At 43.3% G+C, this 288,358-nt stretch overlaps 6 protein-coding genes and 2 long non-coding RNA genes across 10 annotated transcripts; 2 read left to right on the top strand and 6 right to left on the bottom strand.

Annotated features, from left to right (window-relative positions):
- Window positions 1-16,545: 16,545 nt before the first annotated feature.
- Window positions 16,546-33,723, top strand: LOC311612847. Its single transcript, XR_014793364.1, has 3 exons — window positions 16,546-16,803; window positions 30,537-30,646; window positions 33,631-33,723. It is a non-coding gene; the product is annotated as an uncharacterized lncRNA (long non-coding RNA).
- Window positions 31,087-33,232, bottom strand: IER5 (immediate early response 5). The gene has a single exon (XM_084866134.1). It carries the CDS (start codon window positions 32,983-32,985, stop codon window positions 32,074-32,076), a length of 912 nt encoding a protein of 303 aa, XP_084722260.1. The 5' UTR covers window positions 32,986-33,232; the 3' UTR covers window positions 31,087-32,073.
- A 19,329-nt stretch (window positions 33,724-53,052) lies between the features above and the next one.
- Window positions 53,053-68,524, bottom strand: LOC311612841 (major histocompatibility complex class I-related gene protein). Of its 2 annotated transcripts, none has more exons than XM_084866132.1 (6): window positions 68,298-68,500; window positions 61,486-61,746; window positions 60,497-60,772; window positions 56,705-56,980; window positions 56,008-56,112; window positions 53,053-54,522 (listed from the first exon to the last, which is right to left on the bottom strand). In XM_084866132.1, the coding sequence occupies exons 1-6, from the start codon at window positions 68,350-68,352 to the stop codon at window positions 54,482-54,484; spliced, it is 1,014 nt and encodes a 337-aa protein (XP_084722258.1). In that variant the 5' UTR covers window positions 68,353-68,500; the 3' UTR covers window positions 53,053-54,481. The 2 variants fall into 2 exon arrangements, with proteins under 2 accessions (XP_084722258.1, XP_084722259.1); XM_084866133.1 differs by lacking the exon at window positions 53,053-54,522 and adding an exon at window positions 54,529-55,579 and having other exon boundaries at window positions 68,298-68,524.
- Window positions 68,525-69,598: 1,074 nt separating this feature from the next.
- LOC311612844 (tRNA (cytidine(32)/guanosine(34)-2'-O)-methyltransferase-like) lies at window positions 69,599-75,891 on the bottom strand. The gene is made up of 2 exons (XM_084866136.1): window positions 75,732-75,891; window positions 69,599-72,347 (listed from the first exon to the last, which is right to left on the bottom strand). Exon 2 carries the CDS (start codon window positions 72,127-72,129, stop codon window positions 71,326-71,328), a length of 804 nt encoding a protein of 267 aa, XP_084722262.1. The 5' UTR covers window positions 72,130-72,347; window positions 75,732-75,891; the 3' UTR covers window positions 69,599-71,325.
- Window positions 75,892-76,010: 119 nt separating this feature from the next.
- On the top strand, window positions 76,011-107,003 carry STX6 (syntaxin 6). Its single transcript, XM_084866137.1, has 8 exons — window positions 76,011-76,258; window positions 86,014-86,183; window positions 88,107-88,201; window positions 90,993-91,055; window positions 93,992-94,117; window positions 95,683-95,789; window positions 96,989-97,083; window positions 101,415-107,003. The coding sequence occupies exons 1-8, from the start codon at window positions 76,224-76,226 to the stop codon at window positions 101,489-101,491; spliced, it is 768 nt and encodes a 255-aa protein (XP_084722263.1). The 5' UTR covers window positions 76,011-76,223; the 3' UTR covers window positions 101,492-107,003.
- On the bottom strand, window positions 76,301-88,202 carry LOC311612846. Of its 2 annotated transcripts, XR_014793362.1 has the most exons (4): window positions 88,107-88,202; window positions 86,868-87,482; window positions 84,835-85,066; window positions 76,301-78,444 (listed from the first exon to the last, which is right to left on the bottom strand). It is a non-coding gene; the product is annotated as an uncharacterized lncRNA (long non-coding RNA). The 2 variants fall into 2 exon arrangements; XR_014793363.1 differs by lacking the exon at window positions 76,301-78,444 and having other exon boundaries at window positions 84,376-85,066.
- On the bottom strand, window positions 97,098-149,708 carry KIAA1614. Its single transcript, XM_084866128.1, has 13 exons — window positions 149,665-149,708; window positions 148,230-148,418; window positions 139,392-140,320; window positions 138,643-138,706; window positions 132,729-132,884; window positions 125,416-126,950; window positions 123,504-123,630; window positions 121,560-121,815; window positions 118,531-118,658; window positions 117,622-117,806; window positions 113,907-113,936; window positions 111,337-111,494; window positions 97,098-99,012 (listed from the first exon to the last, which is right to left on the bottom strand). Exons 2-13 carry the CDS (start codon window positions 148,289-148,291, stop codon window positions 98,935-98,937), a joined length of 3,708 nt encoding a protein of 1,235 aa, XP_084722254.1. The 5' UTR covers window positions 148,292-148,418; window positions 149,665-149,708; the 3' UTR covers window positions 97,098-98,934.
- Window positions 149,709-155,663: 5,955 nt separating this feature from the next.
- On the bottom strand, window positions 155,664-245,791 carry XPR1 (xenotropic and polytropic retrovirus receptor 1). The gene is made up of 15 exons (XM_084866131.1): window positions 245,506-245,791; window positions 233,589-233,640; window positions 207,984-208,085; window positions 200,845-201,068; window positions 198,016-198,165; window positions 197,345-197,428; window positions 196,019-196,100; window positions 190,259-190,449; window positions 189,941-190,120; window positions 186,201-186,372; window positions 184,020-184,214; window positions 173,602-173,768; window positions 170,039-170,181; window positions 164,057-164,278; window positions 155,664-161,535 (listed from the first exon to the last, which is right to left on the bottom strand). The coding sequence occupies exons 1-15, from the start codon at window positions 245,572-245,574 to the stop codon at window positions 161,475-161,477; spliced, it is 2,094 nt and encodes a 697-aa protein (XP_084722257.1). The 5' UTR covers window positions 245,575-245,791; the 3' UTR covers window positions 155,664-161,474.
- Between the last annotated feature and the right edge of the window lie 42,567 nt (window positions 245,792-288,358).

The raw sequence follows: 288,358 nt of genomic DNA, 5'->3' as shown, positions 1-288,358 counted from the left end.
CTTCAAAGCCACTGCCAACTCCCAAATATGAAATCTTTCAAGTCACTTTCCTAATGGCCTCAGGAATGCACACTTGTACTCCCCAAGTGAACCGCATCAAAGGGCATATTTGTCAACACACCTTCTCCCCACCCCTCGAGACCAACCATTAGTCTTTTCTAAAAGTCTGCGGTTGGGACCCAAACTTCACAGCTGCAGGGCAGGGCCGGGCTGCGCACCCCCTCCCCGCCCCCACCCTGGGCGGCTCTGGCCGGAAACCCAGCTGCTCTCTCAGCCACCCCCTCCCTGCACCTACAGCCCACATGATCTCACTTCCCCTTTCCCAGAACAGAAACACAGCAACCACTTCACACACCGGACTTGGAGACATCTCCTACTCCTGGACTCGTTCTTTTCTGCGTGCTGGTATTCCCTGCACACACGGTCTCCTCTCCACCGGCTTTCTCTTTCTTGCTCTTTCTCTTTTATCTTTTTTACCACTAGAGTGCCCATTCCTGCTGAGCTTCCTTCCTCCCCCATCCCCTTTCAGGGCTGGTCTCTCTGTCCCTTCTCCCCCAGGCCTGAGTCCAGGGTGCCCTCCTCCTCATTCGCAGGCCCTGGGCCACTCTAACTCAAGCTCCTCCTTCCCCTTAGCTGGAAAGAAAGCTGGCCAGAGAACTGTGTCTCCTCCCCGCTGCCTCCCCCTCTGCTCTCAGGCACACAAAGGGGGACAGAGGCACCAGATGGCCTGGTGCTAGCTGAGGGGCTCAGGGAGGCTGCCGCACACAGAGGCCCCTGCTGGGCCTTCGAGCTCGTCCAAGCTGCTGCCTGGCCCAGCCGCTCAGCTGGCAGAGGAGTAGGGCCTGGGGCCAGCCTCCTCAGCACCAGGCCAGCTCCCCCTGCCAGCTCCCCCTGCCCAGCCTGCCCAGGCCAGCTGAAAAGCAGAGTGTCATCGCATGTCTGAGCCTTAAGCACCAGGGGCGGGGCCGATGGCCTGTGGGGACACCGGGCTTTCCCAGAAAGGGGAAAGAATGGTGTGCCAAGAAGGGGCCTCAGCAATGGGTGACTGAGCCACAGAGGAGCGAACTGTCCCCCAAATCCCCCCAAAGAAAGTTTGGTGATATAACATACAATGGTAAAGCTACCATTTATTCAGGGTGAGTGGGTGGAGGCATTATGCTAAGTCATTGCTGTAATAACTCTTGCCCTTCAACAATCCTGCTGAGTATTTGGATTCCCATTTTACAGACAAGGAAACTGAGGCTCAGCAAAATTCAATGACTCCCCTTGACTTTCCTCTTGCCCCCAATGCCCCACTAAGGCCCTCAAGAAAGCTACACAGCCCTAACTGGTTTGGCTCAGTTGATAGAAAATCTGCCTGCGGACTCAAGGGTCCCAGGTTCAATTCCAGTCAAGGGCACATGCCAGGGCTGTGGGCTTGATCTCCAGTAGGAGGCATGCAGGATCGATGAGCCTCTCTCATCATTGATGTTTCTCTCTCTCTCTCTCTCTCTCTCTCTCTCTCTCTCTCTCTCTCTCCCCCCTTACAAATCAATAAAAATTAAATTTTATAAAAAGTCACACAGTGTAGGGCAGAAGCTGCCAATCCTGCTGGTTTTTCAGCCATCAAGACCTCCAGACCCTTCTCTGGAGGTTCTGGTGTGTCCCCCTCTCCGGGACATGCCGCAAAGGAGCTGGAGCTGAGTAGCAGGTAGACTTGGCTTCCCATTGCCAGTCACATGACTGGGAACAGATACTTGTACTCCTCAGAACCTCGGTTTCCTAGTATAAATAACATGGAGATATGTTTACTTCACCAACAAGTCATGATTAGTGCATGGTCTTGGCACGGTGCCAGGCGTATGGTCCGTGAACAGATGACGTCAATGCGCCTTCACTTCCCTTCAGAAACCTGTGGTTCCAGAGTCCAGACCTCAGAGAGCTACAGAGAAAGGGGCGTAGCTTTTGAAAGTTGCTCACGTTACACTGACCTTTGATTCATGCCTCACAAAGCCTCAGCTGGCACCCAGAGCTGCAGGGCAGACTTGACAACAAGCCAGCGTGGGACAGGTGGTTTCCAGGGCGGGGCCTCTGCTCAGAACTTCGTGGAAAGGGCTTGAAACTGACCTACTCCATCCACAGAAGGTCAAGACCAGCCTTGCTGAGTTTGTGGAAACTTGTGAGTCCATCCAGGGCTTCCTGGCCCGCCCTCCCTCACTCAGCCAAGTGCCTATGTCCACAGCCACCATCACCAGCTGCCCCTCTGGACAAGGACAGGCTCGTCCCCACGTCCACGCCCTCCTGCCTGTCCAGCCACCACCAGCCCCGCAGGCCACTCTCTCCCAGCAGCCCTGGCATCTATCAGGCCCTGCCCGACACCTCTACTTTGAAAGGTGATGATGCCCAAGCATACTCTACACTGAGTGACCTTCGAGTTCCTTGCTCCCAGCGGCCGGGGCGAGAATCTCCCTTTCACCCTTTAGCTGAGGAGAAGGGGAATCTAGGAAGTCTCTGGAACGGGAGCCTCCAGTCTAGTACACTCCACCCAACACTCAGCACCACAGGCAATGTGGGTGAGGCCCTTGCAGCCCAGGCACCTGCTGGGCACAGGCAGACTCCTCTCCCCACCCGAGAAATGAGGAGGCATGCCCTTCTCAGTTTTCTGGAAGGGTGGACAGAGAAAGGAAGACTGTCATACAGCCGCCACAGCTGGTGGGTTGGGTGGGGGGCTGAGGATTCAGTCCCAGGACTCTGAGCCCCAAATTAGAGGATGAAATCTGACACCTCACTATGGCATCTGAGGCCCTAGGTGATCATGCCTGCCTCACTGCCCCTCCGTGGGACCTCCCTTCCCCTCAGACACCACACTGGCCACCTGCCTCCTTTCCCCTCCTCCAGGTTGTGCCCAGCCTGGGGCTGTGCGCTGGGCAGTTCTTCTCCTCCTTCCTGTCACTCTCTAACTATCCTATTTTATTTTTTCCATCACACTGACAACTACGGGCCAGTATTTTATTTATTTATTTATTTATTTATTTATTTATTTATTGGGATTGTTTGCTTCTTTGGCTTGTTTGTTTATATCTGTCTCTGCTGCCCAATCCCTCCCCACAAAGTCAGCTTTGCAAGAAGTCGGGCATGTTCCCCTCTGCACCCCTGGCTCCTGGAACAGCTCCTGACCCGCAGAGGTACCCTGTGGTTATCTGTTGGGTGCCTGACTGACTGAATGAATGAATGAATGGTAAGAGACCTCAGAGGAGAGGGAAGCTGGGGCTTCCCCCTCTCTCCTTGCTCTCCCCACCCCCACTGTAGAAATGGCCCCACGGAGCCCCCCAACAGGCCAGGTGAGAAGGCACACAGGGCTGGAACAAAAACAAGACAAGTGCTTGGTCAAGGAGGGAGAACTATTGGGAAGTTGGGAGGTAAAGAAAGGACACTACAAATGCTGGGTTTGTGCTGGCTGCTGTGATTTTTAAAGGCCACTCAAGGGGGTTTCCGTGATGGCTCAACATGAGCCAACATGAAAACCTCTAGAGAACAGAGGAACTGGGGGGATGGGAAGGGCTCAGTGTTGTGAGCTGAAATGGAAGAGGCTCCCAGAGCTTGTCCCCGTGTGTGTGGGCTCATAAGAACTTCAGGGTGGCCTCCTCCAGAAGAAGAAAAGGAGGAGGAGGAGGGAGGGGAGGAGGAGGAAGAGCAATCATAAACAAGGCAACCCAGTGACCTCAAAGTGGGCGTAGCCAGTTTCCAGATAACCTTCTCAGCGAGGTCACGTGGGGAGGTCGCAGTGTGCTTGTACTGACTTCAGAGAGTTGCCAGGGCAGGTGGGGTGAGAGGTGGAGGGTGGAAATCCACGTAGCACCCCTGTGCGGTGCTCAGGTCCCTCCTTGTCCAGCCCCTCCAGCCGCTCGCTCCTCTGAGACCTGTGCTTGGTGCCTTGGGATAAACGGGCACATCTCTTCAGAGATGGCTGAGACATGCAGTCCAGAAAGAAAGACCCACTGAGCAAGCGTGCCTGTGGGGGAGCGTAGGATACACTAGGGCAGTGTTTTTCAACCTTTTTTGGGCAAAGGCACACTTGTTTCATGAAAAAAATCACGAGGCATACCACCATTAGAAAATGTTAAAAAATTTAACTCTGTGCCTATATTGACTATATATAAAGAAATTCTCTTGAATAGGAATCAAATAAACACAAAGAAAGTATTTTATAATTACTTTATTATGAAATATTAAGTAAACAAAATAGTGAAAAATTATAAAATTCTTGTCTTGTCTGCACCTACGGCACACCAGGCAACATCTCGCGACACACTAGTGTGCCACGGAACAGCGGTTGAAAAACGCTGCACTAGGGGAACATCAGAGAGGTCCTAGCCTGGGGCACAGGAGTGTGTGTGAAGATCTGAGAGACGTGACACTACAAATAGCCAAGGTCCAGTTCAACGGCCTTTTATTCAAACGAGAGGGTTTCTCATTTATCCCGAAGGTCGCAGAGAGGCACTGTCCAGTACCAGGTGTGTGGGAGGGGGCGGGGAAACTCCAGGCAGAGGCCACTGGAATGACCAGGCAGATAAATTACTGGATTAGAACAGTGGCCCAGAATGGAAAGAGGAAATGGATGCCTGAGCTGTTTGAGCAGTCAGAAAAACAAACATGAAAATGGGGATGAGAAAAAGGGAGGCTCCACACCTCAGAGCTAGCCGAGTGCCATGCACCTAGGCCCTTGGTCGGCAAACCACGGCTCTCAAAGCCACATGCAGCTCTTTGGCCCCTTGAGTGTGGCTTTTCCACATAATACCACGGCCTGCGTGAGTCTATTTTGAAGAAGTGGCGTTAGAAGAAGTTTAAGTTTTAAAAATGTGGCTCTCAAAAGAAATGTCAATCACTGTACTGTTGATATTTGGCTCTGTTGACCAATGAGTTTGCCGACCACTGACCTAGGGGACTGAGGAGGAGTCAATGACGGTGAACTTGGTTTTAGATGAAATGATTTGCAACACTAGAAGGACAGCTAAGTGGTACCCATAGAACTTGCAAGCCGCACAGAGTTCAGCCCTGAGCCTGCGAATAGTCGCTGTGTCCTCTCAGGCTTCAAGGCTCTGCTTTCTCATCTGTGAAACAAGGCCGATGCCTGCTTCATGGGATTATTGACAGAATGGAGACTAACTAAGACAGCGTGGGAAAGCACCACGCCCTGGGCCAGCACACGGTGGGAACGCCAGGGATCCGTGTGGACCCTGAAGGTGACCATGACCATCGATGTGTCTGTGTTTATATGCTGTGACCAGGGGTGTGTGGGCAGCTCCTTCGTTTCATCATGGTCCCCTCAGGGCGGCGCCGGCTAAGAGGAGAGCACTGTGGCCACTGGGAAGGGAGCCTGTGGAGTCCACCTCCTCAGCTCCCACGCTGGGGATGTGCCTGCCTCTTCCCGCTCCCCCGCAGCCCGCCTGCCCGACGGGATTCCAGAGCCTAGGAGGTGTCCCCCAGCCTGACTCAGGCGGGCTGAGAGACTGTTTCTGACATGCAGGCCCTGGGGCAAGTCTTGCTCTGGGAAGACAAGCAGGTTTTTTATTACCTCCATCTCTTTATTACCTCCATCTGGAGACAAAGCTCAACCTCTGGCTGTAGGAGTGCACGTGACACCTCCCGGGAGGCGAGGGCTCCTTGAGGGCAGGAACTGGGTCCCTCGGGTCCCCATCTCCTCCTGGCACCTAGCACCTTGCCAAGGACATGGCCAAGTACATGGGAAGGAGCGTGGAATTTTGACTCCTTTGTGTTTGATTTCTACTTCTGAGCCAGAGTGGACCAAGGAAAAGGGTCAGTGGTGCTGGGTGGCGGTTAACAGTGTCCAAGTCAAGAGTCCCTGCCGCTTCCTCCTCCTCCGGCTCTGCACCTGCCCCAGCCTCTGAGGCTGAGGCTCTCGGGCACAGATTTCCAAGTTGTTTCTGAGATAATACACTAGGTTCTTTAATGAAGTGGAGTTCACCGGCCCCCAAATGACATCACCTGTCACCTTTAGCAGGAAATCAGGCAGCTCCACAAGCTTCTCCTGCCCCAGGGCCTCCAACACTGGCCTATGGAGCCTTGGAGTGGGAGCCAAAGACATGGGGGCCTGCCCCCTGACACTCCACAGGGGCTTGCCACTAAAAACAAGCCAACGAACATGAACTGCCCTCCCCTCCACATCTTCTGTTCTGCTGGCTCACCTCTGTGACCTCTCTGGCCAGTTCAAGGCAGACACCCCTGGCTGCTTCTCACTCCAACCAGCTATGGCCATACACGTGCTAACTCAGCCCAATGCCCCAAACAGCTGTTTACGGCCTTTCAGCAAAAGGGTTGTTCCCAGACCAGCCCCGCTCCCTCTTGATCCCCTGGGCAGCCTTGGCCCCTGATTTGGTGACCAGCCCAGCCTATCTTGGCATTTTGGACAGCCCCTGATCCTCCCTAGCGAGCTGTCAGTCATCCAAAGACTCCACTTAGAGAACAATCCATTTAGGTTTCAGAGATTTGGGAGATGTGGGGAGATTTTCATAAATGAGATCCCCACTTTCTAGCACAAACTCCTAGTTGCCTAGCAACTGTAGGAAGGGGATCTGGAAAATCCAGAGCGTACTCTACAGCCCTGTAGACAGTGATGAGCTGGCTCGGTGCGGCTCACCTACGGGGGAATGCACTGTAGCTGATAATTATCAGGGGTGACAACCAGAATCCAGACCTGCTATTACTGTGTTTACGAAGGAGCAATTGCTACAGAAGCTCACACCACTGGCCTTTCCCAGGCCCTCACCCTTCCCACCCTGTGCTGACTAAGGGAGTAGAAATAGCCTCGGGCTGTTCCCAGGAGTAGAAGCTACAGCCTCAGAGTGCCCCAGGGTGCTGCGACACCGGTTCTGCCACTTAAGCTGCTCCCCAACGCTGTGAGTGGCCCCAGAGAGGCAGAAGGAAGGGTGTGAACAAGGCTCAGGGCACATGCCCTTGACCTGGGTAGAGGCAGGGTGCATCCAGGGCCAACAGAACCAAAAATTATGTTCGGGATGCGGGATGGGGGAGGGAGGGGAAGGAATGATCCTGTTAAAGGGATTTTTTCTTTCCTGAAGCCAGTGGCCTGCTCGCTGCCTTCTGAGTGGGCCGCTCAAGGGCAGGACAAGGACGAGGAGTTGAGAATATGAAGCCCCACTCTCCACCCACCCCCATTTCCAGCCCCTTCTGGTCTCCATGGCTCTCTAGCCGTGTGAATATGATATTTCATCCACTGTCATGAAGCCAACAAGGAGAGAGGGAAAGGGACATTGATAAAGCCAGCCCACTTGCATCTCTCTTGGGAGCTCCCTTCTTTATGAACTGCTGACCCAAGGTTCATGGGTGAAAAAAAACACCCAGACTCCCAGCGAATTCTCTGAGAATGACTTATCGCCCTTTCAGAAACCCTTCCAGCTCTGCCTTCTGTGTGCATCGCCCCCTCCCCCCCATGCTCTGGTCCCGAATCCTGGCTCTAACAACAACATCCTGATGTGCCTGCCCCGCCTCTTTTCTGTGGTTTCTCTCCCTCCATGAGGCAAAGGTCAGACCATAGTAGAGCCTACCTAGAATCAAGACCAGGAGGACAACGAGTCAAAGCCATGGACTCTTAGGCTGTTAAATTTTGGCATGACCTTACATACAACCTCATCTAGCGTCCCCATTGTAAGGACGAGGAAACTGAAGCCCAGAGAGGGAAAGTGGCTGGCCCTCACCACACTGCTGGTTAATGGCAAAATTGAAACTGATTTCCACTCCACTGTTCTCTCGGACATACCAGCCTGCCCTTTGGTTCTGCTTGCACTTCCGGTTCAGATCACAGGAAGAGTGGTTGGTGTGTTGTTTAAACCTAGCATTGTAGGGTGAGATCCAAACACTCTAAATTAATAAATAAATAAATAAATAAATAAATAAATAAATAAATAAATATATTTTACAAGGCTCTTATCCTATCCTCAAAGCTTTGACTTCAGGGACATAAAATGGATATTATTCTCGTATAGGCTGGGAAACTGAGACCAGAAAGAGTTTTCTTGAGTCACAAAAAAAGATGTGTCAAACAAGAAGGGGTCATGTTTCCTGACCCTTTATCCAGTACTCCTTCCACGGCACTGCATGCCACCAAATACAGGGAAGTACCCAAGTGCCACCTGTCACAGGTGGGGCCCCTTCCAGAGAAGACGACTGGACACATAGCTAGACATCAGGGCGCTTTAATTCTGAGCTAACCTGCTTCCTCATGCAAGTCACTGGTCTCCTGAACCTCATCCCTGAGGAAAAGCCATTCTCCCCTTTCTCTTCTCACTGCCCCCGCCCAGGGTCACCATGCCTTGGGGAAGGAGTGCCTCTGCTCCTTCGTCGAGTCCCGCTCCTGGTGGGGAAAGGGCCCCTGGTGGTGGGGCGTGGGTGTCAGCACCTTTGGCAAGCTGTAGGGTGTTCACCGGGAAGCCTGGCCTGTTAGGGCAGTTAGAGCTCCAGCCTCGCCTCCCTGTTCTGGACAAGGGTGTTTCTGCTCAGACTCCTGCTGAGCAGAGACACTGTGAGAACGCGGTGGCCCTTGAAGAGACCATCAGAATCACTGGGGAGACTTGATAACCACAGATTGCTGAGCCCCAGAGTTTCTGGTTCAGTAGGTCTGGGGTGGCCTGTGAATTTGCATTTTAAGCTTCCAGGTGACACCGATGCGGCTGGTCCTCCTGGACTTTGAGAACTGCATTTTGAGAACCACCATGATAAAGGCCACAACTCACACAATCCGTGATCACCTGCATGGGTCTGGAGTCTGGGGAGGATCGGAGATTGTGCAGAGGAGGGCTGGGGCTGAGAAGGAGTTTGACTGAGGAACAGCCACCAACACGGAAATTTGGCATGTGCTAGTGGTGCACACACATGTGACTACTGAATGCTCATCCCGGATGAGTGTTGCAATTTGGGAACTGGGAGCCTAGAGATGAAAGGCCCTGGCTGTTGACACTCTCCCTGGCCCCTTCACTCTCAGCTGCTTCCCTCCAGGGAAATTTCTCTGAGCTTTGGCTTGCTGGAGCGGCAAGGGCAGCAGGGTGGTGGGGTGGGGCGGCAGAGTGAGCCATGCTACGGGTCTCTAGGCGCACCTGCCTGCAAGGCACAGAGACTTCAGGAAGGGCACAGTAAGGAGCTCAGAGAGCGGAACTCGCTGGCCAGTGGACAAAGGGCCCACATAAATCGCTGAAGAGGGAGGTATTTGGCATGACAGGGAGGAGGCGGGGACAGGGCAGCCCCAGCCACTGTTGTCTTCTGTTGGCAACTGTCCCTCCCCTCCTGGGCTCCTTCAGAGGCCCAGGCAGCGCCAGATGTCTGCCAGATTTCCAAGAGGGCAGGAATCTAGTCCCTCGGGAGGTGGAGGAATGGCATCCAGCCATTCACCTCCCCTCCTCCACCCCCACCCCCCGCTTGCTGGTCCCTTGGGGAAGGAAGGCAGGAGGAGAAAGACAGCCCCTCTGCAAATCAGTGAGCATAGCTGCTTGGTCCGTCAGAGCGTAAGACTGCCCAGAAGGGTGAGAAGCCCAGGCTTTACAGCTGAAACACATGATGACTAAATGCCAAGAAAGCTGGCCCAGCCCTCCTGAGTCATTTCCCTAAGGGCTTCCCAGTGGCCAATGGGCTCGATGTGCCCAGAACCTGCCTTACCTGTAGGCTGAGGAGGCACACGGTGTGTAATTTAAGGCGAAGCCAAGCAGCTCTGCCCCTCAAAACCCCTCTTCGGTATCCTAAACCAGAGTAGGGCCAGAGATGAGTTTTCGTTGCTGTGGGACTTCAACCACTTGGGAAGAGAAGCCTGCTCATGCCAGAGGAGCATCCCAGGCATGCCACCCGGCCCCTGTGAGCAACAGGTTTGGCCTCCCTGCCTCCTCAGCCTCACCTCTTCCCGCCTCCCCCCTGTCAGGCATGTTGCAAGACTCCATTGACCAATGTTTATAGAATGCTCTGAAGAATGATCCAGTTGCCAAATGCTTGAGTCACCTGACCTAGTCACCCTTTCCTTCCCACCAGAGTGGAGATCAGGCTCAGCCACATTTCGTCACAAGGCCTCAGGGGCTTGGAGGCCAAGCACGCTTCCTAGACCTGCCTTTTTCCAAAACCAGGCAGGAGGGAAAGAAGGACACCTTTAGCAAGTGCCTGATATACTAGGGGTGGAAACAGCTGTTTTCACAAGGTTTACATTGTCAAATGTTACAACCTTGTATGGCTTTATGACACCCATTTTCAGCTGAGGCAACAGGAGCATAGAGGTCAAGTGGTCTGACCCAAAGACAGAGCTTGAAAATAGTAAATTCAAGAGTGAAACCCCGTTGTCTTCACCTGGGTTCCACCAAAACCAGAGCCTGAGACAAAGGCTGATGTGTGAGCAGTAAATTTGGGGATGTGATTCAAGGCAGCAGAAACAGGAAAGAGAAAGCCGATATGGTGATGCACTGACTGTCCATAAGGGCCGAGTGGTTGGCCAGTACCATGGGATATCTGAGGATACTTGGATGAATCTCAGGATCATCCATCAGGAAGAACAGGGTAAAGCGCTGATCCACTGGCTGTGGTCCTCTGTTGCCCCCAGATATTACTTCCTCTGTATTTCTCATTTGCATGTGCACAGGGCTGGGAATTCTGCACAGAACCGGCATGGTAACAGAGGCTAGAATAAGACTCCAGGCTGCAAAGACTTGAAGTTGCGCCTGGTCCCACCACATCATTCCTGTAACTTACACACAGTCAATTGGACACTCAGGGGGAGAATCAAAATGGGAATTACAGCCCATCCATTTACTAAACATGTAGTTATTGCCAGACATTAGGGTTTAGCACTGAACAAGGAAGGCAAGATCCTTGCTCTTATGAAAGTTAAGTTCTAGCAGGAAGGGTGGGGACAAGGACAATTAGCATCTAAACAAACAAGTGCTGACTGTACACCAGGCACTGTACTGAGCACCAGGGAACCCCAAAGAAGTTGTTTCCTTGTTGGAGAGATGCAAAAGCAAAGTACACCATCTCTTATGGAAACTGCTGGGTTATGGAATACACATCCTTCTCTGGCACACAGCAGGGGCATTGCGGGTATCAGGAAAAGCTCTCTGGAAAAGACAGGATACAATCTCCTATGAAGGTCAGGCATCTCTGGACTGGGGAAGAGAAGGATGTGCTCCAGGAGAGGGAACAGCATGAGCAAAGACAGAGAGGAATGTGAGTCCGCCATGCTCTGGAAAACTACGAAGAATCCAATGCGAGTAAAGGGTGCTCTTTGTCCAAGATGGCATCAAAAGAGGAGGCAGAAAAGGCAAGCAGGGGACAGACCACAAAGACTTGAGTACCTAATACTGAAGCATTTGGAAGTAATTTTGAAAGTGAAAGTGAAAGCTTGTTTTAGTCCTTTAAATTCAATGAGCTCTTAAATATCTCAGCTAAACAGATACAGACAGGTTCCAATGACCTTGAAGGATCTGAAAATGCCAACTCTGAGTTGCCTGGGTTACATGTCAACAACTCAGCTCTCACACTTGATGGGCCACAGGGGACAGAGGGCTCCCTCTTGGTCACTCTGCTCAGTGCACCAGCCTCCTGCCAGTTCCTTTGAGGCTAAAGAGTCCATCTTCTACCCCAGGTCTTTCACCTTCCAACTCAGTCTCTCCCCTCGTCAGCCTTCACCTTTGCAGGCAGAATTTCAAGGGTGGTGACCCAAGTCTGTGACATTGAGAACCCTGAGTTCAGGTGAGGTGCCTCCTTTCGTTTGCATAGAATATTAACCAGGAATTGGCAGCTGAACCCCACCACCAAGAACTAAGACCAGAAAAGCAACTGGCTTCTGGCTGCATCCCTCACAGAGGCCCAACACATCCATCATCTGGGCAGGAGAAGAGCTTCCTGCAGCCCACAACGCATCCATCCCACAATTCCCCTGTAGAACCCTTGTCAACGGAGCCCCTGGCTTCTGTGCATTCTTCAAAGCAGAGAGCCCTGCAATGATCTGAATGCAGATGAGAGCAAAACTCAGCAGCAGCCTTCCTGTTCTCCATCCAGTTCAGCAGAGAATGAAATCCCATTCCAGCACCCTCCTATCCCAGAGAGGTTCTGAGATGACCCAAGCCACAGTCATGGGCCCACAGGCCCTGTATTTCTGAGGTACTGGAGCACCTTGAGCCTGCAGCCAGAGCCTGGGGTCAGCTCAGAGACCTCCAGCTCACAGGGAAGACATGAAGATAGCTGGGCTCCTAACCCTAGCCCTGGGGTTTGGAATTTTTCTTCCTTGATCTGTCCCTATCTCCAGCAAAAGTTCCTGGTCCTACAACCCATTCCTCCAGTCTCCTGGTCTGTGCTGGGTGGCCCTTTTCTGTGCCTGCTGACCTCACAGCAGATGGTCATGTAAGTGCCCCCCACACACACACACATAAGGCCCTTCAATCCCACACCCCAGTCCTTCTGGAGCTATAGGACATGACCTCCTGAAGGACATTCTGGGCCTGAGATCCTGAGTGTCCACAGCTGCCCTGGGAGGCTATTCCAGGACACACACAAACATAAATCAACAAAGCAGCAGTTTCCATCCCGAGGAGGCCAAGGATTCTAATTAAACTGACTCCTGGGTTGCTCCCCTGAATAGATAAGCAACTCAGAATCCTTGTGTGGGGCCCTCTCATTTCCCAGACATTCACTATCCTGCAGTTCACCTCACCTCCACCCTCACCCTGAGGCTCTCCCTGGCTCACAGATCCTGAGACTCCTACAGATGCTGAGACTCTTCTTGAGGGGGCTGCTAAAGAGGGATGGGTGGTGCTGAGCACTAGCCAGTGAAGGAATTCTTGGGGCTTAGCAGGACTTGTCTTGCCAATGATGGGGGGAAAGATGGACCCAGAGCTGATTCTGGCTCCCAAGGGCTGGGATGTCAACTTTCACAGCAACCATGGCAAGCCCCCACCCGCTCCATCCCCAGGCTCCCGGCAGGAGCCAACAAAACAGATCTGTCTTCATAAATCCAGGCCCTCTCTCTGACACAGCTCATCTTTTAAAAAGTCCAAGAGAGACTAACCCTCCCGGTCTCTTCCTGAATCTCACTGACAGATTTTTCTGATTCACCTCATTACCTCCTCCTTTCTACAGGGGCCCATTCATTTCCACCTCATTTTCCTCGAGGTTCTTATTCCTGTCCCCATCCCACTCCACCAAATCCCCGCAGGGTGGGCTCCATCTTCAGTCAGCTTTCACCCTTGCAGACCCAACCCCACTGGCACTTCTCTCCAGATAAATCCAGTTTCTCTTTTCTGCCCCTCTCCTACAGATCAAAGCCCTGGAAGTCTTTTAACCCAGTATCTCAGGAAGAAACAGATCGCAGGGCAGTGGTGTGAGAGGGTACTGACCTCTGGGTTTTGATTGAGAGTGATGGGGGACAGGACCCCTCACTCTGGCCTGGAACCCTTCCTGCCTCCGTTTGCTCTGAGTCTCAGAGACCTCTGCAAAGATCTTAAACGCCAGCATCCACACCTCTGACTCTCCCACAACATCTAGCAGAGCAGCAGTAGAGAGTAAGCACTCAATAAATAATTGATGAATGGAATCCCTGTATCACTGGAGCCATTCATTGAATGCTGCCTGGGATCATCAGTATGTCTCAAAATCGCAGGCTTTTGGAATTAGAAGGGAGCGTGGAGGCCATCGGGTCCTCCCCCTCCCAGCACAGGAACATGCACTGTAGGATTTCTGACAGGTGGGCATGTAGCCTAGATTCCTCGACCATCTGCATGACTATGAATGTCTCAGGAAGCCCAGCCCTTCAGAGCTGAGATCTCTGATTATGAGAAAACCCTCATATTTTGTCAGAAATATCCTTTCCCCATGGCTGCAGCAATGGCTGCAGGACTTGTGTTTGCTGTGGAACAGTAAGCTCTCAGTGTCCCAGTAAGTGCCCGGCAGATGAGTTGTTTAGTGAAGGTGATGGCAAATTCCCTCTAGAGCACTGGGTAAGCAGAACAGAAGGAAAGGAAGCCCAACCCATGGCTCTGCCCATACTTGTCCCAGGTCCCCGCCCCTTCATACTTTCCTCTGCTAAAGAGACAGCAATGTAAAAAAAAAAAAATCTTAGAGTTGCTGGGCTCCCATCCTGACCCTCCTCCCCAGAGCATAAAAATGTTGTTGATAAAACTTTCCCATCAGAAGGACATGCTTACAGAGAGAGTGAGGACTTTCCAGACTGAGAAAAATAAAAACCTACTCCCTCTGCTCAGTGTTCACGACACTGTTGATAACCCGGAAGATGGGAAGACAGACAGCAGTTAACGTTGGACTAGGTTTCAGGCCAGCTCTTCCAAAACACAAATCAATTCTCTTCACTTTGAGGCTTTCAAAGAACAAGCGAGATGCTGCCTGGAGAGCCACAAGCCTGGCTGGCAGTTTTCTAGCCATTTGGATATGAAGTGAATGGAGACGCAAGGACACACCGTGCAAATAATAGTCACATAACGGAGCACCTTTGGTACTGGACCACAGGCCCAGAACAGACCAAGGCACGTCCTTGCCTGCGTTCCTGGGGCCTGGAATTGGGCCTAAGCTAGAAAACGAGAGGGGAAGGAATCGCAGAGAGCAATACTCATGAATATTTATTCTCTGAAATGCTGAGTTTTAAAGTTAGTGGAGGAAAGAACCAAGCAGGGGGTGATGATAATGGTTGAGATGAGGTAGTGTTAAGTGACAGACCTTTACAAACTCTAACACCCTTTGTAAATGTGAAGTTACAGACTCTAAGAGCAGATTCACACAGAGAATGTCCTCAGAAAATGTTTAGAATCCTTTTTCTTACCTGGGGCATAGTTCTACACTGGGGCTTTTTATGGGGGGAAAAGGCAAAATAAAAGCTGACTTTGTTGGACAGAAAAGAAGCAAAAGGAAACGGAAACATGAATGAAGCAAGTGCTTGAAGTCTGCAGCACACATTGAACTCTGCCCACCTCCCTTACACATGCCCACCAACACCTGCGTCCCCCCAGGCCCAGGCAGGCCGTCCCAGCATGGGTTCAGGGAGATGGCAGCAGAACCTTGGTTCTGGGATGGCCTTGGGCTGGACTTTGCGGAGCTGAAAAGGAAAGAAGTTCAAACAATGCAACGCCCTCCCACCGGATTCCACCTTCTTCTGTTGGCCACTTCCTTCCTTCCCTCCTTTTTCCTTCCCTTCCTGCAGGAGCTGCGCTGCCCCACCTTCCTTCCTGGGGAGGAGGACCTGCCCTTTCCTCTCCAGGGCTGGTGCCAAAGGGATGAACAATGTGATGCTGAGGGGGGCGGGGGCAGAGGTGAAGGGCCTCTAGAGGTGGGAAGAGACAGATGGTGGATGAGCCAAAGCAAAGGGTGGCCAAGCAGAGGTGGAATAAGAGAGACGTTTCACTCCTCAAGTTGCACCAAGGTTTTCTGGCCACTTCCCAGTGTCCTTCGGTTAAGTTCCCAAGCAAAGAGACTGCTAATGGCAGCGGCAGAACCCCCTCACTCCCACCTACAGCCCCCCTCCCCCCATGGTAGCCGAACAATGTGGTGTCAGGGTCACAGGAAAGGGGTAGTGTCCGCGAGACAGGAAGGGGGCTCAGTCTAGGTAGCCATTTGCCACTCTCTCCCGCTGTCCACAGCTCTCTGGGAGAAAAAAAAGTGGGAAGGGAACCAGGAAAGAGGCAGAATGTCAAGAGGGTTTCTGGAGGTCTGGAAGGCTGAGGGCAGAAAGTAGGTTTAGTAGACAGGGGAGCAGACAATGGAAAAAGCAACTCAGAGCTGCAAAGTGTAAGGAGAGGGAAGCAGTCTTATAATAAATGCATTAAGGAGAGGACAACATGGGGGAGGGCCAAGGTCCAATGGAGTCGTGTTTTAAGGCAAAGCTTTGGAGTGAGGGCCAAACCGGGGGTGGCAGCACAAAAGAGAAAGCACCCCAGGAGACAGTTGTGCGGGTGGACCGAGTGAAAGATGAAAGGGAGAGTGGGAAGAAATCAAAGGGTCGGCGGAGCGAAGGGGGGCGCCCGGGAGAGTCCCGCTTTGTCTGTCAGGGGCGGCGGGGGCAGCACGTGCAGCCGCAGCGCGCAGGACTACCAGGCTCCCCGCGGAGGACCCGAGAGAAAGCAGAAAGCGCGGCGAGCTGGGGGCATCCTCCGCCCCTCCGATTAGCCGGCCTCTCGCCGGAGGCCCGCGCTGCAGAAGGGGCGCATTGTTAGGGCCCGGGCCGCAGCAGATTGCCGCTGTCCTGCAATACCCTCGCGCCCTGGCACCGCGCCACTGGCACACCCGCGGCTTGGAAATAGCTGCGCCGTTCCCATGGCGACGAGGCAGCGACTCCCGCCCCCGCCCGCCCGCGGAGCTGGCCTGTCCACCGGGTTGCAGCGGCTTACCCCCCACCTGTGCTCCCCCCGCCTTGTTACCCCAGCAACCGTGGCCGCGGCTGCAAGAGGCAACTCCGAACCAGCCCCGCCTCTGCCCGACCGGCTCTCGGGCGGGGCGCCGGGGAGCAGCACAGGAAGCCGCCCTCCCTCCCCGGTCCCGGCGGAAAGGCGGGCGCAGGGAGAAAGCTCCCCAGCGGCGGAGGCTGCTGGAGCGCCGGTGCAAGGCTCCCAGGCTCCTCTCCCCTGGCACCGCCTGACCTCCCTGCCCCCCGGAAATCTTCAGGGGATCACCCGCCCTTCCTCCTGGGATGGGAGGAGACCTTGGTGGAGGCCAGATGAAAGAGGGCCCGGAAAATAGAGCCCCTCTCTTACCCCAGGGCCTGAGAACCCGGGACGTGTGGGCCCAGGGAGCACTGGGCTGGAGGAGGATCGCCCTGGGGTATCCCCCTTCCCCAAGTGCATGCACCCCATGAAAAAAGTCCCTATTGCTCCGTGCTAGGATTACTGCCCCCCCAAAGATTTTGATGGTGCATGACCCCCTCACCCCCACCCCATCCCGTGCGTGCGTTTTGTTTGTTGGTGTGCTGAAGAGGGAATATTGCAGACCCCCCCCCCCTCAAAGTGTCTCCAGCATCCAACTTGATCGGGTCAGAACTGAGACAATGGGAAAGGGTGGGGAGAAAAGGGGCAGACCAAAGAGGGTCCCATCTATGCTGTCCCTCTTAAGGGATAGTCTACCCCTAACTTACTTGGAATGTAAGTTCCTTCAGGACAAAGCCCATGGCACATAGAAGGTTCTGAACTAAATTCGTGGTTAGCAACATGACTAGAATTCATTTGTCCTGGGTGGGCTAGCATCCTAAGGAAATGCAGTCAGAAATAATTCAGGGTCACTTGCAATTTGATCCCAAATTAAAGGAACATAATAAAATAATATATTGCTTTGATAAAGCCCTTTCCTCTAAAAATGTCGCCTCATTTTCTATATTTTTATACTTGAGACTCCATAAACTATCAGAGTGGGGGAGGGGGGAGATTCCTATGTGGCAAATAAAACAAGGATACCCCGTTTCCCCGAAAATAAGACAGTGTCTTATATTAATTTTTTTCCCCAAAGTTGCGCTAGGTCTTATTTTCGGAGGATGTCTTATTTTCGGGGAAACACGGTAGCAGCTATGTTAGGTCATAGTGGAGGAACTAAAAAGTTGGACTTTGCTCATTTTTAGAGCCCTATGTTTTCCTGTTGGTGGTACAGTGGGATTACTTTGGTATGGAGGAAAGAATTAAGGTGTGTACAGTCAGAGGACCTACGCATGAGACTTCCTGGCCATTTACGCCTAAATCTCCTCATCTGTGAGATGGTGGTTGTGGAGATGAGTTAATGTATGAAAAATTCTCAATAAGCCATAGGAGATGCCACACAAATGCTTTCATGATTGGGACATCTATAAATAGATACACAAGTCATGATTCATATACTGTAGCTGCGAAATGCTTTCCTGAGACTGCTGGCTACTTCTCCAGATATCCTAGTGAGATACAGACCACCTCTGCCAGTCTTCTCTGAATCGGGGAAGAAATCCCAACAAAGAGAAACTGAACTGTTTTTCCAGGGCCACTCCTGTATCCTTGACTCAGGCTGGCATTAAAAAAACCAGGCAGTAACAGACTTCCTTTTTACTTCTCAGCCTAAAAGATTGCTCCAACTACTACATACCCCAAGTGAAGGCACCCAAACCCAAGCCCAGAAGAGCAATCCCAGTAACAGACAGGCAGGGGGTTGACACAGGACCAGAAAGATAATCTGTTGTCCAGAGAACAAGACAAGAGGGTGCTTGGACTCAGGATTTGCAAGTCGGGGGTCTTGGGGCAGGTCTAACGGGCTCTAAGTACTGTTGAATCTCATTTAATATTTACTGTGGACTGAATTGTGCCCTCCTCATTCACATGTTGAAGCCCTAACTCCCAATGGGATTGTATCTGGAGATAGGGTCTTTCAGAAATAAGTAAAGTTAAGTGAGGTCATAAGGACTGTGGCCTCCCCACCACCACCTGGTGAGGATCTGATGAGAAGGCAGCTGTCTGCAAGCCAGGAAGAGAGCTCTCACTAGAGAACTGGCACCCTGATCTCAGACTTGCTCCCTCCAAGACTGTGAGAAAATAAGTGTCTGTTGTTTGAGCCACCCAGGCCTTTGTTACTGCAGACCGGAGATACTGAGACAGGCGAGTTTTTCCTTGGAGCCGAGTGGCCCTCCTACCACCTCCACCACCTGGTGGTTTGCTCAGCACTTCCACCGTTGTTTCATTTTTAATTTGTAACTGTGAGTTCGAATCGGCAGAATTTAAAATGAAGAACTGAAAACTCAGAACAATTCGGTGACTTGCTGAGAGTCATACTGATTGGGAATGGCCAAACCAAGACTCAAGTCTCCCCCAGACAACAGCTTGCCAACTAATGCTAAGTACAAACCATGTGCTAGTTTCCGATCCAGATTGTGGGGATAGAAAGATGAATGTGATTTAGAGGAGGGAAGGCACAGGAAAAGAAACATGTAAACAAATAATGACAGCAAGAAATGTCTGCAAGGAGTAACTGGTCCAGCAGGCGGAGGGGGGGGGGGGAGGTGCGGCCCAGGTACGGGAATCCTGGGGAAAATGTGGCTTTGAGGGGAGTCACAGTGCTGCTGAGAGCGGGGGACAGTGGAGGAAAAGAAGAGGCAGAGAGGCCCCAGATGCCATTGGGGAGACTGTAACTTTTACTCCCAGCCAAGGACCAGCCAAGGACTCCAGTTGCCTCCTCAGGGCCCCGGCCAAATGGGAGAACTTGAACTTGAACAGAGACCAAGGCTAAGAGACCTCAAGGACCTAATCTCCCTAAGGAGAAGCAAGAGTAAACTCATCAATTACCTTCATATCGATAGTCTACAGTAAATTATCTTTGTTTGTTTGACCCGGGGTGGCCTATTGGTTAGTTATTGCAGCCCTAACTATTTATAAATAAGCGATAATGTGTTTTCATTAGGAGCTGATTGCATAGCGATAGCTTTACGGGCAAGGTGTCAATGTTTTCACAGAATCTCAGGTCCCTAACCGCAGGAAGTCTAAGTAAAGAAATACTTGACTGTTCCTCACCACAGAAATGCAGAACGCAGCTACGGGACTTAGTTAATGTCCATCCCATCCCTTAGCTTAGTCCAAGTTCTTGCCAGGTTAAAGTCACACACAAGAGGATCGACTTCTCTGCTACTGTTTTCTTTGAGTACAAATTGCATACTTGTGCTTATCACATCTTTAATCCACTCTGCTTTCCAGGATCATTACACACTGCACTCAAATGCCCTCCTCGGGGGAGGGGGACTGTGGGTTGGGGAAGAAATAAGCCCAGTAGCACTACTTAGCACTCCGAGCCCCTCTCCCAGAAATCCACTCCAGAGGCCCAAGTTGCCCACCCCCACCCCCCACCCGCCCCCAAAGGGTAGCCAATTTAAGAGCTGTTCTGGGATTTCAGCATCTCTCCGTCTGGGAGGAATGAAGACTCACTTCTACCTCACTGGAGACCTCATTAGAACTTGAACTCTGGTCTTTGTTTCTTCCCAGTGGGTTCAATACAGCGGAGAAGGTGAGGGGAGAAGGGGGGTTAGTAAGCCCACAACTCCCAGAACAGCGGGAGTCCAACAGCCTCTGAGAACTGGAAGTGAGTAAACAGGCAATTACCTACAAGACAGCAGGGTAACCAGAGAAGTGGCTTACATGATTAGATTCTACTCACTGCCTGAGAGGCGGCTGCCTTCCCTGCAGCCCCCCTCCCACTCAGCTTCTCGGGGCTACTGTTCCCCACTCTCTGCCTATTTTCCAGGCGCAATGCCACCCTCCTTAGCAGCAAGGTCCCAGGGCTGAGGCAGACGGCTGTGCTCAGCCGCATTCTTCTTGGCTTGGCCATTGTCAACATCGCTGCTCTTTGTCTACATCGTGAGAAGGGGAAAGAATCAGATGGCGCTGCTTCCCTTCCTACTCAATACCCCTACAACCGTCCAATCCTTTGGGGGAAGACAATTTAGGAAGAAAGAGGAGTGGGAGCTCCGCTGGGCTGCAGGAATTGTGGGGCTGGAGTGAAAGAAACCTTACATTCCTTTCCCTCTTTTGGCTGTGGGCTCCCTCCAAAGACTTGTAGGCTAGTCCCCATTTTTTTCACTTTTTATCTCTCAGCGGACATCAATGTCTATCCTGGCACAGGAAGGCCTTTACATAGATAAGATTAAGGCCCAGCACTTATCTTCAAAGAATTTGCAATTGGGTGGGGAAGAAAGAGGTAAGGAATTTTAGAAAATTAAAACACATGCACATAAACAATACAAGGCAATGTTCCATAGGTGCCTGACAAGTGTCACTGTTGCTATTGGTCCCAGTAATATCTCACCTGGATTTAAAAAACAAAACAAAACAAAACAAAACATGTTTTTGCCGAAGCCAGTTTGGCTCAGTGGTAGAGCGTCGGTCTGCGGACTGTAAGGTCCCAGGTTCAATTCCGGTCAGGGGCATGTATATTGGTTGCGGGCACATCCCCGGTAGGGGGTGTGCAAGAGGCAGCTGGTCGATGTTTCTCTCTCATCGATGTTTCTAGCTCTCTATCTCTCTCCCTTTCTCCTCTCTGAGAAATATCAATATATATATATATATATATATATATATATATATATATATATATATATGTGTGTGTGTGTGTTTTTATTGATTTTTAAGAGAGAGAGGAAGGAAAGGGAGATGGAAACATCAATGCCTCCCATATGCTCCATACATCTGGGCATGGGCCCTGACTGGGAACCGAACCAGTGACCTTTTGGTGCATTAGATGACACTCAGCCAACTGAGCCACACCAGCTGGGCTCACCTGGATGATTAAACAGCCTTCTAACTGGCCCCTGCCTCACTCTGCCTCCACTCCCAGTCCTGTCACAGATAGCCAGTGACGGGTGTAAATGCAAATCTGATTGGGTCCTCCCACCCCTGCTTAAAAGCCTTCGTATTTCAAAAGGAGCAAACCCCCTAGCATGGCATGCCTGGCCTTTGTAGTCTGACCTCTCCTAATCCTTGGGGGCATGTCCACTCCACACCCATGTTCCAACCATACTGAAGCATTTATGATGCCCAGACACTATCAGCTCTCTGGCCTCAGGGCCTTTGCACATGCAGCTCCAGCTGCCTGGAATGCTTTTCCTCTTCACTTTGCCTTTTGGGACTCAGCACAGAAATAGTCTCCTCTTCCAGGAACCCTTTCCTGACATTCTGTCCGGATTAAGCACCCCCTCATCAATATTCCTTGATACCATGGTACTAAGCCTGAACTGTAATGAGTTTTCCATCCCTCTTGCCCGCCCAGACACCCAGTTCCCCACTCATCTTTGTACTCAGTGCTTGGCACAGGGTAGATGGTAACTGATGATGGAATGGAAGGCTGAATGTCAGTCAGAGGAATTCATGGAGGCAATAGAGGCTTTGAGTCAGAGACCAATAACATCACCAAAACAATCGATGCATACTCTATTAGTGCTAAAGTAGGGCTAGGAGAAAGGGAGCATTGAAAGAAAGGGGAGAGCAGACTAAAGTAATTAGAGCCTGAATGAAGTATAGAATGAAGGAGGTGACGGTGGGAACTAGAAAGTGGGAGTGGAAATGAACTTCACGGTGAATGAAGGAAATGCTATAAGCTTTAGCAAGTGTCTGGATGTGCTGGTAAGGGGGAGGTGGAGGGAGGGGAGGAGAGATGGGTGAGGCCTATGTCTGCAGCTCCAGCACCTGAGAAGGATCTTGAGTGAAAGAAGCAGACAGGAGTCAGGAGAAGCCCTGGGTGCACACAGCAGTGGGGAAAGGGCTGCAAGGGGATCTGTGAGAGGAGACGGTCTGTTTTCAGAAATAGCTTCAGCTAATTAGGACAGGGAGCAAACAGACGGCAGGAATTCTGAGCTCTGGGCTGCATTTTGTCTCTGGGTGGTCTAGGCATGCAAAGACTCCTGTTACCCTTGCAGAAATTTGTGGTGAAGGTCTCTAATGATGTTGCTTTGTAAATCTCTTACAGCTTTAGCACCAAATGCTCCCACACCGAGGAGAGCTATTAATTCCTTCACACACACACCCTTCAACCCCCGTTTCCAGAGGACTTTGCTGGGGGATGAGGCTGTTTCTCCATCTGGTCGGGGCTACGTTTCACCAAATGCACTGCAGCTCTCGTCCCCTCACTCACTACCTTTTCCTTTTCTCACATTCTTCCTGTTTTCTGACTCTGCGTTTATTTTAGTCTAGTGTTTCTCTTGAAACCATCACAGACATCTGTCTCTCTTGTTTTCCCCACCCACCCATCCCTCTTCCCTCTCCCACTCCTGCTCTCATCTCCTCAACCCCTCAGCAGTAGCCTCGGGAGACCTAAAGCTGCTCTGTTCCCTCCTCTTCTCTCAGGAGCCTCTGTGGGGCATGTCTCCACCTGTCCTCAGCCTCAGACTAATCCTCTGGAGCGCTGAAAATGACAGGTGAGGTCAGACTTGCTTGGGAGGAGAGGAAGCGATCACTTCTTACCCAGGAAACCATGCTCATTCATAACTGGCTTTCTGAATGAGAGGAGGCTATGAGAGAGAGGGAGTGTGTGAGAATAAGTGAGTGAGTGAGTGAGTGAGTGTGAGTGTGTGTGTGTGTGTGTGTGTGCGCGCGCGCGCACGCGCGCACGCCTGTGTGTTTGTTCTGATGAGAAGAACTCCAAATCCTGTCTTCCTCACAGCACACACCTTCATTCCAATAGGTTTTAAACTCCTAATTCATGTGAAAAGGATGAAGCATCAGAAATATATATGTTTAGATTAGTAGCTGGCGGCCCTGGGTTTGGGGAGTGGTCCTTCATTCTCCAGGAACTGTTTCTAGTTTGTTACCTTGCCAACTGGTAAGGCAGAGTTAGGGCTGGGAGCGAGGAAGAGAATGCGGCTGTTGATGCTAACAAGATCCCTGGAGTGATTCCTTGGTGTCTCCAGCCTCCTTTCGTCTGACATGAGGAGAAGGAAAAGAATGTGTTGATTCCTTCTGATAAGAGACCCATACTTCCAAGTTTATGTATTCAGGCCCCGATATCACTGTTTCTGCAGCCATGTTTCTGTCTTAAAACATTCGCAGGCCCTTTGAATGGGCCCAATGTCCTCTCTAGCCATCATCCTGGTTCTCTTTTGCTTTTTATGTGAAATTTCCTGGGGAGGGGGATACAGCCAGAGCTTCCACATCCTGTCCTCCATCCCTTCATAATCGGGGTTTCTCTACCTTCTTCTGCCAGAACCGCTCCCTAGATTCATCAATGACAAGCTTTAGTTCAATGGCAGTTTCTTTGTTGTCATTTTCCTTTTCTGCTGCTCATCTCCTCTGGTTCTAGTCCCGCCTCTACACAAACTGTGTTCCTGCTGACAGCACCCTCTTTCCACTTCATTCCCTACCTCTGGCTTCCCCGCTCACCAGATCCTTAGTCTCTGCCCTCCTCTCTCACCTGGAGAGTTTGTGCTCTCGCTTTAAGAACCATCTCTAAATGTTTCCCCCTAAGGAGCAGCATTTGAAAGGCCCAGAGGCCTGCGGATGGTACCTTATGGCTGGAGGCAGCATGTGAGGGAAGGAATGGCCAGAGGGAGCTAAGCCTTGAATGACCTCAAGCTGAGAAGTTCACACTTGACCCTGAGGTCAGTGGAAATAGCTGCTTTTTACACGTTAGAGTGCATGCAAACCACCTGGGGAATGTTGTAAAAAAAAAAAAAAAAATGCTAAGTCAGCTACCAGGGGTGGGGCCTGTGATTCTGCACTTCTGGCTACCCTCTCCGTTGGTCCCTGCACCTTACTTTGAGAAGCAAAGGGCCAGATCACACTTACTTACCTACTGTCAGATTCGGGTTCTATGTTGTTTTTGCATCTCCTCTGGAATGTAATCTGACTCGAGGGCCAGATCCCGTGGTTTGCATCTTTGTATTCCCCCTTGATGAGTTCCTTCTGGGTGTTCCTGTAAATACTTAATAGATGGGACCCAGGGCCAAGTTGTTTATATCTTCTATCTTCGCTTTACAAACACTGATTTATCTCCAAGTCACCATTGTGAGGCAAGTGGATGCTTTCCCCCCTTTGGACTATAAATAGAAACCAAAAGAAGTGGAGTGACTCTCCAAGAAGTGAGTCATATTTTCAGATTCTGGTCCGCAGGTCCTTGCTCAGAGGGGTCCCAGGAACCAGTCCATGGTGGGTTCTATCACTGCCTCTGCTTGGGGGGAGGAGGGCTCACTTGACCATTCAAGTTCACCTCCTCACTCACTCTTCTGGGCTGCTTACTGTTTCCCCAGTGATACTAGTAGACCCTCCCTCTCTGTCTTCCCCTCCCCCTTCTGAGAGCGGGGAGTTCAGGGGCCTCAAGGAGCTGCTTGTTCCATGTCAGGAAGCCCCATGCCTGGTGCTGAGGTGACTGAAGGTCAGAAAGCTGACAGCTGGGCTAGCCCACAGGCCAGAATCGCCCCCACAGCATCTTTCCAACTGCTCTCCCCAGTGTGGCCCAGAAGAGACTCTTAAAATACTTTTTTTTGTTAAGGGAAAAGAGGATGAAGATTTATATTTCACAAGAGTGCTCTGTGAACTTCAAATGTCCAGAACAAACTCTGGGCATGTCAAGTCTGTGCCCAGGACCCTATGTCTTAGCTCCATTCCAGGCCACGGCAGAGCCAGCCAAGGGCAGGGGCAGCTCCTGGTCCACATTCCCTTGGGCAGAGCCAGCAGAAACTTAGACTCCTGCCATGGGTGTCATTGATGGTTGATGTCTGCTCAGTTCCTGACAGCTTTAAAATACATTTTGAACAAGGAGCAGGATTGGGGAGAAAAACGGAGAAATCTAAGTAATAGCCACCAGAGCGAAACGTCCCAGGTACCTGCAGTTCAGCCTCTGAGACAGAATCCTTGCTTTCAGGGATTTCTCCCAAGGCCATAAAAAGAAAAGCAACTCCAGTCTCTAAAGTAGGTCACTCAATAAAGAGAGAGAGAGAGAGAGAGAGAGAGAGAGAGAGAGAGAGAGAGAGAGAGAAGAGAACTGATAAATGCAGATGCCAAGGCGCTCTCTCACCCTTTTCCAAACCAAAAATAAAACTGGGAAGTTGTTAGAAGAAATGGGAGATCGCGGTGCAGCTTGGAACAAGCCAAGAGGAAAGAGAAGTGGTGAGTAGGAGGAAGAGGTGGGGCGCGGAGGGCCCACAGCAGACACTGAGAAGAACTTGACTCAGTGGCAATTCCTCCTGGTGACTGAGACTCTAGCTCACCTGCTGCTGGTCAGCTCTGTTGCATGCGTCCAGTGAATTAGAACCAGGCCCCCACTCCCACTTCTGGAACTCACAGTAAAAAGTTTCTATTAGTCAATCAAAGCCTCGAGGGGGTGGACAGGGCAAAGGGTGCTTCTGGATTTTCTGCACAGAGCAGCTCTGTGATTCCCTCTCTGTTCTAGAAAGCGGCGCCTGCAGCCCCAGGAAAGGGAAAGGGTGGGAAGCGCTGTGTAGCCCGGGTCTGGGCTGCCCTGCCTCTGCCTCTCCTTTCCTCCATCTGGCTGCCAGCCAAGCTGGTTTTCAGCACTGCTGCTGTTTCTAGCATGGCTACTCCCACCCCCACCCCCAGCCAGTGTGATGGAATTGGGGGTCTGGTGAGGCTCCAGGGTTAGAAGACCAGCTACCACAGCTGTATTAGTCTCAGGAAACTCCGCAAGTGTCAAGGTCATTAAGTCCAACTCTACTTAGCGAGTGGTGGCATTCCCAGTCACAGCTCTTCCCTGCGCACCCAGACTCTTCCTCAGTGAACAATGGATGCCAGTGTCTTCAGGAGGGGAGGGCGGGAGGAGAGACTTAGAAAGACCCAGACAGTCAGAGGACAAGCAATACAGCACCGCACCGAAGGGAGTATCTGTGCCACAGAGGGCAGGAGGGTGCTGTCACTGGCTAGAAAGAAAAAGCCAAGCAGATGTGGACCAAGTTGGAGATAAACTCTAGTGGGTGCAGGAAAGTGTGGGGAACAGACAGACATAGGAATCCTGCACCCCAGGGACAATTTCAATGCTTTGAGGTGTTCCTTTATATCTTCTATCTGGTTCTGGTATGTTTTCCTTTACCAACGAGACACAAGCTTCTGGTAGCTGCCCTTCTCCAAGACCTGAGAGGTGGAGCAGGTCAAAGAACGAACAGATGGGAACTCGTGGCTTTTGGCACCTCCCTGAGTTCTAGAAAAACTGAACGGAGCCATGCCGTGGCATCTACTGGAATGACTGGGCTGGGACAGCCGGTCAGAGGCCCAGTGTTAGGGGGAAAATAGAGAGCTGGGGCCAGGGCTGGCTTGGTGCTAAATGGGTAGAAAAGGGGAAGGTGGGTCTCACCTTCCTTCTGTAAGTGAAGGATGTGGCTTATCATAGACACAGGGCCTTCTTGTGACCAGGTCCCAGAAAGCTATTAATAAGTACACTTAGCCCGGCTGGTGTGGCTCAGTGGTTGACCATCAACCTATGAACCAGGAGTCATGGTTTGATTCTTGGTCAGGGTATATGCCCAGGTTGCGGGCTCAATCCCCAGTGGGGGATGTGCAGGAGGCGGCGGATCCATGATTCTCTCTCGTCATTGATGTCTCTCACTTCTCCCTCTCCTTTCCACTCTGAAATCAATAAAATATATTTTAAAAAATAAGATTTACCAACTAATATCACGGCCTACATTATACCAATCCCCTGAAAGAATCATGGTGAGGGGCCAGCCTTTCTCCCAGCAGCTTTCAGAAAGCTGACAGGCAATATTCTTCGTCACCTGCCCATTTGTGGGCAGCGTCTTTCCCCACAAGTGGGCAGGGTCCAGTGGTGGAGTGTGCAGCTGGTCAGAGGAGCAGGGGAGAGAGAGAGGCCCTTTCAGGAATGCAGTCCCCGGAGGCTTCTCCCGCCCTGCCTGTAAGATTCCAAAAGTCTGAGCTAAACCCCAGGATATAGTCCAGCAAAGATGCTTTGGGCTATGTTCCTCTGGGAGAGAGCAATTGCTAGAGAGGGATTTTATTTTTACAATCCTCTTTCCCGCTGGGGGTGGGGGTGGGGGTGGCTGGCAGGCAATGGGAAAAAACTGTGTTCGGATGAGGAAGGAAGCATTCCACTAGCTGTGTGTATCCTTTTACACTTTCTGCTCTCACGTATTCCCTTCTCTATTGTACCTTCCATAATTGTCTGAAAACTCCGAGGGCATGAGTTAAGATCACAATGAATCCTAACATAACTCTGCTTCTACTATATTTTTTTTGCTCCCAAAGCTTTCCACTGGGTAGAATTTTAAATTCGAACAATGGTTCAAAGGCTCAGAGACAAACTGCTCATTACTGGCAAGAGTGCCAGGAACCCTGGGAAGCAGCCCTCTCTCTCCACTGGAGTTCTGCACCTAATAGTAATGGCTTCTTTCATAGTCACGGGAGGGTTGGATCAGCGTTTCTTTTCATTCTCGTTTTCTTTCAGTAACTGCTGGGATGAAAGCAAGTCTAGGAGAATAAAAATTTCACAAACAGGACAAGAATAAAATATTTAGGGCAGGAGATCAGAAGTTCTTTGGTTATTCAGTGAACTGAACTAACTCTACTTTTTAAAAGTATAAGGAAATAAATGTCCATCAAACTCCGTGTCACAGTGGGTATTAGCCTTTCGACCCCATCTCACAGGCTCTAAGCTGCGTGGTCGTGCCTAGCGAGTTGCAGTAAGAAACTCAAGACTAATCCAGTGACAGAATGGAGCAGTTTTGTCATTATTAATTCTGATCCCAATATTTACTAATCTTTATTTGAGAAGCATTCTACCAGCGTTGTTAAATGGCCCATTCTCCTTTCACTTCCCACCCCCAAACCCAATCTTTGATGAATGGTAGGGATGGAAGGGTTATTATCACTGCATTGCATCCCTTAGAGCAAGCCCGATCGCTACAGAGGGGCAGATCAAGCTGTCCACCCATTAGTTCCCTTCCCCAAGTTCAATCTGAGTGGGAAACAGTTGGAAAGAGACATGCTTGAGAAGTACTGTACTAAAACTCAACACCTTTACTCATTATTAAAGTGATCTTCTTGGAGTACTTGTCACAAAGCACTCCTCCTCCCCCACTCCCACCCCCCCAAAAAAAAGGTGTTTTTTTTTTTTTAATTTATCTTTATTTTTGAAAGAATTACAATGATCCCCATTTCCCATTTCCCCTCTCTATTGATCCTCTCCACTCCGCTCCTTTTCCTCAGGCCTTCACCAAACTATAGACTGTCCATAGGTTATATATATGTGCATATACACTCTTTGTTAATTTCTTCCCACCCCCACCCCCAGACCAGAGCTGAGGTTAACTTGATCTAGAGAACAGTTCCCTCCCAGGGGGGTCAAGCAGCAGTTGGGTACTAACAGTATTGCTTCATGTTTAGCCACGCTGAATCTGATTTGGTGGTGTGATAACCCCATCCTGGCACTGGGACGCTCTTTTCCGGGACCCATCAATTAGCACAGCTTAAGAAACATTCTATGCCCAAGCAATTCGGGCTAAAAATAACTCTGTGGGCTATTTTTTCCCCCTTTGCTCATCCACAGAAAGCATGTCAACAGGATCTTTGCTCCTTGAGTGTTTTCACTCCTGCTTACTCCTCCCTGAAAACCAAGTTCTTTGATTACAATCAGGAAAGTTGCTAGGTTGGTGTGAGGCTTGCCAACCAGCAAAACTGTGCTGATGGAACTAAGCTCTGGGACCGTCAAGTGTTGAAAAAAAATAGAATAAAAGAACCTCACATTCACAGACAGGATAATTAAAAAATAGGTTCTCCTTTCCCCTTCTTTCTTATAAATTACACAATTCTTAGACACAGAATTCACTTCTACCTTAACAATACTAGCTTAATTGAATGCTTGTTATGTATAAGGTACTTTCCTAAGAACTTTAGGAGCGTTCACTCATGAATTTGCACAATCCTAGGAGGTAGATATGATTGTTTCAATTTCACATTTGAAAAAAACTGAGGTACAGAGAGATGAAGGGCCCTCAGCTAATAAATGTCAGAGCCATGATACAAGCCCAGGAAGTCTGGCTCCAGAGCTCATGTTCTAACCATTACACTTACTGCTTCTGCAATAATTCTGCAACAAAAAAGATAATGACCTTTTCTGAATTCCTACAAAGCTGTAACACCCTATCAAATATGTCCATTTACATTCTCTAAGTTAAGCAGCCACTTGGTCCTATGGTTCATCTTAATGTGAAAACAAGGACTAACAGGAACTTTCACCTCATCTAAAACAGATCAACTCTCTTATACACAACAAATGTTACCCCCTCTCAATATAAAAATGCACTGAGGTAGCTGTTCAAGCATCGTAATTACTTTCTAGCAACCGGAAATGTTTGCAGAATCAAGACCCTGGACACCTTCTTCAGTTTAAGCAGTCAGCACTCAATGGATCTCGTGTGGCTATAACAGAACTTAAGTAGCTATCTCTCAAAGACAAACAAGTCAATTTTAATAAGATAGAGAATGTTTGATTAGAGAGTGTATAATTCAAGGAATATATTATGGTGATAGAGCATAAAGTAGAAAGTTCCTTATGCTTACTGAACCACCAATAGGTTCACAAAGATATCAAAGCACTGGCCTACTCAGCTGCGACCGAAGTTCATATAATCAGGGGTTTAGGAAGGCCAGAGCACTATTCATACGCTCCTTTTTGCTTAAAGGTCCAAACTTTACTTAAAACTTTGTCTAATCTTTCCTCAATTCCTCCTCTCTCTCACTCTCTTTATTCATAAGCTTCATATGCCAATGCCATATTTCTAAGTACTAACAACCATATTTTAAGACACTGTTCTTTAATTGATTTGCTTCTGAAATAGATTATTGAAGAACTTTCAAATATTGAATATTTTGCCTTGGACAACAAGCTCTCTGAAATGCAGTAACTGTAGTGAAAGGAACTGATGACTTGGCTGTGATCACCTGCATGTTTACAACCACCCAAACACTGATGTCACCGTTTGGATGACAAAACAAATCAGGAAGTTTTGCTAAATAAGTTACGTTTGCTTAGTCCTCCTAGGCCTCCTCCCATTATCTGATTTGACACAAGCAATTTCCTTTCACTAATGCATTTACTTTTTACAGATTTAACCACCAACGGGAAAAGTCATTGAAAATGCTATCCTGCCAGTCACTGGAATGCAGAGGTGGGCCTGAGCAGCTGGGCAAATCTGTATCATCAGCTTCCTTCACATGTGAGTTATTTTCAATAACCAACCTGAAAGATGTTATATAGCTTAACAAATGACAAAAAAGTTTTAGTGAAAAACATTTTTGTGGATGGGAAAAAACCTTCAAAAATTGGTACTTATGTTCTTTAATATTAAGACACCATCAGACTGAGCTGTAAAAAAAAAGTATTAGTAAGATTGTCCTAAACTGACTTTTGAAAAAGGCAGTTTTAGTGGTAAGTTTAAAGAAACAGGCAGGCCACTGATATTAGTATCTAATAGCAGTCCTCTGATGTGGGAGAAACTTAAACGTTTGATACTTAGTGAGGTCAGCAAACAATATCCCCAGTCTGTGCTTGACTGATATTAAGAACCACACCTTTCATTTCACAGCCTGGACCACAGTTCCCCTCCTCCCTCTTCCTCCCAGCCCAGACAGGTGATGACAGACAAGGAGGCAGAGATGTTGCTTCAAAATATTTAATACGTGTTAGACACGTGAAGTTTACATTTTTTTATACAAAAAAAGTCAATACAACGAAGGAGAAAATACTGTACAAAAAACAACAACACAGCTCCCCCAACCTTTATACAACAAAGACTGGAGTCACCATAGCTACAAAACCATACGGTCTTTTCACTTAGGGGTTCTGTCTGTAAACTTTGTTTCATTCAACACTTTTTAAAAGCACTGTGTAGTAGTTTAGAGCTAGAGCTTTTAAAAAATATATCTTTTCTCTATAACTCCATTATTTCCAAGCTTGAACTCTTCTGTGAAGTTCATCAAGCTTTTTATTCCCTACCCACCCCACCCCCCTCCGTGGGGAAGACAAGGACCGCTGAGTCCCCTTTCCCAGAATCATCACAGGGTTTCTTAAACGTTTCTTCAGTGAGAGAAAGGAAGGGAGGGAGAAATAATACAAGTCTCTACTCCAGACCGAATCACTGTAGTCTTAGGAAATCCTGCGAGGAAGCGCCGCTCCGGGCCCCGCTAGGGCTCTGGCTTTCCTGCGAGGGGCGTGTGTAAAGTCCCTTCCTGCCTCCAGCACGAACGGGGAACTCCCGGGCCCTGCGAGCCGCTTCCTTCTCGGCGCTGCGGGTGGAGGAAAGTCCCCGCCTGCCCCCGCTCTCCTCGGCCCTGGGGCAGGGGCGAAGAAGCATTCCAGGAGGCCAAAATAGTCTTAATTCACAAACACAAACTTACAGGCACAGATACACAGACACATAAATGAACGGCCGTCCACTTCCGATAAGCCTCGCGCTCCCAAGTCTCAAGAGAGGTCCCCGGAGAGGCCAGCACGGCCGAGGCCGAGGGCGGTCCGTGCCACCCCGCAGCGCCCAGTCTCCCCGGCGCCCGTGTCTCCAGGGCGTCCTCGGGGGCAGCAGCAGCCCAGCCCGCACGTCGGGACGCCCGATACTCAACCTCCAGCCCGCCCAGCGGGGCCGGGAGCTCAGAAGGCCTCGATGGCTGTGCTCCAGGGGTTCATGTCTCTCAGCACCCCCTTATCGCAGAAGATCTGCCCGGGCTCGGCGGCTTCCGGGCCCCTCTCCTCGCCCTCGGCTTCCTCCCCGCCGCCCCGCGGGCTTTTCCGCAGGAGTCCCGAGAAGCTGGAGCCGAAGATGCTAATGAGGTTCGCCACGTTCCCGGTCTCCATCTCCTCCTCCTCCCCTTCCTCCGCCCGGCCCGGCGGCCCCTCCGGGTCCCAGCGGGGCTTCTTCACCGGGGTCAGGCCGGGCGCCGGGCGGCCCGCGGGGCCCCAGCCGCCGGCCCCCGCCGCGGGGCGCTTCCTGGGGCAGAGTGGGGCCGGCGCGGGGGGCCCGTCCTCCGCGCTGCGGTCCCCGGGGGGAGACGCGCCCGGCGTCCCCGGCTGGTCCTCCACCCCTGGGGGGCAGCCACGGTAGAGGCGAGCCTCTCGGGGCCCCTCCGGGAAGACGTCCGAGCCTCCGGCTGGATCCCCGGCTCCCCCCGCCGCTGCCTCTCCGCCCTGAAGAGTGTCCCTGGCGCAGGTCACGGTAGTCGCGGGCTCGGCGTCACCCGCCCGCAGAGCGTCTGGGGCCGCAGAGAGTTCCGGCCGCGGCTCGGTCTCCAGCCCGGCGGCGGGGGCGGGCGGCGGGGGCGGCTCTCCCCAGCCCGCCGGGGACCCGGCCGCCAGCTCCGAGGGCAGCTGCAGGGGGCTCCCGGAGGGACCGGCCAGGTAGAGGCCGGGACACGGGTCGCTCAGGTAGACCTGGCGGGCGCTGCGCAGCACCAGGGACACCAGCAGGTTCTTGTGCAGCTTGATGCCGCCCCGCTGGACCCGCGAGTTGTAGATCTTGCCCAGCGAGATGCTGACGATGCGGTGCGCCTCCAGCTTGAACTCCATTCTGCCTGCCGACCCTCCACCGGCGGGCAGGCGCGGAGGGGAGGGCTGAGCCCGGGCTCCCGGTCACCAGCCGGGAGAGGAGTCGGGGGCCTCAAAAAGTCGGTCCCAGGGGTGGACCCTCGACAACGGAAGACTAAGAGGAGAAAGCGATTTCGATGACGAGCTCACTGACCCCTTCGTCCCCTCCAGGGCAGACAAGCGTGCAGTCTCCTGTCCGGTCGCTAACTGAGGGCAGCCCCAACGCCCGGCGCTTTATATAAGCCTCCCACCCGCCAATCGCGAAGGGCCGCCAACCATTCTGGGGCGGGCCGACACGCCCTCATGAGCTGCGCGCGGCCAATCGGAGCCCGAGGAGGGGCGCCGGAGCCATTCGAACCTTAGTCCCGCGGAGCAGTCTCTTAAAGGGGACGCGGTGTGCAGGCGGTTAGCGACAGGCGGGTGGCGGGCCTGGGCTCAGAAAGTAGGTGATAGGGTAGGAGACTTAGCCCCCTGTATTGTTTGTAGGAAAAGGTTCTGGCTTGTGCGCTGGCTTGCCAGAACCAAAGCAAAACAAACCATTCGAACTTTTCACTGTGGAGGTGGACTTTGCTCTGCAATAAAGTCTGGATCCTTCCTGATCACCCCATGCCCCACTTCCATTTCCAGGGCGCCGCACACCTGAAACCTTGTGGTCACCTCTGGCAGAAATGGAGATGACAGCAAAACGTGGCAAGGGATATCCATGGATAACAAAATAGCATTACTACAAGATATTTAATAGATACTAATTTTATATGAGTTCCTTACCTCCTAGAATCTCAATCTCTCTCTCTCTCTCCTCTCTCTCTCTCTCTCTCTCTCTCTCTCTCTCTCTCTCTCTCTCTCTCTCTCTCTCTCTCTCTTTCTCTCTCTCAGCATCTGTTCATGGTAAACCCGAAAAACGAAAAAAAAGAGTTTCTAAAAGTTCCTACATTTTGGTTGCTTATCAAGGAATTGTGTCTAGGTTCAAAAGTCAGCACCTATCACTTTGTTCTCTAGATTTAAAAACAAACACAGTTGTCACATAGGTTCCGATGGAAGGTGGTACAGGTTCTCCACAATGATTTTTCTCCAGCAGGAGGGCTGACCAGCCACCCTTGGAAAAATCTAGCAAGTTCTAAAAATATAAATAGAGAAGTTCTGTGTTCTCATCATGATGTCATAATTTTATTTTGTGCCAAGGTAAAAACATTGGGGAAGAGTGTTCCAGAATTCTTTGGTCAGTCAACCATCTACTGACCCTTAGTACACGACTTTAAGGTAGAATCATCAGAGGGTTGTCCAGGGTCCTGGACAGTCAGTCCCAGTTAGTCCCACTTAAACTCCAGCACAGACCTGCCTGATAACTCTGGGTACATAACCTCCAAACACTTTAGTCTCTCCAACTCTAAAAGGGAGAAATCACATACACATCTGCTCCATTATGCAGAACATAAATGATAACTCAGCCACAGTCTGAATCGTGAAACCAAGCACATGGGAGTCTATATGGAACAGTTAGCCTGACTAGGATTTGGCCAAGTGGTGTATAGTGTTAAGTCCTCACGCAGTGTTATTGATAGGTTTTGTAACTTTAAGTGAAATGATGTATAATGAAACCAATTTTTACCATAGGCTAATAGACATAAGAGTAAAGTTCCTATGACATCTCATTGTTATAAGGAAAAGACATTGAACAAAATGACATTTGAGGACTTGCTGTATTTAGTTAGGAGAAATGCTAGTGAAAGGTGGGCTTGATTGTGGCCAATTCACAATCAGAGTCCTCCAAAGGATGTGAGGCCTCAGTAGCTTTACCGACGCCCACAAATGATTGATGGCAACTGAGACACCCGTCCATGAGGCCCAGAGTGCCTCTCCTCTAGGAATTTTCAGCTCACATAAAGAAGGACATAAAATAATAACAAGTAATTACAAAAGCAACCTGTATATTTGGAGTAATAACATGAGAAATGCTTTCTTCTATTCTCTCTTTCTTTAAGAGTTATTAGTCACTATAAAACACGGATTTAAGAGCACAGGCTCTGAAGACAAGCTTCCTGAGTTGGAATCCCAGCCCCACTTTTTACTTGGGGTCCAACCTTTGGAAAGTTGTTTCACCTTTCTGTGCCTGGGTCTTTTTCATCTTAAAAGAAGGTAACAGTGCCTACCCCTTAAGAGTTTTTGTGAGGCTAAAAGAAGGTAACATGCAAAGCTCTTAGAACAGCCTAGCACCTAATAAGCCACCAATGTATGATAGTTATCAGAACACATCACCCCCAACACCACGTTGGGGTGGGAGAAGAGACATGGGGGGGGGGGGTGAGGAGGGACTTAGATGGGAGAAAGAAGTTGTATTTGAGGAGGGTATTGAAAAGGATCCACAAGTTCCAAGTAGGATCCACAAGTTCTAAGCAGCAGGAGCAACAGAATCCCACACAGGGAGCATCCCACTTGGCAGGCATGCCAGGCACCACAGTAAGTGGGAAAGGCAAGAAGCAGAGGCTGGGCCTACATGACAGTAGGCCACTGGGAGCTACTAACGGTTGTTGAGTAAGAGAACCACAGAATGGACCCTAGAACAGTCAGTACACTTAATTATAGAGAGGACCACTATTGTAAAGCTCTTGTGGGAGTTTAGGCAAAGGGTCATGAGGCCTGAACTAGTGATATCTAGGAAGCCACTACCTACCCAAACAGGTCATGTATAGAGCCAGACTTCATGAAGCCTTCCTGACCCACCTGAGCAGGGCATTTCGCCATCCTGCATCGCATGAAACATTCTTCACCTTTGCCCTCATCATTTAGCCCTCTCATGCCCCTCCCTGGCTGCGCTCTCAATGAAGACAAAAGCCCATCTATACCAGGAGATAGTGAAAATATTTAACAACTGGGTGACCCAGGCACTAACCATCAGAACAGAGTCCCAGAGGCCCTTAGAGTGCCTGCAGGGGGGAGAGAGAGGGAGGGGGAAGGGTGGACGCCGGGCTTCTGCAGGAAGAACTGAATGGCCAGAAAGGGAGGTACCCAAGGGGCCTAGGGCAGAGGCTCTGCCAGCTGGCATGGAAGCATTTCCGTATTTCAACAACTTGCCCTAGCAGTGCAAGTACTGAGTGATGGATTATGCACTTGGATGAATGAGCCCTTAATGATGATATTGTCTGCCAGGCACTGTGCTAGTCACTTTGCAGGCCTTATTTATCACCCTTATAAAGTTCTAAAAGCACATGTCATTTTCTCCATTTACAGAAGAGGAAACTAGGACTCTGAAAGGTTAAGTAATTTCCCAAAGTCATACAACTGTAGGAGGAGAGGAGGGACTCCACTCCAAATCTATTTAACGCTAAGGTGTGAGGGTGGGGCTCTGAGGTTCAAACCTTGTTTCATCTCTTACTTGCCGGGTGACTTTTGAAAAGTTATTTAACATCTTGGTGAAATGAGAAAACCATGTCCTCGTTCAATTATTTAACCTTTCTGTGCCTCTGTCACCTACTGTGTAAAATGAAAAAATGAAAAATACCTACAGTGCTTAGTACAGTCTAGCAGCACACAAGCACTTTCTAAGTCTAGTTGCTGTTACTGTTATACCAGTGCCTAGCTCAGTACTGAGCACATGGTAGGTGCCCTGTTAGTGCTTGTTGGTTTTTGAATGCTTTTTTTCTACTGCACCACATAATAGGTGCTCAATAAATGTCTGCTGCCTTCAGATTGAGCATGGTCACTATTATCATCAGGATTTTCTCTAATCCTGAGATAGCAAAATGGTAACTTGAGAACTTATTTCTGGAGGGTCTGGGCTCTGATGATCATCAAGCTTCACCTCCATTTACCAGAAAAGGTGGGAAGATCTATAACAAATTCTTCTAAGTTTTAGGAAGCAAGTCATTAAATTTGCTGCCATCGATCTTTGATATTTCCTCATTTAAAAAAAAAAACAACAACAACAAAACACACCACATGACTCAGAGCACTATGAGAAGCATTAGGGCTATCAGAAAGACAGGAGGAGCCCTGCTCTGGAAGAAATGGCCAAGCATATCCAGGGGATCTGTGCTATCCGTCCACCCCCCATCTTCCCAGTTTGGCATGAGCAGGGCATTTCGCTCTGCATGCCTAGTATTAGCCACAGTTGTTCCCACTCAGAATCCATCCATGACCTCCTGGTTCATAGGCTGATGCTCAACAACTAAGTCATGTTGGCCGGGTCTGAATTCTTTAGGTAAAAAGCTCTATAAAAGTACAATATTAGCACTTTATATAAGCAATACTCCTCTTGCTCTTCTGGGAACAGACAAATACACTTTTTAATCCAACTTTTTCTCTCTCACAAGGCTGCATCTTTTACAGCCTTTTTTCCCTGGGCTGCTTGACTACTGTAGAATTTATCCCAAAGTAGCATTTGATTAGGGGTGAAACCAAAGCCTGTTTTCTTTCCTCGTCCCCATTTCCTTTTCTAAACTATTACAGCCCCATCCTTCTTCTTGTCCTGAATTTCCTATCTTGGTTCAGAGACCCTTTGGTTGTTTTTATAATCATCCTTGTCATACCCTACTTTCTGAAATACTCCTAAGGAAAGCAAATCAATAAGCAGAGCACTCAAACCTCATTAAAATGGCCTACTATCCTCTCAAGGCACGGAATGAGGAAACACCACCATATAAAACCCATACTGTTCAATACAGTAGCCACCAGGCCAATGTGGCCCATGCAACTGAGGAACTGAATTTTAAATTCCATTGAATTCAAACCTAAAAACTGAAACATGATCAATAAAACCCTTGTCCCAAAAACCAACTTTATCCTATATAATAAAGCCTAATATGCAAATTGACCCAAAACGGTGAATGACCAGTCACTATGAAACACACTGACCATCAGGGGGCAGACACTTAACACAGGATCTGCCCCCAGGCCAGCCAAAGCAGGTGCCAGCGAGCCCGTGCCCTCCCCCCCACCCCACTTCCTGATCACCCCACATAGCCCCATAGAGGGAGGTGACCTGCGGTCACGGGGAGCAGGGCTGGCCGACAAGTAGGCAGTGGCAGGGGGTGGGGCTGGTGAGTGGGCCACACAAGGCCAGCCAAGGCAGGTGCCAGTGAAGGCCCCGATTGCCTTGCTGGTCACCCCACAGATTGGCCCTAATCGCAAGCCAGGCTTAAGGACTCTACCCATGCACGAATTTCATGCACCGGGCCTCTAGTTGTGTCATATTTCTGCAGTTTGGAAATTTAGTTTCAGAGTGGAAGGTATATTGTAAAACACAGCAGATTTCAGTCTAAGTACAAAAAAGAGAATGCAAAATATCTCATTAATATTTTAAGAATAGCTACATGTTTAAATGTTAAAATTTTGGATTTACTGGGTTAAATAAAGGATATTAAACTTAATTTAACCTGTTTCTTTTTAGATATGTGGCTCAAATTATATTTCTATAGGAGAACATTGTCCTAGGGATAATAAAGGGATAGGGAGGTGTGGACATATAAATATGCATGAGCATATTGTGAGCAATGAACAAAGGTACTTGATTGGAGAAGAGGAAAAGGAGAGAAAAGATAAAGTAAAAAGGAAATGAAACAACAACAACAACAACAACAACAACAAAACAGTTGTGGAGTTGAGGAGAAAATCAAAGGAAAATGTAGAAAACAGAGCTAACTGGCCAGCAGAGAATTCTTTCTAGAACTGAGAAGTTGCCACAGAAGTAGAGAAACACAAGCCAACGTTTCTGAATATGATGATCCAGCCATTATCACAATATTACTTTTTAATCCAAAATACATACATGCAAACTTAAATCATAGAAAGAGTACTCACTCGGGTAGTAACGTTCTCGTGTGTTGTTAGGGTGCATTCATTCTTTTCATCTTGAAGTTACAGGGCCATTTGTTTTCAACATGCCACTTGCCTGCACACAAGCTTTCAGTGGTCTCCATGGCATTTATGGCAAAAATCCACTCCTTGGGCCTGGTCTCCAGCGTGGTACACAGCACACTGCCAAAAACAAACAGCCCGAAATGGTGAACAGGGCCCGCTGTGCGTGAGCAGAGTTGCAGATGATCCTTACCTGGTAAAAGTGGGGAGTTGGACTAAATTATTGTTCCTCAAATGGTGGCTGCACGTTAGAATCAACTGGGGAGCCTTTAACTATGGAGACGCCCAGGTCTCACCCCAGATGCTTTCATCAGAATCAGGCACTGGAATTTTTAAAAGCTGGGTAGGTGATCGAAATGTGCAGCCATGTTTGAGACCCAGTGGACTAGCTGATGATTTCAGGATCCTTTCAGGTCTAGAATTCCATGATTCTATAAATCTAGGCAAACTTTTCCAACCTCTCTACCATCCTGAGCAACATAAATGCCCCCACCTCTTCCCCAGCTACACAGGTCTAATCAAAAGCATGTCACCCTGGCCTGTGTGGCTCAGTTGGAGTGTCGTCCAATTTACCACTAAAAGGTTGCAGGTTTGATTCCTGGCCAGGCATATACCTCGCTGTGGGTTCAATAGCCTGGTCCGGGTGTGTACAGAAGGCAACTGGTCGATGTTCTCTCTCACATTGATGTTTCTCTCTCTTTCCATCCCGCTCTCTCTAAAATCAATGAGCATATCCTCTGGTGACAAAAAAAAAAAAAAAAAAAAAATGCCTCCTCTACTTCCTCAACAAAATGCCCTCTCCCTGGTGCCCAAGTTCTGTACTACCAATTCCTCCAGGAAGCCTTCCGTGCCCATTGGTGTTTACAGTGCTCACTTGGAAACACACAGTTCTTTGTTCCTTAAAACCACAATATCACTTATCTTGTGATGCCCTTACTTTAGTTTTGTATTTTGTTTACTCACATGTTATTTAAGTTGTATGTAGATATATTTCGCAGTTCCCAGGAACATTATAAAGTCCCAGGAGATACTGCATTACACTTTTTTTTGCATCCTGCCTCATCTACACCAGAATCATAAATAAATATTTGTATCAAAGGATCAATAACTATTTGATAAATTAATTAATGAGCAACCAAAAGTTGAAGCTAAAATATTCAGATAGCCAATTCGAGGGTTAAAAAAAAAAAAGGAATACTTAATATAAATTTTTCTAGTGGCACATTAGCCAAATTATTACAACAAATACATTTCAACTTACCCTAGCTCATAATTTAATTATTTATGACAGTAAGCTCAACTATTTCACTATAAAAGCTATTTTCACATAAAACAAGTTGATTTTTGATACAGTTTGCTTTTTCTGCCATGCTATTTACAAATGTGTGATTCTATTACTGAGAAAGTAACTGCTCACCTGTTCTGATTAAACATTTATTATAGGTTAGTGATGTACTGAAAACCCCACTGGGTATCAGCACCTCATTTAGAGGCAACTTATATATCTTTCAGCCAATACAAAAGTCTTCCTCTTCTTGCCATTCCTATCCTAATAAAACGAATTCTAATTCGTTCAAAAGTCAAGTTCATTTTAGATCAACACAGCTTATCTAAAGGACGCCATAAAGGCTCAGTCAGTTTGAAAACCAGAAATCACTACCTCTTTTCATACTCATTTTGACTAAGCAAATTCCAAGTAATCATACAGACACACCCTCCAGGGTAAAAGGAAATATAAGATCTGCTGTCTGACTAGGAGCTAGGGTGTGGATTAGCAGATTTATGTTTATAAGGCAGTCCGAACTCTTTTGAGGAAAAGGACAGTAACACGGGCAGCATTCTCACATCCTTCCTTGCATCATCATTGTATAAAGTTATCTGAGCCCAGCTCCTCTCCTAATAAGCAACAATTTCTTTAGAAATGCCCTGGAAAAAAAAAAAAAAAAAAAAAAAAAAAAAACACTTTGGGGAGAAAAGGTGTCCTTTAAAAGTTAAGGTGGACTAAACATCATTCCATAGGAGAATTAGTCAAGATAGAAAACCTACAGGTAGTTATAAAATATTCTTTTAAGAAGAATAAGATTTTGATTCCCTGTCTCTCCTCCCCGCTTCCCCCTCTCCCCCCCCCCCTCACCCCTCCCCCAAGACTGAGTAATGCTTGGGAAGTTTCAGAGGCACGTGGTTGGTGAGGTCAAAACCACAAGGAGCCCTTTTTTCAGTCTGGCTCTTTCAGTTTGATTTTGAATTTGCCCACGCGTGATGGCGTGAACGCATGCCACCGTGGCTGTTCCCATCAGTGTGTGTCTGGTAAATTGTTTTCGTGTGTGTCAGTGGGTGTTGGTGGGGAGAGGGATCTGCTTAGTCAGTCTGGCCTCCAGGGGCTGAATGAAAGCTCTAGTCTGAATCAATGGGAGGGCTTTTGATGTCTCTTTTCTGTTATGGAGGGGACTTACGGTTTATTTGTTTTGAGGCGTATAAATGATTTTGAAACTATTGCACTTCGTTTAGTTTGGGGGCCAATATTATGTTTTTCAATGTGTTCCCAATTGGTTAGAAGAATTGGGTTTATTTTCAAAAACAAAACAGTTAGGTGCCTGTGCTTGAGGAGGAAAAGGAACCCTTTACCACTCCCCCTCTCACGGAGGGGAGAGTAAAATAGAATGAAGAAAGGGGAATGGCACCTCTCTCTCTCTCTCTCTCTCTCTCTCTCTCTCTCTCTCTCTCTCTCTCTCTCTCTCTCTCTCTCTCTCTCTCTCTCTCTCTCTCTCTCTCTCCCATGAGATCTAACTAGACTGGAAGGGTTTGACAAACAATTAACAATCCTTCCCACTCAGCCGCTGTTTCCCAAAATAGCATCTCCTTGGCTGCCAGGGAAGATGGGAGCCTGCAGGGGAGGAAGACACAAAGGTGCCCTCTTTCTGAAGCCCGCGCTCTGCGATCTGGAAGGCAGAGGGGGAAGCCCAGGGGATTAAATTAGCAGGCAGCCCAGGCTCCACCTGGAAGGGAAATAGATGATAGGCTTTAAAGACAGGAAACTGCTTCGCACTCCAAAATAGTAATTTTCAAAAGCAACACATGATGGATGCTGGGGGCGGGGTTCTCTACCCTCTGTTCATCATTTGGAAGGAAATCACCCTTTAAGATGCAGCTCATTGAAGGAGCCAGGTCCTCTGGCATTCTGCAATTCTGCTCACCTCACCCCCTCCTTGGAAGGACAGTTCCAGCCCTTCCTCACACCTGACCCCCAGGCACAGACATTGCTCAACGCCAGGTCCAGAGAGGTCTGGTGAGGGCTGGGGTTGTCTTTTCTTCTCCTCGCTCTGCCTTGTCCTCTTTCTCGCTTGCTTCCCTTTCCCCTGCTCTGCATACAGCAGCCTGCCATGCTTACCTCTCCCTCTCTCTTTTCTCTGGAAAACTGCCTCTCACACTCCCACATGTCAATTTGCTCTGCCAGCCCAGGCTCTCTGAGATGTCTCCTGTCATGATGGGGATGGGGATGGAGATGGGGAGGGAAAGCACTCAATGCATTGAACAAAGGGAACAGACCGGCAGCATGTCGTCCAGAAGGCCAGGAATCTGAAGATAGAGGAGGAACGGAAGGACCGAGTGTGCCCCCTGAGGATTAACAGATTACACATGTCAAATGGGAGTCTAGATGTTGCTGTTTTTAAATTGCCCAGAAAATATACCCAGTGGGTATTAGAGCAGCTATCGAAAACAGAGATCTGTTCCACGATTTAATTCACAATCCAGCTTCTAGAAACTGTGGGCTTGGTTTCATTTGCATTGTGCATATGCTTCCCCTGTGACAGTGGCATTCTAGCTCATGGTCTGATCATACAGCCACATCCCTCTGAGACTGGGACTTCCCAAGGGCAGCTACAGGCCTCCTGTGTGTATCCTCAGTGGCTTGCATAGCACTTGGTCCAAGACACCTACTCAAATATTAGAAGGACTCAAGAGTATTGGGGCGGATGGATGGATAGACAGATAGATGGATGGATAGGAGAATAAATAGTAGAGGGAGACATTTGGAATATTCATACATTATCTCTTTTTTTCCTGATATCCTAGAAAAGGAAATATATAATTGGCAAACTTTCTTCTGACAAGTAGGCAAGACGGAGGAGTGATCTGATTGACTCTGATGTCCCAATAAGACTTGCTCCCCATTTGTCCTCTTTAGCACCTAGCACTGTACAGAGTTACACTCAACAGGCAGTTGTGAAATTAATAATTTAGAGGGGAGCTATTTTCCTTGAAGAAAGGGTTTTCAGGAAAGAGGATGGAGGAGTGACACAAATACAGTGCTACATTACCTTCCCACCCTTGACTCCGTCAAACAACTCAAGGATGAAAGAAGACCATGGACAGCCTTGGAACATAGAGAGAAGAATGGAAGTATATGCATGTGGTGTGATATTTCCAAAGGACCCTCCTTCTAAGGCGTTTGCAGCTGACTCAAACATTAGACTTTCAGATCCAGAGATACTTACATTCAAGGGCTCTGTATGATCGAGGGATATTAATTACGGAGCAAGGTTAGTGCCAGAACAGTAGGCAAAATAGAATGCTTGCGGCTCAGAGAGCACACTTCTGCTCTGCCCCAGCCGGAGTGGGAGAAAGGTTGTGTGAATCTATAAAGGGCTGGAATGATGCTAAGCAACTACATGATTATGCAGATATATAACCAAAATTGAGTATAAGGACAAGAAGATAGCTTAGTCTGGATTTGTCACTCAGTTAGCTTTAAGGCCATTCATGTATTCAATTCTTCCCCCACTGCCCAAGCACCACAAAAAAAAACACAAAAAAAAAAAAACCAAAAAAAACCCCAGAAACCCCAGAGAGCTGAGATTTACATAGTCCAGGAGCTTTACCAAATTCTGAACACAGAATGTGCCTGGGAGGTATTAGAAAGGGCAGTTAATTGGTTGGCTCCTGAATGTGTTAATCCTGAGCAAAGCAGTGTTACTGCCTCATTAGCACATTAATTCTACAGACTATTCTCTGCAGTCCTGTATCACTTAATATCCTGGGCATTTCTGCAGGTTGTTTTACAAAATCAAGTTGCATTGACAAGAATTGCAAACTAAGACTCTTGGCTCAAAAGCCCTTGTTCTAGAACATTTTAGATTAAGAAAAGATAAGGGTGTAAATACGTGCCTGAAATACTGAGCCTGGCTCTTCCTTCTCTGCTCAGAAAACTTGTATTGTAGTTGGTCCGGGCACGGTCAAGGTCCCTTGCCTCTACTGAAGTGCACAGTGAGAGGTGAGCGGTGTTGCAACCCCACCAGCTGTGCTGGAAACAGTCTCTGGGACCAGTGAAGGCCTCAATGTCCCCAGCTCTGCACTCCCAGAACCACTCTCCCACATGAGAAGAGGGGCTCAGTTACTCCAAAGCCAGTCCTTCAAGTTGGAGTTCATTGCCACATTAATTTTTCATGCACCTTATTTTTGCATACATTTTCTATGGTCTTCTGCATGCATGTCTTCCTGCTTACTAGATTATAAAATGGTTCATGGTAGGGACCTTTTTTCAACTTGTTTCTCTAGTAGAATCCAGCCTACTGTCTTATATCTAATTAATACCCCATAAATATTGGTTGCTTCAAATTTTCACGAGAGAGAGAGAGAGCAAGGGATAGTGGAAAGAACACTGGGTAAGGAATCAGATCTTCTCGTGGGTTCTGCCACTAGACAGCCAGTGACCCTGTGCAAGTCATGGCACTACAGTCCTCAGGATCCTAATCTGTGACGTGATAAGGTTCAAGTAAGGTCCCTCTAGTTCTCACACACTAGATATAGAAGAATGAGAAGGATTTTGAGTAGCCTAACTTTATTTGCTAAATTAGTGGCTGTGGAGGAATATTTAAAGGAAAAAGGAGATGAGATGTGTCCTAAAGGTTTCTGGGATTTATTAAAATCCCTGCAGTTTGGGTTCTAATTGAACAAAATGTAAGAGGACAGAAATAAGCATCATAATATTTGAGTTAATTCAACTTAGAAAATAAATTCTTCCATTTCATTCATCAGATGAAGATTCGCTGATTATCTACTATAGCCCAGGCACAGCCAGGGCCCTGGAAACACCAGGATGGGGATGGCCCCCTCCAGCGGTGCCTCCACACAGCTCACCTCCTTGTAGGGCAGACAGGCTGGTGGGAGTGTAGAAATTCATTGTGATCAGTCCTACAAGAGGGCTGTGTGCAAAAAGACAAGAGTGGGGTCAGAGGGCAAAGGCAACTCCTCTGTGAGGCAGGGCGGGGACAAAGGGAGAGCTGGGGAACAAGGCTCACTGTGCTGGATAAAGAGGTTTGACCTACTTATTCTTCTACTAGTTGTAGATGAGGATAATGAACAAAAAGATGGGGGTGGGTAGGAGAGCTCCAGCCACAGTCCAACCCTTAATCTTTCCTCACAGCACCTAGGACACCCCACTCTCCTGTGTTGTTCACTGAAGTATATCTAATATCTAGGACAGTGGCTGGCACTTAGTGTGTTCAAGCCATTGTTGTTGAGTGAAAAAAAAAAAAAAGAATACAATAAAACATCTCCTCTGTCACCTTATCCCTAACTACCTTTTGACCACTTCAGGATGGTACACGGTGGCATCACAGAAGCCAAGGAAGATTCCAACAAAGGAAGTCTATCCAGTGATGTTAATTCATGTCATATATTGCAGAAAGGACAAGGGAAATTAGACTGAGACGTAGATCAGACAGTTGGGAGCGTCTCGGTGACCTCCCCAGCAGCAGTGTAACTGGAGTGCTGGTGACATACAGCAAGTCCTTCTGCAGAGCTTTGGAGCAGAGGTGAGGAGTAGAGACAGCTAGCAGACAGCTTGCTCTTAACTCGGTGCCATGAAGAAAGTAGAGAGAGAAACCCAGGAACTTGGGAGAGTTTCTGAAAGTTGAGAACAATTTGCAGAAAGCCAAATAAACTTCATCCAGGGGAGGGCCATAGGGAATAAGAGGAAAGGGAACCAACCAATATTGAGTTCCCATATCGCTTAATCCTCTCAACACTCTTGGGAAGGTGCTTGGAGATGGTTTTTGAAACTTGCTCAAGACATGCTACAACATGGATAAACCTCCAGAGCATTATGCTAAGTGAAATAAGCTGGTCACAAAGACAAACATAATGAGGTACCTAAAGTAGTCAAATCCATAGGACAGAAAACAGAATGGTGGTCACCAGGGGCTGGAAGAGGGGGAATAGAGTGGTGTTTATTGAGTCTAGAGTTTCAGTTTGGGAAGATGGAAAGTGTTGGACAACAATATGAATGTACTTACCACTAATAGACTGTATACTATAAATGGCTTAAATGGTGAATTTATGTTACATGTACTTACCACAATTAAAAAAAAGTTCTTAGATTACACAGCTAGTGTAAATGGAGAAGGTGGGATTCAAATCCTTGTCCGGCTGGGAAATCTCTGCCCATATATATATATGAAGTTGAAGCTACAGCAGGGAGAGGAATAACTGGTGGGGAAAGGTCTTGGGGGATTAAAAGGGACCAGCCCAGAGCAAAAAGTAGAAGACCTCTGCTGAGACTGAGCCAAGGAGGTGAAGGGAGGTAAAGGGAGATGGGTTGCAGGTCCCTTGGTGGCCAGGAAGATAAGGAACTTCTGAGAACCTCTACTTTCTTTGTGAAGTTGGAGGCAAAGGGGGGGTGGGACCAAGCAGGAAGCTTGAGGGAATGAAGAGCATTTGGATAGCTGTTATGGACAAAACCGACCAGGGTTATATATATAAATAAATGCCAAGCAGAGTTGAGATTATGGCCATCATGCCTAATTAAATATATGGATAAATTCCATGAAGAACTCCCTCTGAGGAAATGGGCAGCTATCAGAAGTCCATTCGTTAGGTTGACAAGTACAGGCACAATGGGAAGCATTAGTCATACTCCTAAGTCACCAGGAGCCTTGGAAAATGGGTGATTTACTTACAGACTCAAGGTGCAGCTGTGAACAGCTAGAAACCTCCTGCTGCAAAGAAACCAGTTCAAGAACCAACAATCAAAATGGTTCAAGTGTAAGCAGTCTCAAGTGGTAGTCCCCCTGCCTGTGCAGAAAGAAGCTTCAACTTCAAATCGCCTTGAGCTGCCATCATCAAGCAATGAGAATTTTCAGTCGCACAGAGAGATGATGCTCACCCCAGGAAGCAGCATCTTCAAATTATGAAAGACAGCAGCAAGATCCAGGCACCAAATACCTTTTGCCTTTTGTTCTAAGGGGTTGGGAAACAGTGGAAATGTCCCCAATACTTACTAAACTAATTACTTTTAATGTTATAATATGAGATGACCAAATTCTAATAATGCAGCCTTTTCAGATTATCCTACTATTAATGGGTCCTCTAAGTATCTAATTTACAATCTACTGACTGCAAACTAAATGGATTTTTCCAAAGAAGAGTTTTTGGGGTAGCTGTAATGACAGGCACAGATTACTTTAACGAGCTCACTGTCACTCACTTTTATTATTTGGCCAATTTTTACGTGAAACTAGTTTCATGTAAGCCAGATAATTACAAGTTATCCCAAAAGAAATGAGTGGCTGCGTTGTCCTTCAAATTAAAAAAAAAAATGTATTTGGAAATAATTAGAGTCACAGGACAGCATTAAAGATTGTCCAGAGAGGTGCCACGTACCCTTTGCCAAGTTTCTTCTATGGTTACGTTTTATACTAATTATGGTACAATATCGAAATCAAGAAACTGATACTGATATGAGATGTGTGCATAGTTCTATGTCATTATCACATGTGTAGATTCGTATGACCACCACTGCAATTAAGACCCATCACTAGCCAAAACCGGTCTGCGGACTGAAGAGTCCCGGGTTCGATTCCGGTCAAGGGTAAGTACCTTGGTTGCGGGCACATCCCTGGTAGGGGATGTGCAAGAGGCAGCTGGTTGATGTTTCTCTCTCATTGACGTTTCTAGCTCTCTATCTCTCTCCCTTCCTCTCTGTAAAAAATCAATTAAATATATATTTTTTTAAAAAACAGACCCATCACTAAAAGGTCTCTCTCATGCTACCTTTATAGTCACACCCACCCCCTTTCCCCACCATTCCTTACCCTGGCAACCTCTTATCTGTTTCCCATCGCTATAATTTTGTCATTTGGAAAATGTTGCAGAAATGGAATTATACAGTATGTGACCTTTTGAGATTGGCTCCCCCCCCCCCACACTCAGATAATGCCCCTGAAATTTATTCAAGTTATTGCATATATAAATAGTTTATTCCTTTTTGTTGCTGAGTAGTATTCCATAGCATAGAGATAGCATTGTATAACCATTTTTCTATGGAGGTATATTTTTGTTGTTTCCCATTTCAGGCTATCCTCTCTAATAAAAGAGAAATATGCAAATTGACTGTACCTTCACTACACTCACAAGCCCTGCCCACCCAGCCAATCAGGGCGAGTACACAAATTAACCCAACCAAGATGGTGATTAATTTGCATATCCAGGCCAGAGCGAAGACTGAAGACAGCATAGAAAGAGGCCAAGAGCTGCAGAAGGGAGCGAAGCTGCGGAGAAGCAAGCAAGTGGGGCGGTGGAGAAGGAAGGGAAGCAGGTGGGGAGGGGAGAAGGGAGAGAAGCCGGCGGGGCAGTGGAAACCGCAGTAGGAAGCTCTATTGTAGGAATCTTCCTGCAAGGGGCCTCTAGTCTATACTTATAATAGGATAATATGCAAATTGATCAGAATGCTGTCACATAATGACCAATCAGCAGGAGGGCAGGGCAGCAGAGCTCGGTGCAGCGGAGAGCTGCAAGCAGTGGTGGGCGGGCCAGCCAGCTGAGGCAAGTGGCAGCAAACTACTTGCATACGAATTCATGCACAGGGCCACTAGTTACAAATAAAACTACAGAGAACTGAATACAGGTTTCAGCATATACACACTTTAACGTATATACACTTAAATGTGTACACACCTTCTCTGGGGTCAATTGTCAGAAGTGTAACTGCTAATAAGTACCTATCTAGTTTTTAAAGAAATGTCCAAACTATGTTCCAGAATGTTGGTACCACTCTCTTTTCCCACCCACAATGAATAAGCGGTCCAGTTTCTCCACATCCTTATCAGAGTTGTCACTACTTTTAATTTCAGCTGTTCATATAGGTGTGATGATGGCTCACTGTGGTCTTAATTGGCATTTCCCTAATGACTAGCAATGTTGTACATATTTCTGTAAAGATATTAAGTTTATAATTGGTTCCAGGTTTCCTTTTGGCAAATCATTTCACTCTCTCCAACCCTCAATTTTTTTTTTTCATCTGTAAAATGAGAAAATTTAACTATATCACCTCTAAACAACCCTCCAGCTATAACCACTAGATCCACCCTGGGTGAGTTTGTTTGCAAGGTGAGGAGCTTTTAATTTTCCCTCTGGGCACCAGCTATTCCCATCTGCCAAGAATTGACAAGTAATGAATCTTAGCTGTGGCCTTCATTGACATTTCCGTGAAACCCGTGACAACTCCCCATGGGCTTCATTTGGCCCTCAGGCCTTATTCAGCATTTAAGTCACATCATCAAAGGCTGAGCAAAAAGGCTCAGGCTTCCACGAATTTATTAAGGGACTTTATTGATTTTCTGATTCATTGTAAAAATTTTTATTCCTTTGTTCTCAAGGTTCACTCCAGAGCAGAGTTTTGAGTAGGTGATACCTTACAGTTTTCATCAAGCATGCACCAAGTGCCTACTGTGTGCAGATACGGTGGTGCACTGGGAAGAGCACAAGCCCGTATATGGAGAGGGACTGGATTTGAATCATGCCTCTGCCTCTTAGCAAGTGTGACCTTGTCAAGAAACATAACTTATCTGAACTTCAGCAACGTGAAGATAACACCTGCTGACCAAGTGTTATCAGGAATAGAGATAACATATGCACTCAATAAGCGGTAGCTATGGTTATGTGGGACATAGGGAGTAAATCCTGGAGAAAACCTAGAGGACAAAAGACATGACCCTGTGCAATGTGCCTATACACACACAGACACACACACACACAAACACACACACACACACACACACACACACACACACACACACACACACACACACCTCTATTTCTTCATTAACTAATGCTGGGAAACAGATAGTTGCAAACCTGGCTTTATAAAACTAAGGCTGAGAAGTCAAATAATTTAAGATCACCCTGATATTACATAAAGAAGATGGAATTCAAACTGTGTCCTTAAGGGGTTTATAGTCTAGCCAGAGAGATAAGCTGGGCAGAAATAGATAAATACCAACACAGAATGGCCAAATGCCAGTTGAATAGCAGAGCCAAAAAGCATTTACCAGTTTAGAGAGGGAGTTCATTCTGAGGATTGGCCAACTGGGAAAAGCGAAAGGAAAACAGAGGATTAGAACTTGCTCTGTCTCCCTGAATACCCCGGAGTTCCTAGATGTCACCATCACAACTGCTTGTTGGTCCTGGAAGCCCAGCCCAGCTGCTGCGGGGACAGAGGCAGCCCTCAGCTCTCCCAGTCCCCGCTCCTCTCCCTCCTCCCGTTCGTTAATGGAATATTTATACGTAGGCCTTCCCAATTCACTCGGATGTGTTATCCAATCTGTGTTTTCCAGCATTATCACAGAGTGGTAAAATCTTCTATTAACACAGAGCCCAGGTCTATTTTATAGATATGCTTTCCAGATTACCTTTCTTGAAATCTTTTTCTATGACGTGAGCTTGTCTTGCTTGTAAGCATATGTCTGGGCCATTTCTGCACTTAGTAATTTTCAAAACATCTCTTTGGGGCTCTATTGTCTACATAATCTGGCTTACAGTGTGCACTGCTGAAATTCATTTTGCCAACATACTGTGTATTGAGGGGCTCCTAGGTGCCAGGCACTGGAACACCGAGTGTATGTTCTATGAATGGCTGATTAACTAATGAAGGCCATCAGAATCTATTCTGAATATCAATATCCACGGCAGATTATTAGTAAATAAACTCTACAGCATTAATGAAAATACAGGGTCTATATTGACATACAGAGAACTCCCAATTCCTTGTGGCAGGGAACAATCCTTGACAATTTCATCATTGGGCCTATAAACATCATCATTGTAGATGGATTTTGAGTCAGCAAAGCTGGGCAAATTCACACATCTTTGAAATTTGATCTTAATTTCAATTGCAAAGGCCTAAATTGGGTTAGAGCAGCTTGCCTTCTGTCTTCACCCCTCCTGGATCCTCAGGGATCAATGACTAATTCATTCTTTAAAAGTAAGGTAGAGGGCAGCCCAAAGACTCAGCCTCAGGGGTTCCATCTGGTTTGCAACTTCCTGTGTGTAATGCACCAAGTATTGGTAGCTGTTTTGTGAGTAACAGAGCACAGGCTTTAAGATCTTTTAAAGCACGTCAAAGGGTTGTATTCAGCAGCTGATGAGACTCCAAATGTTTTCCTTTTTATTATTCCCGAGTTTCTCCAGAATTATTAGCTTTTAGAATTAGTGTCTTCTCACATTGACCCCAGAATTCTTTATTTATGCTACGGTCACGTTGCTCAGAAAAAGAAAAAAAAAAAACACACAACAAAAAACAGAGCTTTTACTCAGTTCGGGTAACACCTTAGATCCACACTGGTACACCTCAAAAAAGTAAAAAAAAGCATAGACTGCTTTAGCTAGAAGTTGAATATCTCATTTCTTTCTTGGTTTCACTTCCTTTTCCATTCTGGTGGCTTCCCATTTTTGGTCTGTGGCCTCCTGTTCCCTGAATTTATTTTCCGTTTAAGAAGCTGTTTTCTCTAAAGCTGTTTTTCTTCTTGATTGTTCCCACTCTTTGGCCCTGCTTTGCTTCTTCAGAGGTCTGGCTGCTGCCACGGCACTTGCCTCAGACCCAGCCTCTGCTTGCCAGGGCTCCAGGCCAACAGGGCCTTCCACTCAGCCCCTCAGCTCCACTGTCCAGCTCCAACCGGCTCGGCTCAGAACCTTCTGGTCCCTCACATTCTCTCACACAAAACCCTGCCAGGGACAAATGCAGAAGCTCCTGCCTAATGGGCTCAGCGAACACTGAATTCAGGGGGGGAGGAGGAGAAGAAAATGCATGCATGACCAGTCCTCCCTAGAAGGAGCAGTTTCACATGCTCCCTAGGTCATTGATAAGAACTGATGGGATTTGTATTTCAAGAACTCTAATGAATTAAAGACCCCATGACAATAGAAAAAAAAAATCTAGATTATATAACAGCTCTCAGACCTTACGAATGAAAAGATATTAGATATCGGATTTGGGGCCCCCAAGATGACTTAGAACTCATACTCAGCACCTCTTCTCATAGCCTTTAAGAAAAAACCTTTGAATTCTGTCCTTATCCCTAATATGTGTGTGTGTTGGGGGTTGGGGGGGAGAAGAGCAGAGGGGGGGCGGAATGTGGTTAGAATGTTTGGGATCCCTAATGTCATAGACAAGGCAATGACAAGATAAAGTATTAAATAATGTTAATGCTGTAGAAACCTTAGAAGAGTTCAGACTAGTCTTTGGAGCATTGACCCTGAGCTCTGGGATGTCTTATTTCCCCTCTATGGTATCAGTTGTAAGATGACACTGTTTTTTTTGCACCAGGACATGAGGACTAGCTAATTAAAATACTATACTGGTTCATTCAAGAAGTATTTACTGGGTTCCTACTACATACAAGGCATCGGGCAAAGAGACTGTGTAATATGACAAAAATTTAAAAATAGCCAGCCATAAATAAACTCCATGATAGGATTATGTAAAACCTTCCAGATAATTTTAGCTCTTTGGATATATAAACAGGGCTTCCGGTTCCACTGTTTTGAATAAACTGACCTGTTTTTTTTTTCCACTACCACCCCTCCCTTCCAAATCAATTCATTCATCTTAGTCTACGGCCAATTTCCATCTATTTTCTAATGGTATGACCAGAGCTGCCAATGTAATGCTGTGCCCTGAACACCAAGGGGGCAAACAGGGCAGAAACCCGTTCTATGTTTTGCTGACTAAACCATGTCACCCAGCCTGGATCAGTGTCCACCCAAAGAAACAATTCTCTAATTTGAACAAATGCCCTATATGTATTAGCTGTGGCCCTGCTCATGTCTTCAGTTGGCTCAGGGGCTAGAAATAGAATAAATGGGCAGAGCTGTGTGTTGTGATCAAACAAGATTTATAACAAAGACACATTGGTTTTTTTTAAATACATTTTTATTATTGATAGTATTACAGATATCTCCCATCCCCCCACCCCTTTCCCTCATTTCTCCAATCCCTTAGTCCCCTCTTCCCCCCAGGTATAAACACACATTTAGTGGCATATATGGCGCTTATCTTCACTTATTCCTTTAAGTGGCCATATTTGGTGTTCTTTTTCCTCAGCCAAGCCTACTGTGGGGAAGCAAAAAGAAAATTTTCTGGGGAAGGAGGCCATAGCGAAAGCCTTGGTGAGTTCCCCTGGAGCCACAATATGGGCTCCCATGGTTTGAGTGTTTCCAGAAATCTTATGTCCAAGAGAGTCCAAGGTCCTGGGATCTGAACTCATATTTAATTCACTGGGAAGCATCAGCATCTTTCCTCTGGTAGATTGTGACCTTCTTACTGAGAAGCAAAGATGACAGGCGAATAAGAGGTAAATGATAGTGAAGATTCTAAGGGTACAGTAAGGCGATCCAAGGGGTGTTAATTCTCACAGTGAAGCTGTTATTTACTCTCAATTGGTGAGGAACAAGCATAGTTATAAAGGTGAGTCAGGCCCATCTACAATTAGTCAGTAGAGGAAAGACAGAAATTGGATTGAACCCTATTCTGATAAACATACCATCATTTTTACATTAAAAGATTGCACTTGGGTCTAGATCTTTGTAGTTCCACTGAAGGTGATACTATGTCTGATAAATACTGCCCTTACTCTCCCATAGAAGACAGAAAGAATGAGATCACTTCCAGAATCGGACCATGCATAATTCCAAGATTCCAAGCTACCAGGCAGAGATGCCTTAAGAATGGGACACTTTGGCTTTCTCTCAGGCCAGGAAATATGTGGAGTGATCCGGCTATTCACAGGGCACTGTAGAAACTCGCTGGCTGCTCTCACAGGGTGGCTGGTCCAAGACTGCCTGTAGGGTCACAGTCATGGCACCCACGGTTCAAAGCTCTTGCATAATACAGTCTCAAAATGGAAGAAAAAGGCCACTTTATGATGTAGTGAGGTGCTCTTCAATGGTGGTATTCAAGTGGAGCCTGGATGCTCAAGTCAAAGGCACTGGAGAAGACATCTCTGGCCTTCATATGGAAGGATCTTTCCAGCTCTGAGATTCTCTAATTTACTTGTAAATCATCGCTGACAGATGGGATGTAGGGTAGTGTTGTATCATGAGACAAGCAAAAGTTAGAGCCAAATGTTATCAAGGAGTCCAACCAAAGAGCTTGAAAGCTGACAGTATTTTGGGAGCCAAAGAACAAAGAAAACTTTATGGCTCCTCTCTTTCTGCCATAATGCTCAGTCCTGTAATATCCATGTCTCTCATGGGTGTGGTCAAGAGCTTTGAGCACTGGGCTTGAGTCCATGGGTAGCAGAGGTGACCATGGTTCCCAGGGGAGAGACAGCTGGAAAAGAGCTGTCCCCAATTATTGATCTGGTGCAGGAAGGTAGACGACTTCATTGTTCTCTGAAAGAAAGACTTTTTAGTCACATAAGTGCATTTTTCCTTATAGCTCAAAAAGAAAAGAAAAAAAAAGATTATGAAATGTTCAGCAAAACCTGAAAAGCTGGCATTGACATTTTTAGCCTGCTTTGTCAAGATTCTCTTAGTACTTGACAAATTTTAACTCAATTCACAAACTCCACAAGATAAAAAGCAGGAACTCACAGTGTGTCATTCTTGAGACAGGTGTGTCATTGTAAATCTTTTTTTTTTAATTTATTTTTGTTGTTTTTTGTTGGTTTTTTTGGTTTTGTTTTGTTTTTTTCTTCAGTAGTTCTTATTTCTTGGATTGAGATTAGTGCTCTACTTTGTAAAGAAAACATTAGAATGACCCACTAACTCTGAATTGATTTTCGAATAAAGGGGTTGTTTTTTTTACTTTGATCTAATAATATGCTTTATACCATAGCACTTGAATTGGAGTTGAAATCTGTGGTTATGAAGTAACACCAAAGTTCTGGCCCACACTGAGTTCAAATCCAAAGTCCAGGTCTCATCAATATTATGCTGTGATCAGCCTGAGCATCTACAGAAACCGGGCTTAGGGGATGGGGTGGGGAGAGATGACTTTATAATACAGCAGGGATCATGTCTGTCTTTTACATTCCTGTATCCTGGCATCCAGTACAGTGCCTGGAACACAGTAGGTATTTAATAGATACATATGGAATGAATGGTTTCCCCAAGTTATCAAGAACCTATATCCCTCCCATTCTCCTTCCCCTTTGCCTTACCCCAGTTCCCATTTTCCAAAGGTATCTACTTTTCAACATTTTATGTGTTATAAGGTGATTTTAGAAGGAAAAGGACTTTCATATGATTGGGTCAGAAAATGTTTGTCAAAATGGGAAAACTTACTGATGTCTTAAAACAAAGGACAAAAGAAAAGGTTAATGGTAATTAATAAGGATATAGTTTAGAAGAAGACAAATCAACATCACTCTATCTTCTCTGACCCAACTTCTGGGAGGACAGTTCATCTGGACAGAAGTTGTCCTACTCTGTTGGTGTCAGGCATCACCTATGAAACAGAACACTCTCCTTGCAAGCGTTATCCACATGTGTGTTCCCTCTATGACGGGAGAGGTGTTCCTCCTGTGATCACCAAGTGTGGCCCAACTCATTCCTAAGAGGAGAGTCGAGTGGTAGGTGCAGAAAATAAAGCTTGTGAGGCTGTGGGAGTGATAATCTGCAGCCCCTTAGACCCCGCCACATTGCCGAAGCCGGTTTGGCTCAGTGGTGGAGCATCGGTCTGCGGACTGAAGGGTCCCAGGTTCAATTCCGGTCAAGGGCATGTACATTGGTTGCGGGCATATCGCCGGTAGAGGGTGTGCAAGAGGCAGCTGGTCGATGTTTCTCTCTCGTCAACATTTCTAGCTCTCTATCTCTCTCCCTTACTCCTCTCTGTAAAATATCAATAAAATATAGACCCCGTCAAGTGCCTCTCACCTTGGGGCCTCCTTCTCCAGGCCAGGAAGCCAGCTCCAGCCAGGACCATGGCGAGGACAATGAACCCAGAGACAGCTTTGATCACCAGAAGGATAGTTTCTGATCCTAAAAGCAAGCATATGGGGGGAAATCCACACGTCCTTCTCCCGTTCTATATTAACTTTGGGGCACTTTTGTCCCTGTGATCATCGGGAAGCCCAACACCATTATTCTTACTCCTGCTTCTCATTCACGGATCCATGCAGTGCGGCAGTCTAAAACAGGGGGACAGTAGCTCTCAAAGTGGGGTCTGAATGCCCTGGGATCTTCAAGCAAGACCCTTCAGAGAGTCCAGGAAGTCTGAGTCATGACTTTCCTTTCCTTATCTTTCACATGTGCACAGTGGGGCTTTCCAGAGCCTACGTCACATGTGAGGACACCAGCGCTCTGATAGCTCATGAAACGTGTGCTCATATTTTCTTGAGTTTAAATTTTAAAATTTTTAAAATTTCAATACAGTAAGTAGCAATAGAGAAAATCCACATCCTAGTAAATAAAAGCTCTTTGGGATCCTCAATTGTTAAGAACATAAGGAATCCCTAAGACCAAAAAATGAGAACCTCTCTTTTAAAAGATGCATTCTAAAGCATCCAGTGATCCCCCTTGCTGCTCACCCCCCTCCTTGTCTCACTTCCCACACAGCACAGCCTGTCCTTACCCTGAGGGACCTGAAGAACCATTTGGACATCTTCGTGCTCCACGTGACAGGAGTAAAGATCGCTGCTCTGAGGATCCAGCTCCACGGATACCCACGTCTGATAGGTCCCATCTCCACTGGGAAGAATATCGCCATAATCCATTTCATGGATAATTTCTTCCCCATTTTTCTTCCACATCATGGAAATTTCAGGGGGGTAAAAGCCATAAGCTCTGCAGACAAGAGTTGTAACCCCTGGAAAAGTTTCTTTGCGCGTTACTTTGACCAGTGGGGACTCTAGGAAAAAAGAAGATAAATTTAAATAGAAATATCTTATAGAGTATACAATATCAGAACTGGTGACTGGGTTTCCCAATTAATTTCCTGCATTGCAGGAAACATCTAAAACCAAGAATGACCCGGAACCCAGGTTCATCAACAACAAATTGATTGTACACTTCCGGCTAGGGCAGTGTGCTCAAGAATAATGAGTGTGTTGTTGAGCCATGTAACTGAGCTACAGAATTTGTATGTAACTGTGACAAGTGATTCAGCAAATGTTTGGAGATTAGAACTCAGCGCTCCTTTTTCTCCTGTGCTTATGCCAAGATATCACAGCCATCTCAGCTTTGGCTCTGAGTCGCCTTTGAACTCAAGTTGGCACTTTGGTGACTGCTGTGGTTTGAATGTTTGTGGGTCCCCCCCCCGCCAAATTCACATGTTGAAATCCCAAACCCCAAAGATGATGGTATAAGGAGGTGAAGCCCTTGGGAGGTGCTTAAGTCATGAGGGTAAAACCTTCAAAAATGAGATTAGTGCCTTATAAACGAGGTTCCAGGGAAATCCCTTGTCCCCAGCCACCATGTGAGGACACAGCAAGAAGTCAGCAGTCTGCAACCTGAAACAGGGTACTCATCGGACCATGCTGGCACCCCGATCCTGGACTTCCCGCCTCCAGAACTGTGGGAATGAATTTCTGTTGTCAGTTACCCGGTCTGTGGTATTTTTTATAACAGCCTGAATGGACTAAGACAGCGATTGTCATCAGATACAAACATATGTAACAGGTCAGGTCATGCTTATGCCTTCAGAGGGGCTATGGACATCCATATCCTGGAGGGGCTCCAGCAGTGACAGCAAAGAAATTGTCCGTTTGTGGTCTTGCTTCCTCTTAACCATTCTGCTCATTTTCCATAAGGTGCTGTCCTTAGTGTTTCCTGCTGACACCGGGTCACATCTAGACATGAGCCACACAGAGCCCAACGCCACCCGTGGAGGGGCTGCTTCCTGTTTGTCTCTACTCACTTCCTCACCCCACTGAGCTACCTGCCACCGAAATACAGGAGGAGCCCTCATTTCAACAACACCTTCCAGTTCTGTCCTGTGGCATCTCATTTAGAAGGAGAAAAAGGCTTTCCAACATTAACGAGAAAATGTAAACACCTCCGAGAGGGACTCTGCTTGTTGCTGTGAGAAATGATCACAGATCCTTTCCTAGGAGTGGGTTTTGACCGATGGGTTGAGACACCATTAGGACACTCGTGGTAGAGAGAGAACAGGCATGGAGGGGGAGCAGGTACACTGAAGTCAGACTTCCCACACTGCTCACACACACCCCAGGTGTGCAAGCTTCCCCCATTTTCCCAAAGAGTGCTCGCCCTCAAATCCCAATTACACTGTCTTCCCTCTCCCAGTGCTGGCTTCACTGAGAAGAGCAGGCAGCTGGTTTGGAAAGGCTATGCCACTAATCAAGCTGAGGAAGTGGCGGCTCACAGCCTCTCTACAGACCTGGCTGGCCTCGGCCTAAAACGCCTCATGATTAAAGGTCCCATGCAACCCCGAGTTGACCCTAGACTTCAACCAGATCCTGAGCTGTCAGACGTTTTTCAGTCTGGCAACAATAACATTTAATGAAGTCTACAAAGAGCTTTCATATATTATTTCACAGCAATTTCTGTGAGGTAGGCATATCACTTACTTCATTTACTCAAGGTTATTGCTTTGCTGGCCTACCCTCTATTAGCCCCATTTTTTTTTTTTTTTTTTTCATCACAAGAACCCCTTCTCCTGACAAGCACACTCCCCATATTGGAAAACTAGTCCACTCCACCCCAACATGTTGCTTCTTTTAAGAGGTACCATTCTGGCAGAAACTCAAACTGTGACCTCCTGGTTCATAGGTTGACGCTTAACCACTAGCCATGCCAGCTGGGCAAGAGGTACCATTCTTAACCCTGACACTGAAACATAACCCAAGCTGTATGCCCTGGCTACTCTCTCTTTGCTAGCTCCCAGATCTAGTCTCAGACCACCTGTGCCCTGCTCTGCGTCCCAGGAGGCTGTGCTCATCAGACTGCACTCCAGGGCTCTCTTGCCCCCAGCTACCTGCTGGGTCTGGCCTCTGGGAGCACGCTTAGCAAAAGACCAGAGAACTAGAGGAGAGAGTGGCTAGAAATTTGTCCACTGGTTGCACAGCCATTGCAATCTGCTATTGACCATGATCCTCCATGGCCTCAGCTCTTGCTAGAAAGTTCTTCCAGGGAACCAGCCATGTGGGACTCTGGTAACAATAGTCCCTTTCCTTTTGCCTTCAGATTCAGGAGGAGTAATGGCTTCCCTCTGCTGTAAGTCCTGAAGTATTTCACTATCCCTTACCGGTGTCCTTAACCCTGATTGTACCTATGTAAATAATCTGGTTACTGGCTTCCCAGTTAAGCCATCCTGAGTGCGCCATTTGGTTCTTGTCAGGATTCTGTAACCCAGGGCCAGTCTTAGAAACTTCTCCTAATGGGCACAGTGATTAGTGCAAGAGGTGGGGCATGATCCAACTGAGGCCAACCAGAGTCCTCCTGTAGTTTAAAAAAATTATTTTTTGTAGCTAGAGCTAGGAGAGAGAAGCCCATTCTTCCAGAATGCTGAAATTACAAGGACACGAGCTTTGTGTTGGCCAAGACCTCCCCTCAGAGAAAACCATTCAAATGTTTTCAATGCCCATCAGGAGAAGTTTCTAAGAAATCACTGCCCTGATTTCTGCCTGTCAAATAACCTCCCCCCTTTATGCTTAGGCCAGTTAGAGTAGGTTTCTGTTCACTGCAACCATTAAAATTGAGATTGTTACTTAGCTAGCGAGTAGGAGAGTTTAAGTTCAAACTCTAGTTATCTGCCTCCATAGGCAGGCTCTTAGAGAGACAGTCCACACTCATAACATGATGCCTCTCGAGGGCCGGCCACAGCTCTGGAAAGTCCACCATTAAAGACCACCCCTGTGGGGAAAGGCACAGTGTGTCTAGGAGTTTCCTACAGCATGACACAGGCACAATTCACTTTGAATAAGATTATAAGGGGAAAGTTCTGTATTAACTAAAAGTTATCCGATTAAATCCTTATCGTTAATGTGTAAGGAGCTTTTCACTGAAAGAAATCTTATCATAAATCCTTTAGTGAGGAAAGACCCTCTGTCTCTCTTTGTAAGTCCAGATTTCACTCACACTGGTGGTATGGGAGCCCTTAGTTACCACACAACTTGTGAGAACTCCACTGCCCAAAGCATTTCCCAGCTTCTCATTGTCAGGAGATGAAGGATTCGCCTCACTGGATCCCCACAAAAGGAGGTGTCCCCAGGGGTACTCTACTCTCTCAAGTGGGATGGCTGAATCTCGTCAAGATGCTGATAAAAGCAACTGGGGAGAGTTTGCACAGGGAGTCATAGACCATGATGGGTTTCAGAGTAAGGTGAATGTAACCTAGATTAGAGGAAGTTATAAAACCAGGGTTCTGGGGGCGCGGGGACAAGGTGTTCTCCCTTCTTTTTACCTGTTCTTTGTAGAGTGTCTTTCCCATACTCCAGGAACCTCTTTAACCAGGCGATACATTCTTCTTCCAGCCAATTCTTCTGATATTGTAACTCATGCCAGTTGGCCTCCCACGCCCTCTTGGTGACGTGGGCCACGTTGTCTACAGCTATCCAGGAGAGAGTGTCTTTGTCAAAGATAAGGAAATCCTCTCCGTCATATGCATATTGCAAAAATCCCGTGGTGCTTCCATCCTCCAGCAACTCACAGCCAATCATCCTCTGGTAAGTGTGAAACCCTGGAACACATATACAGGCCAGAGGAGGGTTCACACAGGATGTGGAGGTGAATGCCCTGGTGATGGGAGTCGGGGTGCGGCTGGGAACATCCTCCACCCCAGGACAGAGCACTCCTCCACCCCAGGACAGAGCACTCCACAGGCCCATCACGGCATCACTGTCTCCAGGAGATTCCTGTGACACCATCCCATTCATCAACAGATATTTATGGCATACTTACTGTGTGCCAAAGGAACGTGATAACTCCTGCCTTGGGGAACTATAGGATAACTCCTATAGCAGCAATGATTAATGGATAAACTTTATAGTGCAGTGGAGCGAGAGATAAGCAGGAGCCAGAAATATCCCTGGGAAAGTTAATGCCCATAGTCATGATGCACACGTGAGCAATTCATTAAGCCTGGGCCACCAGGAAATGAGGCATAGAATGGCCACGTTGAGATGGGAATGGAGAAGATACAGGTCACAAGCCTGAATGACACTGGGATAAGGGAATAGGGGGCAAAGAACAGAGGGCTCCAAGGAACAACAGACTCTTTGGAAGATGCGCAGGCCACATGGCAGGCACCGAACCCCATCAACCAAATTGTCCAAGCTTTGCCAAAAGCCACAGAAAGGGCAACTCAGCAAAAGCTTACACACACCGTCAGCCCAGAGACCGGGCTTGGCCGGGGTGGGCCTCGGGGCGGGAAGCAATCTGCTGCGTCCACACCTGAGTGATTGTAGTGTCTCTGCAGGCGCTCCAGTTCCACCTTGAACGTCTGCTGCCAGCCCCGCAGCAGCTGGGTGTACCTCGCCCAGTGATCCGGCTCCAGGTGCTCCGCCATCCATGGCGCCCGGGGCTCCTTCAGCCGAGAGACACTGTCATATGTGGTGATGGGGTGAGAGTCCACGTACCCCACTGAAATGAATTCAGGGATCCCGTGGCCAGGTTCCGAAACGCCCAGGCGGAAATATCTCAGAGAGTGAGTCCCTGGGAGGGAGGCAAAGAAGGAAGATATTTAGTCACAGACCATGCAGGCCCACAAGCGGCTGTCTCTTTAATCCCCACGTATTGCTCCATGTTCAGCTGCACCCACTCCACTCCTCCTTGGACCGGCTGCTGACTCCTCTTACAAAATCAGGGACTGGGGCTGCAAAGAGCTTGAGAGCTCTAGCCCCAGACCTGGAGCCTTTTTCATAAAGGGGAGCAGAGCTGAAACCTAATTTATTTGGAGTCTGCAGAAGTATGCTTGAATCTGTCACTGGCTTTGAAACGGTGCTGTTTCTCCACATCTGGAAAGGTTCTATGGCTCTGCAGATATGCAGCTGTCTGAAGATGGAGGCAAAAGGAAGAGCAGATTGTGAACATCAGTTCTCACAGCTCCCTGATATCCGTCCGTATATTCAGCAGACACGGGAGCGCCTCCTGTGTGCCAGGCTCTGCGCTAGGCCCCGAGCACACAACAGACAAGACAGATGCAAGAGTCTGCCCTTGTGGGGGGAAGGGAGGAGACAGACGATACAAAATAAATGCTTTTAAAAAAGTGCGATGGAGAAAAATAAAGCTGCAAAGAGGACTAAGCAATACAATTTAGACAGCAATGGTTAGGGAAGGCTCCCCAGGAAGGTGACTTCTGTAGGAATGAGGGGCCAGGCAGACATCTGGGGACAGCAGTCCAGGCGGGGGGACTGTGCAGAGGTCCTGCGGAAAGGACCTGCCGGCATGTTCCAAGAGCAGCAAGAAGGCCTATGGCTGGAGAAATGGGTAGGAATCGCTTCCACGGTTACTCATAGGAAAACATCTCACAGAAATCAAATTCTAGGCACAGAATGAGAGAGGAGAAGGAATAAGAATTTGGGGAAGAAAAGAAAAAAAAAAGATTTTACTGAGCTAAGTTGGATTGGTATAGAAATTCCCTTGGAATGTGGGGTTCCATTTATGACAGCTGGGTTCACATGCCTAGAACGTGCCACCGAGTTAAAAAATAAATAGAAGGTATTAACATCTTGGGGCATTATTCTCAACAGGAGAAACTTTTCTAAATGAGTACCACTGACATTACCACGCACAATATTTATAATTCTTGTACTTCCACTTTCTTATTACAAAATATCACTTCATAAAAATCTGCATTACCAGAGTTTATAAGAGGTAAGTAAAGAGAAAGAGGGTCTGTTGACAATGCTGTCCAAGTCCAGTGTCCTGCCCTTTTCTCCAACCTCCATCTCAGCCTGATTCCTGGTTTCAGAGCAGCGCTCTGCCAGCCAGTCCTCACTTCAAAGGCTGCTCCGCCCCTCGGGGCTGGCCTCCATCTGTCCGTCATCTGCCTGTCCACCCCTCCTGCAGCTGCGACCTGGCCCCACTCCAGGACATCTCAGCCCTCTGCCCTGCCTTTGCTGTGGGCCTAGTTATCCATCTGGTGTGTCCATAGGTACGAGCCCTGCTTGCTCCTTAGTTGGGCTTCCAAAATGCGAGCTCAGCTGTGATGGGAGATTGGTGGACAGATGTTTAATCTGTGACTCAACAGAAGAGAGAGGGGAAAGTCTGTCATCCCCTCTCTCATGGTACGTGGGACCCTGTGATCATTTATATCCTATGAATGGTCAGGTGAAGCAGAATTATGAAGGTTGAATCATTTGAAAAGACCTATATTTGATCATTTTGATCTCCTCAAATGGCAATTTCATATGACCCCATCTAAAATATCTTCCGATTCTTTCTTCTTGCTCCAATGATTATGTAATTAGATTTCTCTCTTCCTTTCCATGAATAGACCATCAGCATCAACTCACTTATGGAACTGAAATCTACAATTTTGAATTTGGTCTTCTGTCCGGGCCAAACTGCTTCTCAAAGGGCCTCCGCTGCTGGTCCCAAGAGCCTCTGATAAACATTGCTCAAAAGCCTGAGCAACACAACCACACAGCTTTACACCAGACACAGCGGTTACTTAGTGTCCTAAGTTATGTGCCTTTAACTTATAGATTAACTGACTTGGCCACTTTTATAAAAGGCTGTAAAAACCACTGGTTATAAAATAATTGATAGTGTTGTCAGATATTCATCCATGGGGGAAATTTTTATTTATTGGGTAGGTACCATGTACATGGGATTGTGAGCAATGTCAGGAAGAGAAAAACAAATCAGATACTAGTTCTTCCCTCCAGGAACGTACAGTACTGTAGGAGAACCTATAACATAAATAAATACAGTGCGATGACACGTAGCAGCAAGTAGTGAGTGACATGATCGTGTGCTCAGAGGAGGGAGAGCTGCTCTCACGTGAAGCAATTCAGAAATGCTCCAAGGAGGAGGTGAAGGTCCTTCCACCAAACAGGGCCTTCAAAGAGGTATGGAGGGCCGCAGCATCTGAGTCATAACCATGAGAACTGCACTTATTTACTGAGCACAGACCATGTGCTAGGTACCAGGCTAAGCCTTTGATAATGCATTTCGCTTACTCTTCATGGCAACCTTTTGAGATAGGTTCTAAAAATTCCCATTTCAGTGGGTTCAGAGAGTTGAAGAAATGGCCCAAGATGATCTTTAGAATCCATAGTGGAGGAGCCAGGATTCATTCTCTGACCTCTCAGACTGGAATCCCTCTGTCTTCACACCCAGCTGGTCCTAAGGCAGGGGCACTTCTCCAGCCAGACTATTCCTTTCCACCACCATTGCTCTCTCCCGCCCCCTTGTGTCAAGGATGATTCACTGTCACTGACTCCCCTAATCCTAGAGGCTCAGGCTTTAGACCTTCCTACAAGTGGCTGTGGCCCGATTGGATAACCAAGTCAACAAAGCCCCTATTATTTGCTGGCCCTCCCAAGTAGCCTGATGCCTTAATACAGTCAGAATGACTATGATTTCTTGGAACTACTGTTGGAATTTCAGGCAGCTTGGGAATGAGGGGGAGAAATGGATGGTGATATTTTTAGTAGAGAGGGCCATTGGACACTTCTCAAACCAAGCATTCAGTGAATGTGGACGGTCCTATGGGCAGCCAGAACTCACAATCTAACTACAGGAACTTGCTTAGGACATGAAAGTGCTGAGTGTGACAGTTTGATATTTTAGCTACTCTTTGGAGGCTACCCTTTTGGAGGTTACCAATGTCTTTTTCTGTATAAGTTTTCTTCTTTTCTGAATTTGCAGTAGGCATAGTCCTAGAGCTAGGGATGCAGCAACAAACTCGTCCAAGTCCTAGCCCTATAGGCTAATTTCTAGAAGGCAGGGATGAAAATTGTGGAGAAAAATAAAGCAGGTAAAAAGTGTGAATAAGGCTGATCTTTTAGACAGAAGGATCAGGAAAGTCCTCTCTGAGCAGGTGGCAGTTGAGCAGAGATGTGAATGAAGTGAGTCATGGCAGAAGAATCTTCCAGAAAGAACAGCAAGCCCGAGGAGGCTGTGATTAAGGAATAGTAAGGACACTACTGTAGAACCATGTAGAGCATTAGAGAATAAATGAATGAATGAGTTCTGGTGGGGGAGTTTTCTTCTCAGTACTCTCCATATACAATGATGACCATATGCCTCATATTTCCCAGGAGAATTCCAATTTTGTGAATTTTATTGAAGTCATAACAAAACCTGATTTGATACGTATATTTTTGAAAGGGTTTTGATAATAAACATAAATTTGGACATCAGGGAAAATGTCCTTTGTCATCTATCTCAATCTGGGTTTCATAAAGCAAGTGGGGTAAGAGGATGGCAAAGGTCAATGGATTTTAGTGAAAATAGATATCCCAACTAGTCAGAAAAAATATCTACAGATTACTTGAATTTCTCCAATTGAGACAGATTCCATGTCAACCAAGAAGAGAGCCTTAGGGGAGTAAAACGTTGTCTTGGAGAAATTTCTACTGCATGTACCTTGGTAACAGCTCCATGGAAACAGACTGAAGTCTAGTCAAGTCTATAGCAAAGGCCCATATTTCCCCACATTAACTCTTTGAACTCAAGGTCATTTCTAAACAGATAATCTGTAAGTCTGTGTTTTTACACTAGCTCAGGTGTCAATTTAGGGGGCTTAGACATGATTAGTCTTTATCTGTGAAGGACTCCATCATTTATGAGGCAAATTGATATTGCAGATTGAGATGCATCCATAAAATTATGAAAAATATCAAGAGACTGACCTTGGTTATTTCAAGAGTAAGCATACAAACCGCATATGCCTATGCAAGAGAGATCCTATGCATGGCCCTAGCTGACTGCACCCGGCAGGGACAGTTTCTCACAGGTTGAAATGAAGAACAGAATGAGTTGTAAAGCATGAAACATCATTTTTTTGTTTTGTTTTTTTTTCATACAAGTTCTGCAACTACAGTAAACCACAGTTGCAAATTTAGAGTCGTTATTACTGCTCAAGTTCTCTCTGGCTCCCAGTCAGATGACTTCAATTTCTTAGGGACATTACCTCTGAACATGAATTCACTCAGGAGGCGTTTATGAAGTGTCTATTGGTCACTAGGTAGTGCTGGGGAAAGAGAAAGAAAAGGAAAAGGAAGAGATGTCTCCCTGGCTTTAAGGAGAGCCTGGAAGGAAAGATTTTTGCAGATAGGAAATTAAAAAACTGTGAACACGAGCTATGGGAGCACACAGGAAGGAGCGGTCCACTGCAGGCTGTGGAGCCAATGAAAGCAACACATTGGCGTTATTGTGACACTTCCTAGAGCTGTGCTCCCAAGCACTCCCTGCATTTCCTCCTCTAGAAGCTCCTCCACGCAGGCCAGCATTGGGCTCATATAGCAATTAGACCAAGTCTTTTTTAATCACCCTGGCTCTCTTTCCTATCAGCATCCCTCAGTGCTCAAGAACTCTCAGGCAGGGTCGTGGCAGGAAATAGCCTTCAACCCAGATGAGTAACATGAAGAGACCCTGAGAAGCGACTCCTTGTATGGGAGGTATGAGCAAGGTTAAGAAGAAGAAGAAGAAAAAAAAGAGGGATAATGAGGTCCAGACGCTAGCAGTGATGGGAAGCCTTTACCACCCATAGAGTTGTAGAGATAAGAGTAGCAAATTGTGTCCCCCAAGCCCAGTGGGAGCTGGAACTGCCTGAAGCAAGGGCTAGTCGGGGGAAATTATATTGCAGAGGGACACAGCTGCCACCGGAGACGTTACAGAAGCAGGGGGAAAGGAAAGTGAAATACCCCAACCTCCTTCCCTCCTTGCTCTCTGACTTCTCTCCTCTCGGTGTCTCCCATTGGGTGGAAATCGGCCTGCTAGAGAGACTGGGTGACTCAGCCTTAGACACCATCCTCCAGGGCACAAGACACGACAGAGAGGGGTGATGTCTAGGAATGAAAAGGAGAATAACCAGAACGCAGTGAGCCTGCCTACCCTTCACAGAGGACCGGCTTTATTTCCCATTCCACCATCATCCAAGTGCCAGGTGTCCGCAGGCAGAGGCTGTGGCATTGCCGGGACCCCTGAACTGTGGGCTAGAAGGCCTGACTGTCCGTTATGTGGGCTGGGTCAGCCTCTCCGGGCTGGCTTCTTAGTCTGCCCCCGGGGTCAGTGAGTCCACAGCAGGAAAGATTATGTTTAGGCGGTATTGTGGTCACATTATTGGACAGCTCTTTAAGGATCAAATGTAGCAATATATATATGCCTTTTCCCTTCCGAAAATATCACCCTTTTCTCCCTTCTTCTGTCCATAATTTCTCTCTGTCCCTCACCCCCCCACCCCCCCAATCTTTCCCATTTCTGATTTAAATGGTGGGATTTTTCTGGGTTAAATTTCTGTAGACGTAGGACCGATGTCTGTCTCGTTCACGGTCGCAACTCCAAAAGTTGTGGGCCATCAACCAACATTTGTGTAATAAATAGACAGATGATTTGAAAGAGCTCCTTCCTGTCATCTCAGGAGTCCCCGGCCGTCCAGGGAGTGTGGCCCCAGCAGGAAGAGAAGCTGCTTGGGGCACAGAAGCCTGGTGCTTCCAGCCCATGGACCTCCTCAGGCTTTTGGGGTAACGCCAGGCACCTGCTTCCCCGGTGACCCGGGCCCCTAAACCACGAGAAACTCCCCCTAGGCTCCGTTGATATCTCTCACATCCAGTAAGCAAGCCCACAACCATGGCTTTCTCTCTCCGGGACCTTTTGTTACAGGTGGAGCTTGTGGTGAGGAAGAAAAACAAACCGGCACAATGGCTCTGCTCCGCTGTCCCAGGCCCCTGAGACTCTGGCCACGTCCCACGGGACTCGCGAAGCCAGTGAAGAGGAGAAACAGAAGAAAAAGAAAGGGTCTCAGCAGGAAACAGGGCGCAAAGCTCAGAAGGAACGTGAGGGAGACCCCGGAGGGAGGGTCCCTCCAGCCTGGCTTCCGCCCCGTCAGGAGGGGTGACACTAACATCCCGCCCGGGTGAGCTGGGACACTGTTCACTAGTCCAGCCTCCGACACGTCCCGGGTGAATTAAATATGTCTTTCGCCCAACTTCTTCCACATTTCGCCATGAGTTTTAGGGGGACAGCTTGTCCCCCCTCGGTGGCCTCGGCTTCGGAGCTCGGAGTTCAGAGCAGAGAGAACTTGGGATACTCACGGGCAGCGCTGTGCTTCACCGTAAATACAATAAGGAGGGGTAACAGGAGCACCATCGGCCCTTCTAAAGTCCTTTCTTTCAGATTCTTTTCACCAAAACACAGACAGGTCCCAGCGGATCTTTCAGGAACCCAAACTCCGCCCACTCTTCAGGGTGTAGAAACTGCTGGAAGCTCGGGGCTCTCTCCCAATAGAAACAGGGGATATTGCAGTGTCATCAGTTGCTAGGTAGAATAAAGAAAAATGAGCGCTTCCGGCTTCACTTTTAACCCTTTGGTGGCTTCAGTAAGGTGACCAGATTTTAACATTGGTAAAGCGGGACACCATTGACAGGGGGTTGGGGGGTTGGGGAGGTTCTTGATTAAAAATTTGGCCTATATTAAATTATATTATAAATTATTATATACATATTGCTTAAAAACACAGTAAGTAGGTACATAATTACTACATGAACATATTTTATTTAGTTTATAAATTAAATTAATTTGTTATAAAGTAACTATATTTTAAAAATTATTTTAATTTTAATCCTATATTTCTTTCTAAATGATAACAATACTAACTTGTATTATTTTTCCTCTGAATTTGCCATAACGTAAGTCGTGTGTGTCACTTTCAAGGCCGGCGCTAGACTTTTTGCAGCCACTATGAAATATAAATAATACGAGTACTGTCTGCTAAATTCAAGAAAATTTATGTATTTATGAAATAAATAAATTACCTACCTAAATTATCTGAATAGCTGATTTGTAATGACATCACTTGTTTAACTAGCTTACTAGCACGCAGTACAATGTGTATCGTCTGAGAGATAGTTACAAAATGTTTTCGTCATTGCCAATCCCCAAAAATGCCATTGTTCATTAAGTCCAAACAATGGTAGTCAAATTCTAACAACTGATCAACAATGTGAACTTTGATAAGCAGTTCTCGATAATCAGTTCTCAACAATTATTATTATTAAAGTTTAACATTATAAAATTAACAAAAATAATTTAAAACTCATATCCTGGCTAAATAGCCACATGGCCGCCGAAAACCGTATATTCCCTTCTTGTTCTCCCGCCGTTCCCTTGCTTGTCATGCATAATCGGGACTTTTTTAAAATGCCGTGGGTCGCGGGACATATTGTTAAAAATTGGGACTGTCCTGCCAAAAGCGGGATGTCTGGTCATCTTAGACTTCAGGTACTGTTTGGTCCTTTTGGTATGCCTGTTTCAAACCTGTTCTTAATCTTTTAAAATTATTATTATTACTATCATTATTAAATTCCCTGCCCCCCCCCAACACACACACACACACACACACACACACACACAATCTTAAAGATAAGAGCATACTAATCTCCAGAACCTGTAACGGTTACTTTATGTGGCAAAAGGGACTTAGCCTATATGGTTGTATTAGTAATCTTGAAATGAGCAGATTACCCTGAATTATCTGATGGGCCCAATGAAATCACAAGGTCCATATAAGAGGGAGGCAAAAGGGTCAGAGTCTGAAACATGTCAGCAGAAGCAAGGTTGAAGTAATGCCAATGCTGGAAGGGAGACATGGCCAAGGAATGCAGACGGCCCCTAGAACTGGTGGGAGAGGGAACAGATTTTCCCATGGAGCTTCCAGGAAGAATGGAACCCTGCCAGCACTTTGATTTTAGCCCAGGTGACCCACTTTCAGACTTCTGACCTCCAGAACTGCAAGAGAATAAATTTGTGGCTTTTAGGCCACTAAATCCATGGTAATTACACTAGAGGCCCTATGCAAGAAATTTGTGCAAGGGGCTCAGCCCTCACAGCCCTGGCTTTGTCTGGAAGGTCATCCAGATGGTTGTTCTGATCTAATGAGCATATTAGCTTTTTATTACATATGATAATCACCATCAGCCCTCTTGAGCCATCCCAAATAAACTAATTTAAGAAAAGAGAGTAGGTCTGCCATGTATCCCCAATCCAAGCCTCCTAGCCCTGCTGTCCAAACTTTTAAGCTACATTCTAAAACTGCCCTATGTAGAAATTCTGGAGCTGCTTCTGAAAATTATGCATGTACTAGTATATCACTTAGCACAATGTCTGCTCATAGTAAGGAAATATTAGCAATCATTAGTGCTCTGCTGTTATTCACTAGTTTACCAAGAGATTGTGGTTTCCCTTCTCCATGCACTTCGACAAGTTCAAAGAGATGGTAAAGAGCATATCTGCCCTCCTACAATGGTTCAAATTCAGTTTCATCAAGAAGTTCACTGAATTCAAATAATATTTTAATAACTTTTAATACTCGCCAAAATCCATTCCTAACTTGCCTTACTCCAAAAAAACATTTAAAACTGCTAAATTCTGATGTTCTTTTGCATGTGTGGTTACTTGGCTTTCTCACTTCTCTTTAAAAAAAATAGGTTTGTTTTTTTTTTAGTAACAATGGCCTTTTTTATTAGATCAAATTAACAGATCTCCCATAATTCCAATTAATGACAAACGAGAACAGTGTTTCATGATGCCCGTAACAACCCTGCCTTAAAAATGAACCGATTTACTGCTAAATTCCTATTTGGGACTAAGGCTAACTTTCAGTTACATTAGTAAAAATAAAGATGTACTATTTCCCTCCATCAAATTCATGGATCCCACTAGGAAAAATCTCAGTCAAAAACCACTTCTGCAGTTCAAATGAACATTCCATGATGTTTCTTTCCTGGCTGTGTTCATGGTGGTCATTGCCAAGTTCTCACTCGAAGCTTGTGGTCAGGACCCACTGACGAGAACTTGCTTGAAAAACAAGTGCACTGATGCAAATTCTGGTTCTCCTGATACCAAACAGCTGCCGAGTTGTCACAGACCGCCAGCTTGATGTGCTAAGGTGAACAATTCATTTTACTGTCTTCCACCTCAGAGGCCATCAGGCTGTGGGGCAGTCAGGGGCTAGGGCAATGTGTCCACTGTGTTGATGGTGCAGTCCTGGGGATGGATCTCCCTGGCCAGCTACCCCTTCTTCTTCAATGTGCAGGCCCGCTGGCAAAGGGGAGAGATGGGGGGCTACATAGGTGGCGTGTACTTGTGCTCGGAGCCGTCCTCCGGGTCTAGTGGGTAACCGAGGTCCGAATCATAGGAGCTCAGGTCCCCACAGGTCACAAATGGCACAATGCTGTGGGCGGGACCATCTAATTGGTGGAGACCTCTATTGTAAGAGCGGTCCAGCAGGGGTTTAGTCAGGTCCAGCAGGAAGCCCTCAGGGGGCGCAAAACCCTGACAGACGGCGAAGGCCTCGCTGCTGGCCTTCCGGCTGCTCCTGGGCTTGGCACAGAGCACGCTGGAGAAGAAGACATGCAGCTGGCTGTAGATGAGCATCACATCCCGGCCTCGGAAGATCTTGGCTACAAAGCAGCCCCCGGGCTTCAGGACGTGTGTAGCGATGTTCAATGCGGCGAGGAGAAGCTGGGCCTGCATGTACTCATCAAGCTCGTGGAGGCCGGTGACATCGGGAGCCCCGTCGCACACCACCAGGTCGGCCGGGCATCCCTCAAAGAGCCGGATGATGTCCTCGGCAGTGGACAGCTGGGTGATGTCCCCCTGGATCTGTAACACGCCTGGTAGCGGAGCCATAGCTTGAAGGTCCACAGCCACCACATGGCCGGAGCCCTGTGGACTCCCGATCTTCTGGCTCAGCACCTGGCTCCAGCTGCCCGGGGCCGCACACAGGTCCACCGCCCGCGTCACACCTTGGAAGAGCCGGAATTCCTCATTGAGCTGTAGCAGCTTGAAGGCGCTGCGGGCGCGCCAGCCGTTCTCCTTGGCCAGGCGGTAGTAGACATCCCGCTTGTCCTTCGACGTCCGTCCCATCTCGCACGCTGTCTGCCCAGGGACTCTGGGTCTGAAGCCTCCCCGGGGTCAGCCGGCCAGGCTACTAGCGGCAGCGATGAGCGTGAACGTCTCTCCTTCCCCCGATGGCGGGACCGTATAGGCCTGGGCCGGCGGCGTCCTCCTGACCAGGGCCCGGCGGCTTGCAGAGCGGGGAGGGGAGGAGTGGGAGGATCCGTCCGCCGCAGCCCGGGTCAAACCTGTGAGAAATGGCAGGGCTTCAGCTCGTTCTTAGTTGACCCAAATGCCCATGGCGCAGGCCTGCGGGCCATGGCAGCTAGGCAAGGCTGTCTTGGCGACGCCAAGGCTGCGCGAGGCCCGGACCAACCGAACTTACGGTGCGTCGCGTCACCTTGCGTCACCTTGCGTCAACTGCGGTTCCCACTATACAAAGGGCACGCCCAAAGCTTCTGAACGCTGAAACATTTTTAAATGATTTTTGTGTTCCTGATGATCGAAGTAAAGATCTCATAGTGCCAGACCTTAAATGCATTTCCTTTTTACTATGTGTAAATTTCTATGTATTAAAAGATTTTTCTTTATAAAAACGAAGAGTTGAAATTATATATATATGTAATTTTGCATGTCATGATACACTTTTAAATAACATTTCCAATGACCGTCAAATGGGTATTGAATTCTCAATGTCTTGCTAGTGTTGGATATGTAAGTGGAGTAGAATTGCTCAGTGTTTATTTCAAACTAGTGTGTAGAGAGTAAGGGTGCAGGTGCTGGTTACAACCTAGGCGAAGGAAGGCAACATACCCAGTGTGTGGCTATGTGTGGGTGGGGCTGGGACATCAGACAGCTATGGCTGGACCAGTGAAAGCCAACAGGAGTAAATGTGCCCTAGGGTGTTCCAGGGCACACATCTGTATGTCAGGGTTTTAAAAGATTGGGATAATGATGAAGAGTATAATAAACACCTAACTTCTATGTAACACATTCTCCCTTACTTGGGGTTGTTTCTAAAAGGATTTAGGGGGGATTCAATAACAAAGAACCCAATTAAAAATGAGCAAAAAAACTTGAATAGGCATTTCTCCACAGAGGACAAATGGTTTATAAGCACATGAAAAGATGCTTGCATTTTAATCATAGTTTTCCTTTCCCCATGGCTGTGGAAGCCGAGATCTTGTCTGGTTTGAGAAAAGGTGAAGAAGGGTGACATAATAAAGAAAGAAACATCCCATACTCCAACATACATATTATACCTCAACCCTCCACTCTCTTCATTGTTGGTACCTTTTCCAAACCCCTAATTATGGGAATTCTCCAAGCCTCCGTCTTCTATCCTCTATGTCTCTGACCTCTTATTTGTGGTTTAATTAATAAATTCATGGAATAGATAAGAAGAGGCTATGCTAGGCTTTAAGGTGATAATAACATTAATATAGCTTCCCCTCCCTCCAGGAGTTTACTGGTTAGTGGAGAAAACCAGCATGCTAATTTCTATCCACTTTACATCTAATCCTCTTCCTGTGTCCTCTTTGCTGGTGACTGGAACTAACAATTACTCACTTCCAATTCCAAAACCCTGCAAGCCTTCCTCCTGCTGCTTTCACCAATCCCATAACACCCTGAACCAATCAGTCACCAAATCCACTGATGCTGCCTCTAAACTATTTCTCAAATGTATTCCTATTCCCCATCCTATTTGCCATCAGCACACCCTCATCCCTCCTCTGGACCATGATCTCCCAGCTGACCTCCCAGCCACCACAGTATCTGTCTCAAATGCCAGTCTGACCCTATCAGTTTCCTCAGGTGCCATGATCTACAGGAGGGTATCCATAGTTCTTAACATCACAATCAAGGGCCCTGATAACCTCACCCTGTCAATCTCTAGCCCTAGTTTTTCCTGCCACCACCCATCCCTTCCACTCTGCAAGGCCCTCTGCTGTGGCTCCCCCACAGGCTGCCATGCTGTCTCCTGGCTGCCTCTAGTCACTGTTTAGAAACACCACCCGCCCCCTTCACACACACACACACACACACACACACACACACACAAAATCAACTGGTATGGTGCCTCTGTGTTTCTATGGCAACCTGTGCACTTCTCTCATAGTATGTAACTACCTGTCTCTCCCGCTGGTCTGAGAGTTCCTTGAAGACAAGACCAAGCCTGTTCTCTGTGCCTCGCACATAGGAAGAGCACAACACGTGTCAGGCACTGTTCTAAGCACTTTGTACACACCAATTAACTTAATCCTCATGACGTTCTATGAGGAAAATGTTCTTATAGTGTCCATTACACAGTTGGGGACAGTGAGAGATTAATCAATTGGCCCAATACACAATAGGAAGTAGCAGAATTGGTATGGGAATTCAGGCAATCTGGCTCTAAAGCACTGTTCTCTTCTGCTCCTCAATTTACACGTGTTTGTTGAATGAATGAAAGATGATCCCTTTTCACTTCCCCATCACAATACGTGCACCACCAAATAAACAGTTCTCTCCCAATAGCTTCTTTTCTCCACATCTGACCATTGCTCCTCCAGTCTCAGAGAAGCCTTTAGTCTGTGACTTCCAACTCTCTCCTCCCTGACCGCATTCAATCTCTCATCATTCCTTTCCAGGGGTTTGGCTTTGTTTTTCCTTGGAAACACTTGTCAGATTCATCTCAGTCTGGTCCTCATCCCTTCAGGCCAGATGTCCACAGCAGCTTCCTGACTGGTTTCCCTGGCTTCGCTACCTCACTCCGTTGGAACCTTGGGGGTTACGTGCATTTTTATTAACACTTCACGGCAACTCATGAGCTCACCTTTTACAGATGAGAAACTGAAGAACAGAACCCAGGTTCAGACAGGGTTTGTCTGGCTCCGGGGACTCTTTCATTTCCAAAAAGACTGCTGATGTTGGCCAAGTCACTTAATCTCCAATAGTCTCAGATTTATTAATCACAAAATGGGGATAATAACAGTAATGACCTCATGGTGAGAGCAACCGAGATAGCACAGTGCCTGACACACAGTCGCTGCTCAATGATCATCACTGATTAAAGCATAGCTGACGTATGAGTTGGCTAATTGTTCTGACCAAAATGCTTTCTGGAAGCACTCTTGAGCCACAGCTGAGAGGAAGTTGCCATACCCGGCGCCTTCTTTGTCCCTCAAAGGTGCTCTCTCCTGGGGCGCATCATACCATCGTATGAAGAAAAAATTACCTTACCGGTTACTTGCAGAACGCTCAGCAAGAAAGACTACACCCCGGTTTGGTGGAAAGTGCACAGAACCTGTGACTCTCTTCTGTCCAGGCTGTGTGACCACAGGAAATATTGCTATCTCTTTTACTTTGCTCATCTACAAAATGGGGATAATAATAAATAATAATACACCCCTCCCCCAACCAATATCGAGATAATGCATCAATAGCTTTTGGTGCGTGTCTGGACAGGGTAAGGCCTAAAGCAGTTGTGCAACGTTGTCGTAGTCAGATCACCTATACGGGCACGCTTTACTGTAAGTCGAGGACCAGGTGGATTTATAAATCATGTTATCAAAATCAAGTATTAAAAGTACACAGAGGAAAGGTGACAGGATTGTACAAATCAGGTACCATCGCGTATCCTGAAAACCTACCTGTTTTAAGAGAGACCAGCGGCTCTTTCCCTTGAATCCTGAGAGGCGGGTCGAGAGAAGACCCGCCCTCTTCCTTCGCCGCCAAAGCCCGGCCTCCGGGTCCGGTGACGTGCACCCAGGCCCCGCCTACTAAGGGGCGGGCATCCTCTGATCACGTGAGCGCGGGTGCGGAAGTGGTGCAGCAGGCCGCGTCGGTGATTGGTCCGGGCCTTGCGTCCCGGGGGCGGGGTCAGGCAGGCCGGACCCGCCCGAGAGGAGCCGGGGGAGGAGGCAGCCGCGGGGGCCGGCACTAGGTCTGGGATTCGATCTGCGGTCCCATCGAGCGCTGGACCGGAGGCGGCCCCGTGCACCCTGGCCTGCGCGCGCCCGCTGCTCTGGGTCACCCCGGCCCGAGGCGCCGGCGGCTGCGGGAGCGGGGTGGGAGGGAGGATCGGAGGGCGCGGGCGCCCTGTGTGCTGAGCAGGCGGGAGGCGGCCGGGGGGCCGGGACGCCATGTCCATGGAGGACCCCTTCTTTGTGGTGAAAGGGTGAGTGTCGCCGAGGGCTCCACTGGAGGAGGTGGAGGAGGAGGTGGAGGAGGTGGCGATGCTGTCTGCCCGCACCTCCCCGCTCTCCCTGCTGGAGGGGGAGGGGAGACAAGTTGAGCCTGGGGCGGGGACCCTGGGGACTGCTTAGCTCTCGGGGCCATGACCAAGCTTCCAGAGACACCCCCTTCTTCATGATCTACCTGGACTGAGGAGTCCAAGCCCCTGGGGAGGGGGTCCCCTTTGGCCTGTGCGCTGCTGGGTAACTTGGGTAGGGGGTCGAGTTGTTCAGCAGCTCTGCAGGTGGGGGAGGGAGGCACGGGTGCCAGCCCACACCGGGGCTCTAGTCTAGTGGAGCACGGGTCTCTGCTTCGAAGGAGGGAAAACAGCATCTGGGCAGGAAAAGGGAAATGGCCCTCCTGAGCTTTGTAGTTGGCTTTGACGGGGGGTGAGCTCCCATTGTCCATTGAGCTCGGAGCTCCGGCCCGCAGACTGGTGGGACCACAAGCTGCCCGGAGGAGTCCCGGCACGTTTGCAGGCTGGGAGGCGGGGGCGGTGTGGCTCTGGGAGGCCCGGGAGCAGGGCTCCGGAAGACAGCTTAATTCAGTGGGGGAGTTTTTAATGGGGCCGGGAGGAAAGCAAGTCGTCCGTGCTCAGTGATGATGTTGGAAGGAAAACAAAATGAAATCAGCCAAACTAAACTTTCCTAGGCTTTCTGTTAGCACCGGGATTTTCCCACAGTGCTAAAGGAAATGAGTGCTTTCTTTTCAACTCCCCTGATTTCACCCAGACCATTTGACAGGTTTGCCCACTTGTTTTTTTGTTTTTGTTTTTTTCCCCTTTGAGCTGTCCTGACTCCATCTTTGATTGCTGGGTTGTCTGGAGATAGAAACTTTCATTGCATTTTATTTCTGCATCAGCTTTGTAGCCATTAAGTGCAAGGAAGATGGGTTCTGATGTTGTTACAACCTGTCAGCTTTATGTTTTAAGTGTCAAACAAGTCAGAGAACTGTCAGGTTCCCAGAAGGTTAGTACTAATCACCATCCAGCGTCCCTTTGCTTTCCACTGGTTGCTACTGGCTTCCTATTTCTGTAGTGGTGCAAGTTGACCTGGTGCCTGGGTGTTTAATTTTTTTTAAGGGTTCTTAGAAAAATTTAAATGGTACTATAAGTGAAATACTTCATTAACCAAGATACAGTAAAGTATACTTATACAATTATTGGCAATTCCCTAAAAAGGGTTTTCATCATCTTACTCTAATTTATATGGGAAAATGTTAAGTTGTAGATTTGTTTTTTAGTCATACGTCACTCTCTATCTGGAAAATGTGTTATTTATTAAAAGGATTGATTTAGGGATTGGTTTTTAAATGTTAAAGCTGTGTGTTTTCCCCCTAAATGGAAGTTCTTAAATGCTTAGGTTGCAAAGGTAATCTCTGGCACTGGGGATCAGAGAGAATGAGAACTTTTCTGTTTGATTTTTAATGGAGTTTGTGAAAATGTTAAATTGCTCTGCCATCTTGACATTTTTTATTTCCTGAGAGTATCCGATGCAGTCTCCTGATGTTTGCTCACTTATCAGATAACACTGCTTTATTGGAACATTGGCCTGGAGTTTTGGTTGATTTTGACATCATTTTATTGTCTGTAATGTGCCTGAGGGAAGTGAGATTTTCAATATCCTCTGCTGTACATAGATAAAGTTAGGCACATGGGTGCCTCCGGACTGTATATGTGACAGAGTATTTGAGAAGCCATGTACTTCTGCTCATTAAAAGTATTGAAAATGCATCACACAACGTGGAAAAATTAAAGATCCCTTACCCTAGGAGCTGATAGTCTGATCTGAGAAACAACTGATCACAAAACTTAAGCAGAAATGACAGGTGGTAAGTGATGACGTGCTGAAGTGATACTACAGAAGATACGTAAATGCCCCAGGAGTTTGGAGAAAGGTGACTCATTAGGGATGGTTATGACTGGAAAAGCTTTCGGAGGCAGTATGAAGCCGTGAATTCGGTTTTGAAGCTGGGTAGAATTTAGGTAATTCAGGCCCATCTCATCTGGACTCTTACCGAGATCATTGTTCTTCCTGCTGCCACTCTCATTCCTCTTCCATCCACCCCGGGCTGTAGCGGACCAGTTCTATCCAAAGTACAATGGGAGCCACAGATGCCATTCCACGGGTCCTAGTAGCCACATTCAAAAGTAAAAATAAGCAGGCGAAATTAGTTTGAATGTCATCGTCAACCTAATCAGTTCAAAATATTTCAACATGTGGTTGATCAATAAAGATTATTAATGAGATCATTAACTCTTTTTGAACTACGTTTTCAAAGTCTGGTGTGTATTTTTTACACTTACAGCGCTTCTCAATTTAAATGCTAAATTTTCGTCAGAAGTACTTACCTGCGCTTGAGAAAGTAGTCACATACACAATTATTCCGAGCATACGCATACTTAAAACTTTTCCAGTAACCGAATTACATATTAGTTTCGCAACTTAATTTAAATTAAAATTTTAGTTCCTCAGTCACACTAGGGCAGTGGTCGGCAAACTCATTAGTCAACAGAGCCAAATATCAACAGCACAACGACTGAAATTTCTTTTGAGAGCCACATTTTTTTAACTTAAACTTCTTCTAACGCCACTTCTTCAAAATAGACTCGCCCAGGCCTTGGTATTTTGTGGAAGAGCCACACTCAAGGGGCCAAAGAGCCGCATGTGGCTTTCGAGCCGCAGTTTGCCGACCCCGGCACCAGGGCATTTGAAGCATTCAGTAGTCATGTGGCTTCGGTATTGGGCAGCACAGAGGCCAAGCAGGGCTGCTGACTTAGTATCACTTAGCGGCTGCCTGTTGCCTGCAGGAGAAAGCCCGAGCACTTCATGACCTTCATGATGCAGCCCTATCTCCCGTCCTCTCCCTCTCCCTGCCCCCATGCCTGGCCCAGCGCTGTGCCCATGACCCTGGTACTAGATGCTCCTACTCCACATGCTCCTCCTCTGCCTAATTCACCCCCACGGCTTCCAAGGTCTGGTGTCGGCATCTCCACTGTCTCCAGGAAGAGCTCGCTTCCCTTGGCATCTGTACCACGTTATTGCACCTCTTCCTCTGTCCCTCGTTATTGGATTATGAGCTCTGAGGGTTGGGACTGTTTACTTTTCCTGTATTTCCAGCCCAGCACCTTGGGTATGGAGCATAAATATTGGGTGAATACCCTTTGGTGGTTGGTGGTGGTTCATGGGTGGGAATGTCAGCAGCAAAGGCCCTGAGATGAGCATTGTTTGTTTAGAAATCATCAAGGCAAACATCCCACGTGGCGTAGGAAGTTTATTCGGGGAGTAGTAATAATAATGGCTAACATTTGAAGGATGCCACTCCTATGCCAGGCATTGTGTGCTAAGTAAGCACTTTATACGGATTTTCACTTTATAAGAACAGTTCTGTGATGTGGGTATTGGCCACATTTTAGAGACAAGCAGCTGAGGGGGCACAGAGGAGTTCATCACTTGCCCAGGGTTGGTTCCACAGCTAGTGCGTGGTAGACCCAGGATTCAAATTTGAACTGCCTGACTCTTATACTGTTAACACTTCACAGTAAGTACAAGGTAGGCAAGGGTCAAGGGGAGTCTTGAGGCCACCAGAGATTTTTAAAGCAGAGAAATTACATGGAATCAGGGTTTCAGGAATGTTGATTTGGTAATAGTGTTGGATGAATCAGTGTGAGGAAAGATTAAAAAGGAGACCAGTTAGAAAGCAGCCTTACAAGACAACCCACTTGGGTCCCCTCCCTAGGGAGCTTTTCTGTAATAAACATTTACTTTCGCTCAAAAAAAAAAAAAAAAAAAAGCTGCCAAAACCGGTTTGGCTCAGTGGTAGAGCGTCGGTCTGTGGACTGAAAGGTCCCAGGTTTGATTCCGGTCAAGGGCATGTACGTTGGTTGCGGGCACATCCCCGGTAGGGGGTGTGCAAGAGGCAGCTGGTCGATGTTTCTCTCTCATCAACATTTCTAGCTCGCTATCCCTCTTTCCTCCTCTCTGTAAAAAATCAATAAAATATATTTAAAAAAAAAAAAAGCTATCTTACGTATGCAATGATGACTGCGTGTTTGAGGCTCAATTTTTTACACCGTTGAAGTCTCGTCCGGAGAAAAGCCCACAGCTAGAAGCGGTGTGAGGAATGGGGTGGGATGCCTCTTAGGAAAAGGGTGGAGTGCCGACAATTCACTGTGGTGGACACACATGGTCATTGGGGTAATTCACACTCACAGGTAATTCACAGGTAATTCACACCTGGCTCTGCCTTCACCTGTGGCTGTCTGTGTCCTCTCCCCATCCATCAGTGTAGCCTCACTGGCTCATCCTCCGTGTGTCCTCAGGTACTTCCTGTGTGTCTGTGCACCCCCCACACCCCAGTCACTCTGGTACCGCTCTCCCCTGAGATCCTTCCTCTTTTCTACTAACCACTGTACATCCCCCACACATATCCCAGGTGCTGGGTGGGTATCTTCTCTTTTTCTTCTTCCTCCTGCCTATAAGCGCCTGCCTGGTCCATCCTCTTCTCAACCCTCTTCACTCCTGACCCCACACTCTCCCTCAGCCCTCTGTCCACTTGGTCATCCTGTCCTATGGGTGCCATCACACGGATATCTCTGGAATCTTCTCTAACGCTCTGGTTTTGGTTCCTCTACCCTAGTTCATGTCCATGTCCTCTCCCACCATAGTTTTATTCCCAGGTTCTCAGCTGTGAATCAGTGTTGAAATAATGGCATAAATAGGTAGAAAAACAAGAGGTTAGGGGTTATGTTATATTATCCTCTTGCCATCTCTGACTTATATACTAGAGGCCTGATGCATGAAATTTGTGTGAGGGGCTCACACTCGCAGCCTTGGCTTCATCTGGTAGGTCATCCGGAAGGTCGTTAGGCTGTCGGTCTAATTAGCATATTACGCTTTTATTATTATAGATAGAACCTCTTAGAGTGTGAGCTCCTTGAAGGCAAGCCTGGTGCAACCTGTTGACAGTGCTGAGAAACTGTTTGTTGGTATAGTCTCTGTGGAAAAAAAGAATGCTTGCTGGCAGAGGAACTTGAGTCCAGGACAACTGGGTGTAAGTCACATCTGATTTCCTACTTTTAAAAAATCAGAATCAGATGTTTCACGGTGAAAACAACGTTGCAAACATTGGCTGTAAATGCATTGAATGCCTATTCCGTATTTGGCTCCTGAGATTGTAGTCTAGTTTGGAGAGCACGGTGCGGAATGGGAAGAGCGCGGGGAAGACAATGTGCATTGTGTGCCCAGTTTTGGAATGGGGTTGAGAGGCTGTGGAGCTTGAAAAAAGGAAAGACCCTGAGTGGGAATGCTGGTCAAGGACACTTCAGTGACGCAAACAGGGTCTCAATCTGGGCCGAAAGGAAGTGTCTGCTGTTCATTGCAGAGGTGCAGGGACTCTCCCCGGCTGGGGAAAGGCTAGGGAAACACGCACAAAAGTCCGGGGCCAGGAATGAGCAAAGGGAGGGTGCGAGGATGGCCTGCCAACTGAAACCAGATTTGCGTTAATGAGAAATCAGGTTGGATAGTAAAGTCAGCCAGCTCAGGGGAAGGGGAGGCATGGGATAGCCAGCTGAGGAGTTTACATTTAATTTGTTTCCTATCATCAGTTGTTAACCAGGAGGCAGTTTTCACTCCCAGTTACTATTCCCTTGCCTGTGGTCACACAGTTTTTCAGGGCTCAAACCCAGGTGTTCTGAGAAAAATCCGTTGGTCTGGAGGCCTAACAAAGATGGAATTGAATAGGTCTTCGTAGTGAAAGATGCCTCACACTCAGAGTCAGGAGAAGTCGGGGCAAGCAGCCAAGATGGCTGAGCCCCGGTTCTCTTATTTGCTCAATGAGTACGGACTAGTTATCTTGCAAGTTCCTTCCAGATCTAAACTCCAGTGGTTGGGCTTAAGTGGAGGTTGTGCAAGGTGAGAAGTAAGAGGAAGAGTCAGAGAGGACACTTGTCTAGACAAGTTTTGAATCTTGGAAAATAGTGGCACTGTTTACTCCAACAGGAAGTTAGAGAAGGAAGCAGATTTTTTTAACCCCTGTTTTATCTCTTTGTTTGAATACTTGCCTTTTTGGGTGTGTAGGGAGGACATGGTTTGTTTGGTTTTATGCGGCTAAAATATAGGAGTGAATCCTGGGTGAGTGGTTAGGGTTGGAAACGCAGTTGGGGAGTCATAAAGGGGTCTTTTGAACCTGTGCATGTTGACGAGAACCTAGAAGCTGTAAGAAGACAGCCGCTGAGGGAGAAACATTGAGATGAAGTGGAGGAAGAGCAGAGAGAAAATTGGTAGACACCAGAAGAGCACGAGGCCACAAAACCAAAGGAAGTGAGAGCTGCAAAAAAAAATAAAGCTGAAGGCTGCAGTGTGTAGTGCACTGAAAAATGAGAGTGAGTGAAGTCCCTCAGGACTCTGACCTGCAGTCATTGGTGGCAGTAGCCCCATCCCAGGGGAGCTGTGGGAGCAGCAGCAGGTGGAGGTCAACATTGTAGGTATAACTAAGTCAAGACAACTTTTTTTTTTTTTTTAATCCACAAGAGTAATTGCAAAATTACTATTGTGGGTCCTATGGTAAGTGTACACTTAACTTTGAGAAACAGCCAAACTGTTTTCCTGAGGGCCTGTACCATTTTGCGTTCCCGCCATGAACACACGAGAGTTCCAGGTTCTCTGCCGCCGTGTCAGCACTCGGCACTGTCAGTGTTGTTTTTGTCTTGAAGCCATTCTAAGCGTGTAGTGGTGTCTCCTGGTGGATTTCATTTGCTTTTCCTGATGACTAATGGTACTGAGCATCTTGTCATCTCTGTCTTCTGTGGGGAAGGGACTGTTCAACTTTTTTGTCCTGTTTTGAATTAAGTTTGTTTTCTTGTTTTTAAATGAATATTGAAAAGATATGTCATTCATTAGATGTGTAAAGTTTTCTCCCTGCCTTGGTACCCATTTCAGTATTCTATGTGACAGTGTAAGCGTGTGCACGAAGCACTCTTGCGACCTTGTGAACTTAGCCGGCTGTCTCTAGGAAAATCACTGCCTCCCCCATCCCCTCTCATCCTCTCCCCCCCTCCCTCCCCAAATCTCATTTTTACTTGAAAGGATGACTGACAAATTGATTGTTGAGACTTGCATATGTTCTCAGATTTCAAACTTACCTAAAAAATACTTGAGACACTCTCTTTACAATGAATGGGGCAAACCTGTCTTTTGCGGATGATACAATTGGAGCCCACCTGCCTTTTAAAAAGAATTTTGGAAAGCTTTTATCAGCTATTATTGTCTTATAAACTCCCAGTACTTAAATTTTTTTCCGGATTAGATTGGTGGTGATATTACATGATTTGAATGCTATGTAGTAAAGTGAGCCAGCATTTGAAAGATCTGTGATACCCAGGAAAGTAATACTTTACAAGGACCATTACATGATGTTATAAAATCACACGTGGGTAAAAGATTCATTCCACATATAAGATAGAGCCATACATTGTAATGTATGATAGTTCAAAAAGACTTTGATTCAGTTCCAGGCTCCACATTGCAACTTTGAAGAAACTGCCATTTGCCGTATTTTGGTTCACAATTACGTGCAAGAACTATTAAAATATTCCTCCCTTTCCCAACTACATATTTACATGTGGCTGGATTTTATCATCTACTCAACCAAAATGTATGCCAAAAGACTGAACGTAAAAACAGACACGAGAATCCCATTTTTTTTGTGTGAAACAAGATATTAAAGAAATTTGAAAAAATGAAAACATTAAACAGTGCCATTCTCATTATTTTTCTAGAAGTCAGTTTTTACGAAAATGTGTTAACATGTAGTAAGTTCATTGTGATTTTTAATTAAGTGATACATATTTTTTTAAATGTCTGTTTGAATTTCTATGGCAACTTAAGTTCTTTGGAGTCTTCAATCATTTTAAAGAGTACATAGGAGTCCTCAGACCAAAACACACACACACATACACACACACACAAAAAAAAAAAAAAAAAAAAAAGAAGAAGAAGAAGAAGAAAAAGAAAGAAAGAAAGAAAGAAAGAAAGAAAGAAAGAAAGAAAGAAAGAAAAGAAAAGAAACACATGAGGTTGCTACTTAAGTCATTCTGATTCTCGCATGGCAGGTGTGTTCCAGAGGTGGAGAATGTGGATGCTCTAGCATGGGGCTTCCTGGGTTTGAGGTTCTTAGTTCTCCAAAAGGAATTTGTATTTACTTTACAGGATTGATCAATGTTACATCCTTTAAAATGAGATGTTATTCTAGATCCCTCTCTGTCTTCCCATTCTCATAGACGATATCCCACACTTACAGATAAATCCAGTGACTCGTGTTGTGGGAAGACGTGTACCTCTTTCTCCACCAGATCAGCCAGAAACCTCGATAGAGAGCCAAGATGGTGGATTTACATCTCACTTCCTTAGGCCTTCCCCTGCTTGTCTCACATAGAAGTTCTCATTAGGACTGACAGTAAAGGCCGATGGGAGAGGAACACGGAGAACACTTGCCCAGCATGGAAACTGGGTATGAACGTACCTTGGTAGATGCCCTGCGGGCCAAGGAGCTCAGTGATGTATGCAGCTTGGGCCCAGCAGTATATGATTCTCTACTGAACACTCATCCTTTTTGCTCATCGGTATTCCACAGACAAAATATCGTCAGGCACTTTTCTTCATTTTTTTAGTGTTCTCTCTCTTCTGGCACTTGAAATGTCAGCGGGAGTTGGAGGCATACACATTCAGATGTAAAGCTTCAGACAACAAACATCCTGATTGAACACAGAAGAACTAGTTAAATCATAGAAAAATCACAACTGATCTCTTCGTTTGGGAGAAGTCGAGTTATTATCTTTGTACACAAGAGACCATCTATCATAATGAAAGTGTAATATGCTAATTAGACCAGACGGGCAAACAGCTGCACAACTGACCGGAAGACCTTCTGGATGAAGCAGGACTGGAGGGCCGAGCCCCTTGCATGAATTTCGTGCGTCGGGCCTCTAGTATGATTATAAAATGACTCCTTTTTTGGCTTTTATATGTGGTAGTGTTAGATGATAACATTTAACTAGTGGATTTTGACTCAATGGTGGGGGGGGGGGGAGTTTTTAAAACCTTGTGACATTATCTAAGGTAAAAGAACATTTGGTTATAGCACTTATGATCTGGTCCCTCTCTGACCCAGAAACACGAATCTGTTTGACAGCATTGCTAAGTCCAGGAACTAATACTGTTGGGAATCTTCTAATGAGATTTGGGGTTTTTAAATGTCCCAAATAAAAATCCTTTACCTCTAACAGATTAACTGAGTAAGAGTTACCCCACCTAACCCATCACCACCATCCCCAAGAAAAGAAATATTAATGGCTCTTTAGTTAATTTGTAGGATTGCTTCTAATACTGTGTCAAGCACAGTGTGTTTGAAGCATAATTAACTTTTTGTCCTTCTCAAACAAGCTTGATGTTAGAGCTGCTTAAATAATATCTATTTTATTCTGGACCTCAGCTGAGAATATAATATTCAGACTGTTACTTTAGAGTTTTGCACTTTGATATTTGCCCTTGAAGAGCCTTCTATAAAGACTTTTAAGACACTTTGGGGAATGGCAGTTGCTGCTGAGGACGGTGTGTGACCATACTGTTCACGTAAGTCATGCAGGAACTTGTTTATGGAACATGTCATCTGTGACACTTCTCCTTTCCACCTTGGTTACAGAGAGGTGCAGAAAGCTGTCAACACTGCCCAGGGGTTGTTTCAGAGATGGACAGAGCTCCTCCAGGACCCTTCCACGGCCACAAGGGAGGAAATCGACTGGACCACCAACGAGCTGAGAAACAACCTCCGGAGCATAGAGTGGGACCTAGAGGACCTCGACGAAACCATCAATATCCTTTCTGTGCCCTTTGGGCCAAAAAGACAAATATACAAGTTTTTATCCAGTTGTCTTAAGCATGTACATTGGGCATTTCCTTTTATAACTGATTGATCTTGTTTTTATTTATCGATATATGCCAAGATCTTTTCTAATGCATGGCGAATCCTGCAACACAGCAGCATAGCACAGCGGTCCTGTGTCCAGATCTGGGAGTCAGTCTCCGTCAGTTACCGTGCGACCTAGAACACACTGCTCTGTGCTTTCCTTTCCTTTCTAGTAGAAAGTCAGGATAATAATAGTACCTCGTTTATAGGGTTGTTGAAAGTTTAACAGGTAGAGAGTGTAGAATGGTGCCTGACCCACAGTGAGCTTCTATAAAAGTGTTAGTAGTCATTACTACATTGAGGTGCATGTTATCAATGTTACATATTGGTAATTGGAACTCAAAAGAAATTCCTTTTGTAGACTGCCTTTTTCCTGTTGAGGAATTGATGCGACAATGCCAATGTCTATTGGAGAGGTATCTTTTCTCACTAAACAGCATTTAGTAAAAGAACTATTATGCCAAGTGATGCTATTGATGTTAAATAAAGTCCACTGACAGACAAGCCCAAGCCCTGTAGAAGCTGAAATGACGTGTCCTTTTCCAGTGGAAAAAATCCCATTTAAAAACAACTTTAGATTGAAGACATACCAGTTGTATGTTCTGTGTTCTACTTTGTTTGTTTAGCTGTGATAAAGCATCCAGGAAACCAGACGTTGTCAGGAACACTCCATAGTCAGCACAGGTTCACATGCAGCCGTTGTGCGAAATGCTTAGTTTCTGTTCATCAGAATGACCCCGGACACCTTTTAAATTATGAAAGGACAAGTGTGTTCTCTACAATGAGTGGGACAAAATATGTGAGAGGGTGGGATCAAGATACGTCTTCCCTTGAGACAAGGGGAAGAGAAAAAGATTGGGGGAGATAGTATGCAAGAAAGAGGACAAAGTTTTAATGAGTAGTCATCAACCAGCAAATAATTATTGACTATTTGTGCTGGAAATTTTGTTAGTTACCAAGATTGGATTAATAAGCAAAACAGTGTCCCAGCCCTTACGGAATGACAGTGAGGGGTAGAGAGGGACTCAGGGACAGACATTAGTTAATAAGATTATAGCACAAACCCATCCTGCAGACCATGAGAGGAAGTCCAGGTAGTCCTGCGAGTGTCTGACTGGGCAGCAGGACCAGGCCGGGGGTGAGGAGATCAGGGGAAGCTCTGCTGAAGAGGCCTCCATCTTCAGATCAAGAAGAAGGGTTCGCTCCTGGACCTAAGTGGGAAGGTTTAATGGCAAATGGAAATGGCTTGCAGAAGCTGTCATGGGAGGCCTGGCTGGCATGGCTCAGAGGTTGAGCGTCAACCCATGAATCAGGAGATCATGGTTGGATTTCCAGTCAGGGCACATGCCCTGATTGTGGGCTTGATCCCTAATAGGGAATGTGTAGGAGGCAGCCGATCAATGATTCTCTTATGATTGATGTTTCTATTTTTCTCTCCCTATCCCTTCCTGTCTATGAAATTAATAAAAAACGATTTTTTTTAAAAAAGCAAGCTATCATGGGAAAGGTGATCTGGGGTCAAGAAAGAATAGAGAGGAGGTGCTGGTCGACATGTGGAAGAGCCCAGCCCAGCTGTGGTCAGCCAGCAGGGCTTCATTGTGGGCCCAGTCAGGCCTGTGGGTCTTCCCCTGGCAGGCGTCCCCACCCTGAGGCACAGGATCCTCCCACGTTGTGGCCAGCGCAAGTCTGAGAACAATGAGTGCCAAGTGGTGCTTTCTGAAGCCTTGGGCAGACTTGCCTGCTTGCCTGTGACAGAGTCTGTGGTCTAAGGGGATGTGTTTGTGAGGCTTGTGGTAATGACATGACTTTCCCTTGACTTTTTGACCCACGCATAGTTGAAGCAAATCCTAGAAAATTCAATCTTGACGCAACTGAATTGAGTATAAGAAAATCCTTCATCACAAGTACTCGGCAAGTTGTCAGGGTAAGGAAGATGATCTTATCATGTTGTTTGTGTGAGAAATAGCCAAACTTCCCAGAACTCTTTGCCTTAATTGTAAACTAATACACCGACTCTGAAATCACTTCTTCATATGAATTGAATGCCAGTTTCCCACATAGAATTTCTGTAGTTGAAAAGAGAGAAATCTGTCTTTAGTATCAGCAAGCATATTTCTTAGAGCGGAAATGAGAGTCAACTGCTGGCTTTGGGAAGTTACTTCAGAGGTATCTACTTGTCTATACCTCTCACTCCTCCAAACCAGTTACCTTTTTTTCCTCTTTAGTTCTTACTGTACTAGGTATCTGGACTAAAGGAAGAATTGCTATTGTAGAAACCATTTGGTGATTGGTGATCACTGCATTGTGAAAGGGGACTCTTTGTTTGGATGGCCGCCTCTCACCATCTGAGTTTCAGCTTCGGGAACTCTTTCCACCCTGTAACTGGCATTTCCATACTCACTGCCTGACAGGCCTTCGGGAGTTATCCAGAGCAGGCGGGCATCTCTCAGAGTGTAAAACCCGGCACAAGTGAACAAATATTTAGTGTCCAATTATTTAGGAAAGAACCCATTGTTTAAAAACCTAAGAGAAAATAGCATTTAAGTCAAATCCTGTGTCATTAAGATTTGTTTGTATTTTGAAACTGTATGGCTGAGCCATTTGATTAGCATAACTAGATGTAAGAGAACCAGCTGTCTTGAACATATGTACTAGAAAGCAGCTTCCTGGAATGAGAAAACTTGGGATCATATCAGTGCTAACATATGGCTTTTCAAGAGTCATCTTAGGCAGGAACCTTGGTACATGTTAGCCAAAAACTTTATATCATGTGATTTCCTTTTGAATTTATTTCAAATGGTAGGTTATCACTGAACTTGAAATATTCTTGTTTCTCATTTTATTCACTAGTTGCCTCTTTACATACATATATCTAAATTGTTTATAAACAAACGTTTTAATGGAGCAGTAATCTTTTTGACCTCTGGTGTGGCCCACCTAGATAATGAGCATTTGGATTAGACAATCCTAATCTCTGGCCAATTCAGAAAGCTATTTTGATAAGGAAGCCCCATTGTTTGATGATGTATGTTTTGGGAAGGTAAATAATTTCCCCCGTATTGATCTTACAAATACAGTTTGCTTCTTTATTTTTTGTCATAGACTTCCTGAAGGACACTGCTGTAAATGTTGGTAGTTAGTTGGTGTCTTGCAGTAAAACATATATTTTTTTGTCCTTATTTATTAAAGTTGTTCTTTCTGAAAGGTTGTATTGTAAATCTTGTCAATTGAAATTCAGAGGTTAATATGTTGAAAGTTAAGTTAGTTGGCACAATTTGAAGTAGAATCCAAAGTTTGTTTTCTGATATCAGAAAATATGTTTAGCCGAGACCAGTTTGGCTCAATGGATAGAGCGTCAGCTTGGGGACTGAAGGGACCCGGGTTCGATTCCGGTCAAGGGCATGTACCTTGGTTGCGGGCACATCCCCAGAAGGAGGTGTGCAAGAGGCAGCTGATCGATGACTCTCTCTCATCGATGTTTCTGGCTCTCTTTCTCTCTCTCTCTCTCTCCCTTCCTCTCTGTACAAAATCAATAAAATATATTTTTAAAAAAAATATGTTTAAAGTGCAGTCCTTAAAAGAAGTGTTCTAAATCAAATCCACGCAGCATAATGTTATAGCTTCTAGAGCTGAGATCTAAACCATCCTCAGCTATATGTGATCCGACTGAATACATAGGGTTGTCAATCATCTTGTTTTAATTTAATAAAGTCTAACTGAAGTCCGGTAGAAGATAAGGAAGCAGTGGGTACTTTGAAAGTTGAAGCAACGTGGTTATCACTCAGACTTTCCACAGTGGGACTTATGAAAGCTGTGGCACTTGTCATGGGTCTTAGAAGTTTCTAAAAGCCTAAAACCTCAACATTTGCATCTATAAAATAGTCTCCCAGCCGACAGAAAATGATAAAGTATTTTGGCAGCCTTAAAAAATTGTATTATAGTAATTACGTACTCAGTTCAAATCATTATAAAGTATATTGGATTGTGGTTACAGTGGATAAGCAAAATGGCTCATATTTAACCAAGTGATTTTTCTTTATTGTAAGTAATGGGTCCATTCATTTTCTTTCCATACAAAATTATTTCTAATGCCACTCTGGAAATTCACTCTGGTTAGAAATATTCTATACTTCACATGAATCCAACTCAAAAATAAAATAAGTGACCTGTTGGTCATATCACTATGGGAAAGTTTTTGCAGGTGTTTAGTGGTAATCATCCTAACGTGCCTGGATTTTCATTATACTTGATACACTAGCCCTTGAACACAGGCGTTTGTGTTTGAGCCCCAAGGTTGCCATTTTCTGACTATGTGACCTTGAGAAAGTACCTTAAGCTTTTCTAGGTGTCAGTATCTTCAACTGTAAAAGAGAGACAATGCCAGCTTCAGAGGGTCATTGTGAGAATTCAGGGATAATGTGCGTAAGCATTTAACAGTGTTTCTGGCTTATAGTAGGTTCCCAGGAAATACAAGTTCCTTTTCTCTTTTCTCCTCATTAAACTTAGTGCCCAGTTATCTCATTTTAAAGGGAGGTTCTCTTTATTTCCCTTATTCATGAGACTAAATAAATAAATAAATAAAACAATGTTGTCTTTTTGTTTTTTTTAAAAAAAATAAAGTTATGTGTATTTTGCTAGTGTATAAAATGTTAACTATGACTCTGTTCCATCTAAGGATATTCATTTGTTTTCTGGTCTTCTCCTTACCTTGTTAGGACATGAAAGATCAGATGTCAACTTCATCTGTGCAGGCATTAGCTGAAAGAAAAAACAGACAGGTGAGTGAACATCTGATTATAGAGTATCAAACCAAAGAAAACGCAGTTAGATGCTGACATCTGTGTATCATGTGACCCAGCAGAAGCCCTGTGCCTGCTGCGTCTGGAGAGAGGCTGGCAGGTTTTGTGAAAGGCCAGTCGTCAGCCTGCCCTGCACCGTGGTCAGCTGTCCTGCCCTGCCCTCCCCCCTCCCACCCTCTGCTTCTCTCCTCTGGGTTTCAGAGTGCCCTTACCACACAGCCATTTATTCTGCACCTGCTGGGCACATTCTGTGTGCCAGGTCCTGTGAAGGGCGGTAATTGCTTAGTTACATGTCTTTTTCTCTGCTGGACCCCAGGCTCCTTGAGAGTAAGGAGGGATTGTGTCATGTGTTTCTTTTTGCAGGTGTTTTTTTGTTTTGTTTTTTTATTTCCAGCTGCTATTATATTGCATATCTCATAAAATTCACTAGATAGTTAATGACTGAAATCTTATGAAATTTAGAATAAAATACAAGACATTTGAAGAACCTTAAATGTGTGTGAATTTTCTGTGTTAAATTTAAATCTTTCATTACTTTAAATATCTTTTCTTTGAGATGAGATCCAGTTTTTATCAGTTATTACAAATGAATCATAAAATCTAATAAATTTCTGAAACCAAAGCACCAATATTAACACATCTAAAATAAAAATTATAAGAAACCAGCTCTTGAATTTTAGGTATCTTTTTAAAATTAGACACTTGTGTATGATAGAAATTCCTTTCCAACTGACAAAATGCAGTCCTTTTAAAAATATATATACAACATTACCTATTATAATAGACTTGATTTAGATTTCATCCAGACTCCATAAAGTTACCAATAGTCCATTTATTAGACTCTTAACTCAAGAAATCAGCTCACCATATCTAACTGACTAGGAATCAGCAGTTCATAATAGAAATCCTTACTTTATCCCTGGAGGTGTGTTTTGACCCGCTTAATGTTGACAAATAAATACAAAAGCTCAGCGAAGGGGAAGGGAGGGGGCTCTCCAAGTATCACCTCACTTAATTTTTCTGTTTCCTTCCCCTGGGTTTCATTTTTCAAGTTATTTGTTTTTATTCTTCCTGTCTCCCTACCTTGTGACAGTGAAGTAGGTAACACCTACTCTCTGTTACTCCTGATCTCTAGATGGTATAGTTGAACATATAATATGTGCATTTATGCATTGCCTTTCCAAGCATGGCTTGGAATTTTGTTTTGGAGGAGAGTGAAATGTCTTGGAGTCACAGATTGTGAAGGAATAGCAGAGCCAGGGTCCTCTAAGCACTCAAGCGGGTAGAGTCTTCCTTGCTGCCCCGCCAGTACCTGGTGCTTTGCTGCTTGCTGCCTAGCCAGGGCCTCCTGCTCTGGCACCTACGCACAGGTTGGTCTTCCAGTGTCCTGGTCCCTCACTCCATCTTCTTTCCCAGTAGAACAGACTCTTATAGGCCAGACTGATGAAATCTAAACTACTGCACAATAAAGCATAAACAACTCTTAACAGTGTTGTTTAGAGTTGTTTATGTCCACCTAACCATAGCCCATGGATAAGCTAGAAAAAATAGCCTTTACTCAGCTCAGGAACACAGGGCCCTAGGGGAGCCCCAGTTCTCTGTCCACAGCCCAATGATGCACTAGAGCCTTTTTTTTTCTGACCTGGAAGAAATTACTATGGGCCTCAGTGTCTTCCACAGAGCGCCTTAGAGTGTGCATCAGAAGAGCAGAAGTTTTAAGTTTTAACTGACAGCCCCAGGACCAAGCTGGGGAGAGCCTTCTGAAAAAAATCCTAGGTCTGCTTTATGCCTGAGAAAGTCACTGGCCAGCCTTCTGATTAGACTGAGGGCACTGGTCTTCTGGAAGCTCTCAGGCTTCCTGATCCTCTCCTCATTACCATCTGGAATTATGCTCTGCATCCCAGGCCTCCCTGAGGTCCCTGGCTGTGGCCATTGGACTGAATTCACCCCTGAAAGTCAAGGGAGGCCCGTGTCGGTATTGATGGGCTGTTGGAGGGCTTTTGAGACACAGAATCAAGTAATCAGTGAGGCTTTCAACAATTCCAGAGATAAACAGGAGCTGATAAGAAGATCTGGCAACTCGGTAAGAATCGTAGTCACCCCAGGAGCGGTCCACGGGCAGGGCTGGGCGAGCAGTTACTTTACCAGCTTGTCAGAAAGGCTTGCAGGGACCCTGGGCAGCCTAGACCGAGCTCACATCCCTGCCCGCCTCTTCATGTACAGAAGACAGTCCCAAACTTACCCTGTCCTTGCTATAGACGTCCCCAAATTCCTATTGGGGGACCTGTCCCTGGCATCTGAAGGTGGTGATACTGACTCGGGCCAGGCACCCATTGTGGCCGTACCTGCCTGGTAAAGCAACGCCCAGTTCCCGTCTGTGATGCTTGTATTGTAGCCTTTTAGCTCAACTGAGGGGCATTGGGATTTATTCATGGGTTACACTGAACAGACATGGATGGTTCTTATGCCTTCTGTGTGTGAGACTATGACTTGGCTTCTTGTCACTCTAGGACTCTCTCCTCTCTTGAAAAAAACAAACAAAAACAAAACCAAACCAAAAACCCCACAAGACTCTAGGTCTCTGTAATGCGTTAGTCTGGAACGTGGTTTCTGGTGAACTTCCGAAGGTGCTAGGCAGAGCTGGCCTGGAGGCCGAGTGCTTTCAGAGTGTAAAGTGTATACAGATGGGCGTTTGTTGATTTAAAGTTGACATTTGCATTTTAATGGGACAAATCCCATTTTTGAGTCCCACTGGGAGAGTGTGGAGGCAGTGCCCTTCCTGGCATCCCTTAAATCGGACCACGTAGGCACCAGCCTATACCACTGTGAAGGCGGGCCTGGGGGTAGAACGCTTTACGTCGGTGATGGAGCTCTTGCTCAGAAAGTAACCGCTTGTTTCCCCTTCCCTCTCGCAGGCGCTGCTGGGAGACAGCGGAGGCCAGAAGTGGAGCACAGGAGCCCCGGATAAATACGGGCGCCTAGACCGTGAGCTCCAATTAGCCAACTCCCACTTCATCGAGGAGCAGCAGGCACAGCAACAGGTACTGGGAACCCGCTGCTGGGGACTGAGATGCGGAGGCGGGCACCTCCCTGGGTCCTCGGCCAGCCAGGGGGCTGTGCTGTTATGACAGGCAGGTTGAACCAGAGCTTGCCCTGCGGCTGCCTGTGGCTGCCAGTGCAATGATTGCATATATCAGGGGTTTCTGAAGCCCCCTTTACAGCACGGCTCTTTCACGAGAACCAGGCCTGATTAGATCTCTGAGGAAAAGCAGACCAGACCTCCAAACCAACAGACAGGGCCACTGGTTTAAAAACAAACAAAAACCCTTCTTCCCCCACCTCCACTCATACATTCAGTTTTTTGTTCATTTCAACAAAGGCACACTTCCAGAAAAAATGAGTCCTGTTTTTTTCATCAAAAATTATTACTGGTTCCATTATACATGAAAATGATTGCTTGAGTGGAGGTGAAGGGTAGAAAGAAAGGGAATTGATTATCTCTGTGTTGTTGCTTTTGATATCTAGTTGGAATAAAAGGAAACTAGTAATAATATACCTGAGGATTTGAGGATTATCTACCCATCGAAGCTCTTGATTCTTAAATATTGTATTATACATACAACTGAGTGGCCAGATTATTATGATCTCTGAATGCATAATCTGGCTACTCTGTGTGTGTGTGTGTGTGTGCGTGTGTGTGTGTGTGTGTGTGTGTGTGTATTAGAGGCCTGGTGCATGAATTCGTGCATGGGTGGGTCCTGCCAGCCTGGCTAGAGGGAAGGGACATGGGTGGTTGGCAGGCCTGCCTGCTGGTCAAATTCCTGGTGGAGGGGGCAATTTGCATATTAGCCTTTCATTATATAGGCTATACACTGAGTGGCCAGATTATTATGTGTTCAGAGATCATAATAATCTGGCCACTCTGTGTGTGTGTGTGTGTGTGTGTGTGTGTGTATTTTACATAGGCTATATGTTCTTTTGCCATTAGCATGTTTGCTTAACCAGCTGTCTGCTTAAATTGCTATTAACCAAGCAAATTTTTAAAAAAATAAAAAGTGAGGAAGTTACCACACATTAAATGAAACATTTATCATTCAGCAGTTAGCCTTGAGGTAACTTACTGTCTCAGGGCCGCCTGTGTGTCCTCGAGGGGGGAATAAAGGACTCTGTGTGTGTGGTTTTTCCCATGACCAGAGCTTTGCCAGACGCTCCTGTGTTTAAGTCAGCTGTGGATTCAGTCCCTGACCCCAGCCCTGGGCTTCCTCTTCCCAGCATCCCCGTGTCTCAGTGATCACTGCACAGGTGCTCTTGGCCATTGTCTGGCCCCTTGTTGGACTCCAGCCAACCAGAATCAATCTCTCTCGGTGGCTTTAAGCCCTGCTGACTGTTCACAAGTCGGATCAGCAGGAGATATCAGGAGCTTGACAATCCAGCCTTTGGAGCAGTGTGTTCTTTGAGGCGCCGGTCTGGTCCTTTGATTTCTGGGCTTTGCTTCTGAATGAGAATTGTCCCAAGTTGACAAAAAAGCGAGCAGCTGCTAGAGTGCTGGGCTCGGAACCAGGTAAGATGGCTTTTAATTGCTTGTTTCCCATTTCTCTGGCACCAGCTGATCGTGGAGCAGCAGGATGAGCAGTTGGAGCTGGTCTCTGGCAGCATTGGGGTGCTGAAGAACATGTCCCAGCGCATCGGAGGGGAGCTGGAGGAGCAGGCAGTGTGAGCATGAGACGCCCCTCTCGGGGCCATGAAATGGAGGGGAAGGGCCATCTTGCAGGACCCCTAACAAGCCTCACAGTTATATGACTAGTAAAACCCAAAACTGGATTATTTATAGCTATATCTTTATTGTTTTATAGACTTGCCTCTCCAAAAGAAGCAAATTGTCAGTTAAAATATTCAGCAGGGTTTAGGCAAAGTTATGATTATTATTTTTCAACATTTGCAAAATCAAATGAATTCCTCTGAGCAGGTACTAACGTGGGAATGGGAAACAGACAGGTAATCTCTGGCGATTTGTGTCCTGCAGAGGACAGGACATGTGCTAATGGTATCATCCCATGACTCTCCCACTACATCGAACAAAACTGTTTGCTTTACATCTTAAATTTCAACTTCATGAGAAAAACTTAAAAATTTAACTCCAATTAATACAAAATATTCCCCTTCAAAAATCAAAAGTAAAAACACACCAGGAATTATAGTTGGAGTTATTTGTGTTTTGTTTTGTTTTGTTTTGTTTTGTTTTGCTCAAGCACAATCTTTTTTAACTCTGAAGTATGACACCAGAATCAGCATTCTTAAATGCTACTCCATAATCCCTTTACCATTTTTTATTTTTCTGGGGGAAAAAAAAAGGTAATCTACTAGAATATATCAGAAAGTCTCCTATCTCAATTTTGTGTTCAGTGTTGTACGTTCATTTGTTATAAATTCAAACCGGGCACTTGTTCAGGGAGGCCCTGGGTATCAGAGGAGGAACAGAACAGTCAGTGTCTCTGCCATCAGAGAGCCTGGGTAGACTGGCCATGATGTCAATGAATGCAAGTCACGCAGAGGTGACGGGGGGGGGGAAGGGGGGTGCTGCTGGGGGGGGGAAGGGGGAGACGGGGACGTGTTCATGGTGCCTGAGAGCTCTGGCTTAGCCCAGGCTCACAGAGTTCTCTGCAACATATTCATACGTGTGATAATGGGGACTGCCCCCGGCCCTGCTGAGGCCCTGTTTAAATTCCAAAACTTCTGAATTGAGAAACATCTGTCCCAGAGATTTCAGATAATAGATTGGGGGCTTGAATCCCGGTGTTGCTGGCTGATGTTGGCTGGAACTAAGGCCTAGGCCCTGTCCGAATTCCACAGCCCCTGCGTCGCCCAGGCTGTGTGCTTACAGATGCCTTCCCCACACCTGCTTCTCTCTCTAGTATGCTGGATGATTTCTCCCACGAGTTGGAGAGCACTCACTCTCGGCTGGACAATGTGATGAAGAAACTTGCGAAAGTATCTCATATGACCAGCGGTATGTATGGTGCCTGAAGCATAAGAATTCTGACTTAATTGTAGAAACAGTCTCGGGGGATTCTCGTATGGTGCACCCATTCTGATCCCTTTCCTGGGGCATTTTCCCACATTTTCCCACAGCTGGTTGGTGGTTGGTGGCTTTTCTCCTGGTAGAGCCACTTGCTTTGCAATTACAAAATCCTTCTTTCTTTCCTTTTTCCCCCCCTATTTCCTTGCCAAAATGGGAACTTATTTTAAAACAATAGTTAAGGAGCCAGTGACTGTTTCTCCTGGACTGACTTCATTGAAAGGAAAACCCTACCATTTTAGAATGAGATGCCCTTGCAGATCTAACTTAAATAGTTTATATTGAATTCCAATGTGAAACATTCCAGCAAATTTGCACCAGGATGGCGATGAGAAAGTAACATCTTTTAAATTAGTTACTATATAGGAAGATGTGTTCCGGTGACTGTTTTTTTTAATTTTATTACTGCAACCTATGTCCCCTATTACAGGAGAAATAACATCATTTTTTAAATCAAAGAAAAATCCAGTATTTCTTTTTTCCCCTCTCTTTACTTGGTGGGGGTGGGGTAGTGAAAGGAGGAACTGAGATTTGCCTTGAGGTAAGGTAATTTAAGTGTTCTTGGACCACAATATCACCCCCCCCCCCCCCCATGAGAACTTCCTCTGTTTCCTGGTACCTTGTTTTTCTTTTTTTATATATATATATTTTTTATTAATTTCAGAGAGAAAGGGAGAGGGAGAGATAGAAACATCAATGATGAGAGAGAATTGATGGCCTGCCTGCTGCACGCCCCCCATTGGGGATCGAGCCCGAAACCCAGGCAAGTGCCCTTGACCGGAATCAAACCTGGGACCCTTTGGTCCGAAGGCCAATGTTCTAGCCACTGAGCCAACCGGCTAGGGCGATACCCCGTTTTTCTTTTGGTTTCCCGGTCAAGTATATGCTAATGAGTCTAATAGTTTAGACTTTTGAGGCAAGACTTAAATATATGTGTATATTTGCTTTTTAGCAGTTTAACTCATAGTCAAGTTACATTCACAGTTCTCTGGGCCTCAGTTTCTTATTGATTAAAAATTAGGCTCATTGTGAGGATTAAATGAAATAGTAGTGATTAATGTTTAGCAGTGTCTCCCATGTATTTTAGTACTTAGTAAATGTTTATTTAAAAAAAATCATAAGACAGGCAGAAGATGGCCATAAAGGGCAATGACCTGGTATGTCCAAAACCAAGGGAAGCTCATAGCTAGGCCTATTTCCTCCTTTCTTCCCAGGATCAAGTAAGTGTGTTTGTGCTTCTAGGAGGCTCGCCATTGCCTGAAGCAGGCACAGCTTAGTTCATCTCTGACACTTTGAGAGAGAGGTTTGAAAAGTGTTTCTCTCCTATCCTCATCCCTCTGCTTTAAAAAAAAAAAAAAAGCATTAATGAAGTATTATATAATCAGTTTAAACACCAGGCCTCTCACTAGTCGCAGTCAAGTAGCTACTTCAGCACCAGTTTTGTTTGGGGAAGAGCAAAGGAACAAAGATGCTCTGTATCTGTGCTTCCCAGCATTCCGAGTATGAATAATTTAGAAAAGTACTTGCATTGTGAAAAGCTGTCCAGTGTGTATAAATAGCACCGAAACTTGCTTATGTTTTATTCTACTTTCTCCCAAACGAAAGGGTTGGGGGAGCAAAGTAAGAACTTGAGTTATATTTGTCTAGGAAAGGGAGCCAGGAAACGGAGCATTTGGCCCGAAAGGCCCTTCAGTTTGGACAGCTCGCCTGTGGTTTTCATTTCCATCCTTGCTTGCTGCCCGAGAAGGATTGTTCAGGGCCTCCTGCTTGGCGGTGTCTGTTTCAGTCTGAGGACACGGCAGTTTGTATTTGTCTCCGTCCTCCATCACTTTTGGGAAAGTTCACTGCTTCTTCATCAATCTGTACATACAGAAAGTAAATTAAGACACACTAAAGTTTGACTAGGCAGTAACTGAACACACGCCCCAAGGTTCTTGAGAGCCCGAACATCTGGCCTCCCAGGGCCGGCTGCTTACCCAGAAGAGACACCATCTTGTCATTTTCCTACCCAGCGTACATTTTTTTTTTTTAAGGTAGATACCACTGGTGTTCCCTTTGTTCCCTGTGCTCTTTGAGACAAATGGTTAAGACTTTTCACTTGAGGCCACAAAAGCTCTTGGGGTTAGTCCCACCCCTTCTCTGGAGAAGTCAGCTCAGGTAACAGCACCCTGAGGTTACCTAGTTCATGCTTCATAGAAGCAATTTACCACTTCAAAGGGACGTGGCTTTAAAGAGCCTTTCTGGGCTGTGCTAGCTTGCATGATGGATGTTCTCCTTGATGAAAACCCCTACTTAATGCAATCACAGACGAGAAGGTGATTGGAGGTGGGGAAGGGGTTGGTAGAAGCCGATGGGAAACCAGAAGGTGGAAAGCTGGTTGAATGTTGGAAATCTGGTTTTGAAGATGGCAGGATGCCTGGGGTTGGGGGGTGAGTGGAGGAATTAGGTGTGAGATGGGGGTGGGGTGGTTAGGAAGCAATTACCTGGACTGTTTTGTCCTGGGAGAATATGGACTATTTTCAATGACAGTGGTTTTGAGTTGTTATAAACATTTTTATTTTATTTTATTTATTTATTTATTTTTAATATATTTTATTGATTTTGTACAGAGAGGAAGGGAGAGAGAAACATCGATGAGAGAGTGTCATCGATCAGCTGCCTCTTGCACACCCCCTACTGGGGATGTGCCCGCAACCAAGGTACATGCCCTTGACCGGAATCGAACCCGGGACTTTTCAGTCCCCAAGCCGACACTCAATCCATTGAGCCAAACCGGTTTGGGCTATTATAAACATTTTTAAATAGATGAAAGAATGTGAAGTTACTGTAGTGTCCTTCACCATTGAAGTGATCTTTAAACAGACTAAAATTAGCTTCTGGAGTAGACCAGCTGCCTACTTTGGAGGAATTCTGCTTCGGAGAAGGACTTAGTGTTGCCTGCGGAAAGTCGTACCATCTATTTTCCTTGATTCAGATCTTTTTATAATGGGATTCTCAGTAGCCATGGTGTGCTAAGATGTGCAGGCTTTCAAATAACCTTCGGGTGGATCAGTCTTCGTTGGTAGTTCTATTCAAACGGAGCTCTTATTTCTAGCAGTTGACCTACATTTTCACAGGCTGGTGAACTTTCCTATAGGAAGTGGCAGGCTCACCATTGGAAAGACTGCTTGCTTTCTACGTCTTCCCCAGTTAGCGAACCGTAGATGAGGACGGCATCCGGTGCCGTGGGCCCTGAGGATGTGCGTGAGGGTGTTCTTGTTCAGCCCGCACAGCAGCCTGTGAGGCAGCTGTTGTGGAGCCAGGACTTGGGCTGCAGCGGGGATTCTCCCGGGGCCTGCATGGGCCTGTGTCCCTCAGGGCTTCCTTGCTCTCAGCCATATAGATGGACTCCAGCCGCCTTGTTTCCTGTGCCTTTTCTAAATTGTTGGTGGGGTAGAAAGTTTCAGAGAAGAAAGCTCACTTTCATGCACAGAGAACCGTGTGGGTTCCTCTCACACGGTCACTGGCTAAGTAACCTTCTTTCTTGACTAGACGTGGCGTCATTAGTCATGCTCGTGATCCCCAGAGCTTGCTTTTTTAGCTCCTCATTTCCTGAAGTGACCAGCAGAAGCTTTCATTCTTCCCTTTCCATCCTCCCATAGTGCTTTGAGAACGGGACAGGGTGGATTTATTGCTTTTTTAAATGATTTGACGTTGGTGGGAGATGAAAGCAGGTGGGCTTTGATCCGCAGTGCCAGGGCCAGCACCTTTTCTAAGGATGCGGCAACTACCGGCAGAAAGCTAAGAGCCGCAGGCTTTCATTAAAGTCAGAGGCACAGGTTTTTAATTAAAGACTTGAGACACGAAGCACATACATACTTACTATCCCAGGGCAGCTCTGGGGGACGGCAGAGTTGCAAACGCAGGTGCAGTGCAGGCCAGGAGCAGGGCAGCGTCAGAGGATCAGGCACCTGGGCAGGTTCAAGAGCCTCCCTGCCCGGGTCATTTGCCCATTCTGTCACTTTTCTGCTTCCGAGTATGGCCTTAGGTTTCTTGTTGTAACCGGACAAACCATGGGTCCGCTCTGCCTGTCACTCACTACATGAGCCAATGCAGCAGAGACAGGGTTGAATCACATATGAGCGGTTAACAGAGCATGATTAATATTTCTTACAATTCTAGCTGGTTCCCCAACATCCTGTTTCTGCCCCTATTGATGTGACTGCATCTCGGGGAAGGTCCAGTCCCGAGAGCTAACCCTCGTGTCCTGCTAACCCTCGCAGATCGGCGCCAGTGGTGTGCCATCGCCGTCCTCTTTGCGGTCCTGCTGGTCGTGCTGCTCCTCTTCTTAGTGCTGTGACGCACAGGACCCGGGAGGACAAGCAGCCCGCGGCGCCGGCTCCCACCTGCTGCTCCGGGGACCGCGGACCACGGACTGCGCCGACTTCCTCGGGGGGACCCCACCGTGGAGGCAGCTCCTCCGTCCAGTGCCGGAGGGGCCGCGGGAAGAGGACCTCACAACCTCACACTCCTGGCACCACCTGTCCCGTCCTCTGCTTTGCCTCCCTGGACCTCGTTCCCCGTGGAGGGCCTCTGAGGAATCCAGAAAAACTCGCAGACTCGGCTAGTGTTCACTGTTGCTCATTGCGTCCGTCCATCTCTGGCGGCTCTTTGCTCCTGCTCAGACCCTCCCTGCTCAGCCGGCAGCCAGAAGGGAAAGGGGCTCCTGGGTCCCCTCCACTGCCCTGTGTGGGAGCATTCTTTAGCCCCTGAGAGCCGGTCATTCTGGGGACAGACGGCCCAGAAGCAGTTGGTGACAGAAAATGCAGTGGTTGTTCTTGCAGGGATAAAAGCAGGGATAAATTGCTTTTCCAGGCACATCTTTTTGTGGAAAGAACAACTAATGGGAATAATGAAAAGCACTGGGCTCTGGGAGTGCTAACGAATGGTGTCTTGAATTGAAAGGAGGAAGGGAACAGGACCCTGAGTGTGCACAGCTGAGGGCAGGGGGCAAGGTCACGGGAGGTCGTAGCCTGGCTGAATTCAGGTGGCTGTCCTGCAGGCTCCTCCCCAGGGGTGCAGCGTGTATTTTTAGGATGACCCTAAAACATATGGCTGCTGAGCAGCACACTTGAATGGATTTAGATCCTGTGGCACTCTCTCTACCTTGGCAGATGGGGTCGGGAATGGTGAGCACAATTATTACATTTAGTCAGAAACTGTAATGACAAAAAGGCTAGTTCTGGACCAGGCTTTTCTAGCCCTGAGAAATGGCAAAAAGGGGTAGGTGAACTGGTTGTTCTTTTCCTTCAGATGACAACTTGATTTTTATCATCCATTCAAATCACTGAGCCACTCCAAATTTAAGTAACGGATGCTTCCGTTGAGTTTTAGTTGCTGAGACACTAAACTTCAAGCTTCTGGTGACTCGCCGTGCTTCCAGCGTGCCCATGTACATAGATATTTTTATAGCCTCCCTGGTGAATAACCTAATACTGAAGTAGCAGCTGCACCTTCCTCTTTTGCACGTGGGAAGCACAGGGACATCAGATGGAGTTCTGGCGTTGACTTCTCATTTCCTAATCTTTTGGGGTCCATTCCTAACTTTTTCAAAAATTTTCCCCCTCCTTTTGTTTGTATTTCATGGTTTTTGTTTTGTTTGGGGCTTTTATTCCTCTTTCTTTTTTTCTTTTTCTTTTTTTTTGTGATTTGCAATGATGTATTTGCCCAGCTAACTTTTGAATTGCACTTTTTAATAAATATTTGTAACAATTTTTTAAAGAAAGGGTATTTTCTCATGTGTAGGGTGCTGGCAGATAAGGCAGTCTGCATGTTGATGAAAGCTGATTTACAAAACTCAAAGGGTGGTTGACACCCACGTTTACACTCAATTCTATTTGATATGTAAATAAGTTCATTTCTTTTTAAATGAGCATAAAAAGGTAATGGTTACAAAGGGCTTGAGATGTAGGGTACTAGATTATTTGTTTTACAAAGTTTCGAGATATTCAAATAGTCTTCTATAAACTCAGAAGAGGGATGGTCCTTAGATTTGCATTAAGATATACAGGTCTTTGTTAAAACTTTTTAAAAATGTGGGCCTTGTTTTAGTACTCTCATCCACACTCTCCACCTTCCACGAAGGAACCGGAGTCTGAACTACATGGCTGCCCTGCTTAAGAGCCATGCCGTCGTCCAGATTTACTGTGTCGCGTGTGTCAGGAGGGCCTGCTGGGAACACGCCTGATCATTAATGAGCGAGACATCCCCTGACTTCAGGGACTACGTTTTGTGATTCTGAGGTTCAATGACTCAATGTTTGGATATATTTAGAATTGCTGACCTCACCCATTTCAGTGTTAGCTAAACAGTGGTTCTTGTAAAGCAGACTCACAGGCCAAAGCTGAATAGAGAAATATTCAGAAAGAGAACATTTACTGAAAATATAAGCACCATGTACGTTCTCCCTGTAGGCTACTGCCCTCCTCCCTCAAAGGAGCTGTTCCTGGACAGCCGAAGCCTCAGAGCTGGCTCTTGGCCCTCTAAGCTTGATCCGGGGTCTGAGCCTGTTGTGCCCGGACTGGGCGGTCCCTACAAACGAGTGGTCAGGTCCCCTCTCCAGATTCCAAACTAGCGTTCCAAGAGAACAGCCCAGGCCCTGGCTGGTTTGCTCAGTAGATAGAGCGTTGGCCTGCAGACTGAAGAGTCCCAGATTCAATTCCAGTCAAGGGCATGTGCCCAGGTTGCGGGCTTGATCCCCAGTAGTGGGCATGCAAGAGGCAGCTGATCAATGATTCTCTCTCATCATTGATGTTTCTATCTTTCCTTCTCCCTTCCTCTCTGAAATCAATAAAAATTATATATGTGTCCTGAGTGGGAATCAAACCTGGGACCTTTCAGTCTGCAGGCCAATGCTCTGTCTGTCCACTGAGCCGAACCAGCTGGGGCTGAAATCAATAAACATTTTTTTTTTTTTAAAAGAAAGAGAACAAGCCAGGGCTTAGGTTGTGGTTAGGCTCTAGACTCCCATCCTGTGGCAGAGGTGGGCTCTCCTCCCTCAGTCTTCACACCCCGTCCCATGCCCATCATGCAGAGAACTGACAGAACGCGCTAAGTCACAGAGAAAGAGCTCACTTTATGTTTATGGGAAGACCATCTTACTAATCAGCTGGCTTGGGGGTAGCAAGGGGAGTGAACCACTGAGACAGTCTGCCGTGGTAGGAACCCAAGTGCAAACTCAAGTCACTGCTAGCTCTCAGTCTAACCTTTGGCCCCGTCTTTGTGGGGACTGTGAACAGCCACAGTGTTCCCCGTGTGCCACTGCGTGCTGCAGTTGTGTGTTACATGAGCATCTTTGTGCCAGAGCCCGAGGGGGAGAAACTTGGGAACTTGCCCATCGTTCTCTGCTTTTAGCCAGAGTTAAACAGACTGATGGGCCTGGGAGCCAACGGCTTGGCAACTTCCCCTCTTTCTCACCTCGTGAGATTAAGGGCTGTGAAGAGAAATCCGGTCTAACTCCAACCGAAATCTGTCTGTTAAGTGCTGTACCTTCTGTACGTGAAGGTAGCAGAGCCAGGATTTTTCTTCTGGTAATTTTCCTGGCTGTAAAGGGAGCCCGGTACCTTTCCAGAGAATTCATAGCTTGGAAGAGCTAAGTGCCGAATGATAGATACGAGTTGCTTTCCAACTCTGTAGACTTTGAGCTGTTCAGCTTTCCCTTCTAAACTGCAGGACGGATCTGCAAACAACACAACGTTCGGACCATCTAGAAAGCTGAGGTTCTAACTACCTTTAATTCTCCCTCTGCTGGCGTTTCTTTCCCTCCCAGATATTTTTAAGAATTTTTTTTTTCTTCTCCCTTAAAGAGTGTTCTTTGTCCATCAAGAACAGAGAGAAGGTAAAAGCAAAGGATTCTCACAGCCCCGCAGGCCCTCTGCGCCTTTCCTGACCAAGGTCAGTTCTGCTCACTGGGAAACTGCCGTCAGGGTCCAGGCCAGAAATCGATAGAGGGGAGAACAGCCCTTCCGATGGGAGCAGACAGGCCAGCCCTGATGTGACCCTCGGGGACTGAAGCCTGGTGCTGGGGTGGAAACTCATCCCAGCTGACTTCTGGGGTTAGTGTTCCCTACAGGCTCAGTGGACTTGAATACTTAGTTCAGTCTCCTTGCTGCAAAGATGAAACAGTTACAGCTGCCCCAGAGACACGGGGGTCATTTGGTGTGTTGCTTCCTGGACTTGGCCCAGGGGCCGCACACCTGGGGTGAGCTGACCTCGGCGACATGACTTAAGGTAGGCTGGTAGTAACTTGTCGTGTCACCCCAGCTGTTTGCCGTTGGACAAACAGCGAAGCACCTCCATTGTGTTGCTGCCACCTACATATACATTATATGGGAGGCCTCTATGTTACAGTGTCTTTACTGATACAGGTATTTGGGGAGCTGAGGAAGAAAGAAAAAGAACTTGTTTCCTTCTGAGATAAGCTCACGTGTTGGTGCTGTTTTCCTTCTGACGTGACCTTTGCCCTTGCCCGAGGCTGTGCCGTGGAGCTGTGCCTAGATCGCCCAGTGACCTGCCCTACTGCTTGGCTCTCACGTGGACATTTCATGGAGCCAGACCCTTGTGAGGAAGTGTATTTTACCGTTTTCTTTTTAAGGTTGAGTTTTCAAACCTAGGAGCCACTTGATTATTCAGGGGGTATTGGATTAAGACCATCCAGCATCCTTATCCTCTGACTGAACTCTCCCCGGCCCTGGCGGCAGCCAGTGCTGCACTCCAGTTAAGCTTCCTGTCAGCCCTGGGGTAGGGCCAAGTTCAAGGTGGCTCTTTCCTGCTCTGTAGAAAGTAGGGTTAGCGGAGACCCACTACTGAGTGGCAGTTTCGACTGCAATTAAGGTCTGTTGTGGGAGAGGCAGGTGTCGTCATCCTCGGGGTGAGGAGAGGCCAGCCAGGTGTCCTCGGTAAGGGGTCGCTGATACGTTTCTGGTCCTGCTCGTAAATGTCATGTGATTGTGTCCTAACTGACCCAGGCTGGGAGAGCGCCCAGGGTAATAGCCTGGAAACAGGGAAGGGCCAAAGAGAGCAAGCTGTAAATGATTATGGATCCGTGTTCTGTAAGTGGAAATATACCTTCACTAGCTCATTTTGTTATTAGAAATTGGTGTGATTTAAAAATAGAATGTGTAGTAATCCATGGCAGCGCTCAGCAGGACTAACCCATCTTTCTCTCACAAGGATAAATAACCTTATAGCATTTTTAATTACTAGAAGGTACAAACTAAAGTGAGATCAAGGACTGAAACGGAAAATACCTGGGTGATTTCCTCTGTCTCCAACCCCCAGGGAGAGCACCAGAGCCGTGGGGCCAGGCGTTCACAGCCCTGGCCTCGGAGGCAGAGCGCGCTTCTCTTCTCTACACGGTGGGTCTCCAGGTGTGCTGTGGGGCCAACGATACAGCTTCCTGTGGGAACCTGCTAGAAACACAGGTGCACAGGCCCCACCCTGGCCTGAGTCTTGGCCTGGGTGGGGCCAGCAGCCCGTGTTCAGCAAGCCCCCCCCGGAGCTCGGAACCCCTCTCCAGTGTGAGAACCATGGCTGCATTGTGGAGGTTCGGCTGCGGTAAACGCTCCCTGCAAAATAATGTATCTGCCACAGCCTTCCTTGTAATCCTGACCTTAAACAAGATTTGATGACATTATAAACTTGAAAAATTTTAAAAAAGACTTGTGTAAAATAAAACTTCAACTAGCCATCTTTTAAAGTGATATTTTTACACCCCAGAGTCTATCAGTAATGTTTCTTTCTTCTGCACTTGAAAATCATTTCACAACTGTATAAAGAATGCTCTTCAGTATTAAAAGGAAGTGGGGAGAACATGAGCTTTGTCCTGGGTCGTTTTTCTAAAAGTTTGGTTGGTTTTTGTTTTTATTCTTTTCATACCTAACATGGCTTCTTCCCTTCCTTCTGCCCCGCTAGCTAATAAACATGGGCATGTGCACACGCCTGGGGGAGGGAAGGTCTAGCTGCTGGAAGATCTGAGTTTCTGGACCAGAGAAAGCTAAGTTGTGCTTTCTTTGGTCGAGCTAGTTATATGGATTCTTAAGTCCCAAAATAACTATACTATGTATTCAGAATATTTTTTTTTTTTTACTTTTACTTTTTAAATATATTTTATTGATTTTTCACAGAGAGGAAGGAAAAGGGATAGAGAGCTAGAAACGTCGATGAGAGAGAAACATCGACCAGCTGCCTCTTGCACACCCCCCACCAGGGATGTGCCCGTAACCAATGTACATGCCCCTGACCGGAATTGAACCTAGGACCCCTCAGTCCGCAGACCGACGGTCTACCACTGAGCCAAACCAGCTTCGGCAGTATTCAGAATATTTTAAAGCACAAGAGTTTCAGTTGGGACTAGGAATCGGGGGCGAGGGGGGGGGGGGCAGAGGGACTAAACACAAAAGGAAGTTAGTTCTTTACTTCTCCCCCCAGTGAATGTGGGCGAACAACACTGGCCATCGGGGATCTGCAGGTGGAGGGGTCTGCCCTCAGGAGGCGGCTACTTAAGCTCGCTGAGGCCAGGGGTCTTCCACCCACTTGCTCTCATCACCCTCGCTCTTTAAATGAGCACCAGTCATGTGCCAGGCACTAAAGACTTAGTCCATATTAACATGTATAATACTCAAAATGGCTGTGTGAAAACTATGAAGTCTACACATCTAATATTATCTCAAATCTGAAGGTGAGGAAACGGACACACACGTAATTTCTCAAGGTCACACAGCTGGTGAGAGGCAGAGCCACTTACTCTGCCCCTGTGCCTGGCACAAAAAATGGGCTCCTCCGAGCTTCACAGTCCTGGCTTGGTTTCCCCTAAAACTGTAACAGCCAGCTTAGGGGAGGAAAGGCAAGTCAGACACTAACCAGCCTTGCTGAAGAGGTGAGCACTTATCTAAGAGGTATGGTTCACACTTGAGGAGGGAGAGATTTAGAAAGGAAATGGTTATATGTATTCCCTAATGAAGGCAGATCACTGCCCCCTCTGAAGGCAGAGGTGTGGAGCAATGAAAATAAATTTGCATAAGGACACAACTAGCAAGCGCTACAGCTGGAATCCATTACATAGCCCAGTGTTTCCCAACCTTCTCTCATGATGAGAATCACCTGGTGGAGTTGTTAAAACACAGATTCCTGAATCCCAACTAAGAAGTGCTAAACTAGAATTTTTGGGAACATATAGGTAAAATTGCATACCTAACTTAGTGCTCTGTATATAACATCTGTGTTAGAGCACTAGTTAAGTATACAATTTTACCTATATGTTCCCAAAAATTCTAGTTTAGCACTTCTTAGTTGGGATTCAGGAATCTGTGTTTTAACAACTCCACCAGGTGATTCTCATCATGAGAGAAGGTTGGGAAACACTGACATAGCCTACCTCAAAAAAAAAAAAGACGCAATTTCAGTAGTGGCAAGCAGATGTTTCACTAAGCTGCCTTTCTAACCAGAGAAAAGGTGGAGGATGGCTGAGAGGGAGAGAGAGCAAGAGCTAAAAGTCCGCGGTGGATTATAGCATTGACCTCCTAGCCGTGCCCAAGATAAAGCATGGCATCCTTGCCATGGATTTGACCACATCTCAAAACCCTCTGAGCCCACAGTGGAGTTTAAGAAACCTGGCCAAGGCAGGTCAGCCTTGATAAAATACAGGGTTAGGCATAAGTAGGTTTACAGTTCATGTGGGGAAAAAACATGCAGGATATGAGGATTACAACAGCTTTATTAACTCAATGTTACCATGCAACTGTAAACCTGCTTTTGACCACCCCTGTATGTTGGAGCTTTTACGCGGCTGGAAATATGTGCAAGAAGTGAGTCGAACTCATTGTATAAACTCAGAAAAGCTGGAGGCTCAGTCTGAGGAGCCCAGGATGAGAACCAGCGTTGTGGCATCTGGATGCCGCTGTGAGCTCCCGTGCCTGCCAACATTCCTTGTTCCTGAGATAACACCAGAGCTGGATGGAGGCTGGTGAGCCCGGGGCTGGCTTTTCTGGGAAGACTTTCTGCTCACTGGGAGGAGTGGGGCTCCTGCCTGGCGCTTCCATTGTAGCCCTTGGCACACTGGTTTGTCTCTTTCCACAGCTGTAGCTGCCTCCCCCTGGGGATATGGGCTTCCCGAGGGCAGGGCAGGTCTCTCCCCAGTGCCTGGCACCCAGCCAGATCCCTAAGGGCAGCTCCACGCTGCCAGGAGTCCCTGCCTAAGCCCAGAGGCAGCAGGGCAAGACAAAGGCAGGCCCAGCAGGCAGCCGGGCATCCACAGGAGAGCCCGGGATACCCTCCAGGCCTGGCAGGGCAGCTCTGAAGGCCTGGCTCCACAGGCACATGTCTGAGCCAATCCCAGCAGCCCCTCCTGGGGGCCCAGCACTCCAACCTGGTCAAACCTGCAGTCTGAGAGAGCTGGGCACAGCTTCTTGCCAAGGAAAGCTGCTGCCATTTCTAAGCAGGTGCTCTGGCTCTACAGGGAAAGAGGGAAACTTTCACAGAGGATGGGGGGATGGGAGGGGAGGGTGTCCAGTGAATAGCTCCAGAACCAGCCTGGGGATTCGGGTGGGAAATGGGTTGGGCAGATGGACCAGGGATGTCCAGGTGTTGCCAGGTAAGTTTGGCAGGATAAACAAGCAAGTCTGTGTTCAAAGGACCACAACAAAGAGCCTTGGTTCCAGATTCTATGGGAGCTAGGAGGAGGGGCCCAAGCCAGCACCCAGTGTCAGGGAATGCTTCTCAGGGCAGGCACCTCTAATATCTTTGAGGGCTGCCGGGGAGCCCATGGGTGGACAAGGGGAAGGGCGTCCCAGCAAAGGCACAGATAAGCGAAGCAATTGAGTGGGTGAATGAATATGTGAAGTTGACGCATGCCTGGATCAGGGAACCAGTAACCCAAACTCCTGCCAATAAATACCTAGTCACATGGGACTCGGGAACCCTGCTGCCTGGAGGCCAGTTGGAGGACCAGGAAGTCCAGTCATATTGCACTTCACCCCTGGGATCGGGGCCTCTTCTGGACCACAGGGATGGAAGACCAAGGAGCCTCCTTCCCAGGCCAACCACACACTGACCAGAACCCAACCCAGGAAGGTTTTGGTAGCCGCCAGCAGGCAGCTCACAACCCCAGGAAGCACAGGGGCCAGAAGGAGGGACCAGACTGCCTCGACCCCATCCCACCCCCCACCTCCAGAGCAGGGCCATTAACAACACTAAATTACAACTCAGGGCGCACACCTGAAAGAAACGTTCCCCACACAAAACCTACTCTTGCTCTGTGAGAGGCACATTTTTCTAAAATGCTGGTGTCGACCCACAAGACAGCTTTTGTGATTCCCAAGTGAATTATGCCTACAGTTCAGAATCACTCAGGAAACTGAACTGTCAGTCCTTCCTTACCCCAGCGGAGAGCAGGTGAGAACGCCGACCCCATTTCCCTGCAGGAAAACGGAAGCCAAGCCCCTTCAGGAAGGCCAGCCTATTCGGGCCAAGGAGGATCCTGGGCGGGGCTCCTGGTAAGGAGAATTCCGGGAGGGCGGATGGATTCAGGCTGGGAGTTAGAGCGCCAGGTTCAAGTCCTCCCTCTGCTAATTATTTGCTAATTTAACCTCTGAGTTTCTGGCTCCTAGTTTGTAACGCGGAGATAAGTGATTTCTCCCTCACAAAATGGCCCTAAGGTTTCAGTGTTGTGTCCTTGGTAATGTCCACACATAGCTCTGGAATGCCAGTATTTGTGGAGGGGACAGTGAGGTGACTGCACATGCCTCAATTCCCAGGTTAACCTTGATTTCCCAAATTCGAGCCACACCTGCAGTTCCTCTCTCATGCATGAGACCTGGGCACGCACCAGGTCCCCACCCTGCATCCCTCCTCACCACCAACTTTTAGTACCTGGTGTGAATCGAGATCTGGACACACAGAGTACCACTGACCTGCCTCGTGGTGGGGGTGGGGATAGGTGAGGCACAGAAAACAGCCACACCTTTGCACATGCCGTTCATTTTCTGTGCCACACCACCCTTTCCCTCTCCCTTCTTGTTAGTGCCCCTCGTTTTACAGAACCCCGGGTGGCGCACCTCCTCATTGGCCTCCCTCCCCCAGTTGATCCTGAGCACTCCCAGGCTCCTTACCCCACGTCCCCCAGGAGCCAGCTTCTCCTGCTGCACACACCTGGCCTTGTGGTAAGGGTTGAGCGTCTTTCCTAGACTCTGGCAGCTTGAGGTAGAGCCCGTCTTTCTCATCAACCTGAGCTCCTGCCTGGCACATGGCCCAGCTCCTAGTTCTAAGTGAGGGTTCTGGTGGTCCTGTGGGTGATACCAGGCCGAACCCTAGGCAGCAGAGATGGGAAAGGTCAGAAGGACATTTGGAGGAACCAAAGTCCCCTCCCACCTAGACAAGACAGGGCCCTGACATCGCTTTACCTTTTTGGAATTAGAGCAAGGCACGGCTACTCCACACAGTCCAAAGTGCCTCTCCCCTTCCTCTTCCTTAATTCTTCCCCCTCCCCCTCATTTCTATGCAAATGAGGAATCCAAGTTTGCACAGCCAGATTGGTCCAAATAGTACTGTCCTGATTGGTCAGAATTATGTGTTCTGATTGGTTATTATGGAGTTACTCTGATTGGTCAACAAATATACAAATAAGGCTACAACTGTGCAGTTCTGATTGGACAGGGCAGGTCTTAGTCCATTGGTTGAAACAGGATCCCAGATTTGGCTCAGGTGGCAAGAACACAATGCAGAAAGCTTGGCACTTCAGTCTGTGGCTTCTCTCTGACATGCAGAGTGCAAGACAGGCCTCTGTAAACAATGGCTGCTAGGCTCTGATTATGAATTTGGGCCCTGTTAACCATGGGGAGTCCTTTTTGGAAGGTATAATTCTTGGGTCAACATGTAAAGGCCAGTAATGGGCATATAGGAGCCACCAGGGTTTCCCCATGCCTGTGGTTTCCTGTTATGTGGGGCCATTTCTAAATTTTGGGGGCCCCAGGTTGGTCTGTGAGGTGTCCCAGTCCCTCTACTCACCTGCTACAGCCTTCCCATTCTTCCTTCATCTCCCACTGCAGGTTGGCCCAGCCTCCCCATCCTGCTGTGCGTGAGGCTCCAGGGGCAGTAAGGAGGGGTTTTAACTGGCTCCTATGCATAAAACCCTGGAATGGGAGAATACTCACACTCCACAGGATTGCTGCCCCCTCTCCTCCTCATCTTTCTCTTAGGCCCCATGCCTCCTTCAGTGACTTTGCTTCTTGAAAGCTGCTTAACATTCATTTTAACCGTATTTATTCTGACCACAGTCTGCACCTGGCCAAGTTCTAAAACAGCCATGAGCTGTCCACTTCACCCTCCAGTTGCACCTCAGCTTCATTCCATCGCCTGCTCATAAACGTACTTTGCCAGGGCTCCTCTCCCAGCCCTAGGACTGACTCTGGAGGTTTCTGCATCTACACTGTCACCCCAACCCCAGGTGCCTCCCCAGCCTTCCCCTCTGGCATGCCCAACACAGCCCAATGTAGTGCCCTTGTCCTTTCTCCCCCCACCCCCCAAACCTCTGCTGTAAAGGTCAAGCAATCGAGCGAGTGTGCAGCCCAAAATATAACAACTCAGGATAGAAGCTTCAGCTTTGGCTTTTAATAAATTAAAACGGACAAATGGCCACCCACTAGCCCTTTGGACAGTGTTCAGTCCTAGAGGAGGGGAGTGACCAGGTGGGACAGCCCATCCGCTGGGCCTGTGCCCTGCCTTCTCCCTGTGGGTTGGCCAATCCAGAACTGCTGTCGGGGAGTCTGGACAGAGAGCTTGTGGCTGAGGATTGCATGGCACTGGCTGCGGCCCAGTGTCCAAGCTCAATAGGAAGAAGACAGAGGCCTTCATGGCCAGGCTTCAGTAGCTCCAGCCTTGCTCTGCACAGAGGCAGAGGCAGAGGCAGAGGCAGAGGCAGAGGAAGGGCAGTGGGGATGGGGCCAAGTTGGTCTCAATTTCCTCCCCCCCCCCCTTCAATCTTATATATTACAAAAAAAAAATTGTAATATTCTGACGACCAGATCACATCTCCTAGATGTTTTCACACCAGACCACATGTTCCAATTTTTTGGTTTGGAATATGGGATCAATGGCTACAAGGCTGTTACTCGAGGACACTTTTCCCATTTCTGGAAAAAGAGCAAAGGTGTGGAATGGAAGCTGGGAGAAACGAGCTGGGAAAAGGCAGCTCCAGGCAGAGATGGCCCAGCACTGTCTTTGGTTCAGGGCTGTTGGAAGCTGCATGGGCCCTTGAGTGGGATGGGACCTGAAGTTAAGGCGATGCTCAGGGACCAACCGAATGATTCCATGACTCTCTTTTCTCCTCCTGCCAACAAAGGTGCAGGATGTGACACCACCCAGGCCCGGGCACACATATTTTCTTCTCCTTGTTTTGCACAAATTACACCCTTAAACAAAATATCCAAGTAGGCCCCTTCCCTCTCGCCACCCTGCTCTTCCAAGTAGCTTTGTGCAGTTCATTCCCAGTCACCTCCTTCCCACATGGACACTCATGGCTTCTGAAGGAGTGACATTGAGGCCCAGAGCACCTCTGAGTCACCGCGGGATAGGCCTCTGCCTCAGCACACGGAGGGACAAGCTCTCTGCATGGGTCAGGAGCTCCTCAATGTGAGCCAATCCCAGCCCTGCAACCTTGGCCCCGTTCACCTCGAGGATCTCATCCCCCACCCCCAGCAGCCCCGAGTACAGCTTGGCCGTACTTGCATCAGCCATCTCCTGCACGTAGAAGCCTGCAAAGGAAAACAGGAGAACTTAAGTGAAATTAAAGACATGCATCTCTGGCACGCTGACCACGTGGGTGCTGTTTTTTTTTTTTTTTTTTTTTGGGGGGGGGGGACAGGGGCAGGGGCAGCTGCTCATACAGGGGACTTCTGAACACACACACACACACACACACACACACACACACTCATTATTCCCACTCAAAATCACAACTACTTTATTTTTTTATTTTTTTAAAAAAATATATTTTATTGATTTTTGTACAGAGAGGAAGGGAGAGAGATAGAGAGTTAGAAACATCAATGAGAGAGTCATCAATCAGCTGCCTCTTGCACACCCCCCACTGGGGATATGCCCGCAACCAAGGTACATGCCCTTGACCGGAATCGAACCTGGGACCTTTCAGTCCCCAAGCCGACGCTTTATCCATTGAGCCAAACTGGTTTCGGCACAACTACTTTATATAGAGATATAGTATAACTTCATTTCTCCATCTCCTCTTTAAAAATGCCCTAGTGCAAATAATGCTTTCAGCTGGAATGGTTCACATATACCCCAGTGTGAATGAGCTAATCTTAGCTTTTTCTGAAATGAGCTTTGATTGTAGAATAGGAAAATAATGTGTAAAAATAAGGAAAATGACCTACGATGTGTCCAGCACTGTGCTAAATGGCCCTCACAAACAAACTCCATTGCTGCCCTCAGGTCGTCAGAGTGGGGCGGGGGGGGGGGGGGGGGGGGTAGGCGGCATCACTGAAGTAGCTGAGGCCCAGTCCAAGCCTGGCTTGCTTCCTGGTATTGTCTAGGGCTAGCTCTGGCCCCAGTCTTCCTTGGGTATGGTCCTCACTTGGAACTCAGAGGCCTCTGGGCAAAAGCCCAGAAACATAAAAATCCTACCCCCATATGTTGCCAAGACCGGTTTGGCTCAATGGATAGAGCATCGGCTTGGGGACTGAAAGGTCCCAGGTTCAATTCCGGTCAAGGGCATATACCTTGGTTGCGGGCATATTCACAGTAGGGGGTGTGCAAGAGGCAGCTGATCGATGTCTATCTCTCTTCGATGTTTCTAACTCTCTATCTCTCTCCCTTCCTCTCTGTACAAAATCAATAAAATATATTTTTTTAAAAATCCTACCCCCATATGTAAAGATACAGTGGCTCCTTTTCCCTTCGTCATCTCCTCCCCCCACCCCCACCCCCCGCCCCTGAGAGGCCCTGCCTGGCCGGTATGACCATTCCGAGTCTCCAAAGTGCATTGGGGGCCTTGGGAGAACCCACTCCTTCCCTGGGGCTGGCTCGGGGAACCCACGTTGGTGGGACAGGCTCGGTGGGGCCTCAGGGCTGGATAGGCCGGGTGACCCTCGCCTCTCCTGGCCACACAGTGCCCCTCTCACCAAAACTTCTGCTGAAAACCTTTCAACCCCCTTCAGCTGCTTCCACCTAAGGCTGTGGTCGGCAAACCATGGCTCACAAGCCACATGCAGCTCTTTAGCCCCTTGACTGTGGCTCTTCCACAAAATACCACGGCCTGGGTGAGTCTATTTTGAAGAAGTGGTGTTAGAAGAAGTTTAAGTTAAAAAAAATGTGGCTCTCAAAAGAAATTTCAATCGTTGTACTGTTGATAGTTGGCTCTGTGGACTAATGAGTTTGCCGACCACTGGCCTAAGGGATTAGAGGAGGAGCAGACTCTTCCAGGTGAAGCTGGTGAGCACAGGTGTCTGAGAGCACCAGCCCAGGTCACTGGAGGGCCACAGGGGGTGATTGACACCATGGGGCAGAATTCATGGAAAGGGGGGTGAAGGGAGGCAGATTTATCGAGGCCTCAACACCCTCCCTGCTGCCGGCCCAGGCTCAGCTGGCTCCCTCCACACTGAACAGCTGCCTGAGCATCACTCCCACCTCCTCTTCCTGGAACCAGCTTCCTTAGAAGGGACACGAAAGGGCAACTTGCCCGGCTCCTTGGACTCTGACCTAAAGCCATTTAACACATCTTGGACCAGTGGGAAGTCATCTCTCTGATCCATGCATCCCAGCCTCCGGCCCCAAACATCAAGCTTTTCAGAGCCCACCCTGTGAAATCTGGGTTTGCATGTACATTGAAATCTCCTCTGAGGTACCTGAAGGTTTGTAGCTCTGGGTGTAGCAAATCCAATCTTTTGTCAAGTTCCCTGTCCCTGGGCTGAGTTGGGGAGCCCCTTTCGGTGCTTCTCAGCCACCCTCAGCCTTTCCTGAGAGCCTATCTCCCTCCAATGAGATACATTTGTCACTTTGACTGCACAGGCTTCTGTCTCAGAGGCCCTATCTCCCACCTCTTCCATCTAGGTGTTTGAACTGCTTGCTGGCCTGTCTGCATATTGGAAAAAGGCAGGTAAAATGGGGAGAGGTGGAGACTGTAGAAATGGCTGCTATGCAGCAGGATGTGAGATGGGGAGTGTTGAGAAAACCCAAAAGAATGCAGCCAGAGTCAGACCAGACACTGATGTCACGCCTGCCCTTTGGGGGAGACTCTGGGGTAGGTTTTACAACTGAAAGTCATGACAAAAATATGACAGAGAGACTGCTATTGTAGGCATTTATTGGCTGCTGGGCATGGCCTTTGTTAAGGATGCATGCTACTTATGCTGCATGAGAAGCAGAAGGCAAAGCCTGCTATTCTCTCATGCTTGTATAGAATCGCATGTGGTAGCCAGCAAGTTAACACCAGCATCTTGACTTGTTAGGAAGGACTGCAAACCAACCCCAGCCCACAGTGTCTCCGAGGCCCAGGAAAAAGGACTCTTGGCTGCAGGCGGATGGATGGCTTGAGGCCTGGAGGCCCTGTTCCGCATGCATGGGGATCTCTGTGACATCCAATGGCTAACTGCAGCAGCAGAGGCAGGACACCACCTGGCAGGACAGGGAAGAGCAGGTGAGGGAGCCTGGGAGACTGGGCCAGGGCAGAGCCCGAGGAGCCCTTGGTGATTACAGACCCCTGCCCATCAGAACTCCATGAGAGGTGATGGGGGAGGGGCTCCCACTGCCTGCAGAGGGACCTAAAGGGCCTTTTGGGGAGTGTTGGGAGGGGGGAGGGGCAGGCAGAGTACATGCTTGTGTGTGGTCTCACACTGACAGATGATGCCAGTTCCCATCTGGAATTCTGCTCCCCAAGTACATTCTCTTTCTGAACAGGAAAGTGAAGAAAAGCACCAGGAACTTTTCTCTGTGCACCCCTGAATGCTCCTTCTGACCACCCTTCACCCCCCCATCCCCTGCCACCTCCCTGACCCCCCTCCCCAGGAGCCCGCTCTGAGGAGGGACCCGGATGCACAGGCAGGCACATTCCGCGTGCCCAGACACACTCAGCAGCTGGAGGAGGGAACCATTTAAACACATCGGCCACATCAAAGAGACTGCCTCTGAGAGCTGGCAAGCACAGACAGTCTCCCTCTGGCTCCCCAGAGAAACGTTGGCCTTCAAGATTCTGATTTTAAGAATGTCTGTCACCAGACAGCAGAGGGACAGTGGGGTCAGGCCTGCCAATAGCTACCCCCTCCCACAGCCCCTGTGGGGAGAACTCTAGTCCTTTTGATAAGAGGTTCTCTGAGCCCAGAGCTCCACTGCTCAGCCAAAGGCCAGAAAAAGCCCTCCGACAACCTCCAGTGCGGTTTGCTAAGGTCCCAGGGCTGCGGGGCCCAGAAAGCAGAGGGAGCATACCTGAGTCCCGGCACCCGTTCCCGGAGGCCACGCAGAAACCAAACGTGCCCTCGGGTGAGCGCTGCAGCTGCAGCTGACTGGTGCCGTCCGGGAACACCTCCACCACGCGGCCCACTGTGCGGGCCAGGCTGGGGGCACCCACATCCTCTACGCTGAGCGCACGCAGGGGTGGGGCCTTGGCTAACCTGCACGGAGAGCGGACACAGAGTGAGGGCAGCGAGGGCTGGCCCTGCGCTCCAGGCCCTCGGCTTAAAGAAGACTCGCCTCTCTGCTGACAGCTGGGGCTCCTGCATGAAGAGCCTGCTGGGGTTGAGACTGGCACACCCGTCTGAAGCTCCTCAGCCTGCCGCTGCGCCAGAAGCCCCGGCCCCTGAGCAAAGTTTTTAACCATTTCAGGTGCAGAGAATTCTCTGAGAACCTGATGAAAACTGTAATTTTATATAAAATTTCCAGGAGTTAATGGACACCCTGGAGTCCCTCCATGGATCTCCAGGTAAGAGCAGCTAAGCTAGAGGGCCACAGGTCAAGGACCTTCTCCAGGCAGGGTCATAGGTCAAGGGCCTCTTTTGAGGTCCCTGTCTCTGGATCTTTCATTTGATCTTTAGCTGAGCTAAGGAAGCTCTCTGAACATTCTGATTTCAAGATGTCATCAGACAGCAGAGGCATGGAGGAATCAAACCTCCCAATTCCCCCCCTTTTCAGCAGCCCGCACCTTCTCAAAGCTCAGCTGCACATGAGGTGCGGGTTCCAAGACTCCTGTGGCACCTGAGGCTCAGAGGATTGGCCTCCCTTTCTCTTTAATGGGATCCCATTCAGGGCCATGCCGCTGAGACAAGAAGTCAAGCTTATAGCTCCATTGTCCATTCTTGGTTTGTCCTCCAAACCACTTGTCCACTCGCTCACTCTTACCTGCCAGGTTCACTGTGGTCCCCTCGCTCCCCTACCAGGTACAGGCTGGACCGGTCCACCTTGCCACTCAGCAGAGAATGGAGGTTCTGAAAGGAGGCCGCTTTCCGACGTTGGTGAGAGGAGGACACCTAGTGGTAAAGGTCCAATATTGCAGGTGAGAAAAGCCACCTGGCAAAGGGTTGACAGAGACTTGACACCCCAACCCTGGCCCTGAGGACCCTCACTCAAAGTAACAGTGGGAGTTTTTGTCACTACTTCAAAGTGCTTAACAGGAATCGCCATAATTTACTCAAGTAGATGGGTCCATACAGGTGATCTGATCTGATCTGAAGCTTGCAGGTTTTGGGTTTTCTTGGCTGAAATAACAACTTAGTACTGTAACACTAATTACCACACTGACTAAGAAAATTAGTTTTCTTGTTAGAAAAAAAAGTGAAATAAAATTAATTATAGGATAACAAACGCAACTTTAGAGTTAAAATGTTAGTGTGGTTTTTTGTGTGTGATTCTTTAGTATATCTATCCTTTTTATGATCAGTTACATTCAAAATTTTTAATCTAAGTGTGCATCTCAAACCATTGTGAATAAAAAGATGGGAAAGACAATAGTCCCTTGAGGACTTCCCCCAGTGGTGGTTGTGGGGTGGGCACAGGTAAGTTAAAAGCCCTAAATGCACTAGGAAGTGCTTGGTTGAAAGTGCAGATGATGTGCAGGGAAGCAGAAAGGGGCTTTGTGTAGCTTAGGAGGTCTCGGAGGAGCTGACCCCCGAGTGAGGCTTGAGGCAGGAACTAGGGAGGTGAAAACGGGGGCAGGGTGCTCCAGGCAGGAGAAGCAGCAGGTGTGAAGACGTGGAGACCAGGGAAAACATGGTCGGCTCTGGATCACACGCATGGTCTGGTGGCTAGGCTGCAGAGGTGATGGGAGGTGGGTTGGAGCAAGGGGCCGGCCCTGGAAGGGCCTCAGGTGGCCTGCTAAAGGGCCCCTGAGTGGTGCTCATCTGAAGAGTTACAAAGTCTGATCTGTGTTCTGGAAACGGACCCAGTGAGGAGCCCATTCGGAAGGTGAAGGGTAGGAATGGTAGGGAGAGGCAGACTTTAAACAAATGTTACAGACATGTATTACATTTGGAATCCATGCTCTAGAATAATAAGGCATATTATCAAGAAATTGACTAGGGGGTTGGAGCTGATTTATATCAGAGTTCAAGAAGGCTTCCTGGGAGAAGTCATGTTAACTCAGACCTGAAGGACAAGCAGGGGTTTCCTGAGAGCCTTCCAGATGCCGGTTTAAAGGTAAAGAGCCACAGCCACCGGAGGATGTGGGCGCATCAGGTGAGAGAACAGGGCCACTGCCCACTCAGGAGGGTAAAATGGAAACCAAGCTGCTGCAGCATCCAACACCATCACCCCCCTCCCCTTACCCTGCATCTGGCGACACAACAGTCTAACAGGAAGTCATTCGCCCTGAGCTATGTCATGAGTAGTTCTGGGTGAGACAGATGGGTTCTTCTTTTATCCTCTTTCCCCAGTTCTTGCACATTTCTTTCTACTACTCACTCCGCCCTCTCTCAGCAGCTTGCTCTCTCTCTTCACCCACTCGGCTTACATTGCTGACAACATCTCTACTACACTGACATTGTTGTCACTTCCCTAGAGGGCTTCACAGAGGCCAGAGCTCTGAGGGCAGCACCCCAGGCGCCCTGGCTCAGATATACAGGGGACAAGTCTAACTTCATGGGGAAAGTAAATTCCTGGAGCATGGTGTCACTCTCGGATCCTCTTCCCAGCTTAGATAAGGCTGTTTTGTTTCTGTGTTTGCCTTCCATTCATTCATTCATCCAGCAAGTGCTTATTGAATGCCGACCACGTACCAGGTAGTGTGCCTGTAGCCAGACTGAAATGGAATTTTCATTCAGTCTGAAATTAAAAGGCTCCAGTGCGGCAAACCATAATCACCTGCTTCCTTCTGCCCAGGAAGGGGAGCAGAGGCTAGAAGAACAAGCATAAAACTTGGAAACACCTGGAACAGAACAGGGTTTTCAGAAACCTAGCTGAGCTGGTGAGCTGCTGTTGGTTTACCCTCCAGCACCTGGGGAGGGAGAATTCAGCAGCCTGCCCTGCACCCACTCACTCACTCACTGTGTAGTATGTCTACTATATTCACCATTGCACTAAATATTGGGGATATAAGGATGAACGGTGATCCCTCAAAGAAGTCACACTCCAGTGAGGGGGAGAGAAACAAAAATCAGTTAAAACACTATGTGCAAGTTCCACCAAGGAGGGTAGCCCAGAATGAGATAAAAACACAGAGCAAGGAAAGGTAGGAAGTGGCTTCCTGGAGGATGCAGTGGCTGAAGTGTCCTTGGATGAGAAGGCATTCACAGACAGAGAAGGTAGGAGAAAAGAAAGATGAAGGCTGAACGTCAGACAGGTGTGGCCTTCATGACAGAACTTCAAGGTCAAGGACAATGGAATGAGTGTTAGTAGGGGAGAGTAATGTGAGATGAAAGCAATCAGATCACAGAAACCCTCCGGCATTGTCAAGTGGCCTGAACTTTATCCTAAGAGTGGTAAGGGACCACAAGGGCCTATATGAAGGAAGGGAATGGCAAGCCAGATTTGCATATCAGAAGGGCCACTATGGAAGCCAGTGGAGAAAGACAGGCAGGAATGCCATTCTGGAGGTCCTTGAGGTAATCCAGAAAGTGATTTGTGCTAGACTTGAGGTTCTAGAATGACCAGGCAGTAGACTCCAGGTCTTGGCAGAGGTGACAGAGTTGAGGGAGGGGGAGAGGAAGGTGTTTAGGATGAGTCCATACTGGAAAGCTGGAGGGGAAGTGTGGGATGCTGCTACCATACTGTGTCCTGGGGACCCAAGTCTCAGAGATCAACTGTGGGGAGGCAGGAGCCTCCTCTTCTCCACCTTCGCCTCCTCAGCGCTTCATTTCTACTTTCACCATTTGTTCCCATGGCGCCTACACCACCACCTGCCTCGCACAGCCCTTGTCTGGGCCCTTCGCACTCACCGGATGCAGGGATTGTAACGATGGGGCTCTCTTCACTTTGGGACTGCTGGTGTGGGAAGCCGGGCCAGGTGCAGGGGGGTGCAGCTGCTCCACACTGCAGCTGCGGGACTTGCCCAACTTGGGCCGTGTGCCCTGGCCCAAGGCCAACAAGAACTTTTTCAGCCCCAGGGTAGTGATGCTGCTGCTGGCTTTCTTGTTCCTGTCAGAAGGGGCAGCTGAGGGCGGGCCAGGTCCTGCACTGACCCCTGGTAGGTCTCTGAAACGCAAGAGTGGACATGAGGTTGGGGGAAGAGGGCTGTGGAAGCAAGGGCGGACTTCTCCTTAGGGTTCTGTGGGCCCCAGGCGAGCCAGTACCACGCCTGGTGGAGGAACAGACAGGCAGGCTGCAGAAAGGCTGAGTGGAATCCTGCACGGTAGCTTTCAGAAAGAGCAGCTCAGACAAGACCCTTGGTATCACACTCCACAGTGTGTTTACCCAGTCATTCATTCATTCGTTTGCTCATTCACTATTTCTTAAGAACCTCTTCTAGGCCTCTCGTAAGCACTGGGACATGTGGCAAATGACCTGGGTAAGTAAGTGATAGTGGTAAGAAGACAGACAAGGTTCTTACTCTTGGGAGCTTATAGCAGCAGACTAGGAAATAAAGGAGAGAAGCCATCAGCGACTGCTGAGTAGGGTGAAGCAGAGAGAGACATGGTGGCCAGGGAAGGCCTCTCTGAGGAGATGATATTTGAACTGAAAGTTAAGTGGCAAGAAGAAGTCAGTCCCACCAAGCCCAGAAATGAGAGCTCCAGGGAGAAAAAAAAGCTGTCAGCAAAGCTCAAGGGCAAAAAGGAGCTCGGTACATTCAAGAACATAGCAGGGCCAGGCCACTAGGACTTGGATATCATCATGAGCAAGGGACAAGAAATAGGTGAAGTCAGACAGGCAGATTACGCTGAACACATAAACCAAAGTAAGAGGTTTGAATTCTATTCCAAGCTAAAGGAAAAAAGATGATGGGTTTTAAGTAAATGACATCATTGAATTAAAGTTTTGAAAACTTTACTATTGTGTGGAGAAGGAACTAGAGGGAGCAAGAGGGAAGGCAGAGAGCAGCAGGGCTGTTAGAGTTGCACGGAAAGAGGTAAGGCAGCTTAGACCAGGAGAAATGCAGCACGGGTGGGCCTGGGGCCGGAGAGGACTGGCCGCTGGGTTGGAGTCGAAGAGGAGAATGGGGCAGCTAAGATGATGCCGAGGTCTGGGAGTGAGCGCTGTGGAGTGGTTCTGTGTTCGCTGGGAAGAGGCCCTGGGGGAAGCGGTTTTGGTCAGAGCAATCAAGAATTCAGCTAGCCTCTCAGACACCCTGGTGGGCATATCAGGGGAAACTGGATGCACAAGTCTGGAGTTTGGGAGCACACAGGGCTGGAGATGGAGGCTTGGCTTTCAGTGGCACGAGAAGCCTTGGGTCATAGGTCACCATGAATGATGCATAGCAGGGAAGATGCCACCCTGGCTAGAGGGTGGCTTCCCAGAACAAGGACTCAGACAACACGCTAAAGAGAGAATGGCAATGTCAATGCTGAGCTCTCTCCTCAATATCTGGTTGTCTGCAAGCCCAGAGCGAGGAACAAGTCCTCTCAGACAGGCTGTCTCAGCCCTGGGGCACCTTGAGGGCTGAGGCTGGCTGGCCAGCTGTGTCTAGCACAGCACCTGGAGCTTGGAGGCCACTCAGTGAATGTTTGGTGAATAAATGATCAAGCACATTAGACTGGAAATGTTTGGGAGGGGAGAATTGGGGTGCCATGGTTAGATGTAAGTCTGGGAACCCTCCAAGGACTTGGGAGCAGTGAGGTCAGTCATGCTACCACTCCAAGGGGGGGGGGGGGTGTCTCTTTCTTCACTTAGCACCTCCCACCCCCCACCTTCCATAGGTAGAGCTCACTCTTGCTCCTGTCACTCACTGGGATGACACAAGCCCTTCAGAACGTGACTCTGTCCTCTGCAGGCCTCTCTCTGGATCCTGGCTGGACTCTGGCTCTTCTAAGGCCAAGGAGAAGGTGACACCCATGGAGCTGATGGTGCCAACACCTGCAAGGGTGAGAAAGTCATGGATTCCTCCTGCAACAACCACAGCAACAACCCTCCCATGTCACTGACCCATCCCACAGGGGAGGGGACAGTCCCAACCCAGGAGGCAGGAGAGCCAGAGAAAGCCGGAGAGGCAGTGGTGAGACCCACAAAACAGGGACAGAGCCTTATTTATTGCTGTTCCCACTTCCCCCGGCACAATCCTGGTGCACAGTAGCTGATTAATTAATGCCTGTTAAATGAAGGGACTGCTGTGGTAAGTCATGTCCCTCCCTTATCAAGAGACATAGTTGAGGACAGGGGAATATTTTGTATTCCTGGGGCATCTGGAATGAGCTGGGCAATGAGTTAAACCCTCCCCAGAGATTATTTCATGGGTTCCCAGGAGACAGGTTCTATTATTACCCTCAGATTACAGCGGAGGAGCCTGGAGTGCAAAGGGGTTCAGTGACATGCCCAGGACCTCCTGGCTAATGAGAAGAGGAGCCTCGCCAGGGCCGCTGCTCCAGGCCCCGAGGAGGTGAAGGTTGGCTGCCCAAAAAGCTCTCAGACTAGAAGACCCACAGGAAGTGGTTAAGGGCAGCCAGCCCAGAGCCCACCAGGGAAGGAAACCACACCTTAGTTCAAGGTGGGGCCTTCTTCCTCAGGGTTCATGTGTGCAAGCAAGGAGGAGGGAAAGTGTATGTCTGTGTGCAGTGGAGGGGTGGCCAGCACACAGGGCGGGGTGAGTCTTGGCATCCACATCCTCAGTAAGGTCAGTACGGCCTGTCGTCTGCCTGCCCTCTCCTTCTCCATTGTGTCTAAGCCCTCCATCCCTCCTGAGCCAGCCCAGGCCCACGGCTGCCAGAGCTGTGGGCACATTAAAGCAGGCTGTGTGGGGTGGGCTTGTATCTTCTGCCTAAAAGTGGCTGAGGCTGGGGTGCTCACCTTAGCTCACAACATCAGGGATCAGAGCTAAGGCTGCTGCTGCCCAGGATTTGCCCACATTATGTGGACCCTTCCAAGAACAGAGCTGATATCCTACATCCTTTGCCTGCTGAAACACACCAGTCTGCCCAGCAGGGCCAGGGTCTGGGAGGTTGCCAGAGAGCAACCCCAAAACACCTTGTAAGAGCTTTGCCTCCTGGTCACCAACCTTTCACACCTCACAGACCACCAGTAGTCCATGGACCACCGGTTGGCAACAGTTGCTCTGGACAGCATGTCTGTGCCTGGCCAGACTTGAGACGGAAGGTCTCAAGTGCAGGACTTTTGCTGAATTAATTCACCTAATGCATTCATTCCCCACAGTGTCTAGAACTGTGCCTGGCATGTAACATGTGCTCAAACAATACTGAATGAATGAAATGAAGACACTGAAGGGGCATTTTAGCATTTACTACTCTAAGCAAACAGTACTAAGTCCTAGAGCTGCTGCCTCTCCCAGCTCTGCTGATGGTAAAATTTCCTTGCAGCCCAGGCCTCCAGCAGCCACTTAGCTTCGACCTTCTATACACCCCTCCAGATCCCCAGAGATCAGAGGCTTCAGCACCACTTTCCCATGTTCTGCCTCCCCAGGGGAGTTGTTAACCCGCCTCCAGGCTGATGTTGAACCCTGCACCCAACCCATAGACCCACATACCCTGCTAGCTTCCCTGACACCTGCCATGGATCTGGGGGCTCCATGGGGCTGCTAGGAATGGTGTGTGACTATGAAACCTATGAAGGTGGGCAGTCAGAGAAGGATGTGTGAGACCACAGACGTGGCCTCAGCTCTAGGACTGCCCCAGACTGGGGCCACCTTACCATCTCTGCCGTTCTCCAGGGGTGCCTCGGGCTCCTGGCTGCTGGTGCCCTTCTCCACCAGATCCTCGGGGATGGCACCCCCCGAGGACTCCCTCAGCCCCCCAGGCACGCTGTTGTTGCAGTTGTTGGTGGAGAGGCCCAGCAGTGGGTGCCAGCCTTGGTGGCCGAAGGGCTGTGTCTGTGGGGGGCTGGGCTCACAGGTCCTGGGAACTACACTTCCTGAAGGAGGCCGGGGGGTGCCCACAGATTCTCCCCGGTCACCGGGCCTGCGGGGTGCCTTCCTGTGAGGCGCAGGTGACGTGGTTTTCCTGGAAGGAGGAGGAGCTGGCACCCAGCCCTCCGAGGAGAGGGAAGAAGTTGGCTGCTGGGCCTTGTGTAGGGCAGAGGGCTCTGCGTGGCTCTGTTGCAGGGGGATGGTTTCCAGAGACTTGTGGCTTTCTATAACCTGGTCTTGTCTGCCTGGCCCCAAGGGTGCCAGCTTCTTACAGGAGGCCGGGGCACGCGCCTTTCCCCACAGAGCCCAGGAATCCACAGCGGGAGCCCAGGGGTTTCTCAGTCCTGGTCGCAACTCCCCTTGGGGCCCCAGGGCGGCCCTCTCGGGTTCCTGCACAGGAGGCTTGGAGGAAGCGTTTTCTCCAGGGAACAGAGCCCCCTCAGGTGTGTGTCCTCCGCCTTCTTTCACTTCATCTGAAAACTCCAGGAGATCAACCCCAGGCAGGTTGTGCGGGGCCGGGGCCGGAGGGCTCTCAGGTGGCTCCCTTTCCGCCTTCCGGAACCACCTGTGGCCTCCACGAGGCCTGGAGCCCCGCAGTCGGGGGCCACGGGCTCTGAGGGGCTGAGAGGTCCCGGCCTCTTCGCTGTCGGTCCTGCAGCTGTCTGAGGTGTCCGTGCTGTCCAGGGCGGAGTCCACCTCCAGGGGACACACAGAGTCTCCAATTTGTGTCTCCCGGATCCATTCGGTGTGGGGCCCTTGCTCGGCGGGGAGGAGCCTGAAGGGGGCGCTCAAACTCCAACAGCTAAGGGGCTCTGCCAGCACTCCCTCCAGCCCACAGGCAGCAGCCTTGTGCTCCTGGAGGACCTTGGGGTCCGGGGCTGCCTTCCCAAGGGCAGGGCGTGCGTCCTCGATGCAACTGCCGCAGGCTTGGCAGGTCCTCTGGATGCCCCGTGAGGGCGGCCACTCCGGGAAGGCTCTCTGGTCCAGGTGGCCCACAAGCCTGTGCAGAGTCCGTTCGTCCCTGCGCAGGAGGCCCCCGGCCAGGTAGTCTGCGAGCTCTGGCTTGGAGCGCAGAGGGCCCTGCTCTGCCATCTGCAGCGCGGGGCCCAGCACCTGGCGCTGGCGCTGCTGCAGCCGGTCCAGGTAGCGGGACTCGGCCTCCCGGGCGGACTCATCCTCGAAGCGGACGCGAGACGGGGAGGGGCCCCGCTTCGGCCACTGCCCGCTGCTGGACTCCCCGCTGGAGGAGTCGCTCGTGCTCCCGTTGTGGAGGTTGTCTCTGCGGGCAAAGGGCACCCTCCGGTCCAGGGCTGGGTTTCTCCTGATGGGGAGACAGAAGCACGGTCACGGGAGTGAGGAGGAAGGTAGCCTGGGGTGCTCCGTGGTAACTACAACCCCAAAGTTACCCCAAATCGGGTTCCTGGGGAGTCAGGCAGCAAACCAGAGCAGCTCACAAGCCCATCCAGAGCCTGAGCCGTAGCGCTAAACAACACCCACAGGACCTTCTTTATTGTGCATTTCCCTCTGTTGCCAGCTCAGCCTGAGTTGAGACGGAACATTACTAAACTGAGGATTGTACAGAAAGATGACACCAAAGTCCTCCAGGGTGGTATGCGTGATGTGTGTGTGTGGCACATGAACCTGGCCATCATGGCATCTGGTAGTGATGACTGTGGCAGTACTGTATTTGCTATAAAGATTTAATGGAAAAAGTACATTTTAAGTCTCTACAGAGTCTGTGTGGGACCAGAAGTTAGGGTTTCTTTCTTTTTTAAAATATATTTTATTGATTTTTTTACAGAGAGGAAGGGAGAGAGAGATAGTAGAAATATCAATGAGCTGCTAACTGCACACCTCCCACTGGGGATGTGCCCACAACCAAGGTACATGCCCTTGACCGGAATTGAACCTGGGACCCTTTGGTCCGTAGGCCAATGCTCTATCCGAGCCAAACCGGTATTGGCAGAAGTTAGGATTTCTTGCTCTCCCTCTGGGTTCCCAATCTCCTTGCTTAGACAAAATTTAGACAGAGCGATGCTGATGCTCCAGATGCTCCCTCTTGTCTGTTCCCACACCCCTTCCTTGTACCTGTCCCACCTCAGCCCCTTAAGCACACGCATCCTGAAACGCTGTGATGAGAATTACTGTGCTAGGAAAAGTCTCTGCATTCTGTCACTAGCCTGTGCTCTGGGAGACACTGTGCTTGGTGGTCAAGTCAGACCTCACACCAGGGTATCCTAAAGCCAGGTTACCTGACTTTCAGACCACTGTGCGAATGGACCCATCTTTCTGTCAGAGGCCAGGTGAGTAAGTACCATACTTCTTCCTCCCTGAGGACCCACCTACACCTGGATCACTTTAGGCTGTCAGGACCAGAGGAAGGGCATCTAAAAAAAAGATCCAGGTCCTGCCAGCCACATCACTGACCTTAACTTGTATTTTATTTTTTTAAATAAATTTTATTGATTTCAGAGAGGAAGGGAGAGGAAAAGAGAAACATCAATGATCAGAGAGAATCATTGATCAGCTGCCTCCTGCGTGCCCCGCACTGGGAATCGAGCCTGCACCCTGGGCATGTGTCCTGACTGGGAATGGAACCTTAATCTCCTGGTTCATGGGTCGATGCTCAACCACTGAGCTATTCCAGTCGGGCTGACTTTAACTTTTTATATATTTTTTTAATTGATTTTTTACAGAGAGGAGGAGAAAGGGATAGAGAGCTAGAAACGTCAATGAGAGAGAAACATCAACCAGCTGCCTCCTGCACACCCCCTACCAGGGATGTGCCCGCAACCAATGTACATGTCCTTGACCGGAATCGAACCTGAGACCTTTCAGTCCGCAAACCCGCTCTACCACTGAGCCAAACCGGTTTCAGCTTAACTTTTAATACAAGATGGTGAATTGAGTCATGGAATTTGGCATGGAATTCATGCCAAAGATAGAAATAATATTTTTGTTCCCAAAGGAGAACTGAAGGATTTCTTAATCACATAAGGCACCTTCAACTCAAGTATTAAAACCCAGAGGCCTCCACCAGCAGTGCTGGGACAGTGCAGAAAGGTGCCATGAGGATTCGGAAGACAAGTGCAGAGCAAACAAGGCACTTCAGCAGTGAGCAAATCCCACCCTGCTAAGCTTCTCAGCCAGCAGGTACCTCAGTATGCACCCTCGGGGAGGACTCTGTCAGGCTCAGAACCTGGGCTGAAAGGCCTGTGGGAAGGATGGGAAGGCCATCTTCCAGAGCCCACTTCCTATAACAATGCTGTCCTCACCACACTCTCCATACGTCCCACACAAGCTCTACAGTTTTTAACCAGCCACTTTCTGACCCAGGAAATGGCACTTATGGTGCCACCTCCCAGGTCCTGCATCTTGCTGACATGTTTATCCTCCTGAGATAAGACCAATAGTGTATCTGTCCCCCAAACGGCAAGAGCGTGTATTTCCAGGAGCTGCTTGATATCAATGCTGATGTGTTTCCAGGGAATGCAGCTACTGCTACTTCTTCACCTCCTGGCAAAGCCTGTCTGTCTGTTCCAGCTGCCCCAGCCGTCTCCACTAGACCTAGGATACAACTGGGGATGGCTCTGCCTCCCCCCACTCTTCCGTCATCTTTCACTGCTCTTTGGAAGGAGTGATGCTTCTGGGCTGGGGCATCTAACCAGGGCCCAGGGCCTATGTGGCATCTCCATGTTAACTCAGCATGGCTCTCCAGGGCGATTTGACAAGCGTAACCTTTAAAAGCATCTGTAGCAAGCCATCTGGCGTTGATTTTTCAGCTCTACCCTCTGAGGATTCACCAGTGCTGCCAAATCAAAGTAATTCCTTTCTGGACACAGCAGCTGCTAAAGTGGGTCACCTTGCTTTTCGATAGCATTTCTACGGCCAGGGGACAGGCTGGCAGAGGAGAACCTACTTTAAGGTCAGTGATTGGGTTGTTGTGAGCTGCTGTCACGATTCAGGGAAGAGGAAGCACGCACGAGTACATTTACGCAGTCGAGTATATTTTGCAAATAGACTTGCCTATGTGAGGCTACCCAATCCAACCTATATATCTATGGCAGTGGTCGACAAACTCATTAGTCAACAGAGCCAAATATCAACAGTACAATGATTGAAATTTCTTTTGAGAGCCAAATTTTTAAAACTTAAACTTTTTCTAACGCCACTTCTTCAAAATAGACTTGCCCAGGATGTGTTATTTTGTGGAAGAGCCACACTCAGGGGGCCAAAGAGCTGCATGTGGCTCGCAAGCCGCAATTTGCCGACCACTGACCTATGGAAAGTGAAAGAGGAGGGTTCCATGGGAGTATGAGACATGAATCATCCCTTTGTTTAGTGTGTCTCCACACTGTATATACTCTCTGCCCACTAGTCACTTAGTAGCTCTTTCAGTTATCGGATCAACTGTGCGGTATTGCAGTGCTTGTGTTCAAGTAGCCCTTACATACATGCAGAGAATGGTTAGGTTGCTTCAGAGAAGCCATGCCCATTCATAACTAGTGCTCTCCACCCAGAGGAAGACAAGGCACAAAATGTGGAAATAAAAGGGTAGCCTGTTTGGCACCTGTTGCCAGGGTATGGGGTCTCCTGAGCCCCTCTCCTAAGGGTCACACTGACACTGAACACAGAGGCAGGCCACAGCCCTCTGCTCACACTGGAGTCATCTCAATGGTGATGTGAAGGTCCTCACCCTTTCATGAGTAGATTCAGCATCAAAGAGCATGTGGTCCAGTTCCACTGAGAATCTTCATTTCCCCTAGTGCCACGTAGTGATGAAAACTGGCAGGCCCACCATGCCCGCCATGCCACGGAAGCCACAGGCCTTGTCAACCACAGAGAGGGTCCTGCTCAGGCCTGGTGCAATCTGACATGGGCTGGCATTCTCACCTCAGGCCCAGAACTCCACATGTAAGTGGTTCCTTGCAGTGCACCATACATGGAACAGTCACAATGATGGTGACAGGGTATCGCTTAGGGAGCAGCCACATATGTGAAGTGCTGGTCTGAATGTCCTTGAACCTGTTTCTTTCCTATATGTCCATCCGTGTTGCACTCAGGCTCACCCACAGCTCCAGCATCATGAAAACAGGGTAATACCCAAATCTGTAGTTCTGACCTCTCTCCTCCTCTGCAGATCCCATAACCAACTGCCTGATAAGGGTCTCCAGTGGGTGTTCTGGGGCTAACTCCCTTCAAAGTCTGACCCAGCACCTAGGCTTCACTCCTTGCCTAAGATCCCATCGAACCTTCAGACACCAAGTCAGAACCCTGAGCTCCGTCCTGGATGCCTCTCCTCTCCTACTTCCTACATCTGTTTAATTACGGTAGTCCTCCCTTTTCTGTGGATTTCACTTTCCGTGATTTCAGTTACTTGCGGTCAACAGCTGTCAGAAAATATTAAATGGAAAACTCCAGAAATAAAGAATTCAGAAGTTTAAAACTGCATGCCATTTCAGTGATGTGATGAAATCTTGTACTGTCCCACACCATCCCACCAGGGACATGAATCATCCCTTTGTTTAGTGAGTCTCCACACTGTATATGCTCTCCGCCCACTGGTCACTCAGTAGCTCTCTCAGTTATCAGATCAACTGTGTGGTATCGCAGTGCTTGTGTTCAAGTAGCCCTTATTCCACCTAATCATAGCCCCAAAGAGCAATAGTAGTGCTGTTGACAGTTTGGATATGCCAAAAAGAAGCTATAATGTGCTCCCTTTAAGTGAAAAGGTATGAATGTAGAGGAAAAACATAGGATAGTTCAGTACTATCTCTAGTTTCAGGCATCCATTGGCGATCTTGGAACATATCCCCAGTGGACAAGTGGAGACTACTTTAAATTACTTTTAAGATGTAACACTCACAGAGTACTCACTATGTGCTGGGAGCTATTCTAAGCACTTTACATGTACTTATTAACTCCTATAACCCTCACAACAACTCTGTAACATAGGCTCTATTATAATCCCCATTGTGCAGATAAGAAAACTGAGGCACTGAGACTTCCCCAAAGACACACAGCTAAAAAGTGGCAGAGCCAAAATTCAACCCAGTGGTCTGGTTCCAGAGTCTTCTAACCACTCAACTGCTGCCTCATTAAAGCTGCTTCCTTCTGGCTCTCAGTAATCTCTTGTCTCCAAACCCTCCTCCCTATCACATTGCACCAGGAGCATGGTGCAGTCTCCTCTCTGCCCCCCGAACCCGAGATCCAACACATCCTTGCAGCCAGGACCACTTTACTGAATCACAAATGTGATCATGCTACCCACCTGCCTGAAACGCTTTGTGATGCCTCGCTGTTATGAGAGACATGCAAACTGCTCAGCAGGCCTGGAGGCTTGCACGACTGGCCTGCATGGAGCTCTCTGGCCTGCACACCATGCACCCAGCAGGTCCTCAGGCTCCAGCCTGGCTGAACTCCTGAGCACAGTGCTTCTGCTCGTGGTTTCTGCCCTGGGATGCTCACCTCTGCCTCCCTCGTTTGTCCAGTGAATATGCACGTGTCCTTCAAGCCCTAACCTAGAAACCACCTCCTCTTGAGCCTCCCAGTCCTTCCCAGGTGAAGGTACTATTTCCTGCCCTGCAAACACATCTTTCTCCCTACACCACGATCCACATAATTGTATTGATCGCCTTGCCTGCCTTTCTCCCTGGAGACAGTGACTTTTGTCCCTTCAGGGAGCTCAGATTATGTTTCATTCATCTTTGAACCCTCAATGCTGAACACTCTAGGCCAGGGGTCTTCAAACTATGGCCCGCGGGCCACATGTGGCCCGCAGAGGAGTCTGATCCGGCCCGCCAGGTTTTTTGGGCAGTGAGCGCAGCCGAGGTGTTACAGTAGGAATTAGTAGTTCATATAGTCCGGCCCTCCAGCTCTCTGAGGGACCGTGATCTGGCCCCACTTTAAAAAGTTTGAGGACCCCTGCCCTAGGCCCTCAGTAAAAAGTATGTTGACCAACTAAATGAATTAAAGCAAGCACCCGATATGGGAGACACACACACACACACACACACACACACACACACGGGAGGAGTGAGCAGAGGCATTTTGGCTAGGCTAGGTCCCATCTCTTTTCCCTGGCCCAGGCCCCACTCACCGGCCACTCTGGTCAATGGGGCCAATGGTGGGTATGATATCATGGCTGGCACGGAGGGGTCGGGTCCTGGCCTTCATGCGGGCGCGCTGCAGCAGGTGCTTGGCTTCCTCGTGCCTGGGGCTCCTCAGCACGGGCTCCGGCTTGGGGCCAAAGGTCCTGCAGGGTGGCGCACAGGCAGGAGCAAGCGGGGGAGGGATTAGAAGAAAATAACACGGATTAGGAGGGCTTTAACAGTATCTAGCACGGCAATGCCAGGAAAACCCTGCATGGGCCTCCTTCCTTGTCCAACTTCCACAGAAGGCGCCCGGCCCTGAGCTACTCTGGACAGGGCTGCAGAGCTGGCCCGCCCTGAGCATCTGCTCGGGGACCAGTGGCCGAGACCCCAGGAGGATCTAGAAAAGTGTGGAGGAGTCTCCAGATTACTTTATTGTTCCTTTCCCGGCAGACAGCAGGAGTTATAATGGCTGGAGGAGGGAGAGAAAAGGGCCTCGGTTGTTGGGTTGGGCCTGTGCCCAGCCAGATGGTCTTTACACGCATCATCTCCCCCTCTCCTTCTGTCTCTTTGCACCCACACATACCCTCTCAAGCTCCCGAGCACACCCTGCGCTCCCCGCACAGGCACAGGGACTCAGGGCTCTGCCCATTGCAGCTTTCCTCCTTGGAGCGATGACATTTTTATAGGTCCCGGTGTTTTTCTGCCTCAGTCCCAAACCAGACCCATCAGGCATCCGTTGAAGGCTGGGAGAAATTAAGCTGGACCCATACCAAGTTGGCAAATGGCTTGATTTTCATAATTATAAGGGTCCTCCTCACCAGCCCTCATCACCGACACATTGTGCTGCCTTCCCAGCCAGTCCAGAGCTGCAGAAAATGACAGCAGCCCTTTTTCAACGCTGCCTTGCAGACAGTGACATACAGCCAGCGCCGGGCTACAGCAGTAACAGCATCCCCACAGCCTCCCCCTGATAAGATGTTTCTCTCCACAGAGTTCATGCGCCCAGCCAGGCTGGCCGGAGGCAGGTGTCCTCTCCATCTGACAGATGGGGGTGTTCCGGAGCAGAGAGGCACATTTGGCACGTTGCTCAAGGTCGAACATCAGTTGAGAGCAGAGCAGACGATAGCCCGCCCCACTGCCTCCAGCATCCTTCCCGTATCCTCTGTCCCCTTTTCTTCCTGGGTCCCAGGGTCAGGCTGAGGATGTTTGTGGCCAGAGTCAGACATGCTCTTTGACGTGACTTCAGTATCCCCCGTGGCTGCCCCGGCCTCACCAGGGAGGCCCACAGGAAGAAGCTCAGGCAGGGAGAGGTTCAGCAGACCTAGATCTCTGCCTGCCCCGTTCCTTCCCACCCGCATGTAACCTGGAGAAATGGGCCTTGGGCTGATAGGGAGAAGGTGCCAAGTAGTTTCCTAGATGACAGGTGACAGATATGTGAGTGGCATAACTCCGACATCCTCTTGGGACATCCTTAGATAAGCTCTGGGCAGTCTAAGATTTTTTTTCTTTTTCTCTATCCCTCTCTTCCTTCCTTCCTTCCTTTTTCTTATTTTTTGTGCCTCACCTTGCTTTGAAGCCCAAGAAAACAAAAAGTGCTGCTGGTATAAAGGCACCATCTGTGCCCATGAACCCTGGCAGGGCCCAGGCACAGTTTTGGAACCAGAAGGGTTGACTAGAGTGATGTGCAAGCGAGTCTCCAGGCCTGCTGCCCTGCGAAGCCTCTTTTGGCAGGAGAGGCCTCCCTCTGCACGGCTTCCCAAGCAGGCGGCTCCTCCAGCACACTGCCGAGAGCAGCTCTGCTCCCTGGGGCTCCTGCTCCGACAGCAGAGATAATGAGGTTACCAGCCCGGAGAGCCGCCCCTGCAGCTGCGGGCCTCTGGCTGCCAGCCTGAAAACTCGGAGCCTTCCGGTGACAGCTGCGGTTCCCTGGCTGTCGGAGGGCATTTGTCACAAGACCCGGTGGGCAGGCAGGAGGGCCCCAGGCAGCTGGCCAGATGCTGCCAAGATCGGCCTTGCCCCGGGTTTCTATTTCCCTTCTGTCCCTCCAATTGGAATGGTTGATTTTTTATTTTTCCCCCCCATTAGCTGCCCTGCTTTGGTTCCTGACACACAAAGCTGTTTTTTCCACTGATTAGAAAAACAGGGCTTTTGGGGCGCCTGGAGGCATCCATGCAGTAACAAACGGAGAAAGGGGGAGAGTGGCAGTCACCTTCACAGATGGCAGCCAAGGTTAGCGGGGGAGGCAATTGCTAGTTATGGTACACCCAGGAGAGGGTAGGCACTGCCCAGCCCTTGGAGGGAAGGTGGTCTTTCTCCCGTGATAGGGGGCAGGCAGTATGGTCCTGAGGGACGGTGGGCCTGCCACAGTCTAACTGCCCACCTCCTTTGGCCGTGTCGTACTGGTCCACTGCCGGGGTGCCAACCCCAGCAGACAGGCAGGTTCAGACTCCTCCATCTGAGGAAGCCTTTCCAGTCTAATCTGACCTTGGCTTCTGCCAAGGGCACACAGCCCTGGAGCCAAACCCTTCCCATCATGGCCTATCACCCACAATCCCAGCTCTCACAATTCTGGGAAGTCTCCTGAAAGGGTTGGGCAGTTAGTACATGGCTAGATAAAGGCAATTCCACCTGAGAACAGATAGCTTTGGCCCCGTTCTTGAAAGCCTGCACATCTGGGCTCATTTGCCCAGGGGGGAGGGCATAGGGGTCAAGTGGCTGAGTACTTTTCCTCCCTGGGCCTCCGTTTCCCCACCTGTAAACAGCAGGCACTTAATAGGGGAGAGGACTCACTACCCTGTGAGTCTGTGAGTGTACCCCAAAGTGGGGTGGGGAGACTTTGACACTCTCTCCCTGTGGGGTTCACACCACAGATGTTTGGCTCCCAAGGAGCAGCAAACCCTACAAAGACAAGTGGAATTCCATGTGAGCATTCTGGCCCTTCCCTTTGCCCCTCCAACCTCCAGGGTCCTAAGCGGCTTCGGCTTCCCGAGGACAAAGGGCAGCCCCCCCCCCCCCCCCCCCCGCTCTCCCCTGACTTTTCCATCCAAGCCAGTTTCGTGTTAAAGGCACACAGGCAGGTGGAGACCTCAAGTTCTCTTTCTGCAGCCGTCATAACCCTGGGTTAAAACAATAAGCTCCAACAAGACTGGGTTTAACCCTTCCATCCCAGGAAGATGATTTAGGGAAATAATTTGGAATGTTAACACCAACTGACATTTCCCAGTTTATAGGGTGAGGCAGGTAGAGAAAACATATAGTGTACAGAATAGATATAAGCTTTCTGCCCAGTATTTGTTCCATTTTTGTACATTATCTAGCCTTTTGGATGACCAAGGATAGAGCACTCCTGCTGTCATATGGTGTGTGGTTTCCTAAGTGAGGGAGGGAAGAGGTAAGGAAGGCTGGGACTTTTTACTCTGGGCTGTGTGCTTCATGAGGCAGGGACCTTATCTTGGTGCCTTCTTCTCCGGGCTGCAGGCTGCTGACAGGCCAGAGCCAAGAGCGGTGGCTCTGGACAGCCTGCCTAGGCTCATATTCTGGACTGCCACTTACCAGCTGTGTCACCCTGACAGGTTACTGAGGGGTGAAGTCTCAGTTTCCCCATCTGCTGACTAAGGGCTCAGTAGTTAAGTGAGACCTGAGTCCCTTTAAGGAGGTTAGCATAGAGCTGTTCACATTTGCTGTGATTATTTTTAAAAAAATATATTTTATTGATTTTGTACAGAGAGGAGGGAGATAGAAACATCGATGAGAGAGTCATCGATCAGCTGCCTCTTGCACACCCCCTACTGGGGATGTGCACGCAACCAAGGTATTAATACATGCCCTTGACTGGAATCGAACCTGGGACCTTTCAGTCCGCAGGCCGACGCTCTATCCATTGAGCCAAACCGGTTTCGGCTGCTGTGATTATTGCTGTTATTAGTAGCACTGCTTGTTTGTTAAATTACTCTCACCCCCCCCCCACGGAGTAAAGAATGCAATCCCTAAAACAGGAACTGAAGTCCCCTGCCAAAGAGACGGCCTGGTAGTCGTCTGTAAGGGAAGTCGTGTTTGGAAGTGACACACCATCTCGAAGCTAGAGGGGGCGAGGTGGTGCTTTTGCTTTAGACTTTCAAAAACCTTTGACAGGGCCTCACAGGAAATCATCTTCCAGAGAGGAGGCTGTTGGGTAGCCGAGGGAACCAGCGGCCTAGACCACAAACAGGAGCTTCTCTCAGCAGAGAAGGAACAGAGGGCATCCTTACGAAGGACTGCTTAGAACATGCTTCATCGAACACCTTGCAAAGGATCTGGGTGGAGCTGCACAGAGTTTTCCTAGGACATCAAAGTGAAGGCTAACACGTTCCCCACTGGGCTGGCCGCCTAGTGTGTGGGGGCAGGTGTCCAAGACACCCCAGGTGGAGGGACAATGGCCTGCTCAGCTCTGGTGGCCAGGAAGGAGGGCTTCCTTTTCCTGAATTTCAGCCTGACTCCCCAACGGTGACTTATTAAATTGGCTTTCTTGAGCCCCTCTATTCATAAAGGTTGGGACCTGAATGAGATTTTAGTGTGAGGTGTGTGTGATGACATGGCATCAAGTCCCAAGTGGCACCAGCTGTGTGGTAGGGCTTCAAGTGTTAAGTTAGCATCCTTCCCTCTCCATCTAGGATTTAGAACACTAGATGCGCCAGGAGCACGGTATTTAAAAACACTGGTGAATGGTTAAGTTACTTTTTCTTTCTAGTTTTGGTCTTGGTGGTTTGGGGAGTGTTAAGAGGGCTTCCCTCTACTTTTCCTTTGGGTCTATATCTGAATCAGTAGGCAGGACGGGGAATGGTGGGGACAAGCAGGGTAGGCAGGGCTCAGCCATTCTTCCTTTCATTCTTGCCTTGGGTGTCCTACAGCCCAGAGAATCCTGGGAGGTACAGGACTGTCGCTTCCCCCATGCTCACCCCCAGGACTCATCATGACCTCCTGATCCTAGGGGCCCAGAAGATCCAGAACCTGACTTTTGAACAAAAATGGCTCCAAACACTGGGCTATATGAAACATGTACCAGGCCAGGGTTGAGGCCAATCTCTGAGCAGACAGCAGTGGGCAGCAGCTCAGACTCACAGATGCCCCCTGAACTCCCACTGTAAGTGAACTCTGACCATCCTTCCCAGTCAGGACACTGCCCACCCCCCTAATCACTTAGTGTGCCCACTTTCCCCAAGACACTGGCAGAGTGGCCAGAGCAAGCTCTGTGGGATAGCAGGGTGAGATTGGAGGAGGAGAGACCCTATACATGACCGGAGCACACCACCTCGACTGGGAAAGGAATTGGGGCAATAAGTGCTTTGCATTTGTACACTTTCCCTAAGGGTTTTTACAACTGCTATTTCCTTTTAGACTCACACAGTACTATGAAATCAACCACACACATACTATTTGTCCCACTTTAAAGATGAAGAAACTGAGGCCAGGCAGGGGAACCGAATCCCACAAAGCAAGATCACGTCGTTTGCAATGTTCTGCATGGTGAGTGGTTTTGCTGAAGTAGCAGGCAGGCCCAGCCTGGGACATGGGGTAACTGGCACCCTCTACTTCACATGTGTCAAACACAAGGCCCGCGGGCCAAATCCAGCCCGCCAGGCCTTGCAATGTGGCCCGCACCGCGCTGTCATCACTGCACTCCGCTGTCAGTTTATGACATTGTCAGTTTATGACTGTTCAGTAAACCATTCGGCCCGCGATTTAGGCTGGATTTTAGATTTTGGCCCCTTCTCTGATTGAGTTCGACACCCCTACCTCGGTCTCAGAGTTGACAATCCATAGTGCCCACTGACCCCTGATCTGCCCTTGTGCTTTCTCAAGGTCTCCTACTCTCCCATTGATAGGTAAATGGAGGGACAATGGTGAGGAGGGAAGGAGAAAGGGTGCACTGTGAGTTCTTACCTGTTCTGGTCTGAGTCCTGCAGGGAGATGCCTGAGTCCCAGTCCATGTCCCCGGGCGGTTGCTCTAGGACCCAGAACAGAAGCAGAGATCAGGGCGGAGCCAGAAACTGGGCTCTCCACTGCCACTTGATGAATGTCCAGGAGAAAAGTGTCTCCAGAAGCCATTTACTTCCCAGATAAACCTGCTCCTCTCCTCTGCCTCTGTCTCCGCCTGAGAGGTGGAGGCATGGCCTGTCACAGTGGCTGTGGTAGGCCCTACCGTGGGCTAAGGGGCCCACCCAGGACCTCTCTCAGGAGTGTATGAGGAGTGAGCTCTTGGAATAGGAAGAAAAGAAGGGACAGAAGTGTCTTCTCAGGCTTGAACACTTGCACAGCCCAGTGGTGCTACTGCCTGAGTTCAGTCCACCTGACAAGATACTTAGCCACTTGGTGGTGAGGGCATCATTGGAGGGAGATGCAAAGAGCCTCTAGAAGAGGTTACTTGCCACAGGAAAGAAGCTATGGTAGCCGCCATCCCCAAGCACAGAGGGTGGCCTCCCATTGGCCTGGGGAGTCATGGGGGTACTCAGCAGATAGGACTGGCTGTGGGGGGAGTGGGTAAACAATCTATGTCAAAGCCAAGAATAAGAGGACATCCTGATGATTCTGGTGACAGGCAGCACTCCTCCCTCTCCTGCCCCAGCTCCTGCTTTTCCTTCTGGACTCCCTTCTGCTGTCCCCACCACCCAGACCTGCAGAGTGAGCCTCACCTGATACAGCTCTGTCCCAGGAGAGAGTCCGAGCTGGGACTCCCACCTTGGGGGGGCCCTGCCCCCCAACAATGAGCATCTCCTGCAGAAGAAGGCGGTTCCTCTCCACCTGTTCAGACAGGGGCAAGGCGCTGTGCCCAGTGCCCAGAGCCCCCAGGTCTCCGGCTCTCCAGAGGCCCCCTAGCAGGCCTGGTCTCGGGACAAAGTCCTCCTCAGAGGTTAGAGACAAGCTGTCCAGGTCTTCCCCTGAATATAGATCATCCTGAAGGGGGCATGACCTTCCTTTCCTCAGGTTGGGCATGTGGGTAATTCTGTCACAAGGTCTAGGGCCCCTAGGTCGTCCTGAAGTGACTCTGTGGATGGAGCTGTCTTGCAAAGAGCTGGAGCCTGGCAGCAGACTCCTCTCATGGTCAGGCAGAGTCCACAGGCTCCTCTCATTGTAGCACTCCAGCCTAGGGGTGGGCGGCCTGGGAGGTCTGGGGCTCCCATTCATGGCAAGTTCCTTCTCATTGGCACTGTTGTCCAGCTGTCCTTCGTTCGGGTTCTGAGCATGGAGAACCACAGCCGTATCCAGCAAGGGAGACCCTGCTGATGGATCTCTGGCTCCACCCCCTTTGACTCGTCGGCATTTGGGTTTCTTGGGGGATGGTCTCTCATGGGTAGTGAGGCAGGGGCTTGCCCCCTGTTTGCCTGCTGTCATCTTTTCCTTCAAGGCCCTGACCTTGGACTCCAGCACGGAGGGTCCTTGGGGCTGTATACCCCATGCCCTGGGAGGGTGGGGGGCCATCTGGCTGGGTGTTCTGTCTTCCTGAGGGCAGGACCAGGGTCTTGGGAGTTGTCCATTATTGAGCTGTGACTCAGTGCCACTTCTCTCCATAGCTGAGGTCACTTCCATGGAGCTGGCTATTCTGCTCTCTATTTTGGATTCTCTGGAAAATAAAATAGACAGAGCTCCTTAGACCCCACACCTGGCTAGCTCCAGCAACTTCCTGGGTCCCCAAAGTGCCTTCATATTGAGCCCTGTCCAGACAAGAATAATCTGGGGGCAGAGCAGGGAATAAATATCCTGTAGATAATGTGAAAGCACTTTGAAAAGCAAAATTCACTGAATGATACAAAAAGATATTATTAAATTTGGGTTTTCTAACTCCGTTTTACAGAGGGGGCACAAACATCAAACAACTAATTCTAAGCCAGATGTGGACCAAAGTGAAAAGCCAGGTCAGATCTCCCAATGCCTGGCTCTTGTTTTCCTGGCAGGTGATCTCAGTGAAGATGTGATATCACACAGGCCCTCGGGATCTGTCTGTTGGGTGGAAGGTGCCCCATGCCTCCACCTCCCCCTCTCCCCACCACCACACACACACACACACACACACACACACACACACACAACACACTCCCTCCCTCCAAACCACAGGACACACCATGGTGCTGTGTTCAAAGGGTGGCCATGATCAGTCACTAGCTCCTACCAGCATCTGCTCCAGGCAGGCCTGCAAGTGCTTTCAAACACACACTCTCTCAAATAATCCTTACATCCTTCAGCCACACAGCATTATGATCCTCACTTTCAGACTGCGAACCTGAGGTACAGCAAGATTATGCCACAGAGGTGCTAAGGGGAAGCCGGTTTGGAATGCAAAGCTTTTTGTTTCAAAGCCATGGCTCTTCCAAAGCACTCAGTGGTCACTTAACCCCGCCCCCCTTATTCTATAATGAGAATGATCCAGACTACGGGCTTCAGTGACTTGCCAGGACAACACAGCTCCTTGGTGGCATAGTTTGCTGTCAGTCTCTTTGTAGGGAATGAAAGTGAGCACAGGATTTTATTCACCAAGTCGTTCTGTGCTCACATACGGGCCATAATGTCTTGATATTTACCCTGCACTCTGAGAAAATGTTCCCTCAACATCATACATCTAGATATGTCCCACTTGAAATAAACGGCATGTATAAAAATCCATATTTACATATATTCCAAATTAGGAGTTAATTATTTACTTCATATATTGACTAAAGAGTCACCATAGAATTATCTTAATTGGTAAGTTCCTCTACTTTTTTATTACAATTTAATTTATACATGTTTCAGGTATGTACACATTTCATAAAGCAAAGTACACACAGTGCAAAATGTCGCACCAGCTTCCAGCCAGTGTAGTTTAAGGACTATCTTTAGAAGGCCGAGATCATCTACTCTACCAGTTAAACTAGGATCTACCAACTTTCTCTTTGCAGCCTAGTCACCGATTTCTCCCTTCTAAGGTTCAATCTAGAGGAAAAGGGATTAGAATATAATGGGAGTCGTTTTGGTTAAATAAAAATAAACTTTCTGACGGTAAACTCTCTAGACCTGTATTCCACAGCTAATCCATCTAGGGAGACCTTCCAGCGGGACATTGTCGGCGGCCTGGGGAGACAGAAGGTGCTGCTGCTTGGAGTGATTCTATGGCCCTAATGCTGCATTTGCTCAAACTCAGAAAGGCTGAAATGAAGATGGACATGGAGGGCAGGCCTCCCCCAACCCTTCCAGCTCCGCGGCTCCGCCACCCCGCCACCCCGCAGCCGGCTGGCTCCTCGCCTCCTCCTCCGTACTCACTGAAGGCCCCCACTGGCAGGTCTGGCCTCTGGCTCCTCCATCCCCTCCATCCTTGGACCAGCGAGCCCTCCTCTGGTCCCCTCTCCTTCCCAGGCCCCGGGGCCAGGCTCCGCTCCCGGCTCCGCAGTCAGCCCTGGGCCCGGGCGGGGTCCAGCTGCGGCCTCCCTCCGGGTCGGAGGAGGGAAGCAGGTCAGGCAGGGATGGCTGTGGCATCGGCTGCTAGTTCGTGGCTGTGCCACGAAGGGGAAAGAAGCCCAGCCTGGCGCCTTCCAGGGCCGGGACAGGGAGAGCGGAGCGGAGCGGAGCAGAGCGGAGCGCAGCCTGGAGGGGAGCGGAAGGGGCTGGAGCAGCGGGCCTGCCCCGCCCGGCCTCGCCCCCTCGGCACCGGCTGCAGCAGCCAGAGCCCCAGAGAGCGAGCGAGCAAGCGTCTCGCAGACGTCAGAGGGGCGGGAGGGCAGGCGAGGCCCCGCTGAGTTCAGGAACCCGCCTGAGCCCCGTGGGACGCAGGGACGCGGGGTGCTTAGCCCGACTGACCCCTCGTGGCCAGGGGCGGACCCCGGGGCAGCTGTGGGCAGCGCAGCTGTGGGATGAGGCTCAACGGGAGCAAAAGCTAAGAAAACAATACGTTCTTCCCGAGCTTCTTCGTGGGAATGCGTGTAACTCTACACCCCAGGCTGCCAGTGAGGCTCCGCTATCCGGGTGAAGCTAAGGAATGCCCTTTGTTTAGACAGCTTTTCCAGGGGAGTCAGTCCGGAGCCCTCTGCCACCGGACGTCCCCGTCAGCGCGGGGCACCATTTTCTTCGAGGTCAAGGTCATTAATTTCTGTTTTGCAGAGGTGTGAGGGTCACCGGAGTAGAGGTGGGTTCCCTCATCCTGTCTTGCCAAAGGGAGAGCCTGGTGCCTGCGTTGCCAGCCCCCTGGGGTAGGCGCCTGGGGGTGGGGGTGGGGGGACCCCTGAAGACACCGCGTCACTTTTTCCAGACCTAGAAGCAGCAGTTAAAGAGCTTCACCTGCATCTGTGGCCCAAGCCAACCGGAGCTTTCTTTCTCACTACCCAGAGGGAGGTGCCGGAGCCTTGCCTATTTCCAAACCTGTTTTCTCACAAAGGATGGGAAACAAGAGAGTTAGGGCCGGGGAAAGTCCGGAAATCTCTACAGAGGGAAAGTGCCCATTCATCTTTCCTGCAGCTAGCAAGCTTCTCTCTTCTGTTTGCATATGTGCGCTACAGTCACCACCTAGATGACAGGCATAGCAACAGTAAGGACCACACCATGAGGGTTTGGTGGCGGATAGAGGTCCTTTCCAGAGGCCTCTTTAGTGAGGAATTCCCCTGCGGAAGGAGGGGCATGTGGGCAGGGCCAAAGCGCCCAGTCCTGAGAGCAACTCTCTGGGAAGCTGTGGTAGAACAGCCTTGAGCTAATTTAGGAACCAGGGCAGCCCCTCTGAAATACAGAAGAGGCCCAAGGTCCCACAGCTCTCGTGACAGGTGGTTTCCAGAGTCTGGGCCCAGTGCTCTTGCAGTTAGCTCCCTTCCCCCTGCATAGTACTAGAGCAAGTGGTTTCTCCAACAGGGCACACTGATCTTTAGTACTGACCACCTCATGATAGGGTACCATTTAGGACAGCATACTGTGCACCTGCATCGGGCTAAGCACACTGCATTCCTTATCTCATAGGGCAACCTTAAAAGATGGGTACTGGGTATTATCTCCTTTCTGCAGATGGGGAAAGTGAGTTACTAGCTCTGTGACCTTAGGTGGTTTTCCAAGGTCACAGAGCTAGTAAGTGGCAGGCCTTCTGGAGTACGAGGCCCTCACATCACACTGTATGTGCTGCCAGTATTCTGCACATTCAGCATGGAAAGCTTTAGTTTAAAAAAAAAAAATCAAAAAAATTTCGGAAGTACTATAATAGTCAAAATATGCAGCCCAGCCATAATGGCCTTTACTTTCTGTGGCCTTTCTGCCTTCCTTATTCATGCCATTCAAGGTGAAATCATCTCTTGGGACTTGCTCAGGGCCACACAGCAAGTAGAGAAGAATCTGAACTAATCCTGTCCAGCTCCAAGATCTTTTTCCTTGCTTCCCTTTGTCAGAGGCATCTCAGGACTCAAATTCTTGGAGGAAACTTCTCCATGACTCCTGTCCCCACCCCTCCCCCAGAAGTTAATGATCTCTAAGGCAAGTTTCTAAAAGTTCCAGCAGAGGCTTAATGTTTAAAAGAAACTTGCCCCCCCAACCTTCTGAGATGCAAATAAATACCTTCAGTTAACTTATTAAATTTATTTTACTTTTAATATAGAGGGAACAGGGAGTCACATCTATACAGAGGCTTTAAAATATCACATATTTAAAAGCACCAATAAGCAAATCCTCTGAATGTGATCAAATTACCGAGACATGTGAATCTGAGGTACTTCTCATTCATTTGGTTTGGTTCAGTAAATATCTGTTGAGCTCCTATTATGTGCCAGGCACTAGGGAGACAAAATATAATACCATAAAGCCTGACCTTGAGACATTTCTGGTCAAGTGGGGCGTGGAAGGGGCAGGTCATAAGCTTTCTGTATAAGAGCTTCCATTGAGGGTGGCGCAGGGTAGCGGAATTGGTGGGTTCACAGGAACACACTGAGGTGTGTGTTGGGTGGGAGGGGATGTCACAGAGAGCTAGGTCTTGTAGAATCAGCAGGAATTAGCCAGACAGAGGGTGGGTGGAAGGCATTTCAGGTGGAGAGACTAACATAAACACAAGCATTGAGGTGTGAAACTGCCTGGCTTCAGTATTACTACCTGTAAAAGTGAAACTGGGAAAGGCCAGGGAGAGCTGAAGCTGCAGCATAGGGTGGTTTAGGGCCTCTGAGGCTAGGAGAGGAATTTACACTCTGCCCTGTGAAGTGGAAATCTCTTAAAGGTGGTCTACACTGGGCCTACCCCCTTTAGCATAGCATGTTTCTGGGCTGGGGAACTACCTTATATCCTTATGCATCAGACTCATTTCATTACCAGCTTTTGGAGAGAAATCTAGGAAGAACACAAAAACATGGTAAGTAGCAATCACATAGCCCTCTTCCTCCATTTGAACAACTAGGGAAGCCCACCTTCCATTCAGCCTGGATAAAAACTCAAGCCTCACTCTTCCTCATGCTCTCAACACTCAACAGTCTGAATGAAGAGCCATGTGGAATGTGGAAACTGGGTTCCACTTAGGATGAAGGTATAGGTGAGAACAGTCCTTCAAGGTCACACTTGGGGGGCAAGTCGGATGGGAGAGACACCTCTGCCATTCCCCTGCTGTACTGCCTGATGAAGCTTGTCCAACTGGAAACCTGAATTTTCTGGTTGCTCCTTTCTTGGCCATGGGGAAACAATCATATGATCTACAAAGTATAATGACTTTATGTACCTTTAAAATAACTATATATCATAATTACACTCATTTTAAATAATTATACATTATAGAACTTATAGACCATTGTTAAATGAATGTGGTCATGCAAAGCATTCTTATTCAGTCCCTAATTTTGGTAGGACCACCCTGAGGTTTCATCAGTCTCTACTTCTGTGTGCATTGTTGAATTTTGTTAGCTACATTTTAGCTTCCATTGAAATCATTGTAATTTTTAAAAAATATATGTTTTTATTGATTTTTTAGAGACAAAAGAGGAGGGATGGAGAAATAGAAACATAGATGAAAAATGTCAACCTGCTGCCTCCCGCATGCTCCCTACTGGGGACAGAGCCCACAACCAGGGCTTGTGCCCTGATAGGGAATCGAATCGTGATTTCCTGTTCATGGGTCAATGCTCAACCACTGAGCCACACTGGCTGGGTGAAGTCATTTTTAATCGAACAGTTGGTATGAGGACTATATTAATATATTTTTCCATAGTTCATGTGTCTTAAGCAAATCATTAATATAATACCAAGCACTTTCTGTTTTTTCTTGAGATCAAAAATTGTCACAAACATGACTTTAGGGTACAGTCACCCTTCAATATCTTTCTCCCTGAATCAGTTCTCATTTTGTGGATGAGGAAATTGACTTGGCCAAGATACAATGATTAGAGATAGGTCAAAGTCAGGTGTCCTGTTGATAGCCTCCCACATGGCAGGCATGGAGTAGGAGGGACAGTACTAAAATATTTCCCCAATCTCAATCATTATGATTAGGATTATGAACTGAAAAGCTGCAGTTTGGGACCAAATGTTTAGGAAAAGTCAGGGTGGATACAGGGTGAGTAGGCATCATCAAAGGCAGTTAAGTCTGGAGGCCATATCTCCAGGGAAGGTCCCTGTCCCATCCTAGTGGGCTCTCTGCTCTCAGGCTTTCCCTTGGAGAGCAGTGCAGGCTGACCCTGACCAGGTAAGAACCCCATTTCTGTTCTACCAAAATTAGGGACTGAATAAGAATGCTTTGCATAACCACATTCATTTAACAATGGTCTGTAAGTTTTATAAATGTATAATTATTTAAAATGAGTATAATTATGATATATAGTTATTTTAAAGGTACATAAAGTCATTATACTTTGTAGATTATATGATTGTTTGCTATGAAAAACCCAAACATTTAATTTGGTTGAGTTCTGGGTATAAGCTTGATCAAGTGAGAGACTGGTAACGAGGACAGTGGAAATGCATTTTACTTGTTAAAGAAACTCTCTAAGGAGGTTTTCACTCAGGATGAAAGTGCTGGGATCCTGGGTTGTGAACATGCCTTCTCATAGCTCTCCCCTCCTACATCTGCAGGGACAGAGGTTAAACACTGCCATCTGCCTCACACTGTCCTTCTTTCTGTGAAAGGCAGACACCAGCATGTGCGTTAGAGCAGCAGTTCCTATTCTTTAATGCCCCCAACAACCCTGCAAGTCAGATTTTGCAGAGGAAGAAGCTAAGTAAGACTCAAGAAGGCCTAGGAAACTGCCCACAGTTACAAGGCTGGTGAGTGACCCAGCCCCCAGCCCTGCTCCAGGCCTAGCAACCACATTTCTGGCTGAGTTATAGCAGGGAGACCGCGGCTCTCAGGTGGGTGCCCTCTAGGAATGCTTCCCTCTCAAGTCAGAGCCTCTCCAACCCCACTAATGCCCAAAGGGAAACAAGGCTTGCACCTGGGGGGGTGAGGGGGTGAGGTAGGGTGGATGTGAGTGCCACCTCAGGCATGGAGGACAGCTGCGCTCTCTCTCTCTCTTTCTCTCTCTCTCTCTCTCCTTTCTCTCTCTCTCTCTCTCTCTCTCTCTCTCTCTCTCTCTCTCTCTCTCTCTCTCTCTCTTTCTCTCTCTTTCTCACATACACACATACTTTTGGTGGCAGGCAGGCAGGAAGGGAGGAAGGCCTAACCATGTGAGTGGAGGTCTAACCTGGCCAAGTGGAATGGATCAGTGTTGGATGGGGGAAGGTCTCCCCAGAACCTCAGAAGCTGCTTTGGGCAGAGGGGAAAGACAGCACATCTTGGCCAACTGCAAGGTGGTGCTATTGCCTTGGAAAGCCCAAGCTCTTCATTTTCTATCTTTTTTTGTGTCCTTTCTCTGGACTGACTCTGGAAAGGGAGTCCAGTGTCAGTTTATCTTGCTGTCGGCAGCCTTTGAGCACTGCCTCAAGCAAGTGGGGAAGTCAGCCTGGAGCCCTGCAGACTCCTCGCTTCTGGCTGGGGATGAGCTTGACAAGGTCTGAAGAGCAGTTGCATCCTCTTTCTCCCTAGAGACATCGTTCCAGGCCACAGTGGGGACAGACACCTGAGAGCTCTCACCAGCAGTCCCCAGCTAGCTTACACCACGAGATGCAGGTTTGTAGGGACACCAAGGTGGCCAGTCTCTGGATCCAGGGGAGGTTAGTGTGTTCCCTATGTGGAAGCTGCCCTCAGGCTTTCCCGCTGCAGACTAGCTCCTCAGGTCGACCACTCTCTGGGGCCTTCCAGAGCAAAACCCTCTCTAAACACCAGGCTGTGCAATGCCTTTTCCTGTGGGGGTTCCAGCCTCCCTGTTCCCTCCTGGTCCCCACCACCAGGAGGCTTTGCTGAGGACACAGATGAACCTCAGAAGCAGCCTCTCTAAGCAGAATTCCTTCCACTTCTGCAGTGCATGGAAAGTTTTTTCCTGGATTAAATTAAGGTACATGATGGGCAAGGTATGGAGGGAAAGATACAATTTGAAAAGCCCAGGATTAGACTCTGGCAGCTGGTATTCAGCTCTGGGTAGGCTCCATCTACTTATGGGACCAAGTGCTGGTCAGTTCCTCACCTGGAAATGCTGGACTGGACTAACAGGTCCCAAAATAAATTCCTCAGAACCTCAGGGTCCATGACGAATTAATAGGTCTCCTATGAAAAAGAGAATTCAGGTCCAGAAAGTTTGGGCAGATAATGTATGTCATCTTGTCCTCCTGGCAGATCTTTAGGCTCAAGGACATTTCAAAGGTTCATGGAAGTCCTGAAGTGAAAACAAGATAAAACGAACCCAGTTTGCTTTTGTTTAACCCTGCCTTTCTCAGAGGTAACTGGCCACAGAGGCCGTTTCTCTTTGGGATACACTTTAGGATAACATGGTCCTAATAACCTCTCAGGTTTATTCCTTCTGGGATAGCCTCGGTTTCTCAACCCAGCATAGAGGAGCAGGCATCTGCTGTACCCCAAATTCTAGATCCCACGAAAGGTCCAGGCTATCCGCAGAAAAGGCTCCCTCGGGACAAGGGCAGCCAATCCCAGCTTTTTTTTATTTTAGAAAGTCTGGTGCTATGAGTCCAAAATGGGGGAGTCTTGGAAAAATGTCAGTTTCCACTCTGATTCCTTGTCAATTTGATTAAGCCAATTCACCTTAAAAACTAGCAGCCTTGTTTACCCATCTGTAAAAAGGGAAAACTAAAAAGACTTGGTTGGCACTCATTCAACATTAGCCCTTAGAACAGAAGTTTCCCAACCTGTGGTCCCCTTACACCTAATGAGGAGGGGAGCATAAACTATTTCTAATATTTAAAGAAGTCTAATGGAAATTATACATTTACCATGAGAAATGTCTTTGCATTTGACTGGTATTGTTATCAACTCAGTTTGACATCAGTTGCCATGGGGACGAGGATTATTATGCAATAAATATGGTTGGTTTGTTGGACAATATCTTTACAAACTTAGGGTACGTAAAGGAGCAGCCAGTAATAAAAAGGTAAGAAGCTACTGATTCAAGAGGTTGGATCCAAAACCGGTTTAAAAGTATGATAGCAGAGCATGAAGAGGTGGATTGGATCCGGGGGAGGTTAGAGTGTTCCAAGGGCAGATGCTGCCCCAAGTAGCCTCTTGGGTACACCCAGGGTGTGTGGAGAAGTATGTTTAATGGTGAAGTGGATGTGACAAAGTGGCTCTTTTCAGAGCATACTGGGGAAGGGTTTCAGCTGACTGAGACTGGGTATAGAGTGCCACCTCTACTGAGCTGAGAGCAGAGACCTCAGAGTCCCCAGGAGGCCAGTGGGCTCATGGATATGGCCAAAGTGGTTTCTTTACAACTTCTTAGAAAGCCTCTCGAAGTGCCAATGTCTGAGGATTTTCAACCACGTGAACTCTGATTTCATATGTGAAAAGTGCCACTGCATTGGGCCCAATTGTCACCCTTCATGAGCAGCCACATCTGGAAAGGTTCTGTGCGATTCATGGCTGTTTACTAGTACCTCTAAGATGTTGCTCACCTCTCTAGTTCCCTACTCTCTTTTTGCCCCTTCTTTCCCCCAATGTCTAGCTCCGTTTTGCAGTAGCTTGGGAGCTGAGCCAAGACTTGTCTCTGCCTCCAGGACAGCAATTGTGAAAATCATGGTTGGTAGAACCCTACAGGTAATCAAAAAGGGGATTGGATTTTTCTTTCTTCCATATCTAAGACAAAAAGATATTGCTAACATCGGTACTGCTAACATCTCTTGCTAAGAGTTGGGTCATTTCTGAAAAGATTTGGAAGTAACAAGAGAAATGAGGTGGATTCCATCTGCCTCAGGACCTAAACCAGGCTGTTGGCATTAGCTGACTAAAGCTTAAAATGTTCTTTTTTTTTTTTTTCCTCTAGAGAACAAAAGCATTTCACTGTTTTTGTTGTTGTTGTTGTTGTTTTTTAATGATGTGCCCTGATAAATATATGCATATTTGGGGTGGAGGAGTTAATCATTAATTAAAATGCAGGGAGAAATATGATTTAGATATGGACCAAAAAGATTATTGGGTATATTGTCTCTAGTGCATCCTTCCAGACTAGTATCTGAGTATTTTGCAATTCTATAAGTTGTAGAACAAGTGTTAGTAATTAAAATGATTTTTGTTCATAGAATTGACAGTGATTTATTTGATGGAACTGCCCCGTGAATATTGACCAGTTTTGATGATTTTGCATTTTGTAAATTTTTCTCAGCATTCCAAATGTCTTATATGTGTGTGTTTTGGATTCTCTTTTGAACAGGTTGCAACATTTTACTGATTGTTTCAATTAATGAAAAAATAGGATTTCTGATGTGTTCATTTTATAGCTACATGAGAGGATGATTAATATGCCCTTTTAAGTTATCTTTTGATGCATCCACAGAGAAAGGCTCATGTAAGGACAAGAGAGAAGGCAGCCTACTACAAGCCAAAGAGAGGCTCCAATCCTCTGGGACATACATCTTATAAAGGTTCTCTATCATGCTAGCCACCTGTTACTCAACAAGTCAATGGCTAAATACCATATACTTGAGGTGGCATTGATCTGATCTAATGACGATACCACATTTGGCACTGTGCCTGAGACTGGGGTTATACTTGAGTGTGTTTGTGATGGTCTGCAATGATTTTCCCTAACCCTTCTAGATTCTCCAGGAATCAGATTGGTTAAACAAACAAGGATTAAGAGGAGGTCAGATAAAATATGGCAATAATCTATTCCAATCTCTCCCCATTTATGTCTACAGGGAGGATTAATTTTAGACTTCCAATTGGCTTTTCTTATTTTGCAGAGAAAGGATGCAATTTAGAGTTTGGTCAGCTGCCAAATAGGTCATAACAAATATATATTTGGAGACTGGATAACTGACCACTGGGCAGATCCATAGGTACTGTGAATTTCTGTAAACTAGATATTGGTCAGGACATTTCTTATCAGACTCCCATAGGACCCAAATCTAGCAAGGGAGTCAAGATGATTCAGGTCTTTGGCATCAATGACTCAAGCCCTATGGTCCAACAGTCCTCAAAGTATCTAGGTGTTATCTTCTTTCAGGTGCATAGTTACCTGAGTAAATAACCATAAGTGCTTGTGGGAAAGATCTAGGAGAATCATTAATGTGTATACTTGCCATTATTGCAATGCTCTTCTCCTACAGTCCCAGCAGCCACTTCTCTTGTCAATAGTCTGGGTCTGAAAACTGGGTTAGGTTTCAACATTGGACAAGGGATAGCAACTTTTATTGGGGCAACTGCTCTCAATCTCCTGGCCATATATTTCCTTCTACTAGTATAATCTGAAAAGTACAACTTGGGTTATTGCCATCATTTATTTCCATGTTTCTAGGAGCAAGTTTCTCCAACTCCTGGAATCCTTACTAGTATCCTGGGAAGCATTCCTGACTGGTGCACATGTTGTCTTGCACAAAAGAAGCCTCTTTAATGTTCCCCATCATGGATGGAAGGGAATGGGGAGTCAAAATCTTTGCGGTAGGGGATCCAACCAGATGTTGCATTTGATGTGTCAGGTTTTCCCAATTAAGGGATCTAACCTTGCATAACAGACTTGCCTTGGTTGGGTGTTTCACTATCTTTGAAATTCTGCTACTCTATTTATAAAGTCTTGGGCTTGGTCCTCACTTTCTCCTCCTTCCTATACTACCCTGTTTCCCCGAAAATAAGACAGTGTCTTATATTAATTTTTTCTCCCAAAGTTGAGCTAGGTCTTATTTTCAGGGGACATCTTATCTTTCCATGTGCTAGGTCTTATTTTCGGAGGCTGTCTTATTTTCGGGGAAACACGGTAGGAGATGAGAGCTTCTTTGTATGCAATCAGAGACCCTCTGGTTCCACATCTGGCTTTCAATTGCCTGATGTTGTCCTCAGTTGTTCATTATTCTTCTGTTGGCATCAACAGCACTGAGCAATAGCCATCCAATCTCATTGTTCTATAGTTATGCTCTCCTCTTTAAATCTCAAATGCTTGATACATTGCAAGTACATGTCTTCCTCTACTATACCATCCCAATTCATCACCAATGAGGACTTTAACAATTGGAAGGAAGGGAAGGGAGGTGGTTGGCTCAAGAGAGAGGACTCCTGTGAAAAGCAGTCAATTAGGGAGCTAATTTGTTACTATTAGTTTTCAAAAAATCCAAAGAGCTGTCTTGGAGGGGCAGAAAACAAATTCCCAGAAAGCAGCAATCAGTGGGACCCAGCTTGCTGAGGAACCTATGATTGTGTGTGTGTGTGTGGTGGTGGTGGTGTTCTTTGATTTTCTTGAAAATGGTTGTATTCTGATCTTGACCAAACCTAGATCTCAAAAGAAGCAATAATTCATAAGCTACTTTCTAGTTTTGACTGCCAATTAGGTAAAATCCCGTTTGGCCCCGTTTTTCTTTAAGGAGAGTGAATGCGGGCTACAGTCAGAACTCAGTGCTAATCCTAGATTCAGTAATTACTGCAGTGTCTAAGGCCAGTCACTTAACACTGGTTTTCTCCTCTATAAATAAAACTAATGCTACACAATGTACTCTGACATGAGAAGTGCCTTGCCTGTGGTAGGCAATGAGGATAAGTTGTGACTGCTCTGCTCTGGAGGGACCTGCTCTTGTGAGATAGAACAGAAAGTCCACAGGATGAAGCAGCATCAGCTAATTATCAGGAGGGAGCATCAGAATAAAATTTCCACACAGGATCAAAGTGAGGAGACCGACCACTAAGCCAGTGAGCAAACATTCTTAAGAGGCACAGCCTCTGTGGCCATCAAAAAAGCCAATCACGCCCTACATTTACTTGGCACCTCACCTGATATAGGCTTTAGAAGTTACTTTCAGTTGAACAAATATTTATTAAGCCCCATACTACTATATCTTCAAATATTTTTAGCAAATAAGATTTTGTGTGACTTCCTGATGACAACAAAGCACATTTGGAAAAAAACTGTCTCTTCTTCCCTGAATTATACTACTCCTAGAGTTCCAGACTAGTAGAGTTTGGGGCATTGCCACATAAGGAAACAAGGGTATGTCTTCATGGACACAATAATTGGCAACAGAGCATACACCCTACTCAGCAAATCTTTTGACTAGGGCTGCCAGGGAGGGGCTTAAAGTTTTCCAGGCTCTGGTTGGGTAGCCCAGTTGGTCAGAGAGCCATCCTGCTACACCACGGTTGTGGGTACGATCCCTGGTCAGGGCACATACAAGAATCAACCAATGAATACATAAGAGGAACAACAAATACATGTTTCTTTCTCTGCCTTCCTCTCTCATAAATAAATCAACCCATGGAAGTGCAGAAAAATGTCTAAATCTAATAGTTTGACAGGCATAATCTTAGGTGAACTGATATTTCTGAACTATCTTTGATCCTTCCTCAAAGGGATACAGAAGCCCTGATTAATTGAATTTTTTAATTTTACTGACTGATCTAGTCAGAAGGCAGTGTTTAAGAAGCCACAAATAAGCAAATTTCTGCTTACTTCACACAATCTATACTAATTTTTAAATTGAATGAAGTGGCAAAGAATTTGGGAGTTACTATTAATATGCTTCTTCTGGATTCTCTTATTACCTGCTTGTTTCTCTTGAGTTAGTTGGTTTTCTCCTTACAAACTTAATGTAACAGAGTAGAAAAGCATAGTAAATCTATTACCAAAAATTATATATTAACATTGGTTGTCTTATTAACTTATGCAGAAAAGAAGCCATGGGGCTGCTGTAGTTGAAAAAGGCAAACTGATATATCCTTCTCATTGTCTCTCAGCTATACAGTCAATATAAATGTTAATATTTGGGGGAAACTTTGTTTTAAAAGGTAAACAATAGTTGAACTTTGGTGCTAATATATTGCTTATATAATTTAAATGTTTCCTGTGTGGGAAGCTGTTCCCAGTATACTTTAAAAAGTATATAATTTTAAAAAGTATAGCCGAAACCGGTTTGGCTCAGCGGTAGAGCGTCGGTCTGCGAACTGAAAGGTCCCGGGTTCGATTCCGGTCAGGGGCATGTACCTTGGTTGCGGGCACATCCTCGGTAGGGGGCGTGCAAGAGGCAGCTGGTCGATGTTTCTCTCTCATCGACGTTTCTAGCTCTCTATCTCTCTCCCTTCCTCTCTGTAAAAAATCAATAAAATATATTTTTAAAAAAAGAAAGAAGTATATTTATTCAGTTAAGACATATCTAACAAGTAAATTATAAGATGAATTGTAGGGACAGTTTTCTAGCACTAGAAAGTTCGGAAAAAATAAATCTTGACAGATTTTATACTTTTATTTCTTAAAGGAATTAAAAAAAAAAAAAAAAAAAAAAAACCCAACCAGAATAATATCTATCTGGGAAGTGGTGTAGAGGAGTCTCTTAACTTGAGATAGAAAATTCAGCTTACCTGAGGTGAATATCTAGTAATAAGACAGTTTGGCTTTTTTGGCATGTGGTTTTAGATAAATTGTTTAGAAATAATTTTATCAACTTTCCCTGCTTGTCTCCATAAAACTATATGATAGGAATTCAATAAACACATACTAAATTAATTTTTAAAAATTCAAAACGCCTTAATTTCCTTAGGACATGGTGAGAAACTAGAAAAAGAAGTAAATGAGAAAGTATAAAGTTAAGTCATTACTATTCTCATAAACTTAAATGATCTAATCAAAATTATCCATATGAAGACAAAGGTCACTAAATACAGTCCAAGGATTCTGGATATGTCTAAGATAAATAAATGGAGAGTGGCCACTGTGAATAATCTGGGATTGTACTCTCAGCTGGCCTAGGTCTTTGTCTGTTCATCTACAAATTGAGAGGACTTGTTAATCCACATATCCAAGATGCTTAGTTTGAAAACTGTAAAATGCGATATGCACATAAATGTTGAGCATGTATCATTATCACCAGATTGTAGAAAGGGATATTAAGCATCCAGTGATTCATATACATTCACAATTTATCTTGAATTTAATCTGAAAACTCCACATTATCACATTCTAGTTTAGCCTACACAGAAATATAATAAGAATAGAGTTTGTGGTATTAAAATAAAAAGGCTTTTATGCTTTAGTCAACAAAATATTTTTCCTTTTGCATTTTAAATATATTTATCTTAGGGTTAATTTCAGAATTTTTCCTAGACAGACAGATATGAAAACTGATAAGTAACCCAGGAATTATATAGAAAGTTAAATGTTTTCATACAGGGCATAGATATATAGTGATAATAGCTGTCCATCTCTCCAAAATATAATTGAATATTTTATTTCACCTAATACTTCAGATTCTTTGAATCAATCCCATTAGTTTAATGTCACACTTCATATATCACCTAAAGAAAAAAGTTCACTTAAGATTATTAAGAGTCAAAATGTTTGAGTTAAACCCTTTTACAAGTTAGTCCAAAGAGGACTCATGTTCAGGAATCCAAGAAACTCAGAAAAACACAATCACACAAACCATTCGCCAGTGACAAAGGAGTCAGAAAACTGTTGGAAAACAGAGAGAGCTTGTAATAATGAAAAAAAGGGACAGAGTTTTATAACCAATCACTTATTTTCTTTTAAAAACACATAACCACAATAACTTTTTGCTTTATACAACCATCTAGAAACTATAAAACAGTACCGCATTGTGCATTTTACCTACTTATCAAGAAGGGAACTCCACACTTCATAATAATTCTATCCATTTAAGAATGAAAGAGGAGACAGCTAATACCATAGTCACAGATACAACATGAGTCCAAGCAAGCATCAATTCTTTGATGCCACCTTTTCCATTTACCAGAGTGGAGAGAGTAAGAAAGGGAGAACAAAGGAAAGCAGCACCCACAGAAGACTAATCACATTTCATAGTTATTTTTAACAACTATAGCTCAGGGTTTTATAGAATAGCATCATTTGACAACACAATGTGGTAGGGGGTAAAAAGAAGCATGAGTAGAGTGAGAGGATTTGAAAAAACATACATTTCACCCTATTCTCCTCCTAAATACTCTTCATTGATACAAGCTTCTATGCTAATCTGGAAAATAGCAAGAAATTAATTAATCTTCACAATATGATAAAGCTTAAGAGTTCTGCTCTTCTTTGCAAATGTGAGTGGCTCACAATTTTACAGTTCAAAAGAATAACAATGTCATGATCAATTACTCTCTCGAAATTCCCCACAATCTTCCTGATTATTCCCATCATGCTGTTGTTGCTATAGGACAATCAGGGAAGTATGGGTAAGGACTTCAGAGATTATGATAAAGGGACAGTGAGATGGAATCTTGCTTTTCCTTAGAACTCTACATCTTTCTGTTTATAAGTCTTCCCTCTGGTTGGTGGTGGTTCAGAGGAAAAAGCATAGCAAGAACTAAGGTAATATGGTGGAAGTTTTATCAAGTAAATGGTTTGAAGGTATATAGATGAGATTGTGTAATTAGCAGACACTAAATCCAAGGCAAACAATTGGTTATTTGATTGTCCTTAGGTTGAATGGCACCATAAAAAAAAATTTTAAAAAAAAATCAAACTCAGTTCCCGCCCCCAAAATCTGAAGGTGGCTTTAATAAAATAAACCAAAGGTCTGCTACAAAGACATACATTAGAGGAAAATTACTATGATTCTCCTCAAGGAAACTCATCTCGTCCCTCTCTCTTCCTCTTTCCTGGTTAATAAATAAGTCAATACATCCTGGGAGATTGTTTTTAAGGGGCAACTCATATCAAGATTTTTGCCAATTCATACAAGGAAGGCATTATCAGCCATACCAATCAGCAGGCAAAATTCCATTCCATTCCCAGGCAAAATTCTCACAGAGCTTATATTTAGTTCTTCAAATCTGATGAGATACTTTTACTTTTTCATATTTGTTGGATGGAATGTGGTTTTGTGCTGGTAAAATTATTAGTGTGTAGCACGGATCAGCACAAATTTCTTATGCTCTAATATAATCAACTCTATCCTATATTACCACTGTGCTCTGACATTATTTAATTTGAAATTAAATTCAGACACTTAGATTTTAAAATGTACTATCAAGCTGATACCTCAAATGCAGACACGCATGCTTAATTTGTAAAATCTCACCTAAACTCCCTTTGCTTCAGTTAATTATCACAAGTAAAAAACAAAATTTAGATGCATCATAAAAAGAAAATGAACTAAGCAGATAAATTGGATTTTTTATCTAACTTTCCCCAAAGTTCTACTAGAACTTTGTCTTAATCTAGTGACTATACATCTTAAATGTAATGATATTGGCTTTTTTATTAGATTTGCGAAAGCATGTTGATTTTGTAGTTGAGAAAGCCAGATACTCAACATGATTATTTCTGAAATCTGAGCAGCTATCTTAATTTAAAAAATTTAAATGTTATATTGCAAGAAGTACTTGTGTCTTAAGAAAAGCACATATTATACAAACAATTAAAAAAACACACAATAATTTGAAATTTGTTTACCAAATAAAGTGCATAATTTCAGAGAATTCTAAGTTTTTGAATAAAATAATGCCATGGATAGTTATTTTCTAAATTATTTTCCTTAGCCTAAGACAATTTTCTAGTCATTGCTTGAAGATGACATTTGGGCACAAAGAACTATTTCTTGAATAATGCAAAGCAATGGACAAAGATGACAGGAAAATAAAGGCCGGTCTCTGGCAGCAACATAACCACTAAAAGGAGAGACAGCATCACCTCTGTGCAATGGAGCTCACCTACCTTCCTAACCGCCCTGCACCTGCTCCCAAGTTCCAATATCTTCTTGCTCTTTTCTGCTATCTCCACAATTACTTGATTTCTCTTCAACTATGTGTCTCTTAATCTGATGCCTGTAGGACTCAGTAATAGATTACTTTGCTCTTTTACCTGGTAAGAAAGGATGAGCTTTCTCTAGTGATCATGAATGTACTTGGGTCAAACCATGGTGGATTTTACTTCTAGTAAAATCTCAGATAATTTCTTAGAACTCTCCTGTTGAGAATATTGGGAAGTCATAGATCCTAGGGGCTGAGTCCCATTTTCCTTCTTTAGGGGTCCATATAGGTTACTGCTGAGGTGACTGGCATTCTCCTCACATCACTGCTTTTGAGTCTGAAGTTAAACAGCTTTCTTAAGGAGAAAAATGGTAGATGCTGGAAAAGAAAGTTGCAAATGGGTTTTCAACTTTTTTCCAATCTTAAAAATAACCATTTTAACCTAATTAATGACTTAACCTTTGATTATTTTGTTGCATGATATGAAATAATCAATTACTCCATTTTAATGATATAGGCAGCCTTAAATAAAGGTGCATATTTGTGCATAGAAAATAAGCCACTTTTATTTTCTAGTTTCTCTATACACATCAATGCTTTCCATACTAACTATCATAAAACAAAAAATGAACTTTATTCTTTTACTTATACTTCCTTTACAGTCCTTTGGGGAGTATTTTAACTGATATTATGAATTGCACACTTGTCAAATAAAACTAGAATTTCTAAACCTAAAATCAAATGAAAGTTTACCTTTGGTTAGATTGCTGTTCCTTTCATATGACTCTGTAATATTCATTTCCTAAGATTTCTACTGAGAGTTTCAGTGCACAGAAGTCTCCATTAAAATTTTAGGTTGCACAAAGCATTCCCAACTGCTAGAACATATAAAACTGAGGAGAAAAGAAAATACACTCTGTCTTTTTTGGAGGAAAAATTTTAAATGTATATTCTGTCTCCCAAACTGCTTCCTCTTATGAGGAAAAGCCCTCTTTTCTCTTTACAGCTTTAGGAGAAACACAAAGCTGTGCTTGTGTTTAAATATATATTTAAGCATCTGTCATGGTAAGCTGAAATTATATAAGCCTTATCATTTTTGAACAGACTATGCTAATAGGACAAATACATCAGAAAAGAAACACATTCTAAACATTATATTATCTATGAATAGATAATACTGATTAGGGCCTAAAATCGTAATAGTTGAATAAACACCGAATTGGCCATAGGACACACTGAGGAGTTCATATGCCAGAAGTCACCTGTAAGATTTTATGTGTGTCATTATATAGAGAATGGAATTAATCATTCAAACAGCTAATAGAGAATGGAGTTGATCATTCAAATTGCTCTGGATACACATTAGTACCACCAATTTTATTTGTATAAGAAATGACTGATCCACTGGACTTACCTATATAATTCAGTATAAATTACTGCTATTTCTTGACAGACCAGTAATATTTCCCCCATAGTTTTAAAGTACAAAAACAATAGTTAGGAAAAAATAATGCAACTTTTAATTTATTATGGGGCACTAACTCGTTATCACTGATTACTATAAATGATTCAATTTATTTAAACTTAAAAAAAATCAGTAATTAAACTTTTCTTCTTCAGTTTTGGGACAAAAAATATGCTTGGCAAAACACAAAAAAAGAATAAAATCCACAAAGATGTATAATTTTTCAGAAGAAAAAAGTATTTTGATTCAGAAAGGGAACATTTTCAGAGTCAAGATGGAAGAAACTACTTTAAAAAGAAACTGGTCAGTTAATTGATATAATTTTGGTAGTAAGAATAACATTAATATAATCTATTGAAATTATGACAGGGATGAATAAAGACTTGTGATGCATGGGAGAAGAGCTGATGATAAAAGCGATATATTAAGGGGCAGTAAACATGTTTTTTAGACTAAGTAAGCAATAATAGCTGCCCTTCAACTCATTTGTTCCTTAAAATTAGGCTGAAAATGACATAAGTAATTTCATTTCACAAATCCACTGATGTTGAATCTTCACCTGGATCTGGAAAGACAGGAGGATTAAAATACATTTTACTTTTCCTGGTATTTATGTTAATTGTGTTAAATAATGAAATGCTAAATTTACTGCTAACCACATTCAAGAGTAAAATCCTTTATAGTTTTTGGGCTTATTTGGGTTAAGTTTGGGAACATAGGAAAGAAATTAGACAAAGTGCAAATGGACATTGTGAACAGACCTTGATAGATCATAATTGTGTTTGATCAAACTTAGAACCTCAAAATTTTACAAGTGAGTTTTCTATCAAGGAGGGCAAACAATCCAATGTTCATCCTTTAAAACTATTGGGAGAAATGGCTGCCAAGCTCTGTTTTATCAGCATAATGTGAAAGAGGAAGGATAATTTGTTCTATGCTCTCAAAAATACGGTTTCCCAAGACAGACTTAATTTGATCACATTCAGGCTAATGGAAGTGAGCCCAGAAGAAAAGCTATCCAATGAGGGTGTAGAGTCCCCGAAATAGCTTTGTCTTCTAATTCAGAGTTAGTAAAGGCTATACTTCAATTACCTTACATGCTAAAGCTTAATAAGGCATAACTTTAGTTGTTATGGTTGAAATATTGGCAAATGTATTCCACATCTGCTCCTTAAAGAAAAAAAAAAGGTATCAGACCTCTTAAATTTTAACTGGTTGTGTGAAAGTGTGTGATGTTTTGTTATGAGAGACATGCTCAGAATTCTAAAGCAGCAGCGACTTAAGAAAAATCAGTAATGAAGCTTTGGCTTAAAATTAAAAAGAAAGAAAAGAAAGTCAAACGGGTGCAAGTTGTCTCATGAAAGAGGTATTGTGGACTAAACCCTCATAAATGCTGTCCAACATTAGTTTCCCCCGTCTTATTTCACTGTTATCACCTTCATTGCACAGGAGTTATATCATTCTTTTATGATTAAGTTTCATAAATAATGAGAAAACTATTTGTAACAAATACATCATATTTCCCACCCACCCAGCAACCCTCCCCAAAATAAGAAAAGTTACATCAAATTAAAAAGTAGCTTCATGAATGAAGGTACTGCTCAAAGTTGCACTTTCCCTGCAAGTGCGGCCAGTGCTTTTGCGCTGGGTATGAAGGAAAGGAAAAAATTCTCCACATAAACGGACGAAAAATTTAAAAACTAATGTCCGGTTTCAACCAGTCAAAACGGGGCCAAGCAGAAGCCAAGGTAACTCAGTACCGTCCCACACAGGGTCCTTGCAGTGCCTATTCTTCATCCTGATAGGTATCTGTGTCCTTGTGATTGTAAACAATCCATTTGATACTATGTTTGTGTTCCTTAAAATGTCCTCTGATTGGCAAAATGAAGTAAATATTAGTTTTAAAAATAGAAAATGAAAATTAACCCAGAATAAAAGAAAAGAAACACAGTGAGCTTGTTTGGAGTCCATAGGATCCGATCTGGAAGAGCTCAGAAAATGTGTTATGCATCTTCTCCTGTTTTCGGCTGGAAAGGTACTAGAGGTTGCGTTGGTCGAGGAAAGAATTGTAGAGTAGGAAAACCAAGGATGTTCATCTGGACTTCAGAGGATTCAAGTGTTAGCTTCATCATCTGTGTCGTCTATCAATACCTTAGTGTCACGAGTCTTGGTTCTAGTAATAAGGGGGGGAAAAGAAGACTCAGTCCATTACTAAAATACAAACACATCCACAGTATCAGATCCACTTCCAAAATACCACCATTAAGAACAGATCCTAAGCAGGCACTGTAGTCTACTGTACCAGATGGACTATTCATCAAGTTTCATCTTCAATTTCTGGTATTATTGGAAAAATACTAGGAAACTAGATTTCAACCAGAGGAAGGTAATAACAATGGCAGGTCATGTGCAGCAGAGTAGTATTCTGTAATAAGAAGATCTGAGTTTGAGTACTGACTTTGATTTTATTATGTACCTCTTTAACCTCTTGGAGTGCCAATTTTCATCTGTAAAGAAGTAATAGTAATGCATGTTACACATATTACTACTCTCACCTCGAGGAGATAATGTGAATATCAAGTAATAAAATGGGTATAAAAAGCACCAATAAAGCATTCAACAAATATAAAGAATTATGATGAAGATGGCAGAAATAATACTATTTAAGGTATACATGAAAAACCAAGCGAGTTAGCCTACAGAAGGCAAGACCTAAAGAAAGGCATGACAGTTGTTTTCAGTTGACAAATGATCCTAATTGGGCACTTTCAGATAACAGTCTCCTTGGAAAAGAAACAGTGTGAGCTTGTTTGGAGTCCATAGGATCTGATCTGGAAGAGGTCAGAAAATATGTCATTGGCTGGAAAATTACTAGAGTTGCATTGGTCGAGGAAAGAATTGTAGAGTAGGAAAACCAAGGATGTTCATCTAGACTTCAGAGGGTACAACTGTGTTTTCTATCAATACCTTAAGTGAAGGATGTGTTGTTAAAGATTGCACGAGTCACAAAACACTCAAATTCAGATCATATTTTAAATTCACTGCTTTCTCCTTGAACAGAATCTATTCCATTGTTCTAAAAATCTTCCGCTGGTTGCAATCTAGTATTCCAGTGTTTTCCCATGAACATCTGAAGTTGAACATAATCTATTGCCAAAGAGCTTCCTTGTTTTTGAGACAGAAACATTATATGTTTAGATTGCCCTCTGCTGGTAACTAACAAGGATTAGATTTTCAAATTTAGGAGCTCAATGTGATGGATAATCCCTACAGCATGGTCTTCATGGACTTTGTGGCATTTATCTAGCAGACCCAACCAACCCCTATACCTCCTTCTCCCACTTCTTCGAAACTCTTGCTTCCTTGATATAATAGTATTATGCTTTGTTTTGAAGTTCTTCCTACTGACCCTAACATTCCTTTTCTGCCCTTTTCATTTATTTTTTCTCTTGCCTGCATTTGTTCCCTAAGACTCAGTTCTTTGCTCTATTCCACTTTTTCTCTTCAGAAAATTTTCAAATTTTATCTAAAAGTTAGGCAATTTCTATTCTGCTCCCCACTATGTATAGGTTATCTACAACCTATTATTATTATTTATTGTTATTATTATTTGCTTCACATCTCCTGCCCTAGCCAGTTCGGCTCAGTGAATAGAGCGTGGGCTTGTGGACTGAAGGGTCCCAAGTTTGATTCTGGTCAAGAGCACATGCCTGAATTGTGGGCTCGATCTCTCCCTCTCCTTCCTCTCTGAAATCAATAAAAATGTTATTAAAATTCTGAAAAATATATATTGCAGTGCCATTAAAACTTATAAAAATACTACTTTCATAGTGTCATTCTTCTATGAAAAAATTCTATGATTCCTTCCTGCCTACATGATCAAGCTTGCACTTTTCAGCCTTTTACAATCATATTTCATCTATTCAGTTTTAATTTCTTACTATAGTTCTAGTCACATGGTTTTTTCCTCCCCTTCATTTCCAGCCTTATGTCTTTACTGTGCCATTGCCCTATTCAAACACCCCCTTATCCTTTAGAAAACTGGTTATGCTCAACTTTAAGTCCCCTCTTTCATTCCAATCCATTGCAATATGTATTATCTCTAAATTTCAAACACAGTCACATTATATCCTACATTGTTATTTTTAACAACACACTATAAAATATACTATTATAGGAAAATAAAAATGGCTTATACTTATTAAGCTCTTTCTGTGAGGAAACTGGTCCAAATTCCACGTCAGAACAAATTTAATCCACTCAGCCACCCTATAAGGGGGCCATATTATTCCCAATTTACAAATAAGAGTTAATATAGAGAAATTAATTTGGTCCAAGTTACATAGATGGCAAGTGGCAGAGCCAGGATTCCTATAGTTTGTAACCTGAAAATTATTTGTACATAAAACATACTGAAGTCATAAATTATTCTCCAACAAATTTTCTCCAGTGTAATTTTAACACCAAATTAGTGAACATTAATTAATGTATTAATGCCATTTTATTCTATGTGCTCATTAAGACCTTCTATAGATTGGATCCTATGAAATTGTTATTGCTGTTTTTTGCAGGTAAAAAATGATTGAACACCATCAATTTCATTTGATTCACCCTGATAACTTATTAATTTAAATATTATCCAGTGCTTAAAAACTGAAGGAAATTCGTCTGACAGAAGTGGAAGCCATACATACTGAGAAGCGAGGCGAGGCCGGCGCAGGGATATGCTCTGGCTAGTCTTCCACAACCGGTTCTTCTGACGGTTTCGTACTCCATCATCCTGATCCATCATCTGCTCTAGAAGTGTCTGATCATCTGCATTCAGAGGGGCCACAGAGATGTCCCGCACAGCACGGAATTCACCACAGTTATTCAGATGTTCATTCTCCAGGCGGAAGAAGTTCCACACAAATCGCCTTAGTAAAATGGAGTAGGCAAATTACTTACAAAATGTAAACACACTACTATAATCTGTAAGTCTTCCAGTATATCAAGTGTCTATGCATAGAAGTAAAAACCAAGGAACTAAGGGTTAGAACATTAAAAAAAAAAATAGGAAAAGATGTCAATGATGAGGGGTGTAGGAGATTAAGAATGAAATAGGCAAAAGGAAGGGACATGGAATCCAGTTTCAGAGTACTGATTCTTCCACTTTATTGAACATATATTTATTGGGTGCCTACATTATGACAGGAAAAGGCAGTGAACAAGACAGACCAAGCCTCTGCCCTTATGGGGTGTGACTTCTAGTGGCAGAGACATCATAATCAGCTAATGGTAAGTGCACTAAAGAAAATAAAGCAGGTAGAGCATGCCTCTCTGAAGAGCTGACATCTACCGTGTTTCCCCGAAAATAAAATATCCTCCAAAAATAAGACCTACTTACAGGTTTCCTTCTGAGTGAAATATAAGGCATCCCCCCGAAAATAAGGCCCCCCTAGGCTAAACATGAGAGATTTGGTCCACTGATTCTGAAAGAAATGGAGTCACAAGAAATTCACCAGGAAATTCAGGAATTGGATTGTTATGATGATGTTCCAGAAGATGATGACATGATTGTCATTGAATAAATGAGTAAATTCTTGATACTGTAGGATTCAGTTTGTCTGGTTTGTGTTGACAACTACTGTACTACCGTACCGTATACAGGTAATAAATTTCCTTTATTTTCATTTAACAATAAATGTGTACCATATTCTTCTTCATGGAAAAATAAGACATCCCCTGAAAATAAGACCTAGCACATCTTTGGGAGCAAAAATTAATATAAGACACTGTCTTATTTTCAGGGAAACAGGGTACCAGAAACTGGAATGATGCAAGGAAGCAAGTCAGGAAAAACCTGAAGTGTCCTAGACAGAGGAAATAAAAAGTATAAGGCCCCAAGTTGGAAAGGCCTTTGGTGTGCTGAAACAGAAGGTGGTCAGTGAAGCAGGAGTGGAATAGGGAGGGTAAAATAGCAGGAGATGAAATTGGTAAGGTAGAAAAGGGCCTGACCCACAGCGGGTCTTATATATCATACTGAAGAGTTTAGATTTTAAGAAAACAAGAGGTCTCAAAGAATGATGTGACTCGTGTTTTTAAAAAAAACATTCCATTTGCTACACTGTAAACAGATCAGAAAGAGGCAGAAACAGCTGAAGGGAAGACCAGTTAGAAGCTATTGCAGTAGTCCATGAGAGATGGAGACTTGGACTAAAGTGATGAGAAGGCACTAGAACTTATGAAGATGGAACTATGAAACTTACTGGTATGTGAGTGGTTTCGGTTTTTGGTCTCAGGAAATTGTAACACCATTTACTAGAGATCCAGATTGTTCCTATTAGGCTAGAGCAGCAGTTGCCAACCTTTCAGACCTCATGGACCACCAGTAGTCCATGGACCACTGGTTGGCGACCGCTGGGCTAGAGCCATTAGGTGTCCAAGGGGAAAATCAGTACCTGGGTGGACTAAGTCTGCAGTTCAAGGGAGAGTCAGTACCGGAGGTAACAAAAGGAGAGTATTTCCTTTTGGAAATACTTAGGAATGGGCTTAGGAATAATATAAGTGGAGGAGAGACAAGGGCAGAGGATTAAATCCTGGAGCACTCCAGCCACTTACAATTTAGGAAGTGGAAGAACCAGTTAAGGAGTTGAGAGGGAATAGCTAGTGAGAGAGAAGAGGATATTTTCTGGGAAATCAAGTGAAGAAAGTACTTTGCAAGACGTAAAATAAATAGAGAACTGACCATTGGATTTAGCAAAGTAGAGAGGCTGTATGATCCAGGAGCATAGATTCTGGGAGACGACCTAGATTCTAATCATGGCTCCACCACTTCCTAGGCATAAGGCTTGGATGAGTTATTTAACCTATGCTACAATGTCACCAGTAAAATGGACAGTAACAATACTTACCGTTAAAATTATTGTGAGGATTCATTAAGTTAACATATGGAGCAGTGCCAGGTACATAATAGATAATACTCAAGTGCTTGCTGCTGTTATAAACTAGAGGCTGGGGCATGAATTCATGCACGTGTGGGGTCCCTCAGCCTGGCAGGCAATCGAGGCCCATCGGGGGCTGGCCAACCTGGGGGAGGGAACCTGGGAAGTTGGTCAGCTGCCACCGCCCTCCCGCATGGGCCTACTGGGAGAAGGGGCCAGCAGGCTTGGGGGAGGGGCAGTGGGAAGTTAGCTGTGGGAGCCAACTGACCACCAGGGAGCAAATCCTGCAATGAACATCTGCACCCTGGTGGTCAGTGCACATCATAGTAACTGGTTGATAGGTCGTCATTCCTTTGTAATGGTTGCTTAGGTTTTTATATATATTATTTTAAAAAGTGATTGAGTTTTGAGTATTGGGGGGGAAAGAACTGAGTTGAGTTAAAGGGCGTCTGGAGGAGACAGCAAGCATAGACATCTCTTATTTTGGTCTAAAGGAGAGCAAAAAAATGGGCAGTTGGAAAAGGAAAGTTGATTCCAAGGAGGTTTTTTTGCTTTTGCTTTAAATGGGCAATAGATCTATCTGTATTAAGCAAAAAATTCTTTAAAAAAAATAAAATAGTTAAGAATGAAAAAGTGAGTTTTTAACTAAAAATTTAATTTATAAAGCAGCATACATGAAAGAGAAAAAAGCGGGTGGGGGAGATCATGGTAGTGATGAACACCTAGACATTTTGGAAGGTGAAGAAATGGTTTAGAGAAAGTACTGACAGCAACAAATACACTGTTTCCAGATTCAATCTTTATCTTTCAGGTTTATCTTTGTTTCTAGGTTCTCTCTTATTTTATCAGGCCATCCTGAATCAGAGGAATATTATATCCCTGGTCTGAAAATACCTCTATTTCACCTCCATTTGCAAAAGATATTTTCACTGGGTAAAGAGTTCTAGATAGGCAGTATTTTCGGTATACCTGAAGTTGATCTTGCATACAATCTGCTATAGGAGTTGAGATTCATCCCCCAACACCCCAATATGGATCTAGTTGACTTGACATCATTATTATAAAACCTGTTTTTCTCCACTGTTATTTAGCCACCTTTATATTAATTAGAAAGTGTCAATGCATGCATAGATGTTCCTGGGACTTCCTATTCTGTTCTAGTGGACACTGTCTATTCTTTCGCCAACACTAGACATTGTCTCAATTACTGTAACTATGTAAGTCTTGATGTCTGAAAGTATAAGTCCTTTAACTTCATTCTTTTCAGGATTTTTTGGATATTCTTGATTCTTAATATTCCGATATAAATTATAGAACTGGCTTGTCAATTTTCACACACCTACATCTTTCATTAAATTTATTCCTAGATATTTGATATATTCTGATGTTATTCAAAGTGGTATGGTTTTTAAGTTTTTCATTTTCTAGTTGTTTGTGACAGTTTTAAAGAACACCACTAATTTACATCAATCCTGTATTCAGGGACACAACTATATTCATTTTAATAGCATATTTGTACATTCTCTTGAATTTTCTACATATGCAATCATGTCATTTGTAAATAATTATAGTTTATTTTTCCTTTCTAACCCTTATACCTCTTAGCCTCTTTGCACTAGCTATATACTTACATGTATAATGTTAATCGGTGACAATAGGCATACTCATCTTACTTCTGATATCAAGGGAGAGCTCATAGCGTTTTACCATTAAATATGATTTTAAGTTTTTTATAATCTATTTTTTCATAAATAGGTATTTATGAAATGACTTATTTCAATAACACTTTCTACATATATTGAGTTTCCTCCCTTTACTCTATTAGTGTGGTGTTACACAGACTGACTTTTAAATGTTAAATGATTCTAAATATTAAGTCTTATATTCTTAGAATGAACCTAAGTTGGTTGTGATATATTATTCTTTTTATATACTGTTTGATTCCTTAAGTAATATTCAGGATTTCAGCATCTCTGTAGATGAGATAGATTGAACTTTCTTGAAATGTCTTTGTAGGTTTAGATATCAAAGTTATGATGGCTGCATAAAATGAACTTGGAAGTACTCCTTTTATTGCTTCTTTTCCCTGGAAGAATTTCCTGTAACACTGATAATATTTCCTACTCATATATTTGGAAGAATTCCCTGGGCCTGTAGTTTTATTTGTGGGGAAGATTTTAATATGGATTTAATTTCTGTAATCTATATAAGCCTACCCAATTTTCCACTTTTTTATTCGTTTTGGTAAATTATGCTTTTTGAGGAATTTGTCTACTTCATTTATATTTTAAAGTCCATTGGTATAAAATTAGTCAATATTGTCTTGTGCTTTAAAAAAAATCTTTAGTATTTTTTGACATTTGTAATTTGTGCTTGCTTTCCTTTTTTGATCAGTCATGTTTAGACACTTTGTCAGTTTTATTAGTCTTTTTCTATTATATATTTTTTATTGATTTCAGAGAGGCGGGAAGAGGGAGAGATAAAAACATCAATGATGAGAGTAAATCACTGATTAGCTGCCTCCTGCACAGCACCTACTGGAGACTGAGCCCACAATCTGGACATGTGTCCTTGACTGGAATCGAATCTGGGACCCTTTAGTCTGCAGGCTAACACTCTATCCAATAAGCCAAACCAGTTCTTTTTAAAGAACTATGGCTTTGTTAATTTTTTATTTTATTTTATTTTAATACTTTTTATACTTCCTTCCTCTTTCTTTTGGGTTTGATTTTATATTTTTAAATTTTCTAATATTTTGAGCTATATGCTTTTCTAATACATACATTTAAGACTACACATGAGCTTCAAAGCATGGCTTTAGCTGTAGTTCACATTTTTTGGGGCACATTTTCAATTTCATTTTGTTCAAAATATTTTTCTTAATTTCTGCTGCAATTTCAACTTGGACCCATTAAACATGTACTGCTTAATTTCTAAATATTTGGGGATTTTCAGTTATCGTTTTGTGATTTTACTCCTCTAAAATTTCCTTTATGCTCCAGCATATGGTTAATTTTGTTAAATGTTCTACATGCATGTAAAATAACGTATATTTAGTATTTATTATATGCAGTGTTCTGCATATGTCAATTAGGTCAAGTTGGTTAGCTGACTACTTGTTTATTACTGAGAAAAGTATGTTAAAATCTCCCTCTACAATTATAAATTCTCCAATTTCTACTTTTTAGAAATGTCATATTTTTAAGCTATGTTTTTAGGTACATACACATTGGAACTGGCTATCTATCACAACTGAACCTCAAATCTCTAATTCGGCAAATTTCTTTAATGCAAAATTGGCATTAGTACTCTGCTTATACTGGGTACCTGCTTTCACTTAGATTTGGGGATATCTTGTTAGCTCATTGATGTTTTTAGGAAGATTTAAAATATTATCCAGCATTTTTTGTTTCCAATGAGAAAATTGGGCTGAATAGCCAAGATTGACAAATTGCAAAAAATGATTCTTAAAGGATTTTCATTTTAATTTCTGTTCTAAGACTTTTCACTTCCCAAATGTTACTCATGACCCTTCCAATAGAGCCCAATTCTTAAAAAGCTTGTGTGTCATCAGTAGTTATTTAATTTGGAAAAATTAATCTTAGTCCTATTAAATTTTTCCAACTTGGAGGCTGATAACATTGAGAAAATTTGTAAAATTTAAGCTTTCCAAGTATAAGTTTTAATAAATGTTAATTTGGACATCTCTTAGGTACAAAGAATCCTAGATAAACTTTTCAGTAGTTTGCTTACCGGAATACCTCAAGGGGAGCTAAGACAGTAGCTATGATGTCCCCAATATGAGGCAACGTAGTAGTCATGGAGGTAACTGAGATTTGGATAGTCCAAGCAAAGCGCAGTATCACATCCTCTATGATGGCACAGTAGTAATAGGCCTGAGAAATAATAAGCAAATTGAGTATACCTACCATCATGTTTCTCACAAATAAGCATACCTATCACAGCAACGAGACACACACCTTACCAACAAGCACGGGTTCAGGAAGAAAGAGAGTTTTATTCTATTTTATATTTTTAAAAAATTCCACAAATTTAATTTCTTTTCTTAAAGGGTGCAATATTCAAGATGAAATTTAACTGAATTTTAGTAATCATTTAACAAATATATTTTCATTCCCATATTGTATACCAGGCTCTCTTCTAGACCCCTGGAATAGAAGCCAGATGAGATCCTCAATCTGAATGAGATGACATTCTAATATGTATTTGATATGCTAGTGACTCAACAGCTATTAGAAAAGATTAAAATTTGTTAACTGTGCTATTTGTACTTTCTTTTTTATTCATTTTAGAGAAAAGAAGAAAGAGAGAGGGAGAGACAGAGAAACATCTCTGTGAGAGAAACCGGCTGGTTGCCTCCTGCAGGGGCCCACAATCTGGGTATGTGCCCTGACTGGAACTTAAACCTGCCAATTTTTGGTGCATGGGATGATGCTCCAACCAAGTCACACCAGCCAGGGCATGCACTTGCATTTTCAAACTGCTTTACCCTATATTTGAAGGAGATGAAATTAGGCTTGGATTTCACAAACATGGTAGAAGTTAAATAATGTCCCATTTTTACATGAGGAAAACAGCACTCAGCTAACCAGTTGTTCCAGATACTGGTACCCAGTAGCAAGGAGTCCAGTTTTAGCTACAGAAGTCTGTACATATTGCCAAAAGACCAGAACCATAATTCATGGATTCACTCATTATTAATATCTGTATAATCAGCTCTTTAAATAACAAAGTGCTTCCTGGGACTGCATGTGGTGCTCAATATTATTCAATGTTAACCCCTAGGAACTGATTTTAAGGTTCAGAGCCATGTTCTTAATTTTTAAATGAAGCTCCACTGCTCTCCACAAATAATTTCTTCCCTTTTCAAGTAGAATGAATAAATCCAAAATTTACCTTTTTAAAATTGAACGAGATGTGGCAAATTTGCGAAATATTATGTAGAAAAGCATCTATTTTATTTTTTAGGGTCCTGAAAATATGTAATAATAAGCTGATTGAAAGATTCTATTCTCTAATTTTATTACATAGAAACCAGTAAGTTAGATTTAAAAGGAGAAATGGATTAACATTTACATAAAGAGACAAATAGTACATCTGTGCATTCAGCATAATAAAGAAATGTGTTATTCTATCTCTCAGTAAAGTAAGAACAATAGAAGGAGCAATAAGACCATATTAATTGGGTGGGCAACAAAGGACCATTTTTACCTGAGCTCATGTCTGCTCTCTGACTTGTGCTTACCATTATAATTTTCTTTTCAAAGGAGATTTATGGAGATATGTCTACCATCTTGGTCCTATATCTAAGTTTGCACCTTGGGATTATTGCTACAGCTTACATAAAAAAAGATCAGTGTCAACGAATATTTCCTTTTCTGCCTTCATTTGCTTATCTGGTTACACTACATATCATCATTTTTATAGACACTCTCATCATTTTTCTTAAATTCTCACACTTGAAAACAGCTTTCCCTAATCCCAGCTGAATATTACATATTCACACATTTCTCAAAGTACCATTTTGAGGTATTGGTGACACTTTGACATAGTATAAATTATTAGTGACCTAATCTATACTTCCCTCCTCATTACAGAATTTTAGAACTAGGAAAAAATCAAGAGATAACCTAGTGTAACACCCTGCCTTACAGAAGATAATACACTACAGTCTAGTTGCCTAAAGTAATATAGCTAGTTAGAGAGTGAGCTTGGATTAGAATTCACTTATCAGGATTCCCAGTTCATTGTTTAATTTCTTTTCAATATCTGTGCAAAAATACTCTTGATCTTTTGACTCTTTAATTCAGCCTCTCATATTTTCATTCATATATATGTAAAGCCTAAAATAATTCCTGAAGAATTCTCCCATATATTTCAGGTTGAATTGGCACCTTAACAAGGGTTGGTTGAAAAAAACAAAAGCAGCTTTCTAGATGCACCAAGCATTCAGGCACTCCCTTTCCTGTGCTTTCACAGTATTGCTCACTCAGTCAGGTATTTATACTTTCACTCCACAAACATTAAGTCTACTATATACCAGAAACTCTGCAGGGCAGTGAGGGATACGTATACTTAACCAAATAATACAACGTGGTAACTGCTACAGTGAAGTTTGTAGAGCATAAAATGGGATTAGAATGAATAGCTAAATATGCTTAGAGAAGTAAAGAAAGGCTTCTGAGAGAAATTAAAACTAAAACTGACTTTTAAAAGGGAGAAACAGGAGCTTGGTAGGCAGACAAAGGGGAGAGAGGGCATTTGAGTGGAGGGAATTGCATGCTCAAAAATAAATCATAAATTGCAGTAAGCTATTTGTTCCTCTATTTTAGTCTTTATTACATGGTATTGCAATCTGTTTGTTTACTAGAAGCTTTGTGCACTGTGAGGGGGAGGGTCCCTCAGTCCAGCCTGCCCCCTCTCATAGTCCGGGAGCCCTCAGGGGATTGCCTACTGAAGGCTTAGACTTCGGGAGGCAACCAGGCTAATCGGGAAGGCATCCCGCCAATCACCCCGCTGCTGCCATCACTGCCAGCCCTGTAGCTGTGACTCGTTTTCATCCACACGGACTCCAATCCCTTCGCTACAAAAAAATGACAACTTTCTTTAGGCATTTTCAAGATGTCTCTTTCATAGGATATGACATTTCTTTTTTTTTTTGTCCTCACTTGAGGATATTTTCCCATTGATTTTTAGAGAGTATGGAAGAGAGAAGGAAAGACAGAGAGAAACACTAATGTGAGAGGCATACTTTGATTGGTTGCCTCTTGCATGTGCCCTGACCTGGGCCCCAGCCAGGGAGAAGCCTGCAACCTAGATACATGCCCTTGATCAGAATCGAACCCGGCCCCCCTACAGGTTTGTATCTCCACTCCAGCCCCAGCAGCCCAGCGACGTGGCTGCAGGACTGGAGCTAGGGGCCAGGCCCTCTGCGTGTTCTCTAGCTCCAGGGCCAGGTGCAGACCACCCTGGCCTAATTTGCATATTCTCTCTCTCTCTCTCTCTCTCTCTCTCTCTCTCTCTCTCTCTCTCTCTCTCTCTCTCTCTCTATATATATATATATATATATCATAGTCCATGGCCTCTTTGAAAACCAGAATTTTACTGTTTTCATTTTTTTTAGTGCTTAGCATATGGTAAACAACTTGATACATTTTTGATAACCAAATAAGTATTTTTTAGTCAACAGTTATTTTTTATAATTATATTAGGTTGGGATTTGGTACCTATTGCATGGGATTTAGCTGGCGGTACACCTGAGGCTTTGTTTTCTTAAACACAAACACTGTACATACTTTTTGGGGGTATACAATCTCTTCCCGGAGGAAGGTGTTTTCTCCTGCATTCTTATCAAAGAGGCCCCAGTCCATCTTCAGATCCCAGATGAGAGTATAGCAGGAACTGATGACAGAAAAGACAATCCACAGGTAAAAGAATACCCTGGTGTCTGAGTGATTTTGTTCTGAAGAAAGAAAAGGGAAAGGGAAAATTACTCAAAGTAAATTCTTCATTAAATAAAGCTAAAGAATTGATTCTTTATACAGCTCCATAAAGGATATAAGATTTTAAACAAATCCTCCTCATAGGATTATTGTCTCACAAAGGTTAAATACAAAAATCTGATTTTCCTGAAGTCCAAAGTAATCATCAAACACTTGTCAGAGTCAAAAACCTTGTACAAATGTGCATTTGGAATTTTGGAGCCACTATGTTAAATACATTAAAAAAAAAATCTAAATAATTGCAATGGAGGTTTTTGAGATTACAAAAGGTGTTATTTTAATTTTTGCCATAAGGTGGCAGCTTAGAGTCAAAGATGAAATACCATTTAACAAGGAATGCATTTCATTTGCGTCAAAAAAATTCTTATTGTTTTTACTTTACAATATTACCTTCATACACTTAGATCTTGTTAATATTAACTGTGATGACAATGAGATAATTTTCTAGATAAAATACCAGAAAGCAACCAACTGATGAGAAATATATCTTTAAGAACATGTATATAAGCAAATTTCTTTCAAGTCACAAAGCAAAGCATATTTTGCTTCTTATAGAGGTATTTATTGATACAAAGGCCCAATGTGATTTTATGCTGGGAATACATAAAGTAACTTTTGGCTTTATGCTGAAAATAATATAAAGAACACTAAATCAGAATAATAAAAATAATTTGCAAATATAGTTATACAATTTAGTCTTTTTTCTGTCTTAAGTGCTTCATATGTTCTCTAAGAAATTATCTGTTAAGTTTGAGAGTCATCATGATATTATTTGTGTTCTTTAGGATATAGGCATATAACTACTAGTATGGTCCTGAGTCATCAGGGAAAAAGGAGACAAAACATCTAATTCAAAAAGTTTAAACTTTTGGTTAGTTTCCCAAAGGCATAGAAAGTAAAAAATGTAAAATGCACTATCTACAATCCTTTCTATTAAAGTAAATACATGTTTATTAATAATTTTCCAGGTATTAAAGTGTTAAGTAAAGTATGATTCAAAGACACTCTTTGGCCACTTATAATCTAGTAAGTGAAAAAACCATTTGTTACTGATGATAATTTGAGCTCAAAATGAATTGTTTATAAAGTACTATGAGAACTTCAAGGAGAATTGGAGTGTTTCCAACAGTAGGAAATCAGAGGAAGTAGCATTTGAGTTATTTCTAGAAGGATAAACAAATAATGTTGCAAAAGTCAGGCTGATGAGGCAAGGCCATTCAAGGCTGAAGGAAGATAATGAAAGTGCAAGGTGTGTTTGAGAAGCTGCAAATAATCTAAACCTAGTGTGGGTGAAACACAGAGGTGTAGGGACGGGTATGAATTGAAATGAGGCAGGAGAAAATATTTTGTATTTAACGGTGACTGCCTTTTTGGACCTTCGGATTAGAACTTTATTTTAGAAAAATAACTGTTTGGCAGGTTACTTGCATCAGAATTAGTTGGTTAAAAAACACACAAAACACACAGATATCTCAGAGCTCCAGTGTTGCGTAGTCAGTTTTTTCAGTTCATGAGAACCAATTGTTAAATTTTCAAAAACTAAGTTTGGTTGATAAACACAGTCATTATTAAAAATTGAATTACATAAACTTGAACTAGTTATATTAAAAACAAAGGCCACTTCCTAATCATCTTACTAAATTTTACTATTATTATTTTTAGGTTATATGTTTAGTTTATCTATATGATGAGAATACTATACAACGTTATGTATTTTTTTCTCAATGTTCAATGTTATCATCTTAATAGCTTGAAATTGTCTATGGTGGAAGTATTTATACCATGGAAATTAGCAAGCACTGCAAATTAGTGCCGCCTCCTCCCACTCTCATCAGAGAACTGCTTTGTTGAATATACACCAGCACACACTATCAGTTTCTCCTGGGAAGTGAGTTGTAGGGAAAAGAAATGAGTATTTTTTAAAATAGCCCACAAGGGATTCTAGTGAACAATCAAACTTGGATTTAAAAAAATTAATAGATTTTCAGGTTTAAATTACTTCCACAAAAACTTTTTTTCATCAAAAGCAAATTGGGTTGAATATTTATACTACAACATTGTATAATATGAGTCATCAACTTAAAGGCCTATCAAAAGGGTTTTTGGCTGAAACTGGTTTGGCTCAGTGGATAGAGCGTCGGTCTGCAGACTGAAGGGTCCCAGGTTCGATTCTGGTCAAGGGCATGTGCCTTGGTTGCGGGCACATCCCCAGTAGGGGGTGTGCAGGAGGCAGCTGGTGGATGTTTCTCTCTCATCGATGTTTCTAGCTCTCTATTCCTCTCCCTTCCTCTCTGTAAAAATAAATAAATAAATAAAATATATATATTAAAAAAAGGGGGGGCGGTTTGTTTTTTTGTTGTTATTTAGGTGTAGTTGGATGTGTTCTGACATACCTGTTTACCTCATTCTACTGACAGCGGGGGTCTAGCTTAGTAATACAGTTCAATTATTAGCATCATGGTTGCATTTTTAAAAAATCCTGTAACTCATCTACTATGGCTTGCAAGGAATAAAGCAAACTTAGCAACTTAAAATCCATACTCTTCTCATAATTTCAAAATCAGATCAACACAAGAGATTAAGACAAGGATTTAGCTGTAAATTACACAGTATTTGCAACTCTTTTTTAAAATTGAATGCTTACTATGTGCCAAGTGTTTTACATATAATATCTTTTACTTTACACAACAATTTGTTTGCTAGAAAAAGTAATGAATACAATAAAAGATACATTCATCAAGAAGTAACAAAATGAGCATTTCTCAAATAAGTGTAAGTAATATCAAGTCATATTAATGAAAGCAGATTTTCTTTCCTAATTACTGAAATCAAAGAGTTCAAATTATTGTATAAAAGGAGATTATGGGCTGAAACCATTTAGGCTCAGTGGATAGAGCACTGGCCTGCAGACTGAAGGGTCCCAGGTTCGATTCCGATCAAGAGCACGTGTACATTGGTTGCAGGCACATCTCTAGTGTGTGTGTGTGGGGGGGGGTGGTGTGTGTGCAGGAGACAGCTAATGGATGTTTCTCTCTCATCTGTTTCTAGATCTCTATCCCTCTCCTTTCCTCTCTGTAAAAAAATCAATAAAATATATTTTTTTTCCTAAAAAAGGAGATTATGGGGGAAATGTAAAAGCAATGTGCTAATTTTCTTTAATTTCTCTTAGATTTTTAAATACAAGCCCCATCCTTAGAGTACAATTCTTAAAATGGTACAATGAGTCAAATACCTCCCTCCTTTCTAAGACTATATTATTTCTATAAAATTTCTATGAAACATACACAAGGACTTACTTTAAAAAAAATAAACGAATGTTTTTAATAAAATATTTTGTAATAAGTAATGTTTTATCTTACGAACCTCTTCAAACAATGATTAACAAACACCTGGTCTAAATATGCTAGCTACATTTTGGTCTCTTTTTAATTATTACCCTTATTTGATCTTTCCCAACTCCCAAATGAGGAGTGCTTTCCCCTGAAATCATCTGCCTTCATTGGTATTCAGAAGATGTACTGGAAAAATATTATCACTTTAGGCAAGCAATTATATCTAATTCTCTCTTGGCTAACTCTGGTAGCCTACTTTAATGATGTTCAGAATCACAGAAAATCAAGTCATTGCTATTCTACCCCTGAGCTTCTATAACGCACCTGCCATGTTAGAAGCATAATTCACATTAAACATATTTATGGTAATGACATCTACTGAATCTAAAACAAATAAAAATAAGGTTCCTCGAGTTTTGTACTCACAGCCATCATAGGAAAGATAAAGCAAAATAATTTGCCAGGAAAAGTGCTAAGACAGAAACGAGAAAAATTATACATGGAAGTCACCCTAAACCATACTTCAGGGTTTAAAAGTAAAAGAAGTGGCAATGTGTGAAGAAAAAGAGAATAGTATTATTTTCAACCCTCTCTACTTTGGTAATAGCTTATTAGTTTGTAATTTGAAATTAAATAAGAAACACCATTTTCAAAGCCCAAAGATACATAGGTAAGCTGAGTTATGAATGAGTTTGGCACCCAACAAATCTTAGTTCTATTCTTATTGCCCAAATAATCAAACCACTAAATTATGAAAGTAATATGGCTTCTGAAAATTAATGGGTATAGATACTTCCCTGATCTTTAGGTGATTTTAGTTAATACATATGGTGATATGTATTACCCCTTCTCGGGTGATCATTATATTTATTGTCAGGGCAAGCCAGACAGACATTAAAAATTTGAGATAGCCGAAACCGGTTTGGCTCAGCGGTAGAGCATTGGTCTGCGGACTGAAAGGTCCCGGGTTCGATTCTGGCCAAGGGCATGTGCATTGGTTGCGGGCACATCCCCAGTAGGGGGTGTGCAAGAGGCAGCTGGTCAATGTTTCTCTCTCATCGACGTTTCTAGCTCTCTATCTCTCTCCCTTCCTCTCTGTAAGAAAATCAATAAAATATATATATATTTTTTTAAAATTTGAGATACTTTCAATAATAAGCCAAAAATAAAAACATTTACCCGAATGTATGTCTTTTAAAAAATTAATAAAATTTTCCCTAGAGAATATTTTTAAAATGAGTGTTTTAATTATATGTATAAGACTAAAATTTGGAAATTCAGACACAGTTCATATTCAAGGTAGAAATAGGGTAACCAACTGGCCATACCCCCAGAAAGGAAGCACTTCAGGACTATGTGTGCTCACTCAAACAATGAAATGACTATTGGCACTGAAGGCACTGGATACTGCTGAGGAATCCTTATTAGGGAGCATAGCACTCTTCCAGAATATTAAACAAGAAGGGATCTAGAAGGGACTAGAAAAACAACAAGCAAACATAAATGAACTCAGCTTTTAAGTCAGCAGAGAATATCTTCTGTTTTTCTCAAGTATTTTTAGAAGTCTAATAGCAAATGCTTGTTAGCATATTTTACCAATAAAATTTAAAGTAAACTATGAAGTATTTTTAAAAGAAGTTTTTTTCTTCTTTATATTTGGAGAACAATAAAGAGTAAAATACACTAAGAATGTATGGATGTTTTAGAATATTAGAAACTGTAAATGAAAAACAGAAAATCTAATGAAGCACTTTCTCCCCATCAACGAGTTAGGAATGACAACACAATGGCCTTCTCTATTATTGTACCTCCCACAGACTTTTCCTTGCCAAAGCCAAAAACCTCAAGGACACACAAAACCATTTAAAACACTTTCTGTCTCTTCCAATCCCAAATCCAACAAAAATTTGTAGGAGTTGGCATCAAATTTAGGCTTGTAATAAAATGTGAATTCTTAAAATATGGAGATTGGTTGCTAGCTAAATCTTTGCTTAGCTAAACTTTTGCTTCTAAAATCAATGATGGAAAAAGAAAATATACTGAAATGTTTAAAATGTGTTCCCTTCTTACTGCAACAAGTAAGGGCTACCTGCAATACTATCATACATAGACTGCCTAAAATGGGCCTAAACCATCTTCCTCATGTTTTAAAAAATTATTCTAGGTACAGAATTCATTCTTGTGCCTCTACTTTTACAAATTATGCAGATAAACTAAGACATATCTTTTTTTTTTTTTTTTTTTTTTTTTTTTTTTTTTTTTTTTTTTTCTGCTGTTGTCAATTCTCACCTGAGGATATTTTTCAATTGATTTTTAGAGAAAGTGGAAGGGAGAGGGAGAGACAGAAAGAAAGAAAAAGATTGATGTGAGAGAGACACATTGATTGGTTACCTCCCACGTGCCCCAATTGGGGCTGGGGATTGACCTGCAACTTTATGTGCCCTTGACCGGAATCAAACCCAAGACCTATCCACTGAGCCAAACTGGCTAGAGCAAACTAAGATATGTCTTTGAAAAATATCTTGAGATCAACCAAAGAACTTTTATTCATGCATATAAGTCTAACCAATGGACACAGATAACGGGGTGAGGGCATGAGTGAGGGGATTGGGAGGGTAATGGGGGAATAAGAACACATATGTAATACCTTAATAAAGAAATTAAATATCCATGGGGAGAAAAAATAAACTCTTTGGCCTACATAACTTTAAAAAAAAAGAAAAAAAAATAATATCTTGAAAATTCCCTGATGTTGTTACTATGGTACCTCTTTTAGGCTAATTCCCTGAAAAGACTCAGAATTTGAACAAGGTTACTTCACCATCTTCTACCCTTCCTCCATCATAAAACTTATCCTTTGCAATAATAACACATACACAATAGAAAAAGATTTACCTCATTAACCATACAGATTCTATTCTTTTGGCCCAATAATTTTTTCCCAAAGTTTATGTTTTCTCGTGCCTTTTCTTTTATAATACTGCCCAAGAAAACAACAGAAATCAAATGCTACTTTTGAGCACTCAATGTTAAATTTTCTGTCATTGGTCCCTCTGAGTTAACTTTTCAAATTTTCCCCTTCTGTTTTAGGCTTTTTTGGGATGGAAAAAAAAAAGTGATAAAAATATTTAATATGTAGCAACTACAAACAGTGTTTTTATTTAAATTTTGGGATATGATTAAGATATATAACCAATGGCCTGTCTAAAAAATGCTTGTGTTTTAAAAAATTTGTCTGGGGCACATGAATCAACTTCAGTGAGTAAAACGTGTTACTAGTACATAAAGCCAAATACATTCCTAATTGATACTTGCCTTATACAAGCCCCCCACCCAGGGTGATCATAAGGGTTTCTTTTAGAAAGACTTACAAATATGCCAGATCTATACAGCAAAGATAACTATATTTCATTTAATGATAAATTCCAATTATGTAGCATACTTAAATTAGAGTACATAAAGTGATTTCAAGTGAATTATCACCCTTATTTAATCCTTTCAAATGGTTAAGTAAACAAAAAAGACATTATTATTTACACTTTAAAGGTGTGGCTTTGTCTGGGGAGAGAAGAGGAAAAAACCCAAACAGCCCTAGGCCAAAGATGAACAGAATACTTCCAGCACTCACAAATTACGTGGCCTTGCACAAAACACAGAATGGGGTAACTGGAATCCTCCTTAATTCAATATAAGCAATAGGATATAGCTTAACCTCTGGGACATCAGTTCTGTACTTCCCATCCTGAGACCTAAAGGCTGGTCTAGGGACATGTGCTGCATTGTAGGTTGTTCTGGTACCTTGCTTATCTCTTTATCCTTTATTTTAATGTCTTTCAAAAAATTATAGTTATCATGGTAAAAAAAAAAACAAAACCCATGAGCATAAAATTTACCACCTTAACCATTTCTAAGCTGTGCAGTTCAGAAGTTTTACATATAATCACATTGTCGTGCAACCAACTTATTCTTTTCCACTGGATTATTTCTCCTAATAAATTATAAATTCTTTAGGGCAAGAATTTGTTTTGTTTGTAGTTCTATTTTTAGTATCTAGCACAACCTGACTCAGAATATTCTCAATAATATTAAATGGCACTTGTTTAATCTCTCTCTCTATGCACCACCTAGGGCCCCCCCCCCGCCCCCCCCCCCCCCCCCCCCCCCCGCAACTTAGAACTGAGAAGCGAGATGTTTACACAGGAGTATATATAAATATGTTCATTCTAAGTCAGAACTTGGTTTTCTAATTAGGGTAGTAGTATATGGCAGATAGTCTCTATAAATTTGATGAGTGTAACCTGCAATTCCAAGGCTTATTTTCAAAAATACATTTAAAAGCAATACTGCATGGACAATTAATAATATTTTATTTTCCTAATTGTACTTGAGTATGTTTGGCTAACCAGGGAGTCTCTAAAATTAAGTATCATATGATTGATCCTATTCAAACTTTTTGGTAGACTGTCCAGAAACAGAAAGTGAATGACTCAAGTGACTAGTTAGCAAATCCTTTTTTTTTTTTTTTTTTTCCAGTTTATGTTCAATGCCTTACTTTATTCAGTTTATTTTCAACAAAAAATCTTTGAGATATCACTAAAAATAATTATTGATGATATACTTCTACGCAATTTTTTTATCACAAAACTCAAGATTTGTTCAAAAACATTGAGTGACACTGCAATAAAACTTGCATTCTCATGTGTATAGCTATGTTAAAGTTTCTCAGCGTTTACTTATTTAAAAACTGAAAAATGCAATACTAATAAGTAATATAAATTTCTTTCATAAGGAGTTTTATGTGTAACAATTATTAAAATTTGTAATACATTTATAATGTTATTTTGATCAACTATAAATAATAATCAGGGCAATGAAAATTATAACAGGAAGAAAAAATTTAATTTCTATATTCATATCAGCCAAAATTCATTAAAACATAAAAATACATTACATTAAAGTAAAGTTTAGTGGGAAACAAATGTAAAATTTCTAACTATTTAAAGAGCTGCTTCATTTAAAAAAGAAGTCATGGTACTTATTATGCTTCTATAGTTAAAGTACTTGGATACATTTAATAGAAACATTTAGCAGTTTTGTTTGAAAAGTACGCTGACAATACATTTTTTGTTATTATTTAAACTTAAGATAAAAAATTTCAGGTGTGAACTTAAAAATACCCAATAAGTAATGTAGTTTGAATAATATTTAAAATAATAAAGTAAAATTATAGTTTAAAAATTTATTTGAAGGGATACATGAGCAAAAAAAGCTTGAAGACCATAATACTATGCAAACTATTATTTCTAGTCTTAGGTTTTTAGATTTAGAGTGCTTGCAGATTTAAGAAATTCAGCTTTTCAGTTTCTTATTAAATTGATGGTACCAGTACTATTTTTATCCGGAATGGGAGAAAAGTAAAGGGTTCTTGAGTCATACAGTACTACTTATCAAATTAGTTGTCTGATTTACAAATTCTCTAGTAATAACCTCTAGTAAAAACTAAATCTTGATGCATGCCTGAACTGAATAATAGCATTCCTCATCAAGAGTTAAAATTATAAGAGTATTGTAAAGGTGTTTCAATCATTGAGGTAATTAAATTCTCATCTAACAAGAGAGCCTACATAGTAACATAGTAATAAATGTTATTGGCTGCATTACCAAAATAGTACTGTAATCTCATAATCTACTGCAAAAAAAAAACTGCAAATATGTTACCCGGCTGGTGTGGCTCAGTGGTTGAGTGTTGGCCCATAAACCAGGAAGTCACCGGTTCGATTCCCGGTTTGGGCACCCGGGTTGCAGGCTCGATTCCCAGTAGGGGGTGTGCAGGAGGCAGCCGTTGGAATCGAAGTTCCTATCTCTCAATCCCTCTCCCTTCCTTTGTCTGAAATCAATAAAAATATATAGTTTTAAAAACTTCCTTATTAAGTGCAACTATGTCATAAAATGTTCTAGGGACCAAACTGCAAGCCTTACAAAAAAACAAAAAACAATACCCTAATCTTTCATGACCATTAGACAGACTTTAGATAAGTAGCAATTCTAAAACACTAAGGGTCCTAAAATACAGTGTCTCAAAAAAAATTACTGAAAAAAATTTTACAAAAAAAAAAAAATTATCAAACTATTTTAAAATAATGGTAATAATTTTAATTAGTAATATTTCTTTACTATCAATTGATGCGAGAATACAGGATCTAAGGTATGGGCTGATACTTATTTAAATAGACAAAGGAAGAATACATTTTAGTAAAAGGAAGCAAGATCTTTGATTGTTCTTCAAAAAAAAAGGTTAAAAATTCAAAAGCTGTGACTGCATGTGGCTCAGAACTAAAAGCTTTTTTCTCCTCCCAACAGAAGAGCAGTCTCAAGTAATAACTGGTTGCCATGGAGATAAGAAACTAGAGAGATCAGAGAACTCAATTTGCAGTTAAATGGGCTGGAAACACTCCTTACAACTTGGTGAAGGAAAGTGATTAAAAATATACATGATTGCCAGAGGGACTCTTTTCCACCTAGCATTTCCCAACCTCATTAATGAACAAGTCTAAAAAAACAAATGAAAACCAAAGGTGTTCATATAGATTTGAACCCATTAACCATAATTCAGGATTTTAAATGTTATCACAAATACTTCTATTACAGATGACTTTGATTCTTTTTAATGGTATTTGTTAGTAAATATTGGAATAAGACTAAAATTCAAGAACAAACTGAGGGGATTAGAATTTCAGTGTAAAAAAACATATAGCTGAGGGGATTAGAATTTCAGTGTAAAAAAACACGATAACTGGAAAAGCATGCAAAATAAGGAAAAGATTCAAGTAGTAAAAATAAGGGTTTTTAAAAATCTCTTTAGAGTCAATCACAGAATACCTTTGTGAGTGAAGTAAAGGGCTCTAAATGTCACCATGAAGAAAGTTGTAGAGTATTTCCCAGCATTAATTAAATGCGGAAAGGCCCTTTTCGTATCTCGGTATCTGCGTAGGCACTGGATGAAGCGAAGCCAAGCAGGAATGCACTGAACAATGGCCCGAACACCATATGTATATTTGTGGCAAATTTCTAGTTCTGTGAAAATTTCAAAGAAGAAAAGATTACAATTTAAGAAAATAACTTGTTCACATCATTTAGTCATATACTATAACCACTAGCAAGCCCATGAAAGAAAAGAGCCTGCGTTTCAGAACCACTTTCTTCTTTGTAACTATTTTAGTCTCAAACTTTTTATTGGTAAGGACCACTAGGAGAGAAGGTAAAATACTTAGGTAAGACCTAGTGGGAAAACTTGCCCTCACAAGTTTCTGACTCTCTTCTGGAAACACTTTCTTTGGAGTGTGATAAAAACATAATAGAATTAGAAGTTGAGTATATTAGTCAAAGAGGAAAAAATTAGCTCTGTATCTCAAATACCAGGAAAATGTACAAATATCACTGATGACACCAGTCCATTTCATGAACTCCAAACCATCCTATCTAATAAAAGGGTAATATGCAAATTAACTGTCACTCTATCACAAAGATGGAGGCATCGATAGCCATAAGATGGCGGTGCCTAGTCCTCTCAGCCCTGCCAGAGTTCCCCAGTCCGGGGGAGGGGGCAGCTGCTGAGAGTGGGCAGGGTGAGCGGCCTAGTGGAATGCTTGCTTCATCGCCACGACGACGACGACGACGACGACGACGACGACGACGACGACGAGGACGGGGAAAGCATTCCACCCCAGCTGTGGAGGGCCTCTGGGCAGTGGGCACAGAGCAGCGGGGAATTGGGGGAACGTTTGCGTCATCACCCCAGTGATGAGGCAAGCATTCTGTGCCTGGCTTCAGATGGGCCTCTGGGCCGCAGAGAGCCTCTGGGCAGTGGGCGCAGAGCTACTAGTCCTAATATATAAAAAGCCAGGGGCTGTCAGGACCTAAATGACCAGGCGGATGACCAAACAGCAGGCTGCATGGGGCAACCAGGATGGGAGGGGGGATAGTGAGGGATGACCAAATGACTGAACAGCAGGCTGCAAGGGGTAACCAGGCCAGCGGTAGGGGGGGGGCAGTTGGGGGCGAGGGGCAGTTGGGGGCAATCAGGCAGGCAGACAGAGGCAGTTAGGGGCAATCAGGCAGGTAAACAGTTAGGAGCCAGTGGTTCCAGATTGTGAGAAGAATGTCTGACTGCCGGTTGGACATCCCTGAGGCATCCCAGATTGGAGATGGTGCAGGCTGGGCTGAGGGGACTCCCCTACCCCTCCTGTACACGAATTTCGTGCACCAGGCCTCTAGTTATAATATATCTACTATAGGTTGCTCATGCATCTGTACTCTTTTTAAAAAAAAACTAAGAGCAAAGTTTGTATTATTAAATGAGAAGGAATTGGCTAGCTCAGTTGGTAGACCATGGGACTCTTAAATGAGAAGGAATTGATAAATCAATTTTTCTTCAAATTCTGGGAATGTGATCAATCTACAATAGTTGTCATCTGCTGGCAATCAATGAAAATGTGTTGGCACTGGCTTCATTAACTTTTGTTACTCAGATGTTACATAAGCTATCTAAATTTGGTGTTTGTTATTAAGGCAAAATTCTTTAATAACCTGAACTCTTAGTATAAACTAAGAGTGGGAAAAAGAGTCAGAAGAAAAACAAGATTCCAAATAAGATTTAAAAAATAGAATAATGACTATCTCAAAGTACTCGATCCAATTCTAAGTAATAAGTATTTTTGATCATTAAAAAGCAATACCATGATGATAATTTGTTGGCACTAAAGCATTTAGTACATTGGTACATAAATACCAATGTACTAGGAATTTTTTTTTTAATTTTAGAATTCATGAAGTATTAAGTTGTAAGTCTCTTGGCAAATGAATGGCTAAAATCAGAACATAATTTAAGAGCCAAAGTATATCAGATAAAAGATTGCTAAAAAAGTGCCAAGAACATTTAATTAAGTTTGTAACATTATTGGATGAGTTTTCACGATGATCTTAAATGTCTTAGCTATCATTTCCAATATTTCTTGGTGTACATTGGCAGTTCAGTAGTGTGTCTGTGCATTCATACTCTACCTTTTGAATTATTTGGCAACAGGCCCTCATTTTCATCCCATTTGAGCTCAAAACTGTAGAAGCAGATCATATATTCCAGGTCTGTCAGTATCACTGACAGGCTGTTCAGCTGATCAGCCAGCCAGAAATCAGCAAAGCCTACCTTATGGAAGGGAGCTGTAAATACTCGAAACTGTGAGGAAGGGGGGAAAAAAAGAAAGACAGAAAAATAAGAAAATTCAAATTAAATTTATCTAATTCATGTGTGACCACCTAATGTGATTACTTTAGCTGATAAAATGGAAACCAAAGAACCAATCACAAACACAGGGACCTGACAACAGTGGCAAGGATGAGAATTAGAAGTTGAATGAGTTGAATGAGAAGGAAATGAGTTGAATGCAAAATGAAGAAAGGAAATAAAGCTGGGAAGGCAAGATAGTTATAGCTAGAAAATAGAAAGCAGAGAGGTGTGAGGAGTTGAAGTTGAAAGCAGAGAGTGGCAGAAGGTAGAAGCACTGATAGAATGTCTAACATTAGGCTCTAACGTAAATTTTGCAGGAGATCCATGTGTTATGATTATTTCTGGAATATTCTCCCATCTTGGCTGGGATGGGAGCTTTGCTAAATGAATACGAAGCTCTCCTTTGCCTGTGAAGTATCGATAGAAAGGGAAAGATGGTGCATCTTATTGTTTGAATCATGCCTTCTTCTCTAACCAAAGTCACTTTCATTTCACTAATGTCATGGTGATGACTATAGTTTTACTTTAGGATGAGGCTTTAAAAAGAGCTATATTAAAGAAATATAACTATGGCAGAAACATTCTTATAAAGCTACAAGAAATAGTCTAAGTGTAAGCTTTCTCAGTGAGATTTGAATTTAAGTTGGCAGGTCAATTAATGTTAAAATTATCTCAAAATATTCTTGGTAACAATTATTACAAATATAAAGAATTACAATACTTCCTTCTGTATTTTAATGATTCTGATAGTACATTTTATTATTCTATTATTTCTTATTATATTACCATTGCCAACCTATTCCATCAACAAGTCCTCATTTATTATTAGTACATAGAAGATGCATAGATAAATGTCTACTCAATGGGGAATCATTCTGCTAATAAGAGTAACTTGTCATGCATGAGTCATAGCTTAATATTTAAACAAAGAATGATGCACTGGGAGAAATGCTCACTTAACACAATGTAAACAACTGTATGTATTACTTTGTTATTGCAATGAAACAGTCATATTAATACCTGAGTTTTCTGAGTCAAACCTCATTTCAAAATAACTATATAGACATTTCACAATAATTGAGGCAGGGAACAATAGGTGGTTAAAATATCAAAGTTATATCCTTGTAAACAGAAGAATACTACATTTTTTTAATGCAAATAACAGTTACAAAACTCCACAAAATCTAGTAATAAAATCTCAAAATAATAAAAGGCTAATATGCAAATTGATCGAACGGGGTAGGGGGGGGAAGAACTATCAGTCGCTATGAGGCACACTGACCACCAGGGGACAGATGCTCAACACAGGAGCTTCCCCCTAGTGGTCAGTGCATTCCCATAGGGGGAGTGCCGTTTAGCCAGAAGCCGGGGTCACAGCTGGTGAGCGCAGCGGTGGTGGCAGAAGCCTCTCCTGCCTCTGTGGCAGTCGACATCCCCTGAGGGGTCCCAGACTACGAGAGAACATCGGCCACACTGAGGGACCCCTCAAGTGCACGAATTTCATGTTCCGGGCCTCTAGTCTAGTATAATAATATTGTACTCACTGGAAATGATTTTAGTGTAGATTCCAAGAGGGAGAAAAATGGCTCACATTTTTCTCCCTTTATTGTTGAAAGCATTACAGATATCCCCCTTTGTTTGTTTGTTTTCCCCACTAACCCCCTCCACCACACATCCTCAAATATTTATCTTTTAAAAATCTTCTACAAATTATTTCTTCTAGATCAGCAGTCACCAACCAGTGGTCTGGGTACCACTGGTCATCCATGAGGTCTAGAAGTTTGGTGACCGCTGGTTTAAGAAAACCTTTGGAGCAGCAGCCGCCAACTAGTGATCCATGGACCACTGCTGGTCCGTGAGGCACAAAAGTTTGGCGACTGCTGTTCTAGATGATGATGAAACCTATTAATGGTAATGGTATACTTATAACTTACCAAAATGCTCTTGTATATCTAATTTCCATACTCAGAATTCAAACCCAAAATTCAGCATAATGGTGCCATACTTAAAATAAATTATTTGCTCTTTTATTTATTTATATTTAATAAAATTGGAGAAAAAGAGGGAGTTCTCAATTTGTGACAAAAATTCAATTCTAGTGGGAAAAGAAATAAGAAATACAAATAAGAAACAATCAGATCCGGGTGGCCCCTCCAAAAAAAAAAAAAAAAAAAAAAAAAATCAACTAATTTTTTTGGGAAAATCAATTAGATTTAGCCATTTTCTTTTCCTGATTGCTATTAATACTCATCTATATTCGAACACAGGTTGCTTTTTATTTGTTGAATGCTTATACTTTTTAAATAGGAAGGCCATATTTTATGTCTTTAGATTTAAAAAATTTAGTTAATGCTAGCTATATGTAGGAAAGTTTATTGCTAAGAATAAAAACAAAAAAAACAAAACAAAAAAATCTAACCTTAAGGGGCATACAAAAGGGAAAAACACACAAAAAGTACAGTTTTTACCAAAAATGGTTTGGCTCAGTGGATAGAGCGTTGGCCTACAGACTGAAAGGTCCCAGGTTCGATTCCGGTCAAGGGCATGTACGTTGGTTGCAGACACATTCCCAGTAAGAGGAGTGCAGGAGGCAGCTGAGTGATGTTTCTCATCAATGTTTCTAATTCTCTATACCTCTCCCTTCCTCTCTGTATAAAAATCAATAAAATATATTTAAATTTTTAAAAAGTACAGTTTTCAAGGAAGTATAGTTTATCAAGTGGAAAAAAAAAGGCAATAATTATGGGAATTCTGAAAGTTTGTAGAGAGTGGTCAATTTAATCATTAATCTTTATCTGTTAGTTGTAATTCATAATGTAAGAAATAATTATATGAAAGCATTCCCAATTTATTTTTCAATATAGAGCTGGTTTAATTTAGGAGTAAGCAGAAGTCCCTTCCCAGAACTAACTTTACACTATCACAAAAAAAATATAGCTACCATTTCTGTATACCCTAATACTATATTCTATGTCCTAATACTGAGACTACATGATTTTGCAATCATTAAGAAATAAAGTGGAAGGAGAAATGAAATTTATTTAAACAAAAATTAGTCAGTTTTTCAAATTAAACTTGGTGACCAATTTCTATTGCTTTTAGAGAACCAATTTTTCATAAAATAAAAACAGTAGACTACTTACATCAATTTAACAGGAAAATAACAATTTTATCACTTTTAAAGAAAAGGAAATTTATAGATTTCTACATGTTATCAGAGCTGATTAAATAATGAACTAAATTAATCATGAATTAATCATTTCAATATCCGGACACTTCATATTCCATTTTCAGAGGGAAAAATGCATTTGTGCTTTGCCAAAGATGCTGCACTGTATAACACCAGGTGTACCAGTCATATTGTAATCTTTGACTCTGGAACTGGGGAGCCACTCACACAGATTACAATGTGAACTGTGCTTCTCGAGCTGTGTAATAAAGCAGGTTTCATCCTGGAAGAAGCCAATGACAAATACAGTAAATTCTCTAAAACTGATACACAAATTTTTGGACTTACCAGTAGTTTAAGCAGCCAAAACCGGGATTTGTAGTAGAAAGTTTTGGTGGGATTGATAAGAAAGAAAAACATAAATCCATAAAGGGCAAGTGGGTACACATATGAGGGGATTACAATAATTGGAGCAAAGAAGCATGCCAGAAGACTCAGGCACCACAATATCCCAAGGAATCCAGCAATCTGATAAAGAATGGAAAAGACAAAAAGAGAAAAAATTTTTATTTTTGTCATTACTCAGGTGGATTTCAGTGCCGACTAAAACCAGCTATATAACTAAGAAAATTATATTTGTGGGACTTTATATCTTGCTTTGATTACCTCAAAGAGATGCTGATGAGACAAATTGCTTCTTGGATTAAGTTCAAAGATGAGCACATGATTTACTCCAGCCTGTCTCCAACCATATGTGTTGATGCCCAACAGGAAAAGGAATTCAATCAGAAGAAAGCCACCCCGATAGATTCTTATCAAGGGCCATATACTTCTATCTGTTTCAAGTTTAAATATAGCTGAAAGAATATAAATTAATTAATTAGAATATTCATAATGTCCCCTTTATTGTCTTTTTTCTAATTCTCAATGATACAGCCCTGGCATAGAAATTTTTATAAATAAATATAAATCTAGATTATCTCAAGAGCCTATAAATTTGCTTCTAGATTATTTCCCATCTTCATTTCACTCTGCAAAATCCCACCAGAATAATTTTCCTAAAATTTGACTACTAGCATATTAGTCCACCATTCCATTAGTTTCTTAGATTACAGAGAACCAAGGTAAAATACCAGTTCTGTCAGATGGAGATTTCTGGCATGACACAACTTCTTTGGTTTGGTTTTGTCCATCATTAAACTGGATATGTAATACCTACTTCACAGAATTGCTATGAAAATTAAAGAAAATAGCACACATGATGGCAATGTGAAAATTAAAAAGTGATATAAATGACAACAGTTAATACTTATAGAATGCTTACAATGGGCTAACAATTGTTTCCAGGACTTTACATGACCAGTATTTTAAATATAATAACTCATCTATTCCTCAATGGCTCTGTATGTTAAAAACTATTATTGCTATTTGATTCATGAGAAAAACTAGAGCAATGATAGGTTAATTTTCTAAGGGTTAATAATCTAGTATAGGGCAGAGTCAGGATTTTAACTCAATTTTGCTTCAAAGCCCACACTCTTAACCACTACATACTATTGCCCATATCAATGTTCAGTATCACTATTATTCTATAGCTTTCTAAGAACATTCAAACACTTTAGACTCCCAATTCAAGTTCACAATCTGATCTCCAACTCATTTTTCCCAAATTTATCTCACAGTACTCCTAAACAATTTAATTCTTATCACTTTATTATCCTTTTAATAAGTTCTTGTTTCACATTAGCTTATATTGCCCCTTGTACATAAAATGGCCTTGCTCTTTCTTTCAGAAAATTCAAATTCTACTTATTTAAGAGCCAGATCCTCATCTGTTCACAAATTCATTGAACCAATGTTTCATTTTGAGCCTACGATGTGCAAAACATTTCAATTTGGCTAACAACTTCTCAATTTTTCCAAAAAACTATAAAATGTACTATTAGTACCATCCATTTAATATTTAATTATATACTACCTTATACACTTAATATAATCATTAGTATTTAACTTTGTATTCTCTATAGTACATAGCACATGTGATACTTTAAAAATACAGAGTGAATAAAGCTTTGCTTTGGAGTCAAATACAATAAACCAAATTTCACATCCTAGCTACACTAGGGGCAAATAATTTAATTTTTCTAAGTTTCAGTTTCCTTGTCAATGGGGATAATATCTATTCTTAAAAGTTTAAGAGGATTAATTATGAACAACATATATTAAATGACTAAAACAATGAGCAATTATGAGCATTCAGTATATATCAGGGTTTTGTTTTTTTTTTCCTTTTTACTTGAGAAAACTTTATTTTTTCCTTAATTTGACAAATATTTATAAGGTGTTTTTATAGCACCTCCTCCTATGCCCAATCTAAGAGCTAGGGATTTAGTAATGAACAACAGACAAAATACCTGTCTCCAAAAACTTGTGTTCTGTATAATATCAGGTAGTGATTTTTTTTTTTTTTTTTGAAGTAAAAAAAATGTAGGGTAAGGAGATAAAGAATGATGTTAGGTGCTATTTTAGGGTGTCAAGAAGATCTATCAGGATATGACATTTGTAGGTCATTTGCATTTCCTTAAGGAAACAAAATGAATCATGTGAATATCTGAAGGGACAGAGCTCCAAGTAAAAGGAAAGTAAAAGAGTCAGACAACAGGTATGAGCCTGGTGTGCTCCAGGAACAGGAAGAAGCCGAGGCCACTATGATTGGAATACTAGTAAGAGAGAGGTAAAGTGGTAAAAAGATAGCCAGGGGAAAATCAAGGCAGACTTTGAAGTACGTTGTCAAGATTTAAGCTTTTACTCTGATGTATGAAGTCAATGAATTTTACACATAAGTGACATGACCAGATTAATAATTTCAATGGGCTACTCTGTTATATGAAAGACAGACTGCAAAAGAACAAGTCTGTTGTTAACGTATCAAATAAGGTTATTAGAAATCTGTAAGAGAAGTTTAAAAAAGTCTAAACAGGTAATTTTTCAACTTCATGAAAGTAAAAATATGCAAATTTCAGACAAATTATTACATATCAAGCCATGTCCCTTTGAGAAACTACAGGAATTTTGCACACAGTTTTTCTGATGTGAATGTTTGAAAAAAGAATCATGCCTGTACATGCATTACTACTGCTGTGTTTCTCTCTCAACACTGTTATCTTTTAAGCACCCGCTGGGAGATAAATAAGGATAGACAGCTGGCTTTAACTATATTTACCCTGACTCTCCCCATACAAACACAAAGATCAAACAAAGAAGGGCTCAGAGGTGAGAGAACATAATCACAACACTAAATGCATAAACCACACAATAAAAACAACTGAGTGTCTCACCAAAACTTAATCTACATTTACAAAAGAAAGAAAAAACCCTCAACTTGTCCCTGAATTTTAAAAAGCTTCTTCTCAATCCATTCACATAAAAATGAATAAAGACACTTATTTATTCTTATGTCTTATTTAATGATGATGATAATACCACATACATCTTGGGGAAAAAAGAAAAAATTCCACATACAAATGACTAAGGTTATCCTTATTGAAAAAACAACTCCCAACACATGCACCATGTACAATGATGTAGTGTTTCGCAACCAAAAATATGTTTTACTTACTAGTCCACTTCTCAGCTGAATTCTATGAACTGATCTCAAGCCAACTTTTCATCCCTGTCATCTAATAATACTCTTCTTTACCCTAGGTGAATATATTACTTCTCCTTTTCATAACTCACATCCTCCTCCTCCGTCCCATCCCTTACCCTGGCCAACTAAAATTAAAATCTCTGCTCCTCTGTCTCCTCTTGACATGTCTTTGATTCCATCAATTTCCAGTATAAATTTCATTTCTAAATGAAAGAATGTTTGAGAGGTATCTTTCTCAAATATGTATGTTTGTATATCACTTAATTTCATCTTGGTCCTTTCTTTTCCATCCATTCAAACTTCCACCAATATTTTTTTAATATTGTCCCTACTATGTCCCAGGCAGTGTTCTCGGTGCTAGCGATAAAATGGTAAACAGGAAAAATAAATGGCCAAGCATCAAGGAAATTACATTCCAGTGGGGAAAACAGATACCAAGAAACATAAATATGAAATATTATGCCATGTACTTACAAGTACTCTGAAGAAAACAAATGTAGTCTAAAGGAACAGAACAAGCTATTTTAGAAGTGATCAGGAAAGGCCTTCTTGGGGAGGTGGCATTTGAATAGAGATTACATAAATGAAGTGAGGAAGTAAGCATAGACATCTCGGGGAAGAGCCTTTAGGCAAATGCAAGGGCCTGTAGATGGGAATGAACTTGGAGTGTTCAAAGAATAGTGATAACACAAGAGTGACTGAAAACAGAGTGAAACTGGATGTGGGAGGGATGACAGGATGTAAAGCCAGAAAGGCCCAGAGGGGTGAGATCCTGTAGAGTTTTATAGACTGTAATGTGAAATTTCAATTATATTGTGAGAAGCCATTACTAGGTTTTGAAGAGGAGACTGATACGATCTAATTTATTTTTTTAAAAAGACCATGGTGGCCGAAACCGGTTTGGCTCAGTGGTAGAGCGTCGGCCTGTGGACTGAAGGGTCCCGGGTTCGATTCTGGTCAAGGGCATGTACCTTGGTTGCGGGCGCATCCCCGGTGGGGGTTGTACAAGAGGCAGCTGGTCGATGTTTCTCTCTCATCGACGTTTCTAGCTCTCTATCTCTCTCCCTTCCTCTCTGTAAAAAATCAATAAAATGTATTTTAAAACAAAAAAAATAAATAAATAAATAAAAAATAAAAAGACCATGGTGGCTACAGGAGGCAAAAATGGCTGAAGGAAGACAAGTTTAGAAGGCCATTGCAATATATTAAGGATGGCACTGGTAGAGGGAGTCAGATTCAGAATCTATCAATATTTTGAATATAGAACTGATGGACTGGAAATGACAAGGAAAAGAGAGGCTAAAGGTTTTGGCCTGAGAAACTGATGAAAGGTATTGCTATATGAAAGAGAAAGTATATTTGAGGGTAAAAAGAAATTTGTCCAGCCGAGACTGGTTTGGCTCAATGGATAGAGCGTCGGCTTGGGGACTGAGGGGTCCCGGGTTCGATTCCGGTCAGGGGCATGTACCTTGGTTGTGGGCATATCCCCAGTAGGGGGTGTGCAAGAGGCAGCTGATCGGTGACTCTCTCTCATCGATGTTTCTAACTCTCTATCTCTCTCCCTTCCTCTCTGTACAAAAATCAATAAAATATATTTTTTTTTTAAAAAAAGAAAAAGAAAAGAAATTTGTCCATGTAACTTTGAGATGCCTATTTGACATCCAAGTAACCAATTAGACAGCATTCAGAGAAAAGAGTATACATACTTGGGAGTCACTAGTATATAAATGATATTTATGGCCATAGGTTTGAATAAGATTGCCTAGATAGGAAATGCATGTAGACAGAGAAAGAGACTTGAGGATTGAGCACAGTAGTATTTCCCAACATTTAGATGTCACAAAGAAAAAGAAAAAAACAGCTAGCAAAGGAGACTGGGAAAGAACTGTCAGCTAAGTATAATAGAAAAACCAGCAGATTATGATTTCTCAGCAAAATCTACTGAAGAAAAAGTTTTAAGAAGGAGTGATTGATAATGTCAAGTGTTTCTTTTGGGAGGTTTAGTAAGATTGTGCCTCTGTTACTGTTATATAATTTCTTTTTTTAAAAATACACTTTATTGAATTTTTACACAGAGGAAGGGAGAGGGATAGAGAAAAACAATGATGAAAGAGAAACATCGACCAGCCACTTCCTGCACACCCCCTACTGGGGATGTGTCCACCTCTGAAGTACATGCCATTGACGGGAATTGAACCTGGGACCCTTCAGTCCGCAGGCCAATGCTCTATCCACTGAGCCAAACTGGTTAGGGCTGTTATGTCATTTCTTGATGTTGAGAATGCACTTGCTTTTAGCAATTCCTTTTATTTCTTTCTAATTTTTAAGTTCTATATAATAGAAAATTATACAACCACACTTCTTAAAATTCTCTATAAAGTAATTATAAGTAGATTCTGGAAAAGATGTGAAAGAGTGTCCAAAAAGCAAAGTAAATAAATCAGTACATCATTTGTAATATCTTCTTTACTCTCATCTGTGATCAAGTTCTTGATGACCGAACACTGAAAAAATGTGTAGAAATTGTACATAAACACTGAAAAATTATGGAGAATAAGTAGTCATCAACTAGCATCTTTTAAAAAATAATATAACCAAGGGGGGAAAAAAATAAACAAATGACTTTCCCCACCCCCACTTATTTATAAGAACAAGAAACAGCCTTACAGATTTTTCTTTCAGAAGCTTTAGTAGCTTAGTAGCTTTGACGAAAGAACAGAGTATGACATATGCATACTTATGAAAACATAATTTAATTCAAAATTTAAACTACTTACCGGCAAGTACAAGGGTAACATTCAGTACAATGAATATTCCACAAAACAGGCCAACTCTAAAAGTAGTCCATGCTGGTGCAGGCTGTGGACAGAAAAAACAGAATTTGGGGTATAGGGCAAAATATTAAGTACATTTAGTACATGCTGTCACAAATCAGTAGCACTAACTTCAAAGTTCAATCAGGAAAATAAAAATATTTTATGATTTGTATTTTTAGAAATCTGAACCAGAGAATCATCCCTCATCATTCTATAATACTAGTATAGAGTTGCCAATTATTTTAATTCTTTTACAGAAATCTGAGTCACTAAATAAACAAAATTATAATTTTAGGCATCAATTTATATATACTCTGATTTTCTTATAGAATAGATTTAGTGCAATTTAGAAGTCTTGAAAATCTTTTGTCATACTTATACCTAAATATTTCATATTTTAATTATAAGTAGCATTATTTTTAAATTTTTCATTTCTAACTACATGATGGTCTGTGGAAATATAATTGATTTTTATATATTGATCTTGGATTCAGCAACTTTGCTAAACTCACTTGCTAGTTCTAGTAGTTAATCTATATTCATTAGATTTTGAGGTCATCAAGTCATGAACAATAAAAAAAAACCTTCAGTTTTATTCTTTCTTTCTAATCTGAATGCCTCTTATTTCTTTTTCTTATGTGACAGTACTGGCTATAAGCTCCAGTACAATGTTGAAGAGAAGTGAATATCTTTTTTTGTACTTAGTTAGGAAGAAAACATTCAGTTGTCACCATTCAGTATGATATTAGTTGCACGTTTTTCATAAATGCCTTTTATAAGAACGAGATAAGAAAGCTCTGTTATTGATTTCTATTCCATTGTGGTCAGAGAACATACATGCTATGGTTTAAATATTTTTTAGTTTATTGAGACTTGTTTTATGACATAGAAGATATCACTTAAATCTTTCTTGCTATAATGAATATCATTTAATAAAGGCTTTTTTAGGTATAACTATTATATTTTGGATGAAGCTGTATAGTAGTCCAGCACAACTGACACCCCAATCATTAAATACACATCTCATCTTTTGGTAAGACAACAAAGTTAGCATGCCAATAAAAATAAACAAGAGAAATATAGGATAAGAAGAGATGGGTGGGAAGACATTACAATTCATTATGAAGTGAGATCTGGTATCTAATTTTTAAATTTAAAAAAAGTATTAAGTACTTAAAAATTTTTGAAACATTATTTAAAGTAATGAAATAGGTATATTTTATCAGCTAAACAGATTGTATTAATTATTAAATTGGTAAAACCAAACAACTGGAAAAAAATACTAACCTGAGCAGCTCCCAAAGGGGGAACACGTAAACGCTTCATAGCTTTTTGTCTGTCACCGTCTTCAAGTTCATTGGTCACTACAGCCTAAAAAGACATATTATTAAATTTTTTAATCCTTCCCCAACAATATGTTTATTGATTTTAGACAGAGTAAGGGGGGTAGGAGAGAGAGAGAGAGAGAGAGAGAGAGAGAGAGAAACACTGATCGGCTGCCTCCTGTTTGCACCCTAACAGAGATTGAACCTGCAATCAGGCATGTGCCCTGACCAGAAATCAAACAGGTGATCTCTTGGTTCCTAGGTCAATGCTCAACTGCTGAGCCACTCTGACTAGGCAAAAGGAGGAAATATTTCATTAAAAGTAAAACGTGTGCCAAAGCCAGTTTGGCTCAGCCGAAGCCGGTTTGGCTCAGCGGTAGAGCATCGGTCTGCGGACTGAGAGGTCCCAGGTTCGATTCCGGTCAAGGGCATGTACATTGGTTGCGGGCACATCCCCAGTAGGGGGTGTGCAAGAGGCAGCTGGTCGATGTTTCTCTCTCATCGACGTTTCTAGCTCTCTAGCTCTCTCGCTTCCTCTCTGTAAAAAAATCAATAAAATATATTTTTTAAAAAAATTAAAGTAAAACGTGTAACATATTGAAAATATCTGGTATATGAGTGAGATTACTATACCTCAGTTTCAGAGATGAGCTGATTGATTTTCTTGCATGTATAAAATGGGGCCACTTCTACATGAGCTACTCGCCAATCTGCTCCACGAGATGTTTCCAGGATCTTGTCATGCTTTTTAAGGATTTTTCGAAACCCTGTAAAATTCAGATTCTACAGAAAGAAGTGAGAAACACTACTATAATTTCCAGCACCATAAAGAAGATAAAAAATAATAAGCACTATGTGTATCAGAACTTACTGAAGATTGAGTACCTAGGGAAATGACAATGTTTTCATAAAAGCATTTACTGAAAGGAAAAGACTCTTCTTTCTTATTTTATTTATTCACTTCAAGGTAGTATGTTATCAGTAATAAAAAGAAACCCTTAATACAGACCGTATTATTTCTATTTCAAGTAAATTAATGGAAGTCCTGAACTCAAAACATGTTTATTTCCATTTTCTTATCAACAATTGTTTTCAAAATAGCTACTTTATATTATTTTGATTATTTGATCAAAAGAATATTTTCAGAAATATTTCAGAATTATCATGCCCTGAATACATTTATAAGTTCTCTGCTGTTTGAAGGACTGGTATAGTTTATACATTTCTCCCCTACTCCTATGCAAATATGTACAAACCAGCATGGAATATTGAAGATTACCTATTTCTCTTAACTTTCATACATTCTCAGTTAAGGAATGGGATTGCAAAGAAGAATCGGTAGAAAAGAAGTGGTCACTCTTACAGGGTTTAGCTGAAAATGAATGGAAGCTGGTATTTTTTCTCCATTTCTACTACATCAAAATCCTACTTTTCTACAATACATTCTCAAATTCTGTTGTTTGATCAACATGCAAAAAAGCAGAAAATTATGGATTTGCAAGGTTCATTAAATGAGAGGTCTCCCAAATTTTCTGATCACATCCCCATTAGTAAAACAACAACAACAACAACAAAACTCACTCCAAACTAAGGCTTTGTTTGCTTATAATTTTTTCCTTAATGAATCATCTTAAATTTTTCTTGGGTTACATACACCATGACTTGAAGACTGCATTCCATCAACTTTTCTTTCTCCTGATTCTCAAAATCAATGTCTTCTTATAGAATAAACAACCCTCAAAGAACATAAGGATAAATCAAAACTTTTATAATTTATAATTAGTTTTGTTTTCCCAAGGAGCTTTTTATAATGACCCCAAACAAAAGCTTCTAGGAAAATTAAAAAAATTCACAAGGGTATTTCCCTGTAACACACAAGCATAAATAATAAATTATGAAATGTAAGAAAGAAAAGAAATACATTTAAAAAAATCCCCACCTAAGGATATTTTTATTGGTTTTAGAGAAAGAAGAAGGGAAGAAGAGAGCGGGAGGCCATGGATCGTTTGCCTCCTGTGCATGCCCTGACAGGGGATTGAACCTGCAACCTTTTTGCTGTATAGGACAATGCTCAAAAAATAAGTTATAAAGCCTATGAATAAATTGCAAAGGAAAGTAATTTCCTATCAGATATATCTTATCTAATTATTTTTCTATTCTTCTAAAATTATTTTCCAACTGGATGATTCTTTCAATGGTAAAAAAAAAAAAAAAAAAAAAAAAACCTCAGCAAACAAGAGAGCAGAATTATAAAAGAGAAAGAGAAATAAATACATGCATTAACAACTTAGATCACTGCAGATATGAGGCTACATTTACTTTTTATATTAAAATACCAGTATTTATACCAGTAAAATACCAGTATTTATATATATGATCCTATAATGATCATAATGATTGGTTAGAACTGTAACAATCACAAGAATAAAATGAAAAAAGAATAGTGCATAAGATCTCTCTAAAGATGTGGGGAAGGTGAGGAAGTTGTATTGCCTAATTTAAATGTTTATTAGTGAATGAATCATCTGTTTTTCAGTAAATTCCTTATAAATTTTATATAAACAAATCTATAATTACAAATGAATAAATGCCCTGTATTTCCAAAATTTCACATACATGGTAGCTCGATTTTTCAGATTGGATTTTTAAAATATTAAGTGATATAGTAACTTAGATGTTTGGTCTGTATACACATTTGCTGTGACAATTCCTTTTTTTTTTTTTTTTTACCAGATTAAAAAAAAAAGTTATCCTGTAACTGCAAGGATTCTTAGTGGCAAGTTAAAAAGTCAGTATCTTTTATATTGTTAGTGTTCATTGGAAAGTTAACTGTCCAATTGCAGTTGTAGAAACTTTGCTATAGTTTTGCAGCAATATAGAAGCTCTTACATAGCCACCAGTGGCTGGGTAGATATACATTATTTCTGATTTCTACTCAGTAAGGCTAGAAATGCCTCCAAAAAAATAGGAAACAAACTATTAGTCAAGGCTACTCCTGAAGAGTGTACAAAAAGGTTTTAGAAAACTGATCTTCGAAAATAGAAGTCTTATTTTACTACCTCTGGTAACATGGTTTTAGCTAGTAAGAACATCAGAAATCTCAGTAAGCACCTAAAGAATAACGGTTTGGCTCAGTGGAGAGAGTGTCGGCTTGTGGACTGAAATGTCCCGGGTTCGATTCCATTCAAGGGCATATACCTTGGTTGCGGGCACATCCCCAGTAGGGGGTGTGCAAGAGGCAGCTGATTGATGTCTCTCTCTCATCGATGTTTCTAACTCTCTAACCCTCTCTCTTCCTCTCTGTAAAAAATCAATAAAATATATATTTTTTTAAAAAAGAATAATGGCATGCTAAGGATTTTCCTTTTGGATTGGCCCCTAAGTACAGTTCCAGGTAATTCCATTTATTGTAATTTCTCAATTATTTAAAAATGTCATTCTCCAGGGTAAGAATGTAAGTACCTGATAGTTCTGCAGCAGGATAAGACTGAGGTAGAACTCGCTGAAGGCCAGTTTAAGGTCTTTAATATTCCTATGTTGCACACGTTCTTCATGGGACAGATGGAAGACTGGCTTTCTGCGCTGTCGCAGCGTAGTAACACCAGTGGTTTCTTTCTGCGCATCCAGTGATGACTGAAGCTCATTCTGAAGTGTAGCAAATCTGCGCTGAGCCTCTGCGAGCTTTTCTATAAGAAATAAAACAGAATTGTCCAAACATCAAGATCAAAATGGTGGTAAAAGTTCTTACCAATTTGTCTGAATTTTTACTAATCATACTAATTTGTTTCCTTAAAATTTCTAGAGAAAAAGTTACATGTAATATTTAGAACTGGATAGGAAAAAAATGTTTTGGTACAACACCCTCTTTTCATCTACCCTACATTTCCCTTCCTACAAAATCTCAAATGTACCCTTACTTTTGACAAATGACACAGAATTTAAAAAGCCACTAAGAGTAAGAATGCAAAAACGGTACAACCACATTGTAATTTGGAAAACAGTTTGGCAGTTCTCAAAAGTTTACATAGTTACCTTAAGATCCAGCTATTTCACTCCTACATATATACCCAAGAGAACTAAAAGTACATGTTCACACAAAAACATGTGCACATACACAAATTAGTATTCATAATAGTGAAAAAGTAGCCCCAGTTGGTTTGGCTCAGTGGTAAGAGTGTTCAGCACATGGAGTGAAGGGGCTCAGGTTCAATTCGGCACGTACTGCAGTCACAGGCTTGATTCCTGGCCCCAGTTGGGCTGCATGCAAGAGGCAACCAATCAATGTATCTCTCTCACATCGATGTATTGATGTTTCTCTCTCTCTCTTTCTCCCCTCCCTTCCAGTTTCTCTAAAAGATATCCTTGGTGAAGATTAACCAAAAAATAAAAAAAGTGAAAATAACCCAAATGTCCATTAATTGATGAATGGATAGGCAAATAAGGTATATTAGAGACCTGGTGCACAAATTAGTGCACCAGTGAGGGAGGTCTCTCAGCCTGGCCTGCTGGATCGGGCTGAAACCAGCCCTCTGACACCCCCCGAGGGGGGTTTGGATTACCAGAGGGCACAGGCCAGGCCAAGGGACCCCACGGGTGTACAGTCAAGGATGGGGAGGGGCACAGATGGTTGGCCAGCCGGGGAGGGACCGGCCGTGGAAGGGCTTCAGGGCATGTCCGGCCCATCTCATTCAGTCCTGATCAATCGGACCCCAGCAGCAAGCTAACCTACCAGTCAGAGCATCTGCCCACTGGTGGTCAGTGCACTCATAGCGAGCAGTTGAGCGACCTTAACATATCATTAGCATATTATGCTTTGATTGGTTGAACAGAAAACCAGAGACTTAGCATATTAGGCTTTTATTATGTAGGATATGTAAAATAAGAATATTATTTAGTAATAAAAAGGAATTAAGTGTTGATTTATGGTACAACATGGATGAATCTTGAAGACACCATGGTAAGTGAAAGAAGCCAGACAGAAAATGCCACATTCTGCATTCCATTTATAAAAAAATGATCATAAGAAATGAATATATTTATCTCTCAGGTAAATCCACAGAGATAGAAAGTAGATTAGTGGTTGCCAGGGTTTGGGAGGAAGAAGGAAAAAGGCAGAGAAAAGAAAGAAGGGAAGGAGGAGGTAAACAAAAGAATAAATTAAGTTGGTTTCACATGGCTTGATTTTTTTAAACTATCAATCACTTTTTTTTAACAAAATGGAGAAAGTATAATATACTGTGAATAGTATGTGTATGTATATATATATATATATGTATATATATATATACATATATATATACATATATATATATAATTTTCATGAGATCTATTAACAAGAAAGCAAGTCAGGCTGACTGCTTTAATTAACTTTCTCTCTGCCCCCATCTTTTAATAGCTCTTAAGTAGCTGATTCTGTTGTAATGAACACAAGATTCAAGATATTCATGAAATAGGAAGAAATGGGAATTTTATCCTAATTAATTAAAAATAGACTTAATCCACATTTTTACCACACATATAAGCATAGAACAAAACCTGTTAAATGTGGGGTACTAGATACATATAATCATTTGAAAGGGAACATTTAGTATTTCAGTGAGATTCTTACATTGCATTACACATTGTATCTTAAATTCAATAAGAATAGCCGGGACCGGTTTGGCTCAATGGATAGAGCGTCGGCTTGGGGACTGAAGGGCCCCGGGTTCAATTCCGGTCAAGGGCATGTACCTTGGTTGCGGGCATACCCCAGTAGGGGGTGTGCAAGAGGCAGCTGATCAATGACTCTCTCTCATTGATGTTTCTTACTCTCTATCTCTCTTCCTCTCTGTACAAAAATCAATAAAATATATTTAAAAAAAAAAAAAAGAATAAAGAAAAGTAGCTGAAACTAGTTCAGCTCAGTGGATAGAGCATCTGCCTGTGGACTGAAAGGTCCCAGGTTTGATTCCGGTCAAGGACAGTACCTTGGTTGCAGGCACATCCCCAGTAAGGGGATGTGCAAGAGGCAGCTGATCCATATTTCTCTATCGATGTTTCTCTATCCCTCTCTCTTCCTTTCTGTAAAAATATCAATAAAATATATATTTTTTTAAAAGAATAAAGAAAAGTAAACACATAGCAAGACACTGTATGACAGGATTATAGGAATGTTACCTAATTATAGACATTTAAACTGACTGTACTTCCGCTTTGCCCACAGCCAATCAGAGTGAGTATGCAAATTAATCCAATAAAAATGGGACGCCTGCTATGAGGGGGAGGAGGGAGGGCAAAAGGAGCTACAGGAGTGGTACTCTGGAAAGAAGCGAGAACTTGCCAACTCTCAGGTGGGCAGGGAATGGGGACTTGCCAGCTCCCAGGCGGCTGGGAGTAAAGCCAGGGGAAGGCCTATTCTTGCATGAATATCATGCAACAGGCCTCTAGTAACTATATAATAGAAATACTTCTGAGTAACTATTATCCAACTGGTCTTGCATTTATATAAAGCCTGAAAATATTTAACAGACAAGAAATAGATCTGGTCATATCCTGTTTGGTTCAATGGATAGTGTCAGCCTGCAGATTGAAGAATCCTAGGACTGATTCTAGTTAAGGGCACATGTTGGGGTTGTGGGCTCGATCCCAGTAGGGGCATGCAGGAGGCAGCCAATAAGTGATTCTCTCTCATCGTTGATAACATCGTTGATGTTATCTCTCCCTCTCCATTCCTCTCTGAAATCAATAAAAATAAAAATAAATTTTTTAAAGAAATCTATTTCTACTGCCATAATTTTCCTATTGCATTCTCCTAAATTTCTTCCTTCTACCACGATTAGACAAGAAGAAGAAATAACTAGTCACCACAAAAAAGATTTCTAACATTATAGCCTTCAAGACTGATACCACTTTTAGTGTTGAAAGAGACCTGGGAGACTTCTAGGCCAATGATCAGCAATGGTGTCACCAAAAAGGACCAGTTCTTTTAAAAAATTACCCTCTCCTCCCAGGGTCTTCAAATATTAAAAGATTTTTATATATAAATATAAATAAATACCCTATCATGTTAACCAAATATATGTAGTAAAAAATAAAGATCAATAAAATAATTTACATCAGGTTTTTTGAAACTTTAAAATAGCTTGACTCCTCACATGTGGAAACCTAGAAGGCTGGGAATCAATTTGCTCATTTTGTAAGCAAGTATATATGGATACCTAGGCAAGTTAAATGGTAAACTTCTTCTAAAAAAAAATAATAAGGGTCAAAAATCCAAAATGTAATTAGTAGAAAATAGAATTGGTGTGAAAATAAATATTCACATTTTAGTAGTATTTATTGTTTTGTTTGCTTGGCTTTTATAGTATTTGCTTGGAGTAATAAGTTTTAGTCAATATTTTTTTTAAAATATATTTTATTTATTTTTTTACACAGAGGAAGAGAGAGAAATAGAGTTAGAAACATCGATGAGAGAGAATCATCGATCACTGCCTCTTGCACATCCCCCACTGGGGATGTGCCCACAACCCAGGTACATGCTCTTGACCGCAATCGAACCTGGAACCTTTCAGGCCACAGGCCAACGCTCTATCCACTGAGCCAAAACGATTTCGGCAAGTTTTAGTCCATATTATATCTCACTTAAAAATGACCATTTTAGCTAGCCATTAAATATTTCTATGAGATGTGAGTAGAGGAGATAGGTGTATACTAGGTAAGCTGAACTCACCCCTGTATTATTTATAGTTTCTCATGTGTCCTAGTGTCTGAAGATTGCAGTTACAAGACAATCTGCCATGAAAAAGGCAGCTAACTAAGGAGAAAAATGATACTGTCTAGGACAAGTGCCAAATTTTATTTCTGTCAATCATGGCTTCATATTACCCATCACTTCCTGACCTGGCAAAAAGTCAGTCTGAAGACTATGAATTTGTATCTACTCTGTGATGACATCAAGAGACATGTCTTGATGGCCCTGCTACATAGAAAAAGGAAGTCGTTAAATCACAGCCCCCAAGTTTTTAATAGTAGAAAGCCTACAATTATTTTTAAAAAGTAACAAGTCTAAGATATCATTTTTTAAACTGAAGGTTTATTTCAATATAGGGTTATAAAAGCAATTCAGTGTATCATAAATCAGGATTTTAAAAATAAATAGAAATAATTAAATATTTAATTAATAAAAACAGAATAAATCATAAGTGGTATGAGTATTGTTCCATAAAAAATTATTTAAATATATTACATAGATACACACATTTATAGATGCATGTAAACACACAAAACACACATATCTATGTGTAACTAAAAAAATATAAAAGGTATTTATCTATTGTTAAGAGTAGATATTTATTTTTCTTTGTAAACTAAGAATGATTAACTCTTCTTTGTGATCTAAATTATCCATTTAGAGTTGGGCTTAGAAATCCACCCAAAAAAAATAATAGTAAAAGAAAATGCTATTAATTTTGACCTCATTTGTTTTTCATTTACAGCCTTAGATCATATACAATGGCCTTTTCTCAATCTCAACACTCTTTCCACTGCAAATCCTTCCTCTTTGACCTCCTCTTCCTCAGCCTTTATTACATGGCTATCTACAATATTGGGTTCCTCTTTATTCTCCTACCTCCTGATTATACAATAGAAATGATTTTTGTCCTTGAAAATTGTCATTCCTTTTGTACATTTTTCCCTTGATTAAATTTATCCATTTGCATGGTTTCAAATAATATTTCCTTTTTTAAAAAAAAAATGCTTCATTGAGTTTTCAAGAGAGAGGGAGGGAGAGGGATAGAGAAATAGAAATATTGATGAGAGAGGAACATCATCAACTAGATGCCTCTGGCACACCCCTAACTGGGGATTGAGCCCACAACCTGGGCATGTGCCCTGGCCAGAATTCAAATGGGTGACCTTTTGGCTTTTGGGTTGACACTCAACTACTGAGCCACATTGGCTGGGCTATAATACAATATTTCTATTTTGTCTGCCTTCTAGGTGTTTATAATGAGTGAGAAGAACATGAATATATACCATGTCCATTAACAGCCATGTGCTTTTGCATAAACTGTTCCCTCCACCTAGAAAGAAGTTCAGTCATCAATGAAAGATAGGTGGACACAGAGTTAGGATATTCGCTTCCCCTTACTTTTTATTCTTTGCTTGAAAGGAGTGACTGGTTAAGGAGACTAAACCAGCAAAAAGAAAAATTAACAATGCACTGATCCAATAATTCTTAGAGAAGATAATTACTAGATCAAGGTCTCAAGAAACTGAAATTCAATCAGTAATTGTAGAGATTTGCATAGACTGAAGAGGGATATCTTTTCTACGATGACTGGAGGAAAATTAATAATGGTAAGAATGTCTATAGGTATCTAGGGAGAGTGAGTGGCATAGATCTACCTAAGTATTATATACCAACAGGAATTGAAGGTCTTTATTTTTATTTGTAAAGTAAGAGATTAATCAGCATGATGGGGAAGATGTTGAGCTCAGAGAATTCAAAAGAATGGTGTAGGGTTTAGAAGAGCACTTTGGAGCATAGAAAAGAACATTGATTAGGACCCAGTTAAGAATCCCAAAATGAATTTATAGTGATTCAAATTTGTTCTGCTATATGACTTTTCCCTAGCCGTCCTAACCAGCTCATGAGTACACATGAAGATGGAAAATGGCATATTGGTCCACAATTGGGAGTTTCACTAGGCAGAAGCATTACAAGCAATAAGGGTAAAGGGAGTAAAAGTACAGGGACGAAGTGGTTAAATGACTGAAGAAGAAGGAAGTCATTCTAGGAGGGGATGAGGGAGTCAAGAAACTTGAGCTCTGAGAGACAACAAACATGTTAAAAAGGAGGGAAGCAAACATGTATTAAAAACAAAATTTTAAAGAGTAAGATATAAATAAACATAAGCTTTAATATTTTCTTCTCAATTTCAATAGCATCTTGTAGAAGCTACTCTGCTAACTGTGAGCTCTAGAGAGATACATATGAGTGTTGCACAATGCAAGGGGGGATGGATAATAAAACTGTCATTAAAAAGCTGAAACTGTAACTCAGCTCTGAAAGAAATTATGAAATTAAGTTTCAGACCCTTAAAGCTTTAGACTGGGCTACAGTGAAGCTCTATCAAGATACTGGTTCACAACGAGACCCCAAATCCTTGCAAATATAAGAACATGGAGGCTCGCGGTCACCACCCGGTGGTAAGACTTAAACACTGAGGTACCAGCTGTGTTTCCACCTCAGCTAAAGAAAATATCCCTTAAGTGCAATATAACAAGGAAAGCAAATTTTTAAAAAATATATTTTATTGATTTTTTTTACAGAGAGGAAGAGAGGGTTAGAGAGTTAGAAACATCGATGAGAGAGACATCAATCAGCTGCCTCTTGCACACCCCCTACTGGGGATGTGCCCGCAACCAAGGTACATGCCCTTGAATGGAATCGAACCTGTGACTTTTCAGTCCACAGGCCGATGCTCTATCCACTGAGCCAAATCGGTTTTGGCGGAAAACAAATTTTAAAATTATGACCAATGTTTAAACAATGACATGGTCGTTTCTCCTTCGCAGCAGAAATTGTCTTTTGTATGTTGCACCAAAAAACCACTCACCTGAATAAAATGTGTTGATTTTGGCAAGTTCCTTTTCACAGGTTTGGAAAAATTTTTCTTCAAACTTGGCAAAATACCTCTTTACTGTGTCTTCATCTGTAACTGAAAGTAAGAAAAACATTATTTGAATTTAATTTCTGAAGGCCAATTTGAAAACTAGGGAAACAAAATTTAAAGTTACTTTTCTTAGTCTTCAAGATGACAATAATATTCGATTTGAAAAAAAAAAGTGTGAACCATATTAAGACAAATCAAAAACCACTTAACAGAAACACAATTATTTATTTTATAATTGAATAAAACTCTCTAAACCTCACCCATAATAAATTTATAGTGGTGGAGAAAATAAGTGTTCTAAGACTTTAGAAGAGGAACACAATACTGTAGACAAGGCTGTTAAGGAAGATTCAAGACGTTGGCAATTGAAATGAGTAGGATTCTGCAAAAGAGTGGATAAAATATTTCAGGAGGAAAATGCAAGAGAAAATGAAGATATGAATATGTCATATGTTTCTGGGGGGGAAAAGAGTTGACTGTTCTAACAATATTAAATTGCTATTTACTCATTGTCACTTTAGCTGCCCAGACACAGAAAAAGAGATGAAGACTGATAGTTATAAATTAGATCTTCCAAACCTCAGATGCTGTGTAGGAACATAAATGAAAGGAGCAAAGTGTGATAGTGCAAGTGTGGTGATAAATGGCAACTGCCACGTTTAGGATAAGGAGTGGTATAGACACTAGCAAATTGGAGAGCACATGCCCATCCAGTTATTTGCTGCCATGTGGTGATATGGAGCTCAGGTTGTGAGATCTTCAAATTTTTCAGGAGAAGCCATAAATCTAGATATTTAAAAAATACTGTGTGCACCAATCCATGTAAGTCTCTGTAGGCTGAATCCATTGTGTGAGTTCTGACATATGGCATGTTGATTTACTAAACCCCATAAGAACAAATATATGAAGATTCAGGAAATCCCAAGTCTTGCCCAAGTAAGGTCTGACTAGACTCCAGATACTATTCACAATATAGAACCATCCTATTTCTGGATCTCTGGGGCACTCTAAGCCTGAAATGTTTAGACAAAGTATAGATGCTTTTATGTCCCAAAGATGCCCCAAATCTTAGTGCAATCCTGGAAACCCTTAAATAATTCACCTGTGCAGAAATAAGAGAAATAGTATTCCCTTGTGTAATACTCAGCACACACACATATATACATACAAATTCACAGTATCAGAGATATTTTAAAAATAAATAAATGCTTAAAATGAAGTTCTAAAAAATAAGTAGATTCCATACACTTAATTTAGAATTTTAAAAATGTAAAAAAAAATTAATACTACACAAAATGTTAACTTTTATTGATATACATCTATTTCTCTATTTCTTCCACTTTAGAATGAAGAGATAATACAGGATTCCATTGATTTTGCACTAAAAAAGGGATGTCACTTTAAGTTCCTCATGTAAGCTCAACAATTAGGTACAATAAAGGCTACAAACTACCCAAATCTACTGAGAATTATTTTTTCAAAGTATAAAGCTAACCTTAAGTTAAAGATGCTCCATGGTAACAGATGCTTTTATAATAATATCTGGCCATAGCTGATTTAAAATAAGAGTACTACTTTATTCTACTTAATTACCTACTTTTTTTCTTTTTTCTTTTATTCTCTACTGTATTCCTAGGAAAGAAAACCCTGAAGCAAAAAATGGACTAGGTCACTTACTTGTTTCCCAATTAACAGGCAACTTTCATTAACCTAACATGACAGAAATAAACAAAACATAGCTTCTGTTTTAAAAATAACTTTAACTCTATATATTAATGTTTATATAGAGATTGCATATTCAGCAACTTCCAACTATTTAAAATATTACTAAGAACCTAGAAATGAAAAAAATCTAAGCCTCTGAGAAACTAAAACATATTTAATAAATTTCTTTTTACAAAGGAAGAACATTCTACCCATTAATCAATCTCATGTGATTTCTCCATTTCCTCAATTTAGAGAGTATTTTATCTAAAGTACTAGCAGTCTGTTATTTACTTTCGTAGTTAACATATAACTTAATAGCCACAAGTCAGAAGAGGGATGAGTAAGATTACAATACTAAGAAGTAACAGAAAAGAGAAAGTAAAGTTATAGATAAAAATAGCAAGAATAGCTATACAAAATAAATAAAATGAAGAAAAATGTTTTAGTCCTTTCAGATTTCAAAAGACATAGTAACTAAGCACAATCAGAAGTGCACTACTGGCAAAGAAATGAGAAAAACACAATGAAAAGAACAGAAAAAGTGTCCAGAAATAAATCTGTATATACATAGAGATTTAGATTAAGCTAAAGGTGGCTTCAAATCATCAAGAAAATAATGTACTATATAACAAATAGGGTTGGATAAACTGGGACCATCCATTTAAATAAACTCCAAATGTAGTTAAAAACCCCCAGATGCCCAGGGCTGGCCCGAGGCGCGGACAAGTCTTGGAAGGCAGCTGTCCATCACCCAGGGCCACCCAAGGCTCAGGTAACAGGGCCAGCCAAGGTTTGAGCTGCCGGCAGTGGCAGCAGCAGAGGTGTGATGGAGCATCGCCTTCCCCTGATTGCCAGGTCACCTTCCACCCTTGAGGGCTCCCAGACTGTGAGAGGGGGCAGGCCAGACTGAGGGACCCCCATCCAGTGCATGACTTTTCATACACCAGACCTCTAGTATAAAATAAATAATATCAAAATGACTACTATGTGTTACATGAGTGTATGGGCTGAATTGTGCACTACCAACCCCAATTTATATGTTGAATCCCTAATCCACAGTGTGACTTTATTTGGAGACAGGTCAGTTGAGGAGATAATTAAGATTGAATGAAGTCATAATGATAGGGCCTGATTCCAATAGGAAAAGACACACCTCTCCCTCCCTATCTCCTTCTCTAGATGTGCACATTGACAATAGGCCATGTGAGAAACAGCAAGAAAGCCCTCGGCAAGCCAGGAAGAGGGGCCTTATCAGAAAAGCCAGCATCTTAATCTGCACTTCAAGTCTCTAGAATTGTGAGAACATAAATTTCGGTTGTTTAAGGTACCCAGCCTGTGGTATTCTGGTATGGCAGCCCTAGCTGACTATGAAAATGAACTTCACATGAATTAAATAGCCACAAAAGACTAAGCCTAGTTACTAAAAGAATCCCAGCATAAATAAGTGCAAATTTCAGCAAGAATGTATTATCAACAATTATAAGATTAGCATCAACAGGAAAAAAAAGGAAGACAAAGCGGTAGAAAAAAAATAGAATTTGTTAAGTATGACTCACAGAACACTTTGCTCTAAGTAAAATATTAATTGAGTCAGTCATACTAAGGAGAGAGAGAAAATGAGGCAAAGATTTTTGTCATTTCTATTATGATATTATCTTTCACATTTGTGGATGACAGGCAATTTCTTTCTCATCCTCCCCCAAAATGACTAACTTAACAGCAAATAACCCTGAGAGTACTCATCAAGGTAAAAATAGTCCTACTGCATAGCAGCCATCATCAAGTGGTTTTTACAGCAATTTTCAGGAATTCTTTTATCTTTATCAGTGTAATCTTCCACATATAATCTCTCAAAAAATAATTCTTTAAAACCATTATTAGCTTCTTTAAATACTTTACATGTCAGAATCTCATCTCTGAAGAAGTGATGAAATCTGAAGGATAAGTAGGCACTGGCTAGAGCAGTAGAAGCGCTCCAAGCAACAGAAACAATATATAACAAGATGCTGTGGAACAGCAGTCCCGGACCTTTCAGACCTCGTGGCCACCAGGGGTCCAAGGACCACAGTTAGGGACTGCTGCTCCAAAGCTTTCCTTATCGTGTAGAAGGTACAGGCAACAAATTGATGGTTGCCAGAAGAGAGGAAGGCTGAAAAAGGGGAAAGAGAGGATTAAGAAATCCAAACTTTCAGTTATAAGCCATGGTAATGTAATGTACAGCATAGGAATTAAGAGTTTATAACATCGTAATAACTATGTATGGTGAGAGGTGATTAATAGACTTACTTTGGTAATCATTTTGTAAGGTATATAAATATTGAATCACTATGCTGTATACCTGAAATTAATATAATACTGTATGTCAATTTAATGAAAAATAAATAAGTACCAAAGGCATGGAAACATGGAACAGACTGATGAATCTCAAGAGGGATGCACCGTCCATGGACACAGACAATTAGGGCGATGAAGGCCTGGGAGAGGGCAGGAACTGGGTGGAGAGGAAAAATAGAGGGGGAAAAAGAGAGGGACATATGTAGCACTCTTAACAATAAAGATAGGGGAGGAAGGGAGGTATGAGAAAGAGGGGAAGGAAGGAGGGAGAGAATGAAGGGAGGAAGGAAAGAGCATGGTACATGTAATAAACTGAAGAGACCAATGTGACTGGAATCCAGGGGTAAGGGGGACAATGGTGTCAACATAGACAGGTAGCAGGGTCTGATCATTTAAGGTCTTCCAGAACAAAGACTAACCTATTTTTCTATGACCAAGGCGACATTTTTGAAGGATTTTTAAGTAGAGGAATAATTATGATCAAATATACTTTGTAAATGAGGAGCTATGGGGAGACCAATCATATGTAGTATAGATATCATGAGAGATCATGATAGCCTGAACTAGGGTGAGGGCACTGGAGACAAAGAAGCAGAAAAGTCAAGAGATATTCTGATGGTAAAAAATGAATAGGTTTTAGTGACAGATTGGATATGGTTGTATTGCCAACCACCTGTATTAACTGAGTAAGTGACTGTCTCTGTGCTTTTCTCTTTGACAAACAAGGGCATTTGAATGGACAATCTCTATGTGCTCACCTAACTCCAAATTTTATATTCCATAATTAAAGCTGCTAATTTCTGCAAAATATGCTGAATCCAACTAGACTGAAGTGGCCTTAATAAGATTTTCTAATCTATCCTGAGATTTCATCATATGAGTGAAATTAAATGTGCTTTTAAAATAGTTCTGGTAGAACAATTAATTCACATTAGTAATATATAATTGAGATAAAATTATTCTCACTGGCACTAGCTGATATAATTGAAACTATTTATCACCCCATTGAAAATTTACCAATGTCTGCTAGGCAAAAAACCACCAATAAATGAAATAATAAAATAATTCCAACAAGGACATAATTCAACAGTAAAACAAGTGTCATAATGCCAATGTTTGCAATTGTGCTTTGCTTTTGTAATCTCTAAAAAAAATTTTAAAAACCATTCTACATATTTTTAAATTATAACAAAAGATTTCAACATTTTAAACAGTTATAAATAATGTAATTTCTGATGCATTGTAATTATTTGCATTTATTAAAGTGACTTTTAAATTTAGCTAGAATTTAAATGTCATAGTAATATGATAACCACCATCATTCATTATCAAATACATAAAAATAAGTTAACAGTTGGAAATTGTATATTATTTTGTTTTCTTCTTGAACTTGTATTTCCATTATATTAACCTTACAGAATTTATTTTAACGTATTTTTAGGTTTGAAAGTTATTTATTGATGATACTATCATACTTCCTAGCCATTAAATATAAATTAAAATTTACATACAAAACTTTCCTAGTTAGAAAGCCCTAAATACTAAATTTTCTTTTACACTGAGCTATTATAATTATTAGAACACACTACATCAGCACAACATAAATATATAATAAACTTTGATAAATATTAAATATAACAAGTAAAAAATTTTATTGGACATTTAAAAATAAACCTTATATTTAAATGGATAGTTTTCTCTCCCAATTAGTTCATATACCCAGTGATAAATATTACATTACTGCTAGAATAATAAATATTACATTATTTGCTCAAATGATAAATATTACATTATTTGCTAGAATATTATGAATACTGTAGAATGAGACCATTAGCAAGCACTGCTATTCTTATTTTTCATCCTAGAGATGTAAGTGCTGAGAAAACTTGTTCACATAAATAAGTAGATAAGAATGAGTGTTTGTTGTAGCAATGTCAATTCTCCAAGTGGAAGAATTCTCCAAGAATTTCTGGAATCCAGAAAGTACATCTTGGTTGAGAATTTTCCCCAATATTTCCAAATTTCATTCTAATTTCATAGCAACATACCAACTAAACAAAGTTCTTAGCTTAAATTCTCTCTAAACCAGGCTTTTATATGCATTCCCCCTCCTTTATATTCTGGACCATTCAGTATCTTCAAATTAGAAAAGAAAAGCAGCTACTAAAAAAGAGACTGACTAAAAATTAAAATCATGCAGTTCCACATCTTCCCATGTTTAACTCTAAACATGTTTTAGTACCTCAATGACTCATAAGAAAATGAGATCTTTTGATTTAACATGAAAAAAAACATCAAATTAAGAAAAAAAGCCATTAAAATATAAATTCATATAATATTTCTAGGAAGCAACAGGGTAGGAATTCTGTAGAAAAGGACAAATACTATTCAAAATGAGTTCCCAAGACAAAAAATAAAGACACGAAGGAAATCAAATTCCCCTAAAAGTGGCCTTCTTAACTAAAAGTTTGCAAATTATAAGAAATTCCTTCTGAAACAAAATGTAAAATGTTATAGATCCCAGGAGACATCTCTATTTTTCTTAAAATACTTCATGACTTTTTAAAAATATATATATTTTATTGATTTTTTTTTTTTTTTCAGAGAGGGAGAGGGATAGAGAGTTAGAAACATTGATGAGAGAGAAACATCCATCAGCTGCCTCCAGCACATTCCCCACTGGGTATTACCTGCAACCAAGGTACATGCCCTTGACCGGAATCAAACCTGGCACCCTGAGCCAAACAGGTTAGGGCCTTCATGACTTATTTGCCTTAAAGAAAGTTTAAGACACACTGCTTCCAAATGCTAAAGTCTCTGAAGTAAAGAAAAAAGATACAACAGCAATTCTGCCCTGTTTTTGAATGCCTGGAACAAATTAGCCCAAGAAGGCTGCAGCTGACTGAATTTACTGAATGTTAGCCAGAGAAAAGCATTATGGGGTTTTTTCTGAACTTATTGAAATCTTTAGTCATAGAATTTTTTTTTTTTTTCACATAAGGGGGAGTAATTTTATTTGGACAAGATTCTGAGAATCATTATAAGCAACTATAGCTTAAAGTCTTAAAGACATTCAGAAATGGCTCCAGTTACTAAAGAAAGGGATCTGAAATGGGTAAGAAGCTAAAATATATTCAGTGGAATAAGGAGCCTTTGATTATTATAGTAAGTTTATGTGCTCCTCAGACTCACATTTAATATTTTTTAGTTAAGTTGTTTAACCACAGTGCACAGTTGAGCAATGGGGAAATTCCTTTAAAAATCTCCAAATAAAGTGATGAAAATCAGACAAGTTTCTCATGCGAAAACACAAGCATATAAGACTTTTGGTAAGAAGTTGCTATTGTTAAAACTCTCAGAAAAGATATAGATAAGAACAGGGAGATACCAATATTGTTTAATGTTATGGTAAACTGTCATATCCAAATAATTTTAAAGAGAACAACAAATAAATCTAGCCATATAATTCCCCTCCACCCCCCCAAAAAAGAAGAGAATATTCCTTTTTAAAATTTAGATATCTATGCTAACTACTATGCTTTATTTTGCCACATTTCTTCTGTTTTGTTTTGTTTTGTTTGTTTTTTATAACCAAAGTTCCTTTTCCATCCAATTGCACCTTCTGCCAGCCAAGGTTAGCATTCAAGTCTGAAAGTAAATGTTAATTAGCTTCAATCTTATTTTCCTCATACTCATACTATCTCCTTTCTCTTTTTCCATTACTAAGTGTCATAGATGATGCTATCATTACATTGCTTTCTGTATTTATAAGGGTCCAAGCTCATATCACCAGACTTATGGACGACATATTTATTCCCCCTAGACATTAACTCTTCCGTTCTTCTTCCTTCTTGATGAAAACAATTTTCAATAGTCTATATGAAAGATGACTATGTGACATTCTTTACACATGTAAAATATTAGACATGCTGGTGAGGTTTATTTTAATGATTACTGCCATCTGCTCTTACTATTTATAGGATAGAGGGTCTGCTACTGCAAACTGAACTATTGGTTCATTGAAATTATTCTACCACTGAAAGTGACCTATATTACAATTTCCCAGAAATGTATAAAATAGTAATTCATGTGACAACAATAATATTCTGGAAGAACACAAAGAAAATTTTAAAATGCTATCAGCAAATTTGACTTCCCTTTTATTGCTATTTAATTTATAAAGCTAATGTTAATGCTCACAAAATAAACCTACTAGCATAAAATAACTGTCCTAAATTTTTAAACAGTAGCCGGTAAAAGATACAGTTTAAAAGAAGCTTAAAAGAGATGGCTTCAGTTTTCTGTAAAAATTCATTCCAAGTATTATTTATTAGGTACTGATGTGAAACTCAAGCTTTGATGATTGGCCTTCTTAGAAAAGCTATATTAAAGTAGTCCTCTATTTACTAATAGCAAGAAAATTGATCATTATATCAAATTAAGGAAGATACTAATAATTAAAACAAAAGATACATAAATAAGAAATGCCTCATAGCTTGTGGATTAACCATTATAAAAATTCTAGAGGTCGGATGCATGAAATTCATGCACAGGTATGGTCCCTAGGCCTGGCCTGTGGTCAGGACCACCTTCCCCAGCTGCCTGTACTGGCCCCGCCCACCACTGCCACTGGGTGATCGGTGCCTGGCGGCCAGGGGAAGGCACAAGAGGTTTGCTGATCCTGCCCACTCACCGGCCCTGCCCCCACAGCGGGTGGCCATCAGGCAATCAGAGCCTGCTTGCCAGGGAAAGGGACCAAGAGGTGGTCAGTGCACCTTATAGTGACTGGTCCAGTGGTTGTTCTGCTGTTAGGGTCAATTTGCATAAAAATGTGAAAAATCAACATTACATGGAAAATTTAAAATGTTGCAAAGACAAAGTAAATAATACCTAAATAAAGTAGAGATATATAACATGTTCATGGATTACAATACTTAATATTGTTAATATGTCTATACTTACCAAAACAAGCTATGGATTCAATGCAACCCCAATAAAAATTCCAGCAGACTTCTTTTTGCAAAACTTGAGAAGCAGATTTCAAAGTTTACTTGGAAATGCAAAAACTCTAGAATAGCTAAGTAATTTTGAAAATGAATATTTATTATTGTCCAATTTTAAAACTTACTACGAAGCTATAAGCAGAGTTTTTCAACCTTTTTCATCTCATGACAAACACATTCATTACTAAAATATTTTTTTTTTGCCTATCTTCCAAAAAAAAAGAAAAGGTTTGATTTTGATTCATTCATATCAAATGGGTATTGTTGTGTTGGCTGTTATTATTTTTTATTTGACAATCCAAGGGAAAAGAAGTCAGTGTCCCTAAGTCAGGTAATGCTTTTAAAAATTCTTGTAGCACACGTTAGAAATGAAGACAAGTGTTACAATGTACAATAGAGAACCCAGAAACAGACCGCATATGTTTGGCAATTGGTTTCCTATAAAAATGCTAATATAATTCAATTATTCCTTTATATATTTTCAAACATTCATGAGGAGGAACACTACTAGCCCATATTATTCTTTTGGAAATAACAGGATTAAAACGTGTAAAGGCTTACTTTTCCCTGATTAGTAACATTAAATCCACACAAAAAGGTATCTCAATGTTTCATCTTTTTTCCATGTTCAGCAATTGATTCCTCTCCTAGGGGAGTTAGAAAGCAATCAACTACGCACTACAGAAATACAGCTGCTTTCATTTAAACTAGACAAAGGTAAACTAGAAGTGAGAAGAGTGACTATATATGACCCCCTAATACATATCCTGAATGTGTAAGAAAAAAACAACAACAACCATCAAACAGAAGCTCTAGAAAATATTTTATTTCAGATTAAAAGTGGAAAAAAAAACCATCACAATAATGGAAAATCTAATGTTGTCAAAGAATCTATAATATATCTTTGTAGTAACTGAAAAAGAAAATCAGCCCATTGTTGAAATGCTTTTTATAAAATCAATTTCCTTATTCACATAGGAAGGTAGATAAGGACGAAAAAGATTGACAATTAAAACCAAAATTTAAATTACTCCCATTTATCAGAAAAATATTTTCAAGAAATGTTGATAATTGCTATGATTCATAGCTGTTTTTCAATATTCAATAAATATTATATTCTTTAAGCTTCTAATGTCCCTCTTTCAAATGTAATAAAGTATTGGTATTTTTAGACCTGAAAGTTCCCAGAATTTCAAAAGAAAACCATACTCCCTCACCCCTTCATTTGTCCTTTTTAACTAAAGTAGTTTTTAATACTGGTAAAGTGGTAATACTAGAGGATATAATAGCCTTGAAGTTAAAATCAGTGTTAAGATTTTCTTTCAGCAACTCTGATTATATTACATATAACAGATATTTTGATTCTATTTGAAAAGGCCAAAGGTGAGAAAGGGATAGAAAAAGCAGTATTTAATGAATGCCTGCTCTGTGCTAGACACAGTGGTGTGCTGATAAATGAACAATCAGCTTTTAGTATGTACGAGTGTACGTGCGTGTGTGTGTGTGTGTGTGTGTGTGTGTGTGTGTGTGCGCGCACGCAGGGGGGAAAAGTATATATGTTTATCATGTATTTTTCTGACATAAAAAGTATATGTGTTTATTATGTATAGGACAAATTTTTTGAAGTATAATAAAATAGACAATACTCTTTATTGTAAATTTCATAGACCCAATTGATTCTTACAGAATGCTCTTGATTTTGCCAATTGATAAATGAGTATAGTCACAACTTGTATGTTATTTGATACTTTCATTTACATTAAAAAATAAGAAAAAAATGAAACAAAGGTGTATGTCATAACCTCACCTGTTCATCAATGACATGAGCAACTTTTTGCTGAACTAGTTAATAGTTTAGAATATTTCCTCAATTTCTTGTGCTACTCACAGTAACAGGCAAGAGACTCAATAAACTTTTAAGTTTAAACCACCTTACTGGGACTTTCTTAAATAGACAATCAACAAAACAATAAATCAAGTTACGGTTTATAATATTTATTAATTTCCTGGCATGACAGCTTTCAAACTACCAATGAATGAGATAGCATTGAACACAGAGTTGGGAAGAGATGTTCAAAAGCACATCATTATATAGTAATTTCACCATAGATATAATAAACATAAATACTAATACAATGTAGTAAAATAATTAGGAAGTGATGAGTTTTGGGCATTTATTGGCTTTGCTTTTAATGTAAGTTAATTATAAATTTATGTAATTTAATTTTTAATAATGGCTGTCTAACATAACAGTCAGCTCATAAGATTTCTAAAAATGTAACTATCAGCTCCAGTACACTACTGGCTGGATAGCATATAAATGTTTCACAAACATGGGAACTAAAACTCAGCCATGATTTGTTCAAGATCACATAGTCGAGCCCTAGCCAGTTTGGCTCAGTGAATAGAGTCGGACCACAGACTGATGGGTCTCAGGTTCAATTCTGGTCAAAGGTATGTACCTCAGTTTCAGGCTTGATCCCCGGCTGTCAGGGGCGTGTTGGAGGCAACCAATTAATGTGTCTCTCTCACAGTGATATTTCTTTCTCTCAGTCTCTCCCCTTTCCACTCTGTTCCCCAAAAAGTCAATGGAAAAATAACCTCGGGTAAAGATTAACAACAATAAAAAAAAGTTAACATAGTTGATAATGGTAACACTATGATTCAAGCCGGGTTATGACTGCCTAATTTGTTTTCTACTATAGTTATAGCAGGTTATCAATGATATAATTTACATAAACTTTAATATGAAAATTTATATAAATTTTTTCTTTGCAAATATTTAAGTGGAAATCTATTTTCATTATATTCCTTTAAATTCAAAGAGCAGATAATCTAATAACTTTAAATAAGAGAAGGTTTGCTACACTGACATAAGTTTGGTTGGAAAGCTAGGGACCCACGCACATAAATCATGATGAAGGTATATCTCATGGGAATTGGAAAGCCATGGCAACTAAGATACCTTATTGTTCTGTGTACAAGTACTCTGTTTATTCTTTATAGACATCTGCATTATCTCACTTTTTTCTGCCTTAAGAGTTCAATTAAAAATAAAAATATTTCTGTATCATCCCACATTAGTAATAAAGTCTTCCCTGTTAACTTATTAAAATTTTTTTCACTAATTTGAATTCCAGATACCTTATTCAACAACTATCTATTGAGTGGGAAATGATAAGTACTGAATAAACAATAATGCCTGAATTTAAGAACCTTAAAAGCTAACAACAAGGCAAATTACAAACAAAATAATGCATTCACCTGTGAACTTTTATGGGCTAAAGTACAAATAAACAGTTCACTACCAAATGAATGAATAAAAGCTTTGAACCTAAGTGTCTTAAAGTTTCTATTCCGGCCCCCTCATACTCTTAACATCTTCTGAAAGCCAGTGTATATCCTGATAGCCCATAAAGATAAAAACCAAGATAAAAACTGTTTTTAGGCAACTACAATAACACCATGAGGCTAAATTGCTAACATTACTTGCATTCTTTTTTTTTTTTTTTTTTTTAAGTATACTAATTTCTAAGTTTTTGATTCAGGCAGTGAAATTATATAATACTTACATGCATACATATAAGCATAACCAATGGACACAGGTTGAGGGCATGTGCTGGGGAATGAGGGAGGCTAATGGCGGGAAAAGGAGACATATGTACTACTATGTGTAATACTTTAAACAATTTTTTAAAAAAAACTATGTTGAGGACCCCCCCAAAAAATTATATAACACTTAGATTCCTTGATCAAAAATACTAAATAGGTTGTGAGTGAAGTAGTTGTTGCAAACATTAAATAAACATGTATTAATTACTAATGATTAGAATAAAAGACCACTTGTCATAAAAACAATACAATTATTAGGCTTTAATTTGAAATATGAATTATAAACCATGATGAATAAAATAAATATATTTTAGAGCTAGTTAGATGGGTATTTTATATACAGATCAACAAACTAACCAGCTCTCACCATTTGACCAATCAATAAAATACTTAATGACCATATACAAATCAAATATTTCAAGTTCTGATGTGACAGAGTATTAGTCACTAAATGTACTTAAAATGTGCTTCAACTAAAAATTCTGAACAATACCTAATTTAAAAATAAAAGGATCAAGCTCAATCTTGTCTTCCCAATTGAATTAACAGATGTTGCCTGTTTCTGTTTGGAATACATGTCATTTCATGGAATTAATTATTTAGCTAATATTTTCTTCCTTATGAAATCTGGTGCTAATTGGAAATCAACTTTTCTTAAGTCTAACTAAGTTAAATGTCTAGAGAGCCATAATGTAATACCCAAATCTGTTTAAAAACATTTAAAACGATATTACTTGATTAGTTTTCAAATAGACTTGGATTATTAAATACTGAACAGAAACACTCTGTTTGAAAATATGTACTTTGGAATTTAAGTGTGTTTCTGCTTTTCAATAGGCATTACTCAATGAAGCACAATAAAACTTCATTAAAGATCAGTTTTCCCTCTAAATTGTATCTCTGTTATTCCTCACTGGCTCATTATAGACAAGGATCTCAGTTCTTTAACTACTAGTAATTACATCTGCAAAGACCCTATTTCCAAATGAGGTCACATTCTGAGTTAATCTTTTTCTTCTCCAACATCCCCTTTAATACAGAGAAGCAATGCTGATTAAATAAAACCTTAATTTTTGACTTAGACACCAATGATATCCTTGTTGCTGCTAAGACAATGAAGGAAAAATACAGGTTATATATTACCTACCTAGTATAGAATTTTCTTTAAAAAATATTTGACTTAAACTTATTTTTAGTTCTTATTTTTTGAGACTCCCTCTTCCAATATTGACTTATAGTTCATGAGGTGAACTTATAGTTCCTACCCCTCCATCTTGGTTTCCAAGATAATAATCTTCAATGGTAGGTTCTTCCTACTAAAAGTCTACCTCTATATGAGAAGGACACCAAAATCTTTTACTCTGGCCCATATCACTACGTACTGAGCTCCAGACTCACAACCCACTCTTCACCCCATCTTTTGTTTAAACAGGATAGGTAAAATGGGAACTAGAAGAACAGAAAAGACTGATGAGCACTAATAGTCACACAATATCCAGAAAGAAAGAAGTTTCTAACTATGTGATACAGATCATTAACTAGCCAAATGTCTCAAGAGGCAAGCTAACTACTTCTAGTAGATGAAGTATCTGGATGATCCTACAAAGAGTTGTCAATTCAGTATAATAAAGAATAGAGAAACCTTAATATGGCTTTGGATGACCAGGGCTTAATGGATATAGAACAAGGAGGAGGTTCCAGAAGGAGATGAAGAGAGATAAGGGAAAGAAAAAAAGGAGACTATTTTATTCTATTTCACTAGAGAAGACAGTGGCAAAATGGTCCTGTTACAATAAAGAGTTACTTACATAATTAACTTAATGATTTTTGACCTGAAACATATGTGCATATGCTAACTTCAGAAGTTCATATTGTAGTATTGCCAGTAATTACTTTCTGACTTTACTATAAATTTGGAATTATAGTATATGTAAAGCTTCAAGAATTTATGAATACTTCAGAGTTATACAAAACTCCCTTAAAAAAACTGTCAAATAAAAAGCAGAAAATGGGAATGAAGAATATGCTTAAAATTTCTATACTATTTACACACACACACACACACACACACACACACACACACACACACACACTAAAGGCCTGGTGCATGAAATTCAGCCCGGCCTGCACCCTCTCCAATCTGGGACCCCCCTTGGGATGTCCGACTGCCAGTTTAGGTCCGATCCCGCAGGGCACCCTTCTCACAATCCGGGACCACTGGCTCCTAACTGCTCACCTGCCTGCTTGCATGATTGCCCCTAACCACTCTGCCTGCCTGCCTAATCACCCCTAACTGTTCTCCCCTGCCGACCTGACGGCCCCTAACCACCTCTGCCTTGGCGCCCGCCACGGGTAGCTTTGTCTGGAACGACATCTGGAAAACATTCGGTCTAGTTAGCATATTACCCTTTTATTGGTATAGATATTTTTATGAATTTCAGAGAGAAAGGAAGAGGGAGAAAGGGATAGAAACTTCAGTGACAAGAGAGAATCAGTTGCTTCCTGCATGCCCCCTATTAGGGATGGAGCCTGCAACCCAGGCATGTGCCCCTGACTGGAATCGAACCCAGGGCCTTTCAGTCCATAGGCTAACGCTCTATTCACTGAGCTAAACCAGCCAGGCTCTACACTCTTTAAGAAGACACAAACACATCCTTTAAATTTTTTTTCAAATTTCAAAGCTACATGGCTTACATATAGTATTATTCCAAAACTCTGGAAAATTCCTATAAAGAACACATTCTGTGTTAAAATATAAAATTAAATAAAGTGTACTCTATTCACCCAATGTAATTACTTCATTCTTTTTAAATACAAAAAGTGATGACAAAACAAAAACGTATTCATATAAAGGTCTTGTGAAACATTGATAATTCCACTGATCTGTGTAAACACACCACCTGTCCAAAACACACTAGCCTATAAATAATCATAGCTCTTCCCATCCCCAAAATGGAAACATCATATCAGGAGGAAAGCAAAGCAAGAGAGACAACTGTGTCAAGTAGAAAAACAGTCTGAACTCTATTTTGGGACCAGTGTTCTGATGGAATAGCATTTAGCTGTCTTAGGTAGGATTTTTCAAAAGACCATTCAAACTCCAGGTTAATAATTATAAATTAACTTATCACTTAAAAACAAAATAAAATTACATTTTTGTTCAACTAAGTAACATTATACATCAGATCATTTCACACCATAGGCTAATTTCTCAACTAATTTCTAGTTTCATTTAGTCTTTTCTTAAAATGAGAATTCTAAATAAAATGAAAATATGTAATTGAATGTATAAATTAATTTAAAGAAACACTGTAAATGCTTCTAGTTTAAGGTTTAACTCTCTCCTTTAAACACAAGTTTAAAAGCTCATTGTGTATAACAAAAACCTAAACCCTAATCCTGTGTCTGAGAAAGACATATTTTACCTATATTTGAACAATGACTTTCAAACTGAGACCCACAAAAACAATGGAAAGATGGTTTTAATTCCTGCTCAAATCTAAGATAGGCACAAAATCTTTCCTCACCTCTATCAGAGACCTATTTTGATACTATTCTAAGTGACATTCCAAACCAATTACTAACAACTACCTAAGTTTATCTTTAGCCCGTCAATCTCAACATTCTCAGACTTGTTGACTAAATGTTAATAAATGGTACCCCTCCCCCCAAAAAAAGGAAAGATAAATTTGTTTGTTATCTAGAACAGTGAAATCTTACAATCTGAATTTCTCCAGTGTCAACACAGAATGGAGAACTACCCTTTTAAATTTTAATGACATCTAAACCACCATATGCTCTGATTTTACTTTTACCAATTATACCTTTTAAAAATTATGTATGGATAGTTTAACTGATTAAGGCACTCTATAAGGGCACACTTCTTGAACAGAATAACATAGATAAAATTTTACTTACTGGCTGGTACAAAGAAAGGACAATAACATTCTAAGTTTGTTTTTAAACTTTAGCATGCATCAGAAGCCACTGAAGAGCTTGTTAAAACACAAATGGGCCGAAGCCGGTTTGGCTGCCGAAGCCGGTTTGGCTCAGTGGTAGAGCGTCGGTCTGCGGACTGAAAGGTCCCAGGTTCGATTCCGGTCAGGGGCATGTACATTGGTTGCGGGCACATCCCCAGTAGGGGGTGTGCAAGAGGCAGCTGGTCGATGTTTCTCTCTCATCGACGTTTCTAGCTCTCTATCTCTCTCCCTTCCTCTCTATAAAAAATCAATAAAATATATTTTAAAAAAAACAAAAAAAAAACAAACACACAAATGGCCCAGGCCTATTCTCTGACTCAGTATGTCTGAACTGAGTTCAAAATTTTACATTTCCTAGATCAGTGGTCGGCAAACTGTGGCTCACAAGCCACATGCGGCTCTTTGGCCCCTTGAGTGTGGCTCTTCAACAAAATACCATGTGCGGGCCCGCACGTACAGTGTGATTGAAACTTTGTGGTCCATGAGCAGAAGTCAGTTTTCGGCTCTCAAAAGAAATTTCAATCATTGTACTGTTGATATTTGGCTCTATTGACTAATGAGTTTGCCCACCACTGTCCTAGGTGACACTAATGAGTATAGGTCAATAAATCACACTTTGAAAATAACTGATCTAATAACGTTAAATTACAATATGCAATTTCATGTCTTATACATGAAATCATACCTCAGATTGCTTTAACTCATCCTATATAATAAAGAGGTAATATGCAAATTGACCATCAAGCCCTCACAAGATGGCTCCCTACGACAAGACCAGCAGGGGGTTAGTGAGAGATGACCAAATGACTGAACAAGCAGGCTGCATGGGGCGACCAGGTCATCAGGGGGGGGTTAGTGAGGGACAACCAAACAACTGAACAGCAGGCTGCATGGGGCGACCAGGTCAGCTGGGGGGGGGGGGGGCTATGAGGGGTGAGAGGGCAGTTGGGGATGACCAGGAAGCAATGGGGACAGTTAGGAGTGACTAGGCTGACAGGGGGGGCAGTTAGGGGTGACCAGGTTGGCAACTGTGGATGATTAGACTGGCAGGGGGGCCAGTGAGGGATGACTAGGCCTGTCGGGGGGTGGGAGGAGTAGCTGGGGGCATCCAGGCTGGCAGAGGGGATAGTTAGGGGCAACCACAACAGCAGAAGGGGGCAGTGGGGGTGACCAGGCTAGCAGGGGGGCAGTAAGGAGTGACCAGGCCGGCACTGAGTGGGGTCCCTTGGCCTGGCCTGAGCCCTCTCACAATCTGGGACCCCTCGGGGGATGTCTGAGAGTTGGTTTCGACCCCATCCTGCAGGACTGGCTGAGGTACCCACTGGTGCATGAATTCATGCACTGGGCCTCTAGTACTTCTAGGAAAAAAGAAAAGCTTCCAAAAAGCTTTAAAACAATGGAAACTGCAAGTCTTCAGAAATTCTACTCTATGTCCCTATTCTATATAATAAAGAGGTAATATGCAAACTGACCATCACTCCAACATACAAGCTGTCCACCCCCATATTGTCAAAGATGGCTTCCCCCATGTGAACACAAGATGGCCACCACAAGTTGTGGGTGATCAGGCCAGCAGGGAAGAGCAGTTGTGGAAGATCAGGCCTATCACAAACCAAGACGCGGGCAACTAACCCGGGGGACGCCACCTCTGCTGCTCCGCCTGCTCTCCTGAGGCCTCCTCCTCTTTTGCTTTGTTTGTTATTAAAACCGGCCCCTTCGTCTCCAAAAAAGAAAAAAAGAAAAAAGAAAAAAAAAAAAGATCAGGCCTGTAGGGGAGGGCTGTTGGGAGGGACCAGGCCTGCAAGGGAGGGCAGTTGAAGGCAATCAGGCTGGCAGGGGAGGGCAGTTAGGGGTGATCTGGCCAGCAGAGGAGGCAGTTGGGGTGACATTGGTTATCTACCTAGTATACTGTGTTCCTCTTGCATTGTTAAAAATTCTTCTCTCCTGTAAATACCCTAAATTTATTTACCATGTGAGTGAACAGACTAGAAAGACTGGATGTAGACTTTAAAAGAGATAACAAACCATTGTTCTATTAAGAAGATAGAGATCCCAAACAGAAAAAAATAACAGTATAAAAATAATAAATCTTACCATATAAATTACCTCATTTTCTTCCACTGTTTGTTAAAGAAATATACAAATTTAGCTATTTCATTTTCTCACTGTACAACCAAAAGATTCCTTTGTGAATAGCCTAATAACATATTGTTTGGACTTACACTGCAATTGTAGAACAACAGAAACTCTTAAATATATTTAATCACACTAGACTTGCAATGTCCTGATTCAAATCACAACTATTTCAACTTCAAATAAGATGTGTTTTGGTGTATATGCAAAATTAATTGCACGTGGTAACACACTGAAGTAAATTCAATTTCCTTTTCCAAGCTCACTGACTATATCTCTTGTAACAAAAAGATAGCTGATCAATTTCTCATCAGGAGCCATAAATTGGCTGTCTAGTAGGTAATAAACTATGTTTCAACTCTCAACCTTCAAGGAAGAAAAAGAAATTTTAATCAGTATTGGTATTCACTACCCCTCAACACTTGAATCCCAAAGAGATCAACCTGTGGTTACCAGGCTTAAAAGTATTATTCAATCCTAAAAATCATCACAGTTAATCTTTTCAAATAGAACATACGGTAACTTTTAAGTTCAACTATATTAACAATCTATCCTTTAAAGAACGAGATATTTTATCTTTTAAAAATATACACATATATATTTACAGATGTGTGCATGTACATGCATGTGCAGATACACACGTATGTACTTCTTGCTGCTGAAAAATAAAGTCTACAACAATGAATAACTCAGTAGCAATGACTAACAGTCCCAGTTGCCAGTATGTAGCTTTTAAAGAATTAACACTCCCTGGTTATCACTAAAAGAACCATGCCTCCTTGGCAGAATGCCTGATCCCAGGTCCTAGGCTGGAATTATGCGAGTCTGAAAAATTTTGCCATATCAGGTAAAAGAAGGAGCTTTCAAAGACTATGAGGGTCATATCAAAAGCAATGAGAAAATTAACTGAAGAGGTTCCCACTGGGCCAAAGTTGAAAACCTGATCGTTAATAAGGATAAAAACTACACTGTACCAAAACATACCAAATACATTTAAATATATTAATTCATTAAGACACTTTTAAAAAGTTTCATTGGTCAACTTTGGAAAATGTCAGAGAACCAATATTATTTTGAAAGCTAGCAACAAAGGGAAAGAATTAGGCAATTATTCTATCTTTCCTATACAGTTTATATAGCTAAGGGTAACTAAAGGGAAGGGAAGTTTCTCTTCACAGAATTCTGATGATAAACACAGGAGAATTAGAATATCACTATTCTGTAAACCTTACTGAATTCATGAATCTAGGGGAGGCAATAATTGTCAACAGCTAGTAACATTACAAAGAGAGACAATCTGCTGATATACATTCCTCCTGATAGAAGCACACATCAGCACTTAGAAAGTGTTGTGAGGGGGGGGGGGGAAATATGTGTGCTCTGTATTTAATCGGAATTATAAGTCCCTAGATTTAACTAAAATTTCACAGGAACTACAGAAAACAGAAACCATGTTAAGATACAATATACCACAGAAGTACAATCAGTAAAATCCAGAATCTGAAAGACCAAAAGAAGCAAACAAACCTCTTTGTTCTACCAGATAATAATAAAAATTTTTAAAGGAAAATAGAAGAAAAATAAAGAAAGTTAGAGGGGAAATCTATAGATGAGCTCTGACCAATAGAACTGTCTTCAGTGAGAGAAATATTCTATGCTGTTCAATACAGTAATTCCTAACGTCATGTGGCTATATAGTTAGTATGATTGAGGATCAGAATATTTCATTTCAATTAATTTAAATAGCTACATCTGACTACTGGGTACCATAATGAATGGTGCCACTATAGATCAAAGAAGAACTAAGAGATTTTTAATCAATCACAGTTTATCAAAAAATGAATGTTATTTGGGTTCTATTCAAACTAATAAATCTTTTTTAAAGTATAAAATAATTAGGAAAATGGTGAATCCTACCAGATATTTAATAATATTAAGAAATTACTATTAATATTTTTATGTGTGATGGGGCAGAGACTATTCTTTAGAAATATTTACAGATAAAATGATACAATTTCTGAAATTTGCTTCAAAACAATGGTGGGATTAAACAAGATTAGGCATTGTATTGATAATATACTTCATAGATTTTTAGAAAGGTAATTCAGTCTCCCATCATCTAAAACTAAAAAGCAAACTCACATCTGTTAAAACAACAAAGACCTGGGGACAGAGGTGAGGTGGAAGACGATGCCTAAAGTGAACTCAAGCATATAATCAGAATGAATAATTTACAAGCATACTTTAATCTACTAAAAGCTGAATTCTAAGGAGCTTAGGGAGATTGTAACACATCTACTAACCAAGTTGAATAAGCAAAGGAAGCCTAAGCAAAAAAGATCCAATAAAACATGTTCATAAGATTGGGGAGTATGTGTGGAGACTAAAGAAGAAATGGTAGAAAAGCAGAGACCACTATAGTAGTGGTCAGTGGCTTATGTCCTTAACTATACGTATTTGTTCCATTTCAGAAAGTCAGAGAGCTGTATTAAGCTAACTAACACTAGCTATGTACACTCCCCATCAAAAGGAATACTTTAACATATGTAGTAGTCTCAACAATAAAGATTTAAAAATATAAAAAATAAAGGAATCCTATCTAATAAAGAGGGAATATGCTAATTGACCATCACCCCATCACAAAGATGGCTGTACCCACAGCTGAAGCCAAGTTCCCATAAGGAACCTTAATGAGCAATCAGCAGGGACCTGAGGCTACACCCTCCCCCACCCCCATGGGACTTGACAGGGGACCTCACGCTGCATCCCCCACCCAGCAAGGCTTGACAGGGGACCTCAAGCCACACCGCACCCCCTGGCATCAGGCTGGGGGACCTCAGGCCACTCCCCCATACCCCTGTGCCAGGCCAGGGGACCTGAGGCCATGCCCCCTGTCCAGTGGAGCTTGACAGGGGAACTTCAAGATGAGCTTCCTGCCGAAATCGGTTCGGCTCAGTGGATAGAGTGTTGGTCTGCGGACTGAAAGGTCCCAGGTTCGATTCCGGTCAAGGGCATATACATTGGTTGCAGGCACATCCCCAGTAGGGGGTGTGCATGAGGCAGCTGGTCCATGATTCTCTCTCATCGATGTTTCTAACTCTTTATCCCTCTCTCGTCCTCTCTGTAAAAAATCAATAAAATATATATTTTTTAAAAAGATGCGCTTCCTGTCCTGGTGCTGGGCTAGAGGACTCCAGGCTGCTCCCCACTCCAGGGCCAGGCTATGGAACCTCAGGCTGCGCCCCCCACCCCAGCACCAGGCCGGGGACCTCAGACCACACTCCCCACCCAGCAGAGCTTGACAGGAGACCTCAAGATGCACCCCTAGTGCTGAGTCGGAGGAACTCAGGCTGTACCCCCTGCCCAGCAGGGCTTGACGGGGGACCTGAGGCTGTGCCCCCATCCCAGTGCTGGGCCACGGAACCTGACAGGGGACCTCAGGCCATGCCCCCAACCCAGCAGGGCTTGACAGGGGATCTCAGGCCATGACCCCCACCTGGCGGGGCTTGACGGGGGACCCCAAGGCATGTCCCCCACCCTGGTCTGGGCTGGGGGACCTCAGGCCACACACCCGGTCCTGGTGCCGGGCCAGGGGACCTGAGGCTACGTCCCCTGTCCAGTGGGGCTTGACAAGGGTGGGACTGGTCAGGTCTGGATCTAGCCCAATGAGGGCAGGGGCTGGCTGGATCTGGGTCTCCTGTGATTTTGAGGCATATGTGGGTGGGCAGAGACTTGACTCTGGGTCCCGTGGTGTGCCCCAGACTCTGACAGGAGGAAGGTTTTCATATACATTTTACTAATTTTCTTTCATCTCTGACACTTCTATTATAGAGAAAGGGCAAATAGCAATATTAAATTATTTCCTCTAATTAATCCCCTTTTAATGTGTACGAATTTCATGCACTGGGCCACTAGTACTTTATAATGAGAACCCAAATGTGAAAAGAAAACAATCAAAGCATCTGGAGGACTTTCCATTATAATTCAAATAATGTAAAAAATGTATTCCACTGAGTAGACTTTTTTTTAAAAAATTCTCCAACAATTCATATATGATTTTTCAAAAAGGAGGCATATCACATATGTAAAACACTAAGTGGTTTAGTATCTCACAAAAAATATACAGTTAACCCAGTAGCTTATAAAATATGATTCTTCAGCAATCAAAGGGAATACAATGCTTGGCATCAAGACAACACAAATGCACAAAAACACAAAATCTTTAAAGTAGGACTTTATATCATCTGCTTCTCCACTGGCTTTAAAGAAATGCTAATGTGTTACCTCAGACTATACCTTATAAAATTATAGTATCGACATTATAAAACAACAACAAAAAATACAATTAGCCATCTACCCAGCATTAAAGATTCTGCATTAAAGATTAAGAAAAGTTAAAAAAAAATTTAAAAACTCAAGTGAGGTTAATTTACTCCCTTTTTTCATAAACAGTACTTCGATTTTAAGAAAGATTGAGGAAAATAATTATTTTTATTTTTTATTCTGACCTACTGATGCACTCTGTAAATATAAGCTGAGGTATGTAGCTATTTTAGATACTAGGACAAAATATATGGTCACAAGGGACTTACACTGGTCTCAACAGAATAAGTCAATGAAAACACACAAGATATCAGAAAGTGACAAATGCTGTGTAAAGAAATAAATTAGACTGATGTAATATAAAGTGACTAAATAGCTATATATACGAATGGGCATTCAGAAGGTCTCTTGAGGGGCACAGCCATATGCCCTTCAAGAATGATCCAATGATTCTCAACGGAGGACAAAAGCTAAGGACCCAAGCTTGCTCTTATTATTATAAGAGCAAGCTTGGGCTGATTTAGAGACATAAAGAAAGGCAATGTATCTGGAGTCTAGTGAGCAAGAAAGAAAATGGCATAAGGTGAAGTCATGGACAAAGGACTAGATTATTTAGGGCCTTCCAGGTCAGAGTAATAAATTTTTATATTATGCCCTCAGACTGTAAAAGAAATAGCCTTATGAAACCCACTGTCTCTGGGCAGTGAGATAAAGAAAAAGTTCTTAACTCTAAATAATGTTCATTTTAGCAGTCTTTGACAGAATTCCATTTTCCTATAAGAACTAGAAGTGTATGAAAATTACAGCATGATCCAGCATAAAGGGCTGAAGAAAGATCATCATAATTTCCAACACATCTGAGTATCTTTGTTACAAACCAGATGGCAAAACTTAAGAAAAAAATTAAAGATAAGTAGCACAACCTTGAAAATAAAATTGAAAGAATCACTATTTAAAGCAAGTTACACAGGGTGAGAAAATCAGTTTAACTTCCATGTAATTTCATTTTCTTACATTCCTAAAATATTTTGAGAAGTTACTCTTTAGGACATATTAAATAAGAGATAATAACCCCAAAAAAGAACTCAACATTTTGATAAATCTTAAATGTCTTCAGTGAAATATTAAGAGAATTAAATATATTATAAACCAAACTTCAGTGACATAACACTAGTATCTGAGTGCCTATATCCTGGTAAAGATTTTGAAGTATTAAAGGAAGCACATTTTCAATTCAAAATGACTAGAAATGAAAGATGTATACATCTATAGTTTTATTAAACAACTTCAGCATCTATGTCATAAAAATAAGCCTGAAAAAGCTTGTCATTAGAATGACTTCATAGCATACCAGTTTGGTATTACATAAAGATATTAATCTGTATTAATCTAGAATATTCTTAGTAAATACTTTTCCACATTCTTCACTCCTAAAGAAAAAAAAAGTGATATAAAAAGGTAAAATATCCAGCCTCAAAAAGAACACTCCCTCAAGAAATAGTTGTTGAATTAGCAAATTAATTACTGACACAAGAACCCATACTACTTTAACTTAGAACTCTCCAAACCTATCAAAGGTTAAACCCATAAAGAATGAGCTGTGAGCAGAAGCTGAGGTAACAGAAAAAGAAGGATCAATAAAGATAATTAGAGAGATAATCAGTGTCCTTAGGTTGTTTTATGACTGCCAAACTGTATACTTGCATATATATAAATGCTTATCTCTCTCTCACATACACACACACAGAGTAAATGTGCTCTGTTGTTTTAGTCCCAGTTTAAAGACATGGCATAAATAGAAAAAGGTGTGTTGGCCAGACTAATTATGGACTAAGGATCCACTGAAGGTTGATGGATGAAGAGAAAGATATGAAAATACATTTGGACGTTTTAACAATAAAGAATTTTAAAAAAAAGAAAAAGAAAAAACATTTGGAAGGGTTGAAAATGACACAGATAAGAAATCTGACTCTAAGCCAGTATATGATTCACAATGCTAAGACTGATTTAAGGACATTTACAAGATCCATAGGGAAAATGTGAACTAAACAAAAAACAATGTCTGTTTGAAATATAATGTAATTATGATATATATTATGAAAACTAAAAAAGATCTACATAATAGGACAGGTTATATTGGTTTAGTACTGTGCAGTTTAAAATCTCTTTCCTTAAAAAGAGATTTTATGCCGAGACCGGTTTGGCTCAATGGATAGAGTGTCGGCTTGGGGACTGAAGGGACCCAGGTTCGATTCCGGTCAGGGGCATGTACCTTGGTTGCGGGCATATCCCCAGTAGGGGGTGTGCAAGAGGCAGCTGATCGGTGACTCTCTCTCATCGATGTTTCTAGCTCGCTCTCTCTCCCTTCCTCTCTGTACAAAATCAATAAAATATATTTTTTAAAAAAAAGAGAGATTTAATATGACTACATGTAGGAAGGAATTAATGCATCTTACCTTCCACAGAAGGTGCCTGGTCCTGAGCTGAATACAGCATATCCTTGAAAGCCTATTAGGAAGAAACAAAAGGAATACATGAATTGAATAATTTTTATATTAAAAGCATGTGAAGCTAAACAATTACTTCTTTTTCAATATCCACACAATAACTACATATGATTCCCTAAATTAATTTAGTGAATTTTTTCCTTTATTTTTCTTGCCTTAAGATATTTATCAGCAAAAATTTTGTTAATGAGATGTTTGCATTTTACTGCCTATGTTTTCTTCTAGGATTTTTATGGGTTCATGACTTAAATGTAAGGTCTTTTCTCTATTTTGAGTTTATTCTTGTGCATGATATAAGTTGGTGGTTTAGTTTCATTGCATGTATCTGTCCAATTTTCCCAGCACCATTTATTGAAAAGACTGTCTTTACTCTATTGATTGCTTTTGCCTCCTTTGTCAAATATTATTTGACAACAATGGCCAGGGTCAATTTTGGGGTCTTTGTTTTGTTCCACTGATCTATAAGCCTGTTCTTATGCAATTACCAGACTGCTTTTATTACAATAGCTCTGTAGTATAGTTTTGATATCTGGTATTGTGATCCCTCCAACTTTTTTCTTCTTTCTCAAGATTTCTGTGGCTATTCATCATCACAATTCATCAGAGAGATACAAATTAAAATTACAATGAGTTATTACAGATGACTACCATCAGTAAATCAACAAACAGTAAGTGCTGTTGAGGATGTAGAAAAAAGAGAACCCTCATGCACTGCTGGTGGGAACACAGACTGGTGCCACCACTGTGGAAACTGTATGGAGTTTCCTCAAAAATTTAAAAATGGAACTACCCTTTAACCAAGCGATCCCACTTCTAGGAATATATCCTAAGAATCCTGAGAGAATATATGCAACCCTATGTTCATAGCAGCATTATTTGCAATAGCTAAGATCTGGAAACAGCCGAAGTGTCCATGTAGATAAGTAGGTTAAAAAGCTGTGGTACATTTACACAATGGAATTCTATGCAGCTGTAAAAAAGGAGCTCTTATCCTTTTCTACAGTATGGATTGACCTAGATAGAGATTATTATGCTAAGCGAAATAAGCCAGCAAAAGAAAGGCAAATATTCATGATCTCACCTATATGTGGAATCTAATGAACAAAACAAACTGACTAACAGAATCGGTCCAGAGGCATGAACACATAGAACAGACTGACAGATCTCAGAAAGAGATTAACCAAAAAACTTATATGCATATATGCATAGCTCATGACACAGACAATAGTGCAACGAAGGCTTGAGGTGAGGCAGCAGCTGGGTGAAGGGGGGCAAAAGAGGGAGGGAAATGGGGGACATTTCTAATATTGTCAATAATGAAAAATAAATTAAGGAAAAAAGGAATCTAGTGAAATGCTTCAATTAACTGTAATAAGCTAAAATATATATATATATTTTTTTTTTTTTCATACCAATCAGTACTATTTAATTTTTAAGACAAGGGCTAATTTGTATACTTTAAAAATCAAATGCCGCTGAAAAATCACCTGTGAGAACATAAACACTCCAACTAAAAGAAAGTAGTTATAGAAATCGAGAACAAGAGCCCAGAGAAATACAACGGAACACCATCTAAGAAAATATGAAACACTAGATGAAAATTTTAAAAATTGTGTTATATACATAACATAAAATTCACTTAACTGTGTTCAATTGTACAGTTCAATAGTGTTAAGTACATTCACACTATGTGTAGATAATTTCCAGAATTCTTTTCATCCTGGGTAGAAATACTTTTCAATGGAGGTCTGGAAAGTCCTCCCTATCAGTTCAGGACTATAAAGAGAGTAAAGATTTTATTGTTTTTTCCCAAACCAGAAAATCAACTAACAACCAAATTTAGGTAATCTGAATGATTGCCCTTTGTTCTCTTTAAGTGTTTTGTGGAACAGGAATAAAAAGGGTTTATTCATATCTATCAAAATGGTATTATTAATTAAGTGGATAAGGCTCCAGAGCTGGTCATCAGCTCAAGTGACCGTATCCAGTTACACAGCTTTAAAGTTTCAACTACCATCTACTAGTGATTCCTAAATTGGCCACCAGCTTTCCTCAACCTACTTATAACTGACATTTTGGGCCATTTGTAGTGAGGGGCTGTTCTGCACATAACAAGATTTTTATTAGCACCCCTGGCATCTAGGGATCCACTAGATAGCAGAAGCAACCAATCCATCAAAGCTGCGACAACCAAAAATATCTCCAGACACTGCCAAACGTCCAGAGGAACAAAATCACCTCTCCCCAGAACTACTGGCCTAAAGTCATTCATACATATTAAACCCTTCCCACCCCCCCACCCCCAAATTGCAAGGAATGTACCTCCAGGGTAACCCACTCTGTATTCAAGTCTAGTAAATTATATTCTTCCCAAATGAATTACCATTGCTTTAGACTAGTGACCAACTTGTTACTTCCATGACTAAATAACCTTGACAATATATAGTAAAAAAGACTTCCAAAGATTCACTATTTATGGAGAATTTGAGACAATACAGTAATACAAGTATTTTATAACAAAAAAATACTTGCTCCTTGTTTCAGGTTTCTGACACAAAGCTCTGAAAACCCTTGAAATGTACTATCATTTGTATATGAATGATGGAGGAGTGGTGGGGAAGGCCCCAGAAAGCTTTAGGACAGGAGTTGGTCCCCAGAAAAACCATAAACTTGATTAGAAGTTTAAAACTTTTAGCCCCATCCCAGACCTCAGAGGAAAGGAGAGTGGCTGAACATTGAGCTCAATCACCAATAGCCAGAGATTTATCAAGTGTAATGGTTAATAATTTTGTAATCAAATAAAATACTATAATTTCAAGAGAAACATCAAAAGTGCTTTATTCAAAGTAATGTCCATTGCTAGCTACACATTTCCCCCATCTTTCAGGTAATTTGTGGATACCGTCCCAATAGAACTTTTCTTGTTTTGAGGCAAACCATTCAGAGACCCAATTTTCCACTTCATGCAATTTGAAGTGCTGCTCAGAAAGTGTGTGTGCATCGATCAAAACAAGTGGTAATCTGAGGTCTGGTGAACACTTCCTGGGCAAGATCTTTTAAGGTGTCTTTAACTGGTTTTGAAGTGTGTGATTGTGGGATATCATGAAGCAAAATTATTTTGCCATGTCATCTGGCACATTCTGGTCATTTCACAATCAAAGTGTTGTTCAAATTGATTATTTGTTGTTGGTTTCACCTGGTTTTAAAAGCTCATAATACACCACACCTTCCTGATCCCACCAAATGCAGAGCATTGTCTTCTTTCCGAAGCGACATGGCCTTGCAGTAAGTGTTGATAGTTGACCTGGATCAACCCATGATTTTGTGCGTTTGGGATTCTCAAAATAAATCCACTTTTCATCACCAGTCACAATTCGATGAAAAAAAGACTTTCTTTTGTGCTGTTGAAGCAACATTTTACTGAGGACTTTTCGGTTTTCCATTTGTCTTTCATTCAGTTGATGTGGCACTCATTTTCCTTCCTTTAAAATCTTTCCTATTGCTTGTAAACAATCAGAAATTGTTTGCTGAGCAACGTTTAATCTTTCTGCAAGTTGTTTTTGAGTTTGACATGCATCTCCATCCAATAATACTTGTAATTGTTGGTCTTCAAACTTTTCTGTTGACCGGGACATTCTTTGACTTTCACATCGAAATCATCACTTTTAAAGCATCTAAACCAGCTGAAACCGGTTTGGCTCAGTGGATAGAGCGTCAGCCTGCGGACTGAAGGGTCCTGGGTTCGATTCCAGTCAAAGGCATGTGCCTTGGTTGCAGGCACATCCCCAGTAAGGGGTGTGGAAGAGGCAGCTGATCTATGATTCCCTCTCATCGATGTTTCTAACTCTCTATCCCTCTCTCTTCCTTTCTGTAAAAAAATCAATAAAATATATTTTAAAAATAAATAAAATAAAGCATCTAAACCATCATTCACAAGTAAATAGACACACTCAAGGAACAGACTCAGCGAGCACCAAAGCCCCACTGAAGCAAGTCCTGCCCCATAAAGGGGTCTCCTGTGCAACAGATTTTCCAGTGTAGACATAGCTGGTCATCACAGCCAATTGGCCTGGAGGTCAATTCCTCCCAGTGACACCAACAGCAATCAAGGGTTAACTACAACAAGACTGTGAAAACAGCCCAGAAAGGGGTGCACCAAGAGCATCCACCTGAGGTGACTGGGAAGGCTGAGCCACTGGGCCCTGTAGGTCACCTACCACACAAGGCCGCTCTATCAACTCAGACTTAGCAGTTACCCAGTACATAGAAACACACAGGAAGCAGCCAAAATGCATAGACAAAGAAACAAGTCACAAAGGAAAGAAATAGATGAAAACAAAATACTGGATATAGAGTTCAAAACCAGAGTTATAAGGTTACACAAGAATCTTCTAGAAACCTCAGAAATTTAGTGAGACCCTAAGGATATGGAAAAAGACCAATCAGAAATTAAGCTGAGGCTTGCGCTGTCGGCAGTGGAAGCAGCAGAGGTGTGATGGGGGTGTTGCCTTCCCCTGATCCCCTCCCACTCCTGAGGGCTTCCGGACTGTGGGAGGGGACAGGCCGGGCTGAGGGACCCCCGCTCCAGTGCATAAATTTTCATGAACTGGGCCTCTAGTTCCCATATAAAAACTAGAGCTCCAAAATATGACAGATTTCATTTCAAATTCTGGCTCCACTAAATCTAGGTTTTCTCAGTAAAATGGAGATAATAAATCATTTATCTTGCAAAACTGTTGTAAAACAGCTGATACCTGGTTCCTAAATGCTCAATAAATGTTAACTCCTTTCTCCTAATGACACACTGACTACATTTCCACTAATTCAATTCAAAGAAGAGAGAATGAAATCCCAGGAAGCCAACTGTCCTTTGCAATGGGGGATATGAAGGGAGAGAAATACCAAAGAATCCTCACCCATGGGGTTCCTTTATTCTCTTAATGTGCTTCCTAAGACTAGACGCTTTTTCTCAGGCCATCTCCTTACTTTCTGATAGGAGTCTTATACTCTAAGGCAGCAACAATCAGAAATTTTTCAGGAAATCCAAAAGGTCAAAACTATTTTCATAATAATACAACAATTTCATTCATTTTTCTTCATACATTTTTTTTTCACTCTCATTCTTGAAAGAATACACAGTGGAATTTTCCAGAGGCTAAATGAAGTGTATGTCATGTCTCTGACCACTAATAAGTGTGCTTGTGTACTTTGGTATCTTTAAGATTTCTCAGTTTTAATTTATAATACAGCATATATCAACAGACACTGGAATCCTCAATAATTTTTAAGAATTTCAATTTGGTTCGGAGACGAAAAATTAAAAGAACACTGCTCTGAGGTATAGAAAAAGCCCTCAAAACACATGGTTTATTCTGTGAATTACAACTTTACCAATTTAGCCCAAATAAGTAACTCACACAATTATCTAAAAACTCCATACATTCCTGTCTGATTACATTTCAGCCCTTTAATCTTAAAAAAAAAAATCACTTGCTCACTAATTATTTATGAATAATCAGTGACAAAGCTGGGTCTAAGGACTTAATATCTCCTTATTCCTGGTGTATAGTCTGTCTAAATACTGCAGGTCAACCTCAATAAAAAAAGAAATGACTAGGTTCTCAATCAACATATTGTCCCTCTTGCTACAGAGATAACAAAATTGTAAGCTATGCTAACAGCAGGTAAATTATACTTTCCTATAACCTCTAAATAAATAAACAACTTTTAAAGGATTTTCTGATTAGTTCCTACAGATACCATATACCTGCTTGGTGATGTGAAGAAATAGATAATTATTTACTCCTATAAACAAATTAGATTTAAAGGTGTATAACATAAAGAGTTTGAAAAACTAAGGTGAAAGTCTTCCACATCATTTACACAGGGATCCAAATTTATAACTGTGTCCCAAGACCTCGATCTGTAATCTTCCCTTTCTACACAATTTTTAATTTTGAAAACAGTATATTTACTGAAATGTAAAGGAAAAACACACACAAAAAAAATACCGGGTTTTTCTACTTTTAAGATAATGAAATAAATATAACAAATCAGCCTATAGCAAAGTAAAACCCCTCTAAATATTGGTTGAATGAATGAATAATTTTTAAGTTATTTATGTTCATTAGCTTTGTCGACTTTGCTTATTTTATTTAAATATATTTTATTGTTTTTTTACAGAGAGGAAAGGAGAGGGATAGAGAGTGAGAAACATAGATGAGAGAGAAACCGATTCGATCAGCTGCCTCCTGCCCACCCTCTCTACTGGGGATGTGCCGCAACCAAGGTACATGCTCTTGACTGGAATTGAACCTGGAACCTTCGGTCCGCAGGCCAACACTCTAGCCACTAAGCCAAACGAGTTAGGGCTACTTGGCTTATTTTAGCATTTACTAGGAAAGGAGAAGACCTGAAGAGGCAAGAACCCTAGTGAATTCTGACACTCTCTTAATCCTAAAGGCCAATTCAATACCAGGCAACCCACAACCCAGCTTTGGTTAAGCTGCACAACTTGAGCAGTCTTCCAAGCATTTTTTGTGTCATATCCATCTCCCATATATATTTATTTATAAATGATATCCTTCTAAAACTGTATACATTATGAAACACAGAATTTTTTTAATTTATTGATTTCAGAGAGAGAGGGAAAGAAAAAAACATAGATTTGTTGTTCCATTTATTGATGCATTCATTGGTTGATTCTTCTATGTGCCCTCAAAGGGGATGGAACCCATAACCTTGGCATATCGGGACAATGCCCTAACCAACTAAGCTATCCGGCCAGGGCCAAAACATACAATTTTTAAAATAGAAGTTATTAAAAGATGAGACAATAATAAAATGAATTTTACCTTTTATTTGTGAATACTACAAAGTATTTTTAATCTAAGAAAGTATCAATAATAACACTTTTAGAGAACATAACTGAAAAGCTTCATTATTTTTTAAAATCTTTTTTTTACTATATTTTATTGATTTTTTTACAGAGAGGAGGAGAGAGGGATAGAAAGCTAGAAACATCAATGAGAGAGAAACATTGACCAGCTGCCTCTTGCACACCCCCTATCAGGGATGTGCCCGCAACCAATGTACATGCCCTTGACCGGAATCGAACCTGGGACCTTTCAGTCCACAGACCGACGCTCTACCACTGAGCCAAACCGGTTTCGGCTATTTTTTAAAATCTTAACTTAATAACTTTGTAATATAGTATTCTAGTTCAAACTTCAGGATTCAGTTGATTTTGAAACTTGATTATGACTATACACTGAAAATTCCTCAAAAAAGGTCACATCAAGCCATTTTTAGTAAAATTTTATTTCTTCCTTTTCTTATGCATAAAAATAAGTACATCTACTACTATGTAGATGGAAATTAGGAGTACTCTCTTTTGGGGTCTATGATGCAAATATACTTGAAACTTCTAACAAGCACAACTCAATCAGTCTCTCAAATGCTTTCTAGATTAGGACTAGATTTGAAGCCAGGATTAGGTTCTTGTGATCTGGGCCTTCACCCAAAAGTTGTTCTAAAACCAAACTGCAGGGATGAATGAACAAGTATAATCTTCCCAGCATCCTTACCCTAACACATTTCATTATAGGAAGATAATAATGAACAATAATACCTTCCTGTCTTATACAACATTTATTCACTCATGTAAGAAACATTGTAAATGCTAGGCATTTTATTGACACAATCATGTACAAATGTTATCTTAAATATAATATACCGTACTTTCATTTACAGAAGCACTGAAAGAAAAAGTGTGATTTGTGCCCCATCGGGTGGCCAAACTGGAAATTTCAAACAAGTTCCAGCAAGGCAAGTTAACCCTAACTAATCAACACAATACCTTTGGGAAATTGAAGCCTACAACACAAGTGTTCTCATGGGAGAGTTCTATAAATGAAAAGCACAATCGTGTTATGGCAATGTTTCCTTACATTTGAAAATAAGGGATGTGCAGTTATGCAGAATCTCTCCTTTCCCAAATCCTGCAACAAAAATTAATCCATGACTAACATTGCTTATTTAATTAAACAAAAGTTTTTTTGAGTTAGCTTTCCATTCACAGATTAAAATATCATAAAAATTTTTTGAAAGAACACTAATGTAAAAGGATGTTATTAATAATATTCCATTAAATTATTTCCTCTTCACATATCAAATAACTAAACCATAAAAACATACAGAAATTTAGAGCCAGATGGGTCCTTAGAAAATATAGGGCTGTGACTTAGAAACCATCAAATCTAGTTGGCTTGGGTTACAAAGAACCTAAAGCCCAGAAAGAGAAAGTGATTTAATCAGGGTCACAGAGCTAGGCTAAGGTGATCTGACTCCCAATGCTTAAACATCTGTGCTCAAGAGACTAGCTAGCTATATCTGATCCTGGACAAGTGACTGAATGTCTCTAGATCTTAGTTTCCTTGCCTGAAAAAATAAGGAGACAGATAATCTCTAAATTTCTTTTAAAGTCTAAAATCCTAAAACTTGGGTGCCTATTTATTTTAGTATCTCACAAAACTAAAGTATACACTGACAAAAGAAACTAAACTACAGGACCCTAGGAAAGAAAATACAAGTCAGCAGCCTAAAGCACCAAATATATTTACTTCTTTTGTTAATATTCTGTAAAATATTAACATAGTCAGACTAATCTATTTGGTTGAAACTGGTTTAAGTTAATTTTGATTAATCAATTACAGAACTCTATACAATCTCTGATTCTAAATTTTTAAAAAATATTCTTACAAAGATTTATTAATGTCTATTTTACATGCCAAGATTTACACTCAAATAGATTACTGGAAACAGTCTATGCTTATTTTTTTAATTATTATTCCTTATAAAAACTATCAGAAGTGAATGAAATAGGTTTTCTTTATACGGTTCTCCATGTTGCTCTATTCTTTTGTGCTTTATTATTCTGTCTATGAAGACCTAGTCTAGGAACTCTACAATTCACTTTTAAATTAGAAACTCCAATAATTTTCAGGAAATTGATGGGTCACTATCAAATAATTTTTAACAATCCAAGGAAGAAAAACAATTGAAAGTTAAATCAAAAACCTATGAGCCACAACAAACCTTAAAAAGCTCTGTGCCTATAGTCTTACTTTATGGAGGAGAAAGAGTCCTGGAAAGGCCAAAAGACTGTCCACAAGGTCTTATGGATAACATACCTACAAAAACTAGCTCTTACTGTGTGACCGTGAATATCCAATAATACATATAATTATAGATATAAAACAAAACTGTCAGCTTCTATGTAATGCTATGCTTATTTCAAGTAAAATTTAATATAGCAAGATGAACATAAAAACCAAAGCTGAAGCACAGTGGTTCGCAGCACTAGAAACCACCCTCGGCTAGAAGTCAGGGGTAATATACCAAAATTTCACTACCAGTGCTCGAATAACAAATGCAAGGGTCTGTTCTGCTAAGAGTGTTTCAAGAGCATCACCTTCATACATGAGAAACTACATTTTACTGCATTACAAGAAAGTTCTTTTCTCTAGCAAAGAAAAGAACCCCCCCACACACACCTAAGTTTTAAAGCCGCCAAAATTTCTGAATGCAAAACACTCTCATGTATTTCTTTAAGTATTTTCAAAGGACCAGCACCAGCTCTTGAGAAACAATAAAACACATAAAAATCCTAGCCCTATTTTTTAAAATGTCTTTAATTGCTCCAGTGCACAAAGAAAAGTACCCCTTATTTAATTTTGTCTACCAAACAATGAGTTTATCCCAGACAGGAGTCACATAGTAGGGACTCTGCAAAATAAAATTTCAATTGTCCACAGTAAATGAATTTTTCCAAAAATGACTTGTAATTGGCCTGGGAAAGATAATACAATCACAAACGTGCTCAGGGATTTTGTCCCTCTGTAACCAACCTTGAATAACCACTTAAGACTAGTACCCGAATGGAGTAAATGAATGAAGAGTCCCAGAATTACTGTGGTCACTCCAGCCACAAAGCTGCCATTACAAATCAAGAGGTAATTGCATTTTCAAACTAGTAAATCGTATGCTTCTACTTCCAGCCCCAGATATTCCAAATTAATACAGTTCTATGAAACAGTTAAGCGTTGTAATACTTAAAATGAATCATAGCAAACAGCCACTATTACTTCTGCCCAAATCAAGCATGCCATACTATACCGCAAGTTGCAAGATGTTGCCTCAGCATGCTATGTCCTATGCCTCTATGAAGAACTGGCAGTGGTGCTGAAAATTACTACTACCAGAAAGATGAAAGACCAATACCCTCCTTTCAATAAAAACCATCGTCTGGACTCTAGCCAAGGTTTAAAACTGACTGAATGTTATTAGGAACAATAAATCAAAAACTCTCCAGGCTGAAAAGCCATCCCCTTATTTCATTCTTACAAACGTAGCCACAAAACACTCTAAGAAAATTAAGTGACAAGAAAAGCATTAATAATTTTAGGCCTTTCGTTCCTGGCAATAATGAAATGCTGTACGTTACAAGGTGAATTTATTTTACAATCTTCCGAGGTTCTGTTTAACCTACCTACATCCCTTTCCCTGTCTTCTTCAATTATTACAACTGCTATATGATTAAATAAACTCATGCTATTGCTTAAACACGCTATCACTTAACTTAAATAGAAATGAGGGTACTAAAATATTCTATTTCATTAAATCTAGCTAGCATATTTGGGTTCATATTGATTTTATACTCTTTGTTCTTGCACATAACATAGATGTGAATTCCTGGCGCTTTCAGAAGAAGTCTTTATCCAGGAGCTGAATTGCCAGCTACTGAGACTAACCTATTGCAATGCTTAAAGCCCTTTAGGTATCTCACCTCTGACTATATAAATGGGTTCATTATCTTTACTTTTCCCTGTATGAATGTAAGGTTCCTTACCACTCTCAATTAAGCACCCTACAGGTTATCAAAGGAATTAGGGGGGAGGGGACCATGATTTCTGTAATAGGCAGGTAGGGCTTTAAAAAAAAAAAAAAGTAATTGTTTACAATAGAGTACTTTTCTCCCTCGTTAACAAAAATTTTAGTGGCAAAAAAAAAACAAAAAAAAAAACCCACCAACCCTGAACATTTTAATAATTCTCTTCTTTCCTCCTTCCTCTTCCCCCTACGCTCCCTTCCAAAACAACACAAGAGTCAAAACCCAAGATGCGATTACTTTGTTATACTTCATGCAGTCAGTAAAACGAGTCTTATTATCAAAACTGATGAGTTGATTCCAATACGTTTGTTTAACACTGCCTGTGTGATGTACATTTCAATCAAGTTTCAACCCAGTTAGTTACAAAGCCTTTGTCAACAGTGCGGGCAAGCGGGAGAAAGGCAGAAGGAGGGCTCTGCGGGATGAAGCCAATCGCCCTGAGGGGCTTATCCTGGAAGAGGATTCCTGGGTGAGAGGTGAGGAGGGAGAAACACCAGCAAACCTGGCGACGGGGGCGCTCGCCCCGGGTAGGGACGAGAGAGATCCGGGTGAGAGGGGGATGCGGGAATGAGCGCGACCCGGGCTGCCCGGGCACCCCGAGCCCCCCCACCTGCGGCTCGCCCTCCACCTCCGTGCCCCAGCTCCGGCGGGGCAGTGCCCTCCTCCCGGCCCGCCGCCTTCCTATCCGTTACCCCAGCGGCAGCGGGGCCGCGGGGGAGGGGAAGGTCAGCGGGCCCGGAGGGGCCGGCACGGCGGCGGGGATGCCGCAGTGGCTCCCCGGCGGCCCCGGGTCAAAGTCTGCCCCGGCGCCGCGGGGAGGCAGCGAGAGCGGAAGGCGGCTGTGGCTGGAGGTCGGGCTGGCGAGACGGCGGCCCCTCCGAGTCCTCCCAACACCCCGGCCGCCGCCGCCGGTACCTCATACTGGATGTACTGCTTCCTCCACTCCGGAGTGATGTGCGCGGAGAGGTGCTCCGCGAACTTCATCCTGACGTCTCCCCCTCACTCCCACTCCGGTCCAGCAGCTCCAGGCGGGCGGCAACGGCGGCGGCGGCGGCAACAGCGACTCCGACTCCTCCCCACATGGGCCCCGGCGCGGCGCGGCGCGGCGCTGAGCTTCTCTCCTCCTCCGCCGCCGCCCAGGTCTCCTCAGAGCCGCCCTCCCGCCATCTTCCTCCTCCTCTCCATGGCCCCGCCCCTTTCCGCCCACTCTACGTCATCGCCATGGTAACCGCCTACGCCGCGCTGACGGAAGGGGCTGAGGAAGGGGCGGGGTTTGGGTTACATTCCCCGAGGCCCCGCCTCTTCTGGGCCGGACGTGCTGGAGGCACCTCCCCTGACCTCTTCCGGCCGGCTCCTTTTGGCCTGACAGCTGCTCTCTACCGCCTGCCTGGGAAGCTGCCGTGTTTTTATTACAATTAATATTAACATAACACTGTAGCAACCGTCATTCATCAAAGACGTTTATAGTTGCAAGGAATGGTGCAAACATTTCCCACTTTAATATTTGGTCTTCATAAAATCCTTAAGGATGGGATCAGAATTAATCCAAATTGAGTTAAGAAGAGCCAAATGTATTTCAAGGAACCAGATTTTTTACACGCTTTAGGGGCTCAGTAAATGCTCGTTGAATTTAATGAAAGACTCCAGTGCCAAAAATTGCATGCATCTTCTGAATTTCAATGTAATTATCCAGTCCCAGGTCTACCAGAAAGACCAGTAACAACATCTGGACTCCAATCAGAACTGGTGCAGTACCAACTGGACTTTTGCGGGTAGGGAAAGGGGAACCAATGTTGAGAGGAAAGAGAATCCTCTAGGTGTAGTAGCAACCTCACCCCCAGGGGAAACCAGAAGTTCATGCAGCTGAACTGTCCTCTAGGTCTAGCATGAGGTATAGATCACTCACACAGCATGGCACTACTATGAGGGTAAAGACTAATTGTCCTAGAGCCGAAACTGGTTTGGCTCAGTGGACAGAGCGTCAGCTTGGGGACTGAAAGGTCCCGGGTTCCATCCCGGTCAAGGGCATGTACCTTGGTTGCGGGCATATCCTCAGTAGGGGGTGTGCAAGAGGCATATCCTCAGTAGGGGGTGTGCAAGAGGCAGCTGATCGATGACTCTCATCGATGTTTCTAACTATCTCTCTCCCTTTCTCTCTGTACAAAATCAATAAAATATATATATATTTTTTAAAAAGGAGTAATTGTCCTGGAAGACCTGACGTGGGACAGAGACCCAGGTCCTTCCCTGAGTGGAGAAGTCCTAGATAATAACAGCTAACATTTATTAGGCACTTACTGTCCGAGTACCAAATACAATTCCAAATTCCTTACATGTACTTTAATTTTTAACAATTTTAACAATTTTGATGAGACCCAGAGACTAGAGGACTACTGTGACCAGGACAATATTCTGAGATATCACTCTCTGCTTTGGGCTTTTTTTTTTTTTCCTACATGTATTTTTTCCCCTTTCCCTTCCTCTTAATTCATGCCAGTAGAGGTTCTGCAATCGTTTTCTCAAGAGAGGGATGGAGCAAATGGAAAATAGGCATAGGCTATAAGCCTTTCTGACTTTTGTGACACAAAAGCCTCAGCCCCTGGTGGAAGGCTAATCAAGGACAAAGAAGAAGAAGAAGGAGAAGGAGAAGGAGAAGGAGAAGGAGAAGGAGAAGGAGAAGGAGAAGGAGAAGGAGAAGGAGAGGAAAAGCAGCAAGGACTCCTCTCACCTCAGCACCTTAAGTACCTTCTGCCCACCATAAACAAAAAAGAGAGCTATGCTACCAGGAAGAAGGCTCAACCACAGAGAGGAAATAACTGCAAGGTGTGTCTAAGAAGACAGAACCAGAAGCAGCTGCAAACGAGATTGCTAGGCCTTTAGCCAGAATGGACTAGAAAGGTGGATTCTTGGCAGCAACTCCTGTAGACTATGGTATCCTGCTCCCAACAGCACCATATCTTGGTGCCTTCACTGTACACAAGATTCTGGAACCATGACCCAAGCCAAGGAAAAAAAGAAATCCTCAATATCAGCTCTGTAACCAACAATTCTTAAATTTTATCATGCCTGATCGAGAGTCCCGATACTCAGTTGGACATAAAAAGCCTAATTTATCTAACGAAGTAGATTTAATAATAAGTTTTCTTATTCCTAGCATTACTTCAGATATTTCACTGACAGAACCAACAAATACTTAGTATTTATTGAAAGTAGGTACTTTCTAAAGAGCACTGGGCTAGGTACTATGAATGATATTCTGAATAGTTTTACTCTGAATCAGAAGGGTCCCAGGCCTTCCACTTCCTTTTGTAAATATGCAAATAACTCTTCACTTAACAAAACTTTATTAAGCACTATGATATGCCAGTCACACTACTTTGACAATGAAAGTGCAGAAATAAAACGACTATATTTTCCTTGGAGAACATCACAATTCAGTCAGAAAGTAAGACAGATGGACCAATATCTAGACCATAATGTGATATGTGCTGTAATTGAGGTAGGTACAAGGAAACACACATCCAACTGGGTCATGAGCCAGAGAAGGTGATTTTGAAACACAGTATTCAACGTCAATCTGACCTGGGGAAAGATACCCAACAATCTCAAAGGTAAAAACCAAGAAGTCAGGGTTGTCAAAGAATGGGAAGAAATTGTCTGACCAGAATATCCTTTAAGGCAATTAAATATTCCCTCCTCAAAGAAATTCTCCCTATTCCCTCCTCTCCCTTCCTCGATCTGGCCCCTCATCCACCTGGTGCACAGCCTTCATTGCACTGCCAACAATAATTTGTGTCAGATTATGAGCTCCTTGAAGACAAATTGTTCATTTCTCTTGTTTTCTCCAATGGTGTCTAGCTGGCATTCAAGCATTCAATAAATGTTGAAAGAACAAAAGAAAGAAAGAAAGAAGGAGGAAAAAGAAGGAAGATGGAAAAGACAGTCCACATGCAGGAAAGTTACAGGAAAAAAATAAATTGGAACGAGATAGTGAAGGAATAGCACAGGCAATATGGGGTCTTTAAAAATGTTTAAGCAGTAAGTAACTTACTCAGCCTTGGGAAAGTGGTATAGAGTAGCTTCTTGGTTTTGAACGCTAGGCTCACGGAATACACACGCCTGACTTAAAACTTGAACTCAGGCATTTATAATCTTTAACAAAGTAAATTAGCTCTTAAGACCTCAGTTTCTTTATCTCTCAAATGAGGATAGTAACAAACCCTACCCCAAACAGGTTGTTATGAGGATTAAATGAGATTCTACATACAAAGCACTTAGCACAATGACTGGCCTCTCCTTGAGACTCAAAAATTGGCAACCCCTCAAAAAACCTGTTAGCAGTGTGAAAAACGCTCTACAGTGGGGGTGAACCAGAGACCAATTAATTAACAAGCACCTATGTAGCACTTACTCTGTGCCAGATTCTGTGTTAAGTGCTTTACAAATACAAACTTATTTAATGCTCCCAAGGACTCTAGGAGATTGCTATTATCATTATCCTCATTTTAGAGATGAGTCACTGAGACAGAATAGTTAAGAATCTTCCCTGGCTGGTTAACTAAGTGATAGAGCATAGGCCCACGGACCAAGGGGTCATGGGTAAAATTCCAATCAAGAACATGTATCTCAGTTGTGAGTTTGCTCCTAACCCCAGTTGGGACATGTGCAAAAGGCAACTAGTTGATGTGTCTCTCTCACATCAATGTTTCTCTCTTCCTCTCTCCTCTCTCTCCTTCTCTCTCTCTCTCTCTCTCTCTCTCTCTCTCTCTCTCTCTCTCTCTCTCTCTCCTCCCCCTCCCCCTTCTTTTCACTCTCTCTAAAAATCAATGGAAAAAATATCCTCAGGTGAGGATTTAGAAAACACACACAAGACTCTTGCTCAAGGTCACCTAGTAAGTGGTCAACTGGGTTTGAATGCTGGCAATCCAGCTCCAGAGTTCTTGCTCTTGACCACTACATTATGCTGACTGTTGATACAATCCACACCAGTCATAGTGATGGAGAGAAGGAGGTTTGGCATGTCATTCTAACTCTAGTGCCTGGGTTGATGCTGCTGCTGTGAAATGAGATAAGGAATGGAAGTAGAGGGCAGGTTTGGGGCATTATTGCATGTGTTAAATGGCTGGCAATTCATGAGACATACAGTACAGCAATGAAAGATATAGAACTAGAGCTTGGGAAAGAGATGGTACTGCTGAAGACGATGGTATTGCTGAAGATGATGGTATTGCTGAGGAGCCATTCACATTTCGGGGATAATTAAGTACTGGTAAGTCTGGCCAGAAAGAGGGCATATGCTGAAATGGAAAAGGTTCTGAAGGAGCATCCTGATAATGAAGATGGGATAAGGAAAGAGACTTAGATATGGCCAGAATGGGCCTAGCAAGACAAGTAGGAGAGAGTAGTGTTCAGGAGGCCATTAAAAGATGGAATTTTCATAAAGGAGGCATGATAAAAAAAAATTGTCAGATTCTACAGAGAAATTGAATAAGATAACGGGTTTAGCAATTAAAGAGTCATTAGTAACCTCAGAGACAGTGGCTTTGATAGCATGAAGGGTTACAGAAGGCTGAGCAGTGAACAGTGTTTTGTTTTTGTGTATCCTAAATTATATTTATTATGTGTACACGTTGTAGAGCCACCAGGAGTGAAAATTTAATAGCATACTAAGCTATTTATCTGGAAATTCATAAGTGCTGAGTCTGAACACTTTATATTTATCACACATAATTCTAAGTTTGGGAACAGTTATACTTACCACAAAGTAACTGTTCTGAAACTTAGAATTATGTGTGATAAATATAAATATTGCCCTGTTTCTTGAGCAAATGAGATGAGCGATCATGCTGAAGGGTGAGGAACTGACCTGCAAAAGGATTAAATCTTATGCTGTACCTCTCACTGAAGCTGAATTAGAAGAATACTCAGCATGCTTATCTCTAGGTTAAAGATTTCAAGTGGTTTTTACTCCTTGTATTTTTCTGTGTTGCTTTCAATTTTTACAAGTTGCATTTATCAAATCTACAAAAAAACTATAGTATTAACTGTTTAAATAACCCAGAACCAGTGATGCCCCATGAGTGTGAAAGAGAGTCTGCAGTATTAGACACTGCAAGCCACAGGGAAGAAACCAGTGGACTAGGAGACGGAAGCTTAAGCAAGGGTTCAGGAAAGGCAAAAGAGTACAGACAAAGGGAGAGATTAGCCTTTGCCATCATTTGAGGAGAGACATATCACTTGAGACTCCGGGGTAAGGGAAAGAGTAATGATTGGGGCAGACGTACATGAGTTTGTATTTGGAGGGAAGGGAGTTTAGGGGGTTACATATGAACTCTCTCTTTCCTCTCTGTAGGAGACAAGTACATCCATTTGCTTTGGGAAATGGGAGCAGTATTAGGGAAGAGGTATGCAAGTAGTAATTTGAGTTTGGAAACTGTTTATTTGTAATGGAATCAACTGGGATGATTTTATCAATTTTTTCAGATGTACTCGGCAGTCTAGGAGCAGGAGAGGAGGGAAAGAATAGTGGGATTGCTCCAAGATTAGGAATTCCTCAGGACAAGGAGATAAAGACGTGGAGGCACTAATGGAAATAAAATATCAATCAATTTTTTTCACATGTATTATTAAACTTAATCTTCATAGCAATGGATAAGGATTGAAAGGACATTAGGTTAAAGTATTATAGCAAAGGACAAGAATTATAAAAGGACATCATAATCTCCATTGTACAGATGAGAAAACTGAGTCTTAAAGGACATGGTAGGCATTTGCCAGATTTTGGGGCTGCCTTCCTAGATAGAAGGATCCTCTATCTCTTAGGTATTGTTGGGAGGCAAGATCTCAGCTCCAACTAGGCCTAAAGAGGGCAGGCTTTCCTGTCTCACCTCCTTGGCAGGAAGCAGGTTTGGCCAAACAGAATCTTCTGCCACAGATCTTGCCTCATGTGGAAGTACTCGAAGACTCAGCCATAAGTAGACTATATTGTCAGAGGCTGCAACAGACTTAAGAGTCCAGCAGAGAAAATGGCGGTGAGTGTCCAAAGTTGGGCTGCCAAAGGCAGTGTCCTAACCTGATTGTTTCTCTGGCATGACCTCCGCTGTTGTTCTTGGCTTCTGGATTTTTCTTAGGTTTGTTTAGAGGACTTCACATTGATATTGTGAGCAACCCAAAGCCATCCGATAACATTTATTTCTGTTTAAGTCAACCAGTGTCATATTATCTTGTTTGTAGCCAACTATTGCTTCTACCAAAGAACTGAGAGAAAGGAAAAATGTCTGTGGAGTATCTCATCAGCTACAAACACATGCCATTACAGAATGACATTATAACTTATTGAAGACTCAGTCCTGGTAACAGCCAGAAGACACCAATCTGATTCGTCAGAGTGTTGTGCTATGGAATGAGATCGCGCTCTAACCAATAGCCCATCTACGGTGATGTTTCTCCCAGTCAGGCTACATGAATCTAGAAATCAATAGGAGTAGAACCTTTATTACATGTAAGGACCTAATCACAAAGTTTCTATATCTGCTTTCATGATGCTTGGCTCTCTCCTGGCTTAGAAGGCTTAAAACCTAGAGAAAAATTGCTCCCACCTAAAGACTCAACAACAGTTCCATTAAAGGGGAAGCTGAGACAGCCATTTGGCCAATGTGGGCTCTTCCTAATGTTAAATCAACATGTGAAAGGGGGTTCCTATATTATTGGAGTGGTTGGTCCCGGTTTTCAAGGGGAAACAGAATTTATACAACAAATGAAATAATGGGTATGAGTGGTTTTAAAACCAAGAGGAATCTCTAGGGCACCCTCTGATGCTGCTCTGTCCGGTGGCAGAAGTTAAAGATACAGCAACCCAATACAGACAGATCACCAAGGGTTCAGACCCCTTAGAGTGAAGGCTTGGGTTACCCCATCAGATAAAGTAGCATGACTAGCTGAGGTGCTGGCTGAAAGTACAAAAAGGAATATGAGATGGGAGTGGAAGAAAGTTATAAATACCAGCTATGGGCTTGGGGTCAGAGGCAGAAATAAGGTCTGTATTTGTGACCCCATTTTCTCCCTTGCTTTGTTGTACATAGAGTAACCCATTTCCTTTGCTTGCCTTTCCATCTTCCTCTAGTATTTTATACTACTGTGTTGGAGGTGGTGAGCTTTATAAGATAGATCTCAGGTTACAATATAGGAAGGTGGTACTGTAACCAACCTGGAGAAGCATGGACATCCCCGTGGGGCCAGGAGTTCCTCTAGAGTCTAGACCTCTCTGGTTTCTCAGGCAGCGGCCCATTCCTTCAGCCACTCCGATGACTTGGTAAGTACCTAGTTCCCTGTCTTCAGCCTTTCCTGCTTAAAATTGCTCCAAACCCCGACCGAAGAGCAAAACAAACAAAACAATGCTGCAAACAATATAAGACATGTTTATTTTTTATTTTTTGTATTGAATCAAAATGATTGTGGGATAGTGGCTTAGATTATTTGTTTGGATTACTGTAAAGAGTTTTTGCTCTTTATTCAGACTCTAAACATTGCTGCAGGCTATTATGTGGCTCACTCTGACGTGCCTTTGTCTTTTGTGAGACTCACAGATGTTTTGATCAAAGGCGAATCGCTGTTTTCTGCCAGCACTTACATCTTTAAAGTTGGAGGAAGAACCTTTCCCAAATTGTAGCTAGGTCCTTAGGGACAGAAACCATTTCTTATTCACTCTTAAAGCACCTACCACAGTAGACTCCACATAGCAATATAAATAGATCCTTTTCACCCCAGGAGTGATAAGCATGACAATTTTGGAATCCATGCAGATCCATTCTTATAAAAACATATCATCAAAATCTGGACTTTTCATCAGTACATGGGATGGCTAGAACTAAAGAGAGACCCGTATGCAAGAGGTAAGACAGATAACTAGGAAAGTCAGAAATCTGAAGTGTTTGGGGAGTGGGGCTTTGTTAGCAAATGTGTTAAAAGTCCCACTGAGATACATAAGCCTTCTGTATTCTGTTTAGTTGTTAGTACATGGAAGAAAAAAATTCTCAACTTCAGGGAGGTTTGATTTTAATTTTAGTATTTTTTCTTAATTATCAAATTAATACACATCAATTGTAGGGAATTTAGAAACCACAGAAAAGTGTCAAGACGCAGAAAAAAAAATAGACCCTCATGTTATCACCTAGGAGAAACTACTATCAACCTTTGGGCATATCTGTGTTGTCTTTTTAAGTTAACATAATTAAGGAGTTAGTTCTGAGAGATTAGAGCAGAAATGTATCCCTCTTTTGTAAATGTTAAGTGTTCCTGACATCAGGGTACAGGTCTCTGAGGTAAGAACCCATTCTCCCCCTTTACAAGACACCTCCAAAGTTACCCCAAAGCTTTTAAGCTTGGACCTTAAAACAAAGAGATGTTTTGTCTTGACTCCAAGGGAAGGAGTTCCTCCTCCTTGCGTGACAGATTCTAATAAGAAAAACCAGTTAGGGAGGCCCAGCACATCCTTCCCACCAGTTTAAGGTGCATTCCATCTCACCTCCTCTCAGCTGGCTTTTGAGAGCCAGGATCTGGCTAGAGGAGGGGGAAGTCAGCAAAGAAAAGAATCAGTGAGAAGTGGAGAGATAGGGAGAGGGGTGAGTGTGTGTGTGTGTGTGTGTGTGTGTGTGTGTGTAGAAAGCGGAGTGTGTTGGTATGCCTGGGAGTGTGTAAGGAGTGTAGATTGGTCAGGTGTAATTTGAAGATAACTCTGATGGGCTCTTGCTAGTGTGTGCCAAGGCAGAAGCAAACAATGGGGGAGGAGACACCAAGCAGGAGACTGTCTACTTAGTTAAGAAAAACATTCATCATTTCCCGCTGCTGCTCTCTGCACAGCTCTAAAAACTGTTTTCTGATGACAGCCAAAAAAAAACCCCACAAATTTTATTTGTTCACTTCCTGAAATCCTGAAGTGAGCCAAACAGCCCCAGGCAAAGCATGCGCTAAAATGCAAGTTGATTCTTCTGTCTGCATGAGAATTGGAGGTTTGGGCCTTGCTCAATGCTGTATTGCCTGAAACACAATGGGACAGACTCTCACCCGGGAACTTCAGTGCTGAGCTGGTGATTAACTTCCAGATTATTTGGATTAGAAATTAAAATAATTCAGTAGCGTATTGGTTAATGCTTTCTTTTTATACTTCCCTAAAAAGAAACCTGTTGACTCTATCTCCAAAATATCTCTTGAATCTCTTTACTTCTTCCCGTCTCCAATCACTGTATCCTGTCTCACCAGTTTCCTAGCTGGTGTCCCACTCTTGGCCCTATATCATTCTCCACACAACAGTCAGAGCATCTTTTAAAACATAAATCTCATCATACCTTTCTCCTTAAAAATCATTCAGTGCTTCCCCTGGCACATATGCTGGAATCCGGAATCTTTACATGGCCATTTAGGATCAAACCCTCACCTTCCCTCTCCTCCATCTTGATTCACCTTCCTCCTTATTCACTGTGCTCCAGCTTCACTAGTCTTTTTCCAATTTCTTTGAGGCATCATCAAGCTCTTTTGAACCCAGAGCCTTTCCATATGCGATTCTTCTGCATAAGATATGCTCCTCCCTTCTCACTCACCCTTTGAATTTCAGCTTAAATATCATTGACCATCCATTCCAATCTCACTTAGGTTCTCCCTATTATACATACCACTCTGTACATTTCTTTTTTTTTTAATATATTTTATTGATTTTTCACAGAGAGGAAGAGAGAGGGATAGAGAGTTAGAAACGTTGATGAGAGAGAATCATCGACCAGCTGCCTCTTGCACACCCCCTACTGGGGATGTGCCCGCAACCAAAGTATATGCCCTTGACCGGAATTGAACCCAGGACCTTTCAGTCCCCAGGCCGACGCTCTATCCACTGAGCCAAACCGGTGCCGGCCTCTGTACATTTCTTTTACCATTTTTATTAACATTGATGGATATATATTTATCTGTAAGATTGTTAAGGTCCAGGTTCCCCAATAGATGGCAGATTCTAAAAAGAGAGTGGTTGTGTCTGTTTTGCTTCTGTTGTATCCCCTAGTGCCTGGTACAGTACCTGATACATAATAGGTGCTTAGTACTTCTTGAATGAATGGTTTAAATTATTTAAGTTTGAACAGTTAAAAAAAAATTTTGATTTGGTTCAGTGGATAGAACGTCAACCTGCAGACTGACAGGTCCTAGATTAGATTCCAAGTCAGAGCACATGCCTGGATTACAGGCTCAATCCTCAGTAGGGGACATAAAGAAAGCAGCCAATCAATGATTCTCTTATCATTGATGTTTCTCTCTCTCTCTTCCTCTCCCTTCCCCTCTGAAATCAATAAAAATATTTTTAAGTAGTAATAATTACCAAAAAAGGTAATGCTCTTGTGTCTGTTTTCTACTAATACAGGACATATAAAAACACACTCATTAGGTACTATTGATTGATGAACTTTAGATTGATATTTTGGGTGGGAATAAAGAAGGTATCACACCTGGAGGCAGGTTAGGATCAAAGACACCCAGGTATATTATGTCAACTTTACTTAAATAAAAAGCAAAGAGAAACACACGTGTATGCACACACAGCACCCAGGCATAATTACAGTCAACCCTTTTCTTACTGTGGTGAAAGTGAAACTGTTATAGTGAGAATTAGGTACAAACATTTATAATTACTTTAATAATAGGGCCTCTTATAAGAAAAAGCAATCAAGACGTAGTATAGCTGGACATGGTTGTGTTATGTGCAGTGAGAGACTATGACTGACTAGAAGGTGCTGTGGACTGAAATCAAATATCACTGGATTCAGTAGGCTTAGAAAGAGGAAAAGAGGAAATGTGAGCTATAGGGGGAAAAGCCCTTTCTGTCAGGCCAGAAGATATTTCAAATCTTGAGCAGTAGATTCAGTAGACAGCCCAGTGATTGGCATCATACTGTGGATTAATTTTTGTATAAAACCATATCACAGGAAGCTGTAGACTTGACTTGAGAAGCTAAGCTGCATTCACCCTAGTATTCCTGTTGCTATTTCTGGGCATGTCTGGTATAGCAAAGGTTTTCTTTGTACCAAGGGGCACGATAACAGCCATCAGACTGGGGCGAAGAGAGGCAAGGCTCATAAGATTGGTTCAAAGACTCTGTTTCAAAGTCATTGTCACTGGAAGGAATGCTTAAGTCCCAAACAGCATCTGTCCTTGTGATTGTCTTCCAGCCCAGCTGAGCAGAGGGAGCAGGACTTGCATGTATGTGGTAGACAAAAACAAAGTATAATGTATTGTACATCTGTCTACAGTGTGGGGAGGCACGGGTAGGGGGTCAGGTCACATTGTTGGACACAGTAGACCAACCTATAACTGGGTCAGAGAACACTGGGTGCTAGTAGCATTAAGGAGAAAAGCATATGGAAACAAAAAGTATGAGTTCATGACCACCCAGGACTTTCAGAGCTACTTGGAAAGAATTTATTATGGGTTGAATTGGGTCCTCCAGAAAGAGATGTTGGAGTACTAACCCCCAGTACCTCAGAATGTGACCTTGTTGGTAATAGGGTCGTTGCAGATGCAATCAAGTTGAGATGTGGTCCTTAGGATGGGCTCTAACCCAATATTACTGGTGTCCTTATAAGAGGTGGAAAATACCATGTGAAAATGGAGACACACCAACAGAGTAGCAAGTGATGACAGAAGTAGACATAGGAGTGACGCAGCTGTAATCCAAGAAATGCCAAGGATTGAGGAGCACCACCGAAGTTAGAAAGAGGCAAGGAAGCATGGCCTTGTGGTCACCTTGATTTGGGTAGTTTCTGTTGTTTTAAGCCACTCCATTTGTGGTACTTTGTTCCCTAGGAAACTAATACAGAATTTGAGGCAAGATTTTCAGAGTGAATAGGACAGAGCCAAAGAGATGACATTTCACTGCTGTTATTATGATAGTAATTTTCCCCATAGATTAGTGAGGCCAGAGAAACACAGCTTCTATATAATATCCTATAAATAAAATGCCAGGCTGCTAACCTTTAATTTGCTGTGCACTATCTAGTACATTTTATGTAAACTTTGAGACCTACCCTGTGTCTAATTAAATAAGAGAAGGTATGGAAAGCTCTTAAAACACCAGCCATCTGGTAAACCAGCAAGCCTGTTAATGTTAGTTAGAATCATTATTATCATTATCTCATTATTCTGATCCTAGAGTTAGCTCTCAGCAGCTCATCCCTCTTCTGCACCTGAGAGCTGCCGGGAGCTGCTGAGAAAACCTCACACCTAGGCAGTCAGGTGCCACTAAAAAATTAAACATCGCCATCCCCACCAAAGTCCTCCACCCTGCCTGGGTTTCCCTAGTAAATATTCTCCCCTCTTTCTACAACCTGCATTTCAAATTATGCCTCTTCAAACCTCCATCCTCTCCTTTTCTCCAATACTCCCAGCAGATGAGCTCAATTCCCAGCACTGAGAAAAGAGGAGCCCTTAGAAAAAGAATGCCAACTCCCTTCACCAAACCTATTAACCCAAACGTGTCCACAGCTACCCTGCTATTTGGGCATTTGAGATGCCCTGGCTTTATATATATTTTACTGATTGCAGAGTGGAAGGGAGAGGGAGAGAGAGATGGAAACATCAATGATGAGAGAGAATCATTGATCGTCTGCCTCCTGCACGCCCCCCAGTAGGGACCAAGCCCATGTGCCCTTGACCGGATTGAACCAGAGACCCTTCAGTCCAAAAGCCAATGCTCTATCCGGCAAGGGCTGCCCTGGCTTCTCCTGAGTTTAGTGATTCTGTTTCAATTGTCCTTCTTCCTCATTCACACTTTCACCCCATAACCAAGGGTTGTTCATTTACTTCCTAGATATCTCACCAATCTATACACTTTTGGGTTATCTCCATGGCCACCTGCTTGGCTTATATAAACCTGATTGTGTCACTGTCCTGCTCAAATCCCTTTAGTGACTTCCTACAGTTCCTCAGATCCAGCAAGTCCTTCATATCCTTCCAAGACCTCCCCTTTCGTCAGCCCCCCATGATTCAAGCTCTATCAATTTTTCTAACCTCACTTCTTTCTCTGTATTTTTTATACATTATACTCTAGGCTAGAAAGTAACTCAAAATACCTCTACTTCCTTGTTAAAATAACTAACACGTAAATAATTCATATTATGTGCTGGGCACATAGCAACTCATTTGTAAAGCCAGCAAACCTATCAGCTGTGATAATTATCTCAGTGATAAGGAAATAAAGGCATAGACTTTAAGTGACTGGCCCAGAGTTATAAGGACAGTAAGTGGTAAGCCAGGATTTGAACCAGGAATACTGGCTGTGTGGTATACATCACTGTGCCGCTCTGACCTTGTTCTCACTCTTCTGGACTCTCCCCTCAGCCCCCGCAGCCATCCCCATCCTCTTAATTTGGCTGATTCCATTGGCTCCTTGATGTCTCAGGGAAAACATCCCTTCCTGGCCTCCTTGCTTAGTGTCTTCATGCCTTCCTAGCCTTCCCTTGTTATTATTACTTAACATCTACCTCCTCTGCTAGATTGTAAGCTCATGTTTGCTTTGTTCACAGCCATATCCTCGCTTCCTAGCACATGACTGACATAGAGTAGTTGCTCATGAAGGATTTTTTGATTGAATAAAAGAATGCAAAGAGCTTCATGTATATGGAACACATAACACAGTGCCGGGCACGTAGCATGGACTTGATAAATACATATTTGATATTGTGTTCAGGAAATGGCAAGGAAGCCGGTTTGACTAGTGTCAAGGGTGTGAAGGGAGGTTTTGGCAAATGGCTCAGGTCTTTTTAATGAGCCCAAGGAGGAGAGAGACTTGCATGCTGGAAGGGGTTATCAGCAGTGTGCAATCTTGCAAAGACAAATAATAGCATTTCAAAAATCCTTCCTATCCAGCCCAAGATGGTTGGGGATTTTTTTTTTTTTTTTTAACTGCATCACCCAAGTTTCTCAGAGCAGACTTCAGCAAAGTGTAATTGGTATGCCCAGGGACCTTGGCATAGTCAGAAGCCTGCACTAATGACCCAGGTGGAAACAAAGATCTACTGTGGGTATGGTCTGTTCAATACAAACAGCTCCCTCCTCCCTCCTCAGAAAGGTCTATCTAAAATTCTAATCTCCCCGAGCACAGCTGAAGATTTCCTATTCCTGCCTCCTTTGGAAAAGGTAAATAATTTATTACCCTCCCAAGGCTTCTGGGACCACTGTGTTAATCCCTTTGAAGAGCATACATCTGGACACCCTCACTTCATTACCATTCTAGGCTTGATGCTACCAGGTATGTTTTTTTTTCCTGCCCTGAACTGAGCGGTGCCAGGGAGTCTAGAGACAGCAGTCAGCAAGGCAGGTTCAAATCGTTGTCTCTTTGTGGCCGTGGGTTGGCAGCCACAGCAACAGCAGGCTCAGCCTTCAAGGAGCAGTCCGCTTCTTGTCACCCTTGAGTGACCCACGACAGGAAAACTGGAAAGAGGAAGGAACAGCTTCCAGGGAAAACAGCTGATCCACCGCCTGCACAAACACGCACCTAACCGGCCTGCCATGAGCGTCCTTGGGGAAGGGCTCTGGGAAGCGAGAGGACTTGCCAGCATGTGCAGTCAAGCCGCTGCGCTCTGCACATGCCAGCCCCACCAAAGGGCGCGCTCTCTGTCAGAAACCACCAGCGTCACCAAGCTGCTTTGTTCCTAACCATTTTGTTCAATCAGATCCCCACCAACTACAGGGTAGTGATTGCACAGGGCTCCTGTCACTGGGTCAGCGTCTTTGGCCCTTGTTTGCACACCACAGGAGACACCTATTCTTTTCCCACTCTCTGGTCTATGGCTAGCTCTTAATTATATTTGCCGCCAAGCACCAGTTAATGAAGGGATATTTCGTGGCCTTTGGCAGAAACCTCAGACTCAGCAACCAAGGAGCTGAAAGCCCTGACCTCAAGGCAGTCTCCACACCAGCCTCCTTGCCTGATGCATATTTCAAAGGTTTTCCAGGTTTTAAGGCATGGATTACTTTTGCAAATGAAAAATTGAACAAGCAGAAGCATTTAGTGGCATGTTATTATTGTTGCAACGATTCTGAAAAGGCTGCTTGGTTTAACCAGAGGCGGGATTTCAAAGGAACATAGAAACAAATATCCATTGCTTCTCCTTCCCCCCTCCATTATTTCCTGTTTATTCTACCTTGATTTAAAATATAATTCGTATTGATTCCCATCTAAGATTTCTTACCATTATAACATGCATATGTCAGCCTTCTGGGAAAAAAAAATGTATAGCAATAAAATATCGAATAGTTTTAGAGGCATTCAATACCCAGCCACCCCCAAGTAGGTTGTTTGTTTGTTTTATCTAAATGGGATTTTGCATGGTAATGAAAATTTAAAATCTTCTCAAAAGGTAGTGTCATATTCTTTCACATATTTCAAACCTTTCACTGATAAGGGAAATAATTAAAACAGAAAGTAAAAGAAAACAGTGTTGCCGAAACCGGTTTGGCTCAGTGGTAGAGCGTTGGTCTGCGGACTGAAAGGTCCCAGGTTCGATTCCGGTCAGGGGCATGTACGTTGGTTGCGGGCACATCCCCACAAGAGGTGTGCAAGAGGCAGCTGGTCGATGTTTCTCTCTCATCAACTTTTCTAGCTCTCTATCCCTCTTTCTTCCTCACTGAAAAAAGTCAATAAAATATATTAAATTAAAAAAAAGAAAGAAAGAAAAGAAAACAGTGTCTTCACCACGGGGTCGCATTTAGTCATTGCCTGCCAGGTATGTGGCATTTTACTGAATGCCATTCATTCTAAATCATTGTACATTGTACAATTGTACATTCATTGTACACCTACTATGTACCAGGCCCTTTCTGAAATGAAAATATTACAAGCACACACTTTTTTGCCCTCAGACAGTTCAAATCTAGAAAGAGAAACAGAGAATTGCTATATGATGTGGTGATTATTATGGAAGTACAATGTATGTCAGCTGTGTTAGATGTATAGATGTATAAACGAAAGAATTAATGAAGGAATGAATTAGCATGGATAGTTACAGAGTATAATAAATTCAGCATAGATGGCAGGCAATAAATATAGAGCATGCAAAAATTGAGCATGGAATATTTTTTTTATTGTCTAAAGTTTCATGTGTCTCCTTTTTCCCAATTGACCACCCCCCCACCCCACCCCCACCCCCATTCCAGCCATTCCCACCCGGGCAAGCACCCACTGCCCCAGTATCTGTGTCCATTGGTTATCCTAACATGCTAATATGCTTGCATATAAGTCCTTTGGTTGCTCTCTAACCACCACCACCCCCACTTCCCCTGCCATTTGTCTCTGGATCTATTTTTGTTCATCAAATTATGTTGATCATTATATCCCAATATGAGTGAGATCGTGTGATATTTATCTTTCTCCATCTGGCTTGTTTCACTTAGCATAATGCTCTCCAGTTCCATCCAGAGCATGGAATATTTCTAAGTGACGAAAGTTTCAAGAGAACTCTACAGGTTACCAATTTTAGCTGTAGGGTTAAAAGAGAAATGAGAAGTCCTACGTTCAATTTATGTACAATATGTTGGCAAAACTAGATTTAAACACAAAACATATATGATAGTGAAGAACTAAACTGCATAACATAGGAAAAGTAAGAGAGCTAAGAATCAGATTGTTGCATAGCAGTGCTATACTCAAAATGTGATTTTGGATTTATAAAGATCCTTGTCCAATAATCATGACATACCAATTTTAGTTCCTCCGTTCTTACAGTATAAGTTACTCCAAGTAGAAGGTACTGGAAAGGAATATAAGATAAAATCGAGCCAATTCTTCCCCTTTGGTCCTTCAAAACACACAACATAATATCCATTTTCACAACAAAGAGAACAAAACCTTCATTTGTCACTCCCTCAGAAGAAAGATAAACATTTTATACATCAAACAAAAACTCATCAAGGATTTCTGTGGGTTCAAACTCAGTCCCGGGATGGGGGGGAGGGGCGGAGGAGAAAGAAAGAAAATGAAGGTAAGTGTATGTCCAAAAATTTGGTAAGTTTTTGGTCTAAAGAGGCAGTATGTTGTAGTAGATTTGATGCTAAGGAAGTGGGTTCCAACTTTGTTATTATTTTGCTATATGACCTTGGTCATCATTGCCTCATCAATAAAACAGGAACAATAATGCATGCCCTGCCTGGTGGATAAGAACACATACTTATGCTTCTTCTTTTTTTAAGAATGCCTGCTTCTTAAATAAAGTAACATGTGACATTTTTTGAAACATTGTGAAATATAAAAACCCCAAATTGTTGCACATTTGAATGATAGAGTTCTGATAGGATGGTATTTTTCATCTCTAAAGGATGAAGACTTTATTACAGGGAAATAAAAGCATATTCCAATATATGAAATCTCCTCTAATAATCCATGCAATAATAGGAATGAACCAAAAAAGTACTACAATTTATCTATTTCAGGTGGAACTATTTCTCGTTCCAGTGCAGTTTCTTCTTCCTTCCTTCCCTTCCTCCTTCCCTCCCTCCTTCTCCCCTCTTTCCCTCCCTTCTTCTCTTCCTCCCTCCTTCCTTCCCTCCCTTTCTTCCTTCTTTCTTGTTCTTCTCTTGCTAATCCTTTCATCACATCTTCGTAACATTTTCTAAGGCTTTTTTAAAAATATATATATATTATTTTGATTATCAAATCTTTATTGAAAACCTAAATTAAAAATATCCTAAACCTGTTCTTTCCCCTAACAAAGTCCAGCCTAGGTTCTGCCAAGAACATCTAGAAGTTGATAAAAATAGCACATTTCTTTTTATTTAGACTCAAATGACTTATACTTCTGTGGACCTGTCCAAATGTTAAATAATAAATTGTTGCCTCTGAATAGAGTCTTCATTGCCCAAGATGCAGTAGGGGGGGAAAAAACGTGTTTTAGATGAGTCATTTATCTGGAATAATTTCCCTTCGGATCAGTAGACTCATTAGGCGAAAAATATATATAAAGGCATGTGAGTAATTTTCCATGTCTCTGGAGTTCAATACCTGAAATGTCTCATAAGCCTTCTGCATCACAAGATGGTTTATTTAAAAACGCAGGCACATCCTGCTCTCTGCTGTGTGTGTCCCTTCCTCTTGAGCAGCTGAAGGCAGGCTCATCAACCATGAGCAGTGTCAGCCAGTGCCCCTTGTGCTTGTGTGTCATCATTCCGAGCCAGCATGTCTGAAAGAGCCTGGCAGAGAGCCTTTCCTCCTCCTCGCCTTTTAGCAACGATGGCAATAACCAGAGTTATTAATAATCTAAACCCCACGTGCACAATGCAAAGGTACAACTTCCGTAATTGCTAGTATAGCGAGCTACGGCCAAATCGCCACCCACGCATTTGCTGCTGTTCCCGGGGAGAAAGGGGAAATATTGCTTTGGCTCAAAGAAGAGGGAGGGAGGGGTGGAGGCAAAGGAGAAGAGGAGGCAGACCCTGTCTGTGACAGGATCGTTCCAACTGCGAAAATCATTTCTCACCCTCCGTCGGGAGCAGGTGAACCGCAGAAACAGGGGGCGTGTTGTTCGTGACCCCTGCCAGAAACTGCAAGGAGATTCGGACACTCATCAGAAGAGACAGTGCCCTGCATGGTGATCTCAAGCTTTGATTTATTTTTTTATTTTTTATTTTTTTGGTTAAAAGAGACATTTCAAATAATTGTATAGCCAACACTCCTACATTAGCCTGTCTTGCTATTGTATATTGCATGGACGCTCTGCTAGAGAAATTTGATCAATATATTAGATTCCTGGCAGAAAGATGCTATCAGACAATGCATGTATGCCTTGACATAGCTCAATTTCAATTCATCCAAGAAGGTATTGATTTTCCTCTCACAGCAGTGCACACACACATACTAAGAGCGTTTACAGAGGATGGGGGTTGGGCAGGCATTTATTTAAGAACAGACAGCTCTGCCATTCCCCAAATGCATTCAAAATACCCTCTGGCTCGGTGACTTAATATTTGGATGATCTATACAAACCCCTCACACCAGGATTAAATCAATGGCTAAAGAGAAAAACAAAACAAAACAGTTTTTCTAAGCTCACTCTTTGAATACTAAGAACTCAATCAACTTCTTCAGAAAATGTAGCCATTTTAAGACTCCCATTTCAGGCTTACTTTGTATGAAATGGCTTCCTGAAGCCACATCTCCCTAATTCAACTGGAAAGAATTCTGTATTATTTGATCACAGTCTTCTTGCTCAATACCTAGAGGCATATTCACACTTCCTTAATCACCTTATTGTTCTCCCATGGTTTCTGGTGGTCTCTTTCTGACATAAACCATCGTGGCAGATATTCAGGCTGCTCTCTGAATATTTCCAGTTATTCGCCTTCTGGTATTGGGCTAGGATTATACTTCCTGGTCCCTCTGTAGTTAGGTAGGTCTTTGTGACCAGTTCTGACCACTGAGTTACACATAAATGTAATCTGTGTCACTCCCATGTTGAGCTTTTAATTGTCTATGGAATAGCTTCCAGAGACAAATATTGACATCGAGAACTTGGACATGACAAAAGGTACCATTAACAAATTTAAAAGATAAGAACCAAACTGAGAGAAAATATTTTTGAAACATATAACAAAAAGTTGCAAATCAATAGAAACGTGTGCCTCAAATGTAAATTTTGCAGGAGAAATATAAATAACTGATAAACATATTAAAACATATTAGAATACACTTAATCTCCGTTGCTAATTGGAGCAAAATAAGCCATTCTTGTCTATTCAATAGACAAAATTTAAATGAAAAATGAAAAAAGCTTAATGGTTTCCAGAATTGGCAAGAGTGTGGTATAACCTTATTGAAGGACAATAAGCAGTATCTTTCAAAGTTACAAAAATGAATTTTTTATCCCCAAATTTTATTTCTAGGATTTTATTTCTAACTTATGGAAGTATTTGCATGTAATATTAACATTTATTGAATACATACCATGTGTCAAGCCCTAACTGCTTTATTTATATAATAGTCATTTACCCTGTAATGTTCAATGAAAAAAGCAAACTTCAAAAACAATATGTATCATATGTTTCCATTTATGAAAAAGGAAGCTATAAATGTGTTTGTAAATGCATAGGGAAAATAATCAGGAAGAACACATACTAGTCCATTAACAGAGGGTTTCTCTAGAGACAACATGTATTTGGGAGAGAGAAGTAAAAGAAAGACTCACTTTTTACTCAGTATACTTCTGTTTTGAATTTCTTTACAATAAGCATATGTTTAATCATTTTAAAAACAAAAAAATGAAAATAAAAACACTGAAACGTAATTAAGCAAGTAAACAAAAATAACCTCCATCAGTAAACCATAGGCACAATAATAGGATGTAATGGGAAAGGCCTGGGCTTACAGCCTTAATGACTTAGGTGGTTTTAGAAAGTTCACCAGGCACCTCCCACCCTCACTTTCCTTATCTGTCAAACAAGGCAAAGGGACTAGATGAGCACCATGAAACTTTCAGCTCTAGAATCTCTGGATTCCACAACAGGCCGTCTCCCTTATTGCTTTGTTACCAAGGTTACTTGCAGCTCATGCTTTTCAGACCATGTTTTAGACAAAGCATCAAATACACCTATGAACTGACACATATTCCAAGGTCACAGCCTTATGGAAACGGGATCATCAACCCCATTGCCCAGCTTCCACTTAATTATGACCCTTTTTGTTTGATTGAATAACAGTTAATTATACAGTCCTGTGGCTGAATTGAGTAATAAAATAATTCTTGGACAAACAAGATAATTGGCCGAACAGTTCATTTTTATTTTTTGTTATAGTACATTGAAATCTCATTTCAGAAAGCACGCTACTCTGAAATCATTTACTTTCTTTTCATCATGTACTGTTGATTTTGCTGGCCTTGGACAAAGAGGAGGTTAAAAGAAAGGCACAATTATCCTGGGAGCTCAGGGGTGCACAGGAGGAGGCTCCATTAAATGCTATCCATGAATGAACAAACAAATACAGGAGAAAATGAGAAAGATTCCTGTTCTCTTCACCACCAGCCTTCCAGCTCCTCTGCTTGGGGTTCAGGCCACTGCAGGGAACAGTGGAGACGATGTATGGACCTGAAGGGCCTCGAAGAGAATCCTCCAGAAGTCGAAGCTTATCCTCAAAAAGCTGGACCAACTCCATCAAGCACAGCGATGCCCCCAAAGTACCAGCATTCTACCCCTCCCTTTGCCCATGGGAGACAGTGAAGTGCAGTATAAAGAACCCGGACTTTGGGGGCTATGAAACCTGGGCCCATATGCTGGGTCCATATGCGGAGGCCACTGATTATATATATATCTATGACCGTGGACAACAGTAAAAACTACAGGATTACCATGAAAGTTAACAAGTTAACTGATAAAAAATGCCCACATTTCTGGGCACACAGTAGGCAATTAGTGGAAAACATAATTGTTTTGGGTGATGGCCTCAAGTTCTGCCCAAAACAGGCCTGGAGGCCTGCTTCAGCAAGATTTGTTTCTAAGAGCAAGAGGACAGTCCACTTTACTTCATATATATATATATATATATATATATATATATATATATAATTGATTTTTTACAGAGAGGAAGGGAGAGAGATAGAGAGCTAGAAACATCGACCAGTTGTCCCCTGCACACCCCCCACTGGGGATGTGCCCGCAACCAAGGCACATGCCCCTGACTGGAATGGAACCTGAGACCCTTCAGTCCGCTCTATCCACTGAACCAAACCGGTTTTGACAGGACAGCCCACTTTATTTTTTTTTTTTTTATTTTTTTTTTTTTCAAATCAATCTTTATTGTTCATATTATTACAAAGGTTCCTCATTTCTTCCCCCCTCCACCAGGTTCCCACCCCACCCTCCGCCCCCTCCCCATCCCCCATTGTCCTCATCCATAGGTGCACAGTTTATGTTCAGTCTCTTCCTCCCTCCCTTTCCCCGATAGTAAATCCCTTTTCAGATAGTAAATCTGTTACTTAGCATTATCTCATATCAATAATACCTCCACATGCCCAATGATACACTTCACACAAAAGACATTTCCAAATAGGTCAACCAGCCTCATCCAGGCCCCACCCAAGGCACTCACATATCAACACCCCAGCGCTATACTAACTCAACACATCCAGATCTAAGCCTTCATCATTGATTCAGCAGACCCTCAAGTTCCCGCAAAAGTTTCCAGCCATGTCTGAGAGGCAGCCGTGGGCAGGTACAGGCGAGGAGCGCGCTGTTTCGGGCCTGGCTGCTCCGGGCCTGGCCTCTGTTGCTCTGGTTCGTTCCACAACCAGCTGCTCCGGGTCTGGTCACTGCCGCTCCCGACCTAGTTGCTCTGGACTTGGCTGTTGCTGCTACAGGCCTGGCCGCACCCGACCCGGCTGCTCTGGGACCGGTTGCTCCGGTCCCGGCCGCTCCGGGCCTGGCCGCTCCCAGCCTGACAGCCGCTGCTCCGGGCCTGGCTGCTCCCAGCCTGGCAGCCATTGCTCCTGGCCTGGCCGCACCAGACCCGGCTGCTCCGGGCCTGGCCGCTCCCAGCCTGGCAGCCGCTGCTCCTGGCCTGGCCGCACCAGACCCGGCTGCTCCGTGCCTGGCCGCTCCCAGCCTGGCAGCCGCTGCTCCGGGCCTGGCCGCACAAGACCCGGCTGCTCCGGGCCTGGCCGCTCCCAGCCTGGCAGTCGCTGCTCCGGGCCTGGCCGCACCCAGCCTGGCAGCCGCTGCTCCTGGCCTGGCCGCACCAGACCCGGCTGCTCCGGGTCTGGCCGCTCCCAGCCTGGCAGCTGCTGCTCCAGGCCTGGCCGCACCAGACCCGGCTGCTCCGGGCCTGGCCGCTCCCAGCCTGGCCGCCGCTTCTCCAGGCCTGGCCACTCCCAGCCTGGCAGCCGCTGCTCCGGGCCTGGCCGCACAAGACCCGGCTGCTCCGGGCCTGGCCGCTCCCAGCCTGGCAGCCGCTGCTCCGGGCCTGGCCGCACCAGACCCGGCTGCTCCGGGCCTGGCCGCTCCCAGCCTGGCAGCCGCTGCTCCTGGCCTGGCCGCACCAGACCCGGCTGCTCCGGGCCTGGCCGCTCCCAGCCTGGCAGCCGCTGCTCCTGGCCTGGCCGCACCAGACCCGGCTGCTCCGGACCTGGCTGCTCCCAGCCTGGCAGCTGCTGCTCCGGGCCTGGCCGCTCCTAGCCTGGCAGCCGCTGCTCCAGGCCTGGCCACACCAGACCCAGCTGCTCCGGGCCTGGCCGCTCCCAGCCTGGCCGCCGCTGCTCCGGGCCTGGCCGCACCCGACCCGGCTGCTCCGAGCCTGGCCGCTCCCAGCCTGGATTCTTCGTGGTTGTCTACTGCTGTTCTGGGCCTGGCTGCTCCCAACCCGGCTGCTCTGGGCCGGGCCTCTCCGGGCCCAGCCACTCCGTGTCTGGGTGTTCCTGGACTGGCCACCCTGGGCCTGGCCGCCTCTGCCTCAGGCCTGGCTGCCACTGCCCCAGGTCTGGCTGCTCCAGTGCTGGCCGTTGATGCTCTTGTTCTGGCTGCTGCTGTTCTGGGGCCTGGCCACTGCTGCTCCGGGCCCAGCTGCCACTGCCTTGTGCCTGGCCCCTCTAGGCCTGGTCGCCGCTGTTCCAACATTCTGTCCCTTTTTTCTCTTCTTTTTTTTTTTTTCTTTTTTAAAAAAAAAACAACAAAACGCATTTATATTGCAATGTTGGCTGGTGCGTTGAGTTCTGACTTAGTCTTTGATTTTTCAAGATCTTCTTTGTATTCTTTCTTAAGTAATTTTACTATCATTTGCTCTCACTTGATTTCTTCACATTGAGAACTTCTTTGGTTTCTTCCTCCTTGTCCTGGGAGCTCAGCAGGTTGGCCTGTGGCACCCCTTTGTTCTCCGCGGGCTCCCACGCTGCTCCAGCCTGTTGCCGGGGTCGGCGCCGCCCAGGAAGCAGCCCCCGTTCTTGGCTCCGTTGCCAGCGCTCAGCAGTCGAAGGCTCAGGGGCACCCCCCCCACTGGGGGCCCCGTCGCCCGGCTCCTTGCTGGCGCCCAGCTGGCCGGTGTCTGGCAGGGGCTCCTGCTCCTCGTGGCGTTCCTCCAGTCTGGAGCTTTCTTTCTCCCTCCCACTAGGGGAGTCCAGGATCAGAGTCAACAGACTGTCCTCTGCGCACAGTGTGCGCGACTCCGGGGGCTCGGCCTTTCGCCGCGCTCCCAGGACTCCACCTCACAGCCCCGTCTCCCCCTGCCCGAGCCTGGGTCCCCAGGGACTGGCCCAGACCTGGAGTTCGGGGAGGTCTGGACTGAGGCTCAGAGCTGCCGCCAGAGGCTTTGTTTCTTCCAGCTAGGGTAATCCAGCATCAGAGTCAACATTCAGTCCTCTGCGCGCCATGTGCGCGCGACTCCGGGGGCCCCGCATTTCGCCGTCCCCCGGGATTGTCTCCTTCTGCCGGAGCCTGGGTCCCCAGGGTCTGGCACATAACTTGGGGCTCAGCGCTGCCGGTTCGGGGGTTCCGCCCAGGCTGGGGGTTCTATTTCCTTCCTGCTAGGGAACGCCAGGCAGCACCCAGCCCTCTCCTCCTCTCCGGCTGCGACCTCTTCGTGCGCGCGTGCGTGCGAGCGCGCAGCATGTCTCCGTACCTTAGGCTTTTTTTCAGCTCCTCTGGTTTTCCTTCTGGTTTTCTCCCTCCTTCCTATTGTAGAGTTTTCAGTCAGTCGACTACCTGTAGCTCTGGGCAATGTCCACTCTACATTTTAGTTGTATTCCTTTGAAATTGTTGTGAGCTGCTGCGGCTAAGGACAGCCCACTTTAAATCCACGCTTGTGGATGTTCAGTAGACAGTTTGGGTGTTAACTGACAAATCTAGAACGTTGGTCTCTATCTCTCTCCAGGCCATCAGACTCACAGCTGAACGGTTGGGCTCGGTGGTCCCTCAAATATTACTTGTGTCAATATTGCTGGTCAGAAGAGTAATGTGGCAAATGAAAGAGGGGGAAAGGCTGCAGGATGAGGAAGAAGAAGTCATGAGTGGCTTCTACAAACAAGCCATCAGATCAAGTTATTTTTAAAGAACAGAGATTTTAACCAGGGTCACAATACAATTAACTAAAAAATAAATACATAATAAATAAGAGAACAGAGATGTTTCCATTTCTCTCTGAGGTGGCTTACACTCTCCCAAGCTACCTGTTAGGATAACTAAGATAAAATGCCCTTGAGCATATGCCTGACTTCACCTCTGTCCCAACTGTGGAACCTAGAGTAGATTCAGGCCCTAGAACTGTCATTTTCATTAAGGGACTCACATTGTACATGGGCTTCTTCTCTCCAACTAGCAAATTCTTTTTGATTCTGTTCATTTTAATTCCTCTGAAAGAGGATCTCACTGGGAGGGAGTTTCTACCGCTGCCTGGGAAGTCAGGAAAGGCCTTGAGAAGGCTGTGACATTTGAGATAGATTTAAAGGATGATAGGTGCTGCATGTAGTGTGTGTGTGTGTGTGGGCAGGGGCGGGGGGACACAATTGCAGAATTTTGCTGCATTATTCTAAATCTAGGGCCTTCGTGAAACTATTGTTTACATTTCTCCTTTTCTAAATCCAAGAGTTACTTTCATTCTTAAGAAACTCCACACCTTCCCTAGCTGATTTGGCTCAGTGGATAGAGAATTGGCCTGTGGACTGAATGGTCCCAGGTTCGATTCCAGTCAAGGGCACATGCCTGGGTTGCAGGCTCAATCCCCAATGTGGGGCTTGCAGGAGACAGCTGATCAAAGATTCTCTTTCATCATTGATGTTTCTATCTCTCTCTCCCTTCTCCCTTCCTCTCCGAAATCAATAAAAATATATTTTTTAAAAAGAAACTCCACACCTGAGGGAACTAGAATGCATCTGTCTTTAAGTCTCTCTCTCTCTCTCTCTTTCTCTCTCTCTCTCTCTCTCTCTCTCTCCCTCTCTAACCCCTCTTTCTCTCACTTTGATATGGACACTTAAGAAAATCTAGAATAATCTCTTATTTATTCATTCACTCAATATTCAGTGTCTGCTCTATGCAGAGCACTTTATAGGTAATAAAGTACATTTTACAGATCATGCTATACAGTAGTTATTGTTACAAAATACATTTAACTCATAAAAACAAGGCTCAAGGGGGTTAAATAACTTATTCAAGATCAAATAGCAAATATAGTGAGGAAGGAAAGTTTTTAATTCAGGCTGACTCTCCAAAACCTATTTACTATCCACTATACCACACTGGGATGACACAAAATAGTATGTTAGATCTTATATAATTGACTTACATATCAATAATTTGCCATTAGGCACTAGCAACTAACATCTGACACACTCTAGCTAAACATTTTCCTAAACTGAGAGTTCAGATTATGTACCCAAAATGAATATCCATAAAATAATTCTATGAGTTTGAAAAAGTTCTCTAAGCAGATTTTTAAAAACAATTTTATTTTCAATGTGTAATACCTATAGAAAATTCAGTTTCTCTGGCATCTGTCTTTTTCCTGAGAAGCATATATATTTATTCATTTGCTAGAGGTCCAGTGCACGAAATTCGTGCATGGGTAGGGTCCCTAGGCCTAGCCAGCGATCAGGGCCAATCAGGGCCTTCTGGCTACCAGCCGGGGCCTCCCTTTGTTCTTTGCCGCCGCCCTGGTGGTCACTGCATATCATAGCAAGTGATGGTACTCTCAGTCTCCTAATCAAACTCCTGCAGGGACACTTTGCATATTAGCCTTTTATATATATATGTGTGTGTGTGTGTGTGTGTGTGTGTGTGTATGTATATGTATGTATATGTATATATATGTGTGTATATATATATAGTATAAATAATTATGCTGCCTTCTACATCATGCATTACTCATTCCCCTCTAAGCTCTTTATGTTTGCTTTTGGGTTAGCTCAGCATAATTTATTGTAGGACTAAGAAATCAATTCAATTCTTATGAGTAACTTTATTTTTGCACCCAATCTTAAGGACTGGAAAAGTAACAGATGCTTATTGTATAAAAGACATATCATACAGATGTCTTAGGAAGTGAAAAACCCTAACAATTCCACCCCCAGACATAACAACTATTAACAACGTAGTACATAGACTGTCAATTTTCCTCTATTCGTATAACCAACACATATTATATTTATACATATTTTTACATAAATGGGGTCTGCCATACATCCTGTTTGGTGACTTTGTCTCTTTTTGACAAACATCTTAGTTATCTTTCTTTGTCAATATCTATAGCTTGATCTCAGAACTTTGGGTAGCTTTTGACAAAAGAGAAAACATCCCCTTCACAGAAACAGAATGAATCGCAAATGTTTTGCAATGCTCGCCTTCATCAAAACAAAGTCTACGTGAGAAAGTGGGGATAGTGCTATATATTGGGGGGAAAAAAGCCAAAGTAGGTTAATAGTTTCTGCTAATAAACAGTATGTTGTAACTAACAGCCTTTTTGGAAAGTGGAGGCGGGGGAGGGGAGTGTTGCTACACCCACTTTTTGAATGAGCAGCCAATGGACAAGAGGGGAGATGAGGAATGTTTTGGAAAATGCTCCTTCCTGGGAGTTGCCTTCAGGTAGTGGGTTGTAAATGCTGAGGCATTTTCAACAGCTTGACATTAGCTGGAAACACACTTCGCAACACCTCAGTGCTGATCTGTTAAAGCCTCTCATTTAGTGAGAAACACAAGACAGATGATTCAGGGCGGTGTGCAATGCATTAACCCATCAAGGGCTTTCTTCCTGAGCCCAGGATAACAGGCAGAAAAAGAAATGTAATCCTTAATGAATAACAAAGGGCGCTGCTGGAGGGATGGGAACACACACATACAAGGCATGCGGTGGGCTCTCCTTTTTCTTCTAGAGCAACCAGTTTTCTCCCGAACAAATAGATTTTCACCCTAGATTGATCCTGCCTGGGAGCGCGATGAGTTTTTCCCCCCAGCTGTCTTAGGAATGGGAAGTGACACACGTGATAGATCACACTCACAGAAGGCCATCTGTCTAGAATCCCAGGTCTTGCATTGTGGAGTGAACCAAAAAAGCGGTCAGGGCCTTGTCAGCATTTTATAGGACACCAAAGAGAATATATGTGCTTGGGTCAAGACATAAAAGTTAGCCCTAACCGGTTTGGCTCAGTGGAGAGAGTATTGGCCTAAGGACTGAAGGGTCCCAGGTTTGATTCTGGTCAAGGGCATGTACCTTGGTTGCGGGCACATCCCCTGTGTGTGCAGGAGGCAGCTGATCGATGTTTCTCTCTCATCAATGTTTCTAACTCTCTGTTTCTCTCCCTTCCTCTCTGTAAAAAAAAAAAATCAATAAAATATATATATATTTTAAAAAGTTAATATTAGTCTAGGGATTACCTGAAATTTGCCCTTCTGGAACCCAAGTAAGAGTCTTCAGAACACGGAATATGCTACGTTCTTTTTCATGTTTTTTACATGGCTTTCGGGCTTATCAGGGAACGGTGAGGCTAGATTTGCTGAGGAAGCAAATGTTTTGTAATAATATTTTTATTTTTTAATCCTCACCCGAGGATATGTTTTTACTGATATTTACAGAGAGGAAGGGGGAAAGAGAGAGAGAAACATTGTTCAGTTGCCTCTCACATGTTCTTGGATGGGAAATCTAACCCGCAACCTACATATGTGTGCCCTGACTAGGAATCAAACCTGCAACCACCTCGTGTATGGGATGATGCTCCAACCAAGTGAACCACCTATACAGGGCTTGTGATAATATTTTATTGATTTTTTTTTCAAAACACCTTTTTCATTTCTCCATAGTATTTCTTTACTCCATGAGATATTTTTATATCCAACTATGGTTCCTGGCTTGGGGATCTTCCTTTTTCAAATGAAAAGTTTAAAAGTGCAAAATATTTAGAAGCTAATCCTTCCTTCTTTTCCCTAATCTTTTGGTTCGCTGTTATTAAGACGAGATCCAACAAGTAGGTTACTGGAAAATTCGTGTCCTTTCTCAGAGTAATACTGTGGGAGTTAAAAAGTAGGTTTGGGAAGGATAGAAGGAGGATAATTGAAATATCTTAAGCTATTTGCAGGGTTGTCTTACATTTTCTGCAATATTACTCTCATTAATAATGTTTATGTTAATAATTATTAGGGTGACCAAAGGTTCCAGTTTGCCCAGGAGAATCCTAGTTTGTGCCTGTAGTCCAGTATAATAATTAATAGCATCCACTTCCTCTTTCAAAAGTGTTCTGGTTTGGGCACAAAATTATATGATCACTCTATTAATTATATAAGACAATATTCTGCCATCACAATGGAAGTAGGGTCATGGAACAACTGTACATTGAACTGTATATTAAACAATGTCAGCTTTCTGTAAAAATTTTAAGTGCACGTATTTTTCATCCTATAAATTTTTCTTCTATGAATTTATTCTACAGAAATTCTCATGCTACGAACAGATTATATGTATGTGCACACACAAGAATGCTTAGTGAAAACCAGAAAATATGTAAATGTTTATCAATAGTCTAATTAGATACAATGAAATCCTAGGTAACTATTATAAAAGAAGGTAGCATGTTTCTATGTGTTGAAGATATGGTGAAATGTCCAAGACATGTTTTCAAATTTAAAAAGCAGTCTGAGGAGGGATATATATGGCACTGCTTGTTATGGATGGACCTAAGAAGCCTTTAAATTATCCCATGATCTCCAGCTCCCATCCCCACAACCCACAACAAATCAAAATCAACCTAAATACTGGTTACTATGCAATGAAATTTCCTGTCTAACCAGATTGCCCCTCCCAAGGTTTTCCAATATAGAAATTTTGGAGATGCCATAACCTACAATATAGTCCTGTTGTAATAATGTATATTGGACCAAGATTCTCAAAGCTCTTGACTGACTACTTCTAGAAGTAACTGTTATTCTCTTCTATACTTTTATTTTAATCCATAATCATATCTAGACTAATAAAAGAGAAACATGCTAATTGACCGTACCTTTGAGATGCTCACCTTAGCCAATCAGGCCTAAGTATGCAAATTAACCCAACAAAGATGGAGCGTTAACTTGCATACAAGGTTGGGGGCATAGTGGAGCACTTGGGGGCTCTGGGCAGTGTGGGAAAGAGGAAAGGCTGCTTCGGTTAGAGCAAAGGCAGTACCAACAGCCAGGGGAAGGAAGGCCCATTCTTGCATGAATCTTTGTGCATCAGGCCTCTAGTATTGCTTATAATTCTTTTAAAATTTTGTTTAAAAGGAATACATATCAAGTCAGTTTGCCATGTAAGCTCAGAAGTGCATCTGGAGCATCTAGGACTCCTTTATTTACAGAGCAAGATTAGAGAGCCAGATCTTTGGTATTTTTCCTGTAAATATACTTGGGAGTACATGATATAGTTATCTCCCAATTATCAGGATAATTGAGGAAATAGAAGTTGAAATCTAGCTTTGTGTTTCCAACCTTTTCACAATCATTTTAACTGGGTCAGTTAAACAAATACATTAGTTTCTTCCTCTGAATCTCTTGTGGAAATAGATTATAAAATATAAACCAACTGTGTGTTTTTTGTGTGTTTTTTTTGTGTGTGTGTTTTTTAATGGAGTTTCACACACACACACACACACACACACACACCCCCGTCATTTCTCTGCTCTATCTTCTAGGACAAGTGTGACTCCAAAGGCTCACAGAAGATGAGTGAAGGTTTGAAGAAACTTCACTGTGAAACTAACAGATCAAATTGCACCATTTCAATTTTCAAGAGTTACAAAATGTTCCCACTCAGTTTTAATTTTGGAGTGAAACAAGAAACTAAAGAAAAATAAGCTAATACAAAAATCTAGAGTTGGAACTATCTTTCATAGATAAACATGCTCTAATTTTTATTTCTCCCTCCTCACTTGCACTTCCCTATCTACTTGGTTAATAATCATCCTTGGAGTGAAAGTTTCCTTTCAGGGTCACCTGCTCTTCCCTGCCTCCCAGCTCCCCTCCCACCCACTAATCCCCATATCCACCTCCTCCTCCTCCTCCCTGGCAGGAGGACTCTTAAATTAAGCACTTCCTCTCTGTTCTCCTGTTCTCTCTTATGGGGCCACATTTATTTTATTGGTTTGTTTCATCATTTGCTCCAATATCCTCTACCACCCCCTAACTATCAATAGATGCTCCTTCAGAGCAGAGGCTGATTAATATTCATATTTGAAGCATCAGTGCCTGACACAATACTTGGAACGTAGTAGGGACTTTAAAATGTTTTTTAATGAATAAAACCTTGACAAAAATACAGAAAAGAAGAAGAAAAAGAGTCCCATCTCTACTCCACAGAAAGAAGCTACAGAAAACACTCCAAACCATTTCAAGGTCCCCCAGGGAGGGGTTCTCTTGGGCAGGCACAGCTTTGTTTTCCGTTGGCTCTTTGGCTGGCGTTCATAAGCTTGTCTGCATTTCTTCCCGTAGTGGGTATTGGTTTGAAATGCTTTAATAACTACACCTTTTGCAGTTTCCCCAACCATTTTCTTTTTTCTGGGGAATCAGAGTTCCATCCTTGGAACTAGCCAAGTGAGACAACACGCATTCCGCATATACCTGCTGTTTATTGGTTGTCTTAGCTGTGCACAATGTTCTGAATGAACTGACTCAGGAGACGAGTGACTCATGCCATTTTCCCTGAAAACAGCGGTGACCTAGATCACTTCAGGCTGGGGAGAAATTAGTTCCCCGCACTCTAGCTCTGTAGCTCTGACTGTAGATAGAGTCTGGGCACCCTCTCGGCATCCATCAACATGACTGAATTAGTTGCTGCTCTATCTGATGGTAATGGCTGTGGCGCCTGGCTACAGGAAACCTTCCCGGCTTGGCTAAAAGCGATTCTGACTTGCTTCCCCATGGTAGAAGGGGAGTATGAAAATCTGCACTTAACTGGAGCTTTAGGTTAGAGACAATTAGAGACACAGCAGCATTAACTGGGCAACCTCTTTTAAAGCCCAGGGAGTATGAAGCTATTAGCTATTCAAATGATGTGAATTAATTTAACATTTATTGACTGTTTCTAACATCTAACAGAGCTACCTGGGAAGTAGGCACTTGGATGGGAAAGTACAGGAAATGCCAGACAGAGAAGAGATTGGGGAGCACAGACATTGGTTACTGAAGACCACAGGTGGGGCACAGTAGAGAAGATTGGGGTAAGGGGTGGGAGCACTGACCTGAGCAATCAGAGAACAATGGGAGTGTTACGGAGGGTTTAGGAAAGGGAGACTCAAAAGGCTTCTAAACGTTGTGTGTCGAGTAGTCCCTTGTTGTATTTGTGATCTCCTAGTCTCGTAAGCTAAATAATGGGAGGTTGATCTAAGGTGGACCCAGGAGGAAACATTAGTATTGATAAGAATGGGTAAAATGGATGCAATTGTGAAGGCCTGATTATTTTTAACCTAACAGTTGCTTGGTTCATTTTCAGAAGTAACATGCATGCAAGAAACTTGGAAAACATAAAGAAGCACAAAGGACCCAACAAACAAACTAAACCAGAATTAACCCCTCCCCTCAGAGACAACCTTACCATTTTAGTATGTATGCTTAGGATCTCTTGTCTATGAACATATTCACTCCCGTGCAGATCTTTTCTAGAATGTATACTATACCTTACTGCACATACTGGGGCTGTGTGGAAACTTTCTCTATCTTCCTATTGTTCTGTACACTCCGTCTTTCCCTCCCTGCCTCACTGCCCTGTTGGAGGGAGATTGAATGTTGTAGATGGACCCTGCTTACCCAGGGGCCTCTTTGTTCACTGACAGAGCACAGCGGCTCTGCTTAAGATGACAAGCCTCTGCTGGTTTGTACATATCTTTGCATATATTGTCTTTCCAAGTATAAAAGGCTTTTAAGTGAGCATGCAAGATAAAACAAAATAGATTGATTCATGTAATCTATAGCCTAGCATTTAGGGCCTCCCATTTGTGGAACTAAACCATGTAATTACAGCCTGGGGTAAGCCAACTATGCACACAGAGGAAAAAGCAGGGATAAGCCAAAGGAGACCTGCACACACACAGTGCACAGGGTACCTGTCCTGCACCTTCTTCTGCCATCTCTTAGGCCAGTGGTCGGCAAACTCATTAGTCAGCAGAGCCAAATATCAACAGTACAATGATTGAAATTTCTTTTGAGAGCAGAAAACCTACTTCTGCGCATGGACCACGAAGTTTCAATCGCACTTAAATGTATGCGCCTGCACGTGGTATTATGTGGAAGAGCCACACTCAAGGGGCCAAAGAGCTGCATGTGGCTTGCGAGCCGCATTTGCCGACCACTGTCTTAGGCTTCAGACTCCCAACGCTGGCCATTTGGGCAGAGTGCTGAGCCCTGTCTCTCCTTCCTACTGCCTTTTTCCGCATGTGGATCATTGCAAAAGCCTTGAACGTTTTCTTTCTGCCCCTAGCCTTGCCCTCTTCTGCTCCATCCTTCCCATGAGAAGATAAATGAACTTTCTAACATGAGGTGGAGCTTCATGGCCCTTTGGGGCTGAGTCTCCCAGTCACATAGCTTCATTTCCACTGTATTCCTTTGGTCAAAAGTCACAAGCCCGCCTCAATCCAAGGAAGGCACATAAATTCTACCTCTAGATGGGAACAATGTCAAAAATGTTGGAGTGATGTTTTAAATCACCTACCTATCTATTTTCTATTTTCTACCTATCTATTTTAATTTGTATATGCACAAATTAAAAAAGACACACGAAACTGCTAAAGATTAGAGGAGGGGAGGAGACATTCACTCTTTATTCTCCACACTTCCAAAGGAAGGAAAACTGGTGGGATTACAGGTGATTTTTATTTTTTATTAAAATAATTGCTTCCCCTATTATTGCAAGCCCCACGAAAGCTAAAAACATGATGGTAGGTCCTAAGTAAACACATTCTAAAAGCAAGTGCCAGACCACCTGGCTATGCAGGGCATGCAAAGACAGTGCCAGCGTGTTATCCACCTTCAGGTCATGAAAGAGAAGCTAGAAGCAGCCTGTGGGAGTGCCAGAGGCCAGATCAGGACTTTGTAGAGAGTGGTCCTGGTACTGTGTGCCACAACTCCCCTCATCCCCCACTCTGCCATTGGATACAGCCCCTCATCTTAAACCAGGGGAGAGGGGTTCACACAAACCATTTAGAGATCATGACCTGTGTCTCCTGGAGTTTGAGGGACACAGGGACCTGAGGCTGACTTTCACCAGAGAAGCCTAAAGGTGAAAGGCCGGCTGGGGAGGCCTGCCTTGCAGCAGAATGAAGGAAGAGGATTCAGGGGTAGGGAGCTGCACTTTCACTGATGGGTGGGCCACCGAATGGAGGAAATCCATGGGCTACTGAATGGCATGAAGGATGCCACCCAAGAGAACCACCTGGGAGGTGAAGAGACCTGGAGGAAGTGCACTGTAGCCAGGGATCCCTGGTAGATGGAGCTGCGCAAGGTGCAGGGGCCACATCAGATGACAACTGTATCATAAACAAATGAGGGCTGATGATCAGTCACACAGTCGGGGCCATTTGTCCCTAATCCTTCCTAAAGGCCCAAGGAAAGAGCAAATAGTGGTTACAAAAAGGAAAGATTAACCAAAGAACTTATATGCATAGCCCAGGACACAGACAGTAGTGTGGTGAAGGCCTGGGGTTGGGGTGGAGTTGGGGTGGAGGGGTCAGTGGAGGGGGAAAATGGGACATCTGTAATATTTTCAGCAATAAAAAAAAAAAAGTTTTTTAAAGGAAAGGAAAAGACAGAGCGTGCACTCCTCCTCCACTCCAAGCTCCTCAGATTGAAGCAAGCCTAGCTGGAGGAATGAGAGGAGTTTTAAAGTAAATAAAAGATTGAAGATTCAGTACTGGATTTGACATGACCTTTATAATATTCAAATGAGAATATTCCTATGATGGAATAGGATCAGAAAAAATATGCATGGGTTTTCTAGAGCAGCAGGAGAAAGAGTAAAAAGTTGCTTCTTTCTAGAGCTATTTCTCTATATTGAATGTCCAGTACATTCAATAAATCTACTATGTGTTTTTTGTGCTTTTCTGATTTTCCAATTTTTATTTGGAACACACACTGCTTGCTATTATTTAAATCCACAACTAGTCTTATCACTTCTATGCTTAAAACACCTCAATGCCTTTGCATTGCCCTCGTGATAAAGGTTAATTTTAAAACATGGCTTCCAAGGCTTTTCAGGATCTAGCCCCTGCCTACCTCTCCAGCCTCCTCTCAGCCACACACACCTATAGTCCAGCCATGTGGACATAAAGGTTCCAAGTGCATCATGATCTCCTTTGTCTTTCCTCAGATCGCATTGTTCATTTGGCCCAGATCATCCCTCACCTCCACCCTTGTCTGAAAGGTTGGCTCGATCCACACTTCAGCTCAGCCACCACCTCTGCAGGTTCCAAAAAATTTCAGTTGGCGAGTTCATTTAGGTCAGAAACTGGGCTTTCCAGTCGGTATTTCTAGTGCCTGTGACCAGGTAACACACAGCAGGCACTTGGTTTCTGATCCTATAAATAAACCGTCATAAACAAATGATGGCTGGTGATCAGCCCACGTTTCATACGTGAGTGAAGTCTGGAGAGGCCAAGAAACATAGTCATTGGTCATCTTTCTGAGATGATGAAAGGATGTCAGTTCTCTGTGCCTTGCTGCCATGAGGCAGAGGACACCATGGAAAGCTTTGGAAAGATGATGGCTCCCCAGGGTTGATGAAGTTCATCCTCTGCCCAGCTGCAGGTCTGGCTGCAGCTGCAGGTCTGGCTGCACCTGTCCAAACAGTGACCACTTTTGCTTAAACTAGACCTTGAAATCGGAAAGATTTGTCCTTGGTGTAGGCTGCTGCTCTATTCTAATTTGGTCATGGTAAACCACTCTTTAGGTTTCTGACTTGTGGGTCTTTCTCCTGAACCCTGCTGAGGGGATTTGATCATATTTGAGGCGATGGACATGGGCTGCTAAGGTTCCTGTGGGACCTTTTCCATGAGAGTGAAAGCTCTAGAAGTTATATGCAGACAAAACTGAATCACACCGAGTTCAAGTAACTGCTAATTTTGCTTCAGAACTTCTATCAGTTTTTTTTCATTTGTTTGTTTGTTTTTTGGGTTTGGTTTTTTTTTGTTTTGTTTTGTTTTGTTTTGTTTTTTTTGCATTTCAATCTAATGAAACATGTTTGTTGGTTCTGGTTTGCTTTCTTTTGTTTTGTTTTGCTGAAAGCCATATGGCCTTACTAAACAGGTGGTTGTTATCCTTCTAGAACTTGAAGGGTAACAACTGAAGTTGCAGACTTCATTTCTAACTTGATGTAGACCTGCCTGCTTCTTGGCACTCTCCGCTGTTAATATTAATAGGGAGCCATGAGGTCCTCAGATTCTTAGATCAAAAGGACAATAATCCTTCATATTTATGCAAGGTTGAAAGGTTTGCAGATAGTCTGGAATTTTAAAATACATTATATCACCCGAATTTCACAAAAACCCCTGAAAGAAGTGCTATCATCATTTTAAAGGGTTTATAGATGAAGGACGTGACAGGCAGCAAGATCAGGCAATTTGTCTGCAGTTACAGAGTTAATTAGTGCCAGAGTCAGGACTCTGTTAACTCTAAATCGAATGTTCCAACCTGCATGAACATCATGGTTTTTCTCTATCTTACTTAGTGCATGGCCCTGTGTCAGTATGATAAGGCCATTAATAACAGACTTTATAGCCACTTGTGGTCGAGAGTTCAGCACAAAATCAACAATGACCGTGCCTCTTGGATGACTGTTTCAAAATTCTTCCAGGTGGCAGCTGAGCCCTCTGAAGTATCTAAGAAAGTAAAAATTATATCAAGAATTCACTTCACATGTTGATTTTCTTGAAGCTAGCAGAGTTTTTGGTTCAAGTCATTCTGATGATGACGTTGGAAGCGTGTCCTATACCTTTAATAAATGGCCACACCCCCTTCCTTCCTGGACAGTAGAACTTGGCCAATGGCGTATTGGAAAAAGAGTTATGCCTCCTTAGAGAGCTTCTAGCCTTTCCCTTGGGATAAATTTGCAGGATAAGTTGGGCATAATTTTCATTATGGAAAATTTGCCATTGATTCATTTACTCTAGTTACACATTCTTGTTTTTACTTCTTTAAAGAGTAAACACAAATATGGCTTGTTAAATAGGAGAGATAGGATTCAAGTCTCTGCTCTGCCAATTCCTAGCAGTGACCCTGGGCAGGTTGCTTAAACCTTTGAGCCTCAGTTTCCTCATCGATGAAACTGGAATGACCCCAGAGAGACTCTTTATGGCCCCGGCTATGAGAACTATTTATGGTGAGCACGTGATCCCATCTAATCCGAGGGCATCTGAGCACGCAGGAGAAAGGTCTCGGTTTCCTGCTGAGAACAGAGACGCTGGAAGACTGTCTGGTGCAGCTCCAGCCACCTGCCCCCACATTGAACCTGAGAATAAAGCCAAGATGCACAAAGGAAGATGGAGCCATCCCAGGAGTTGGAGGGAGACAAGGTTCTGATAACATTGTGTGAGTTCCCATCATGTCTGAAGCCAGCCCTATGCCTGGACTTCCCAGGCTGGTGAGCCCATAAAAACCCTTTGCATTTATACCTGCTTGGTTCAGGTAAATCAAGAACATCCTAAATGATATTCTACCTAAACTTGAGAAGAAGATAATGTAAGGTGCTTAGCAACATACCTGGCACATAGTAAGGGCTCAATGAAAGTGAACTTGATTGTGCGTCTTCTGGAGTTCAGTTCAGAAAAGAAGAGACTTCATAATGTATTTTTGAATACCAAGTGACCTTTACCAGGAGAGCAGTTGTGTCAATGAGTTCCTTAACTCCACTCCCGAGGACAGGTTTTGCGTGGCCCATAGAGATAATGGAGGCCACCGGGTGCTCTGAGGGAGCACGGGGACACGGCTGCCACCAAAGGAGACTGTAGGACTGGAAGTCCCGCTATTGCCCTGCACAGTTTTTCTTGGGTTTCCTTGCTGGGCACCCTCAAGAAGCTCCCATCTAAGATTTTTAGAAGGCGAGTCTTTTGTCAGAACTTACAGAAGAACATTTGGCTAAAATGGCCAGACAGACCTTTATTAAACAGAAAGCATCGCATGTAACCCAGTCCTCCTCTTCTGCCCACATGGCCCCCAGAGCCAAGTTCTCAGCTACGGACATTCCTAGAGAACCAGGGACCACAGAGGACGAGGCAGATGAGAGACCCTGGAGGCAGCCCTAGCTGGAGGGGCTGAGGAACAGGCGTGAGAGAATTAAAACTTTGCCCTATCAGGTGTGCGTATCTTGATCATCTGTGATTCTTGCCCACAAGGGAGATAGCTGGAGGCGAATAATGGAGAGGCTGCTGGAGTGTGGGGTAAACAGTTTAAAGTTCTGTCAGAACAAGAACAGACATGCCCCGAGGGAAGAACCTGAGTCACATTTCAAAGAAATTAGGCAGAGATTCCAGGAAGTGACAATCTAAACAACTTAGACATCTTATTTAACTCTCGAAGCTTCAATCCTCCTTTCTCCCTCCCTCACCTTCTTTCTCCATTCTTTCTTTCCTTCCTTCTTTTCTTCCTTCCTTTCTTCCCTCTTCCTCCCTCCCTTCATTCCTCCCCTTTTTCTTTCCTTCCTTTTTTCCTTCCACCTTTCTTCACTCCATTTTTATTTTTCCTTACACTCTTTAACTTAGAACCTGTTTTCTTCCTGCTTTTGGAGGATCAGGAAAGGTGCTACAAAGCTGGCAACATTTCAGCCGAATTTCCTGCGAAGAAGGAAAATTCAGAAGATGATCCAGGGGAGAAGGATATTCCAAGCAGGGGGACAGCAAATGCAGTTCCACCATGGAGGACCGTTCTGGGAACTGTGAGTGGTTCCATGTGGCTAGAAGAGTGAAAGGCCGAATAAAGGAGAATAGCAGAAGAGGAAGCTAACGGGTAGGTGGAGGCTAGCTCAGAAAGGCCTTAGGGTTTGGGATGCACATTGTAAGTGTGCCATTCTTTTCCCTTGCTAACAGAATTTTGATTTTGTTCCAGGTGGTAAAACGCCTAGGGCCAGAACACAAATCACAATTAGCCTAAGCCAAAGATACGGTAGCAGTCCCCCTTACATTTGATGATAACGCTTGGTCTAGGACTGGGTATGGCACTCAGTTCTAGCCAGAAAAACAGAAGAAATCTGGTGGAAGGTAGTGAGGAAAGAGTTTCATCTCAGATTTTAATTTATTTTTGTTAATCCTCATCTGAGAATATGTTTCCAGAATATGATTTTTAGAGATATCACATCCAAACCACACAGGGTGGAAAGGAGGGAGAGAGACAGAGAGAGAGAGAAACATCGATGTGAGAGAAACACATCAATTGGTTGCTTCCTGCATGCACCCTGACCAGGGCTGGGGATGGATACAGCTTGCAACCAAAGTATGTGCCCTTAACTGGAATCGAACCTAAGACCGAAGTCTGAAGGCTGATGCTCTAGCCACTGAGCAAATCAGCTAGGGCTATCCCTGATTTTAAGAAAGAAAGAAAAAAAAATAATTCTGTACCAGGAAGAGTTTTCTTCCCCCTCCCTCACTCCCTCCCCCCAGTGTGGTTTGGATGTGATATCTAGAATTGTCATCTGTGACCTTAATGAGAAGCCTGAGGGTGAATGGAAGAGAGCAGACAGGAAGTCAGAAATTAGCGAAACCCATTGTAACACTGCCTGCCTTAGGACTTTTGCAAGGAAACCTTTTTTCTGAACGGGCATTCGAATATATGTGTATAACATCATTCGTGGGCCATACAGAATTATGAACTTAAAAATTAGCCTGCTGTTTTTGGTCAAACATTTAATTTACGCACTCCTAATGCCTTGGCAGGGCCAGACCAAATGATTTCGAGGGCCTTTATATGGCCCGAAGGCCTGACTTTCCCCATCCCTGAGCTAAGGGAACACAAATATCCTGTGGTTAAAGCCACCATTAATTGTGCTTGCCATCAAATTTGTCACAGCTGCTGTCATGCTAAGAATGACATTTGTCTAGGTATGGCTAAGGAGTTTGGCCTTAATCATGAAGACAAATGGGAGCTACAGAAAGCTTTAGGCAAGGGAACGAGTTGTTGGCTCTGTGCTTGTACACCAGGACTCTGGCTGCCCTGTGTGGAATGGGCTGCAAAGGGAGAAACCAGGCAGAGACGGGTTAGGAAGCTACTGCGATTGTCCAAGAGATTAGAACCCAAGCAAAAGAAGTAGCAAGGACAACTAGGGAAAAGGGGATACGTCTGAGAGCTATTTTTAAGTCAAACTAGCACAACTTAGTGACTAAGTGGATGTGAGAGGTGGGGAAGGCAGGAGAATCAAGGCTAGCTCGAGGTTTCTGGCCCGGTTGACTTGAGAGAAAGGAGATCTGACTCTAATTCTGGCTTTGCCGCAAGTCAGTCCTAGGCTGGTTTCTGCATTTCAAGGAGGTCAGATTGAAAACATGAAAGCAGATAGGGCTCATGTCTCCTGACAGCACCGACTTTCAGGAGCTCATTTGCTGAGAGGAGTGAAAGGGGCCATGAGGACCACCTTGGGGAAGGAAAAACCTTCCTTTTCCTAGTGGATGCTCAGATTTACTTGCCAAGAGCTGGCTGGTGGGCAGCTTTGAGCTTTTGTCTGCCTTTTCTGGGTTTAGACTGACAACAATGTGAGAAGGGGTGGAGAGCTCTGGTGGTGCATGAATGATGCCCAAGCATGTAAATTAAAAACAGCAAAACAGCATTGCTCACACACCCTCCAGACGTATTCTTTATTAAAGTTCTCATAAAAAGCCTTGTCCGCATCCCCCAGGATTCAGGGAAGTCTTTCCCTTCTGCAGTTCCTTTAGCATGCAGACCTTCCGGGTGCAAGGGGTAGCCATTTGCTTCAGGGGGAAAAATGGAACAGGTAGCAGTGATGTCTTCACCCCAGTGGCGAATGATGCAAACCAGGCACAAAGCCCAGACACTGTTGCCAGGATACATAGCTGCTAGGCTGCAGAGGTCACAGAACCATGGAAAGGGTTTCACAGATGACTAATTACTTTTGTTTTATTTCTCCTTATAGAATGACTAGTTCTGTTTCATGCTCCTTATAGAAGGAGTGCCTTCGGCTCACCGAGACTTACTACTGTTCAAATACTTAATCTCTCTCACTCCTACAGCACATGTTAAATTTCACACATTATCTTACTTGATGGGGGAAGGATTGAGGAATGCAAGGGTCCAGATTTTCCCCTGTACTCAGGGCCATTCTGAAAGGGCCACCCCAGTTCCAGAGCTTCCCATGGGATTAGCTGAGGGCCTCGGTGGCAACTGCATCATAATTCAATGTCTTCTTCTGCTTGTTTCACTCCCCGCTTAGAGGTGCTGTTTCTGGTAGACAACCCCACCCCCTACACACACACACACACACACACACACACACACACACTAAACCCAATAAAATCCCTTTATAAGTCAAAGGAAAAAACAGAGCTGGATAATAGTTAAAGGGGTATTCAGGATTATTGCTATAGGAGAAAAGAGATGTCTGTATAAAACTGGGCTCAGCTCTGAATATAAAAAGAATAAGTGGGGTTTTATAGCCAAACAGCAGAGGGTTGGGGGTTATGGCATGGAAAACTATTAACAGGAAACATCGGAGGTAAGAGGGAGTTCTAACTAAACCAACCTAACAGAATTCTTGCTGAAGGCAGGTTATGATGGTTACACATCACAAGGGAAATGCTCGGGGGTGAAGCATTGGGTCAGATTTTGAGGGGAATCAGGTATTGGAGGGGGGCATCTCTAAATTAACTTAACAGGATTCTTGCTAAAACTGAGTGCTGCCAACCTACAAGGACAGACAGAAGTCAAAGGTCAACACCTAGTTGAGAAGAGGCCTTGGAGCAGACTCGGAAGGATTCGGTCAAGGAGAGATCTGTCACATGCAAATTCATGTCTGTCTCCTGGGAAGCCTGACCTATGACACCAACATAATATCATTAATCAACTCTATTTTTCTAGGCATACACACACACACACACACACACACACACACACACACACACTTCTATCTATTCTTATTGTCATCATTTTGTAAAAAGATACTTTTATTCCAACAGAGAAACAAAATCTCAGAATAAATTTAAAATGCTTTGAGTTACTAGTAAATAAATTTAGTTTAAACAAAAACTAAAACAACTGGTTGACAAACATTTCTTGGAAAGGGTACAAAAAGCATAAACCATAAAAAAATTGGTAGATTAGACTTTATCAAAATTTAAAACTCTCCCCTTTTGAATGTCAATAAAAGACAGGCACAGATTAGGAGTATTTGCCAAAAACATATGAGATAAATGGCTTGTTTCCAGGTTATATAAAGTACTCCCACAAATCAATAAGAACATAAACAACTCAATTTTTAAATGGGCAAAAGATCTTTTAATTACAAAAGATACAAATGGCAAGTAAGCCAACAAAAAGATGCTCAACATCATTAATTATTAAGGATAAGCAAATTAAAACTGCAATAAAGTATCACTACAAACCCATTAGAATAGCAAAAAGCAAGCAGCCAATCAATCAACAACAACAAAAGAAAACAAACCCTGATAATAGGAAGCACTGACAGGAATGAAGAGTAACTTGAACTCTCATACATGCTAGTAGTAATGCAAAATAATATTTCCATTTTGGAAAAGCAGTTTTTATAACATGAAGCATACATTTACCAAATGATGCAGCAATCCTACTCCTGAATATTTACTCAAGAGAAATA

Source organism: Pipistrellus hanaki (genome assembly GCF_964339955.1).
Source record: "Pipistrellus hanaki genome assembly, chromosome: 18".
Classification (NCBI taxonomy): domain Eukaryota; kingdom Metazoa; phylum Chordata; class Mammalia; order Chiroptera; family Vespertilionidae; genus Pipistrellus; species Pipistrellus hanaki.
Note: the sequence above shows the minus strand (reverse complement) of the source record. Positions and strands in the feature narration are given on the sequence as shown.

What these genes read in the sequence shown, in the direction of transcription:
- KIAA1614 (XM_084866128.1), bottom strand. Translation starts at nt 148,291, where the DNA reads ATGGACCCTGAGGTTCTGAGGAATTTATTTTGGGACCTGTTAGTCCAG. An exon ending in GCAGGAGATGGCTGATGCAA is followed by an intron (nt 111,495 to 113,906) that starts GTACGGCCAAGC and finishes TCTGCTGCCTAG; the next exon opens with GGTTCGGCCTGGTATCACCC. An exon ending in AACCCTTACCACAAGGCCAG is followed by an intron (nt 99,013 to 111,336) that starts GTGTGTGCAGCA and finishes CTGTATGTACAG; the next exon opens with ATTGATGAAGAAGCAGTGAA.
- XPR1 (XM_084866131.1), bottom strand. Translation starts at nt 245,574, where the DNA reads ATGAAGTTCGCGGAGCACCTCTCCGCGCACATCACTCCGGAGTGGAGG. An exon ending in AGCTCATCTCTGAAACTGAG is followed by an intron (nt 197,429 to 198,015) that starts GTATAGTAATCT and finishes ATGTCTTTTTAG; the next exon opens with GCTGTAGTGACCAATGAACT. An exon ending in CCTTTACTTCACTCACAAAG is followed by an intron (nt 173,769 to 184,019) that starts GTATTCTGTGAT and finishes TTCTTTCTTCAG; the next exon opens with AACAAAATCACTCAGACACC.
- LOC311612844 (XM_084866136.1), bottom strand. Translation starts at nt 72,129, where the DNA reads ATGGGACGGACGTCGAAGGACAAGCGGGATGTCTACTACCGCCTGGCC.
- STX6 (XM_084866137.1), top strand. Translation starts at nt 76,224, where the DNA reads ATGTCCATGGAGGACCCCTTCTTTGTGGTGAAAGG. An exon ending in GTACTCGGCAAGTTGTCAGG is followed by an intron (nt 88,202 to 90,992) that starts GTAAGGAAGATG and finishes TTACCTTGTTAG; the next exon opens with GACATGAAAGATCAGATGTC. An exon ending in GAGCTGGAGGAGCAGGCAGT is followed by an intron (nt 95,790 to 96,988) that starts GTGAGCATGAGA and finishes TTCTCTCTCTAG; the next exon opens with TATGCTGGATGATTTCTCCC.
- IER5 (XM_084866134.1), bottom strand. Translation starts at nt 32,985, where the DNA reads ATGGAGTTCAAGCTGGAGGCGCACCGCATCGTCAGCATCTCGCTGGGC.
- LOC311612841 (XM_084866132.1), bottom strand. Translation starts at nt 68,352, where the DNA reads ATGGTGCTCCTGTTACCCCTCCTTATTGTATTTACGGTGAAGCACAGC. An exon ending in GGTTCTTCAGGTCCCTCAGG is followed by an intron (nt 56,113 to 56,704) that starts GTAAGGACAGGC and finishes GCTTGCTTTTAG; the next exon opens with GATCAGAAACTATCCTTCTG. An exon ending in CTGGAGAAGGAGGCCCCAAG is followed by an intron (nt 54,523 to 56,007) that starts GTGAGAGGCACT and finishes TCTTTCTTTCAG; the next exon opens with AGAACAATGAAGTCGTCTAC.